Source organism: Pan troglodytes, chromosome 8, assembly GCF_028858775.2.
Source record: "Pan troglodytes isolate AG18354 chromosome 8, NHGRI_mPanTro3-v2.0_pri, whole genome shotgun sequence".
NCBI lineage: Eukaryota > Metazoa > Chordata > Mammalia > Primates > Hominidae > Pan > Pan troglodytes.
In genome coordinates, this window is record NC_072406.2 from 58,232,976 (window position 1) to 58,478,911 (window position 245,936).

General features: G+C 42.5%; 2 protein-coding genes across 11 annotated transcripts; one reads left to right on the forward strand and one right to left on the reverse strand.

Annotated features, from left to right (window-relative positions):
• Positions 1-10,060: 10,060 nt before the first annotated feature.
• On the forward strand, positions 10,061-80,228 carry ALOX5 (arachidonate 5-lipoxygenase). Its single transcript, XM_016918171.3, has 14 exons — positions 10,061-10,315; positions 18,369-18,567; positions 29,937-30,018; positions 46,250-46,372; positions 58,161-58,267; positions 59,080-59,252; positions 62,732-62,878; positions 74,525-74,728; positions 75,440-75,526; positions 77,135-77,313; positions 77,513-77,634; positions 77,836-77,936; positions 78,224-78,394; positions 79,616-80,228. The coding sequence occupies exons 1-14, from the start codon at positions 10,166-10,168 to the stop codon at positions 79,793-79,795; spliced, it is 2,025 nt and encodes a 674-aa protein (XP_016773660.1). The 5' UTR covers positions 10,061-10,165; the 3' UTR covers positions 79,796-80,228.
• Positions 80,229-88,389: 8,161 nt separating this feature from the next.
• MARCHF8 (membrane associated ring-CH-type finger 8) lies at positions 88,390-226,583 on the reverse strand. 10 transcript variants are annotated; one of them, XM_054659491.2, is made up of 9 exons: positions 225,902-226,569; positions 184,845-184,937; positions 164,707-164,886; positions 122,872-122,922; positions 98,036-98,124; positions 96,948-97,793; positions 95,037-95,217; positions 92,926-93,073; positions 88,390-92,346 (listed from the first exon to the last, which is right to left on the reverse strand). In XM_054659491.2, exons 3-9 carry the CDS (start codon positions 164,806-164,808, stop codon positions 92,042-92,044), a joined length of 1,722 nt encoding a protein of 573 aa, XP_054515466.1. In that variant the 5' UTR covers positions 164,809-164,886; positions 184,845-184,937; positions 225,902-226,569; the 3' UTR covers positions 88,390-92,041. The 10 variants fall into 10 exon arrangements, with proteins under 10 accessions (XP_054515466.1, XP_063636693.1, XP_009456680.2 ...); XM_063780623.1 differs by having other exon boundaries at positions 96,948-97,364; positions 225,902-226,563; XM_009458405.5 differs by lacking the exon at positions 184,845-184,937 and adding an exon at positions 225,052-225,292 and having other exon boundaries at positions 225,902-226,537.
• Between the last annotated feature and the right edge of the window lie 19,353 nt (positions 226,584-245,936).

A 245,936-nucleotide genomic window follows, 5' to 3' on the forward strand; every position in this document is an offset into this window, starting at 1 on the left:
ACAGAATGGGAGAAAATTTTTGCAACCTACTCATCTGACAAAGGGCTAATATCCAGAATCTACAATGAACTCAAACAAATTTACAAGAAAAAAACAAACAACCCCATCAAAAAGTGGGCAAAGGATATGAACAGACACTTCTCAAAAGAAGACATTTATGCAGCCAAAAAACACATGAAAAAATGTTCACCATCACTGGCCATCAGAGAAATGCAAATCAAAACCACAATGAGATACCATTTCACACCAGTTAGAATGGCAATCATTTAAAAGTCAGGAAACAACAGGTGCTGGAGAGGATGTGGAGAAATAGGAACACTTTTACACTGTTGGTAGGACTGTAAACTAGTTCAACCATTGTGGAAGTCAGTGTGGCGATTCCTCAGCGATCTAGAACTAGAAATACCATTTGACCCAGCCATCCCATTACTGGGTATATACCCAAAGGATTATAAATCATGCTGCTATAAAGACACATGCACACGTATGTTTATTGTGGCATTATTCACAATAGCAAAGACTTGGAACCAACCCAAATGTCCAACAATGACAGAATGGATTAAGAAAATGTGGCACATGTACACCATGGGATACTATGCAGCCATAAAAAATGATGAGTTTATGTCCTTTGTAGGGACATGGATGAAACTGGAAATCATCATTCTCAGTAAACTATCACAAGAACAAAAAACCAAACACCGCATGTTCTCACTCATAGGTGGGAAATGAACAATGAGAACACATGGACACAGGAAGGGGAACATCACACTCTGGGGACTGTTGTGGGGGAGGGGGCGGGGGGAGGGATAGCACTGGGAGATATACCTAATGCTAGATGACGAGTTAATGGGTGCAGCACACCAGCATGGCACATGTATACATATGTAACTAACCTGCACATTGTGCACATGTACCCTAAGACTTAAAGTATAATAAGAAGAAAGAAAGAAAGAAAGAAAGAAAGAAAGAAAGAAAGAAAGAAAGAAAGAAAGAATCTAGAAGAAATGGATAAATTCCTGGACACATACACCCTCCCAAGACTAAACAGGAAGAAGTAGAATATCTGAATAGACCAACAACAGGCTCTGAAATTGAGGCAATAATTAATAGCCTACTAACCCAAACAATTCTGGGACCAGAAGGATTTACAGACGAATTCTACCGAGGTACAAAGAGGAGCTGATACCATTCTTTCTGAAACTATTCCAATCAATAGAAAAAAAGGGAAGTCTCCCTAACTTATTTTATGAGGCCAGCATCATCCTGATACCAAAGCCTGGCAAAGACACAACAAAAAAAGAGAATTTTAGACCAATATCCCTGACGAATATTGATGCAAAAATCCTCAATAAAATACTGGCAAACCCAGCCGGGCGCGGTGGCTCATGCCTCTAATCCCAGCACTTTGGGAGGCTGAGGAGGGCAGATCACGAGGTCAGGAGATCGAGAGCATCCTGGCTAACACGGTGAAACCCCATCTCTACTAAAAATGCAAAAAATTAGCTGGGCATGGTGGTGGGCGCCTGTAGTCCCAGCTACTAGGGAGGCTGAGGCAGGAGAAGCATGAACCCAGGAGGCAGAGCTTGCAGTGAGCCGAGATTGTGCCACTGCACTGCAGCCTGGGGGACAGAATGAGATTCCATCTCAAAAAAAAAAACAAAAAAAAAAACTGGCAAACCAAATTTACCAGCACATAAAAAGCTTATCCACCACAATCAAGTAGGCTTCATCCCTGGGATGCAAGGCTGGTTTAACACACACAAATCAATAAATGTAATCCATCACATAAATAGAACCAATGACAAAAACCACATGATTACCTCAATAGATGCAGAAAATATCTTTGACAAAATTCAACAGCCCTTCATGCTAAAAACTCTCAATAAATTAGGTATTGATGGGATGTATCTCAAAATAATAAGAACTATTTATGAGAAACCCACAGCCAATATCATGCTGAATGGGCAAAAACTGGAAGCATTCCCTTTGAAAACCAGTACAAGACAAGGATGCCCTCTCTCACCACTCCTATTCAACATAGTATTGGAAGTTCTGGCCAGGGCAATCAGACAACAGAAAGAAATAAAGGGTATTCAATTAGGAAAAGAGGAAGTCAAATTGTCCCTGTTTGCAGATGACATGACTGTATATTTAGAAAACCCCATCATCTCAGCCCAAAATCTCCTTAAGCTGATAAGCAACTTCAGCAAAGTCTCAGGATACAAAATCAACATGCAAGAATCACAAGCATTCCTATACACCAATAACAGAGAGCCAAATTATGAGTGAACTCCCATTCAGAATTGCTACAAAGAGAATAAAATACCTAGGAATCCAATTTACAAGGGATGCGAAGGACCTCTTCAAGGAGAACTACAAACCACTGCTCAAGGAAATAAAAGAGGATACAAACACATGGAAGAACATTCCATGCTCATGGATAGGAAGAATCAATATCATGAAAATGGCCATACTGCCAAAAGTAATTTATAGATTCAATGCCATCCCCATCAAGCTACCAATGACTTTCTTCACAGAATTGGAAAAAACTACTTTAAAGTTCATATGGAACCAAAAAAGAGCCCGCATAACCAAGACAATGCTAAGCAAAAAGAACAAAACTGGAGGCATCATACTACTTGACTTCAAACTATACTACCAGGCTACAGTAATGAAAACAGCATGGTACTGGTACCAAAACAGAGATATAGACCAATGGAACAGAACAGAGGCCTCAGAAATAGTACCACAGATCTACAACAATCTGACCTTTGACAAATCTGACAAGAACAAGAAATGCGGAAAGGATTCCCTATTTAATAAATGGTGCTGGGAAAACTGGCTAGCCATATGTAGAAAGCTGAAACTGGATCCCTTCCTTACACCTTATACAAAAATTAATTCAAGATGGATTAAAGACTTAAATGTAAGACCTAAAACCATAAAACCCTAGAAGAAAACCTAGGCCATACCATTCAGGACATAGGCATGGGCAAGGACTTCATGTCTAAAACACCAAAAGCAATGGCAACGAAAGCCAAAATGGACAAATGGGATCTAATTAAACTAAAGGGCTTCTGCACAGCAAAAGAAACTACCATCAGCGTGAACAGGCAACCTACAGAATGGGAGAAAATTTTTGCAATCTACCCAGGTGACAAAGGGCTAATATTCAGAATCTAGAAAGAACTTAAACAAATGTTCAAGAAAAAAACAACCCCATCAAAAAGTGGGCAAAATACATGAAAAGACACTTCTCAAAAGAAGACATTTATGCAGCCAACAGACACATGAAAAAATGCTCATCATCACTGGCCATCAGAGAAATGCAAATCAAAACCACAATGAGATACCATCTCACACCAGTTAGAATGACAATCATTAAAAAGTCAGGAAACAACAGATGCTGGAGAGGATGTGGAGAAATAGGAATGCTTTTACACTGTTGGTGGGGGTGTAAATTAGTTCAATCATTGTGGAAGACAGTGTGGCAATTCCTCAAGGATCTAGAACTGGAAATGCCATTTGACCCAGCAATCCCATTACTGGGTATATACCAAAAAGATTACAAATGGTGCAACTATAAAGACATATGCACACGAATGTTTATTGTGGCACTATTCACAATAGCAAAGACTTCTAACAAACCCAGATGTCCATCAATGATAGACTGGATTAAGAAAATGTGGCACATATACACCATGGAATACTATGCAGCCATAAAAAAGGATGAGTTCATGTCCTTTTCAGGGACATGGATGAAGCTGGAAACCATCATTCTCAGCAAACTATGACAAGGACAGAAAACCAAACACCGCATGTTCTCACTCATAGATGGGAACTGAACAATGAGAACACTTGGACACAGGGCAGGGAACATCACACACCAGGGCCTGTTGGGGGGTGGTGGACTGGGGGAGAGATAGCATTAGGAGAAATACCTAATGTAAATGATGAGTTGATGGATGCAGCAAACCAACAGGGCACATCTATACCTATGTAAGAAACCTGCACTTTGTGCACAGGTACCCTAGAACTTGAAGTATAATAAAAATGAAAAAAAGAAAATGTTACTAGCAAATTGTAGATGGGTATACCTAATATAACTCTGCACGTGCACTATGTGTCTGGATACACATGGAAAGTATTCAGGCATACACACCAAATTGTTAAAATAAATCCCCTTCCAACATTAGGAGTGGCTGGGGAGCAGATGGCTTTCACTTCCACACATTCCATGGTGCCAGGGTAATACCACATCACAATAGTAAATAGCAAAAATAACAACCTTAAGTTTAGATTTTCTTATCTAAATTTTAATTCTGTGAATACGTTTCCATTTCCCTTTTTCACATCAGGATAGTAGAATGCAGTTTAGAAAGAGTGAGATCACTTGTTAGACTGTACAATTTTTAAGCATCAGTGAAGTATACCATTAAACTTCTCTACCAATCCATTCTCTAAACTTCCCAACCCAAAAAAAAAGAAATACATAAAATTGAAATGAAGAAAACAATACAAAAGATCAACAAAAATGAAAAGTTGGCTTTTTAAAGAGATAAACAAAATTGACAAACGTTTAGCCAGACTAAGAAAAAGAGAAGGCCCAAATAAATAAAATCAGAAATGAAAAAGCAGACAGTATAACTGATACTGCGGAAATTCAAAGGATCATTAATGGCTACTATGAGCAACTGTATGCCAAACATTGGAAAATCTTGAAGAAATGGATAAATTCCTAGACACACGCAACCTACCAAGATTCAACCATGAAGAAATTCAAAATCTGAACAGACCAAAAACAAGTAACAAGATCAAAGCCATAATGAAAATTTTCCCAGCAAAGAAAAGCCTGAGACCCAATGGCTTCACTGCTGAATTCTATCAAACACTTAAAGAACTAATACCTACTCAAATTATTCCAAAAAGTAGAAGAGGAGGGAATATTTCCAAACTTATTCTATGAGGCCATTACTGCTCCTGTATCAAAACCAAGGACACATCAAAAAAAGAAAACTATAGGCCAATATCTCACATGAATATTGATGCAGAAATCCTCAAAAAATGCTAGCAAACTGAATTCAACATCACATTAAAAATCATTCATTATGACCAAATGGGATTTATCCCAGGGATGCAAATATGGTTCAACATATACACATCAATCAGTGTAACATATCATATCAACAGAATGAAGAGGAAAAACCATATGGTCATGTTAATTGATGCTGAAAAAGTATTTGAGAGAATTAAACATCTCTTCATGACAAAAACCCTCAAAAACACTGGAGACAGAAGGAACATACCTCAACACAATAAACAGACATATATGACAGACTCACAGCTAGAATCATACTAAATGGGGAGAAACTGAAAGTCTTTCCTCTAAGATCTGGAACAAGACAAGGATGCTTATTTTCACCAGTGTTAGTGGAACATAGTACTGAAAGTCCTAGCTAGAACAGACAAGAGACAGAAATAAGGGGCATCCAAACTGGGAAGAGAGAAGTCAAATTACCCTTGTTCACAGATGGTATGATCTTCTGTTTGGAAAAACCTAGACTCCATAAAAAAAAAGATTAGAACTGATAAATTCAGTAAAGTTTCAGGATACAAAATTAACATACAAAAATCAGTAGCATTTCTATATGTCAATAGCAAACAATCTGAAAAGGAAATCAAGGAAGTAATCCCATTTCCCATTTGCAATAGCTATAAATAAAATTAATATAATCTCATCTCTTCAATAAGTGGTGTTGGGAAAACTGCATATCCACATACAAAAGAATAAAATTAGACCCTTTTAATATACAAAACTGGACCCAAGTTAATATACAAAAATTAACTTGAAATGAATTAAAGACTTAAATGTAAGATCTGAAACCAAAAACTCCTAGAGAGAAACATAGGGGAAAAGCTCCTTGATGTTGGCCTTGGCAATAATTTTTTGGGATATTACACCAAAAGCACAGACTTTTGAAAAAATAAACAAGTAGTACTACATCAAATTAAAAAGCTTCTGCATGGCAAAAGAAAGTCAACAACATGAAAAGGCAACCTACAGAATGGAGGGAAATATTTGCAAACCATAAACCTGATAAGAAGTTAATATCAAAAATATACAAAATATATAAGGAACTCACATATCTCAATACCAAAAAAATAATAACCTGTTTTATAATGGGCAAAGGACCTGAATAGACATTTTTTCAAAGAAGACACACAGATGGCCAACGAGTGCAGGAAAAGGCGTTCAACATCACTAATCATCAGGGAAATGCAAATCAAAACCACAATGAGATATCACTCCACACCTGTTAGGAAAGCTATTATGAAAAACACAAGAGACAATGAATATTGGCAAGGGCATGGAGAAAAAAGAACCCTTGTACACTGTTGGTAGAAATGTAAATTGCAACAGCCTTTATGGAAAATAGAATGGAGGTTCCTCAAAAAATAAAAATAGAACTACCATACAATCTAGCAATTCCACTTAAGAGTGTACATCCAAAGGAATCAAATCACTATGTCAAAGAGATATCTGTACTTCCATGTTTATTGCAGCTTTACTCACAGTAGCCAAGATAAGGAAAAAATCTAAATGTCCATCAACGGATAAAGAAAATGGGGGGAGGGGTGTGCATGTATACATACACAATGGACTATTTTTCAGCCATAACAAAGAAGGAAACCCTGCCATTTGTGACGATATGAATGAACCCAGAGGACATTATGTTAAGTGAAATAAGCCAGACACAGAAATACAAATATTGTATGATCTCATTTATATGCGAATCTAAAAATTTCAAACTTGAAGACGAATAAGTAGAACAGTATTTATCAGGAGCTAGGGGATGTGGGGAAGAAGCAAAATGTTGGGCAAAGAGTATAAACTTTCAGTTATGAGATGAAGGCCAGGTGCGGTGGCTCATGTTGGTAATCCCAATACTTTGGAAGGCTGAGGCGGAGGGATTGCTTGAGACCAGCCTAGGCAAGAAAGTGAGACCTCATCTCTACAAAAAATAAAAGTAAAAGAATCAGCTGGGAGTGGTGGCATACACCTGTAGTCCCAGCTATTCAGGAGGCTGAGGGGGGAGGATCATTTGAAATTGGAAAGTCAAGGCTGCAGTCAGCCAAGATAGTGCCACTGCATTGCAGCCTGGGTGACAGAGCGAAACCCTGTCTCAAAAAAAAAAAAAAAAAAAAAAAAGATGAATAAGTTCTGGGGATCAAATGTACAGCATGGTGACTATAGTTTATAACTGTGTTATTACTTGAAATTGGATAAGAGCAGATTTTAAGCATCCCCAGCACCCCCCCAACATACACACACACAAATGGTAACTATAGGTGGTGATAGATATGTTAATTTGACTGTGACAATCAGCATTCAATATATACATATATCAAATCATCACATTTTACCCCTTGAAATAGAAACTTTGATTTGTCAATCAAATATTTTAAAACGAAAATAATCATAATATTAATATAGCATACAGGAAAAAATTGCCTATCTCGACTGATACAGAAAATTTCGTGATAAAAACACTTTAAAACAAAAGGAATAAAAGGGAACTCCCTCAACCTGATAAATGGCATCTGTGGAAACCCCCAGCTAGCATCAAACTTAATACTGAAAGGCTGGGTGTTCACCTCTTGAACCAGGAACAAGACAAATATGCCTGCTTTTGCCACTTCCATTTGACCTTGTACTGAGGTTCTGGCTAGGGCAATTATCCCTGAAAAAGAAATAAAAGGCTTCCAAGTAAAAGAAGTAAAACTATCTCTACTCGCTCATGACATGATCTTGCATATAGAAAATGTGCACATGTGCACACACACGAACCATTAGAACTAATAAACAAGTTCAGCAAGTTTGCAGAATATAAAATGAATGTACAAAAATCAAGTGTTTTTCAATATACTAGCAATTAACAATCTCAAAATGAATTAAAATTCCATTTACAATAGTATCAAACATAAATTATTTAGAAATAAAAAGTGCACTGAAAACTACAAAATATTTTGAAATAAATCAGAAAAGATTTAAGTAAATGGATCACTTGAACCTGGGAAGCAGAGGTTGCAGTGTGCCGAGATTGTACCACTGCACTCTAGCCTGGGCAACAGAGGGAGACTCCAAAGAGTCGAAAAGAAAAGAAAAGATTTAAATAAGCTGAAACACATTCTATGGATCAGAAGACTTAATATTGTTAAAGTGACAATATTCCCCAAATTGATCTACAGCTTCAACTCAACCCCTATCAAAATCCCAGCTTGCTTTTTGGCTGAAATTGACAAGCTGATTCTATAATTTATATGGAATCTCAAAGGATCCAGAATAACCAAAACAATATTGAAAAATAAAGAACAGCGTTGGTGGATCAACATTTTCCAATTTCAAAACTTACTATAACACTGCAGTAATCAAGCAGTGTGGCACTGTATAGCATGTACATTACAGGTCAATGGACTAGAATCAATACCCAGAAATAAACCGTTATGTTTATAATGAATTACTTTTTAATAAGGTGTCAAGACAACGCAATGGGAAAAGAATAATGAATTCAACAAATGATGCATGGACAACCGGACATGCACATGCAACACAATGAATTTGAATTCTTCTATCGCTCCATGCATAAAAACTAACTCAAAATGGGTCACGGATGTAAATGAAAAGCTAAAACTGTAATAATCCTAGAGGAAAACCTAGGAGTAAATCTTTAAGATGTTATTGTAGGCAGTGGTTTCTCAGATAGGACCCCAAAATCACAAGCGACAAAAGAAATTGTACTTAAAGTTAAATACTTTTGTGCTTCAAACATCATCAAGAAAGTGAAAACACAACCCGCAGAAGCAATAAAAATGCCTGTAAGTCATATATCCGATTAGAGACTTCTATCCAGGATATATAAATAATGCAAGTCAATAATAAAAAAGATAAATAGCCCAGTTTTCCAAAGAGTCAAGCATCTGAATATACATCTCTCCAAAAATATACAGATATCCAACAAGCATGTGAAAAGATGTTCAAAGCCATTTGCCAGGTGCACAAACCCAAGACAGTATGAGGAGATGCTACAGGGACTCTGCTGCTTCACAGACATGAAGCGTTGGTGAGAATGTAGGCAGCCGCCTTTGGGGACTTCACATCCCCGCCGCCCCACGCACGGTGAGCTAGTGTTTAAACTTAGCCGAGATCAATACACGCGACTGTGTGCCCGTCAGACCCTGCGCTGCCGGCGGGGCTGGGAGAGGCGGGCGCCAGGAGTGGGCGGGAACCTGGGGGTCAGGCCCCAGCCGCGGGAAGCCGCCCAGGAGCGCGCAAAACCTTCTCCACACCCTTCCAGGCATTTGCCCGCCGCGATTCAGAGAGCCGACCCGTGACCCCTGGCCTCCCCTAGACAGCCCCGCATGTCCAGATGTGCCGTCCCGCCTGCCTCCCGCGACCACTGGCCATCTCTGGGCCTGGGCGCGGTCTCGGCGCCCGCCTGCCCCCGCCAGGAGCCGCAGGTCCAGCCAGTGAAGAAGCCCGCGCTGAAGGAGCCTCTGTGCTCCAGAATCCATCCTCAGTATCAGCGCTGGGGTGGCCTCCTCCAGGAAGCCCTCCTGATTCTCTCATGGGTCGCTCTTCCTCTGCAGACTCCCGGAGCACCCCTGCTCCAAGTACCGCAAGTGGCACTGAGAACCTGGGGAGAGCAGAGGCTGTGCCTAGATTTCTAGGGAGTCCCCGCAGCTCCACCCCAGGGCCTACAGGAGCCTGGCCTTGGGCGAAGCCGAGGCAGGCAGGCAGGGCAAAGGGTGGAAGCAATGCAGGAGAGAACGAGTGAACGAATGGATGAGGGGTGGCAGCCGAGGTTGCCCCAGTCCCCTGGCTGCAGGAACAGATACCTCGCTGAGGAGAGACCCAGGAGCGAGGCCCCTGCCCCGCCCGAGGCGAGGTCCCGCGCAGTCTGCGCCGCGTGAAGAGTGGGAGAGAAGTACTGCGGGGGCGGGGGCGGGGGCGGGGGCGGGGGCGGCCGGGAGCCTGGAGCCAGACCGGGGCGGGGCCGGGACCGGGGCCAGGGACCAGTGGTGGGAGGAGGCTGCGGCGCTAGATGCGGACACCTGGACCGCCGCGCCGAGGCTCCCCGCGCTCGCTGCTCCCGCGGCCCGCGCCATGCCCTCCTACACGGTCACCGTGGCCACTGGCAGCCAGTGGTTCGCCGGCACTGACGACTACATCTACCTCAGCCTCGTGGGCTCGGCGGGCTGCAGCGAGAAGCACCTGCTGGACAAGCCCTTCTACAACGACTTCGAGCGTGGCGCGGTGAGCGCGGGCGGGGCGCGGGTGGGGCGCGGGCTGAGGTGCGTCCGCGACCCGGTTTGGACGGCAGAGGCCTGGGCGGGGGCGCCGAGGGCCCGTCGGGGCGGCCCGGACAGGGCTGGGGGTGTCCAGGACTCTGTCAGGGCGGGCAGAACCGCGGTGGGGCGTGCCCTGGGCTCCCAGTGGCCGGTGGGTACCCTGGTGGGCAAGCGTCCAGGACTCCTCGCGGCGGCCGCGACCCCTGTCGGAAACGGAGACTTCCAGCGTGCCGCCTGCAAGGCGTCTTCCCTGGGAGGAGAAGGCCCAAGGTTTCCCCTCCACTTCAAGATCTGGGCTCTGAGGCTCCGGAGCCCCCTTCACTGGGCCGCGTTTCTTGTGCCACCTCTTCCTTAGGCTCCTTCTGCAGGTCGCACAGGGAGGGAGACGCAGAGGAGTCATGCTCACAGAACTCTGAGGGCACCTCGGAGCAGCCAGCTGTGAGCCGTGGGGAAGGGTGCACGTCAGCGGGTCCAGAGGCCTGAGTTCTGTCCAGACATGACCACCAGCTCACTCTGCCGTCTGTCTGGGCCTCAGTTTCCCCAGCTGAAAATGGAGGGTTGGCTTCAGTCTGGTGCATGAGTCATGGGTGAGCCCAGGCCCATCTGGTGGCTCAGACGGCACCTGGGCAGCTTACATTCTCAGGACAGGCCCCAGAGGAAATTAAAGGGAAGGAACAGAACCCAGGCCAGGAGAGGCCTTTCCTAAATGGAGGGGCTGCACTCCCTCCCAGCAGAATGTACACCAGGGAACACTTCCACGCTAGGTGTGAGGACGCGGGGGAGCCCTCAGCATTTGGAAGCTAGTTCCTAATGCTGATCTGGACCTGAATTCCAGCCCCACGACTCTTTTCCATGAGCATGGGCAGGTCGCAGTTCTCACTGAGCCTTTAATGAAGTGCCTAATCCAGTACCTGGCACAGAGGAAGCGCTCCGTAAATGACTGGTAATAGTCCCAGACATACTGCAGGTGCGCAGGGAATATCAGTTCCCTTCCACCCCACCCCAGCTCCTAACTGGACCAAAAAGATTTAGACTTTACCAAGCTGCCTTCTCACCATTTAGTTTATTATTTGATCAAACCTTGTGAAATTGCTCATAATGGACAAATACAACCGGCAAGTTCATGTTTCAACTGATTACTCTTGGATAAAATTTGTGTTTTAGGTGTGCAGAGCCTAAAGTAAGTAAAAACTACTGTTTTTCTGGATTCCAAGCTCTCCATGGGCTCGATTCCTATCCAGGAGCCTCATACCCTCGCTGTAGCACGACATGGCCCTCAGCCAAGTTCACTAGCATCCTGGCTTGAGCTCCCTTCAAGAAGAGTTAGGTGTTGAGTACAAGAGCAACCTTCAGTTGCTTAGTTGCCCCAGTCGGGGAACTGACCCTGAGGACTGTGGTGCCCTGGAGTTAATCTGTCATCCATTTAGGGTGATGGCACCCTCTGCCATTTCTGACGCACCTTCATTTACTTCCATTATTTCATGGATTCCCCACACCTAGGGGAGAAGGACAGGGTACAGACTACTTCCCCTTTGTAAGTGCTTCCCCCTCCCCATTCTCCTCCACACATCATAAGGTTCTAGAAGCCCAGGCCATTGGTGTGCTCACACTGCACAGCACGGGCACCCCGTGTGTGCTTTCCCCCTGGAGGGGACATGATAACGTGGCCATAGCGGGCTCTTTGGACAAAGAGTGAAGGCACTGTTTTGTCCACTATCTCCCTCTCTCGGTCTGTCTTCCCCACCCTGAGAAGTCATTCAAATGACATTATAATTAAACACCTCAGCCGGAATCCCAGGCGCAAATTTCAGGAGAGATTTGCATGTCACATTTCCATTGGGTTGAGAGGGCTATAAGTCAGGGGTGGGGCGGGGGGCGGTTGGGGGTGGGGGCTACCGCAGGGTGGGGAACCAGCTAAGGCTGAAAGTTTCCTTGAAAAAATCAGCTTTTGAGAAAGTTCCTGTTGATGCAAAGTTACTCAACACTTTCTCTTGCCCAGCCCAGAACTACTTCCTCATTCTCCCAGCTTGGTATCTGTAAAGACAATCATCCTTTTTGGGTAAAGGTAAAAGAGAAACCCTAGAGGAAGTACTTGCTGAGAAGACAAGGTTATCCCATTTTACAGGGAAATGTGTTAAAATCTGTACTGTTAACAGTAGTAACGATAACAATAACAAGGTATTTCCACACAATTTAATCATTTCCAAGTTATTGGCAGGTCAACACCCCCCTCCTCCAGGGCATAGTTCAGTCGAATAATGGACAGGACTGATTTTTTCCTTGATAAAGTGAGTCACAGGTCCCTTGTTATTCTCATCAGAGTTCTGCATAGTGATTCAGTCAGGACTGGGAATCAAGTCCTTCGCAGGTGGGATTATCCTATAAACGGTTGTGTCTTCCTTGGCTCCTCACTGTCTGCTGGAGAAAGCCGGGATCCTACACAGAATGGCCCTATTTCCAGAGGCTAACCCAAGTCTAGGCAAATTTAACAAGTTGATTTATTTCTTTAACTCTGTAAATTTAAAGTAATTCAGATCGGATACGATAACTGTAACAGATCTGAAGATTTCTGAGAAATCTTAGTTGGCCCATTTCATCCTGTGCTCGTACTTTTAAGAAAGCTAAGGGCAATAGCGTGGTGTTTAATATATGATACTTGAATATGTTCAACAAGTGTAGAAAAGTGTTATAATGATTCATGCTTCTTAAGTATAGTCAGTGAGTATTCTTACATTCATGAAAAATTAATTCTAGAATACCTCTTTCTTGTGAATGGGAATATATTAGTGGAGCATAAATATTTCTTTGGTATGACCCTCAATCCGTCTCTCATCTCCCAGTCTCCCCCTCTGAGCCATCTTTTCCCTACATTCTGCCCCCTCTTCTGCCTCCTCTTCCTTCCCCTGCTCCCAGTTCCCTAAATGCCCCCCATTTCTGCTGTCTACCCTACAACTCTCCCTTCTTTTTTGCTCTGAATTTTCCTCTACACTCTGTCTTCCAGCCACCTCTCAGAGGCCCCTTCTCTGCTCCCTCAATCTCCGGCTCTCTGTCCCACATTTTCCCCCTTCTCTGCCCCTTGGTCTCCCTATCCACTACCACCATCCCTCTCTCCGTCCCTTGTTTTCCTCAGCTCTTCCCCATAGCCTCCCCCTCTCTCATCCCGAGTCTCTGTTTTGTCTGGCCCCCAATCTTCCTCTCTGCTCTACAGCTTCCTCCTCCCACAGCCCCTCATTAGTCCCCCTCCAAGATGGGTAGTCTGGGGGTGGGGCACACATCCTTGCTTCCGCAGAGAGATCCGTCTCCCTGTCCCAGCAACAGCAGAGATCTGATGAAAGACAGATGAAAACTTTCCTAAAATGCTGATAGAAAGCTCACATGAAAACTGACCAACTGACTCTTTGTCGAAATATTCAAAAGCTTTAAAACTACATATCCAATAAAAAGTTAAAAGCAACAAGCAAAATCAGCAAAGTGGCCCCTTGTGAAATGAGGCCGGTGAGTTGCAGGTTTCCCTTGTTTCTCTCCAGCATCTGCACCACCACGCCACCCACTTCTGTCCCCAGAAACTCTGTCCAGCCTTCCTCCTCCCACGTGTGAATCCCCCGGGGACCCTGCCCTCCCAGTTCCCCACATCTGAAATGTGCTACCCATGCCCATCCTCCTACTCATCTGCCCTCTGAAATCTGATCAGCCCCTAAAAGCTGCCTGAAATACCCTCTCTTATGAAGCTTTTCCCTGTCCTTCCATGCCACTCCACATTGCCCCTTTACACTCCATCCAGGGTACAAACCAGGGCTCAAAGCTGGGCCTTCTAGCTTCCGGTTCAGGGCTTTTCTCAAGATGTGGCCTTGGGGAACTGTGGGAGGAACCTGGGCTTGGCCATCACACAGGTGTAGGTTCTGATCTTGAGGCCACCATTGCTCTTTGAGCCTCAGTTTCTATCTGTAAAGCAGGATAATCACCCGCTCGGCCATTCCCAGGTCCAGTGCTTCCTGAGGGCCTGTTGGGGGGTGTCCGCTGTTGATAGTGCCCACCATAATTCAGTGTGTCACCTGAGAATTTAATGTGTCACAGCAAATAGACAAATATAGCATCAGCCCAGTGTACTTGGCCCAGAGAGGAGGGAGGAAGGTGGCCGTTGTAGTTCCACAAACCTTCTGAAGATATTTTGCAGTTTGACACGTGACCCTGGTATTTTCCTGGAGGGAGGCCTTTATCTGTCATTCTTCCAATAGTGGCCCCTGGGATGTTAGAACCACAGCCATCAAGCTTTGTCTTTTACTCCCTGAGTTGGGTCAAGGCTGGAGCCCTCTGCCCCTTGTTCACCTCTTATCATATTCAGGCTTGAAGCCAGCACCAGGAAAGTGGCTGGGCTGGCCATAGACCAGCCAGACTGCAGGCCTGGCCCCCTCCTGCTGTGGAAGTCCCCGTCAGATGGCAGATGGAGTCCTTGTAAATCTGCCTAGTGATTTCACCCCAAGTGAAACTCAGGGGCTCTCCACCAGGTGCCTGCAGGTATGGGTAGGGCAGGGGGCCAGGAGTGTCCCAGTCCCCTGTGACTGCACCACAGGTGTGCTGGAGGGTCACCCCACTGTCCACTACCTCAGAGAAGCTGCTCAGTCTCTTCGTGTGGGTCGTCACCCCCAGGTAGACATCGGGCCCTCCCTGTGGGACCTGCCCAGTCCTGGAATGCCTCCTCAGCCCATCTCCTTCCCCTCTTAGTCCAAGGTACTGGGAGCCTCCCTCCCATGAGAGTGTCCCTGTTAGCTCCTCCCACCCCACCCCAGCTTTCCTGTCATCTATCCCCTGGGGACACCTTCCTCCCTCTCCAGCCCCTCAGAGCCATAGGAAAGCTACTTCCCCTGCAGCAGCCACACTCAGACCAGGCCCGGGCCTCTGGTGGCCGCCCCTCAGTCCTCACCGCACACAGACTTGCTCTGCCTGCCCCACCAGCACTCAGAATGCCTCCCACTCTCCCTCAGTCCTCACAGCCCTGTCTCCAGCCTTTCAGGAGTTCCTTCTGGGCTTTGAGTGAAGGAGTTTGAGGTCACAGGTTCAATTTCCTCCTCCCATGTGTGCTCCAGTTACTTGGATTGGCACATGTAGTCACGAAGTGGCCGTGACGCAGGGGCCCATGCTAGCTCACAGGCGGTGCGGGGCCTGGTGCCCTGCAACCCCCTGGATTCAGGAAGGGGCACCGGTGGTTCTGATGCACACAACCGGTGACCTGTGCCTCTGGAGAAAGGAGGCCACCCAGGATGGTGTCATTTCATTTTCTCAATGGTCCTGCAAGTGAGGGGTATCTCCTTTGGGTAGATGAAGAAACAGCTTCAGAGAATGAAGCAATGTGCCCAGGCCATCCAGCTACTTGCCTGAAGCTGGGATGTGAATTCAGAGCTCCAGACCCCAGGGCCCACCCAGCCTTCTACCCCTCACTGCCCTCTCCCCACTCCTCGGTGGGATCAGGAATCTCTGTCTTGGCTCACAACCTGCAGCTGAGGCCTCTGTAAATCCCTGTGGCATGCAGGGCCTGGCGTGGGGCAGGCCCGACACGTATCCAGTCCTGGGCCACTCAGCCCCCACTCTGCTCCTCCAGATGGGCCCGAGCCCCTGAGATGCTGAGACTCCTGTCCCATCAGAACCTGCCCACCCTGTCCATGATGGGCGAGGCCTTGTGTGTGGCCCTGCTCTCCTGAGGACAAGCTGTGGCAGGAAGGCTTTCTCAGAGGTGGCAGATGAGGCTGATACTCTCCCTGCAGGAGGGGCATTGTCGTGGGGCCGAGGCTGGTCCACATGTGGCTGGACCCAAGACATGTCATCCCACCACATGGGCCTGGCTCCTCTGTCATCAGAAACTGTTCCTAGGGCCTCTGACCTAGACCACAGGGCACAGGGAGGAAGCTTCCGCTTTCTGACCACAAGCGTCTGGCCTCAGCATCAGCCACCCCAAACTGCTCACGGTATTCAGAGCCAAGAGGTTTGTGGAAAATACTCAAGTTCCCATTCCTCTTAGGAAGCCCTCCAGGGGTCCTCCTGGCAGCTTGGAGGCGGGGCATGGAATGGGGATGCCTGCGCTCGCACAAAGGATGATACCCCTTGCCCCTTCCACTTTGCTATCATGCTGAGAACTCTAGGTTCTGCCGCCAGGGATAAAGTTCAAGGGTTGATGAATCTGGCTTAGAAAGTGCCTTGCGGGGGCCAGGCACAGTGGCTCATGCCTGTAATCCCAGCACTTTGGGAGGCCGAGGCAGGCAGATCACTTGAGGTCAGGAGTTTGAGACCAGCCTGGCCAACATGGTGAAACCCTGTCTCTACTGAAAATACAAAACTTAACCAGATGTGGTGGCAGGTGCCTGTAGTCCCAGCTACTTGGGAGACTGAGGCAGGAGAATCACTTGAACCCTGGAAGTGGAGGTTGCAGTGAGCCGAGATCGAGCCACTGCCCTCCAGCCTGAGCAACACAGTGAGACTCCACCTCAAAATAAAAAAGAACATGCCTTGGAGGGCATCGAGTCCGGGGCTTTCCAAACCTGCTGGTCATCAGAATGCGTGATGCAATGCCTGAGCCTCTCATCCCAACTTCCTGTCTGCCATCCATTGCTGCAGAGACAAAAGCCCTCCAGAAGCTATGGCTGTTGCCTCAGAGCCGCCCGTGTCCTGGAAGCAGGAGCCTGGCAGGGAGGGGGCCAAGCAGCCTTGTCCCGGAGGCCTGGGCAGCTGCGCTGTACACAGCCTGGGGTGGTGCCTTCTAGCTGCAAGGCCAGTCTCACCCTGCCACCAGTAATGCCACAGGTGCAGCAGAGCTGCTTGGTCTCACTGTTCTCTGGGCATCACCATGCAGCTGTGAACTGCAAATGTCCCAGGACGACTCGAATCCATGCAAGCTCCCTGTATCTAAGCCTCACCATTTTCACTCACTTATTAGCCCCACTGAAAACTGGAAAGAGAGGAAGTGGCTATGATGGAAAGACCTGGGGTGTGACTCCAGCTCTGCTGGCAAGTGGCAGAGGTGGGAGTCACTGAGCCTCGCTGTCTTCATCTGTGGAAGGGGTGGTAACTCCCCTGCACTCCCAGAGTCATTGTGGAGATCCACTGTCAGCAAGCCCATCTCCAGTTGTAAAGGCCTCCCACAAGGCTATCCCATGTGGGGGCAGCTGCGGATCCTCACTGGGCACAGCCTCACAGGTGCAGGCATGAGCCTGGGCATCTCCCCATCCTCCAGCCTGAGCTAAGTGCAGTCAGCAGACATTGCCCTCTGAGCAGCACAGCACCATCCTGGCTCACTGGATTCTCTCTCCTCAAGGGCAGGGCCCAGGATTTGTCCATTTCTTTCACCTGCCTGGGTCGTAGCACTGAGCCTTGTCAGGGGCAGGCCTTCAGTGAATGTCTTGGCTAAATGAATTCAGGAGTTCATTTAAGGTGTTCATGAAGAATCTTGGCTCCATGAACTGTAGTGGAGGCAAAACTCTACCTCTTCCCATTTCAGCTAGGTCTGAGAATCGGCATAAGACAGATTCATGGGTGAAAGCATACAGATTTCTTTAATACAAGTTGTACGTGGCATGGGAGCCCTCTTAAAAAGATGAAGACCCCAAGAAGCAGTTAGAGTCAATCCCCCTTAGATACTGCATTGAATGAATCATCGTGAAATGTGATAAGGCCAAGGGGCTTGGGCTAGGGCAGGTAACTGGGCAGGGAAGTGACTCGGGAGGTAAGGGTTCATTGTACAAGATCTGTTTGTATGGATTTCCTTTGGCTTCAACTTCCCAACCTTGATGAAAAGAGTGTTACTTTCCTTTTGGTATAGTGAGGACATCTTTCATAGGGGACTTTCATCTCCTGCTTCTAAGAAACAGCATGAATGTCAGAGTATCTTGCACCTGCTGTTTTTTTAAGTGCTTTTCATTCAACGTAGTCCCTGTGCCACAGCAGCATACCTTGGGTGACAAACTCTTAACACCTCCAGAACAAAGGCTGAGGAGACCACGCATGGCCTGATTGCCTGTTCTCCTTCCCAGGTGGATTCGTATGACGTGACTGTGGACGAGGAACTGGGCGAGATCCAGCTGGTCAGAATCGAGAAGCGCAAGTACTGGCTGAATGACGACTGGTACCTGAAGTACATCACGCTGAAGACGCCCCACGGGGACTACATCGAGTTCCCCTGCTACCGCTGGATCACCGGCGATGTCGAGGTTGTCCTGAGGGATGGACGCGGTGAGCAGCTCAGGCCCCTTCTGCCCCGGGCTTCCCAAGAACTGAAAGTTCTTCCTGTCCTGAAAGCACTGTAGTCATAGGAGGAATGACACTGCTGTGCAGGAGCGGGAAGTGGGAGGGCTCTGCCCTGTGCCTCGACACACCTGCAGGAGGCATGACTTTCCTTGGGATTCTTACAAGCCCCTGAGGGTGGAGCGGGTGGCCCCAGGCCTCACTGTCGTCATGTCCTCACTCTGCGCTACAGTTCTACAGGGGAGGGTTGTGCCCCTCTTTTTGTCAGTGGGTAACTAGGGTCCATACAGGCAGATACCTATGGGACATGCCCCTGGATGGGCACTTCTCTAGTTGCCAGGGTGTGGCATCACTTTCTAGTTCATAGCCTGCCCTCTGTGAGATCACAGTAGGGCTCAGGCAAGCTCAGGGTGCCCCATGTGGGCCTAGGGAGGGAAGGAGTGGACAAGGAGCACCCCAAGTTCCAGCTCTGAGGAGCCATGGACAAGCCTGCAAATCACAGTTACCAGTTCTTCAACCTGAAGTCTCACCTTTCGCTGAAAGAAAGAAGAACCTCAAATCTGTTCCCCTTACTAAGATGCCCAGATGTGCAGACCCCAGTTAGGAGGCCATTCTTTGTTAGGGACACACAGCTGACCTGGTACAGAGCATCAGAGACGGACGCAGGCGTCAAGGTCAGCCAAGGCTCCTTGAATGAACCACCTTGCATACCCAGCCTCCTAGTGTGCCTGGCAAAATCCTACCTCACTTCGAGTCATAACCCTTCGGCTTGCTCTCAGTTTAAACCTGGAAAGATAAGCCTTCAAAGGCCAGGCAGCCACCGTAATAATAAGAGAAAGCCACTGCTTCTGCCATGACAGCGTCAAACTCTTTCTCTTTGCCAAGTTTCCTGTAGCTAGTGTGTTCTTCACGAAGTTTGGTGGGGTAGGTAGGAAGAGATGACTGTTACCCCCATTTTATAGCTAAGAAAACTGAGACAAAGGAGAAAAAAGTTATTCTGTACCTGCTGTTCTTAAGCTACCAGGCCACATCCCATCGTTTCTGATGTGGAATTTGACTTAAGAAACCAAATTTCCAGAATATTTCTGAACATGGAGTTAAGAGGATTTTTGTCCCCCTACCTAATGACAGGAAAAAAAATCACAAAGTTCATTTATTCCTGTGGTCAACAGAATGTGGAAGGTTGTGGACAGGGCACTTCTCTTTTTCTGGTAGTTAGAAAATGCTGGCTCTGAAACTCCCTCCTGCACATCTACCCAAGGTCTCAGTTATGAAGCCATTCTTCCTGCAGACCCTTCAGCTCATCTTGGCAAAAAACAGATGGTACACTAGGATAAGGGTTTAAGAAAGGGGCGTCACAAAGGTGTGGGCCCATGTGCAGAGGGACCATGCAGAGTGCGGGGCCATCAGCACCACTAGTCCTGATGCAGGGGGAGGGGGAAGGTTATGGGAGTAATGCAGAAGTATCCTGGAGACAGCACCCTTGGAGGAGCTGCGGCCCTCAGTAGAAAGGTGCTGGGGAGTGATTGGCCTCTCCTTGCTGTACACATTCCCTCCTTTCTGGTCAGAGTTCCCAGTGGAAAACCCATTGAGGCATCTCATTCCAATCACTTTCAGGGGCAGCACAGGTTGGAGGGTGAGCATAGAGAAGCTGTCCAGCAAGTTCCATTCTCTCTACTGCTGTAAAACCAACCTCCTTGGTAACTTTAAACAGCCATTTAATTTTGTTCATGCTCTTGCAGGTCAGGAATTTAGGAAAGGCTTCACTGGGCGGTTCATCTGTGGCCATGTAGCATCAGCTGAAGGGGGCTGGGCCTTCTTCTGTCATGTGTCTGGCACCTCTAGGCTCCTTGGCGTCTCTGTCCATATGGAGTCTCATTCTTTAAGGCTTCTCACAGAATGGTGTCCTCTGGGTGCTTGCATTTCTTACATGATGGCTGGCTTCCAAGAGCAAGTTTTCTAAGAGACAGAAAGTGGAAGCTGCCAATCTCTTCAGGCTTGGGCCTGGAAACTGGCACACTGTAACTTCCATCATATTCTACTGGTCCAAGCAGTCACAGAGCCCACCCAGACTCCGGGGGCAGGGGTGGGGATGCAGACCCCCCCTCTCTCAATGGAAGGAATGTCAAAGAATTTGTGGCCTATTATTATTATTATTATTTTGAGACAGAGTCTCACTCTATTGCCCAAGCTGGAGGGCAGTGGCACGATCTCGGCCCACTGCAACCTCTGCCTCCCAGGTTCAAGCGATTCTCCTGCCTCAGCCTCCTAGGGAGCTTGGTTTACAGGCTGCAGGTAGCCACCAAGCCTGGCTAATTTTTGTATTTTTACTAGAGAAAGGGTTTTGCCATGTTGGCCAGGCTAGTCTGGAACTCCTGACCTCAGGTGATCCACCCGGCTCGGCCTCCCAAAGTGCTGGGATTACAGTCGTGAGCTACCATGTCCAGCTGTGGCCAATTATTAATCCACCACATGGCACAACAACCAATCCCTTGAACAACCTGGAAATGAGGGGGGCCAGCCTACAAGTGATTCAATTACTCACCATATGATCACGCCTTAAATCTAATATTTCACCACTACACCTTGGGTGAACATGAATGTCAGAGGGCAATTACTGTGGCCCCACAGATCCAGAGCATCTGTGTGAAGGGACAGCTTCATTAAGGCACTGTGTCAGTCCTTGGAACCTGCCCTGCTGAGCTCTTCTGCCGTCAGTCCAGGCTTTCTCATCCTGCTGTGCTCCCAGAACTTCATCAGCCATTGGATAAATTCTTCAAACACCTTCGGGACCAGGGGAGACAGAACTATTCTCTTTTTGAAACTTGGCATGTTGCAATTCTGCATGTACTGACTTATTCATACCAGTGAAACTGAAGAGATCCAGCTCCTCAGAGTCAAGGTGCCCAAGAAATTAGCTGGTTCCTTAAGGTAGATAAGAGATGATGAATGTTGAGTGCCTCCAGAATTACCCCCATAGCCAATGATAACAGTTATTGTCACCATTAATACTCACCTTGCCTTCTGTGGCCTCAAGCCTCCCCTCTCGGCTGGCTTTACATCCCCAGGGGAGAATGCAGAGGTATCCCGTTAATATTCCTTTTTGGACCCCAGTTCCAAGCTCAAGGATGAAGATGTCTCAGCCTGGAAGTGCTGTCGGGTGGACAGCTCAGAATGTGGCCTGAGTGTCATCTGAGAACTAACTGCGTCCAGGTCTGCAATTAGATCAGTACAGAGGTTGAAGCCTATAGTTCCAGCACTTTGGGTGGCTAAGGCAGAAGGATTGTTTGAGTCTAGGATTTTGTCACAAGCCTGGGCAATGTAGAGAGACCCCATCTCTACAAAAAAAATTGAAAATTAGCTAGGGGCTGAGGCGGGCGGATCACAAGGTCAGGAGATCGAGACCATCCTGGCTAACACAGTAAAACCCCGTCTCTACTAAAAATACAAAAAATTAGCTGGATGTGATGGTGGGCAACTGTAGTCCCAGCTACTTGGGAGGCTGAGGCAGGAGAATGGCGTGAACCTGGGAGGTGGAGCTTGCAGTGAGCTGAGATCATGCCACTGCACCCCAGCCTGGGCAACAGAGCAAGACTCTGTCTCAAAAAAAAAAAAATTAGCCAGGAGTGGTGATGTGTGCCTATATTCCCAACTACTTAGGAGGCTGAGGTTGGGGAATCACTTGAGTACTGAAGTTCAAGGCTGCAGGGAGCTATGATCATGCCACTGCACTCTAGCCTGGGAGACAGAGGGAGACCCTGTCTCTTAAAAAAATAAAAATAAAATAAATACAAAATAAAATACAAAGACTCAGAGGAGGGGTTTTAGAAACTTTTATAGCAACTTAACAGAACAATTTTATGACTTTTGCACCTAATAAGAAAAAAAAAGACTTGGATTTTGAATATCTTTGGGTTTTTAAAATTTCATTTCTCTAGTAATTAATTTTTATTATATTTTACAAAAATATCAATCTGTGTTGAAAAGTAAGTTTTAAAACATAATGCTTTACCACGAGAGCTAGAGAAACTATTCCAGGACCTGTTTTTAGGAGATCTGGGCTCCCCCTATTCACAGCTCTATGGGCTGCGTTCACAGGCTTGGCCTTAAGCAATAGTTTAAAGAGTGGTCATGATATGACCTCATCTGCTCTAAAGGCTCTGAGAAGCAGCCCTGCCCTTAGCTACCTGCTCCAACTCCTGCAGTGAGAGACGGCAGCAGGACAGGCTGAGAGATAAGATGCTCTCAGAGCTAGGCTTAGAGGGAGGAGCAGAACCTTCAGGCCAGTGATGACTATAGGCATAATGATAATGATCATTGTTCCCATCCATTGGCATTTACTGCGTGCCAGGCACCATGTGGAGGGCTTTCCTGCATTCTCTCCCCAAATGCACACCATGACCCGGAGAAGTAGGCATTATCATCTCCATTTTACATGTGAGGGGGTCAGGGCAACTCTTGGTCACACAGCTTCAGTAACAGAGCCCAAGTCCAAGCACATGTGTCTCTTCTAAAGCCATCTAGGACACTGCACTCTTTTAGAATGGAGCTCATTCTCAATCCTCTGTGTAGGCACGACAGGGAACCGGGTTGTGTCATCGTCACACATTTCTCCATGAAACAATGAAATGGACTTAGAAACATAAGAGCTGTGAGAACTGCTGCTCTTACAGGCAACACTAAAACCCAGAGTGAACTCCCGTTTTTGCTCAGTATAAGAATTTCAGAGAAGAGGAGTAAACTATTCTGCAGTGATTTAAAGATACCCACCAAGGGCCACGAAATGCCTTTCTCCTGGAGCAAAAAGGCAGCTCTGCACCAGGGGCCCTTAGGTCCCTGAAGAGTCTTGAGGGGCTGAGTGGAAGGTTAGGACCTCAAGTGGAAATGCACACGCAGGCCAGAGTTAGGCATGTACTGTGCCTGCTAAGCCCAGTGAGAACCAAGCCTGGCTCTTGCATCTGAACATGATTCTCTAAGCACTGAAAGGCAGGGGCCCCAAGGCTTGCTGAGTGAGTGGGCAAGAGGATGAGGAACTGGATTTGGCTTTTGTAAAGTGAGTGGCTAAGAGCACAGGAGTTGAGTTTTATGTTGAAAATTCACTAATTCAGACTGGTTCCAAGATGGCCGAATAGGAACAGCTCCAGTCTACAGCTCCCAACATGAGCAATGCAGAAGATGGGTGATTTCTGCATTTCCAACTGAGGCACCGCGTTCATCTCACTGGGGATTGTTGGACAGTGGGGGCAGGACAGTGGGGGCAGCCCACTGAGTGTGAGCATCACCTCACCCGGGAAGCGCAAGGGGTCAGGGAATTCCCTTTCCTAGCCAAGGGAAGTGGTGACGGACAGCACCTGGAAAATCGGGTCCCTCCCACCCTAATACTGCACTTTTCCAACAGTCTTAGCAAACAGCATACCAGGAGATTATATCCCGCATCTGGCTCGGAGGGTCCCGTGCCCACAGAGCCTTGCTCATTGCCAGCAAGCTCGAACTGGGTGGAGCCCATCGCAGCTCAGGAAGGCCTGCCAGCCTCTGTAGACTCCACCTCTGGGGGCAGGTCATAGCCGAACAAAAGGCAGCAGAAACCTCTGCAGACTTAAATGCCCCTGTCTGACAGCTTTGAAGTGACTAGTGGTTCACCCAGCATGGAATTTGAGATCTGAGAAGGGACAGACTGCCCCCTCAAGTGGCTCCCTGACCCCAGAGTAGCCTAACTGGGAGGCACCCTCCAGTAGGGGCAGACTGACACCCCACATGGCCAGGTACACCTCTGAGACAAAGCTTCCAGAGGAGCAATCAGGCAGCAACATTTGCCGTTCAGCAATATTCGCTGTTCTGCAGCCTCCACTGCTGATACTCTGGCAAACAGGGTCTGGAGTGGACCTCTATCAACAAACCTGCAGCTGAGGGTCCTGACTGTTAGAAGGAAAACTAACAAACAGAAAGGACATCCACACCACCAAAACCCCATCTGTACATCACCATCATCAAAGACCAAAGGTAAATAAAACCACAAAGATGGGGAAAAACGGAGCAGAAAAGCTGAACATTCTACAAATCAGAGTGCCTCTCCCCTTCCAAAGGAAGGCAGTTCCTCGCGAGCGGTGGAACAAAGCTGGATGGAGAATGACTTTGACGATTTGAGAGAAGAAGGCTTCAGATGATCAAACTTCTCCCAGCTAAAGAAGGAAGTTCAAACCCATTGCAAAAAAGCTAAAAACCTTGAAAAAAGATTAGACGAATGGCTAACTAGAATAACCAATGTAGAGAAGTCCTTAAATGACCTGATGGAGCTGAAAAACATGGCACGAGAACTATGTGACGAATGCACAAGCTTCAGTAGCCGATTCGATCAACTGTAAGAAAGGGTATCAGTGACTGAAGATCAAATGAATGAAATGAAGCGAGAAGATAAGTTTAGAGAAAAAAGAAATGAACAAAGCCTCCAAGAAATATGGGACTATGTGAAAGGACCAAATCTACATCTGATTGGTATACCTGAAAGTGATGGGGAGAATGGAACCAGGTTGGAAAACACTCTGCAGGATATTATGCAGGAGAACTTGCTCACCCTAGCAAGGCAGGCCAACATTCAAATTCACGAAATACAGAGAACACCACAAAGATACTCCTTGAGAAGAGCAACTCTGAGACACATAATTGTCAGATTCACCAAAGTTGAAATGAAGGAAAAGATGTTACGGGCAGCCAGAAAGAAAGGTCAGGTTACCCACAAAGGGAAGCCCATCAGACTAACAGCTGATCTCTTGGCAGAAACTCTACAAGCCAGAAGAGACTGGGGGCCAATATTCAACATTCTTAAAGAAAAGAATTTTCAGCCCAGAATTTCATATCCAGCCAAACTAAGCTTCATAAGTGAAGGAGAAATAAAATCCTTTACAGACAAGCAAATGCTGAGAGATTTTGTCACCACCAGGCCTGCCCTAAAAGAACTCCTGAAGGAAGCACTAAACATGGAAATGAACAACTGGTACCAGCCACTGCGAAAACATGCCACATTGTAAAGACCATCGATGCTAGGAAGAAACTGCATCAACTAACGAGCAAAATAACCATCTAACATCATAAAGACAAGATCAAATTCACACATAACAATATTAACCATAAATGTAAATGGGCTAAATGCTCCAATTAAAAGACACAGACTGGAAAATTGGATAAAGAGTCAAGACCCATCAGTGTGCTGTATTCAGGAAACCCATCTCATGTGCGGAGACACACATAGGCTCAAAATAAAGGTATGGAGGAAGATCTACCAAGCAAATGGAAAACAAAGGCAGGGGTTGCAATCCTAGTCTCTGATAAAACAGACTTTAAACCAACAAAGATCAAAAGAGACAAAGAAGGCCATTACATAACGGTAAAGGGATCAATTCAACAAGAAGAGCTAACTATCCGAAACATATATGCACCCAATACAGGAGCACCCAGATTCATAAAGCAAGTCCTTAGAGACCTACAAAGAGACCTAGACTCCCACACAATAATAATGGGAGACTTTAACACCCCACTGTCAACATTAGACAGATCAATGAGACAGAAAGTTAACAATGATATCCAGGAATTGAACTCAGCTCTCCAGCAAGCGGAACTAATAGACATCTACAGAACTCTCCACCCCAAATCAACAGAATGTACATTCTTCTCAGCACTGCATCACACCTATTCCAAAATTGACCACATAGTTGGAAGTAAAGCACTCCTTAGCAAATGTAAAAGAACAGAAACCATAACAAACTGTCTCTCAGACCACAGTGCAATCAACCTAGAACTCAAGATTAAGAAACTCACTCAAAACTGCTCAACTACATGGACACTGAACAACCTGCTCCTGAATGACTACTGGGTACATAACGAAATGAAGGCAGAAATAAAGATGTTCTTTGAAACCAATGAGAAGAAAGACACAACATACCAGAATCTCTGGGACACATTTAAAGCAGTGTGTAGAGGGAAATTTATAGCACTACATGCCCACAAGAGAAAGCAGGGAAGATCTAAAATTGACACCCTAACATCACAGTTAAAAGAACTAGAGAAGCAAGAGCAAACACATTCAAAAGCTAGCAGAAGGCAAGCAATAATTAAGATCAGAGCAGAACTGAAGGAGGTAGAGACACAAAAAACCCTTCAAAAAATCAATGAATCCAGGAGCTGATTTTTTGAAAAGATCAACAAAATTGATAGACCGCTAGCAAGACTAATAAAGAAGAAAAGAGAAGAATCGATTAGACGCAATAAAAAGTGATAATGGGGACATCACCACCGATTCCACAGAAATACAAACTACCATCAGAGAATACTATAAACAACTCTATGCAAATTAACTAGAAAATCTAGAAAAAATGGATAAATTCCTCGACACATACACCCTCTCATGACTAAACCAGGAAGAAGTTGAATCCCTGAATAGACCAATAACAGGCTCTGAAATTGAGGCAATAATTAACAGCCTACCAACCCAGAAAAGTTCAGGACCAGATGGATTCACAGCCGAATTCTGCCAGAGGTACAAGGAGGAGCTGGTACCATTCCTTCTGAAACTATTCCAATCAATAGAAAAAGAGGGAATCCTCCCTAACTCATTTTATGAGGCCAGCAGCATCCTGATACCAAAGCCTGGCAGATACACAACAAAAAAAACAATTTTAGACCAATATCCCTGATGAAAATCGATGCAAAAATCCTCAATAAAATACTGGCAAACCGAATCCAGCAGCACATCAAAAAGCTTATCCACCAGGATCAAGTGGGCATCATCCCTGGGATGCAAAGCTGGTTCAACATACACAAATCAATAAATGTAATCCAGCATATAAACAGAACCAAAGACAAAAACCACATGATTATCTCAATAGATGCAGAAAAGGCCTTTGACAAAATTCAACAACCATTCATGCTAAAAACTCTCAATAAATTTGGTATTGATGGGACATATCTCAAAATAATAAGAGCTATTTATGACAAACCCACAGCCAATGTCATACTGAATGGGCAAAAACTGGAAGCATTCCCTTTGAAAACTGGCACAAGACAGGGATGCCCTCTCTCACCACTCCTATTCAACATAGTGTTGGAAGTTCTGGCCAGGGCAATCAGGCAGGAGAAAGAAATAAAGGGTATTTAATTAGGAAAAGAGGGAGTCAAATTGTCCCTGTTTCCAGATGACATGATTGTATATTTAGAAAACCCCATTGTCTCAGCCCAAAATCTCCTTAAAGCTGATAGGCAAATTCAGCAAAGTCTCAGGATACAAAATCAATGTGCAAGAATCACAAGCATTCTTATACACCAATAACAGACAGAGAGCCAAATCATGAGTGAACTCCCATTCACAATTGCTACAAAGAGAATAAAATACCTAAGAATCCAACTTACACGGGATGTGAAGGACCTCTTCAAGGAGAACTACAAACCACTGCTCAACGAAATAAAGGAAGACACAAACAAATGGAAGAACATTCCATGCTCATGGATAGGAAGAATGAATATCATAAAAATGGCCATACTCCCAAGGTAATTTATAGATTCAATGTCATCCCCATCAAACTACCAATGACTTTCTTCTCAGAATTGGAAAAATCTACGTTAAAGTTCATATGGAACCAAAAAAGAGCCCACATTGCCAAGACAATCCTAAGCCAAAAGAACAGAGCTGGAGGCATCATGCTACCTGACTTCAAACTATACTACAAGGCTACAGTAACCAAAACAGCATGGTACTGGTACCAAAACAGAGATATAGACCAATGGAACAGAACAGAACCCTCAGAAATAACACCACACATCTACAACCATCTGATCTTTGACAAACCTGACAAAAACAAGAAATGGGGAAAGGATTCCCTATTTAATAAATGGTACTGGGAAAACTGGCTAGCCATATGTAGACAGCTGAAGCTGGATCCATTCCTTACACCTTATACAAAAATTAATTCAAGGTGGATTAAAGACTTAAATGTTAGACCTAAAACCATCAAAACCCTAGAGGAAAACCTAGGCAATACCATTCAGGACATAGGCATGGGCAAGGACTTCATGTCTAAAACACCAAAAGCAATGGCAACAAAAGCCAAAATGGACAAATGGGATCTAATTAAACTAAAGAGCTTCTGCACAGCAAAAGAAACTACCATCAGAGCGAACAGGCAACCTACAGAATGGGAAAAAAATTTTGCAATCTACTCATCTGACAAACGGCTAATATCCAGAATCTACAAACAACTCAAACAAATTTACAAGAAAAAAACAAACAACCCCATCAAAAAGTGGGCGAAGGATATGAACAGACACTTCTCAAAAGAAGACATTTATGCAGCCAACAGACACATGAAAAAATGCTCATCATCACTGGCCATCAGAGAAATGCAAATCAAAACCATAATGATATACCATCTCACACCAGTTACAATGGCAATCATTAAAAAGTCAGGAAACAACAGGTGCTGGAGAGGATGTGGAGAAATAGGAACGCTTTTACACTGTTGGTGGGACTGTAAACTAGTTCAACCTTTGTGGAAGACACTGTGGCAATTCCTCAGGGATCTAGAACTAGAAATACCATTTGACCCAGCCATCCCATTACTGGGTATATACCCAAAGGATTATAAATCATGCTGCTATAAAGACACATGCACATGTATGTTTATTGCGGCACTATTCACAATAGCAAAGACTTGGAACCAACCCAAATGTCCATCACTGATAGACTGAATTAAGAAAATGTGGCACATATACACCATGGAATACTATGCAGCCATAAAAAAGGATGAATTCATGTCCTTTGTAGGGACATGGATGAAGCTGGAAATCACCCTTCTCAGCAAACTATCGCAAGGACAAAAAAACAAACACTACATATTCTCACTCATAGGTGGGAATTGAACAATGAGAACACTTGGACACAGGAAGGGGAACATCACACACCGAGGTCTGTCATGGGGTGGGGGTAAGGGGGAGGGATAGCATTAGGAGATATACCTAATGTAAATGACGAGTTAATGGGTGCAGCACACCAACATGGCGCATGTATACATATGTAACAAACCTGCACGTTGTGCACATGTATCCTAGAACTTAAAGTAGAATTAAAAAAAAAAAAGAAAATTCACTAATTAGGTGTGTGACCTTGGGTAAAGTTCAAGAGCAAAGCTACACAACTTCCCTAAGCCTCAGTTTCTTCATCATTAATTGGGGAAGTGCTCTGAGGCTCAAATGAAGTCATGCACATAAAGCACTCGGCATGGGCAGGGCATCTGAGGGAAGCCTGCACACTTGGCATTGGGCATTGTTATTGTTCTTCCTCAGGCTCCTCTCATGTTGTTCTTTCTTTACAGCAAAGTTGGCCCGAGATGACCAAATTCACATTCTCAAGCAACACCGACGTAAAGAACTGGAAACACGGCAAAAACAATATCGGTGAGTTATGACATCAGATCAAGTGGCCACGGGGCTGTGGTTTCTTCTATCTCAAGAGCATGGTATGAAATGAACCCTTTCCACAGTGTATGGACTGTCACTGCTGGAAAGTCACCAAGGCACCAGCTCCCAGTGTGGGTGCACAATCCCCAAACTTCACCTTACCTACAACTCCAGACAAGAGATGGAGAGGAGGGTAATGAAAATAACTTTGGATCAACCATATTGGCATGTGGAAGAATGGGCAGAAAAGCTTGAGTGTACCTTAATGTTCTCCATTGTAGGGGTTGCCTCTTACTTCTTATGTCTTCTTATAACAATTCAATTATAAAAGTGATACATGATCAGCAACAAAATTGACAACTCTTCAGCCAACTGACCAGAGGATTCAAACCATTAAAATGAGCAATAAGAGAAAAATCAATACAGAAATTAAAATGAATAAAAAAGGAAAAATGAGACTCATAAAATGAGGGAAAATCAATACAGAAATTAAAATTAATAAAAAAGAATACTATGAACAATTGCATGCCAACAAACTAGTTAAATGAAATGCGGAAATTCCTAGAAAGACGCAAACTGCCAAAACTGACTCATGAAGAAATAGTTAATCTGAATAAACCGATCACAACCAAAGAGATTGAATTAGTAATTCTAAAATTTCCCACAAATAGAAGCCCAGACCCAGATAGCTTCACTGGCTAATTCTATCAAACATTTAAAGAATTAATACTGATCTTGCATAAACTCTTTTAAGAAATAGAAGGAACACTTCCCAATTCATTGTCTCATACCCATATTATACCAAAACTAAAGGCATCACAAGAAAACTATAAACCAATATCCCTTAGCAATATAGATATAAACATTTTCAACGAAATACTAGCAAACCTAACCCAGAAGTATATAAAAGGCATTAAACAATATGAACATGTGGGATTTAGCCCAGGAATGCAAAGTTGGTTAAACATCCAAAAATCAATTAATTGAATTCACCATATCAACAGAGTAAAGAACAAAACAAAACAAAGTACATAAGCATTTCAATAGACATACAAAAAAGGCATTTGACAAAATCCAACACCCATTCGTGATAAAACACTCAAAAAATAGGAACTGAAGAAAATGTCCTCAACCTGATAAAGGTTTGAAAATTCACAATTAGGCTGGGCGTGGTGGTTCACACCTCTAATCCCAGCACTTTGGGAGGCCAAGGCGGGTGGATCACGATGTCAAGAGATTGAGACCATCCTGGCCAACATGGTGAAACCCCTTCTATACTAAAATACAAAAAGCAGCTGTGTGTGGTGGCATGCGCCTGTAGTCCCAGCTCCTCAGGAGGCTGAGGCAGGAGAATCACTTGAACCCAGAAGGCGGAGGTTGCAGTGAGCTGAGATCATGCCACTGCACTCCAGCATGGTGACAAGCAAGACTCCGTCCCCCCACATACACAAAAAAAGAAAATTCACAGTTAACATTATACTTAATGATGAAAGGCTGAATCCAGAAACAGGATAAAGATGTTCACTTTTGCTACTTCTATTCAACATTGTACTGGAGGGTCTAGCCAGCTCAGTTAGGGAATAAAAAGATAAGTAAAGGCACCCACACTGGAGTACAGTAAGTAAAACTACCACAATTTACAAATAACACGATCTTATATATAGAAAATCTGAAGGCATTCACCAAAAGAAATTATTAGAACTAATAAACCACCAAGATTGCAAGATAAAAGATAATCAATTGTTTTTCTATACATTAACAACCAACTATGTGAAATAAAAGAAAAAGTTCAATTTACAATAGCATCAAAAACAGTAAACATTTATGAATAAATTTAACAAAGTAGTCTGAGACTTGTACAATGAAACTACAAAACATTGTTTAACATTATTAAAGAAGATCTAAATAGGTTGAAAGATATTTCATGTTCATGAATCAGAGGACTTAATTTTGTTAAAATGGCAATACCCCACAAATTAATGTACACGTTCAACACAACCCTTATCAAAATTCTAGCTGATTTCTTTGCAGAAATTGACAAGCTGTCAATTCTGCAAATTCATATGGAAATGGAAGGGACCCAGAATAGCCAAAACAATCTTGATAAAAAGAAAACAAAGATGGAGGACTTGCACTTCTCAATATCGAAATTACTACACAGCTATAGTATTCAAGACAATGTGATATCGGCATACGGATAGATATATGGATCAATGAAATAGACTTGAGAGTCCAGAAATAAGCCCTTACACTTGTGGCCAATTAATTTTTGACAGAAGCAGCAAGACAGTTTAACAGAGAAAGAATAGTCTTTTCAACAAATGGTCCTAGCAAAACTGGATAGCCACATGCAAAAGAATGAAGTTGGATCCTTAGCTCACACCATATACATAAATTAACACAAAATGAGTCAAATACCTACCTAAATGTAAGAGCTAAAACTATAAAACTCTTTTAAGAAAACACAGGAGTAAACCTTCATGACTTTGGATTTGACAAAGGACTCTTGATATGACACCAAAAGCATCAGCAACAAAAGAAAAATAAAGTGATAAAGTGAGGTCATCAAATTTACAAACCTTTATGTTTCAAAGGACACCATCAAGAAAGTGAAAAGATGAACCACAGAATGGAAGAAATATTTACAAATTGTATATCTGATAAGGGCCTTCCATCCATAATTTATAAAGAACTCTTACAACTCAATAAAGACAAATAGTCCAATTAAAAAATGAAAAAAATGAGTGAGGATCTGAATAGATATTTCTCCAAGGACCCATCAGTCATCTAGGAAATGCAAATCAACACCATAATGAGATACCACTTGATACTCACTAGGATGGCTAGAATAAAAAAATCCGACAAGAACAAGTGTTGACAAGGATGTGGAGAAATCAGAACCCTCATACACTGCTGGTGGGAATGTAAAATGGCACAGCTGCTTGGGAAACAGTCTGCTAGCTCCTGACTGTTCAACAGAGAGTTACAATATGACAGCATTTCCACTCTTAAGCATATTCCCAACAGAAATGGAAACATATGCCCACACAAAAACTTGTACATGCATGATTATAGCAGCATTACCTGTAACTATCAAAAAGTGTACACAACCCAAAAGTCCATTAATGGATGAATGGATAAAATATAGTATATCTATATAATTTGACCATGAAAGAAGAATGAAATACTGACACTTGTTACAACATGGATGAATCTCAAAAACATTATGCTAAGTGAAAGAAACCAGTCACAAAAGATCATATATTGTATGATTCCTTTTATATGAAATTTCTGGAAAAGAAAAATCTGTACAGATATAAAGTAGATTACTGGTTGCCTAGGGGCAGGGAATGAGGAAGTGGTCATGGGAGTGACAGCTAAAGGATACAGTGTTCCTTTTGCCGGGGATGAAAATATTCTAAAACTGATGGTTGTCCATTGTGTAAAAATTAATACTAAACATCCTTGAATTGAACACTTTAAATGGATAAATTTTACAGTATGTGCATTATATTTCAATAACGCTGCTAGATAAATTTAAAAATTAATTCAAAATGGATGATAGATCTAAAAGTAAGGGCCAACAACATAACACTCTTGGAAGAAAACATACAAGTAAGTCTTCATAATCTTGGGTTCGGCAAAGTCTCTTAGATATGGCACCAAGAACACAGGCAGCAAAAGAAAGTAGACAAGTTAGATGTCATTAAAATGTAAAAGATCTATGCTTCAAAGGACATCATCAGTAAAGTGAAAAGACAATCCACAGAATGGAGAAAATATCTAAATCATATGTCTGATAAGGGACTTGTATCCAGAATATATAAAGAACTCTGACAACTCAATTTTAAAATATTCTGTACAAAAAACCCTGTTTAAAAATTAGCAAAGGATTTAATTAAATAGTTCTCCAGAGAAAATTTGTGAATCTCCAATAAGCACGTGAAAATATGCTCAACATTATTAATCATCAGGAAATTTCAAATCAAAACCACAAGATACAATTTCACACCCACTAAAATGGTTAGAATAAAAAAGACAGATAGTAACAAGTGCTGCCAAGGATGCGGAGAAACTGGAACCCTGATGCTGCTACCGGAATGTAAGATGATGCAGCCACTTCAGAAAACAGTTTAGTGGTTCCTCAAAATCTGAAACCCAGCTACAATATGACCCAGCAATTCTACTCCTAGGCCTCTACCCAAGAATATTGAAACCACATGTCTATACAAAACTTGTACACACATATTTATAGCACCATTGTTCACAATAGTCAAAAAGTAGAAACAACCTAAATTCCATTAACTGAGGAATGAATAAACAAAATATAGTTTATCCATACAATGGGATATTTTTTGGCATCAAAAAGGAATGAATGCCAGGCGCGGAGGCTCACGCCTGTAATCCTAGCACTTTGGGAGGTTGAGACGGGCAGATCGCTTGAGGTCAGGAGTTTGAGACCAACCTGGCCAACATGGTGAAACCCCATGTCTACAAAAATACAAAAATTAGCCGGGCATGTTGGTGCACGCCCGTAATCCCAGCTGCTTGGGAGGCTAAGGCAGGAGAATCACTTGAACCCAGGAGGCGGAGGTTGCAGTGAGCCTAGATCCCGCCACTGCACTCCAGCCTGGGCGACAGAGCAAGACTCCATTTCAAAAAAAGAAAAGAAAAGAAAAGAAATGAACTACAGATAGATGCCAAACACTGAATGAACTTCAAAAATATGCTAAATGGAAAACTCACTTACGGAAGACCCCATATTGTATGATTCTATCTGTATGAAATGTCCAGAATAGGCAAACCCACAGAGTCAGATTAGTAGGTGAGTAGTTGCCTAGCACTAGGAGTTGGGGAGGGGGAACAAGGAGTGAGTGTTAATGGGTTCGAGGTGTCCTCTGGGGATGAGATTATTTCAGAATTGGGTTATAATGATGGTTACACATACAACTCTGCAAATATATTAAAATCTTTTGATAGCATATTTTTGAGGGGTGAATTTAATGGTATGTAAATGTATCTCAATAAAGCTTTTTGGAAGATAATAACGCATTACAGAGTGCTCCTCTGGAAATGGGTGGCTGATGGGCTGTATCCAGCCTCTACAAGTGTTTGATGGATCATTATTGACTTATGAGTAAACAGAGATATTCTTCAGGCTTCCCCAGTCCACACCTGTCTGTTGTCTATATCAAAGTTTTCTTTCATTTCATTTCCTGCTTTGGCCCCTGGAAACATTTGAGTCTGTGCCTCCTTCCAAGGGAAGAAAGTGGAAGGAATCGTTCTACATGGACAGTGAAGTTACCTGGGCTGTGGAGGGGCCTTTGGGAGCCAATATTGTGATACTTTTCTACATATCCCTCAATAGTTGAACTTCTTACAAGGAATATGTAGTATATCTGGGTTTTTTTAACTCAAAAAAGTAAAAGAAGGAAAATAATATAGAGCCAGAAAAATACCTATTTTCTGTATGAATTATGAATTTTATGAACTTTTTCATAAAAATTCATGTTTAATTGTTTTCACTTTGTCTTATTCACTTTTTAAAATTTGGGATTGTGCTATATATACCACTTTGCATCCTCCTTGCTGCCCTTTAGCAGTGTAGCAAAAATCATTTTCCCATATTTTCAAAATCTCATCATAAACATTATTCTAGTTTCTATGTACTATTCCATTGGATGGATGCCTCATCATTCACTTAAACACCCAGCTTCCCTGGACATTTAGGAGGTTTCTAATTTTTGTATTCTTATAAGCAATGTGAAAACCCTTGTATGTGAAATTTGTATGCATTATTAAGTATTTTCCTAGGACAGATGCCCAGATATGAAATTACCAAATAGTAGAAGTTATTAGTATACATTGACAAATTTCTCCTTGAAAATCTTTAACCATTTGGGAGGCTGAGGTGGGTGGATCACCAGGTCAGGAGATCAAGACCATCCTGGCTAACACAGTGAAACCCCGTCTCTACTAAAAAATACAAAAAATTAGCCGGGCGTAGTGGCAGGCGCCTGTAGTCCCAGCTACTTGGGAGGCTGAGGCAGGAGAATGGCGTGAACCTGGGAGGCGGAGCTTGCAGTGCACCGAGATTGCACCACTGCACTCCAGCCTGGGCGACAGAGCAAGACTCCATCTCAAAAAAAAAAAAAAAAAATCTTTAACCAGTTTTCACGAGCCATTATGGGTCCCTGTTTCATCAAACACTTGCCATAACTGAGCAATATCTTCATTTTTCTTAATTTTTCTAAGTTGCAACAGCATCTCTCAACCCTGTAGCTCCTTCTTCCCCTATGCCCAGCCACCCACTGCTGTCAAGGGGTGAGAAATCCCACACCAAGAACACAATTGCCCCACCTCAAAACTGTCTTTAGCTTCATCCCCCTTTTCATCAAAAACATTCCTTGAAACAGAATAAAGAAACAAGAAACAGCCACACGTATGTGGGTACTGGGTCTGTTACGGAGGGCTCGGCTGATGGGTGGCACTGGGCCACTGGACATGCATCTCGAGGACAGGGGCCAGCCAGCACGGACGGCTGAAGGAGAAGGAGAAGAAATCAGACTCCACCTCTTGCCATTCAGGAGACTCAGCTTGGGGTTGATTAGACTTAAAAGTTAAAGGCAAAACTGTAAGACATTTAGACTACAGGTGATTATTCTTCCAGGTCTCAAGCTAAAAGGATTTTTCAAACAAGACTCAGAACATATTAAACACAAAGGAAAAGATTGGTAAGTTTGCCTCCCTCAAGATAAGGACACTCTGTTCATTGAAAGACACCAGGAGAGAGTGAAGGCAAGTCATGGAGTGATTGACGAAAATTATTCCTAGTATGTGAAGGACCTACAAATCTTTAAGAAGGGGAGTGTCATTCACTAGAAAATGGGCAAGAGGTTTGAGTACTTACTGTACAAAATATAAGCAGGAAGTATACAAAAGGTGTTCAGCTTCATTAGGAATCGGGGAAATCAGAAGATCACAGTGAACTGCTGCTACTACCACACACATGCCCCCAGATGGGCAACACTTCAACAACTGACAACACCTGAGTATTAAAGAAGATCCAGAGGGCTGGGAACACTCACATACCACCGGCAGGAGGACAAGTTGATATGACCTCCGTGGAAAACAATTTAGCAATATGTCATAAAACTGAAGCTACATTATAATCTATGACCCAGAAATCCTATAATGGGATCCAAATTTGTGTGCATGTGCGCCTGGATACTCACAACAGCATTACTCATGATGGCCAAAAAATGGCAACAACTCAATATCCAACAAACAGTAGAACAGACAAATAAATTGTCAAGGAAAATTCTACACTGCAAGGAAAATCAACAAACTGCTGCTAACATGGACAAACCTCACTGACGCAGTGTTGAAGGAAAGAAGCCAGGAGCGTGTCTCGCCAATTCGTAACTTTGGAATTAAATTGTTTAGGGAGGTGTGTCGTAGCGGAACCTTAAACAATAACAAGAAAATGATTATCATAAAGCCGAGGATGGTCATTACCGGGGATGGAAGGAGGGTTGATTGGGAAAGGTGGGGGTGAGGGTACGGACAATGTTCTGATTTTTTACCTGGATGGTATTCGTACAGGTGTTTTGTACATTTTTCTGCATGTGTGAGTGTGTGTGTGCATATATACGTATCCATACATATTTTATATATTCTATTTCCCAATTGAAAAATCAAAAATAAAACTTGCATGCCATTAGCGTCAAGTGTGGGAGAGTAACCTGCTGTGCTGTGGGTCATGTTAAGGGTTTATAAATGTGTGATTTGTTTTAGAGTATTTGTGCACAAGCCTCTCAGCTCAAGCACCATATGATGTGTTTCCAGACTTCTATACCTGGTGCAGTGCACACGTTGTGCTTGAGCTCTGCCTTCCATCCCAAAGGGCTGTTGTTTCTATGCTTCTTCCTCGGCTTCCCTCCCTGTTTCAGACACCTATGGCAAAGCCCCTGCAGCCAGTTCTCAGAGTACTTCTGGCCTGTGAATCTGGGTTAAGATAAAATGCCCGTAAAATTCATTTAATTTGTTATAAGCCACTAACACTTTAGTATGAATTAGTGGGGAATCTAATTAGACTTTGCTATCTACTCATCTAAGATAACACAAACTAGCCCAATTATCTGGGAGCTACTTAACATTATCATAATCTTGCAGCAGGGGGCTTCTGGTGAGATCGTTTCCCCCTTTCTTAGATTTAATCATTTTTTTCTTCCTCCTTCCACTCATCTGTCCTTTTCAGAAACCCTCCTTTGCTTCCGTTCAGGAAACACTGAACTTTGCACTGTCTGCACAATCCTGGAGTTCCTCTTTCTCAGAAGATTTCTCAGGCTTCTAGATCAGAGTTTGGAAGTAAAGCAATGACTAAGAATAGTCTCCACTATGTCAGAAAGCTGGCGCTTCTTGCAGGCCCTCCTTACTAACTCAGCCACGCAGGGAGAAGGAGAAGCAGACCCAGGTCATAGCCCACAGCTTGTGCTCTCCCACTGTGACCACATCTGTCGGTGTTACATGCACACTCACACACAGCAGTAAATGGCAAAGTGTAGGTGTTTGTTAATCGATATAATTTAATCTAATCATTATGTGACCTGCACTTTTCACTCATCACTAAGTATTGAAGAGGATCTGGTTGACAGATAGATGTGGTTCATGCAGTTAACTTCTTCATGGCATATCAGTATCTGAATAACCCATGTGCTCGTCCGCTCTCCTGCTGATGGGCATGCGGGCTGTCTTTAATTTCTAGCTGTTGCAAACCAAGCGACAGTGAGCTTTCTCACACATCTCTCTGTGCTCTCATGGAAGAGTTACTGTAGGGAATATTCCAAGAAGTAGAGTTGCAGGGTTGCAGACCACGTGTTTTTAAGCTTTCTAGATATTGCTGATTGTTTTCCAAAGGCATTCTGCCAGTGGACACCCCAGTAACTGTTTCTGAGATTCACTGTTTCCCTGTATCATCAACACTTCGCATCTTCAGATGTTTTCATTCTTGCGTGTGAAATAGTATCTCATATATTTTCCCCTTCTTAAACTGCTACTATTTCTTGCCTTCTGGGAATGCACCATAATTTACTTAGCCATTCCCCTATTCACTGACGTTCAGTTCATTTCCCATTTGTAGATGTGTTTGTTTGTTTTGGGTATTGCAGTACAAACAATGCTGCCAGAACCAACCTTGTACAAACATCTTGATGTACTGGTGCTTTAATTAATGGCAGATCCATTTCCAGAACTCAGATTGCTGGAACAAATCAGCATTTTTTCATCTTAAGAAATACCGACAAAAATCCTTTCACAAAATTGTATCGTAATTTGCAGTTCTACCAGCTGTGTATGAAAAGATACTTTTGCCCATCCATACATTTGTCAGTACCCGATGACCTTGTTTGACAGTCTAAAAATCCCTAAGACCTTGTGGTTGTTTTAGTCTGCACTCCCCTGACCACTAATAAGCATCACTGCATTGCCTATTTATAAGCTTTTTTTCCCTATTGTTCTTTCAATTATTAATCTAAAGGAGCTCTTTCTATATCAGGATAGTATCCATTTGTTACATATGTATAGCATTTATTATTTGTCTTCTGTTGCTTTTGCCCCAGGAGATTTTAGTTCTTTATTTTATTAACTATGTATTGTTTACATCTATAACTTTTGGGCTTCCTCCTTTGCTTAAGAAAACCCTCTCCATCCCAGTGTTACACAAATACTTCCCCCGTAATTTTGTCTAATACTTTTATAATTTCCCCTTTGAGTTTAGAGCTTTCATTCATCCACCTTTTTTTTTTTTTTTTTGAGACAGAGTCTTGCTCTGTTTCCTAGGCTGGAGTGCAGTGGCATGATCATGGTTCACTGCTGCCTCAAACTAACCCAGGCTCAATCCATCTTCCCATGTCAGCCTCCCAAGTAGCTGGGGCTACAGGCGTGCGCCACCATGCCCCACTCCTGCCACGTGTTTTCATACATACCTGGGTGGAACTCTCCCGGTAGCATTCGTTCCTGACTTGGATGACAGGGATGATGTCTTTCCTCCTTCCTGACTTGGATGACAGGGATGATGTCTTTCCTCCTGACTTGGATGACAGGGATGATGATACCCATGGTACAAGCTGGCATAGGATGGCAGTCATGAGCTCTGGATTCGAGTGTCTGGGCTCAACTCACACTTACTGGCACTTTCTCCAGTCCTGTGAAAGTTGTTTAATCTGTCTGTGCCTCACTTCCCTCATCTGTAAAATGAGGGAAATAACAGTGCCTTCCTTTTAGGGGTTTGAGATAATAGGTTAAACCATGAAAACACAGAGAATAGTATTAGGCACATAGAAAGCACTGGATAAGTGTTGGCGAGTTTTGTATTATGTATACATAGTTTCTGGGTCTGTTTCCGCACTTTATGTGTTAGCCTATTTTTCTACTCGAGACCCCAGCACCAGCTTTTGGTTATCATAACTTTCTAATAAATGTTAATGTCTGTTTCATATCTCACTGTTCTTTCTTAAGATTTTCATAATGAGAATTACTTTGAACTTCACATAACTGTGTTATGTGTTGGCATTTTACTGAGATTCAGTCTTTCCATCCAAGAACACAGCGTGTCTTTCCACCTCTCTAGATCCTGTGTCAACGTCCTTCCATAGAATTTCTAGTTTTCTTCATGCAGGTCCTTCACCTTTCTAGCTACTCTACATTTAGCATTTGCTGTTCTGAGTAGGATATTTTTCTGTTTGCAAAAATATTGCTGGGATAAACGTAAATTACTTGTTTCTTACATTTACTGTGTGTTGGTCCCTTACTGAATTCTTTCATTGGTTCTAATCACTTGTTTTTGTTTGTTTGTTGTTAGTGAGTCTGGTTAGCTAATGTGCTCATATTATCTAAATGTTAACAATTTTGTCTCTTACTTTCCATTATCTACACCACTGATATTCTTTTCTTATTCCACGTCTGGAATTCCCAAAACAAGTAGTGGTAGTAGTGATGAACATCCCTCTCATATTTTTGTTTCTTTGTTTACTATTTTATTTGATGTAGTTTTATAATGCATATTCTTTGCTGTATTTAGGAGTTTATTGATTCATTCTAATTTAATTTTTGTTCAGCTGAACTTGTTCAATTAATTTCCTCAGAAGGTCCATGTGTAGTGTAAGATCTGAGTCTGTGCTTGTCCTCCTGTCCCCCTACCCATCCCCTCAAACAAATTCCCCTGCCCTCATTGATAATATGAGAGGCTTAGATGACGATCTAAAAAAAGTGGGTATACACTTCAGTCCTCCCATTTTCAGAATGACAGAGGAGAAATCTAATGATAGTTTGATTGTTTCTTTTCCTAGAGTTTCTATCTCCCTCCCTCCCCCACTTTCTTCCTCTCTCGTTCACTCTCTGCATCTCTTTCCTTCTCTCTCTCTCTGTTTCTCCTGTCTCTTGGACATTTTAAAATTTAATCAGTATATACCTAGGTGTATCTTTTTACTTTTTTTTTTTTTTCCCCCACCTAGGACTTGTCATTGAGAAAAATGATGAGACAAGTCTCAATCATTTTAGGAGATTTATTTGCGAAAGTTAAGGACGCATGCCCGGGAGACAGCACTATGCCTTTCTCTGAAGGTGATTTTGAGGGCTCCAAATTTAAAGGGCAAAGGGCGGGATATTGAGAAGTACACAATTTTCATGTAAGAGCAGGGCAGGGAAAAATAGTTATTCATGCCTTTCTCTGGCTCAGTGAATCTGCATTTTTTTTAACATAAGATGACATAAACAAATGAGGCAGAGGAAAAATGCAGGGAGTCTGCATTTTACATAAGAGAACATAGATAAAGTAAGGCAGGGGAACAATCAGATACGCATTTGTATCTGGTGGGTGACTGCACTTGTAAAGATAAGCTATCAATTTGCATTGCCATGGTGAAATTTTAACAGTTCACTGGGAATTTCCTTGTGAGCAAAATATGGTGGAGACATGTAGCTTTTCATCATAGCCATCTTATTTAGGAACCAAAAGGGGGAGGCAGGTTTGCATGACACAGTTCCCAGCTTGACATTTCCCTTTGGCTAAATGAGTTTGGGGTCCTAAAATTTAATTTCCTTTCACAGACTTAAGATATTGAAGTATTTTTCAGCTTAAAGGAGTTCTTCTTTTATTTCTTTGATTTTTTTCACTTCCCCATATATTACTCTCTCTCCTTTTGGAGCTTTTACTCCTTGCATATTACATCTGTATCTGGCTTTCATGTCTGTTAATGAAAAGAGTCACACTCTGTGAAATATTTGAAAAGACTTATTCTGAGCCAAATATGAGTGACCAGTGGCCCATGATGCAGCCCCAGGAGATCCTGAGAACATGCACCCAAGGTGGTTGGGGTACAGCTTGCTTTTGTGCATTTTAGGGAGACATAAGACATCAGTCAATACATGTAAGATGGACAGTGGTTTGGTTTTGGAAAGGTGGGACAACTTGGGGGAGGGGAGCTTCCAGGTCATAGGCAGATTCAAAGAGTTTCTGATTGGCAACTGCTTAAAAGGATTATTATCTAAAAACTTGGAATGTCTAGGTTAAGATAAGGGGTTGTGGAAACAAAGTTTTTTATCATGCAGATGAAGCCTCCAGGTAGCAGGCTTCAGGTAGAATCAATTGTAAATGTTTCTTATCAATCTTAAAGAGTCTGTTTTAACGGGCTTAACATCTCTGTGTAGATGTGAATGCTGATCAATTGTGCCTGAATTCCAAGAGGAGGAGAGTACAATGAGGCATGTTTAGCCACCCATTCCTATCATGGCCTGAACTAATTTTTCAGGTTAACTTTGGAATGCCCTTGGCCAAGGGGAGGGTCCATCAGTCAGTTCAGGGGCTTAGAATTTTATTTTTGGTTTATGTCTGTCTCTCATAGTTTCATTTATGGCTTCCATTTCTTTGTAGTTTCACCCTGTATTTGGGTTACATGTTCTTCTATTTTGCACAAAGCACTTCCTGGCACATAGTAGGTGCTCCATAATTAGTTGTCGAATGAACACCTTCTCTCTTCTAGGTGTTAATGAGTTTAGCTTAAACTTTTCTCCTTACATATTTTAAATTCAGCCTAAAAGTTTCTCTGTACATAGTGAACTGTAACCTAACTGGACGTGTAAACAGACTGTCACCTACTCTCATAGCAAGTAACCAAGTCTCAGCCAATCACAGCGGCCAGACTTCAGCCACTCACAGTGGCCAGCTGTTCAAACTGGCCTCAAGTAAGGCAAATGCTGAGCCATCACCAATCTGGCTGTTTCTGTACCTCACTTCCATTTTCTGTACGTCACGTTCCCTTTTCTGCCCATAAATCCTATCCAACTATGAGGCAGCATCAAAGTCACTCTGAGCCTGCCCTGGTTTAGGGGCTGCCCGATTCTTGAATTGTTCTTTGCTCAATTAAACTCTGCTAAATTTAATTTGTCTAAAGCTTTTCTTTTAATACAAGAGACCAAACATCTCACAGTGACTGTTCTCTTTGTCTGTTTCTCTATTGAAGTCTTCATTCAGAAATCATGTTTGTGGTTACAGAAAGTCTTTTTACACTCCACTTATACTAACTGCATCCCCTTAGGATCTCTCTGTCTGTCTGTCCCTCTCTCTCTCTCTCTCTGTCTCTCTTGCTTTCTCTCTCTCTCTTTCTCTCTCTCTCTCATTTTTTTCCCAATAAATTAAATGCCTTTCTACTTCTTTGTTCCTTCTGCCTGGGTGTTCCACTTGGTCTTCCTCAATGGAGTGGGATTCCATCTCCACCAGTTAATGTCTGTGGCCATGCAGGCCTTCCGCTCCTGTGCAGGTCAGCCTGTCAGGATCTCTTAAGCAGCAGTGACCTGCAGTGGAAGGGACATAAACATTTGGTTTCAGGGGGGCAGTAGTGAACTAGCAAGCAAGCTGTCCTGTCCCCATGTGCTGTGAGGCCATCGTCTTCTAACCACACAAGTGGGGCATTTCTGCCCATTGGTGCTGCCACCCTCCATAGACCAGGGCAGGGCATGGGGCAAGAAGGTCTTTTTGGTGCTGAAGAAGTATTCCACATCTGTCCAAGTGGACTATTCACTTAAGAAAACATTAATGCCATTTGCTGGCACAGATGCCCTTGCATGGCTCATTGTTTACATACTGAAAAACATCTAGCTCCACTGAGCTTGTAAAATTAACTAGAGCCCTTGAACTGTCCAGGCAAAGAGAAAATCATCAGTAATATTTAAATTGATATGACTAATGATAGCTAATTAATTGATCATTACTACCAGTGAGGCTACTAAATGGCTCAATTTTAGATATATATTGGAGATGCCTTGAGTCATTTTCCAAAACAAGCAAACAAAAAATTTGTAGACTTGTCCACATTTTTATCCTTGTTAATATACTATCATTGGCATTAATACAAACAGCAAAAATGGAAGGTTTTCTTAAAATCTGAGGACATAGAATATTCTAAATAAACCAACAGTGAGAAATGTAAGGTGCCACATAACAGAAAACACTTGACAAAATGCCTTTGCTGTCAGAAGGATCATATCCGGTCCCTGTTCACTTCTTTTGATCCTAAGGAGAGGCTACTGGGCCAAGAGGACACTGTGACCGTTGGGATTTGGGGAAAGTCAAAGCACAAGATCATATTAAAATAACTCAGGACTTTTTTATGACCCAAAATCTCGATATTTTACTTTCCTCTCAAAAGAAAATTTTAAAAGGAAGGAGAATTAGGAATATAAATGAAAAAGCTAAAACCCTAAAATGTAAAATCTGGTTTTTAAACAAACACAAAATCATTCTCCCTCCCCAAAGAAACTAACAGGATTTCATTTTGTTTTTGTTACCAGAAAGGGGTCCTGATCCAGACCCCAAGAGAGAGTTCTTGGACCTCCACAGGAAAGAATTCAGGGTGAATCCATAAAGTGAAAGCAAGTTTATTAGAAAAGTAAAGCAATAAAGAAAGGCTACTCCATAGGCAGGGCAGTAGCATGGGCTACTCGACTGAGCATACTTACAGTTACTTCGTGATCATGTGCTAAACAATGAGTGGATTATTCATGAGTTTTCCAGGAGAGGGGTGGGCAATTCCAGGAACTGAAGGTTCCTCCCTTTTTTAGACCATATAGGGTAACTTCCTAACATTATTATGGCATTTGTAAACTGTCATGGCACTGGTGGGAGTTTCTTTTAGCATGCTAATGCATTATAATTAGCATATAATGAGTGGTGAGGATGAACAGAGGTCACTTTCATCACCATCTTAATTTTGTTGGGTTTTGGCCAGCTTCTTTACCACAACCCATTTTATCAGCAAGGTCTTTCTGCCCTGTATCTTGCATCAATGTCCTGTCTCATCCTGTGACTTAGAATGCCTAACCTCCTGGGCTGCCCAGTAGGTCTCAGCCTTATTTTACCCAGCCCCTATTCAAGATGGAGTCGCTGTGGTTCAAACACCTCTGACATTTTCACAATTTAAGTTTACTCAATAAGTAAACAAAAAGAAAAGCAAAATAAACATTTTTCAAAAACACAAATGCCCAATGCCACAGGATACGTTTCAAGGATGTCAGGATCTGAGCATGTTTACTGGATGCAGTCCGTGGCTTGTCTTTGGGGAAGCTGCTTTGATTGTAATAATCTCTAAAGCTGCTATTGGCCAGCAGGTGAGAGAGGGAAGCCTTTTAGCCATCTGTGCCTGGGTCCCTCTCCCAGGCCACCTGCTGCCTTGTCGTCCTATTGTGAAGGCATAAGAACTGTCCCATTTCCCCAAATGCCACATGCAGGACATGCACGCAGTCCAGGGCACACACTGACCAAGTTGGCAGAATGGTGGATGTCCAGGTTGGGCATGGCTGGGCAGCCTTAATACCTTCTACCTCCAGTGACTGGCAAGGCAGGCCTCTACTGTTCAATGTCACCTCTAGTAAGTGAGGTCTCCCTAGACTACCTACAGAACTTTTTATGCAGTGGTGCACACCTGTACCACTGTAAGCCCAGTCTCAGGGTTCCCACTCTGATGCTCAGGGCACAGCAAAGTTGGTGCCGCTGGACTTTGGAAGAGGTCCCAGAACCTTACTGGACACAGGGTCAGCCTATGATGTGTTGACTTTATTTTGAGTACATCAATCTCCCCGTGTAACATCGTCTGACAGTGTGGGTGGCCCTCAGCTGAGGGGGCAGACCAAAGGCTGGCATTTAACTCAATTTCTTCTCCTTTCTCATGCTCAGATGGATGGAGTGGAACCCTGGCTTCCCCTTGAGCATCGATGCCAAATGCCACAAGGATTTACCCCGTGATATCCAGTTTGATAGTGAAAAAGGAGTGGACTTTGTTCTGAATTACTCCAAAGCGTAAGTTTACGAGAACTGAGGGACTCTGGGCAGCCCCTCCAGTGGCTGGTGCTGGGGGTGGAACGCTCACTCCTTTCCTCATGGGGTCCTTGGGTTGGGGGAACAGCCTAGCTGAGCCAAACGCTTTGATGATATGTTGGCCATAGAGTGGATTCTCAATGCACAATTGCAGGACAAATGGTATCTTAAAAAAGGCACAACCTAGAGGACTCCAGACACCAGACATACATGTGTTTTTGGCCCAAAGCAGGGGTCTTTAGTTGGAATGCCTCCTCCCCATCCATATCTCATGCTCTCTATGGCCACTTCAAAGGTGTGAAGGCTTTGTGTCCAGGCTGTCACCAAGATGGCAGGTGCTATGGTAAGAATGGCCAAATTGCCAGTGCTGATCCCAGGACATATGTCCCCTGTTCCTCCGTCACAACCCCACGAGGGAGCCACAGTCATCATCCCCATTTTACAGTTGAGGAACTGAGGAATACGGAGGTTGACTACCTTCCTTGCCCAAGGCCCCCAGCTAATAAATGGCAGAGATATAGGTTCTGTGCACCTTTGTTTCATCCTAATGTCTGCAGGGCTTTTTAAAGCTTGCCCAGGCTATCAGGAGACTCTAGGCTGCTTGTTAAACATATGGATCCCCCGACCCTATCCCAGGACTACTGAGTGTAGGGATCTTTAAATCTGCACATTGACCCTATAGGGAATTTTAAAAATCATGTCAGTTTGGCGAAACTATTCCAATCAATAGAAAAAGAGGGAATCCTCCCTAACTCATTATATGAGGCCAGCATCATCCTGATACCAAAGCCTGGCAGAGACACAACAAACAAAGAGAATTTTAGACCAATATCCCTGATGAACATCAATGCGAAAATCCTCAATAAAATACTGGCAAACCGAATCCAGCAGTACATCAGAAAGCTTATCCACCATGATCAAGTGGGCTTCATCCCTGGGATGGAAGGCTGGTTCAACATACACAAATCAATAAATGTAATCCAGCATATAAACAGAACCAATGACAAAAAACACATGATTATCTCAATAGATGCAGAAAAGGCCTTTGACAAAATTCAACAACCATTCATGCTAAAAACTCTCAATAAATTAGGTATTGATGGGATGTATATCAAAATAATAAGAGCTATTTATGACAGACCCACAGCCAATATCATACTGAAGGGGCAAAAACTGGAAGCATTCCCTTTGAAAACTGGCACAAGACAGGAATGCCCTCTCTCACCACTCCTGTTCAACATAGTGTTGGAAATTCTGGCCAGGGTAATCAGGCAAGAGAAAGAAATAAAGGGTATTCAGTTAGGAAAAGAGGAAGTCAAATTGTCCCTGTTTGCAGATGACATGATTGTATATTTAGAAACCCCATCATCTCAGCCCAAAATCTCCTTAAGCTCATAAGGAACTTCAGCAAAGTCTCAGGATACAAAATCAATGTGCAAAAATCACAAGCATTCTTATATACCAATAATAGACAAACAGAGAGCCAAATCATGAGTGAACTCCCATTCACAATTGCTTCAAAGAGAATAAAATACCTAGGAATCCAACCTACAAGGGATGTGAAGGACCTCTTCAAGGAGAACTACAAACCACTGCTCAACGAAATAAAAGAAGACACAAACAAATGGAAGAACATTCCATGCTCATGGATAGGAAGAATCAATATCATGAAAATGGCCATACTCCCAAGGTAATTTATAGATCAATGCCATCCCCATCAAACTACCAATGACTTTCTGCACAGAATTGGGAAAAACTACTTTAAAGTTCATATGGAACCAAAAAAGAGCCCGCATTGCCAAGACAATCCTAAGCCAAAAGAACAGAGCTGGAGGCATCATGCTACCTGACTTCAAACCATACTACAAGGCTACAGTAACCAAAACAGCATGGCACTGGTACCAAAACAGACATATAGACCAATGGAACAGAACAGAACCCTCAGAAATAACAGCACACATCTACAACCATCTGATCTTTGACAAACCTGACAAAAACAAGAAATGGGGAAAGGATTCCCTATTTAATAAATGGTGCTGGGAAAACTGGCTAGCCATATGTAGAAAGCTGAAACTGGATCCCTTCCTTACACCTTATACAAAAATTAATTCAAGATGGATTAAATACTTAAATGTTAGACCTAAAACCATAAAAACCCTAGAAGAAAACCTAGGCAATACCATTCAGGACATAGGCATGGGCAAGGACTTCATGTCTAAAACACCAAAAGCAATGGCAACAAAAGCCAAAATGGACAAATGGGATCTAATTAAACTAAAGAGCTTCTGCGCAGCAAAAGAAACTACCATCAGAGTGAACAGGCAACCTACAGAATGGGAAAAAAATTTTGCAATCTACTCAGCTGACAAAGGGCTGATATCCAGAATCTACAAACAACTCAAACAAATTTACAAGAAAAAAACAACCCCATCAAAAAGTGGGCAAAGGATATGAGCAGACATTTCTCAAAAGAAGACATTCCTCAAAAGAAGACATTCATGCAGCCAATAGACACATGAAGAAATGCTCATCATCACTGGCCATCAGAGAAATGCAAATCAAAACCACAATGAGATACCATCTTACACCAGTTAGAATGGCAATCATTAAAAAGTCAGGAAACAACAGGTGCTGGAGAGGATGTGGAGAAGTAGGAACACTTTTACACTGTTGGTGGGACTGTAAACTAGTTCAACCATTGTGGAAGACAGTGTGACGATTCCTCAAGGATCTAGAACTAGAAATACCATTTGACCCAGCCATCCCATTACTGGGTATATACCCAAAGGATTATAAATCATGCTGTTATAAAGACACATGCACACGTGTGTTTATTGTGGCACTATTCACAATAGCAAAGACTTGGAACCAACCCAAATGTCCATCACTGATAGACTGGATTAAGAAAATGTGGCACATATGCACTATGGAATACTATGCAGCCATAAAAAAGGATGAGTTAATGTCCTTTGCAGGGACATGGATGAAGCTGGAAACCATTATTCTCAGCAAACTATCGCAAGGACAAAAAACCAAACACCGCATGTTCTCACTCATAGGTGGGAATTGAACAATGAGAACACTTGGACACAGGAAGGGGAACATCACACACCAGGGCCTGTCGTGGGGTGGGGAGAGGGGGGAGGGATAGCATTAGGAGATATACCTAATGCTAAATGACGAGTTAATGGGTGCAGCACACCAACATGGCACATGTATACATATGTAACAAACCTGCACGTTGTGCACATGTATCCTAGAATTTAAAGTATAATAATAATAAAAAAAAGACATGGAAAAAAGGAACACAAATCCACAGGAACAGTTGGTGGACTGTGCCTTTTTCCAAAGATGTCTTTAAGGGCATCAATATTTAAAGGAGAACAGGCTGGAAGGAAGAAAGGGAGGGCATGGTCACATTACTGAATCCACATGTTGCAAAAGAAAAGGAGCAGGTAGGGGAATAGTCAGTTATGTATTCCTCTTGCGCTTAGTACATCAGCACTTGATAAGCTGAACACCGAGAGCTACCTGTGGAGATTTTCACCTTTTATCTGTAGCTATCTTCGTTTCTTGCATCACTCAGCTTTCAGCTTAATTTTTCCCTTTTGGCAGAGTGAATTGGGGTCCAAAGATTTTCATTTCCTTTTACACCTAGAATCCTCTGAGGAGCATTAGCACCTCCTAGTGCCAGGCCAACCCCACACCCACAGATGACAGTCTATGAGGGTGGGACCCTGGCTTTGAGTCTGCACACCCAGCAGGTAGACGAGGCTGAGAACCCAGCCAGTCTTCAAAGCTTAAAATAATATTATTTATTTCTAAACACTGTGTCGGTGTTTTGGGGGGGTACAATAATCTATTTTAAGCTTCATGGCCATCCTGGGAGGTAAATAATATTATTGACCATTTCTAGGTGAGGAAACTGAGTCTCCAAGGGGTCAAGGTCAAGGAGTTTGCCTAAAGTCATTTAGGCAGAAATTGGCAAAACCAGGATTTGAATCCAGGTCTGTTTGTGTCCAAAGCTGGGGCATTTTTCTCCTACCACAATTGGGGTCTACTGGAGAGAAAAATTTAAACCTAACATCTGGATTAGTAATGCAGCAGTATCCACCATCTCCCTGGAAACATCACGGCAGTTAGGGGCTCACTTCCCTTCCCCTACTCTGGGATTGGGATTGTTGATCAAAGCCATGTAGATTTAGTGGGATAGGTCCCAGACCAGGATGGGACAAGCAGGACAGAAGGCCCTTGTGAAAGAGGCAGTTTGGAGGGAATAATAAGGATGGTGAGGTAGTGAGGTGGAGAGTACTGCCACCCAGTTTGGAGGGAATGGAGGAATACTGGATGGATGGACAATCAAACCGATGGACAGGCAGATGGATGGGTTGAGGGATGGATGATGAGTGGATGGATGAAGGGAAGGAGGAAGGATGGAAGAAGAGGTGGATGGTGGATGGATGGAGAGATAGATGAGAAATTGATATACGGATGGATGGATTCATGGATGGTGGATGGATGGATGGATGTATAGATAGTGAGATGGATGGATGGATAGATGGGTGGATGGATTGATGGGTGGATGGTGAATGGATGGTGGATGGATGGAAGTGTAGACAGAGAGATGGATGGATAGATGGATGGATGGATGGATGGAGGAATTAATGGTGGAGTGAAGGCCAGACTATGCCTTTCTTATCTCTGCTCAGTGTTTCTGAAGGTCATTGTCATCTCTGTATCTCAGGAACCTCTGTATCTTAGCAGCTGTCACAGAATAGGTGCTCATTAAATCCTATTAAAATGAAAGTGTGACCCACCTGGCCCCTGAGTGCCCCTGAGTGCCAGCTGGGTCACAGTCCATTTTAACAGGGTTTAATGAGCACCTATCCTGTGGTATAGAAGGTAACTGTGCACCTCCTTTTCATGTATCCCCATCATGGCTAACAACAGCCTAGACATATGGTTCTCAATCCTGTGTGTTTAGTGTTACAGACTCCATGCTGCCCACTCTGCACAAACTGTGGAACCAGGGGCAGTCCAGCACAGTTATATTTTAGGGCTACTGGTGGATTCCAGTGTATAGCCAGGATTAAGACCACTGGCCTGTAATGCCTTTCTGGGCCTCCCCACCCCCCACATATGGTTGCATCTATTTGCTGAGTCAAGTCCATCTGCTGGGTCCCAGGGAGTGCCTCCTCCTCTCCCAGCTCCACCATCTCTCCTGAGTGAGGGCAGGAGCATCTTTCCAGCTGCCTCCCTGGGCTCCATCTCTCAAGACAGTGGGAGGGCTCATTCTCAAGTGCTTGTATAATTTGTTGGAGGCTCGCTCTAAAAAGTAAATATAATTTATTGGTTGGCTCAATTGCAGGTGAGAGCCCAGATGTCTCTGCCCAGAAATGGAGATACATCCATAGGGACGCGCCCGCCCCTGCCATCTCTCAGGTCCTACATGCATAGGATGCTTCACCGTGGGGAGCCAGCAGGGCTTTGCAGAGCATCTCTTGTCTCTGACCTAGCTGTTTCCTTTGCCACACCCACCCTCCCCACTTCTTGGCCAAGACATGGGTGAGGGGCCCCTTCTTGCAGAAGCTTCTAGAAGCCCCTGGCCCCAGTGAGGTCCCCTCCCCTGTACTCCCCAGTGCCGCCCACCCTGCCCTTGGCCCCAGAAGTGCTGCAGCCCACGTTTCTCCACATCGTCCTGTCATTATTAGCCCCTTGAGTGATGGCCTATTGGCAGGAGCAGAGCGAAGGAATCCTGAGAGGGGCCCTTCTGCCCCTCCTGGCGCAGCAGGCTGGACAGTAAGCTTAGCCCCACTCTGAGCACCGCCTCTGTGCCGGCACAGTGGATGGAGACCCTTGAGTTCTGTGGAGGAGAGAAGAGGTGTCCCTGTATTTGAGGAGCTGAGCCAAGGGGGCTGGACCACAAGGAAGCAGCTTAGAGGAGCCTGTGTGGGGATGAGGGGTGCCTGGGAGAGGGCCCTGGGCCGGTGGGGGTTGGGGGGACCCTAGGGAAGTCGTCTAAGTTCCCTGAGCATCGGTGTCCTCAAATGAACAATGAGACCCGGCCCCAGCTCCTCCCCAGGGTTGTGAGATTAAAATGGGACCGCACACATCAGCCCCTCAGGGAAGTTTCTCCCTAAAGACAGCCTTTGTCTTCTCCATTCTTGGTTCAGGCCCTCTGGGACCGCGTCTCCACCATCACACACCGGCCTAGGGCTGCACTCTTGGAAGGGCCCCTGCGCTTGCAGGGTGGGCAGGGGACCCTCGCTCCACCTGGGCGTCCTCTCTGATGGGGCCCAGGAAGGCTTTGCAGCCGGGGGCCATCTGACCAGGTCTTACTGGGCCCAGGCAGAGGTACGTGGGGCCTGGAGAATGGCACAGGGGGCTGCAGCGGAGAGAGACTGTGGGCACAGGTGTGGCGAGGCCAGGCCGCCGAGAGCCAAGTGGTTTGCGAAATTTCCTGGTGGTGTGGAGGGAGGAAAAGCTGATGTGTTCACCTCCCCACTCACTGTTTGCAGCCTGGAAGACGATTGCAGGGGGTGGCAGGGCTGAAAAGACAATGTCCTCATTAAAGGAAATTGAGAAAGAGAGTTTCCTTCCCAGTGGGGCGGGACAGTGCAGAAATGCGGCCGGTCCTGGAAGAGGTGGGGGCGAGGGGTCGGGGGCTCACACGCCCTGCGATTTCCTCCCATGAGAATGGGCGGGGGCAGCTCCGGGAAGGGTGGCGGATGGAGCCGCCCTCTCCCCAGGACCACAGGGGCGCTTTCCAGTGAAGGCGGCGTAGGAAACGCCAGTCTGTGCCGCAGTGTACGTAGAGGCGCTATGAGCCCGAGTTTCCCACGTCCAGGGACAAACTGGGAGCCGTGACTGTCAGGCCGCGCGGAGGCTGCCCTGGCCGCCTTTGCGGTCAGGTGAAGGCGCAGAGGCAGGCAGGCCGGGCGAGCGCAGGCGGGCGGAGAGCAGACCACGGGGAAGAGGCAGAGAGAGAAAGCGGGGCACCCGGCCGGGGGGGTCATTTACAAGGGACGCTGGGCACGAAGGAGGCTGGGGCGAAGATGAGTCCAGGGGTTGGGTTGAGAGCGCTGCGCAGCCGGGCTGAGAAGAGAAGCTGACGAGGGACTCCCGACGAGGGACTCCCGACAAGGGACGGGGGAGAGGGAACCTGGGGGCAGGCAGAGGCCTAGGGGGTGGGCTCTGAGGGCAGCCACTCCCACCGGCCCTGCCCCAGCCCCGCAGGCCAGCCACATGCCCCGTGCTCCAGACGACCCAGCTACATGGATGGCAGCGTCCTGAAGGGGGATGATCGGTAGAGAGTGGGTGCGGAGGCTCACGCCTGTAATCCCAGTGTTCGGGGATTCCCGAGCGGGAGGATCGCTTGAGCCGGGGAGGTGGAAGCTGCAGTGATCTGCGCCACTGAACTCCCGCCTGGGCGGCAGAGTGAGACCCTGTTTCAAAAGACAAAAACAAAAGGCACCAGGGGTGTAGGGAAGGAGCGATAGTCCCCCAGGCAAGGAAGGCTGCGGAGGGGCCAGGCCAGGAGAGAAGGGCCCTGAGCTCAGTGGACGGGCAGGGTGCCTGTGGAGGAAGGGAGGGACGTACCAGCAGGAGGAAGGGTGAGGGCCCAGGCTGGGGATCGGGAGAAGTGATGGCGGAGGAAAGAGAGGCCGGAAGAGGAGGGGGCCTGCTGGCCTGGCACTGGAAAGCAAAGCGTGGGTTTGTATACGGGACGAAGACTACATCCCCTCTTATCGTCATCCCAACTCAGAAACCATTTGGCCCCAAGTCACCAAAGCACTCATAGGAACCACTTTTCCTGCGACACAAGTAGGATTCTCCCACTTAACTTCCCAAATGCTACCCGAAAGCCTCTGAAATCCTTGGAAATTTAAAAAATAATCCCCTTCTATTAACTGATGCCTATAAAACATATTGACTTTCATTAAATTTTGTTATGAAATCAGAGATGTGTCCCATTGTAAAATAAATTTGTTTGGAAAATGTAGGGGGGTATCCCATCTAAAAATCAGACAAGGCTAGAAAATTTCAATTTTATTTGCTAAGGTAGCATCATGTTGTTAAAAATGCATCATAAAATAAGACCAAGAGTTAATACAAAGCATGAAGTCATGTTTCCCTCAAAAAAATGATTTGTTCTGTAGTCAAATTAATTTGGAAGACATTGCAAACTCTTCAGCAGTGGTTCTCAAAGTATAGCTTGCGTCAGAATCCCCTGGGGCCCTTGCTAAAATCTGGATGGCTACACTCCCCGCCTAGAGTGGGTTAAACTCATTGCCCACTGGCAGGAAACTGAAACTTGGCTGAAGTCACCGAGGAGGCCTTCCCCGTTAAACCTCTGGCTGGCGACAGCTTGGTTTCCTCGCCGCTGCTTCTGAGTAATTCTGGCACGCAGTTCCTCCTAGCCACCTGCTGTGCCTGGAAGGGGGCCAGCCCTCCTCAGGAGGCTTTGCTCCTTCCCTGCACAGCACAACTGTGGCGTAAAAAATGGAAAAGCTGGTAGCAGAAGGAAAGAGCGGGGAGACAGAGGTTAGGTGAACCTCAATGGCCTCATTAAAGCAAATTGAGAAAGAGAGTTTCCTTCCCAGTGAGGCGGGACAGTGCAGAAATGCGGCCCGTCCTGGGAGAAGTAGGGGCGAGGGGTGGGGGGCTCACCCGGCACATGGCCAACAGCTGGTGCCCAGCCTGGGCCACAGTTTGGCACAGGAGAAAGCTGAAGATGCAGGAGAAAGCTAGGTCACTGCCCCTAGGCCAGGTGATCAAGGTGGCTGTTACCTGCCTGTGTGGCCTTGAAAAAGCCTGGTGCCCTCTCTGGCTTGCAGGGTCCTTCTTTTTACAAAAGCAGGTCTTCGAAGCCCTGAATATTCCAGTTATCTGTAAGGATATAGAAATATTTTGCCTCTAGATGACATGTAAATATGTTCCTCCTAACTCCACTTCTTCCTACATCTGTGGCTTCTTCTGAGAACTACCAGACCCACCCTGTTTTCAGAGTAAACCTCCTGTTCTGAGGTCAAACAGACCCAGCTGGGTAATTGGTGACTCACTCCTGGTTCCTCCAAAGAACAGGGGCAAGGGACCACCCGGGACCTCAGGCGCCCCAGCACAGGACCTCTTTCTGGGGCACCCTCTGGCACTGGGCCATCTTCAGGCCCTACAGGGCTCTCGGGGCCTGGGTAGGCCTCTCATCTCCCAGAAATAAGTTCTTTTCCCCACCCAGACTGACACCAGATGCTACAGTGAGGTTTACCCCTCCAGCTTGACAAGCATTCCTAGCCCAGAACACTCAGCTGACGAGGGGTGCTGGGGGAGGAAGGAGGCAGCAAGGCTGAAAGAAGCTTCTCTGGGTATTCCGGTGCCTGGCTGCTGGTCGTAGCCATGGTGAGACCACAGCAGCCTCCCTGGAAGCAAGCACCTGTGTAAAAGCCCCTCCTTCTCCACGAGGGGCTGGATCCAAGTGAAGAAGGTACCAGAAGGACTGGAAGATGATGCTGGTATTATTCGACAGCTCCAGGGTGCTGTAGCACTGAGCACCTACTGTATGCAGCCCATCACAAAGCCGGCCACACTGCCCAGGCTGTGCCATGGCAACTTCCAGCAGTACACCCTCTCGGTCACCTGCAGGCTGCTTGTTCATTCTGACACATGAGGAGAAAAAGACAGTACTCACAAAGGCCTCCAGCCTTGTGGCCCCAGGACCCTCTCCTGAGCATCATGGCCCCCTAGGAGACCCAGGGTAGCCAGGACAAAGGAGAGAAGCATTTGCTAAGCTAAGAAAGGATGGAAGGGGATTGCTGTTCTGCCTGGATGCACCCCTGGACCTGGCAGGGCAGGCAGGAGAGACCCCCAGTGTCTCCTGCTTATCCTAGGAGTTCCCCCCTGTGGTTGCTCCAGTTTGCTGCCTTCATGCATGTTCACAGGGTGATTCCCCTGAGACAACAGAGCTGGGATGTCACCAAGCCCTGTGTCCCATCAGCCAGGCTCTCCCCAGCCTCCATCCTCTGATTCTGCTGGATCAGGAGGATGTGGGGAGGTCCCTGACTCCCCAGCTTTCCCCATGACAAGGTGTGTGTCTACAGCTCAGACCCAGCCATGCTCCACCTGAAAAGTGGGTCCAGGCAGAGCACTGGGTCCTGGCCACCTAGGGCTGCCTCCTCAGGGGTGGGCAGGAAGGGGAGCCACTGGAGGAGTGCCCCGGGCACAGTCCCCTGCACCAGGTGAGATCACCTCTTAGTCCATGAGGCGATGCTGCATGAGCCCCTCTGGACACTAGATAGCCTGGGCTCAATGCTGAGTAAAGTGCAGGCATGACTGTGCCCTCAGCATGCATAGGGCAGCGGGCATAGATTCATACACGTGAGTTTGCACTTAAGCTGCAGTAAGAGCTACAGAGGAAATGAACAGAGACAGCATCACTCCAGTAAGCCCTCCAGATACACCCCATGTGCGCAGTAAGAGAATGGCATAGTCTATTGGGACAGCCACATCAAAATACCACAGACCAGATGGCTTAAACAGCAGATATTTGTCTCTCACAGGTCTGGAGGCTAGAAGTCCAAGATTAGGGTGCCAGCCAATCCACTTGCTGGTGAGGGCCCTCTTCCCAGCTTGCAGATGTCTCTGTGTTCCCACAGTATGGTCACGTGGCAGAGGAGAGAGGGGGACAGGGCATGAATAAGCCCTCTGGTGCCTTCCTCTTCTTACGAGGATGCGAATCCCATCACGGGCGCCCCACCCTCGTGACCTCGTCTAACCCTAATCACCTCCCAAAGGCCCCATCTCCTAATGCCATCACACTGGGGGTCAGGGCTTCAACACATGAATTTGGGGAGCACAATTTAGTCCACAGCAGAAAAGAAAGGGGCACAGAGCATTCCAGCCTGAAGGAAACAGATGTGCAAAGGCCCAAGGCAAAGGCCTGAGCTCTGAGGGACAACCAGAGTCAAGGCTGAAGAGTGGGCAGTGATTGAGCACTGACGGTGGAGAGGCAACAGGCTATCTTGTTAATCTCAGTCTTTTGTGTGCCAGAGAGAGAAACTGAAGCACAGTGTGTCATGGTGAACACTGGGCAGCACTCCCACGCTCCTGTCCTGCACCCTGCAGGGTTATGGAGGAAGCCTGGGAAGCCTCTCCCCTCTTTTCCACCTTTCCTGGACCCATCCCACACCCTGCCTCCTCCAGGAAGCCCTGGGGATTGCTCATACACTCACATCTCACTCCTTAGTACCTGCAGCCTGCATTCTGAATTTAGCAAGCTCTGGCCTTGGGTTTCTGTTTTCTTGTCCTGTGCAGTGAGCATTTGGAAACTTCTCCTCAGCACCAAGCACGGAGCCATTTAGCAGAAAATAAATGAGTTTTCAAGTCAATTGAACTGTTCATCGCCCCAAAAGCCAGGCAACACGGTAGAGCAGCTGGATCTCTGTTCCTAGAAGCTTTCTCAGGGACTGGCCCACCGAGTGGGGGACACCAAGTGCCTGATGAGTGAATGAATGAACACATGTGTGAATGGAATTCAAGGCACTGCAGGCTATTCTGGAGGGTACTGGCCTGTCTCTTCGACAGGTGAGGTGCAGTAGAACAGCATCCCGTATAGATGCCAGTTTCTGACCTGGTTCTGAAAAGCCAGTCACCTGCCTCTGCAGAGCTGCCTGGAGGGGGCGGGGGTTGTGAGGACCCCTGAGAGCTCGGTGTGAAGGGGCTCTGCAGAGGGAGGCATGGCTAGTGTGTGCAAGGTGACCTCTCTCCTGGTCTGCAGGATGGAGAACCTGTTCATCAACCGCTTCATGCATATGTTCCAGTCTTCTTGGAATGACTTCGCCGACTTTGAGAAAATCTTTGTCAAGATCAGCAACACTATTTCTGGTGAGTGTGCCTCTGGGGGCCCAAGTGGTGCTGGGGACAGGGGATGCTGTTCTCCTGTCTGAGACTTGCCGGGAAATTGACAAGGGCCTTCCTGCCTGCTGCAGCATGGGGGCCTCGCTGCCACCATGCCACCCTGAACAGCACCCCCTACACTCCACACCTTTTACCATCACTGTGGTCACCCTTGTGCCCAGAGGTTTCTCCTCCTCAGATATTCAAGCTCGAGCACCCTCAACCGCATTTCACTATCAAAAGTCTCAAAAGTATCAGAACCTTTTCTTGGCACAAATCAATCATTTGTGCTTCTGAACAGAGCAAAGGCAGAACTTGGCTTGTGCTTTAGGTATTTACACAAAAGCAACTTTGGGTTCCTTTGGACTAGGATGTGTTTGATGAGAGCACTAGCTTCATAGTGGCCAGTCATGGCATGGGAAGGACGTTAAGAAGGCAGGAATGGCTGGACAAGAAGAGGTGCTGAAATCAGGACATGGGGAACCAAACTTGGCAAACTGCCCCCAGGGACTCTCCTCCACGCCCTCCTTCTTCCATCCTGGACACTCCATGCTGGGCTGAAGGACCTGAGTGCCCCAGGAGGCTTCTGAGCCACTAAGGGCCAGCTCAGGTATGATGAGTTGGTGCCACAGCCTGACCCAGTGACGGGCAGGGGGCAGCAGTTGGAGCTGTGCCCATCCAGGGAGCACTCGCGGGAGGAGACCAAGCAGGGACTCTGCTCTTAGGTGAGGTCAGGAGGGCCATGGCCCTGGCTGCCCTCTACTCAGAGCTCAGGGTGGGCCTCGCTTTTCTCCTGGTAGAGCGGGTCATGAATCACTGGCAGGAAGACCTGATGTTTGGCTACCAGTTCCTGAATGGCTGCAACCCTGTGTTGATCCGGCGCTGCACAGAGCTGCCCGAGAAGCTCCCGGTGACCACGGAGATGGTAGAGTGCAGCCTGGAGCGGCAGCTCAGCTTGGAGCAGGAGGTCCAGGTAGGGGTTGATGGGCTGGGGAAGTGGCCAAGGTCACAGTCTGTCAGGTGGAAGCCAGTTCCTCCTGGCCAGTGCTCATAGGCCACCAAGACACTAACTGCAGGCCCATCTGGTCTACAGCAGCCGCTTCCTTTTCCTGGCAGCAGTGTCAGCCAGGGTCCTGGGCATTATGCAGACTGTCTTGTGCAACATCAGAGGAGGAATTGCGGGGAATGTTTCTCCATGATGCTCGAGTCTGGGAACATAATGTCAATATTTTCACTATCAGTATCAATAATTACAGGAGTTACCCTTGATTAGGGGCCTGTGGTGGGACAGGCATTGTGACAGGTGCTTTACACACAAGGTCATCAGTTGTCACCCACCTTGCAAAGGGGAGAACACTGGAGAAAGAAGCAGACCTTGTGTGAGAATAAAAAAGGGGCACGAGGAGAAACCCAACAGAATGGTTGACTTTCTCATTAGAAATGCTGCTGCCCATGCTCCTGTCGCACCCTCCTCCCCACCCTCACCTGCAGACTCAGCCGCCTCCGGCTGCAAGGCTGACCTAGTCTTGAGACAGAAGAAGTTCAAACCAACTCCACCTGGATCTGGTGGGGCTCAGCAACAGGCGCTGCCCCATCAGCCTGCCTCTTCCCCATGGAGCCAGCGTGATGGGGCCTCCTGCCACCCAGGCCCTGCTGCCTATCCCCAGGTGTCCAGGTGGCCTCTGCTGCTTCCAGTCTTTTGAGCTCAGCTTACCCTGAGGCCCTAGTTGGAGAGGGACGGTTGGTGCCCTTTAGAGATAAACCTACAGCCCCAGTACCTGGCCCACCTGAATCCAGAGGGCCACCCACCCAGCTGAAGTCCCTGGGCAAGTCTCCTGCCCCAGTGCAGGCAGTGTTTCCTAACCTCCTCCTCCTGCACCCAACCAGGCCCAGAACACTTCCTGGTCATGTGAACAGCTGACAGTTACAATCCCCCACACACTGAGAGAGCATCTGTGTTCCTGAGTGGACTGAATTGCTAGATGTAGTAACATTGATTTGGTGGCTATAGGTTTCAAACTTCAAGTCAGAGATCATAGAACTTTAAGCCATATAGAATCCTAGAATTGGAAGACTCTGAGCAGCCGTCTCTGCACCCAGCAGCCAAGGAGTGGCCGTCCTCAGCACCTGGGCAGGGCATCAGCCTCCCACTGGGAGTCCTGGCCACCTCCAGGGCACGTGGGTTATGAGTCACCTTTCCTTTGAGCTGACCCACCCCTCACTGACTAGACTCTTAAGCACACACTGCCCCATCTCCTACACGCCAGCATGATTCTTAATCCTCACAGTCATTCGCGCTGCCCATCTGGCAGCACCTTAATGATCTACAGCAAGCTTGTGGCCTACTAAAAGCACCTCCATTGTTTTTTAAAATGTGCAGTTATTTTCCGGAACATGAATAGAGAAATTGTATCCCTGTTGTTGGTATTGATTCAGTGTTCCAGCTCAAGTTTGAGTTCTTAGACTTTATATTTGGATTCTTTGGTTTCAAATCACAAAAATCAACTCCATCTGGTTTAATCCAAGAACTCTATTGGCTCAGGCAACAGTAAAAAGCAATGCTAGCTCATTTGGGACCAGGGCTCAGATCATCCCCTGCACTGTCTCTCTCTCCATGTCTCAATCCTCTGCCTCTGGTGATTTTTTCCTTAGGAGGGTTTCCTTATGTGGAGGTAAAAAATGATCACTGGCATCTTCAGCTTTACCTTCCACCAGCTTAGCAAACACCACCCACTCCCAGCAAGAAAGACCCTGTTTCCCAATGTTCCCAGCAGATGTCTTAGGTCATCCTCGGGCCTCACTGATTCTGTGAGCCAGTGCCCACGGCCAGGAGAATGGAATACACTGACCCAGAGGGGACAGGGACTCTAGACAGGCAAAAACTCCACTGTCAGAAGCAGAATCCTAAAATGCCAGAACTGAAAGGTAGGCCCGCCCCTCGTTTTCCAGAAATATGAAAGGGAGGCTTGGGATAACAGAGAAATGCTGCAGGCATTGGCCCCAAATCTCAGGCCTCCTATTCCCAGTATCACCTTTACCAGCCTGGGTGGTCTCAAGATTGGATTAGCAGCCATTCCTTCTGGGTAGAGTCTGATGGTCACTTCAGCTCTCAAAGTCCAGCTGTCCAGCCATAGTCCTAGAAGGCAAGACACCGCTGTGCCCGACCAACCCAAGGGTCTCCACCTGCCCCCCTCAACACAAGGTGCCCTGAGTGCCTCCGCGGGGATAGTCCCCGTCCCCACCCCCGCTTCCCCCGCCCATCGCGACAGATGCTCAGAGCTCATCCCTGGTGTCACACCACATAAAGGAGGAGGGCGGTGGCCAGGCTCCGAGCTCCTGCCGTCCTGGGTGGGTGGCTTCTGTCCTGCGTGCCGCCGGGCAGCCCGGGGGTCCTGCGTGCGGGCGCGGTCGGTGGAGCTGCAGGGGGGCGCTCTGGAATGTCTCCAGGCAGAGTAGATCCTGACCCTCCGCAGCCGGGACCCTCACCCTTTCCTTCATCACTCAGGAAACAGAAAAGGCTTCAGAAGGAGCGGCCATGCCCCCGGCCTAAGCGCTGCATTCCCGGCCCAGCAGGCCTACCCTGCACCTGGCGTTCCTAGGGGCCCCTCTGTGGGACCCACTGCGCGGCTCGCAGCGGCCGCCCGCCTCCCACTTCACCGGCACGCTCGTTGCGTGTCGAGGTGTGTTGACTCCTACAGCAAAGGGCACGGATCCGCGGGTCAGCAAGCCCGACGAATTTACACCAATGACCCGCCGTATCGCCAGTCTCAGACCAGGGCACAACACGCCAACCCTGCAGACCACCCCCACCTCCCCAGCCACTGCAGACCCTTCCCCCTCTGCTTCTGCAGCCCCTCTCCCGAAACACGCTCATTCCCACCCCCGCAGACCTTCCCTACCTCCTGGAGACCCCCCTCAACCCCTGTAGAGTCCCCTGCCCTTGCAGAATCCCCTCCCCCTTCCCCCGCAGCCCCCCTACCCCACCCGGCGGACAGCCCCGCCTCACTTCCTGTCTCTTCCTCCCAAGGGAGACCCCTGTCCTGGCTCTGACTGGGGTTGAGTTCGCCCAGTTTTGACTTCTGTGTAGAGTCCGGCAGCATCATTTTTTGGCATTTAACTCGTCACATCTATTTCACCTAACCTCTTTCTTCTTAGTAAACTGACACTCAGGTCGGTCTCTCATCTTTCGTGCCAGTCAAGCAGGTTTCAGACACCACAAATGCCGAATGAGCTGCTGCCATTCCTTCATCTTACCCCGAACTGCCACAACCTGTGAACACCTTCCATGTGAATCAATCAGCCTTGGAGTCAGAGGAGAGAAGTACACATTCTGAGCTCCGCTGAGTCGCAGGAAAGGGAGAGGGGTCCCCAGAGGTCATCACTCTTTCCCCAGGCCTGATTTTTGGTCCATCTGCTGAGCCTGATTTGGACACATCTCTCTGCCTCCTGCAGCAAGGGAACATTTTCATCGTGGACTTTGAGCTGCTGGATGGCATCGATGCCAACAAAACAGACCCCTGCACACTCCAGTTCCTGGCCGCTCCCATCTGCTTGCTGTATAAGAACCTGGCCAACAAGATTGTCCCCATTGCCATCCAGGTAGGCTGCTGGGGGGCACACCTTTCTGAGCAGCTCAGTCCTCCGAGACCCAGGGCTCCTGGGTGGCTCCATTCACACTCCAGCTGAGGAAGCTATGTCTTGAAAGACACTAGGGCTTCCTGCAGGCCCTGAGGTGGGCTGTCCATAGGGGCGGAGAGGGTTCTACTCCCCAAGGCACACTTGAGAAGCCCCTGGCCAGTCGAGGCACACTGTGGAGGACCTGCCCTGGGATCATATTCTGCACTCTCCACCCCAGCACCCTGACCAAGGGCCCCCAGTCAAGGTGCTGCCAGGGGCCAGGCAGGTGAAGCTGTGGACTGAGCTGGAGACCAAGACCACTGAGGGGCACCATGGGTTCTGGGGTCAGGAACCAGGGCAGTCCTGGTATGCCACCTTTGATGATGATGTGAGTTCTTATGTCCACCGGAGATGAGGCAGGAGGAAGAGGAAGACCCTGGAGGAAAGGCAGGCGGGCACAGGGCTTTGTCTCCCCCTGTTCCTGGCACCAGCCTGCTGCCAGGCTGGGAGCTGGTGTGCAGACAGCAGGGGCCAAGGCCAGGACTGGACTGGGCATAGGTCCCTGGGAGTAGGGAGGAACTGCGCAGGGGACACCGTGGGAGACTGGCAGATGAGCATTCAGCAAATAATGTCCATGAACTGGACCTTGGGAGCTGTGGACACAATAGCAGCTGCATAGGTCAGGCACCAGCCACATGCCAAGGCTATCCTATGGGTTAACCTGCACAGTCCGCAATCCCTTACCCTCAATTCTAAATCTAAAAAATCTGAAAACTGCTGCATATTTCAAAACTGTGCAGCAAATTCTTTGTTTGTAAACAAACCTTCTTTGAAGCAATAGGTGAGGTTATTTAGAGGCTTTTTCCATTCAATGTGATACGTATGTGGATCACTGCAGAAATACTGCTCTGTTCGATTGTAAAATAGTATGTTGCCCTAGACCGGGGGTGGGAGGGGGTATGGCACATAATGAAGTATACCCACTGCTAAAATCCTAAAAATTCTGGATTCTGAAGCACATTTGACCACTGGGGTTTTAGATAACCTATCTTTATTTGTGTAATCATCACCACAACCATCCTAGGTAGTGGGCTCTATTGATGTTGATCATTTTACCCAGATAAGGAAACTGAGACACAGGTGCCCACAGCCAGCCACAGAGCTAGGATTCAAGCCAGGTCATCTGACTCTAGATTCCAGCCTCCCCACAGTCTCACAGGGGCACGTAGCCTCAGAGGAGCTTCCTGTCTGTTACCAGAGGGAAGCCCTGTGCCTAAGAAACTGAAGCAGCAGGTAAAGGGACAGGTGACCTAAAAGAAGACAAAATTGCTGGGAGATCCCCGGAGATCCCAGGCACCACTGATGGTGCCTTCAAAAGCTTGGCTCAGAGATCTCTTGGAGCAGCCTGGAGTCAGGGGCCTAGCTTAAATTCCAGCTCAGCCACTTGCTAGCAGGCTGTGGGACCTTGAGCAAGCCACAGAATGTTCCTGAGTCTCTTTCTTCTTCTGAAAATGGAAACTTTGCAAACTATAAAGACTCAAGCAAATGAAAGCCAGAGGATAGTAAATCCAAGATCTGGTTCTTTGAAAGGTCCAAAAAATAATAGTAATAACCTCCTCATGAGGCTGATGGAAAAAAAGAGATAGAAAAAAAATATGCAAGATTTGGAATAAAAAAGGAATCATAAAAAGAGTAATTATAGCCAGGCACCATGGTGGTACACAACTGTAGTCCCAGCTACTTGAGAGGCTGAGGCAGGAGGCTCACTTGAGGCTGTAGTGTGCTATGATCACACCTGTGAATAGCCACAGCAGTCTAGCCTGAGCAACATATCAAGACCCCGTCTCTTAAAAAAAAAAAAGAACAGTAATTATGATTACATATTTTTTAAATGAGAGTAATATGGCAAAAATTTGAAAAATTAGAGAAATGGATAAAAACCTAGGAAAAGATAAATTAGAAGAAATTGTAGAAAATAGGCCAATTTCCGTATAGTGATTGGAAACAGACCTACACAGCAAGCAGCTGAGTCTCACCCAGCCACTAGACAGCCGACATTTCCAGGGCTCTTTATCAGCCCCAAATTGATCATATAAAGCTGGTGTAAGCTTAGTTCTGAAACTGGATACAGGCAGGCTTCAAAAGAAGGCTAAAGACCAATCCAAGTATTAAATAAAGATTTAAAAGAAAACTAAAGGTGATATTAGCGAAGTGAGTGCAGCAGTGTATTAAATGACTATATGTAATAACCAAGCAGGGTTTATTCCAGATATTTCAATATCAAGAGAGCTATCACCATAATTTATTATACCCATAAGGATAAAGTTTATGATTATATCAATTCACACTAAAAGGGAATTTAATAACATTTAATAGCCACAACTAATAAAAATTAATAGGAGGAACCTTACTTTATATGATAAAGATAGCTAACATCAAAAAGGTGCAACTCTAATGCCATTTCCATTAAAATAATAAGAATGCTGATATCACTGTTTTTATTCAACATATTTTAGAGGTCCTACCACATGATAAAACAGGAAAACAATCAATAAACATATTGTCAAAGAACAGGGAAGATGATCTTTTCTGGTAATGCTATGGTAGACCTTGAAAACACAAGAGATTCTAATTTTTTTAAAAGCTACTAGATTAATAAATTCATTTGGCAAAGTGTTTAGATAAATATATTTCTCAAAAAAATCAATAGCCTTTCTCCATACTAACAATAAAATATAATGCCCATATAAGGAAAAGCTATAAAGTTATTTATTTATTTATTTATTTATTTATTTGAGATGGAGTTTCACACTGTCACCCAGGCTAGAGTGCAGTGGCGTGATCTCGGCTCACTGCAACCTCCACCTCCCGGGTTCAAGCAACTCTCCTGCCTCAGCCTCCCGAGTAGCTGGGATTACAGGCGCCTGCCACCACGCCCAGCTAATTTTTTGTATTTTTAGTAGAGACGGCATTTCACCATGTTGGCCAGGCTGGTCTCGAACTCCTGACCTTGTGATTCACCTGCCTGAGCCTCCCAAAGTGTTGGGATTACAGACGTGAGCTACCGCACCCGGCCAACTATAAAGTTATTTTAAAGGATATACAATGAACTCTTAACAGTGATTTGATATTGGGGAGGAAACTGTAAAAATGTCAGTTCTACCAAATTCTATTATAAAAACTTAATGCACTTCCAAGTAAAATTTCAGCCAGAATTTTTTATCTTTCTTGGTGGGGATGTGGTGGTGGTGAAGAGGAACTAAAAAGGAGAGAAAACAATTAAAAAACTGAAAGATTCATATGGAAAAAGAAATCTAGCATAGTCAAAAATTTTTTGAAAAAAATAAAAACCACATAGAGAGGCAGGGCAACCAAGTGAGACCTCATGTCTAAAAAAAAAAAAAAATTAATAGAAAAAATTAGGTATGGTGGCGCATGCCTGTAATCCCAACTGCTCAGGAGGCTGAGGTGGGAGGATGGCTTGAGTCCAGGAGTTCGAGGCTGCAGTGAGCCATGATCGCTCCACTGCACTCCACACTGGGCAACAGAGTAAGACCCTGTCTTTAAAAAAAAAAAAAAAAAAGTAAAAGAAAACACAGAAGGAACACTTTCCTTGCTGGATTTGTAAGGTTACTGTTAAGCAGACGCTGTGCTTGAAAACAGAGAGAATTGGGGGACAGTATAGAGTAAGATCCAGAAATGGACTCCCCCACAGAGGAATTCAGTGTATCACAATGGAGGTTTTTCAACTCAGTGAAAAAGGGATATTATTTTAATGATGCTATCACACTGCCTTTGCATGAGAAGAAAATTAAATTGGACTGCTCTGTCATGCCATTTACAAAAATAAATCTCATCATGTAGAGTTGCTTAGAAGAAAAAGAAAAAAAAATTCAGATGAAGTAAAAATTAAAATGAAAAAAGTAAACGAATTTAGAAAAACTAATTACGCGGACACTCAGAAGACTTTTAGAAGGAAAAGGAAACCAAGAAGTTATAAGGGAAAAGCTAAGCATATTTGATTATGTAATGTTTTAAAACTTGAATGATAAACCATAAACAAAGCCAAAAAGCAAAACAGAGATTGGGGTGAGTAACCATAACAGAAGTGACAGCTAAGAGATGCCTATCTATGATACACAGGTAGCTCCTTTACATTGACGGGAAAATACAAATACTCCAGTGGAAAAATGAGCAGAGAATATGAACAGGCAATTCACAAAAGAAGAAATGTAAATGGGCAACCAGCATATGGAAAAACTCCTAACTTTACCTGTAGTTAGAGAAATGCAAATGAAAGTTAACAATGAGATATCATTTCTGACATGCCTGGTTGGAAAAACAAAGGGTTAACTCCCAGACACCAGCAAGGACGGAGCCCCATGCTCTGCTCATGAGTTGTTGCAGCCTGGCGGTGTTCACGGGATAACTGGTGGGCCTGGGCAGCCCAAGGTCAGAGCTTCGGCCAGCACCGGAGCAAGGTCAGAGCTTCGGTCAGCACCGGAGCAGATCCCACAGCGCCTGCTGTACCAGGTGCATGTTGCAGTGGGCGGTCAGAGGATCCTGGGGTTGAGGCTGTCGTGGCGAGGACAGTTGTGTTACCGAGCTGGACTGGGATCTGCTTGCCCAGTGCAGCAAAACCAAACACTGAGATGATTGGGATAGAATCTAGGAGAACACAAGGCATTTATTGTGGGGACCTAAAAAGGAGAATTGGGCAGCTCACTCTTAAGACCGGAACTCCCTGATGGCTTGCAGGTAAGGGTTTTTAAAGGCGGAGTAAATTTCAGGAATTGCAGAAGTTAACAGGCAAAATCATTAATCAATACATGGAGGGTACACATTGGTTTTGGCCTAAAAGGGCGGGATATCTTGAAGTGGGGGTGGGCTTCCAGGTCATAGGTAGATTCAAAAATTTGTTGTTTTGAAATTGGTTAAGGAAGAGAAGTTTCATTTAAAAATTTGGGTTACCAGAAAGGAATGTTAGCTGTGGCTTGTGGGCGGGACTTCCCCCAGGCCCCCCAGGAAGAAATTTAGAACAAAGAGCCTGCTCAGAGTTCAGTCCTCAGTTCCCTCTTATCTGAGGTCTCTGTGCCAGTGGATCGGTTTGGTGGGGGTCTGGGTTTCTGAAAAACAACTCAGAGACACATGTTCAGGGGTTCTCTTTAGTTTCCAGAGGGAACCAAACAGCCCAGGACTCTGGCTTCCTTGGCTGTTGTTTTAGGCTGCTGTTACCCTCTTGTTTGTCAAGTTGCTCATTTATTTCTCAGGGCTAGCTAGGTGCCTGGAATTTCCCTTCAAGGAACTCGGGATTTTCCTTCATTTCCAATGCCCTGTTGGGGGGCTGGGGGGCTACAGTGCCCTAAGAGGAGGCCCCTGCTCCGTCTCAATTGGAGGAGCACTGGAGGGGACTTTATCGTTTAAGTGTTCTGACAGCCAGTAGCACTGAACAGGTGTGCACCAGGAGAGTGAAACTGTCTGAGGAACAGTAGGGCAGGCACTGTCTACTCAAAGAAAACATACCCAAACCCCCAAGGCTCAGCCTTCACTAGCAGCCACTCAGCAGAAATGAAAGCACAAATGTGTGTGGGTAGCAATAGGAGCATAGTTTGTGATGGGGAAAAAAAAATTGAAAACAGTCTGAAGGCAGAAGAGGATTGAGTGAGTGAGCCCTTCCATGTCCTCACCATAAAATGTTGAAGTATCTTTGAAAGGAATGCTTTGGTTCCCTCCCAGCTGACCTGGAGGGGTCTCCACAATGAGTTAACAGTGGAAAAACAAGACACAAGGGACGGATAAAGGATACATATCTGTCGTATACAAGTAGCTCCTTCAAACTGCTAAGGCAATGGGCATGGTCTCACTTATGTAAAATGAATGCAAGGATGCAGCAGGCCTACTGTGCCAGCATGGGGACACAAGGACGCGGTGTCACCAGGTAGGAACACAGTGATGGCCCGGTGGGGGACAGGTGAGCAAAACAAAGAGACAGATGTTGATTATAATCATATTCAGTTGATGGAAAATTGGACAGATAAGTGTGCACACATGCAAAGACCTATGAAAGGAGGCTCCCCAGAATTTGGTGGTTATCCCTGGGCGCTGGAAGATGAGATGATGTTTTCTTTCTTTCTCAGGCTCTCCTGTCATGACTCAAATTTCTTTTCACGATAAGCACATACTCTTTTCTAATCAGAAACGTAAAGCTACTTCCTTACCCAAAAAACAAATTTAAGAAACACAAATTGCTCAGGGCAAGTTCTGGCATCCCATGGCAGGCCAAAATCCTGGACAGGAGTGGGAGGATGTGAAGGATGGGTTGGGGAAGGCCCAGCTCAGTGGTACAAGAGCTCAAGGAGATGGGCAGGTGAGGCCCAGTCAGGCCAGGAGGTGAAGAGAAGCAGAAGGGAGAGTGATGGGCTGAAATAGGCAGAGCACTGGGCCCATCCTCATTCAGCTCTTTTTTTACTGGTCAGAAGTTTTTTTTTTTCAATATATAAAATTTTAGATTCAGGTACATGTGCAGGTTTGTTACATGGTTATATTGCATAACGCTGGGGTTAGGCTTCTATTGAACCCATCACTCAAATACTGAGCATAGTACCCAATACCCAGTTTTTCAACCCTTTCCTCCCTCCCTCCCCTTCTTGGAGTCCCCAGTGTCTTTTGTTCCCACTTTTATGCCCATGTGTACACAATGCTTAGCTCCCACTTATAAATAAGAACATGCAGTATTCGATTTTCTGCTTCTGGGTTAATTCACTAAAGATTATGGCTTAAGTGCCAATCCTAAGCTGCATCCATGTTGCTGCAAAGAACATGATTTCATTCTTTTTTATGGCTATGTAGTATTCCTTGGAGTACATGTACCACATTTTCTTTATCTGGTGCCACTATTGATGGGCACCTAGGTTGATTACATGATTTTGATATTGTGAACAGTGCTGCAATAAACATATGTGTGCATATGTCCTTTTGGTAAAACAATTTCTTTTCCTTTGGGTAGGTACACAGTAATGGGGTTGTTGGGTCAACTGGTAATTCTATTTGCAGTTCTTTGCAAAATCTCCAAACTGCTTTCCACAGGGATGGAAGTAATTTACACTGCCACCAACAGTGTGTAAGCACTCCCTTTTGTCTGCATCCTGCTAACATCTGTCATTTTTTTACTTGTTAATAATAGCCATTCTGACTGGTATCCCTTTGTGGTTTTAATTTGCATTTCTCTGGTGATTAGTGATGTTGAGCATTTTTTCATATGTTTGTTGGCCACTTGTATGTCTTCTTTTGAGAAGTGTCTGTTCCTGTCCTTTGCCCACTTTTTAATGGTGGTGTTTTTTCTTAAGTTCCTTATAGATTCTGGGTATTAGTCGTTTGTGGATGCATAGTTGCAAATATTTTCTCCCATTCTGTAGGTTGTCTGTTTACTTTGTTGATAGTTTGTTTTGCTGTGCAGAAGCTCTTTAATTTGATTAAGCCTCATTTGTCAATTTTTGTTTTTGTTGCATATGCCTTTGAGGTCTAGTCATAAATTCTTTGCCTAGGAAATGTCCATAAGATTTTTTCCTAGGTTTTCTTCTAGAATGTTTAAAGTTTGAAGTCTTACATTTAAGTCTGTAATCCATCTAGAGGTAATTTTTGTATATGGTGAGAGGTAGGGGCCCAGTGTCATTCTTCTGCATATAGGTAGCCAGTTTTTCCAACACTATTTATTGAATAGGATGTCCTTTCCTTATTGTTTATTTTTGTTGATTTTGTCAAAAATCAGTTGGTTGCAGGTATATGGCTTTATTTCTGGGTTCTCTGTTCTGTTCCATTGATCTCTGTGCCTATTTTGTACCAGTATACCATGCTGTTTTTGTTACTGTAGTCTTGTAGTATAGTTTGAAGTCTCCAGCTTTGTATTTTTGATGCCTCCAGCTTTGTATTTTTGCCTAGGATTGCTTTGGCTATTCGGCTATTTTTTGGTTCCATATGAATTTTAGGATTTTTTTTTCTAATTCTGTGAAAAATGATGTTGATAATTTGATAGGAATTGCGTTGTATCTGTAGATTGCTTTCTTCTAACCCATTAGCTGGGATGTTTTTCCATTTTTTTTGTGTGTCATCTTTGATTTCTTTCATCAGTGTTTTATAGTTCTCTTTGTAGAGCTCTTTCACCTCCTTGGCTGGATACATTCTTTGGTATTTTATTTTGTGTATGGGGGACTATTGTAACTGAGATCACCACATTCCTGATATGGTTCTCAGCCTGAACCTGAACATTGTTGGTGCATAGAAATGCTACTGATTTTTAGGCCAGGCACAGTGGCTCACGCCTGTAATCCCAGCACTTTGGGAGGCCGAGGTGGGCAGATACCTGAGGTCAGGAGTTTGAGACCAGCCTGACCAACATGGTGAAACCCCGTCTCTATTAAAAATACAAAAATTAGCCAGGCGTGGTAACACCTGCCTGTAATCCCAGCTACTTGGGAGGCTGAGGCAGGAGAATTGCTTGAACCTGGGAGGTGGAGGTTGCAGTGAGCTGCGATCACACCACTGCACTCCAGCCTGGGTGATAGTGAGACTCCGTCTCAAATAAAAAGAAATGCTACTGATTTTTGTACACTGATTTTGTATCTTGAGTGTAGAAAGTCAAAAGTTTTTTTTTTTTTGTTAAGGAGTAAATTATGTGTTAGAAATAATAGTTTTTTCTAAAGACTAACTTTTTTTAAGCCTTTTCGCTTTGTGCTAATAACTTTTTGTTAAGCCCTATCATATGTAGCTGTTAGATATAAGGGAATGAGTACATTCTATGTCCTTGTACTTTAACCCAGATATTTGTGCTGGACGTGCTCACAGGCATGTCCCAGCTTGCAGCCCATGCCCCTTCCTTATTTGGAAATGTTATTACTTTTCTAAGTCCTTTCATAAGCAACTTCCTCTTTTCCTTTGTCTTTCCACTGCTTTTACCTATTTAGAAAAGTTTTAAGTTATTAGCCAGTCGGGTTTTAGTTTAGACTGTGAGGTTTGGCTCCAGCCAATGGAGACAGGACACGGTAGCAGGGACAAGCTGCGTAAGGAATAAAAATTGCTTCTCTCCATTATTCAGGTGTGCTCTCGCCATTGTTCCATCTGCGAGGAGCACCCTTTCTGCAGAAAGTAAAATTGGCTTGCTAAAACTTTTTGTCTAAATGCTGATTTTTCCTTGCAGTACCGAGGAACAAGCATTCTGTTTCTAAACAAGCATTTTACTTATAACATTGAGACTTTACTGAAGTTGTTTATCAAGTCTAGGAGTCTTTTGGAGGAATCTTCAGGGTTTTCTAGGTATAGAATCATATCATGGATGAACAAAGATAATTTGATTTCCTCTTTTTTTTTTTTTTTCATTTGGATCCCTTTTATTTCTTTCTCTTGCCTAACTGCTCTGACTAGGACTTCCAGTACTCTATTGAATAGGAGGGGTGAGAGTGGACATCCTTGTCTTGTTCCAGTTTTTAGAGGGATTGCTTCCAATTTTTGCCTGTTCAATATCATGTTGCCGGCTGAGCTCTTTACCTACTGTGTGACTTGGGAGAGCTGCTAAACCAGCTGGAGCCTCAGTTTCCCCCCATGTAAAATGGGTACAGCAAGGAATACCTGCCTTGCAGGGTCAAAGTGAGGATTAAGTGAGATAGCATGGGTAAAGCCCCTAGCACACAACAGGGGGGCTCCTCGGCCCCAGAGGATGTCAGGAACATGTCAGTGTCCCAGAGCCATCAGGAACATGTCAGAGCATGTGAGGACATGTCAGAAAGTGTCTCAGAGCATGCCAGGCAGCCCAGCATTCTAGGGCACAGATCAGGTATCAGTGGCCCAGGCATCTCATGCAAACGGGTGTGGCAGTGGGGACCCTGAGAGCTGGGACTCTGTAAAAGGGACAAGAGCGTAGTTCTGTGAGAACCTGGGTGCAGAGTTCTGAGACCTTCTAATTTTTCAAGAAAACCAGGTCATTCAAATTTTTATGTGAAACTGTCTGGTATTTAAAAGCAGCCAACTAATCTCAAGTATAAACAGACAGGCACGCCTAATGTGCAAGTCACACTCTGCTCTCCCTCCTCCCTCCCCCTTCCTTGGTCCTCAGGGAATGCTGAGGCTTCTGGGGTCTCTCTGACCAGGGTGGAGCCACTGGCCACCAGGGCTCTGGAGCACTTGGGATTTGGCTCATCCAAACCAAAACCTGCTGCAAGTGCAAAGTTCACACCTGATTTTTAAGACTTAGAATAAGGAGGTGGGGAATGTGAAATATCTCATTTAATAGTTTTAGATTGGTTTCATGTTGAAGTGATAATATTCTGGATATATTGGGTAAAATAAAATTATATTATTCACCTGCATTTCACCTGTTTCCTTTTATTTTTATTAATATGGCTTCCTGAATATATACAATTCCATGTGTGGGGTAGCATTATATGTCTATTGGACAGCACTGTTTTCGAGGGAGAGACACCCAAGGACCCCACCTTCCACAATACTTATAGCAAGTGACACAGCTGTGTGCTCTGGGACAGTTCTCCCTCCCCAGCCACGACCACTGTGCTGCAGTGACACTGGTCTTTCCCAGCACCTAAAGTCTGGCCATGCCCCTTCCTGGCCGCTCTTGGCTGCAGCCCTGCCACCCACCTCATTCTTTCTGTCAACCCCTCCAATACCCCATGTCTTCATGTAAAAATGGGCAATGCCAGCACCTGCTGCAGGCTCCCGTGAGAACTCACTGTCGGGTGCTGAGGCTGTGCTGGGCTCTCAGTAAGGGGGCAACGTGCAGGGCTGCTGGCGTGGAGGGACCTGGGGCTGGGTGCCGGTGTGGGGGCACGAAGGTGAGGCTGTGTGTACAGAGGCATCAGCAACCAGGTCACCACAGAGCTTGGGGATTTTATTTTCTGGCATTAAGAGGTGATTGAGGAGGCAGTTAACATGACATGATTTGCATTTTGGAAAAGAAAAAAACTCACCTTGTCCCAGTGTGGAGTGGAAACTGGGAAGGGAAGACAGGTCCAGCCTCTGCTACAGGAGGTGCCTGGCCACAGGTGTGGGCTCCAGGCAGAGCTCAAGCTGCAGACCCTGATCTGGGAGGCTCAGTACCAGGAGGGCCCCAAGCCTTTAAACAGGAGGAGCTGACTTAGGGCAAGAAAAGAAGACAGGAGCACCAGGGCAGACCCTGGGGAGCACCAGCATTTCAGGGAAGAGGAGAGGGAGGAAAGTATGGGAGACCAAGGAGAGGAAGTAGAAGAGGGAGCAGGGCAAGGAGGGAAGAGGGAGACAGCGATCCTCCCCCTCCGCTGCTGGGCCTTCCGCCTGCCCGCTCCTTCCATGCTGCCAGCTCCTGAGTAACTGTGAGCCGAGCGATCACTGTCCCCACATGACAGATGCTGAAGCCGGAGCTTAGAAAGCCCAGTGTGTCATCCAGAGTCATGCAGGTTGTAAGTAATATGGCTGGGACAGGAAATACCACCGCAGGGCCCTTTACCCCCTCCAGGCTCTTCTGATTCCAAAGTCACTGTTAAAGAAATTCAGATACTTCTGGAACTTCCCAAGAGGCGAAGTTCTCCAACAACTATACTCTGAAGTGAAATATAGCAGTGTGTTTCCTTTCCCCCAATGTATCAGCTCAACCAAATCCCGGGAGATGAGAACCCTATTTTCCTCCCTTCGGATGCAAAATACGACTGGCTTTTGGCCAAAATCTGGGTGCGTTCCAGTGACTTCCACGTCCACCAGACCATCACCCACCTTCTGCGAACACATCTGGTGTCTGAGGTTTTTGGCATTGCAATGTACCGCCAGCTGCCTGCTGTGCACCCCATTTTCAAGGTACAGCCAGCTACCGCCCCACCTGCTATGGGAGGGCATCTGAGATGTGGAGTGGGAGGGATCACTGACATCCCACAGGGGGACCTGTGGCTGGGAGTGGGTGGTAGAAAGGGACCCCTGGAGAGATGTTCTCAGACTCAGTAATGCCCCTAAAGGAAGAAAACAGCTAGGAGCCTGCTGTTCCCCAGGACACGCGGCTGGGGCATGGGCCTGACACAGGGGCCTCGCTGGCCAGCCAGTAGAGTTGGAAAAGGCAAATGAGTTCATGGTGATCCTCGGCTGATGCTGATGGCCGCCCCTGCCATCACTCTCCTTCCCTGTTCTCGAATCCTACAAGCATTGGCTGCTGGGGTGACTGCATGCTAAAAGTACCCATGTGCCTCAGTTTCCTCACCAGTAAAACAGGTCAAATAGTACAGCTGCCTTACAGAATGATGGTCAGGATTAAGACAGTGAACTCAGGGAACAAAGAGGTAAGCATTGTACAAGTGCTGGCCAGGACCCTCTGAATCATTATCATGCTTAGTAAGCATCAGAGGGGTGCAGGCCTCCAGCACTTGTTCAGCAGAAAGATCAGCACCCAGCCTTCACTTCCTCCCTGCGCCCAGCATCATCCTATAGGGCAGGCCTGGGTGGGGGAGCTGCGGGTCCCTGGGGCACCAGGTCACCTGGCTGGGCTCCCTCTGAGGCCTCCTCCTCTCCCCTCCCCAGCTGCTGGTGGCACACGTGAGATTCACCATCGCAATCAACACCAAGGCCCGTGAGCAGCTCATCTGCGAGTGTGGCCTCTTTGACAAGGTGGGTGCCCTCCTACCCTACTTGTTGCCTGGAAGAGCCCAGCCTGGCCGCCTTCACTCCCTATCTGAGATCTAGACACCCTTTCAGGAGGCCTGGAAGGGTGAAGGCTGGAGTCTGCTCAGAGCACTGGCTCCAGCATCCTCCTGATGTCTCCAGCCCGTGCCACTCAGCCAGGAGCACTCCTCCAGGCGCACCACCAGGTCTTCCTTCTCGCTGATGGCTCCTGGTCCCCTCCTCCCACCCCTCCCCTCTCCCAGCCTCTGGGACCTGGGTGTAGACCCCCCTCTGGAACACACTCCTTATGGCCCCCTGACCTCCTACGCACCAGGAACCTGTGTCTGCCTCTTAATCTGCCACACCCCTGCCACCCTGACCTGGACCTCCCCAGCACTCTGCTTCCCAGGTCCCAACCCTCCCAACCCACTGTCTCCTGCATCGGGGACTCCAGGCCCTGCCCAGCCCTCGCATCCCTCAGGTAGCATCCCACCTCGTTTTGAGCCCCCTGTAGCCTTACCAAGCTTGGACTCTCACATGGGCCCTTGCCCCAACCTTCCTCCTTTCCCCAGCCCATTAGTGACCAGGCCAGATGACCACTGAAGTTGAGACACTGTTTGGGCTGCAAATGACAAAACCCAACTCAAACCAGCTGCAGCTGGACAAGACATGCCTTATCTCAAATACCTGGACACAATAGAGGGGCGGGGGCCTCAGCCAGAAATGGATCCAGGGACTCAAGCAATGCCCCAGGGTGCATGCACACTGGCTCCCTCTTTCTGTCTCTTTCACCTGTGTTGGCATCACACTCTCCTGCTGCAGACAGGCCCCCATGGGAGAGGGCACAGGAGCTCATCATAGTAGCTCCACCTCAGGTTCCCATGTGGCCATTATCTCCCAGCCGCATCTAAACAGAAAGTGCTGGGGGGCAGCTCTGGTTGGTCCTGCTTGGGCTGAATGCCCACCGTGGACCAATCTCTGGCACCCCAGCACCCAAGTCCTTCTTCAAAACTTCTGTGGCACCGACAGCCCAGCCCCCTGGGTGTATTTGCATGTGTGTGTGTGTGCACGTGGACACACGTATGTGCCAGTGAGCTTGTGAGTGTGTCTGCATCGCTCAGCAGCCGGGATGGGGATCAGGACCAGGATCCCTCCTGGTGGGTCTCTTCAGTCCTCACCTGAGCACACAACAGGCCCTCAACAGAGTTGCATGGGTATTGGAAACTGAGGGTCACTGAGAGCAATGACTGAGGGTCGTGTGCTCAGCACTAGAGCAGACTTCACAGCCCAGGCCCGCTGTGCTGGGGTCCCCCACACACCTGCCCACGCCTGCTGCCCTCCTGTGGCTGGGAGCGCACCCTTCCCTCCTGTACTCTGCAGCCCCACGGTTCAGTCCCTTGCATTGGATTGGGCGGGAGGCTCCTCCCTATCACCTCTCCACCCGGCTGCCCTTGTCATTCTCTGCGTTAAACATCCCTCCCCCATCTCACAGGACAAGGGCTTGCGCCTCTGCCTGCCTGGCCTCCTCGCCTCCCCTGGCACATTTCCTCAGGGATGGGTCTGGACAGCTGTGGGAGGAGCCACCCGCTCAGGGCACTCTACCTCCCACTCCAGGCCAACGCCACAGGGGGCGGTGGGCACGTGCAGATGGTGCAGAGGGCCATGAAGGACCTGACCTACACCTCCCTGTGCTTTCCCGAGGCCATCAAGGCCCGGGGCATGGAGAGCAAAGAAGACATCCCCTACTACTTCTACCGGGACGACGGGCTCCTGGTGTGGGAAGCCATCAGGACGTGAGCGCCCACGGGGCGGTGGTCCTGGGGGAGGAGCCGGGACCCCTGCCTGACTACCTGGGGCGGGCCTGGCCCCTCCACCGCTAGCGCTGAATGGGGACGGGGTGGGGGAGTCCCAGCGTCCGTGAGGGGGTTGCCGCCGGGCACCGCTCCGCAGACCTGGCTGGGTCGCCCACCCCGGCTGCGCCCCCTGAGCCAGGTTCACGGCCGAGGTGGTAGACATCTACTACGAGAGCGACCAGGTGGTGGAGGAGGACCCGGAGCTGCAGGACTTCGTGAACGATGTCTACGTGTACGGCATGCGGGGCCGCAAGTCCTCAGGTAGGGCCTCCGGGACGTCTCCGGAACGTCTCCGGACCCGGCTCCCCCGCAGTCGGCAGCGCTGGCCCCCCCGCCACCCCTCCGGGGTGTCTTGCCCAGGGTGTCCTCCGGCCTTGGGGCAGGGAATCCGGGCACGGGGTGGGCGCCGGGCCCTGGGGTCCCCAGGGACTGGGCCTCAGCCCGCCGGTGGTTCCACCCTAGGCTTCCCCAAGTCGGTCAAGAGCCGGGAGCAGCTGTCGGAGTACCTGACCGTGGTGATCTTCACCGCCTCCGCCCAGCACGCCGCGGTCAACTTCGGCCAGGTAGGCAGGGCCGGGCCCGCTGGGCAGGGCTCCCTTCTCAAGGCCGCTGCCTCCTCCCCCGCCCCGGTTCTGCACGCGTACCGCACCCTCGGACAGCCTCGGGGCCTGGCACGGGACTTGCAGGATGGATTCTGCCCGCTCAGCCAAGGGCGCTGGCCGCGGGGAAAGAGGATGGACGGACTGCAGGGCCCGCCGGAGTTGGGGGGCACGGGGAGGACGGGGCCCAGGGGGCAGCTGGGCAGCAGGGCTTCGGGGGTGCCCACGCTTGCTGGCGATCGTCTCCACAGTACGACTGGTGCTCCTGGATCCCCAATGCGCCCCCAACCATGCGAGCCCCGCCGCCGACTGCCAAGGGCGTGGTGACCATTGAGCAGATCGTGGACACGCTGCCCGACCGCGGCCGCTCCTGCTGGCATCTGGGTGCAGTGTGGGCGCTGAGCCAGTTCCAGGAAAACGAGGTGAGGCTGGGCAGGGCGGGGCACAGCCCCAGGTCACCCCAGGTTAAGCGGTTCCTCAGCTTTAGGGCTTTGTGACTTGGGCCTCAAGGCTCACTTGGAGCAAAGGAATCCTGACTTCCAAGGCTGGAAGGGCCCAGAAGGCTGCAGCCGCCACCAGGTCCCCCGGCCTCAGCCTGGACAGAGCTCAGGGTGGGCAGGGCAGGAGAGCACACAGCCCAGGCTTTGCTCACTGTCACCAGAGGGTCGTGTGTGACGCCCCCTCCCCCCAGCTATTGACAAAGCTCTTGCACACGTGTTTTACCCTGGTACTCCAGAGGGAATGACCAAGAGTTTCCTGGGTTCCTTCCAGACACGTGCATCTCATTTAACCTAACAACTGAATCCGGTGTGTCTTGGTGGATGCACCCGCTTTGGGGTAGCTCAGTACTGCATAGAATGGCCGGACCAGTCCAACCTGCTCCAGACTGCTGGGCGTCTGAGTTGTTCCCAGCCAATGTGTTGGTCCCTCACTGGACATCCTTGTTTTTGTGGCTTTGCACATGTGCTCAGTATGACCGCACACATTCCTAGCAGACAAATTCCTTGGTCAAAGAATATTGAGACTGAATTGCCCTCCACAAACTAAATTCAAAATCCCATTATCAATAGCTTATGTTTCTTGGACTTTTCCAGCTCAGAAGCTTTGTGATCTTAATCCAATACAGTATTTTTTTAAAATGATATCTAGCTCTGCCCCGCAGACATCTGTGTGAGAATGCAAATAAGCACAGCACCCCAACAGGGCAGCCACCCCTTCAGGCTCCCTGGCCTGCTTTCTGCCTTCCTGGGCTGGAGAGGCCAGTGCTGGCCCCAGCGCCCCTGATGGGAGGTGGGAGTGCTGCGCAGGGGTGGCCCAAGACAGCAGGATACCATGGCTGCAAACACCAGCAGCCCCCAGCTTCATCTGCATCATCTTGTAACCACTTGGCAGCAGGCAGTTATTTTCCCACTTACCCATGAAGCCCCAGCCCTGGAGCCTTCCTTAGAGAAGCAGGTTGGAGGCGACGACACTTGCCTTCCCGAGGCCCTCTTGTCAGGCAGCAGAGGGTGAATATGGGGAGGTGAATAGATGCTCCCTCCTTCATCTCCCAAACGGTGGCTGGCCCCTTGGGATGAGACAGGCCTGTCAGTTTACACGGGTAGTGGATTGACCTATGTGTGTGTCCATGTCTGGGCCCTCAGCTGTTCCTGGGCATGTACCCAGAAGAGCATTTTATCGAGAAGCCTGTGAAGGAGGCCATGGCCCGATTCCGCAAGAACCTCGAGGCCATTGTCAGCGTGATTGCTGAGCGCAACAAGAAGAAGCAGCTGCCATATTACTACTTGTCCCCAGACCGGATTCCGAACAGTGTGGCCATCTGAGCACACTGCCAGTCTCACTGTGGGAAGGCCAGCTGCCCCAGCCAGATGGACTCCAGCCTGCCTGGCAGGCTGTCTGGCCAGGCCTCTTGGCAGTCACATCTCTTCCTCCGAGGCCAGTACCTTTCCATTTATTCTTTGATCTTCAGGGAACTGCATAGATTGATCAAAGTGTAAACACCATAGGGACCCATTCTACACAGAGCAGGACTGCACAGCGTCCTGTCCACACCCAGCGCAGCATTTCCACACCAAGCAGCAACAGCAAATCACGACCACTGATAGATGTCTATTCTTGTTGGAGACATGGGATGATTATTTTCTGTTCTGTTTGTGCTTAGTCCAATTCCTTGCACATAGTAGGTACCCAATTGAATTACTATTGAATGAATTAAGAATTGGTTGCCATAAAAATAAATCAGTTCATTTAAAATGGGTCTTGTTCCATGTGCTATGTTCCAATCACCCCAAACAGCTCACTGCCATCTCCCACACCAAGAGAAAAAAAAAAGCCATAGTCACCGTGATTTTATCAAGGCAAAAGCCTCCCCACCCAAGTCTGGATAGAAGATGCTTTTTCCCTCAAGCAGTGTCTACTCTCTTTGGAACACATCCCAAATGTCACCACCTCTAGGAAGGCATCCTTGGTTCCTGTCTCTACCCTGGATTTGTCAGAACCTCTGTTGTTGCCCCCTCTGTGGTCTGTCCCTTGGGACAGGAGCCCCTGGAAGGACAGAAAACCCACTTTATTTATGTCTGTGCCCCAGGGCTGGCATAAGGCACCAGCACTCAGCTGTTCTCTCCTTTTCCTCCTGGAAGGGCACCTAGCTAATGGATATTAGGCATTGTCTTGGGAGCTGGGGGCTTATTTTTTCCTGAGGCAGGGTTCTTAACATGACATAAAAAATAAAAATGGGCAGGGCGCGGTGGCTCACGCCTGTAATCCCAGCACTTTGGGAGGCCAAGGTGGGCGGATCATTTGAGGTCAGAATTCAAGACCAGCCTGGCCAACATGGTGAAATCCCATCTCTACTGAAAATACAAAAATTAGCCAGGCATGGTAGCAAGTACCTGTAATCCCAGCTACTCGGGAGGCTGAGGCAGGAAAATTGCATGAACCTGGGAGACAGAGGTCGCAGAGAGTGGATATCGCACCCCTGCACTCCAGCCTGGGCAATAGAGCGAGACTCTGTCTCAAATAGTTAATAAGTAAATAAATTAAATTAAATAAAAACGCATTCTCTTTCCCCAGCCCCAAGTAGCAGAGCCCGCTCTGAGCCTGGGCATGGTGACCCATTCTCCCTGTGCTCACATGCCCAACTCCCAGCCCTCCAGCCCCTGGCTTCCGAATCATGTCATCAGGGTCTCCCATGTCTCTGGAAGGTGCTTCCAGTGTGGCAGGCCATCAGCTCAGTGTCTGGGTAAAGGCTTCTACAGGGCCAGCATGGCATAGGGGGGAGGTGTGCATGCGTTCCTGAAGCCACAAGGCCTTCTGAGGAGACCTGACTATTGGGGTGGGTACTAGAGACTGAGGTCCAGCCCCTTAATGCCCCAGACTCCCTGCCATCCCTCGGAGAATTGCCCACCACACTTATGAATGATCTTCAGGACAGGTGACATAAACATATAGCTATGGTAGAGGCATTCAGCTCCATGCCACTGTGAGAATGAACTTACCAACTTTTAGGCAACAAGGCCATGTGGTCAAGGAGAGAGGAGAAACGAATAGGAGTAGGCAGGGGTGGTGAAGCAGGTCTGACATTAGCAAAAGAGACAGAGAAGTATTGGGTTGGAAAGGCTTCAGATGGCAGAGCACCTCTGAAAAAGTCTCATGCCAGCTAATGAAGAGTCCTCAAAGTCACCATTACAGAAATCTTACATCTGGCAGAAATGACAGCAATAGTTTGGCATGAACCCCACAGTGGATCCAAACGTGTGGCAGCTGAGATCGTCAGTTAATTATGTTCTCTGCAGCTGGTCCTTCTGGTTCCCTGGAGCAGGGTATCTGAGTAGCACAGCTCCACTGCTACCACAGGAGAGGGAGAATCCCAAATTCTGTGCATAGACTGTTTAAACCTCTGGATGACCCCTAAGACACATGTACATAAGGCAAACTGCAAACAGCCCAATTTAGGATAAAACAGCCTGTCTTACTCTGTTTGTGCTGCTATAATAAAATACCTCAGACTGGGTCATTTATATAGAACAGAAATTGATTCCTCACAGTTCTGGAGGCTGGAAGTCTAAGAGGAGGCACTGGCAGTTTCAGTGTCTGGTAAGGGAGGGATCAGTGTCTGCTCCCATGAGGATGCCCTCTGTGCTGTGTCCTCACCCAGCAGAAGAGCAAAAAAGGGCAAACATTCTCAAAAGCCTCTTTTATAAGGACATCAATCCATTCATGAGGGCAGAACCCTCAAGAATTAATCATTTCTCAAAAGGCCCCTCCTCCTAATGCCATCACCTTGGGGTTTAAGTTCCAACACATGATTTTTGGAAGGACACATACATTCAAATCATAGCACAACCAAAGTGATATTTGAACTTTCAAATAGTTTGCAGTTTGAGATCAACTAAGTTAATTGCTTGCTTGAATAAAAACATCACAGCCGGGCACGATGGCTCACGCCTGTAATTCCAGCACTTTGGGAAGCCAAGGTGGGCAGATCACTTGAGGTCAGGAGTTCGAAACCAGCCTGACCAACATGGTGAAACCCCATCTCTACTAAAAATACAAAAATTAGCCAGGCGGCCGGGCGTGGTGGCTCATGCCTGTAATCCCAGCACTTTGGGAGGCCGAGGCGGGTGGATCACAAGGTCAAGAGATTGAGACCATCCTGGCCAACATAGTGAAACCCTGTCTCTACTAAAAATGCAAAAATTAGCTGTTGAGACTACTCGGGAAGCTGAGGCAGGAGAATTGCTTGAGCCGAGATCGTGCCATCGCACTCCAGCCTGGGGGACAAGAGCAAGACTTCATCTCAAAAAAAAAAAAAAAAAGAAAAGAAATTTTCTGGATTGGGATAATGTTCTATATTTGGATAAGGGTTTAGGTTACCTAGATAGATACATTTATCAAAAGTCATCAAATGGTACACTTCAGATGTACACATGTCACTGTATGTAAATATTACCCCAAAATCAACAAGAACCATGAGCAAATACTGAATTCTAGTGAATGACATGCATACTGAAACTTTTGTAGTGAAGTATAATTATGGCTGCAGTTGACTCTGAAATACATAAAAACCTAAGTTGATGGGTGAATACAGTGATTAATAGATAGAAATCTGTGGTAAAGCATACAGAGAAAAATGTTAATTGTAGATTCTAGGGTTTATATATATTCTTACTATATAATTAAACGTTTTTATGTTTAAAAATTTTTATAATGTTGAAAAACCATGAAATCCTACCTAACGCAGTAAGACAAGAAAAAGAGATAAAAGGTATATGTAATGGGAAGTAAGAAATAAAACCGTCTTTGTTAGCAGATGGCATGCTCATCTATGTAGAAAATCCAAAAGAATGGATAAAGAAACTCCTGGAACTAATAAGTGGTTACAGTAAGGTTGTAGGATACAAGGTTAATATACAAAAGTCAATCACTCTCTTATTCACCAGTAATGAACAAGTGGAAATTGAAATTCAAAACAAAATACTATTTACATTAATACTCCAAAAATACATACTTAGGTTTAAATCTAATAAAATACATACAAGACCTTTATGAGGAAAACTGCAACCCTGATGACAGAAATCAAAGAGAAACTAAAGAAATAGACATAAGTAAATATTCCCCAGAAAGATTCAATATTGTCAAGATGTCAGTTCTTCAAAACTTGACCTATAGATTCAATGCAATCCTAATCAAAATCTCAGCAAGTTATGTTGTGGATACTGACAAACTTATTCTAAAGTTTAGATAGGGAAGCAAAAGACCCAGAACAGCTAACACAACAATATAGTAGGAAAACAACAAATTTGGAAAATGGATACTACCCAACTCCAAGACTTAGTATAAAGCTACAGTAATCAAGATAGTGCCGTATTGGTGAAAGAATAGACAAATAGATCAATGGAACAGAATAGAGAGCCTAAGAAATAGACCTTCATAAATACAGTCAACTCATCCTTGACAAAGTAGCATAGACACTACAATGGAGCAAAGATTGTCTTTTCAACAAATGGTGCAGGAACAACTGGATATCCACATGCAAAAACAAACAAGCATGAATCTAGATACAGACCTTATGCTCTTCACAAAAATTAACTCAAAATGGATTATAGATCTAAATGTAAAATTCAAAACTATAAAATTCCCATAACATAGGATAAAATCTAGATGACCTAGGTATGGCTATGACTTTTTAGACATAACACCAAAGCCATGGTCCATGAAAGAAATAATTGGTAAGTTGGACTTAATTAAAATTAAAACCTTCTGCTCTGCAAAAGACCACACTAGGAGAGGGAGGAAATATTTACAAAGACACATCTGATAAAGAATTGTTACTCAAATTATACAAAGCCTTCTTAAACTTAACAGTAAGGAAACAATCTGATTGAAAAATGGGCCAAAGACTTTAACAAACAAAAGAAGATATACAAATGGCAAGTAAGTATGTGAAAAGAAGCTGCACAGCTGGGGGGCGTGGTGGCTCACGCCTTTAATCCCAGCACTTTGGGAGGTCAAGGTGGGCGGATCACCTGAGGTCAAGAGTTCGAGACCAGCCTGTCCAACATGGAAAAACCTGTCTCTACTAAAAATATAAAATTAGCTAGGCATGGTGATGCATGCCTGTCATCCCAGCTACTCGGGAAGCTGAGGCAGGAGAATCGCTTGAACCCGGAAGGTGGAGGTTGCAGTGAGCCAAGACCGTGCCATTGCACTCCAGCCTGGGCAACAAGAGTAAAACTCTGTCTCAAGAAAGAAAAAAAAAAGCTGCACATTATAAGTTATCAGGGAAATGCAAATTTAGAATAATGCAATAACAAGATACCACTACATACATATTAGAATGGCCAAAATTGAGAACACTGACAGCACCAAATGTGGAGGAGGATGTGGAGCAACAGGAACTAGAGAGAATGCAAAATGGTATAGCCACTTAGGAAGACAGCTTGGCAGTTTCTTACAAAACTAAATATACTCTTACCACACAATCCAGCAATCACACTCCTTGGTATTTATTTACATCCCAACAAAAACCCTCATATGGATGTCTAGAGCAGCTTTGTTCATAATTGTCAAAACTTGGAAGCAACCAAAGATGCCCTTCGGTAGGTGAGTAAATAAATAATATCCAGACAATGGAAATACTATTCAGTACTAAAGAGAAATGAGCTATCAAGCCATGAAAAGGCGTGGAAGAAACTGAAGTGTGTATCACTAAAAGTCAATCTGAAAAGGGTGCATAAGATTCCAAAGATATGATATTGCAGAAAAGGCAAAACTGTGGAGACAGTAAAAAGATTGCCAGGGGCTAGGGCAGTGGGAGGGATGAATAGGCAGGGCACAGAGGATTTTCAGGGCAATAACACTACTCTGTATGACACTATAATGTTGGATACATGGCCAGATCCACAGAATGTAGAACACCAAGAGTGAACCTTGAACTATGGACTTTGAGTGATGAGGATGAGTCAGTGTAGGCTCATGGATTGTAATAAATGCACCACTGTGGGGGGGGATATTGATAACTGGGGGGCTGTACATGTGTAGGGACAGGAGTAAATGGGAAATCTCTACTTTTGTTACCGGTGGAGGGTGTACCGCATTTTGAACAAAAAATTGGACAAAACGCACAAAGCAAGGAAAGAATGAAGCAACAAAAACAGAGATTTATTGAAAACGAAAGTACACTCCACAGGGTGGGAGCAGGCCTAAGCAGGTGGCTGAAGGGCCTGAATACAGATTTTTCTGGGGTTTAAATACCCTCTAGAGGTTTCCATTGGTTACTTGGTGTATACCCTATGCAAATGAAGAGGATGAAGGGAGGTTACAAAGTTATTTACTTGGTGTAGAAAATTAGGGTTTTTCCCTTTTATTTAGTTGTAGGAAGCCCTTAGGTTACCTGCCTCCAGACCCTATTCTCCTGCCTCATTTTATTCCTAATTTTGTTGTGAACCTAAAATTGCTCTAAAAAATGAAATCTTTTAAACAAGAAAATAAACTTATAAATTGCAAATATGTGTCACTTACATAAAAACAAAGAATTAGTGTCCCTACATTAGGAAAAAAACACCTATAATTCAATATAAAAATGCGAAAAAGCCAAGAGAAATGGCCAAGCCATGGAAATTCACAGAAGTAGAAAGAGGCAGTAAATAAACAATGCTCAATTTCATTTATCTGAGAAATGGAGAGTAAAACTTCAGTGACATACAAAGGAGTAACAATCATTTTAGGAACAATTTTTAAAATAACACTTGTGATGTGGCTCAGGAAAGATTCATATTCTCCCTGTAGGAAGGTAAGTGAATCATTTTAGAGGTCAGTTTTGCAACTTAGAAGATCAAATGCATCTACCCTTTTTCTACTTCTAGAAATGTATCTTCAGAAGTGCCCCTCCCTCCCTCACACACCCCCAAGTGTACAAAAATAAATGACGTGGATGTGGACTGCAGCCTTGTTTCTAATACCAAAAATCAGTAAACAACCTAAAAATCTGTATCCATGAGGATTTAAAGCAATCCTGCATGAGTTAGAAAGAATAAGGTAGATGCCTGTGTTCTAACATAGAAAATATCAAACTGGTTGTTAGATGAAAAAAGCAAGTTGCAAAGTGAGGTAATGTGTAAACGCAGTAAGCAAAATACATCATATATATAGTACTTTCTATGTATTTACCTATATGAGCGTGATGCCTCCAACTGCATAGCTGTGGCTCCGGGAGCAGGACCTTGTAACAGAGCCTCTGCCCCTGACTGTCCTGAGGGGCCTTTCCCTGGGAAAGGAACCAGGTTTGATTTTCAGTCTCTTTTGTTATCACCATGCTGACAGCTTTGCTTGTCATATGCCTTTCCCTCCGCTGTATTGATTTTACCTTACAGAAGCTCTCCTTAGTGCTTCATCAGACACTCCCTCTTTTCCAAAGAAAAGTCAGCCGCATTCCATGGTCATCTGGTTGAGCTTGAGGTGAGCCCCAGGGATCATGTGCCTCCCACCAGGCTGACACCCCAGTGGTGAGGAGTTGCCTCTTGGCTTTTTCGAGGCCAAGCAACTCAGAGGTGTGGCAGGATTGCATGTCACGGTGGCACTTCCAAGGCCCTGGAGAGTGACTCAACGCCTCTGTTATTAAGATGTCACACAGGCTGTGCAGCAACAACTCTAGGGACACCCTTCACATTGACAGAGTTGGCAAGCTTTTCCTATAAAGGGGCACACAGTAAATACTGTAGGCTTTGTAGGCCATACAATCTTTCCCAATGATTCAACTTTGCCCACTGTAGCAGTGAATCAACCGTAGATAATATTAAGTGAATGTGCATTGCTGTTTGCTAATAGTTTATTGACAAAAACAGAAAGCTGCTTTTGAGCAGTTTGCTACCCCGACAGAGACTGTGGGGAGTCCCTGGTGGCAGCGAGCTACAGGCAGCCAGTACCCCATCAGTGTGGCTGGTTCCATCCTCTCAAGCCTGCCTGCACCCAGACACTGTCGAGTGTGTCTTCAGAAAAACTCCTAAAATTCCCCAAAAGCACAGTGGCTCCCCCTGAGAGCCACCTCCCTCACCTTCTTACAGGGGCAGGTTCCTCTTCCGGTTCCACCCTCCTCAGCACGGAGCTCAGGGGCCATCCCCACCTCCTCTTGGCCGCAAGCACAGACCTTCCCACACAGGCTCAGCAGCTCTGTGGGCCTGTCCCCCACCTGGAGCTGCAGGCCTCCACTCCTGGGGACAGCTGTGACCATGGCTCTGCAAAGCAGCCTTGTGCCTAGCTCCCAAGTCAGCTGGCAGCCCAGAGTGGAACAATTCTGTGGATCACCTTTGAGACAGCAGCACATCTGGGCAAGCCTGGCTTCCCACCCCTCACCTCCTGCAACCCCTGACCCTTGCCACGCATGTGGTAGGGAAGCTGCAACCAGGCCTCAGCACTCCCAGACCTGTGGGCGGTTTGCTGTCTGAGGATCGTGGCACTGCCCTCCCTCAGAGGCCTTGCCAGAGCCAGGGGATGCAGCGTGGCAGAGCTGTCACTGGCAACCCTGCTGGTCTCCCTGGTGCTTTCTCAGCTGGGCTGTGGGTCAGGACAAATTTCTATGGATAAGGCTGGATCATAATCAAGTGCTCCGTGGTCATGCAGCGACAGACTCAAGTCTGCCTTCTCTCAGGGTGGTGAGCTCAGGTAGGATCGGGATGTTTGAAGCAAGCACACCTGTGAGAAATGCCTGTTTTCACTCCCATCCCACACACTCGTCCAGACACTGCCAGCCCACCCCCAACACACGTGCCTGAGGGAGGCTGAGGAAAACACACACCTCCAGGAGCCACATATTATTTCCTGATGTGTAAGCCAGACAACCCTGGAAAGGAGGTCAGGGAACCGGAGTGCCTGCCAACGTCCCCAGCCTCCCTGCAGCAAAACACTCTCATGGCAAAACTCCTTTTTAAAGAAAGGCTTTATTGCTGCAATTAGACATCCCAGTGTATAGCACAAACCCCCCCGTACAGAGAATTATTCAAGTGGTAATACTGAGAAACAGTGAACATACACAAAAGAATACAAAACTAGACATTTAGATCACTAGAAACTTTCTAAGGTAAGAAAAATTTCAAATGTGAAGTGCCTTTTAGAAACTACACCACACATGCCAGTGTAAATTTGGTTTAACAATCAATTTCTATAAACATTGCATCTAACTGTGCACTGATCAACTGCACAACTTCAACAATTACTTCCAAGACAAAGATAAATGCTTTTATTTCCCTATGTTTTGGTCTTTCCTTGGGCTAGAGACGGAAGCTGCATGTTTCAAACCCGATTCAAAAGGGAAAGCACTTCAAAACGGAAAGTACTTCAATTGTGTATTTGCCTTCAGCCACATCCAGAGACTTGTGGATCTCACCCGGTTGGTCCCAGCCCTTCTCCAACCCTGAAGCCCACAGCAGGGGTGCAGAGGCAGCCCCAGATCGTGCAGACATCACCGAGGCTCCCAAACTGGCCCAGCTGCCTGAGGCCTGCATGCCTGTGGCCAGGTAGGACACATGTGCAGGTGTGAAAACTAGGCCGACAAGACTGAAGAGTGGACTGAAGCAAAAAGGGGAGAAACATTAGAGGCCTACAGTAGGAAGAGACCTTTTATAGAGTTTTCAGGAAATTCTCACAATAAACTTGGGCACAAAGACCAAATTGCTGAGGCCAGAAGCCTGCTTATGGTACTGTGACTTATGGGGAGTAGAGGCCAAATCAGAGAGGGCTGGCTGGTGATACCCCAGACCACTTGCCTCTTCCCCTTACCTGGCCTACAAATACCAGGCCTCCTGGCCCTGAGACCTCATTCTGGGTTTCTATATGGGTCAACCAAATGCCATCCTTTCACTAAACCCAGGTGCAAAATGGGGGGGAAGGGGGGAAGCTGGGGAGTACACAGCACCCAAAAGAACCAAGAGAGCAAGTTTTCCAAGGCTACAGGAACACTGGCAGAGCCGGTGGCCACACCACATGGGAGTACCACATCCCCACCAGGCTTCATGCTTCACTGCTAGATGCAGGGGGCTAGAAGGGTCTGATGAATCAGGAGCTGAACTAGAACCTTCAAGAAAAGAAAAGGCAAGGGGGTGGCTCTGTGCCCCGCCAGGAGAGGAAAGAAGAATGTGTGTGGATTGTCCACAGTGAGGCCAGAAACGATGAGATGGTGTTAGGCAGAAAAGAAGGGAGAGGGCTTCCCATGAGAATCTGGTTGGGCATGGGAGGGATACAGGGCTCAGTTATCAAGGCACCTTTGCCATAGTGGGGTGCCAGCTACATTGGGTGGGCTGCCCAGGGGCTGTCCCTACCTAAGCACTTTCTTGTCTACAGGAAGTCTTGGTGCTTTTCAAGTTCGGCATAAGGGGTTCCATATGTGAAGTGGGGATTCACACTTAGAAAATCTATCCTGGTTTTCACCTGAAACACTCATCTACTGCTGGGTGGCAGGAACAAGTATACAAAACCAGGGGCCTTGCCTGCGCAGTTCCTAAGGGACACTGGCAGGGCTGACCTGGGATTCAGCTCCCCTGAGTGGACAGTCTGTGGTTGCCTGGGGTCCCCAGGCTGAGAAGGGGTATGGGTAATTGCACTTCGGGGCACAGTGAACACAGGCACGGGCTGGATGTGCCCTGGGAGACAGAAAGGAGAGGCTGACCTATTCTCAGGAGCTGGCTATGGCTGGACAGTGCCTGCCCGGCCAGAGGAAGGCCACAGCAGAGCCACTCCACAGACTAAGACCTGTGTTGCCAAGGAATCAGACACTGGCTTGGAGGAGACAGGAGGACAAAGCCTGCTGCTATTAAGCCCACACCGTAGCTTAGAGATCCTTCAGCCTCCTGGCCTTCAAAACAAACTCCAGGGCTTCCACTCTGAAAGGCAAAGGAATCACCTTGTGTTTGCTTCATCCCCTTAGCAGGACGAACGAAACGCCTAAGGCCCAGAAAGACTGAGGGCAGGACCCCCAGCATCTCCCATCTCCTCCGTGCAGGCTGGGTGAGAGAATGGCCTGGAAAGGAAGCATCTGCGCTACATTGTGCTTCAGGCCCCCCCCGGCAACTTTCCCGGAGGTAACTATTTGCCTGGAAAACTAGGAAACTGGGTTTTAAAAACAGAATTTTAAGCAGACTTTTTAGAGGGACAAGGCCATTTGATGGTAGTGATTTTGGTTTTGTTTTATGAAAATGGTACAGGTGGTAATCCCTGATGACAGAATGCACTGAGAGTGGGGCCAAGGGCCCTGAAGGATCCTGTCTGTTCAGTCCAGTTAAGGCGACAGCTGGGCGGGCATGTGGCCGGGGAGCAGTGGCACAGCGGACCCTGGCAGTTTGCTCACACCTGGCCCTCGTCCCAGAGCCAGCCCACCTGCCTCTTGGCCCTGGTAGTGACTCCACAGAACTTCCCCGAGCAGAAGCCTCACAGTGGGCCAGCACCCATCTTGCATGCAAGGGAGAACCTGCATGCAGTGCACACACCCCGGCCAGGGTGGCACATGGCTGCTCTTTCAATGTGAAGCCAGCACCAACTGGAGAGATTTAACTATAAAGGAATATTTTTTAAATATTCAGTTTTGTTGTCATTACTCACTTCCTTTCCTTCCATTTCGATCTCAGAAACTGTTCTTTTTCAGTGTTGACAAAAAAGAAATGTACGGGCCAAGTCTACAAAGTAACACCTTGTCATAAAACAGGCTCAAAAGCATAGGAATCATGCTTTAATTGCCATTTAGCATCCATTAATTCCCATGAGATCTGTGATTAAAAAAAAAGCCTCTGGCCTGCTTGTCCTGTCTTAAAGTCATGAGTCTGTTTTATGAACAGAACGAATGCCACGCTTCTTAGCATATGTAAGGCAAAATGGGTTTTTGATCTCTCATGATGTAAAGGAGATACAAAGCTACGGAAGGGAAGATTTCTAAGTGAGACTTTTTTTGAGTGTCAATCCCACTGGACACACATATTACAAAATAAAGATTTTCTTCTGTAAAGTGCTGTTTGCTCAGTGAATCATGCGCCACCACAGAGCACCATGGCCCCACCTGCTCAAGAGCATGGAGGAGGCAGCATCGGCAGAGGGCAGGCAGGAGTCTGTGTTTGGGGGTCTGTTTCAATACCATCTCCTGGGGTTCGCCGTGGTGCAGAGGGAATCCTCCTGTCATGGCTAGACATTCCCCAATGCTCTGCTCCAGGCTGGGGACCACTGCAAGCTGGAGGCGGCTGGGTATCAGGGCCTGGGCACCCCTGCTCCTCCTCTTCCCTTGGGATTGGCATTTTATTCTCTCATTCAGCTCAAGACCATGGGCAGGAACTCTGCTGGCTCCCCATGATGTCATCATGGGGTCTTCCACTTTCCCACAGAGCTGCCAGGCAGAGGCAGGACCCAGGCATGCCCGGCCCACAGGAAGGTTTTCTAGGAGACTAAGGAGGGTTTAGAAAAAGAGAAGCCACTATAAATAGTCACCTGTCCAGTCTATGCTATTAAAGGACATAAGAAAGGTATACAATTGGCAGTAAACAATTTCCTTCAGCTCTCCATGGATGTCCAGGAAAATGACAACCCGCACACAATCAGACGTGAATGATTTCTGCTCCAGTGTCTTCAGGCTCTGTGCAACAAGAAGAGTTTGTGTCGGAATGACAGATTCCATGTCCATGTTTATTTTCAAAGTTGGGTTCTGTTAGTGGAGATTTTTCAAAAATATTCTTTTTGCTTGTTTCTGGACAGTTTTGAACATAGATCACTCTATTATAGGCCTTGAGTCTCTTCCACAATTGCACATACACTTTACACTGAACATACATAAAAAGAAGTCCTCCGGTGAAGCCGATGGCCACAACCACCAATTTAGTCCAAAAGGGCCATTCTAGGATTCCTGGAAGGGAAAAACTCAGCCTATTAGATTTTATTTAAGATATGAAGTAAAGAAAAACACAACTTCTGAACTTCCCATAATCAACTGATTCTTTGTTGTTGTTGTTGTTTTTTAAGAGATGGAGTCTTGCTATGTTGCCCAGGCTGGAGTGCAGTGGCTATTCACAGGTGTGATCATGGCACACTACAGCCTTGAACTCCTGAGCCTCAGCAATCCTCCATCCCACAGCCTCCTTAAGTATCTGGGGACCACAAGCCTGCACAACTGACCAATGGATTCACAACTCATCCAATGTTGCTCAGTCAAAGAAGAGTGGAAGACAGTGTCCAGCTACTTCCTGCTTTTATAGGACGTAGTTTGCAGAGATTCTCATGCTCCAGAATATGAACTCTCCTGACTGGGTTTCAAAAACTACCACCACAGCAAAAGAAATGCCAAAAAGGAGGCTAGTGCCTCCTAACTGACGTCCCTCCTCCGGAAACCCAGACATTTTTGGCTAACTGGAAAATCCTCTGACCCCAGGACTCCTGTGAGCTATCCCGGCCCCCATGCTGAGCTTGCTCCAGCCTGAGAACTCACCTGTTGCCTGCCCCTGCTTGATCTCCTCAGCAGTACGGTCAATGAGCACATACAAGGACCAGACCACACATGTGATGGCAATGACGTGGAATGTCACTGAGCACATGATCTTCCTGCGCTCGCTGGACGTCATCTGCAACTTCTCCCACTAGAAAGACAACACAGAGTGTGAGGCTTAGGCTTCTGGGGAAGGGCTCCGGTGGGGTGAGAGCATTGTAGGTAGGTAAGATTGGCTTTCCGCCCCACTTCTCCCTTCCCAAACTAGATGCATTCCCCCAAGTATTGTTCTCCTAAAACCACTTGGCTTCAACCAGGTACCAGGTGCAGCCAACTTTCTATGCAATGAAAAGAAGCCAGGATCAAGATGAATGCAGAACTACCATCAAAAATCCCCTTGTCTGCTTATTCTTGCAAGCAGACGTAAGATGGCCTGATAAAGAATTCTATGATTTCAGTCCTAATGAAAACAGTATGTTGGCCCAGGACCCAGGTGCTACGTTTTAAGTCTCCCTGATGTGCTGACTGGCATGGACGAGCGGAAGAAGAGGGTTGATGATGCCACAACACACTAGCAGATGGGTCACACTACATTGTGAAGGTGAATGGCAGAAGACGCTCACTCTTTGGTCCTTGCTACTTTGGCAGCAACAGCTCGAAATCGACGCTAAGAGTTCCTGGTACAAGCAGACTCTGCTAGTCCCATCTCCTCTAGGAGCTCATTAATTTACTCCAAATAGCCAGACTTTCTTTTTCATTTACTGGTTTCCGAATCAGGAGAAAACACATAAAGGTAGAGAGAAAGAACAATGTGTAAACACTCTGCACATATCCTTTGCCAACCCTAGTCACAGCCTCTTTCCAGATGAGTCTATGCAGGGTAGTTGAAAATAGAGCCTCAAGGACTTCCCATGTTGAGAGATTAGCATAGAGTAGGCACCCAATAAATTACAAGGTTTCTACTGGGCAAAACATTTTTTTAAGCAGTTTGCACAAGCCTTCTCTAACATCTGGTTGTTTTCTGCTGGGATTTTATACACTAGCAAGTTCCCTGGTCTTCCTACCTATAATACAGAGTCAGTGCCTCAGTGCCCCATGCTCCCTGCTACTTCCTACAACGCACGTAGCTTGACACCCTGTCAATGTTCACCTTCACCTTTCTAGGGTATGGTTTACTCCACAGACAGCCTGACCTCTCTAAACTCCTTGCACTCTGCCTCCAAATCCTAGTGATCCTTCAAGAACTGCTCTAAAACCCAAACACCCTATGAGGCTACCATCGCTCCACTTCCCCAGCACTCTAGCTCATAATGAGCATTTCCTTTTCTGAATGACTGATATGCTCTACCAGCACATCATTTAGCATTTAATTGGCTAGTATTTGATTATGTGACTATCTTGCAATTTATATATTAATGTTCTGAGATAGGAACAGTTTTTTATTCTTCCAGACAAAACCTTTTGTGCTGGGCATCTAGAGAGATATATGAAACAGTCAACATTTAAACAGGAAGCCAGTGTGGCGGACAAAGCTCCTCTCAGAGGGAGCAGTGACATGGGCCTCCAGACAGCTGCGTGTCATGCAACGCCTGTGGGTCCTTTCTGAAGACAGTTGCACATCACGCAACGTTTGTGCTTCCTTTCTTTTCCCTATCCACCTACTCACACTCCCATCCAGCAAATAGTTATCATGGGTGTATACAAATAAATTTACTGTGTGCTACACTGTGCTGGGTGCTGGGGAGATACTAATCTCCAACAGACAGTCCTAATCAGAGAAGCAGGACATCAACAGTTAATATGTATAAAATTAGGTGCTAAGATATGTCACAAACAGTCTGTAGTCAAAGGCCAGATGACTGACACCGACAAGCAAGCAGTCTTACTTTGAAGGGAAAAGAAGGATTATGAATGGTCAGAAAGAGCTTCTTCCTGAGAAGAGGGACTTGAAAATCAGCACCAGAAACAACAATCTCTACAATGCAAATGTAAGCACCAGCCCCAGCTTTTTAAGGAAATGAACGCAGGCAAGCCATGACCTCCTGATCTGAGACACCAGCTTTCTGGGGGTCACTGGTTTCAGGAAGGGTGAAGCATCCCTTCCTCCCACGTACTTTTCTCAGCGGCTTCAGCTTGGTCTCCATGATGAACTCATACTTGCAGAGCTCGCAGCAGCGCGTGTCGGAGCTCTTGATCCACTGCTGCAGGCAGGCCTGGTGCACGAAGTGGAGGCTTCCTGTGCAGTGGCAGGGGGTGATCAGGGGGCTCTCATCATCTCCTTCACAGTGGCAGATCCTATGGTGGAAGGAAAATCTGTCATTCCAAGGACAGTCCCATGACAGGGAAGCTGACGCTTCAGTGGCAGGTCAATCCCCCCAAAGGAAACTCAGAAACGAACATTACAGAAGTGCTATGGGCACAAAAACATACAAACACAATCACTACAAACTAAAAATGTCTAGCTTACCGCACCAACATGGAAAGTCTGGAGGGCATTTGGCAACAGAAAGGAAAAAACGATGTAAGAAATGACAAAGCCGTCATTTTTTGGTAAGAAATAAGAACTTCACTGAAAGATGAATTTAAAGCAACATGGAATCATTTTCCAGAACATAAGATGGTAAAATAATTAGAGGGAAAATTTCTATGTAAAACAAAACCTGCATTCCAACATCCAAAAATACCAGTGACCTTAAATGACATTTGCTTTTTAGCTATAATCACTGACTTTACCTTCATACCCCACAACTACACATTTCTGTCGTCTCTCAGCAAGTAAACAAAGATGACAGTATCTCTCTCCTAGACCTAAAACACTCACCATTATAAGATGCCGCAATTTCATCTCTTTTTCTTGGGACTACTAGTAGCAATAAGTGAGAAATTAATTTGAAAGCACTCTCTATTTCCAAGGAAGTATGCAACAAGGTGTAGCTACTAGCCTGAAGGAACTTAACAGGCTTTTAAGAAACAGAGGGGTCTTTTCCAGCAGCTAGAGAACAGGTTGGGGCACTCGTCCTGGAAGGAGCCAGGCTCTCAGGCTGTTTTAGTGAGGGGATCTCTGATCCAAATGTTAGAAATGATGACAGCTGGCACTAAGGAGCGGAGACTGGAGAAAGATCAGAATGAGGAGGGCACAAGAGTCATGACAAAAAAGTGAATTATGGAGGCCAGACAAGGATGCTGCACAAGGGAAGATAAAGGGGGGAAACAGAATTAGGATGGGACATAGGTGGCTACACCTCAGTTAAAAAGAAGGAAGGAAGGAGCCACTGGAGAACAGCCAGTCCCCACACACCTTTTGGGGGTAGGTAGGGAGCAAGGGTTAAAAAAGAGGCTGGGAGATGCAACAATGCTTAAAATCTGGACCATCAGGCTGGAAAACTGAAGATACTAGTTTCTTTCTCCCAGTTTCTTTATGCAAAGTCTACTTATTTTTAGTTTAGAAGAGTCAGCTTGGCCTTTAATATGTGTAGCTTCTTCCTCTTTTTTTGTTTTGTTTTGTTTTGTTTTTTTTTAGACAGAGTTTCACTCTTGTTGCCCAGGCTGGAGTGCAATGGCGCAATCTTGGCTCACTGCAACCTCCGCCTCCCGGGTTCAAGCAATTCTCCTGCCTCAGCCTCCTGAGTAGCTGGGATTACAGATGCCCGCCACCACGCCCGGCTAATTTTTGTACTTTTAGTAGAGACGGGGTTTCGCCACGTTGGCCAAGCTGGTCTCAAACTCCCGACCTCAGGTGATCCGCCCGCCTCAGCCTCCCAAAGTGCTGGGATTACAGGCGTGAGCCACCGCGCCCAGCCAGCTTCTTCCTCTTTTATCATTTGTAAAACTATCTTGGGACTCACATCATAAAAATTAAGTTTTTCAAATGATATTGATACTCCATTCTTCTGGAGAAAACGATCAACCCACAACTGGTTACAACTTCCTATTACTTCATTTTCCTGAAACTTCACATATTAAAGCAAGATGAGGTTCCCGACGCGAGCAGAGATGGCTAGAATGGCATTTCCTGGCAAACCAACCTGCAGACATCCCCTGACGTGGACACGGGAGATATGGGGGGTAATTTTTCAGAGAAGGGAGAAGGACAATCCAGGTCGCTGTCCTTTTCCGTGGAGCAGAGGGGCGCCCGCAGAACCCTACTCTTCAGTTTTGCAGATGTGCTGTCCTCAAAGACGTCGTCGTCTCCCATCTCGTCAGAGCAGAAGCCCATACTCCCTGCCAGCCTGCTGGAGGACTTGGCAGTGTGCAGGCGAGCAGCGCAGCTCTCCAGCTCATGGAACCTGTGCAGGCTGCTGGCGCTCGAGCCGTGCGAGAGTGAGAACAGGTACTGGAGCAGTCGCCGGCTTCGGGACGTGGCCTCACCATCTGCCTTCTCTTCCAGCAGCAGGCCGGGCCTGCCCCCCTTGCCAGCTTCCACCTCTGAGGCAGTTGAGCGACTGGCAGAAAGGCATGAAACACAAGAATGTTTGGAATTGCCAAGAGGTTTGTGGTTCAGGGTTCTTTTTTCTTTATGATGAAACCTGTTAGTTCTGAGACACGTATCTTGAGGGAGTATTAATTTCCCTTCAGAACAAGTTCTTTCCACATAGGCAAAACTTTCTGAAGTATCCTGCGCCTTCTCACCCACATCATTGAGGGACCTTGAGAACTTTAGTGTTCTTCTGGCTTTGGTATTCTTAGCAGGCTTCAAGGCCTGGGCCCATTCTGAACCAAAGGAATTTCTGTTTGACGCCTGTAATGTGTCCTTACAGATAACTGTCACAGTGAGCCCTTGTGTCAGAGAACTCTGGCAGTGAGGAGCTTTCAAGACAACAGCAGACTGCACGGAACTGTGGTGACAACACTCAGAAAACACTGCACTGGAACTGCATGCAGAACAGTGGGATAAAAGCACAGAAAGTAAAAACAATTTTAAAAGAGAATAGACATCATAGTGAAGAAATGAGACTAGCATGGGTAACTTGGTGAGCAAACCACACATAAAACTCGCCAACTGTTTAGACCAAAGGCAGATTGATTAAGCAAATGGAAATTCAAGAACCTACAGACACTAATGCTTATTTCTGGCTGCACATTGATCATGGCAGCATCTGAAGCAGAGTGTTACCTGCAGATGTCCTGGCTGGATGGCGTGATAGAAGTGCGAGAGAAGGAGGACACCGGAGCCGGAGTTGATGCTGACGGAGGACTCCCAGCCTGCAATGACAGACCTGTGGTCAGTGTTCAGGTAAGAGCCAAGGGGATTGTGTGCACTGTCTCCTGAATGGTGACAGGGAGAAACCCTAGAAATGTCTGCTGCTTCCCGCTGCTCAACGAGTAACACATATTAGATCCTTCTAAGCCTTGGCAAAACAAATAAAATATCACTATTTTTTTCTTATCTGTGGATAAAAGTGTAAGAAATGTCTAAGGCTATGGAACACCACTACTAATCTCTTGTAGGTCCAGTGGCCGTTTATTTTCTAAGCATCTAAATTGAGTTAGTTCATATGTAAGTCGAAAAACGAAGTACTAGAAGGTATCATACAAATGCCAAAGAAATATGAGGCTCCAGGCCTGCTGGCACTGGCTTCCCTAGCACTCTCTCCTAGTTCCCAAGATCAACAAGGCTGGTAGATTTAAGAGCTCTCTCCCACCTCACAACCTCATACATAGTGCCAGATGCTCCCTGAGTTCCACGAAACCTCACTGCCCTGCCACAGCTCTTCACACAAAAGGGAGTCCAGACCACGTTACCATGGGGGACACCAATCCATAGCTCAACCAGGGGCTGAGGTAGAGCACAGAATGCTCCCAATAGGTCTAATCTTGAAACTGTAAATTAAGAAAAATAATCAAGAAAATTTAGATTTGAAAGAAAGTACAGCAAGAGGTCATGGGATAGAACAGAGTCTCTGGGGTGGTGAATAGTCAAACTTAGAGAAAAAAATCTAGGAAGGAGAGGAAGCACTGCAGTGAGGAGAGAAATGGACAGAGAGAAATAGGGACAGTGAGTGGCACTGAGCTGAGAATGCACCACCACCGCTAGAGGGCCCCAGACTCCCACGCCAGCCTCGGATTCCCCAGGCTCCACAGCCCCACAGACCTATGCCTATTCATAAAAAAGCATTCTTCCCTCCTTAAGACAGTAAGCCTGAGTGAGAATCTGCTCCATGCAACCCCAACAGCCCCAGGAAAACAGTGCCACGAGTCTGTTATCACCGGAAAGGCCATATCACCACCCACCTTCTGCAGGCCCACCTGCATGGCCCTTGGCCCTAACTCCTTGATACAAAGGAGCTCCACCCTGGCCCACCATTCCCTGGCTGAGGCCTAGTCCCCACTCTTTCTAAGTACCATCCCCAAGGGTGCACTCTCATCCTGGAACTCCACCTTTGGGACCCCCGACCCTTGGTCAACCACCAGAACAGATAGGGCCATTGCCCGGAAACTCCTCCTCCCCCTACCCCTCACAGCAAATGAAGCAGCCTGGAGAGAGCCAGGATGGCACTCGGATTAAGGCATCCATCGCATGGCTGCTCCCACTCCCAGTGCAGAGATTCAACAGCACTTTAATGCAAGTCCACCTGAAGAAACAAGATCCAAGAGGCTCTCATCAGCATGCTTCATGTGTACACTGAGATCACGCTGTGCCACTCCATGAGCACATCTTCGAATTCACCAAAGAATCTACATTTATTTTCTAACTGAACGTGCATATGGGCATGAGGTACACGGTCTTTAAAAGCATTAGAGGTCAAAGTTCTTAGAAATCTTAAGTTTACTTGGACACATGAAAATAGCATCCTTGAAATAACCCTCCCATCACTACCTTTGTCAATATTCTTCCTGAAACAAAATGAGAGACATCTAGGGATGCCTGTGGACAGTATGCTGTGACATCCCTTGCATCTTCTAGGCCTGACTGCATAAGCCATTGTCCTTTTTCTCCAACTGCCTTAGACACTGTCCCCTCTCCAGCATCCTCCTCTCGGGGCACCCATCACTGGCTCCACCTGCCCCAGAGACAAGCACTCAAGGCCTTTTAGTACAATGGGCTTTACTGTTTATACCACAGGGGAGCAGATTGAGAGGGTATCCATGCTAAGGTCCCCAAACTCCTACAGTCCCCCTGTTCTCTGACATTTAGTCCTAACACTATTCTGGGACTGAAAGCCTTCCTGTACTTATTGCTCTCTTCTGTTATTTCTGAGGATGACCAGCTCTGTTCAACACACATAGGCAAGGCTAAAATGTGTCATGAAGACCAAAGCCTGATCATGGTGTATTGCAGAGAAGTGAGCGTCTTCATCACCTGTCCCCAGGTAGACTCTGAGGAAGAAATACCCAGCAATATCCACATGCTTGCCCCTCATTGCTATGAGGTCACTTCTTCCTCTGTGTTGCTGGGTCAAGCATACTCCCTGGAACTGATGAGGCATTGAAGGAAGCCCCCTTCCTTCAAGGGATGGCAGCAGAGGAAAGTACCTAGTCACCCTCCTCCCTTTTATCTTAGTAAGAGCATGGTCCTCTTGGAACCACGTGTACTTTCCTGTATTCTGAAGGGAAGGCAAACCCTGTTGGGAGGAGGTGAGGTCTTATCTGGAAAATCGTGCCCAATCAAGGTCAGTGTCCTGGGTCCAGGAGGCAGGTTTCTGATGGGAAATTAAAGTTCTGAACTCCAGTACTAAACGACAAGTAATCCAAGTCAAAAAGTGTACTCTGGGGTAACGATTCCATCCTTGCATGCCCATGATGAGGAGCAAGGCCTGAAGGTAGGAGGGCAGAGCCTCGTAACAGAACAAAGCCTGGATCAAGGAAGCAGCCACACCAGGCACACACACACGTCAGGACATGTGTTCACTTCCCTGTGTGGTTCCCCATGTGTGTGCACTTGTAGCAGATGTCAAGGCCAGCATGACAGTGACAGCGGACCCAAGGAGGAAGGGAGTTCTGGCAGGGCTGGGGAGATTCTGCCCTGCTCAGTTTTACTTAGGAAACAGGAAACAGCCTTAGCATCCTCTGCCTACATTTCTGCTCTCATTTCACCATTTCCAATCTTATGAAAACATTACAGGATACTCTCAGCAGGTATGTCCGATCCTCATCAAGCCTCCCAATGACAGAGAAAGAGTCTCTCTTCTTTAGATCATAGAATTTAAAGAAAAATTTTAAAATCTACTTATTGTTATTTTACATAAATATAAACTTCAGCAAATGCTAACTCCTCCAATAAAAGCAAGAAAACCAGTGAGATCTGTGGGGTCATCACAGCTCCCAGAAGAGGCTCCTTCTGTCACGATCTAAAGGACAGCAAACATTTCAAAGGTCAGAACCAATCCACAGGCAGAATGGTCAAGAAAATAATTTTAAAGAGCTTTATTTGTTGCTGCTATAGACCTGAGAGAAATCTATCAACCAACAAAGACCTAAAAGACTGGCCTGATCAACAACAAAATAAAGCTGACAGCTTCAAATAATGGTTCCATGGTCAGATTCTGGAAGCCAGTGTAATCAAAGGCCAGCAATCCCCTCTTAGGAGCTCTGCAGGACAGAACCTTACTAGATGGGACAGGACCTCACTAGATGGGACAGGACCAGCCGTCCTGCTCTTTCTGAAAGCAGCAGGCAGTGTGGCACGTGGGAGCCGGGGGCAGTACTAGCTCCAGAGAACACCTACACTCTCCTCTCCATAGGATCAGACCACACACGACTCGACAATTACTAATAAAAGTGCAATTGTTCATCATGCAAAAATCCAAATGTGTCAAGAAAACTTAGGCCCTCTGTTCCTGAAGTTCTTTGCGGGTTGCCAAATGACAGACTTTCCAGTCATGAAAAGGAATATAAAGCAATCTCACTACAAAAAAAAAATTCTTGTAAAAATCCTCCCTTCTTCAGATGTTGTAATTAATTATGCCAAAACAAACCTCTGGATTTCTATCCAAGCCTAAATCCCAGTTTATTTTATTTCTTAGAAATGATAAATACTTTTTGACAATTTGTTTTGCTACATCCAAGTCTCTTAGTGGCTGGCTTTGTTATCAAATTCACCATTTTAAATGATTTTAACAAGGTTGCCAAAGAACATACGGGGAAAAAAAACTTTTCCATATATCCTTGGCAGAAACTGGCATTCCCCTTCTCAGTTCCCTTCTGAGAGTGCCTGCTGTCGCTGGAGCAGCTATAGCAGTGTGTTTACCCAGTTGATAGCACACACATCCTTCTCACTGCAGGACACCAGCGCACCTTCCTTGGCCTCTGGCGCCTTCTGCCAGGTTACTGCCCAGCCTCCTCTATTACCCACGCCCCTCATTTTCTGTGCAACCCCCAACTGGGCCTCCTTTTCACTCATCAGCTAAGCTACTTTTAAACATTTGGGTCTCAGGCCCCTAATAAAAGCAAATTTGCCCATCTGATTTATCTCAAAAGGGAGAGGGCCACAGGAATGATCTGTTTGAGTGAGCTTGTTTTTAGGCAAGGAGGAACGTGAAGACAGGCTGGATAAGGATGGTTAGGAGGCCAGAAGAGCTCATGTTTACAACTCATCACAAATTACAGTACTGCAAATCAATGACTTAACAGAAACAATGGGAAAAGATGCACAGGTGGCTCTCAAAACATGAAAAGATGCTTCATTTCTCTCACAATGAGAAATACAAATTAAAACTACAATGAGATACCATTATCAGCCAAGAAAATTAATCAAATAATATGCGTTGGCAGAAGTGTTGGGAAGCAGGTATGCTTATACATTGCTGGTGGGAGAGCAAATGGTAAACCTCCACAGGATGACAACTGCCCTCAGGATGACAAAGGCACATATACTTTGTCTCGGCAATTCTTTTAGGAATTCATCCTCACACACCTGCGGGAAGAGGTTTGTACACTGCACTAGTTTGTGACAGCAAACGGCTGGAATCACCCTAAATGCCCATCACCTTGGAGCTGAGGCAACACTGTTCCATCTACAGAAAGAAATATCAGCAGTCATTAAAAAAATGGGAAAAGTTCTCATTATGTCCAGTAATGAACACACAAAGTGAAACAAGCAGAGAGAGGCACCACTGCCATCTGTGCTGGTGCTGCACAGACTACCCAGGAGGGAGACCAGGGAACCTGGATGGAGGGACATGGACTTGTCACAGAGACCCACAAAACCATAATGCCACTTTACACTGAGCAACATTTCCCAAAGAGAAATTTATTCTTAAAATAACAGGTGATTGATGATTTTAAAAAGTAAAACAAAACTGCAGAAGCACAACCAACTGCAACAACTTTCCGACTTTGGGATGACAGGTAAAGAAATCAATGTAGTGGGTGATGACCTATGTTTTTAAAAGTACAATAAAATAGAATATGTCAGAGTATATCTGACATAAAAAGGATAAAGTCTTTTGAGGTAATTTTGTCTCTCAGATGTGTATGCAAAAGTGAACTGGGTTTCAATATAAAAGCTACTTCTTACTTTGGATCATGGTCAAAGTCACTTGAAAGTCACTGCCTGACTGTATTTCTACAAAGAAAATAAAAATTATCAAAAAAAAATAAAAGAAGAAGATGGCTAAATCAAGAGATCATGTTGGCTGTTGGCCCAGAGGCTCTAGAAGCAAATGGCTCTTACAGATCTCTAGAAAGAAGGTTTTCCTCTACATGGAAAGCATTTGCCACCCATATAAGAGGTGTGTTGCTATGTAAACAAAACTTAGTGGCTTAAAACTACACAAATGTATCACTTCACAGTTCCCACAGACTAGGAGTCTACATGCGCATGCTGAGACTCTCTGCTCTGGTCAGTCTCCCTCCTTCCTGGAGGCCTCGGGAGGACTGCGTTTACACATTCTCTCAGGTTGTTGGCAGAACACAGCTCCCTGAAGCTTGAGGACTGAGGGCCCATCTGCTGGCTGACTCCACCTGGGGCAGGCCACATGCATCTGCAGTCACATGACCCCTTCCCATCTTCAAAGCCCACTTGCGGTATCAATCTCTCTGACTTCCCTTTCTGCCACCAGTCAGAGAACGTTCTCTGCTTTTTAAGCACTTGTGGGATTCCACTGGGCCTGTATTTATAACCCCAAATAATCTCCCTTATTTTAAGGTCAACTGTGCCACACAACACAACATGATCATAGGAGTAATAATAGCAATGCATTCCCAGGTTCCAGGCAATTGTGGGGACATTTTTGGGGGCCGTTTTAGAAATCTTGCTCACCAGATCACTTTTTTATTTGTGCTTCCTGCTCATGAGATTGCTAGCGGTTACTGCCCTCCCACTTCCAAACTAAGAGATAGGGATCTGCTCCTAACGGTCAACTCGGCAGGCCTGACTTCATACCACAGAGCCAGATAAACTCACTTGGTGTTTACATATTGCAATGTGCAGACTGAGATTACATCTTGACAAACTTTCTGCTTAGCACAGAAGTTACTCTGTCAAACCAATGCTTCATTATGAGTAACTCTGCTTTCGATAAATACTCAGTTGTATTCAACTTCAAAAATGAGCCACAATTAAAAGAAAAGAGGCCATTCTGTGGCTTTTCTGTGGCTTGCTCTGATAAATACATGTTGACTCTTATGAAGGGCTGTGCCAAGAACAAGCTTTCACAAAGGCAATTAATTAAAACTGACCATTAAAAAAGTAAGTATATACAATATACTTACAGAGAAGCATGTACAATTAAAAACTACTGAATGCTAAAATGATATCCATTATAAATGACTCTCATTAGCATTGCTTACACCAAGTAGCATTAACATGGAATTCTCTTCTACAGTGGCCTTTTAAAGGGAGTCAGAATTACTTGAGTAGCAATAAATCCCCAGAACAATGAGGGGAATATATTACAGCACTGGTGGAGGGGACAGAAGGCCACAGCTGAAGGGACTTTTTCAGGACTGTCTTCCTCCATGCTGCAGCTGAGGATCTTGCAAATATAACTTGTTTTCAATAAATTACATTGAAGACAATGATTTCTGAGCAAAGGTGGCTTCACAGTCCCAGAAACTAAAGATGTAACCATATAAAAATCCAAAATCACCAGAAATAACACGGTGAAAGGGGCTGTGTTTGTGAGTTACTTATCACTCACAAGGACCCTTTAATACTGTTGATTTCCTTTAAATATTGAACTTTTCAAATATAGTCGAAATACATTTTCATTGCCAAGAGGCAATAAAATATTTCCTCTGAGAGAATTCTGGGGCAGTGGCCAAAGCACTGGCTTTTGACCCCAAAGTCTTCCCTCTGTGTTCTGGGGCCAGTCCACTGAGCACACTACCGAGCAGGAGTTTAATCATTTAAAAAATGAGGTCAACAATCTACAGGGCTGCTACTAGGATCAAATAAAGTCAAGGGAGATGCAGAAATGCAGCACACACCACTCCAGGCACACCTCCAATGTGGAACAAGACTTCCGTGTGACTACCACTCTTGATTCTTGATGACCTAGAGAGTACACCTGCAGGTCTCATATCTGCTACAAAATGCCTCATTCCAACCAAGGTAACCACCGTCCACCCACCTGGGAAGAAAACAGCTTCTGCTCAGGCTACTCATCTGGCCAGCCCTGGCCCAAGATGCACAGAACTCTAAGAGCGAACCCCGAGCCGCGGAGTATACTACTGACAGAAACATGGCAGGCAGGAAAAATGACCCTCACTTCCTCTAGGCCTAGGCCCTCCTTTCCCGGCAACTGGTGGCCTTTCCCACCCCTCCTCCTCCTCCCAGGAACACTCCCACATTCCAACCCAGCATGATGGCCCCTCCTCAGGTTTCTCCTCAGAAAGGGCTTTTCATCCCTGTTATCATATCCTTGTACCCTATTCATTTCTTTCATTGCACCTATCAAGGTTTATGAGAAGATGTTACTGGGATATGTTAACTTAGAAGCTGTTGCTGATTGGTCTGGTACACAGTAGGTGTTTAGGGAACATTTACTCAATGAACTAAACAGCTACCCTCTGGGGAGACTGTGCCTCTACAACAGAGATTCTCAAACTTGTTGGCCACAGGACCTCCTTAAACTCTTAAAAATTACTGAGGCCCTCACAAAGAGCTTTTGTTTACACAGGTTCCATCTCTCCATCTTTGCTATATTAGAACATCTTAAAACACAGGAACATATGCCACCAGCTAAGGAAGATGCTATCCTGCATGTTGCTTAGCTTCTGGAACTCCGCTGTATACTTGTGGAAGAATGAGAGTGAAAAATGCAAATAATCTTGGTATTATTGGGAAATTGTTTTAAACCTGCCCCCCTTCCACCTTCAGGAGACTGAACCAAACTTCAGCCAAAAACTAAACTGTAACCAGTCAGATGAAAAAATACTGCAAAGACAGTCGGTTAAACTTTGCAAAAGGGGAGCTGAACGGAAACACTGCCTCAGTGCTGTCAGGATTCGAGTGAGGCTCAGTGGTGCTGAGGCCACCTGATGCCATGAAACTCCTCCAATTCATCCTTTGTTTTTGTCAGTTAGGAATAAATATCCTGTTTTGGGACAGCTGTTTTCTTCAGAATAAATTAAGAAAGCACATTTTGCCTTATTTGTAACCCATAAGTTTTGAGTAACCTGAGCGTGTCACTGCTCAACTCTGCATTCAGAAACAGAAAGAAGCAAACCCTGGTCTTGACAATCACATCCAGGTCTGCCCTCGCGTAATAAAAGTGGGTCAGCAAGAATTCCTTGTAAGGAATGTCCATCTGATACGTGACATTCTGCTGTATCTCATCCCTGTCTAATGGCAACAATAACCGGAAAATATTCAGGAGGCCTAGGAGGGTTAGTGCTCAAATTCATTGAGATGTGCTTGCCAAGCAATAGAGCAATCATTGTAATTGCTCATTAAACATGTCCAGTCTGATTCTACCCAGGAATATTTGATTAACAAGAGGTACATATCACAGTCTGCAAGGCCCCAGCCTTGGGCAACTGCCAGAGCCTACAGAGCCAGGCTGGCTAGGGGGCTGGCAGAGAGATACCCATGCTACAGGCTTCCACTGCCTTCTCCCTGGGGTAAGTGCTGCCAATCATGAACTTGCTCAAGAAATTGTGTCACCTGGACCAAGTCTGATTCCCAGGGTTGAATGAGAAGGCTTCCCTGGGGATAAAATAACATTGTGTCTATGTACTGCCCTTTTTGCACCACAATCTTTCTCTGAGAGGCATCAAGAGAGGCTCCAAAAAGTCCAGCCCCTATGATTAGCCTAGCCTAGGCCAATTCCTGGTATTAAAGAAATTCCAGCTGAATAGAGTGGGTTTAAGCCTCCTCTGCGAATTTCAATCAGTCTCTATAGGATTTTAGGCCAAAGTACTCACATGAACAGCCACAGTCAACACAATCTTGTGGTTACAGGCACCTGCAATAGGGTGCCATGAGAGCCATCACCCCCAGCCACTGAAGATGCCTTTCATTGTCCATCTAAAGTACTGGATTTTCCAAGCAGGTGACAAATGATCTTTCTACTACAGTTTAACCTCATCCTGGTTGGCTCCTTTCCACCTCTCACATCTGCTTTACGTGTCCTCTCCTGAGCCACATCTTCTCTGAGCAGTCCTTCAACTTGGGTTCCCTGTAATTCTCTACCTAAGCTCCTTACTGTTCCCTTTGTAGGAATTCTCTCCATCCGTGGTATCGTATAGAGGTCTGCGTACTTCCCTCTGCTGTTTGGTTCAGCATTCAAAGCACAATTTCTGGCACACAGTTAGGTGCTGGACAAAATCTCAATGTGTGCAATCCTCGTAAACTCTGCATGGCCTCCTTGTCTCCATGTTAGAGATGAGACATATTGTCAAATGGTAAGACAGCCTGCAGGTGGGGGCAGTGGTGGCACAGGACACAACGTCCTGAACAGGCAGTCACCTCACGTCACCTGAGTCCACCCTGAGGCCATGCCCAGTACACTGTGCATCACCCCTGCCAGCCATACTCTATGGCTTCCTGGTACCCCGAGACAATGGCCCCTTGACAGGCAGAGGCTCACAGCAGAGATGGAAAGTTGGCTTGCCCCATCCCCACCCCTCCGTTCTCTCTACCACACAGCCTCCTGAATACCCATCTGTCAGAGCTCTATCTCACAAAGGGCCGTCACAATGAGTTTAGGTGATATAATGAAGAACATGCTTTTTAATAGTTATATTTTCACATTAAAAAGTTAACCAATCAAAATCTAGAGGAGGGGCTTCAAGATGGCTGACTAGAGGCATCTGGTACTTGCCTCCTCTACAAAGAAGAACCAAAATAGCAAGGAAGAATCAGACTTCGAATAGATCATCTAACAGAGAACACGAATTCAACAGAGAAGTGACAGAAAACACCTAGAGCAGGCAAGGAGAGGGCAGTCAGGCAAGGCAGCCAAGAGGTTCCCCAGTGTGGGGAAAGGGGAAGCGAGCGATCCCCAGCGGTCCACATTCCTACCATGCACTTCTGCAATTCCAGCCATGACAGAGCCCTAGACCCTCACAGGCCTTGAGGCTAACAGAGGGAGCTGCCTGGAGATGGCGAGAAGGCATTGCTCCAGGGAGGGAGCTCGTGATGGGTCCCACACGCCCCTGGAGTCCAAGGCAGCTACAAGAAGACACCATACTGAGAGCCCAGTCCTCAGGAGACTGCATCCTGCTGGGGGCCCAACAGTCCCTGCTTCTTCACATCCCTGGAACCCCACTGATATTCCTCACCACAGCCATTGCAGCAGCTAGCTGCTGCTGCCAGGGATGAAGTGCAAACCATTTGGCAAAGACCCTGCTGCTCCCAGCAGTGAAGCCACTGCACGTTTTCACAAGCGCCAAGGACAAAGTGAGCAAAGTGTGCACTCCCTAGCCGCTGGCATACCTACTGCCACTGAAAGCAACCCCACTCTCCCCAGTAGTAGGGCTGCAGTATAGCCACTGCTGCCTCCACCAGAGCATTCTGCCAGGGCCTTGGAATCACCCAGCCCCTACCTAAGACTGCTAGAGCCTGAATGCATCCCCGGGGGGGCTGAAGTATGTCCTACCCAGTTCCTGAGTAAACCATCCTGGGGCCTGGGGACTGCGCAGCCCATTCCACCACTATTGGAACCTGAGCATACTGCCTGGGCATCTGAGGTCAGGCCCACCCAACCTGCCATTACCGCCACATCTAGCACTCAATTGCGTACACATTTGGGCCTGAAGACTGGTTCAACCAGCCCATCACAGCCGCAAACTGCTTGGGAGCCAGAGGGTTGTCCTGCCACTGCTGCTGCCATCACCCATATCATGCCTGCTGCCCAGGAGCCCAAGAATTCACCCACCCACCCAGTTCGCCACTGCCACTACCAGCATTTGAGCAAGCTACAAGGAGGTCCCCCAAAAATAACCCACCTGACCCGCTAACACTGGTGCCAGCATATACTGCACTGAGGCCCAAGGGCAGGCATACTCACCCCACTACTGCCACCACTGGGACCAAGGACAGGCCAACCTGGTATCCCTGTCCCCAGCAAAACCTGACTACAGCCTCCACCATACCCTAAGATACTGAGGAAATCACAGACACCACAAACATGATTTATAGCCAAAGAAATCATACAGAGACTATACTACTGCACACAATGAGAATCAAAGCTAAAGTGCCCTGCACAACCAACACCATAGACACACCCTCAGGAAAAACTCCTCTCCTACAACAGAAAATTAAGAAAACTAGAAGAGACTGTTACACCAGACGTGCAGAGATTAACATAAGGACACAAGAAATGAAAAATCAAGCAAATATGACACCCACAAAGGAACCCAATAATTCTCCAGCAATAAATTCCAATCAAAAAGAAATTTATGAAATCCCAAAAAAAGAATTCAAAATAATGATATTAAAACTCAGTGAACACTGGGCATGGTGACTGTCACCTGTAATCCCAGTACTTTGGGAGCCCCAGGCATGAGGATTGCTTGAGGCTAGGAGTTCGAGACCAGTCTGAGCAACATAGTGAGACCTCGTCTCTATAAAAAATACAAATAAAAATTAGCTAGGCATGGTGATGTGTGCCTGTAGGCCCAGCTACTCAGGAGGCTGAGGTGGGAGGATTGCTTGAGCACAGGAGTTGGAAGCTGCAGTTAGCTATGATCGCACCACTGTACTCCTGCCTGGGCAACAGACCAAGATCCGGAAGCTCAGTGAGATACACAGGAATACAGACAAACAATACAAAGAAATGAGAAATGCAATTCAGGATATGAATGAAACATTTTCCAAAAATACATTATAAAAAAAAACCAAACAGAAATTCTGGAACTGAAAAATTCATTACATGAAATACAAAATACACTTGAAATATTCAACAAATAGAATAGATCAAGTAGAAGAAATAATTTCAGAACTTGAAGACAGGTCTTTTGAAATAATCCAATAAGACAAAAAAATTTAAAAAAGGAATAGAAAAGAAAGAACAAAGCATACATGACATATGGGACACCATGAAATGACCAAATATTCAAATTTTCAGTGTCTCAGAAGACAAACAGAAAACAAAAAAGATGGAATAGCTAACAAAATAATAGCTGCAAACTTCCCAAGTCTTGCAAAAGATTTAGACATCTAGATATAAGAAGCTCAGAGATATCCAAATATAATTCAAGGTCTCCTCCACAGCACATTATATAGTCAAACAGTCAAAAGTTGAAGACAAATAGAGAAGCCTAAAAATAGCAAGAAAAAAGCATCTAGTCATTTATAAGTGGACCCCCATCGAACCAACAGCAGACTTGTCAGCAGAAGCCTTATAGGCCAGGAGAGAATGGGATGATATATTGAAAGTGCTAAAAGAAAAAAAAAAGGCCAGCCAAAGATACTATACCCATCCAAGTTATCACTCATAAATGAGAAGAAATAAAGTCCTTCCCAGACAAGCAAAAGCTGAGGGAATTCACCACCAGATTGGTCCTATAAGAAATGCTTAAGGGAATCCTACACATGGAAGCACAAGGACAGTATTTGCCATCATGAAAACATACCAAAGTATAAAACCTACTGGTAGAGCAAGCAAACAAATAAGGAAAAAAAAGGACTCAAACGTTACCACTACAGAAACCCACCAAACCACAATGATAAACAATAAGAAAGAAGGAAACAAAGGATATATAAAACCAGAAATTATTTAATAAAGTGACAGGAATAAGCCCTCACATATCAATAGCAACCCTGAATGTAAATGAATTAAACTTTCCACTGGAAAGACAGAGACTGGCTGAATGGATTTAAAAAAACATTACTCAACTATATGCTGTGTACAAGAAGCTCATCGCACCTGTACAGACACATATAGACTTAAAGTACAGGGATGAAAAAAGATATTCCATGCAAATAAAAACCAAAAGCAAGCAGGACTAGCTATACCTATATCAGATAAAACAGACTTTAAGTCAAAAACAGTAAAAGACAAAGAGAGTCATTATATAATAACAAAGGGATTAATTCATCAAGAGGCTATAACACTTCTACATACATCTGCACCCTACACCAGAGCACCCAGATGTATAAAGCAAATATTATTAAATCTAAAGGGAGAGACAGACTTCAATACAATAATAGCTGAGGACTTCAACACCCCACTCCCATCGTTAGACAGATCATCTAGGCAGAAAATGAACAAACATTACATTTAAACTGCACATTAGGACAATGGACTAAACAGACAGTTACAGAACGTTTCATCCAACAACTACAGAATACACATTTCTCAGCACACAGACCATTCTTCAGGATAGGCCACATGTTAGGACACAAAACAAGTCTCAACGAAGTTTTTAAAAATTGAAATCATGTCAAGTATCTTTCTCAGACCACAATGTTTAAAACTAGAAATCAACTAGAAACTGTACAATTACATGGAAATTAAACAACATGCTCCTCAATGACCACTGGGTGAAGGAAGAAATTAAGGAGAAAACATAAAAATGCCTTAAATAAAAATCGAAATACAACATACCAAAACCTGTGGGATAGAGCAAAAGTAGTGCTAACAGGGAAGTCCAGAGCAATAAACACCTACATCAAAAGAGTAGAAAGATTTCAAACAAACAATCGAAGGATGCACCTCAAGGATCTAGAAATCCAAGTAAAAACCAAATCCAAAATTAGTAAAAGAAAAGAAATAATAAACATTAGAGGAGAACTAAACTAAATAGGAGCTAAAAAAAAAAAGGATCAATGTAACAAAAAATTAATTTTTTGAAAAACTAAAATTGATAGACTAGATAGACTAACCAAGAAAAAAAGATAGAAGACCTAAATAAAATCTGAAATGAAAAAGGAGACATTACAAATAACACAGAAATACAAAAGATCATCAGAGACTATTACAAACTACATGCTATCAAACTGGAAAACCTAGAGGAAATGGATAGACACATAACCTACCATGATTGATCAGAAAGAAACAGAAAACTTGGACAGATCAATAAGAAGTAATGAGATTTAAAGAGTAATAAAAAGTCTCCTAACAACGAAAGGTCCAGGATTGGATGACTTCACTGCCAAATTCTACCAAACTTTCAAAGAAGAACAATTCTTCTCTATTCCAAAAAACTGAAGAAGAGAGAATTCTCCTTAACTCATTCTACTAGATCAGCATTATGCTGACACCAAAACCAGACAAGGACACAACAAAAAATAAAACTACAGGCCAATATCCCTGATAGGCATAGATGCAAAAAATCCTTAACAAAATACTAGTAAAGCAAATCCAATTGCACATCAAAAAGACAGTACACGACTAAGGGAATTTATCCCTAGGATGCAAGGGTCTTTCATCACATGCAAATCAATAAATGTGACACATCATGTAAACAGAATGAAGGATAAAACCATATGATCATCTCAATAGAAGCAGAAAAGGCATTTGGTAAAATTCAACATTCCTTCATGATAAAAATTCTCAACAAACTAGGCAAAGAAAGAAATACTGCAATATTAATAAAGGCTATATATGACAAACCCACAGCTAACATAAATCTGAATGGGGGAAAAGTGAAAGAAAGCCTTCCCTCTAAGAACTGGAACAAGACAAGAATGCCCGCTGATATGATTTGGCTGTGTCCCCACCCAAATCTCATCTTCAATTGTGGCTCCCATAATTCCCACATGTTGTGGGAGGGACTCAGTGGGAGATAACTGAATCATAGGTGCAGTTTCCCCCATACTGTTCTTGTGGTAGTGAATAAGTCTCATGAGATCTCATTTTGTAAGGGAAGCCCCTTTCACTTGGTTCTCATTTCTCCCTTGTCTGCCGCCATGTAAGTAAGATATGCCTTTCATCTTCCCCCATGATTGTGAGGCCTCCCCAGCCATGTGGAACTGTGAGTCCATTAAACCTCTTTTACTTTAAAAATTATCCAGTCTTGGGTATGTCTTTATCAGCAGTGTGAAAACAGACCAATACAGTAAATTGGTACCAGTAAGTGGGGTGCTGCTATAAAGATACCTGAAAATGTGGAAGTGACTTTGGATCTGGGTAACAGGCAGAGGCTGGAATGGTCTGGAGGGCTCAGAAGAAGACAGGAAAATGTGGGCAAGTTCGGAACTTCCTAGACATTTGTTGAATGGCTTTGACCAAAATACTGATCATGATATGGACAATGAAATCCAGGCTGAGGTGGTCTCAGATGGAGATGAGAAACTTGTTGCAAACTGGAGTAAAGGTGACTCTTGCTATGTTTTAGCAAAGAGACTGGCAGCATTTTGCCCCTGGTGTGTGGAACTTTGAACTTGAGGGAGATGATTTATGGTATCTGGAGGAAGAAATTTCTAAGCACCAAAGCATTCAGGAAGTGACTTGGATGCTGTTAAAAACATTCAGTTTTAAAAAGTTTTGAAAGCATTCTCAGAGAAACAGAAAATAAAAGCAGAAAATTTGTGGCCTCCTGATGCCATTGAAAAGAAAAACCCATTTTCTGAGGAGAAATTCAAGCTGGGTGTGGAAATTTGCGTAAGTAACGAAGAGCCAAATGTTAATCACCAACTCCATGGGGGAAAATGTCTCAAGGGCATGTCAGAGATCTTTGCTGGCAGCCCCTCCCATCACAGGCCCAGAGGACTAGGAGGAAAAAAAATGGTTTCAAGGGCTGGTGCCCAGGGCCCCCTTGCTGTGTGCAGCCTAGAGACTCCGTGCCCTGCATCCCAGCCACTCTAACAAAAGGCTACAAGCAGCCAGGGTATAGTTCAGGTCATGGCTTCAGAGGGTGCAAGCCCCAAGCCTTGGCAGCTTCCATGTGGTGTTGAGGCTGTGGGTACACAAATGTCAAGAATTGAGATTTGGGAACCTCTGCCTAGATTTCAGAGAATGTATAGAAATGCCTGGATGTTCAGGCACTGGTATGCTGCAAGGATGGAGCCCTCATGGAGAACCTCTGCTAGGGCAGTGTGAAAGGGAAATGTGGGTTGCAAGCCCCCACACAGAGTCCCCACTGAGGCACTGCCTAGTGGAGCTGTGAGAAGAGGGCCACCATCCTCCCAACTCCAGAATGGTGTATCTACTAACAGCTTGCACCATGCACCTGGAAAAGCTACAGACACTCAATGACAGCTCGTGAAAGCAGCCAGGAGGTGGGCTATACCCTGCAAAGCTACAGGGGCGGAGCTGCCAAAGGCCATGGGAGCCCACCTCTTGCATTAGCATGACCTGGATCTGAGACATGGAGTCAAAGGAGATCACTTTGGAGCTTTAAGAATGGACTGACCCACTGGATTGTGGACTTACATGGGGCCTTCAGCCCCTTCATTTTGGCCAGTTTCTCCCATTTGGAATGAGTGTATTTATCCAGTGCCTGTGCCCTCATTGTATCTAGAAACTAACTAACTTGATTTTGATTTTACAGGCTCACAGGTGGAAGGGAGTTGCCTTGTCTGAGATGAGACTTTGGACTGTGGACTTTTGAGTTAATGCTGAAATGAGTTAAGAGTTTGGGGGACTGTTGGGAAGGCATGGGTGGTTTTGAAATGTGAGGACATGAGATTTGGGAGGGGCCAAGGGCGGAATGATATGGTTTGGCTGTGTCCCCACCAAATCTCATTTTGAATTGTAGCTCCCATAATTCCCATGTGTCGTGGGAGGGACCCAGTGGGGGATAACTGAATCATAGGGGTGGTTTCCCCCATACTGTTCTTGTGGTAGTGAATAAGTCTCATGAGATCTGATGGTTTTATAAGGGGAAATCTCTTTCGCTTGGTTCTCATTTCTCCCTTGTCTGCTGCCATGTAAGACATGCCTTTCGCCTTCTGCCATCATTGTGAGGCCTCCCCAGCCACATGGAACTGTGAGTTCATTAAACCTCTTTTTCTTTAAAAATTACCCAGTCTCAGGTATGTGTTTATCAGCAGCATGAAAACGGACTAATACACCCACTTTCACCACTCCTGTTCAACACAGTACTGGAAGTCCTAGTTAGAGCAATCAGGCAAGAGAAAGAAATAAAAGGCATTCAAATTGGAAAAAGTAAGTTAATTTGTCCCTTTTTGCAGATGATATGATTTTATACCTAGAAAAACCTAAAGGCTCCATTAGAAAACTTAGATCTGATAAATTTGGAAAAGTTATAGGATACAAAAATAAACATACAAAAGTCGATAGTGTTTCTATACACCAATAATGAACTAGTGGAGAAAGAAATCAAAAAGGCAATCCCATTTAAAATAGCCACACAAAATAAAATACCTAGAAATAAATTTAATCAAAGAAGTGAAAGACGTTGCAAGGAAAACTACAAAACACTGATAAAAGAAGCTGAAGAGGACACGAACAAATTGAAAGACATCCCACGTCCACGGATCAAAAGAATTAGTGTCATTAAAATGACCATACTACCCAAAGCAATCTACAGATTCAATGCAATCACTATCAAAATGTCAATGTCATTTTACACAGAAACAGAAAAAACAATCCTAAAACCACATGGAACCAAAAAAGAGCACAAATAGCCAAGACAATCCTAATAAAAACAAACAAAGCTGCAGGGATCACACTGCCTGACTTCAAAGGATATTACACAAGGCTACAGAAACCAAAATAAGCATGGTGTTGTTATAAAAACAGATACAGGCCAGGAGTGGTGGCTCACACCTGTAATCCCAGCACTTTGGGAGGCCAAGGCAGGTGGATCACCTGACATCAGGAGTTCAAGACCAGCCTGGCCAACTTGGTGAAACCCCATCACTACTAAAAATACAAAAATTAGCCAGGTTTGGTGGTATGCACCTGTAATCTCAGCTAATCAGGGGGCTGAGGCGGGGAGAATCGCTTGAACCCAGGAGGCAGAGGTTGCAGTGAGCCTAGATAGTGCCACTGCACTCCAGCCTGGGCGACAGAGCAAGACTCTATCTCAAAAAACAAACAAACAACAACAACAAAACAAACCCAGATACACAGAACAATAGAACAAAATCAACAACACAGAAACAAATCCACGTATTTACTGCGAACTGATTTTCAACAAAGGTACCAAAAACATGCGTTAGGGAAAGGATACCCTCTCAATAAATGGTGCTGGGAAAATGAGAGATCCATAGGCAGATGAATGAAACTGAAGCCCTCTCTCTCATCGCATACAAAAATCAACTCAAGATGGACTAAACACTCAAACATAAGACCTGAAACTATATAACTATTAGAAGAAAACACAGGGATTACACTTCAAGACATTGATCTAGGCAATGATTTTATGGCTAAGACCCCAAAGCATAGGCAACAAAACCAAAAACCGACAAAAGGGACTATATTAAACTGAAAAGCTTCTGCACAGCATAGGAAACAATCAACAGAGTGAAGACACAACCTGTTGAATGACAGAAAACATGTGAAAACTACCCATCGAACAAGGAACTAACATACAGAATATGTAAGAAACTCAAACAACATTAAAAACACAAACAATCCCATTAAAAAGTGGGCAAAGGACATGACTAGACATTTCTCAAAAAAAGACATGTAAATGACCGACAGCTGCATGAAAAACTGCTCAGCATCCCTAATCATCAGGGAATAACAGATGTTGGTGAGGATGCAGAGAAAAGGGAACTCTTATGTATTGTTGGTGGGGATGCAAATTAGTACAACCAGTATGAAAAATAGTATGGGAATTCCTCAAAAAACTAAAAATAGAACTACTATATAATCCAGCAATCTCACTACAGAGTATTTCCCCAGAGGAAAACAAATTAGTATTATCAAAGAGATATCTGTACTCCCATGTTTATTGTAGCACTGTTCGCAAAAGATATGGAATCAGCCTAAGTGTCCACATCAATGGACAAACAGGTAAAGAATTCGTGACACATACACAATGAAATACTATTCAGCCATACAAAAAGAATGAAATCATGTCATCTGCAGCAACATGGATGGAGGTCATTATGTTAAGTGAAATAAGCCAGACACAGAAAGACAAATATTACATGTTCTCACTCACATGTGGGAGCTAAAAAAATTTAATCTCATGGAGGTAGAAAGTAGAATTATAAGTACTAGAGGCTGGGAAGGGTGTGCATGGAGGCAGGAGTGGGGGATAAAGAGAGATTGGTTAATGGGTACAAAAATACAGTTAGATAGTCACAATAAGTTCTAATGTTCAATAACAACAGAGTAGGGTGACTACAGTTAACAATGTATTATATACTTCAAAATAACTAGAAGAGAGGTTTAAATTGTTTCTGACACACAGACATGATAAATATTCACAGTGAGGGACACCCCAAATACCCTGACTTGATCATTACATAGTCTATGCATGTAACAAAATATCAGAGGTACCCCATAAATATGTACAAATAAACTAAAAAAAGAAAACCAATCAAATGTGATTTCAGATACTACACGATGATATAAAACTTTGAGTTTGTTCTTTAGAAAATGATCAAGCAAACAGCAGCAAGGGAAGTACATAGGGTGAGGACTGAGCGTGGATGGGGCATGTGGGGAACATCCTCCAGGATGGCTCGTGGGCCCACATGGTCAAGGACCCTGCGGTGAAGTGAAGGTCTGGGCAAGATGCATGGCGATTTCATGGGGGCTGCATTCCAGTGCCCGTCTTTGTATAAAGCATGTCACCTGTGGGACTCAAACTGCCTCAAACTTCTCCAAGCACCCAGTCAATTAAACAGATTTTTTTCCAAGGGGGGACATTCTGCTGCTTCTAAAAATATAAGATTTTCTACACACTGCTATCATTACAAACTGTGATAGGTGCTATGAAGAAAAAGAGTAACAAAACCCAAATGGGTGATAACATTTAGACTAAGGGGAGGGTGTCAAGGGTAAGTGCCTCTAAAGAAGCTAAGAACTGAAAGAGAAATGAGTTAGGAATTTTAGCCATTCATGCAAAAAAGGGGTAAGATTGGGAGAGGCCTCTCGGACAGAACAGCATTTGCAAAGGTGCGCAAATAGGAATTTGGCTTGTTTGAAAATCATCAAGGTAGTCACCATACCTAGATCATCATGACCAAGGGGATATTGCACAGGATCAGATTCCAAGTGGCCAGGCCCAGGTCACCTTAGATGTGACAGCTCAAGGTAGTGTAATCAGAAACACTGAAGAATTGAAAAGAGAAGCATTAGGATTCTACTTACTGGCTACTGGGTGCTAGATGGTTTGGGATAGATTCTTGAGAAGCTACTGCAGGAGTTTAGGAGGCCTGGGCCTGGGAAGTGGCTGGGATGATGAAGAGGGATGAACAATGGGCTGGGTATCAAGTGTCTAGCAGAACAGCATGCAAACATTGACTCAGCATGTACTGACAACCTCCAGGGCTCCATCCCATCACTGGCTCTGCAGATTTAGGGGTAAACAAAGCATGGCTCTACACTCATGGAGGTTACATGTGGGGTGAAGGTGCAATGGAAAAAAATTCATGAAAACCCAGGCAGTGATAAGTGCGATCTTGAAAAATAAAAGGAAAAGGTGACTTAGGATGTTAATTGGAGGTGACAAATTTCATGAAATCCCTTGGTAACAGAGGCTCAACAAATGATATCCATTAACATTGTACTATCAATACAAAATAAGTATTGGGTGAAGACTTTGCCATTGTAATTGCTTAAATATCCCAATATGCTTCTTCTATTAACTCCTTAAGGGGATCAAATCCAGCTGCCCACTTTGAAGAGAGGCAAGCCACCACAGACCTAGCAGCCTCATAAACATCTCATCCAACCTACCTGCTTCCTTCTTTGAAAATGGAGCCTGGTTTTTAAAGTCAATATGCTTCCAATACACACTGAGACACTTTGTAATAAAATCTAGATGGAATCCTAGGAGGCATGATTAAAGGTTTATTTTTTACCTCTTTTCAACCTCTAAATTTACGCCAGCAAGAGGTGAACTGCAGAAGCATAAAGCAGACTGCAGTGACTGGCTCATGTGCTGACCCCAGCTGGGGTCTAAAAGTCAGCAGAAAAAGTCTCCTGACAGAGACAACGGGGATTTCAGGTAGCATACAGTATGTCCACATTGTGGCCTCCTTTAATCTCAAGAGTATGTCTGCTATACTGAAGATGCGATTTTACATGTCACGGCCTAAAACTGGCTTCAAACAGCAGGTTCATTTAATAAATACTCCAATAAAAAAACTGTCTTCTCAAAAACAGTTATCTTCCACAGGGGGCCTGCCCTCCCTTCTTTGGTCCCACTGAACTGGTTCATGTCTAACCATCTTATACAGCATGCTAACTATCTTCGTTACAAAAGGGTACACTTTGCAACAGAATTTCACGTTGACAGGTTAACCAGGAAGTTCTGTGAGTAATCAAATGTTCTAAAGGCTCACTCCACTCAGATACTCTCCAATGACCATAGTAAGCATCCCGGAACTCACTGGACACACTAAGTGTCCAGTCGCAAACAGCACACAGTAAAAATGTATTCAAGAAGGGGCCGGGCACGGTGGCTCACGCCTGTAATCCTAGCACTTTGGGAGGCCAAGGTGGGTAGATCAGGAGGTCAGGAGTTTGAGGCCAGCCTGATCAACATAGTGAAACCCTGTCTCTACTAAAAATACAAAATTTAGCTGGGCGTGGTGGCACGCACCTGTAATCCCAGCTACTCAGGAGGCTGAGGCAGGAGAATTGCTTAAATCCAGGAGGCGGAGGTCGCAGTGAGCCAAGATTGCACCACGACACTCCAGCCTGGGCTACGGAGCGAGACTCTGTCTAAAAAAAAATGTATGCAAGAAGGAAAAAATAATGTATGGTTCTCCATTGTTCAGCAATAAATAATAAAGCTACCATTAAATGAACTGTCCTGGCCCAATCAACCTAAGGTCACCAGGATTCAACGAACTTTGACAAGAGTCAGGTTTGTTGGCTCAGTGTAATGGGTGAGCTGCCCCATGGTTCCATGCAAATGTTAATCCCAAGACTCGGAACAACCCTGAAGGTTGTATTATTACCCTACTTTTTTTTTTTTTTTTTTTTGAGACGGAGTTTTGCTCTTGTTGCCTAAGCTGGAGTGCAATGGTGTGATCTTAGCTCACTGCAACCTCCGCCTCCCAGGTTCAAGCGATTCTCCTGCCTCAGCCTCCCAAGCAGCTGGGGCTGCAGGTGTGCACCACCACGCCTGGCTATTTTTTTGGATTTTTAGTAGCAATGGGGTTTCATCATGTTGGCCAGGCTGGTCTCAAACTCCTGACCTCAGGTGATCCGCCCGTCTCGGCCTCCCAAATTGCTGCGATTACAGGTGTGAGCCACCACGCCTGGCTTACCCTACTTTTACTGATAACTAAATTAAAGCTCAGAGAGATGTCCTTTTTCGAAATCACATGGCTAGTAAACCATCATCCATGTTAATTCCAAAACCCTTACAAAGCTCAAAATACCCACAACCCAAGCCAGGACAATAGCCTTTCCTCTAGACTTTTTAAGATGGTGGTTTGCAAACAGTTTTTTTTAACTATAGGAAGAAGTTTCCTTTAAATAAAATGTGACTGAAATCCATGAATGAACAGGTACATATTTAAAGCACAGGATGTCCTCCTTCAGAACTGCCCTTGGCTACTAGGGCAAGGCGACATACATGTGCTACTGAGCGTTTTTTAACACATTTAATTCAACTTAAGCAAACAGGCCATCTGCAGCTGCACCTTCTCACTTTTCTCCGTGCTTAGACACTGATTAGCTCCTTTAAAAGGTGCAAAAATGGGCAGCAATGGTTTACCACTGCATAGTTCTAGCACTGCAGCATTCCTGGCCGAAGGGACAGCAAAAGAAAAGAAATGGAGGTTGGATGGGAAAAAATATTTTGTGAAAGGCATTCCTATTTTTAACGCAAAATTAAGCGGAAGAATAATATAATTAGATTACAAATATGCCTAAGAACAGAAGAATGTCTTAAGAAGGTTTGCCAGAGTTTACTTTTAGTCTTAAAAAAATAAGGTGACCTGAATAAAAACATATGTGTAGTCAGCACATTAAAATGGCATATAATGTAACTGTTCATTTCAGAGTATCTAGGAGGCCTGAGACAGCAGATAGATTTTGTCACTTGTTCAAATCCTCCCAGCTCAATCTGTGTTGTGTTTGGCCATATGCCAAAAACATGGGGAAAAGGTCCACCCTTACAAATAACTTTCATGGCCTTAACTGTATGGCGAAGGGGTTGGCCAGAGTCAATGTCTGGGCTGAGAGAGGAGCACTGCCTGGAAGCAAGCTCACTGCATCAGATACACTCTGCTGGTTCCCAGGCCATACCCTAGCAGCCAGTGTGCTCCTGGTGCGCTAAAAAGACCACACCACAGGTGAGGAGATGCTGTTGGATGGCTGATTCACTTCCCAAGCCCTCCTTTCCCTAGCTGCCTTCCAGCTAGAGGTGGCCGGTGATCCAGTTCTGGCCAGGGAGATGTAAGCAGATTTCAGGCGGCCAGGTGGGACTTGTGGGACAACTTTTGCCTTCCTGCTGAAAATGGTGACTCTCAGCTAACAGACCTGTTAATCCTTGATCATTCCTCTAATTCCTGCCAAGGCCACAACCACAATGCCTGAAGGTCCAGCTCTCATCGTGAGACCATGTGTCAAGTAGGAGATAGCACAGAGAGGAAAGAGCCTGGGTCCCTGGCAACATCTGTTGCAGGGAGCCGAAGACCCATGGGACGTGACCAACTCAGCATTACCCTGGAGACTATATGATCAAACAGCAAACCGTTTATCATGAATGCAGGATATGAGCAAACTCACGACTGCTCCGGCCGACTGCTCCTGCCAACAGAAGGTTTGCTGGAGGCAATCACTCCCTGGCGCCGAGGTTCTCTACTGCAACATCTAGAATCTTTTGTTCGAGGAATGCAGTCTTGCAAGCCTACTCTAGACTGAGCAGCTGACCCCTTCTTCCACCCGCCTTCTCACTATCTCTTTTGCCTAATAAATATGGAGGGTTGTGTAAAGCTCAGAGCCCTTGTCCACTAGAGCCAAGATGCCTCCTTCTTCCAAATATACTCTTTTGTCTCTTGTCTTTTATTCCCGCCTTCACCCCTTGTTCAGTTCCCCTAGGTCCGTGCGGGTTACACAGTGGCACCCCGAACAGCCATAGAATCGGGTGCACTACAATCTGTTGAGCAACTCTGCCCTGGATCACCTGCTTCCAGACACCTTGTCAAATGAACCATATAAATCCATAATTATGTAAGTCATCATAGTTAGCTTTCTGTTACTTTCAGTCAAATATATTCCTAATTGTGGCAACAGACTCTCCTGTGCCTGAGATTTCTTCTGCCTTAAAGTATACGGTTTTCTGGGAAAAAATGGAATTTTCTCCCAGAAGTCACTTCCCCCAACACACACTCAAAATTGCCTTACCAGAAAAACGTTAACTGCCACATACCTCTTATGGTCCCAGAACAGATTACAGAAATGTATCAAGAACTCTAATGTCTTTTCAAAAAAAAAAAAAGAGTATAAATACATGTAAGGCATAAGAACAGAAAAGACCCAAGGTAATAAATAACATTTTTCAGTGGCACTCTACCTTAGAAATGTTGCTTGAATGACTCATGGAATGTCCCAAAGTCTTCTCATTCTGCAAGAAAATCAAACAGGTTTTAATTATCAATCTTTGATTAAAATATGCAAAGAACAAGTAATTGATCATAACAACCCTACTGACAAATCATTCCCTGAACTAGAATTTGCAAAGCACAACCTACTATATACTAGATGTATGTAGCCAGGCAGTAAATATTGCACATTTGGGCAAAATGAATAAACAATAGTCCCTGTCCTAAAGGATTTAACATTTTATTTAAAATATTTAATTTTTTATTATCAGGAAAAAATAAGAGTTTAGAATTCACTGTCAAAATAAGATGGTAATAAGTGTCTTAAGTCACATTTCACGTGAAAGTTCAGATTGTGATAAGTGTCTTAAGACACATTTCAAGTGGAGAGGCTGCATGCTCAGTTGTATGTGACACAGTTCACATTATGAGGAGTCACTGTGAAAGAGTGAAGAAAGTAGGACAGCTGACCAGCCCTGGGGTGTCTGGCTAACAAAGTGCTGAATACTCAATAGGGATATCACACAGCTCACATCTCCTTCAACTCAGTTTCTCCTCCTGGAGCAGGGAAATCTGGGAGCCATGCTAGCCTCCTTCCTCTCATGCCCCTCCACATTCAGTCACATAGTCTTGTATCAAATTCTTCCTCCTCTCAATCACAACTCATTTTCATTTTTATTGACAATGCTTTAGTTTAGATTCTCTTCATTTCTCAGCTAGAATTCTTGAAGAATAACGTCCCACCTGGCCTTTTTGCCTTTAGGTTGACCTCCCTGATACATAACTATCATGGGCTAAACTGTGTATTCCCCTCCCTTCTGTGAAAATTTAGATGCTGATGTCCTAAACTCCTTCTTCCTCAGAATATAACTATTTGGAATAGGGACTTTAAAGATGTAATTAAGTTTACATGAGGTCAATAGTAGTCCCGGCTACTCAGGAGGTGACTCTAATCCTAGTGGACTCTAATCCAATAGGATTGGTGTCCTTGTAATAAGAGGAGTTTGTGACACAGACACACACAGGTAAAAGACAATGTGAACACAAAGGGAGAAGATGGCCATCTACAAGCCAAGGAGAAACCAGCCCTGCTGCCACCTTGATCTTGGACTTCCAGCCTCCAGACTATGAGAAAATAAATTTCTGTTGTTTAAGCCACCTTCCGTATGGCAATTTGTTATGGCAACCCTCAAACAACTACGATCATCTTCCATCCTATGACTTTCTTTAAAAAAAAAAAGTGAACATTCTAAACATAAATCTGATTTTTAAAAATAAAGTCATTTTCCTGAATCTACTCATTCTTGCTCTAAACCCAAATGAGTAACAAAAACTATTGCCTAAGGAAGAGAAGATCTTAGTTGTATTTCCTTGCTCTGTCACCTAGGCTGGGAGTGCAGTGGCATGATCATGGTTCATGGCAGCCTTGAACTCTTGGGCTCAAGTGATCCTCCTGCCTCAGCCTTCTGAGGAATTGGGACTACAGGGATGTGCCAACATGTCTGACTAAATACTTTTTGTGGAGACAGGGATCACTCTGTCACCCAGGCTAGAGTGCAGTGGCACAATCACAATCATGGTTCACTGAAGCCTCAACCTCCTGGGCTCAAGTGATCCTCCCGCCTCAGCCTCCCGAGCAGCTAGGATTACAGGCATGTGCCACCATGTCTAAGTATTTTTTATAGAGACAGGGTCTTGCTATGCTGCCCAGGCTCAACTCCTGGCCTCAAGTAATTCTCCCATCTGAGCTTCTCAAAGGACTGGAATTACAGGCATGAGTCACCATACCTGACCTGTTTCTTCATCTTAAGGCAGTCAATTAGTAAATTATAAAGTATGCTCAAAGTGTTGGGAGAATGTTACCAAAGAATGTTTCTAAAAGATCAAGTTTCACTTTGGGAGGCTGAGGAGGGCAGATTGCCTGAGGTCAGTAGTTTGAGACCCGCCTGACCAACATGGTGAAACCCCGTCTCTACTAAAAATACAAAAATTAGCTGGGCATGGTGGCACGTGCCTATAATCCCAACTACTCCGGAGGCTGAGGGAAGGAGAATCGCTTGAAACTGGGAGGCAGAGGTTGCAGTGAGCTGAGATCACGCCACTGCACTGCATTCCAGCCTGGGCAACAGAGCAAGACTCCGTATCAACAACAACAAAAAAAGACCAAGTTTAACTAGCAATTTAATTCAATCATATTATTCACACATTCATTCACTGGAATGAAAGCCCTCTGTCCAGAGAACAAGTAATCTGAGTTTCATTCATTAGTCAAGAATGTACTTATAGATAAACACAGGGCACTGCTGTGAGTCCCAATTTTAAGGCCAAGCTACTGGTGACTTACTATTAAATTTTAGTGTAGTCTACTAAGTTCAAACAAAGACACCATAGGCCTTGGATTATCTGTACAGAAAGCCAATTATAACCACTGCTACATTACTTACTACCTCACAAGGAATGGCTGGTTTGATACCATCTGGAAATCTACAGAGAAGTTCACAAGTACTAAGAGAAGCCAATAAATCATATCCTCAGACCTTTTTGACATTAATTATTCAACAGAGAATGGATATTGGGGTGAGGGAGAACTACCTGCTAAGTTAACATTATAAACCCAGATTGAGAGCTAAAGCTGTTCCTTACCCTTTAAGAAATAAATTTGATAATGCAAGCTTTTATTTTGTTTTCTTGTTAGAACAATTCATATTTTACATTGGTAAAACCAAACAAATAACAAGCCCTAGAAAACACAGGGGTTTTAAAGCCTGAAACCTGTCAATATTTAGGGTTGCTTCTCCACTACTTGGTAGGATCTTAACAGTTCAGTTCCAGCAGACCAGATCATCTTTTATTTTCCCCCAATAAACACTGCTCTTTTTCTTCTTCTTTTTTTTTTTTGATACGTAGTCTTGCTCTGTCGCCCAGGCTGGAGTGCAGTGGTGCAATCTCGGCTCACTGCACGCTCCGCCTCCCAGGTTCACGCCACTCTCCTGCCTCAGCCTCCCAAGTAGCTGGGACTACAGGCGCCCACCACCATGCCCGGCTCAGTTTTTATATTTTTAGTAGAGACGGGGTTTCACTGTGTTAGCCAGGATGGTCTCGATCTCCTGACCTCGTGATCCGCCCGCCTCGGCCTCCCAAAGTGCTGGGATTACAGGCGTGAGCCACTGTGCCCAGCCTAAACACTGCTCTTTAGATGTCCATTTATTTGGACTTAAAATATATAGTGCAGGACAACATCAGAGATATTTTCCAGAAAGCAAATCCCAAAATTCATTCAAATCAGTCATTCTTTCCACACTTATTTACTATGCAACTACTATGTGCGAACAACTGTGTCAGGCATAGAATATGGACCAAAATCTCACTCCTAACCATGTGCCAATGATAATATTGAGAATCCCTTATTTGAAATGCTTGGGACCAGAACTGTTTCATATTTCTGAGTTTTTTGGACTTTGGAATATTTGCATTATACTTACTGGTGGAGCATCCCAAATCTGAGAATTCAAAATCTGAAAGGTGACAATGAGCACTTACTTTGAGTGTCATGCTGACATTCCAAAGTTTCAGATTTTGAAGCATGCTGGATTTCGAGTTTTTGGATTAGAGACGCTCAATGTGTATTACCACTGAACTCCTCTGAAAAAGTGTTTTGGTGAGAAATGTCCAAACTAGGGAAGAGCTTAAGAATGACATAAAAGAAGCACATACATAAAGTATATCAAGGTGGAAGTGTGACACCACTCTGCCCTGTAGTCAGAATGGTATCTTGGTTCTGAATGAGAAGTAAAGTTTGCCAAGCATCAATGTAAAGAAGTGGAATTAGACATACCAAGGAGAAAAAAGTTCCAGTTCAAGCCCAAACTAAGCTTCAATGCCCAAGTAATAAAAACCCTGGCAAATTATTTACAGCTCTTTAACACATTCAGTCACTGCTTACTGGATACCACCATGTTGTGACCCCAGGAGAGATGGAAGCCTCGCTGCATCTTCCTTCCTTCCTCAGAGAAGGTACTAAAAGATGCCACACACTACCCTGGCTTTCATCTCCACATCTCTCTGGTGGGCTCTTTTCATCTACATTCAACATGAGAGCTCCTCAGAACACAGCCTCATGCCCTCTAGATTTCATTTGTTTTCTCCTTTAGCCAGTGCTTTTCCAACTCTGGACACCTAATCATTTAGGGATCTTGCTAAAATGTAGATTGTGGTTTGTTAGATCTAGGGGGGACTGAGATTTCTGCATTTCCAAAAAGCTCCCAGGTGACTCCCATGCTGCTGTCCCCAGACCACAGTTTGAGGTGCAAGTTTTCATTCCAAATCTTGAACCAGAAAAATCAATAAAGTCTATGAGTTTTGTTTGTTTGTTTTTAAGACAGGGTTTTGCCATGTTGTCCAGGCTGGCGGACAGTAGCTATTCACGAGTACCATCATGTCATACTACAGTCTCTAATTCCTGGGCTCAAGTGATCCTCCCACCTCAACCTCCCAAGTAGCTGAGATTACAGGCATACTACTGCACCCAATTTATGACTCATGTTTTAAAAAGCAAATCATGACCATTTTAAAAGTAAATTCCTATGTAAAAGATGGCTGTGAGCCCACAATTGAGTTAATACAAATAAATCAATCAGGAAACACAATGGTACAGATTGGGAAAGACTGAGTCTGAGGGTGTGAGAAAACAAAGTTTTCTTAATGTGAGAAGCTACCAGATCACAAAGATAAAGAGAAGCTCTGCTGAAGAATAAGGCACATTTTACAATCTAATCAGTGCTGTCGATGATGTTTTTCACAAGTCCACATGTGGCTCCCAACAGAATGTACTTGTGGGTAGAGCCAAGGCATAAAACTCACATAGACCAAATACACCCTGGAAAGTAGAAACCAATAATTATCAAGAAGACAACGAGGTGAGATGCCTAAGCGAGTTTTTGGGATTCTGTATGAAAGAGTCAAACAATAGGACTTCATCATGTGGGGTTTTCCTGAAACTCTGACCAGGACTGGTCCTTAAAAAAACAGACAAAATATGTGGGCAATGAACACCGCTAACTACATACTCAATACCTATCTCCCTTTGTCCCCACCAAAAGAACCCTGACTTTGTCCTGAGCAGCAACAAACCCAGCTAAAAGTTCTCACTTTTCCACACTACTTTGCAGTTAAGGAAAAATATTAAATATATAAAAAGTTCTTTTGAAAGAAATTAACTAAAGATTTCCTGGGAAAACATTTTGCTTTCCTGATATTGCCATTGCCCATTTCTCTGGAATTCCTCCTCCCTCGTCCAGCCTGGAATATAGACGTAATACCACGAAGTAAAGCAGTTCACTTTGGGACTATGAAGAAGATAGTTACTAGAAGTCTGAAACTTTTTGGTCTCAGGACCCCTTTATCCTGTAAAAAATGATTAAGGGCCAAGCGTGGTGACTCACACCTGTAATCCCAGCACTTGGGAGGCCGAGGTGGGAGGATCACCTGAGGTCAGGAGTTCGAGACCAGCCTGGCCAACATGGTGAAACCCCATCTCTACTAGAAATACAAAAATTAGCTGGGCGTGGTGGCGCATGCCTGTAATGCCAGCTACTTGGGAGGCTGAGGCAGGAGAATTGCTTGAACCTGAAAGGCAGAGGTTGCAGTGAGCCGAGATCGCGCGATTGAACTCCAGCCTGGGCAACAAAAGCAAAACTCCATCTCAAAAAAAAAAAAAAAAAAGAAAAGAAAAAGATTAAGGACTCCCAAAACCTTTGGATTATGTAGGGTTTTATCTATGGATATTTGCAATATTAGACATTAAAACTGACAGCGTAAAAACTATATCTCTTAATTCATTTAGCATTAGTAATAAACCCAGTTAACATAAATAACATTTCAATGAAGTTTAACTATTTTCTCAAAAAAAAAAAAAAATTAGTGAGCAGAGTGGCACTCCTGTACATTTTTATAAATCTCATTGTTTAATAGAAGACAGCTAGATTCCTGCATCTGTTTATGTATTAAATCTCTTCTGATCTGATGCTTTTGTGAGGACCCATTCAAAACTCAGAGTTGACATAATCATGATTTTAAGCTGAAGACATCTGATATTCAATGAATGCAGGAAGAAGCCCTCTCCATACTTCCCTTATATGATTAAAAGCAGAAACTGTGACAAATGAGGCTGCCATAAATTCCCTCTTCAACGGTTTACTCCCAGGAAGGAGATCAAGAGTAAACGTACCATAATTCCCCTGTCTAGGAGGAGTTTTATGGCCATGAAGAAGAGGAAAAGACACTCCCATCTACACAAACATTATCACAAGCTTTCTTATCTCTTAATTTGTTAGGAGGGGAGGGGAGGGGACAGGAGGGGAGGGGAGGGAGGCAGGCAGGAAGGTGGGGAGGGGAGAAAGGAAAGGAAGAAAAGAGAAAAGAGAAAAAAGAAAAGAGAAGAAGAGAAGAGAGAAAAGAAAAGAAAAGAAAGGAGAAAGGAAAAGAAAAACTAAAAGCAGCAGGAAATAAATGACTCATCATATTCTCCATGGTACATGGGAACCACAAAAAGATTAACAGCTGACTTATCATCAGAAACCAGGGAGGCCAGAGACAGTGGAAAGACATAAAGAACTCAAAGAAAAAAAAATGTGAACCAAGATAATTATATTCAGCAACACTATCTTCAAAAATGAAGATGAAAAATACATTCATAGACAAACAGAAACTCAGAGAATTCATTGCAAGTGGATGCACCTGAAAAGGAATACTAAAGGAAGTTCTTTGAGTTGAAAGCATGTACTGCCAAACAGTAGTCAAAAGTAACTGTGTAACTACAAGACAATATAAATGCATATATATTTTGCATATATATTTTCCTTTCTTAAATAATTTAAAAAGGAATTATATAAAAACTATGTTTATAATTGTATTGTTAAACCTATAACATAAAGAAATGTAATGTATTTAATAGTAATACGAGATAAGTGGGTACAAAGTTGTCATCATTATACTAATATCAGACAAAACAGAATTCAGAAAATTTTACCAGAGATAAAGAGGGACTTCTACTATGAAAGGTTGGCATAAGGAAATGATATCACATGGAAACTCTACGCTAAAACAAATGAAGATAATAAGGAGTGCTAACTTTAAAATAACAAACTGTATAAACATATAATGCTCTCCTTTCCTTTATGTCTTTAAAAGACAGTTAAATAAACTAATAACTGCTACAATGTATTGTTGGGTTTGTAACATAAATAGATATGTATAAACAATAATTAGTAAAGAAATAGAGGTACATAGGAGGAATCATTCTGTCTTACAGGAATTAAATCAATATGAATCTGAAGAAGATGCTGTTAGAAAAAAATATATAGATATAGTAAACCCTCAACCATTAAGAAAATAATTTTTTAAATAGCATTAGAAATCATTTTTTAAAAATCATTTAAGGAATTAAAATATTACAATACAAAATAATGCAAAAGAAAGCAATAAAGGAAGAACACAGGAACAAAAATGGCAAGACACACAGAAAACAAACAGTAAAATGGCAAACAAAGCAAACCATATCATTAATAGCATGAACTGCAAATGGATTAACAAATCAACAGGAAGGGTTGTCAGGATGTACAAAAACACAAAATCCAGTTGTATTCTAAGTTCAGGAGATACAATTAGACTCAAAATTATAAACAGGATTACAGTAAAAGAAGCAAAAAGGTACATAGCACAAAAACAACCACCATAAAAAGGGGTAGTCATTATATTAATATCAGATAAAAAAGACTTAGGAAAATTTTACTAGAGCTAAAGAGGGACTTTTACTATGATAAGGTCAACCATCATGAAGGTATAATAATTATAAATATATAAGCACCTAATATGAAAACCACAAAATACATAAAGCAAGAACTGACAGAGCTGAGTGAAAAACAGATAATACTTGCAGACTTCAAAATCCTGCTTTCAACAATGAACAGCCGAGCTATGTAAAAGACTTGAACAGCGCTAAACCAACTTGACCTAACAGACATCCACAGAATACAAAACCCAACAACAACAACAGAATATACATTCTTCTCAAGTGCACAACAGACTATAGAGTAGTCCACAAAACAAACATCAGTAAATGTAAAAGGACTCAAATCATATACAGTATGATTCTGGCTACAACAGAGTTAAACTTTAGAGTTAAATGTTATTGTTTATCAACAGCAGAGAGAAACTACCAAATTCACAAATGCGGAAATTAAACAACAAAATCTGAAATAACCAGTAAATCAAAAAAGAACTCACCAAAAAAAAACTAGAAAATTTATTTGAGATTCATAAAAATGAAGTCACAAAATACCACACTTACACAACGCAACTAAAATAGTGCTTAGGGGGATATTTATAGCTGTAAATGACAAGATTAAAGAAATGTACAGAGAAAACGCAGTCATATGTAAATCAGAAAGAAAGGCCTACCAGAAACCAAATTTTCTGGCAACGTGATTTTGGACTTCTTGTCTCCAAAAATGTGAGAAATTAAATTTCTGTTACTTAAGCCACTCAGTCTGTGGTATTTTGTTATGGCAGCCTGAACAGACTAATACAAACATCTACTAAAAAACTACAGGTAACATTATACTTAATGGTGAAAGATTGAATGCTTACTCCCTAAATTTTAACAGCAATTCTATCTGCTTTCACCATTTCTTTTTAACATTTTAATTGTGGCAAAATACACATAATGTAAACACACCATCATATAAAGTATGCATAATATAAAATTCACCATCTTAACCATTTTAAGTGTACAGTTCAGTATTAAGTATATTCACATTGTTGCACAATCTACAGAACTTTTTCATCTTGCAAAAACTGAAACTCTATACTCATTAAACAATTCCCTGTATCTTCCTACCCCCGAAATATTTTTTAAAATTTTTATTTTCTGTTTCTATGATTCTGACTACTCTAGATACTTTATACAAGTGGAATCATAACAGTATTTTTCTTTTTGCGATTAGCTCACTTCACTTGGCATAATGTCCTCAAGATTCCTCCGTGTTGTAGCATGTGTCAGAAGCCTTTTTTTTTTTTTTTTTTTTTTTGAGAAGTCTCGCTCTGTCACCCAGGCTGGAGTGCAGTGGCATGATCTCGGCTCACTGCAACCTCTACCTCCCGGGTTCCAGCAATTCTCCTGACTCAGCCTCCCAAGTAGCTGGGATTACAGGTATGCACCACTACATCCAGCTTTTTTGTATTTTTAGTAGAGATGGCATTTCACCATGTTGGCCAGGCTGGTCTCAAACTCCTGACCTCAGGTGATCCTCCCTCCTCGGCCTCCCAAAGTGCTAGAATAACAGGCGTGAGCCACTGTGCCCAGCCAGAATCCTTTTCTTTTTAAAACAAATGTGAAACTATATGCAATAAATGTACCATATTTTATTTATTCCTTCACCCTTTGATGGACACTTGTATTGCTTCCACCCTTTGGCACTGTAAATAATGTTGCTATGAACACAGGTATACAAATATCTCTTTGAGACCTGGCTTTTAATTCTTTGGGGTATATACCCAGAAGTGGATTTGCTGGGTCATACAGTAATAATTATCTTTTACTTTTTAAGGAACTCCTATACTGTTTTCCATTGTGGTTGCACTATTTTACATTCCTATTAGCAGTGCACAATCAGGGTTCCACTTTGTTCAGATCCTCATCAACACGTTTTTAAAATATATATAACAGCCATCCTTGATGGTTGTAAAGTGATATCTCACTGTGGTTTTGATTTGCATTTCCCTAATTATCAATGATGTTGACCATCTTTTCATATGCCTACCAGCCATTTGTATATCCTCTTTGGAAAAGTGTCTATTCAAGCATTTTAGAATCAGATTATTTGTTGCTGTTGAGATGTAGGAGTTCTTTATATATTCTAGATATTATCCCTTTATCAGATATATGATTTGTAAATATCTCCCATTCCCTAAGTGGCCTTTCCACCCTGTCCACTGTTTCCTTTGATGCCCAGAAGTTTTAAATCTTGATGTAATCTAATTTCTGTATTTTTACTTCTGTTGCCTTTGCTTTTGGTGTCATATCCAAGAAATTTTTGCCAAATCCAAAGTCAAGAAGCTTCTTTCCCTAGGTTTTCTTTTAAGAATTTTATAGTTTTAAGTCTTAGATCCATTTTGAGCTAATCTTTCTACATGGTGTAAAGTAAGGGTCCAATTGTATTCTTTTGCATCTTAATATCCAGACCCCTGCCACCCCCACCAATATCATTTGTTGAAAAGACTGTCCTTTCCTCACTGACTAGTCTCGGCGCCATTGTGGGAAATCATTTGGCCAAATATGTGAGGCTTTATTTCTGGGACTCTCTATTCTATTTCATTGGTTTCTATGTCTATCTTATGCCAGTACCACACTAACTTGTTTACTGTAGCTTTGTAATAAGTTTTGAAGTCAGGAAGCATCAAACCATCACTTTGTTCTTTTTGTTCAAATTGTTCTGGCTATTCAGGATCCCTTGTGATTCCATATAAATTACAGGACAGATTTATCTATTTCTGTAAAACAAAAGTCACTGAGATTTTGAGAAGGATTATACCGAATATACAGATTGATTTGGGCAGTACTGTCATCTTAACAATATTAAGTTTTCCAATAAACACAGGATGTCTTCCCATTTATTTTATGTCTTCTTTAATTTCTTTCATCAATATATTGTAGTTTTCTGTGTATAAGTCTTTACCACTTTGGTTAAGTTTATTCCTATTTTATGCATTTTTGATGCCATTGTAAATAGGACTGTTTTCTCAATATCCTTTTTAGATTGTTCATTATTAGTATATAGAAACACAGCTGATTTGTGTGTGTGTGTTGATTTTATAACTTGAAACTTTGCTGAATTCATTTAGTCTGGTTTTTTGTTTGTTTTGCATGGAAACTTTAGGGTTTTCTATATAAAAAATTGTGTCATATGTAAAGAGAGATAATTTTACTCCTTTCCAATTTTGATGCTTTTTACCTCTTTTTCTTGCCTAATTGCTCAGCTAGGATTTCCAGTAATGTGTTGTACAGCAGTGGCAAAACCAGGCAACCTTATCTTGCTCCTGATCTTAGAGGAAAAATTTTCAGACTTTCGCCAATGACTATAATGTCAGCTGCAGACTTTTCATATATGGCCTTTATTATGTTGAGGTAGTTTCCCTCTATTCCCAGTTTCTTGAATGTTTTCTACTATTCTGATGCATCATAGTGCCAAAAGTTCTAGCCACCACAATTAGGAAAATAAACAAAATAAAAGGCATATATATCAGAATGAAAGACATAAAAATCTCTATCTGCACATGACATGAATGCTTATGTAGAAAATCCTAAGGTATTAACAATAGCAACAACAAAGTCCTCGAACGAGTCCAGCAAAGTCAGAGAATACAAAATAGACATACAAAAATTAACTGCATTGCTATATATATATATATATATATACATATATATAACACACACATATAGCAATGAATAAAAGAACTCACAATTACTATTATAGAGCCACTCTAAAAAAACTGAAGTATTTAGGTGCACATCAAGTAAAACATGAATCTGATTGCTGATGCTGCAAAAAAAATTGATCAAAAATGATCTCAACATATAAAAAGACATACTGTTCCTGGAATGAAAAATTCAATATAATGTAAGCTGACAACTCTTCCCCAAATTGATAAACAGCTTAAACATAATTCCTATCAAAATTCTAGCAAGTTTTTTTTTTAGATATAGACAGGTTATTCTAAGATTTATATGGATAGGCAAAGGAACTAGAATACTTAAAACAATCCTAAAGAATCCTAAAAGAATAAAAAAAACTGGGAGAAATCCATCCATCCAATTTCAAGAACTAATATATAGCCAGAGTAATCACTACTGTGTGGTACTAGTGAAGAACCAGACATAACCATCAATGGAACAAGACAGAGAATCCAGAAGTCAACCCATACAATACGCCCAACTGATTTTTAAGAAAGCAACTTAATAGAGGAAACAGAATTTTCAACAAATGATGCTGGAACAAAGCAATGAACTTTGACTTGAGTCTCAAACTTATACAAAAATTAACTCAAAATAGTTCATGGACTTCATGTATAATCTAAAACCATAAAACATTTTAAAAAATAGGAGAAAATCTTCAGGATTTAAGGTTGGGCAAAGAGTTCTTATACTACACACCCAAAGCAGGATCCATTTAAGAAACTGATCAATTAAACTTCATCAAAATCAGAAACGTTTGCTCCATGAAAGACCCTGCTAAAAGGCTGAAGATAAAAGCTATAGCCTGGGGGAAAATATTTGCAAATGAATATCCAATTAAGGACTAGTATTTAGAATACAGAAAGAATTCTTAGACCTGAACATTTTTAAAAATCCAATTAGAAAATAGGCAAAACATGTGAAGGGACATCTTAATGAATAGGATACTCAGATGGCAAATAAGCACATGAGAAGATGTTCAACATCACTGGCCATTAGATAAATGAAATTAAAATCACAATGAGATATTACTACACACCTATCAGAATGGCTAAAAATTTTTTTTTAAATAATGACATCACCAAATGTTGAGGATATAAAGAAACTAGATCACTTATATATTGCTTGCAGGAAAATAAAATGACAGTTATCCTGGAAAAAACTTTGGAAGTTTCTTTAAAAATTAAACATGAAATAGCTATTGCTCTCCTGAAGATTTACCTTGGAGAAATGAAAACACATGTTCACATAAAAACTTATAGGTGTCTATAGCAGCTTTGTTCAAACAAATGTCCTTCAACAGGTAAACGGTTAGAAAACTGTGGTCCATGCATACCATGGAAAACTACTCCACTAGTAAAAAGGAACAAACTATTGATAAACACAAACCTGGAAGAAATCTCCGGAGAATTACACTTAATTTAAAAAGCCAATCCCAAATGGCTACAAATTATTCCAAACAGTAAACGAGAAAGTACGGTGCTGGCAAATATTTGAAGAAATTTGTTAAAATTTTCCCAAGTTTGGAGAAGGACATAAACCTATGCATTCAAAAAACTGAATGAACTACAAGAAACCTATGCCCAGGCATACCATAGTCAAATTAATGAAGACAAGAAGAAATCTGGAAAGCAGAGAGAAAAAAAGGATGCATTACTTATAGAGCAACAATGATTCAAATGACTGTGTCTTGCTCATCAGGAAACCCTCAAGGCCAGTAGTCAGAAGTAACATCATTTTTCAAATATTGACAAAAGAGACCTGTTTACCTAAAACTAAGTATGTGGTGAAAATATATTTCAGGAATGAAGGGAAATAAAAACAGTCACAGACAAAGAGTAACAAGATTAGCAACCAACAGAACTGCTTAAAAGAAATTCATCACATGGAAGGAAAATGATACCAGAAAACAATGTGTATATCAGCAATAAAGAAAGAGCAACAGAAAGGCTAAGCATTCAGACAAAAACAATTGACTATTCTTTTTCTCTTGATTCTTTACATTTGACGGCTGAAAGCAAATAATAATAATAATACATTCTATGAGGGGCTCTGAAAGTATGCAATGTAGAATGTAAGATAACTGTAACAGAAAGGGGGAAAGTGAAAGTTGTGATATATTTTCTATATTTTAGCGAAGTTTCTACACTACAATTGAAGTAGCAAAATACTGATTCTAAATAGACTCTGAGAAGTATGTATTTTGTAACTCATTTTTTAAAAAGCAAAGAGATAGTCAAACTCCAAATAGATAAATATAGCAACAATTAAGTGTACATAAACACTGCAATTACAGGACACAAATGTGGAGAACTGACTTTTTAAAAAAACAACCAATTATGGCCGGGCACGGTGGCTCACGCCTGTAATCCCAGCACTTCAGGAGGCTGAGGCGGGCGGATCACGAGGTCAAGGGATCAAGACCATCCTGGCCAACACGGTAAAACCCCGTCTCTACTAAAAATACAAAAATTAGCTAGGCATGGTGACGTATGCCTGTAATCCCAGCTACTCAGGATGCTGAGGCAGGAGAATTGCTTGAGCCCGGGAGGCAGAGGTTGCAGTGAGCCGAGATATCGTGCCACTGCATTCCAGCCTGGCGACAGAACGAGACTCCGTCTCAAATAAATAAATAAATAAATAAATAAAATAAAAACTAAAAATAAATAAAAAACAACCAATTATATGCTATCTATAGGAAACTCGTTTCATTGATACAGGTAGTGTAAAATAAAGGAATGGGAAAATATATACCAAGCAAACACAAATAAAAATTTCCAAAAGGTAGAAACAACTCAAATGTCCATCAACACATAAATGGAGAGACAAAATGTGGTATTATCCATACAATGGAATATTATTCAGTCATTAAAAGGATATAAATACTGATACATACTACACTATGAATGAACCCTGAAAACATTATGCTATGTAAAAGAAGCCAGTAGCAAAAGATCATATATTATATGATTCCATCTATATAAAATGTCAAAAATAGGCAAATCCACAAAGACAAAAAGTAAATTCGCAGTTACCAAGGATTGTGGGGATGGGAGAATGGGGAGTGACTGCTAATGGGTAGAGGGTTTCATTTTCGGGTGATGAAAATGTTCTGGACTGGCACAGTGGTGGCAGCTGTACAACCTTATGAATACACTAAAAATCTACTAATTGGGCACTTTAAAAGGGTGATTTAATGGTATGAAAGCTGTATCTCAACTTTTAAAATATACTAAGGTCTGGCCTGGCACAGTGGCTCACGCCTATAATGCCAGCACTTTGGGAGGCCGAGACGGGCAGATCACCTGAGGCTGGGAGTTCAAGACCAGCCTGACCAACATGTAGAAACCCCGTCTCTACTAAAAATACAAAATTAGTGGGCAAGGTGGCACATGCCTGTAATCCAAGCTACTTGGGAGGCTGAGACAGGAGAATCGCTTGAACCCGGGAGGCGGAGGTTGCGGTGAGCCGAGATCGCGCCATTGCACTCCAGCGTGGGAAACAAGAGCGAAACTCCGTCTCGAAAAAAACTAAGATCCAAAAAATAACCTATGATGTATAAAACACTGTGCTATACACCTTGGTTTTTCTCCAGTGTTTTTTCTGTATAAGCTAATCAATACAGGAAACCAGCTATCTAATTACAAGCCATTAGCACAAAGCTAGCACTGGATATTGGAAATTTAAGTGAATGGACACTCACTCAGAATCTAACAACAAAACACCATACAGTATGAATTTCATTCTTATACTGTAAACATGGTGAATAAATATAGCCAATTTTCTTTCTAGATGGTGTTTCCTAAATTTAAAGAGGATACTAATGACTATAATCATAGCTAAGGATGTCAAGATTCATGTTCGCGTATCTGGCATGTTTAAAAGAAAAATATGCCAATTTGCTGAAAATACTGTCACTTTTAGCACTAGTATTTCCCTTACTGCGTCCCTCTTCCTCTTGAGTAGGGGCTTATACTGAGTGGCCAGAGATCATTAACAATTCCGACATTCTACAAAGGTGGCCCTACATTCTGCATTTCTACTTTTATAAGAGACATAAATTTCATTTTATTGCTCTTCATTTCGAGCTGTTAATTATATATACAATTAAGCACTTATGCCTTCTTGCCTTTAATCAAGATCTCACTGTTCAAAAAACAAGACATATTATTAATCCAGCTACTCCTGAATAAGAAAGAAGGATTGCCTACTTCACAGCCCAGGATCAAGACCCGCCTTGATGGCTCCCTCCATGGCTCAGTTTGTCCCTATCACAAATCAGAGTTTCCAACACTATTCTCTCCTTTACCTTCCCCTGAAGAGCCCTAAACTTCTCAGCATTGACTTTCAGTATGATTGGGTCCCCACTCCCAGTCCTAGGGGTAGACACTATCCTAAAACAATCCCCGTGGCAAGAGACTGCCTGACTTCACTTGTATCTATTAAGCCAATTTCACATATTAGGGTCTGTTACTTGCAACTACCCAGTTGCTATCGCCAAATTCTGTTACAGTTAAGTTGCTATCCATTTGTTTGTTTTTAATCAATACCACAAGCTTGTAATTAATGCCAGATGTGATCTAGTTACTGTTTAAGCCAGAAAACTTCTGTTTCCCAGCAACATTCTACCCCTACTTTTTCCCACAGTGACTGGTTGAAGAACAAGATAACATTAATTGCTTTAGGCCAATTAGAGCCATCTGGAGCTACAGGTGATTCTATCCTATTCAAACCACATGGCTGTGAAATTTGGGACCTCCAACAAATTATTTCCCAATGGGGATTTGGTTTTATGGTCTGGCCATTTTATAAAAATCTCTAATCTTTGCGAATGGTTTAATGGGTGAGCAACTATAGATAGTCTGGTTTGTTAGTTTTTTTCTGTTTGTCTATTTGTCTGTTCTCACCACGAATCAATTAAGAATTCATGCTCACTGGGAAGAGAGCAACTCTTTGACACGGACTGATGAGTTTTATAATTCTGTATTTGCCATGGCCCCATAGCTGAAATTTCAGAATTGAAGTCATAAACTCTTTCCGCATCTGCGTGTCTATGTGTAATTCAGAAAGGCTGTTGTCTTTCAATGTGTGAAGGTGCAATAATTTTCTACCTCAGAATGGGATTAACAAATTAGATTATAAAATCTACTACATTATGAAATCTCTTAAAGTAATATATTCTGATTTACTCATAGAGGTAAATAAGTACATATATAAACAGAATATTCCTAAATTTCCCAGAAAATAAGGTTGAAGATCTAACACTTTCAAGAAACCAATTATTGAGCTGTATTAAGAAATCAAGTTCACATAAAAAAAGCAAATCTTTGGAAATGGGACCAGTTTAATATTTATGGTTTAAAAGAAACAGTTGTATCTTTACTGATTTATCAATATTAAGTATAAGCATAGACTTTTATTCTATTTGGGTACGTCATTCATAAACCTATACAGGTTTACTGATTGAATAAACTAGCGTTACTTCTACTTAATGTTTAAGATTATGGAAAAGGTAAATTTGTGTTCAACCAAACAAAATCATTATTCTGATGACCTTGTATTTCAACAGTAATTATGTCTTGCAATATATCAGCTTGAAGACAAATTTCCAAGATCTTTAGGAAACTTTAAAACTCGAACTGGTATCAATTTGAATTAACTAATGAATATGCACTCAATACTGATCTCATTTCTAAGTAAGACTGAATACTGAGACATTTATAACTAAGCATAAATTTAATATTGTCATGCAAGTCCATGTGAAGAGACCACCAAACAGGCTTTGTGTGAGCAAGAAAGCTTTTTAATCACCTGGGTGCAGATGGGCTGAGTCTGAAAATAGAGTCAGCAAGGGGAGTTGGGGTGGGGCAGTTTTATAGGATTTGGGTAGGTAGTGGAAAATTTTCACTTCTTTTGTGATTCTTCAGTTGCTTTAGGCGATCTGGATGTATACATGCAGGCTTGGGCTCAGAGGCCTGACAAATATACTTGTTTCTTATTTTTATATGCTACAAAGAGGCTATGTCTTTGGCTCTTTTAATCAGTTAAATGTGTTCATTTTGGCCACTCTGAGACTTGTACACAATGAAAGTGTACACACAGTTAAAGTTGTGTTAGCTCTGGATGTTAGCTCTGCTAGTTTGCTAAAACAGTGGCATGCAACAGCTCACAATTATCCACTCCCTAGTTTTCTCTGTGTAATAAAAGTTACTTTGGCTAAAAGTTATCAATAACATGTGAATGAGACTACTAGAACAATGGTGGCAGGCAGGTACAACACTACGTGTGAGGTAGTAGGATGGGTTTTGTTTATTAAGGAAAAAAAATAGTTTTGTCCTAAAATAAAAGGGCTGGTTGTTCCAGAACGAGAAAGAGGGTTGTCTCAGTCTCTTCGCATTACTATAAAGGAATACCTGAGGCTGGGTAATTTATAAACAAAAGAGGATTATTTGGCTCATGGTTCTGCAGACTATACAAGAAGCATGGTGCCAGGATCTGCTTCCAGAGAGACACTCAAGAAGCTTCCCATTCATGATACAGGGAGAAGGAGAACAGAGATTACAAGGTGAGAGGAAGGACGAAAGGTCAAGAGAGCAAGGAGGGAGGTGTCAGGCTCTTCTAAATATGATCTCAGAGGAACTAAGTGAGAATTTATGCATTACCCAGAGGAGGGCATTAAGCCATTCATGAGGGATCCGCCTCTATGACCCAAACACCTCTCAGCAGACCCAACATCCAACATTGGGGATAACATTTCAATATGAAATTTGGAGGGGACAAATATCCAAACTACATCAGCTGTAAAGGACAAAAATTGATATAGAAAGTTGTAGATTTGAGAAAAGATAATTTTACTTGCCTTGGCCAAAATTAGCTCAGTTTTGAAAAAAAAAAAAAAAAAAGATTTTATAAAAGTGCTTGTAGTTCCTGTAGTATCAAATATTACACTGATACAATACTGGAGTTTGGTTTTCTCTGTTGAAATTAGAAAATTTTCTTGGATTATTGATCTGCCCTTAGTAAGAGATTGTAAGATATCTGCTGTATAAATAACAAAGATTCTGTTTTACCAAAATAGTTTTCTGTGCTTTTCATGTTGATTGTACAATGTCCTTGATTAAATATTTCTCATTTATGAAAGAGCCAAATGCTTTACAATCATGTAACCTTCACTTTATTTTCAAATGTTTGGATGTCACTTTGAAATGAGTAGGAAAGTATTTCTCAGGCACCTATGATCTGATTCCTAAGTGTTGAAATCTCCTGGTAACTTTTCATTTATGTCTTTACAAATTCAAATCCTAAATGTAAAATAAAATAAAAAATTTGAGATACTTTTGGGCCTAAAACTGTCTCTGAGATTTATAAGAGGGCCCATGAAAGAGGACAAAAATTTATTCTTTCACAGTAAAAAAAAAAAAAAAGTACTGGAAATAATTGTGTTTGTTACTATTGATGAAACTGCATGGGAGGAATTAGCAAATCAGAAGAGATTTGTCAATGCTCTCACTGTCATGATTAGTTTCTATTTATCAAAGTCCTGATACTCTGCACTGTATAGCTGTTATCAGTCTTATGTTTTAAAATGTTAACTTGGTTACAACTTCACTTTTCAAATGTGAATGCAGCATCTTCTGGGCCAGTGGTTTTCAATTAGGGATTCACATAATTTACTATGGAGATGGAGTTTCATTAATATACAGAAGCTTAGGACCCACTCCAGACTTACTAGATCTTTTCACTTGATATTCTGGATACATTATTGGTACATAATATCTAGGATTATTGCTGTATTTCAAGATTCATTTCTCTGTGAAGTTTATGCTCATCCGCTTTTATAAATCAGATATAATATTACATCCTTTAACTATAGAGTTCATTATTACATTTTAAATTGTTTAAAATTTTTTGATTGACTTTATTAGCTTGTTTTGCATGTCACAGAAACCAGATTTCCTTGTCAGTTATATTTTTCTCAAACTCTCATCAGATCCTTCATTTTTTGAAAATGATCAGTAAAAAATTAACTGCAGCCATTTTAAATGTTTTTATCTGCAGACATCTATTTGTTGCTGTTTTATTCTGATGTTTCCCTCAGAGCCTTTTCAATCAGCTACAGGCCAGAAGGAATCAGAACCCCATGGAAAAGGGCTATACCAGGTACTTTGGGGCACAGGCTTCTAAATGACATTGCTTAAACAACTTTCAGACCATACCAGTGGCCTAAGTCAGAATTTCCAGGACTCTTATGAGGAAGCCGATGGGTTGATAATACTACTAACCCCACATCCAGTGGAACAAAAATTAACTAGATATGGCTGAATGAGCTAATGAGGGATGACTGTAGTTTTTGTCTGGAATATTGTTGATGCTGTTTGAATGTATTTTCCAGACATATAAGGAAGCCTTTTCTCTTTCTTCTTAAAGCTATCTATAACTCATAATTTAGTAGACTCTGCTTTTGTATACTGAAATGAAACACTTGTAAACATCTTATTCTCCCTGCTTGAGCCCTCCAAAGTTCAGAAACGTAATAAATATTCTATTTTCAGGGCAATAAAGTTATTTGCATAGATTAAATAAGAATCTGTCCTCTTTTTTACTAGGACATAAGTGGAAATATTGGTTTTGCAACTAAACTCACATTTGAAAATGATGCTCATTCAATCAAATATGACTAAACACTTTTAAGTGTTCTGGAACTAAGGAACTAAGACTGCCTTTACAGAGTCATCCTTACAAAGCCTTCTTTGGAAAAACTGGCTTACAGAGTTCCCAGCCTTGCAGGTGAGTAAGAAAAGCCACTTCCTGGGAGGCCCATGAGTCTTAGGATATTTTAGGGACCTCAAGAAATGAGGAATTCTTATAAATAAAACAGGTGAAATCTGATATAGAGTTATTGGCATAGCTTCCTAGCCTTAAGATCACTAGTAACAAGAGGCTTTAAAAAATCCAATCTGAGATTCCTAAAGAAAACGTGCAGCAGAGCAAACTTAAGAACTTTAAGGAACTTTTAACACTCTTGCTGTGCCCAGCTGAACAACGCCTGTAACCACTGATTCTGGGGAAAGAAGACTAAACATCTCATACGTGCCTGACTTGAAGAGTAGCGTAGGGAGAAGACAGAATGGGATACAGTAGTACAATCTCTAAAATTTTTAAACAAATTCTAACATCGGGAGGTTGGAAACTAGAATTATTCAGCTTACAGATGCTTTCAGCTTGTGCACAGAGAGAAGGCCATGTCAAGACATAGAGAGAAGGCCAGCAAGAGAGGCCTCACCAGAAACTGCACACTGCAAGACCCTGATCTTAAGACTTTCCTACCTCCAGAACTTTGAGAAAATGAATTCTATTATTTAAGCCATGCAGTCTATGGTATTTTCTTATGGCAGCCCAAGCAGACTAATACAGTTAGTAAAATAGATTTGGGAAAATTATGACATAATCTACATCTATCTCAAACATAAAAGGAAAAGCCAAGTCGTCTTAAGGAATAACAAAAATGGCATAAAGTACCATTTTACAAGAAGTTCAATTTTGAAATAAAATTTAGTATATATTTTAGTCACTAAAATTTTAACTCGGGAAAAAAACAATTACATCACAGAAGTCAAGACAGGAAAATTTACTTCTTATAAAACTATATTTCAACAAACTAAGGTAATTTATTTAAAGTAACATCAAAATGCATCAATATTTGTCTTCAGTATAATAATATAGTCCAAATTTCTAGTAATGTGATTATCTGTTTCCACCACTGCTTTCTTTTTTAAACCTCATTGTGGCAATAATGAAGTTAACAAGCAACTAGAAAATATGAAACAACCAAGCACAAGACCATAACAGCCACACATTTGTTCTAAGCCATTCATCTAGGGTCTCTGGATTTCAGCTTTCTCCTCTATAAAGTGGACTATGTGGAAGTGGAAGGAGGAGGAGAGTAGAGTTAATGAAGATGACCCCTTTGGTTCCTCTGAGAGTCAAATGTCTATGGGGAATATGTTGCCCTGCTTAGCGCTGCTCAGCACCACACACTGCAGCTGAAAATTCACCCCCAAAGTTTTGAAAAAATGGATTTATAGTTCCCTAAGCCTTTCTAATATAGACTGATAAATTAAATGCTTTTTAAAAGTTACATATAACATATGATTAGAATCATAATATTTTAGTAATGTACTGAAGAATACAATCTTTTCCAAATGCTTTCTCCATTAAGTATTTTTCACTTTCATTTTCTGAATATGAAGTAAGGGTTTGCTAAAAACAAAGGTCTTTGTATTCACTGCTGACTTTTTAAAAATCTTAATTATACATTAGTAAAATGAATAGATAAATTTCTGCCATTTTAAAATAATGTATCCAGTAAATACACAAAAACCTTGAAATAATCTATGTCAATATAAGTCAGAATTCATTTGCTGTAAAAGTTGTTATAGAAATTATAACACTGTAACTGCTTCCTACAGTGCTATATGAGCAAGTAACCTTTCTAGAAAGACAGTTAATGGTCTTTAGTGCAGAATGTACTCATTCAGAAACACGTTTATTAACCACCTACTATGAGCCAGGTACAGGTCCAGCCCCTGCGAATGATGAGTGAACAAAACAAAGATCCCTGCTGTTGTAGAGCTTATGAAAACAGTGTAGAAAGAGATTGTACATTTTCTCTGGTTGTCTCAGAGCTCAGGGCTTGTGTTCAGGGGATGTTTGTTAGAGTTTTAAAACTATAAATGATATATTTACTGATGAAATAGTGTATTCAATTTGGCCTGGATTCCTTAATACTCTGGCTCTTTTCATCTTTGCTATTTGCATGTCCCCACAGCTCAAGAACATCTCATAGCCTCAGCAAAGTTAACAGAGACGGCATCCACACAAAATCAGACAGAGGGAGCGAATGGCAACACTGGAACAGCCCTGCCAAATGAAATTACATGTCTGGCTTACACACACACGTGGGAAATAATACCACAAAACAGAACAAAGACCCTTTGTTCTGTCTTCTATGCATTTTTCCATCCTATGAGAAGCTAAAAGATCTTCCCAGAATGAATGCTCCAGCAGAAAGAATTGGAGTGGCTTCTGAAAACAACACTTCCTCTAGAAAATAGCAATAGAGCCTGAAGGTGCGTTCATTAAAATTATGAACTCAGTTGTCTTTCTCGGGGTTTTTCAAAGCCATAACTCCATAATTTAAGTGGGCAATATTATATCAATAAAAAAGATTTTTTTACATCAAGAATAAGACAATACATTTTAAAATGCTATAATTTATATGTTTAAATGCTTACTGGCTTAAGAATACTTTTCGCAATTTCAAGAAACAGTTTTGTTAGAAACAAAGTACATCATTGAAAATGAAATTAAAATTAAACTGCTAAGTTTTTCTGGCTGGGAACCTCAAGAGTGAGGCATCCTTGAGCAACTCTGGGTTCTACACGTCTGTTCCATAAAGCCTAAAGGCATCCCTGAATCAGTGAGAAACCAGGCACAGCTGACAGGGCACGTCTCCTACCTGAAGCTTCATTTTCCAACAAGAATGCACTGGTGTGTGCTCAGTGCAGCGCTTCCCCGCAACATGGTCCCTGTGCTTGACGCCGGGGGACAGGCGCTGCCTGCACAGCAGCTGCCACCCTACAGCTGCCAGCAGCAGCACATGGCTGGCTGTCGCAGCTGGACTTGTGAGGGCTTGCTGAAGCCCTCAGCATACCACTCCTGCCATCAAACTGGACTACTTCCTCCAGCTGATTTTCAAGGAACGAGGCAGTGAATGAATAATTCATGACAAGTCCATTCTAGCAACCAATTTCACCTCTGCCTATAGTCTCCCCACAGCAATCTGCAATGTAACGATTCTAAGACTTACTTGGTGCCATACAAGGAATGAAAGCTCAGTTTCCCGTCAATGACAGTAAATGTTACAGGATCTGTTTGCTCTTCCTGTGTGCCAACCTGTCACCCAGACTTACTTGAAATATTTTTTTTTAATGTAGAAAAGCTAAATGATTAACCACAGATGTCTGACAGAACAAAACAAAATTTTTTTCCCCATAAAACCCACCCTACATAATGAGTTCTGGATGCAGAAAAAGCAGCAAAATGCTTGCCCTGTGATCAGCAGGTCAGTATTTACATTTAGTAAAAGATCAGTTCCTGCAGACCATCATCACAGGGTGGGGGAGGGGAGCTCTGCGTATCAATGCCAGGAAACAAACTGCTTCAAGGAGGAATTTTCCTGGTCTCAGGCTATAAATAAATCGTCCATCTCATTGGTATTCTTCTAGGAAGTACATGAATATTCATTTTCACCAATTTGTCCATGCTTACATATTTCCAAATGAGTCATATCTAAAGAAGTCAATTTTCTGCAACTTAAAATCATCATTCCAAGACAAACTTGAACCAGAGAAGGGAAGGCCAATAATGGTATCATCTCAACTGCACCTGTAGGCAGTCCAATCACCTGTAATGTTCTCCACCTGTTTCCCATAGCCGTCCTTTTTTCTCACTGCTGCAATGTTTTCTCTTCTGAACTCACTGTAAACATCTCAAGCTTTTGCTGTCACTAAGGTAATTTTTCAGCCATGAGTATTCTGTTCCTCGCTGCTTCTAATTTATTTGTTGTTCTGCAACAAACAAGTTCCCCAAGTGTTTCTTGCCCTTGTATTTTCCCTTTTCACCTTCTTCTTTTCACCTATTTTATCACTTCTGAACTTATGTTTTATAAACTTCTAGTTCCTATTATACTATTCCACAGTAGATAGGAATTCTCTTCCTTTTTTGCAGGGAAATAATGATTTCTTCCAGTACAGACTCTGCATCATTCCACAAGCACTGAGCCTTTCACTGTCCGGACATGTGTACAGAGGCCTCACCAAGTCCCCTCATTGCCTTCCACTTCACAAGGACATTCGATCTGGCTTGTGTGTGTGTGATGCCGTGTTGTCTAGGGGAACCCTTCCTCTTCCAGCTATTGGGAGCTGATGCCGCATTCAAGCAGCTTTCTGCAGGCATGCTGCGGAGAGGGCAGTTCATGGAGTGTGGTAAAGAGACAAAGGAACCAGTCTCTATTGAAAGCCCTAACTCTGTTCTCTTCTCCCAGGGATATCCTTTTCCTCAACATTCTGTAATCCCCTCAATGTCTTACGAGATTTCACGTCCACCAGAAAGTGTCTAGCCCAAGTTGTTCTCTTCCCCTTTTGAAGTGACATTCCTTTTTCTCCAAATCCTGACCACCCACTCCCCTACCCCATCCCATGAATGAGAGGATAAGAGGGCCTATCACCTGAGGCTCACAATGTGTCCCTTCTTCCACTTCCTGTTCTCTAAAGAGACTTATTTCCTTGATGTTCTCTTTTGCCCTGCGTTCTGCTAACTCCCAGTTTCCTGATGAAGATAATCAGCTCTAAGGTTGATCACTATTCTTCTTGTCTTCTCTACTTCCTTCCCAGCCTAGACACAAGAGATCACTAAAACAGTGATCTCCAGTATGTTTCATTTTGCTAATTATTTTTTGTAGAGGCAGGGTCTTACTATATTGCCCAGGCTGGTCTCAAACTCCTGGCCTCAAGAGATCTTCCTGCCTCGGCTCCCAAAATGGTAGGATTATAGGTGTGAGCCACTGTGCCTGGCTCAAACTGATTGATTATTAAGAATCAAGTGTGGGCCAGGCACGGTGGCTCACGCCTGTTAATCCCAGCACTTTGGGAGGCCAAGGTGGGTGGATCACCTGAGGTCAGGAGTTCGAGACCAGCCTGGACAATACAGCGAAACCCTATTTCTACTAAAAATACAAAAATAAGCTGGGCGTGGTGGCACGCGCCTGTAATCCCAGCTATGTAGGAAGCTGATGCAGGAGAATCGCTTGAACCTGGGAGGCGGAGGTTGCAGTGAGCTGAGACTGCGCCACTGTGCTCCAGCCTGGGTAACAGAACAAGACTTTGTCTCAAAAAAAAAGAATCAAGTGTGGCTAAGAGTGCTCAAAAAAATCCTCAGAATTAACAGCGACATAAAGATCATTTAGTCCAACCCAATCCAGAGCCTCAATCCTATAAAATGGCAACCCCAGCTGTTTCTCTCAACACTCCCAGACAGCTCTCCAGTCACCTGCCAAGGCAGCTAAATCTATTCACTCTGCTAAAATATATGTATGTACCTCCTTATTAACCAGCCAGGCTCACCCTTTGGCCTGCAGTATGTATGGGAACACTGGATTGTAAAAGCAAATTAAAAGGACAGACAGTTTGGCACAATGGTGGCAACAGTGGTGAGTAGCACAACAAGAAGTCAAAACATGGACACCAAATTTCCCTGGAGTATCAGCTAGTTGACAGTAGAGTTGTGAATCCACTAGCACTTAACCAAGTTATTAAAAACTTTTCTTATGGACTATACACGTGAACAATTCTACCGATGTTTTAGGGCCTCCTTCCATTCCCCATCCCAAGAATAGTAATATGAATATAATGTAAAAAGAGAACCTCTTAAGAAGGGCTCAAAATAGTTTGGATATTTGTCTCCACCAAATCTCATGTTGAAATTTAATTGCCAATGTTGGAGGTGTGACCTGGTGGGAGGTCGACTGGATCATGGGGGCTGATCCCTCACGAATGGTTTTTACCACCATCCCCTTGGTGCTGTCCTCATGATAGAGTGATTTCTCAGGAGATCTGGTCTTTTAAGAATGTGTGGCACCTCCCCAGACCTCTTGCTCCTGCTCTCGCCATGTGAGACAACACTCTCCCTCTGCCTTCTGTAAGCAGCCCAAGGCCTCACCAGAAGCTGAACAGATGCCGGTGTCAGGCTTCCTGTACAGCCTACAGAACCACGAGGCAATTAAACCTCTTTATGAATTACTCAGTCTCAGGTATTTCTTTACAGCAACAAGACAGCCTAACATAAGGGCTTATAACTGCTATAACTAAAACTTCACACAAAAAGACTCTGGAATACAGTGCCCTTCACATTTTCTTGTATACCTTCATGAAAGTCTATATTCTCCATGTCCTCCTTAGCAGACTGATGTCTGGGTGAACAAATAAATATATAACACAGGCAAGGATTTGCAATGTTTTTTCATGACAAATGTCAAACAAGCATAAGAGACTGCTAGGCACTATTAATTATAAGTGATAAACTAACCCTCCAATTTTAAGATGATCATGATCTTAGCAATCTATGTTTCTTGAATATTTTAAGTTAAAACTTAATTTTTTTGCGTTATCAGGTACTTCTCTCAGAGACTAGGCTTCCTGGCAGCTAATACAAGAGGTGATGAGTGCACATCATATCTCAGGTGTCTCATAAAGAATTCTGGTTGCTCTTGGTTGTCTGAGATAAAAGGCCTGATGACTATGGAGGGGCAGGCTTTCATAAGAATTATCAATGAAGGCAAGGTGATGGTTATCAGGCAAGTCCTTCCAACCTTCAGAAGAACTCTGAATTAAAGTTGGACTGACCCCTGAGTATCTGTGATTCTACGATCACAGTGCCACATCAGTACAGAAAAGAGAGCTCCGATGACACAGAACGCAGTTTGCAGCTTGATGACATGTGTATTCTCGCACTGCTGACATTACAACCAAGACCTCAGAACTCTTAAGACAACAGCAATGGTATGTCCTTGAGGCAGCAGGAAAGTATCAACAACCTACCTGCCTGCAGTTCACCCATTCATGGATTTTCCCTGCCTAGACTACTGCTCTAAAGACTCTGATCTGAAGAACTTTTGCTTTCCATGATCTTCAAAACCTGCCTCCTCAAACACTGCCCAATACTCTAGACGAGACATCCAGTTTGCTCTGACCTTTACTGTACATGTTTGGTCCTTCCAGAATATTAGGAGCTTCCTCAACTCCTAACAGATTGCCCAAGGGAGCAACCTGTGGAATGGAAATCCGTTTCCACATTATCTCTGTAATGCCAATCCTGCTGATCTCAGTTCAGCAGCAAACTGTAACCCCTGGACACTGGTATGGTTCTAGAGCCCTCTTGTAACTTTCAAGAGCATTCCCAAAGCTACCAGCATCCTATCATTGCTCTTGGCCAGAATGGCTCTAATAAAGCATGTATCATACACTAATCAAAATGGCTTAGCTTTTAAACCACTGTACTTGTCAGAGGACCTAGTAACACCTTCGTAACACTTCCTTTGTCAGTGTTACAAAAGAAGTAACAAGGATCCCACCACCTTGTAAAAGCTCTAAAAGATATGCTGGAAGGGAGTCTGCACACACAAAAAAACTTCTGACAGATTTCACCAACTGCTGTCTTTTTCAATTTGATCTTAAAATGAAAATATAAAATATGTGAGTAAAAATTTAAAGTGCCATTCGTAAAGGATTGAATATATCTTCATTCAAGCATGGGTATCATGTGGATACCATCCCTTTGTTCATGAGTAAGGTATCATCTGTACAATAAGGAGTTCCTACTCTATTACATGAGATAAACAGGTAAACAACTAACAGATATGACTATGTGGCAAAATCAAATAAACACCATATCAGAGATACAGATGCTAGTTTCTTGTATCCTCCCACTACCACCCATCCATCCACAATGAGAACAGAAAGGAAGGCGACATAAGGGAAGGTTTGGGAAGTCAGTAAGTAGACTACTGCAATAATCTAGATCAAGGGTCAGCAAACTTTTTCTGTAAAGAGCCAGAGAGGAAATATTTTATGCTTTGCAAGTCATATTCTCTATTACACCTACTCAATTCTGCCATTGTCAGACAAAAGTAGTCACAAGGAAATGAGCATGGCTCTACTCCAATAAAACTATATTTATGAAAACTGAAATTTTGATTTCATATTTTCATGCATCGTAAAATATTAATCTCTTGACTTTTTTCCAACCATTTAAAAATGTAAAAACCATTTTTACCTGGCAAGTCATAAAAAACAGCAGTGGCTGGATTTGGACCATGGGCTATGATTTGCCAGCCCCTGACCTACACGGCTGCCTGAAATACAGCAGTAGCACCAGGGCAGAGAGGAAGGACAAAGAAAACATTTCAGAGGTGGAATCAGTAAAACTTATTGATGAGTGGCGCATTAAGAGCAAAGTCGGCAAAAGGAGCTCCCCAGTTTCTAGCCCAGGTGGCTCAGAGGGAATGTCATGAACAAATAAGAGCAGCAGCTCTCCTCCACCTGAGGAGGACAACAGCACCTGGAGTGCACCACTCACTGCCCAGGTGATGAGAACTACGCACTCAGCAGCAGTGACCCAAGACTCAAATCCCACCTCCATCAGTTACCACATACCCAACCTTTTTGATTCTCAGCTTCCAAATCAATCCATAAAGTGATCATGACCACAACAGTAATGCCTACTTCAAAGGGTTGCTGTAAGGATTCAATTTAGTGAGTTAACATATGGAAAGTCCTTGGGACAGTGCCTGGCTCACATTAAATGATATGTAAGTGTTAGCCATTATTCGAAATATAAAAATTTTAATCCATAAATATGTTATAGAGGCAATTTATAAATACCATATGTTGGCCTACTTAAATACAGTAAAAAACAGTATTTACAGTAATAAACATTCTTAAGCATTTAAACCATCTGTGAATACTTGACATAGTATACAGCATTATTTAAGCTAAATAATATCAAATTAAGTTCCTTTCATACTGGGGGAAAAAATCAATGCTGAAGTAGTGCTGGCCAGGATAAATTGTACAAAGGTATGTGTGGTTCAGGGTAAAGCAAAGTCAGTCTTGAGAGTTAGAATGGGACAAGGGTCTACAACAGGTGACAAGTACAATTGTGGCCTGGGCTAGTCACCAGATTTCTGGGGGACTCCATCAGGCATTTTTGTTATGTTCTAAGAATTTACCTAGTCTACAAGTTCCATTCTACCACACGAGGGGGCGTGAAGCAAATACCAATGTGAGATTAAAACCTGCTGCAATTACTGTACTTCTAAAAACAAATCAGTCTGACAGCAAGAATGTAATTACATTTTTTATTAGGAGATAGAAAATACAAAATATTTTATGAGGATTAAATATAATTGGAATATTTTATATGATTTGATAAAAAGAAGCATTAACTACTTTGTTGAATGATACACATTTCAACTGAAAGAAATCACAAAATACTTTTAACTTTGTTCTTTATCTGTAATATCTTGAAAAGTTGCTGTTCAAAGGTATATTGCTTTCTAGTTAATTACCCATCGTAGCAACTAAACCTGTGAACAGCTAAAAAAAAAATCAACTTATCTTTAATTATGTTACATTTTTTAGAAAACTATTTTCATCACTTGAAACTCACTCTGCTTTGCTTTTAAGGGTCTTTTCCCCAAAAGTTCTTCATTGAAGAACAATTGATGGGGAATGAAGTCACTTTTATAAATCTACCTATGATATATCTGAATCCAGAATGTGCCCAAATACCTTCATTTTGAAGCCTCTTGAATAAGACAGGAAAAGATAAACTGCCTAGGCAGGTATACCATGATTTGATTAATCAGTAAAAAAGATTACCCAAAACCAGTAATTCCAAGTATTCCTTTGTTTGATGACCTGATTTTTATTCCCTAGAACAATGCAGCATAGCAAAATTAAGGGACATAGTAAAATGTAGGGGCCTTTCCTTCTTCAGAGTCGAAAACTAGCTGCTCAGAAATGTGGGTGCGTGAACAGTTTTAGGCTCAAGTGTATGTGGAAGGTAAAGATCTGAAAATGGAGTCGTTAAAACTGCCCATGCTTCTGCTCCTTTTGGAAAGTCTGCCTGTGCCTCCCAGACATGGTGCAAACCAATGTTTACATAAGATAACAAAAAATTTGCAATCAGATTTAAAATTATATGAATACCTAGGAAGTGTGAGATAACTTGCCCATTGGACTTTAAATTATTTCATATAATTTACTATTTATTATTGTCTACTGCGACGCTTTCTTCAGCTCACTTTCGGCAAGCATATTCTTTTATTTCCCAAAACTTTTGATTTGAAAAACTTTAAATCTACAGAAAAGCTAAAAGAATAGTACAATGAATACCTGTCTGTCCTTCACCTAGATGCATCAACTGTTATAAAATCTGCCCATTTACTTTCTTTCTCTGATATACATATTCTGATGCATAAAATTAACTGTAATTCTATCATTATTATCTAATATATAGAAAATATTCAGCTTTCCCAGTTGTCCAAAAAACACACCTTATAGGTATTTATGTTTTTAACAGGTTCCACCAAGGTACACATATTACACTGGTTGTCTTTTTAGTTTTTTATAATCTAAGACAGTCCTCCCACATTTTTCTGTTTTTAATGATAAACAACTTTTTAAAGTCAGGGGTTCAAGGTTCAAATTTCCCCCCAAAAACTCTTCATATTAATTTAATAAAATAATTTTTTCAGTTATCAAAGTTTTGTTGGTAAAAGATGCTAGCCTTGTGACTGTTAGATTTGGGGTGACAACTCTCAGTGGATTGGTATGGGAGGGCCACTGAGGCCTGAAGGACACTATCTGGGAGTGGACACACTGTGGGAGTGACTATCTCCCACAAAGTAACCATTTCACCTCCACCACTTTCCAGAAAATAAGCAGTCTCCTCCAAGTTCAGTAAGAACCCAAGGTCACACCGCTAATTAGATGAAAAGACCTTTGCTCTCAGGGAACAGACATCTACACACCTTGGGTAACAATCCTGGGGTGTAATACAAATCAGTTGAGCACATCTTTCCCAATTTGGGTGTATGACTCTGCTTAGAAGTGCTAATTACGTACACAGCTAGTAATACATAAACACTATACCTTAATCATCCTAAGCCTAACTCAAAACCAAAGCCCTGAGGCAAAAGATGCTGTTAAGATGTCTTTGTAATTCTACCACTGTTCATGTATTACCTGAACAGTGTGAATCCAACAGCAGTGCCCTGCTCTGCTTTTAAAAAAACAGGCTTCTGAAATGTGGTAAATTGAGTTCTTCAGAAATAAACATGAAAAACACACAAATTCGGCATTAGGATGACTGGATGAAAGGGATGACAGTTCATTCCCTATGCAAAAGTGGTATGGAAGATATAAAACATTCCAAGCCAGGTGTGATGGCTCGTGTCTATAATACCAACACGTGGCCCCCCAAGTGAGCTATAATTGCACCCGTGCACCTCAACGTGGGCAACAGAATGAGACCCCTGTCTCTTAAAAACACAAAACTATTTGATGCACAAATGAATGAAAAAATATGTGTGTGCAGTCTATATTCATGTGCAAGCATTTTTTTAGAGGAAACAAAACAATATGGAAAAAAATATACAGTCACGTGACCATAAGGCATTTATCTTTGGTGCTGTTTTATTCATGTGTAAAATAAGGAAGTCATCTCAATAACATCACATATCAAAAGCCATTAACAACGATTACAGGATACTAGGACTGTACTATTAGTTACTGCAATCTCTGCATTAAAAAATAAATTAGGGGCCCAGTAGGGTGGCTCACACCTATAATCCCAACACTTTGGAAAGCCAAGGTGGGAGGATGGCTTGAGGCCAGGAGTTTGAGGCCAGCCTTGGCAACATAGCAAGATCTCATCTCTTCAAAATAAAAAATTTAGCCACGTGTGATGGTGTATGCCTATAGTCCCAGCTATTCAGGAGGCTGGGATGGGAGGATCACTTGAGCCCAGCAGTTCAAGGCTGCAGTGAGCTATGATCACGCCACTGCACTCCAGCCTGTGAGAGTGAGACCCAATCTCTAAACTAAATAAATAAAAACAAAGAGTGAAAAATAAATAAATATATTTGAGTGGTTTTCTTATTTTCAAGTTACTGACAGAAAATCTGAAAAATTATCTGCCACCTAGTTGTCCAATTCACACAGGACAGCTATAAGAGAGTAGTGACAACCAAGAAATCATAATCATCAAGTCCTACAGTGATACCTAGACAAACGTATTCATACACCACCTTGACTCAACTTATATGCAACACACTGAAACCAACTGCAAATGCTTCACTTACCGCACAACCAGACAAGACTCTTGGTTTTACCTAGATTATGTGAACTCTTAACTAGCAAACTCTCACTAGACCAACATCCACAGAGGTCAGCTACAGTTATTCTGTGCATTCCTTCCATCTCTAAACTCTAAATAAATAAACAGCAAACCATTATCAGTTCTCAAGTTTTACGTGAGAATTAGCTGATATAGGTAAGCTGCTAATATATAAAATAGCTGGAATCGATATTGTTGGCTTTTTACTAAGAATATTTAAAATTGCAGGACCTCAAAGTTGCACATAATTTTATCTGCATTTCAGCTTCAAAAATCTATATATGCGAAAGAAAATGTAGATGTAGCCGTTCAAATGGGTCAACTTGAATTTAATGTTTTATAACAGCATACTCTTTTTTAATCTCTAGAAAAACATCAAAACTTCTCTTTATTCTCAAAGAAAACAAGCCTACAAAGCAGAAAATGACCATTTAGTAAAGAAGTCTTCTTTGGTTCTTAAATGTTAAGCATGCTACAACTTTCTATACATGTTTGAGCCAACTAGGAGATACTTCCAAGGGGTTTCAGAGATTGCTGTGATTACCAAATAGGAAAAACACGCTTGGAAGCAGAAGTGAAAGACTCCAGGGAGCAAGGACAGGTAAACAGGTGACAAAGAAATTCTGGTTTCCAAGTATGAGAATATTAATCTCTTGTGGCCCTTGCAGGTAAGGTAGATGGATGATTCAAGAAGCCACGCAAATGATCTCACAGATGGTGATGCCTAACCAGACAGTAATCTGCAACAGGTTTATTTTAAAGATGCATATTCATCTCTTCATGTAAACATACTTCTATAAAAAAGCTAGAAATGGTCTAAAAGACAGTAACTAGAATGCTGAGAGTCCCAACTAATAATACGTGATTATAAGGGATTTTTATCCTGCAGAATAAGACTGGCAGTTCCTGGAAGCAAAAAGTAAAAGTGTCAGTAAGAGAAAGCTACAGACAGTTTGTTCTTATACTGTATCTCAAATCTCTGGTAGCCCAAAAAAAAAAGCACAAAACAACTGCCTTTCGAAGTAGTGGGTTAGCATCAGGGCTGATGCCCTAATGGTGCCCTAAAAACAAACTGGCCATGATAATACAGAGTAGGTTCAAGCATTAAACTGGGAGTTTGCCCACATGGCTCTGGAGATACTGCAATGTTAAAATTCAAGAGGTTTTCTCCAAGTTCCTTATATTAGGTTTTTATTATTTAAAAGGGAAGAATTTATCTAATAGAGAAAAGAGAATAATTTTTAAGTAGTAAAAGTGTGGTGATTCTGTCTAAAGATATTGTTATCACTTGAACATTGTGAGGTCATTTTTTCAAAAGATGTTAGGTACAAATGAATACAGTATGATCTATCAATACTCATGTGTTTTTAGAGCAAATACGAAATTGTGTTTACGTGACCATCATCCTGATGCTGCATGGTAAAATCCTCCTTTTGACCTCAGTAGCAGGACAACAGGGCCAAAACTAGGACTGTTTATAAATATATAAAATACCACTTTTATTTTCTGTGTAGCTTACTTTAAATATAAGTTGATCATTGAATTACCTTCTTACTTATCACCTTTCAGGAATCCTGGGATACAGATCATTTCTTTCAGGATCCCTTTATCAAGGAGGACAGGGCAGAAAATTGAAAAATGTATTTTTTGGACAATCTTGCAATTTGGGTTCCAGACATGTAGAAGAATTCCAGATAATTCACGTAAAGACTCCACCTTCAAGGAGGGGGAGCACAACTCCCCATTCTTTAAAGTGGGCTATGCATAGTGACTTCCTTCCAAAGAATAAAGTACAAAAGGGGAGAAAAAGAGTAACTTTATAGTGGAGAGACCTGACAGTCACTATATCAGCCAGGTGGTCAAGAAAATCAGTCATAAATCATGTTGATAGTATACTCGATCTGTTGTGATGAACTGGTACATTGTATCTGTGGACTTCCATCCCAAAACCTATAACCCTAGTCTAGTCATGAGAAAAATATCAGACAATTCCCATAGAAGGACATTCCACAAAATACCTGATCAGTATTCTTCAAAACTGTCAAGGTAATCTAAAACAAGGGAAGTCTGAGAAACTGTCATAGCCAAGAGGAGCCTAAGGAGATACAACAACAAAATGTAATATGCTACATCCTAGAGATGAGATCCTGGAACACAAAAAGGACATTAGTTAAAAAGTAGGGAAATCTGAATAAAGCATGGACTTTAAAACTATAATGTATTCATATTAGTTCACTAACTATGATGAATGCAGCACACTATTTTAAGATGTTAATAATATGAGAAACTGGAAGCTTGGTTCAAGATGGCTAACTAGATGCAGCTAGTACATGCCTCTTCCATGGAAAGCTCCAAAACGGCGAGTAGATATTCACCCTTCAAATAGGTCATCTAAAACAGAACACTGGAATTCAACTGAAAAGCAACAGGAATCACTGATCACAAAGGAGAAGGAAGCAAGGCACGTGCTCAGCCAGGATTGCTGAGAGATGAAAGAAGCTTCTAGATGCTGGGAAAGGGTAGATGAGAGACTCCCAGGGCTCCACATTCCCACCATGGACTTTTGCAACGCTAGCTTTGGGAGACCCCCTTGACCCTCGCAGGTCTCCAGCCTAATAGAGTGAGTTGCCTGCAGACTGACAGAGGCATTGCTCAAACTCACATGGGAGTACACAGGCTTCCGAGCCCTGAGCAGCTGCTGCTACCAGCCAACAAGCCAGGCTGAAGAGAGGAGGCCAGGCACTTTTACACAACCACTGTGCTTCTTGTACAGTCTGCAGAATGGTGAGCCAAATAAAATCTCTTACTTATAAATTACCCAGCCTTGGGCATTCCTTTATAGCACAAGAGGGGACTTCAACACCCCACTGAGAGCACTACACAGATCACTGAGACAGAAAAAAAAAGAAAAAAAAAACCCCACTGGATTTAAATTGGACTGTAGAACAAATCGACCTAACAGATGTTTATACAACAAGCTACCCAACAATCACAGAATATACATTCTTCTTATTAGCATGTGGAACATTTTCCAAGACAGACCTTATCTTAAGGAATGAAGCAAGTCTCAATAAATTTTTAAAAAGCTGAAATCATTTCAAGTTGTCTTCTCAGACTACAGTGGAAAAAACCTAAAGTCAATTCCAAGAAGGACTCTCAAATCTATACAAATACATGGAAATTAACCTGCTCTTGAACGATTTTTGGGTCAGTGATGAAATTAAGATGGAAGTTTAAAAATTTTTTAAACAAAAGTAAAGACACAACATACCAAAACCTCTGGAATACAGCAAAAGCTTATAGTGTTGACTGTAAATGGATTCAAGAAAGAAAAGTTTATGGCATTAAATGCCTAAATCGAAAAAAATAGAAAGACCACAAGTTAACCTGACATAGTACCTCAAGGAACTAGAAAAACAAGAACAAACCAAACCCAGAAGAAAAGAAATGATGAAGAACAGAACTAAATGAAATCCAGATCATAAAAACCCAAAAGATAAAGAAACAAAAAGTTGCTTCACTGAAAAGATAAACAAAATTGACAGCCTACTAGCTACATTAACCAAGAAGAAAGAAAATTCAAATAAGCACAATCAGAAATGAAAAAGACATTACAAATGATACCACAGAAATACAAAAGATCATCAGAGTCTACCATGAACATCTCTACACTAACAAACTAGAAAACCTAGATGAAACAGGTAAATTCCTAAAGACACACAACCTCTCAAGAATGAACTAAGAAGAAAGAGAAAGCCTGAAGAGACCAATAACCAGTAAGACTTAACCAGTAATAAAAATAAAAAAAAATCTCCCAACAACAAAAAACCCCAGGAGCAGATGAATTCACAGCCAAATTCTACCAGACGTAGAATAGGTACCAATCCTATTGACAACACTGTTCCCCCAAATTGAAGAAAATCCTCTCTAACTGAAGCCAGTATCACCCTAACACCAAATCCAAGCAAGGACACACAAAAACAGAAACAGAATCAATCAGTACCCCTAATGAACACAGATGCAAAAACGCTCAAGAAAATACTAGCAAACCAAATCCAACAGCACATCAAAAAACATGGTACACTACAATCAAGTGGGTTATATTCCAGGGATACAAGTACGGTTCAACATACAAAAATCAATAAATGTGATCTGCCACATAAACAGGATTAAAAACAAAAACCATATTATTATCTCGATAGATACAGAAAAAGCATTTGATAAAATTCAGCATTCTTTCATGATAAAAACCACTCAACAACTTGGTGTAGTAGGAACATACCTCAAAATAATAAAACCCATATACAAGAATCCCACAGCCAACATCATACTGAATGGGGAAAGGTTGAAAGCATTCCCCTTAAGAAATGGAAGAAGACAAGGATCCCCACTCTTACCACTCCTACTCAACACAGTACTAAAAGTCCTATCGGGCCAGAGCAGTAAGGCAATAGAAAGAAAGAAAAGACATCTAAATTGTAAAAGAGGAAGTTAAACTATCTCTGTTTGCTGATATAATTTTATACCTGGAAAACCCTAAGACTCCTCCAAAACACTCGTAAATTTGATAAATTAATTCAGTAGAGTTTCAGGATACAAAATCGACCTACAAAATCAGTAGTATTTCTTTTGTTTAGTTGGGGTTTGTTTGTTTGTTTGTTTGTTTTTGAAACGGTCTCACTCTGTTACCCAGGCTGGAGCACAGTGGCACGGTCATAGCTTAGCGCAGCCTCGACCTCCTGGGCTCAAGTGATCCTCCCACCTCAGCATCCCAAGTCGCTGGGACTTACAGGCACGTGCCACCACACCCAGCTAATTTTTGTATTTTTTGTTGTGAGGAGGAATCAGTAGCATTTCTATACAACAATGATATAATCAAGCTGAGAACCAAATCAAGAACCAAACCAAGAAGTCAATCCCATTTACAATAGCTACAAAAAAATAATAAAATACTCAGAAATACACTCAACCAAGGATGTGAAAGATCGCTACAAGAAAAACTACAAAACGCTGACGAAAGAAATCACATATGACACAAACATGATCATGGGTTAGAAGAATCAGTATCATTAAAACGACCATACTACTCAAAGAAATCTGCAGATGCAATTCCTATGAAAATACTAACATTGTTTTTCATAGTATTAGAAAAAACAATCCTAAAATACCCAAGGAACCAGAGAAGAGCCTGAATGGCCAAAGCAATGGTAAGCAAAAAGAACAATACTTGAGGCATCAAATTACTTGACTTCAAATTGTACTATAAGGCTATAACAACCAAAACTATTATAAAAACAGACACACAGGTCAATGAAACAGATTACAGAACCCAAATTAAAGACACATGCCTACAGGCAAATGATCTTCTTCAAAGTCAACAAAAACATACACTAGTGGAAGAACACCCTATTCTATATGTGATACTTGGGAGAATTGGGTAACCATATACAGTAGAATGACACTGGACCCGTATCTCTCAATATATACAAAAATCAACTTAAGATGGATTAAAGACCTGAAAGTATAAAGATCTGAAACTATAAAGATTCTAGAAGAAAACCTAGGAAAAACTCTCTGGACATTGGCCTAAGGCAAAGAATTCATGCCTAGGACCTCAAAAGGAAAGCTACAAAAATGAAAATAGACAAATGGGACTTAATTAAAATAAAAAGCTTCTACACAGCAAATAAATAATCAACAGAGAAAACAGACAATCTACAGAACAGGAGAAAATATCTGCAGACTATGCATCTTACAAAAAGCTAATTTGTAGACTCTACAAAGAACTCAACAAGAAAAAAATAACCTTTTTAAAAAATGGGCAAAGGGCATGAACACATATTTTGCAAAAGATGACATACAAATGGCCAAGAAACATTTAAAAAGTTAGAAATGCAAATAAAAGCGATGAAATACCATTTCACACCAGTCAGAATGGCTATTACTCAGGTGTCAAAAAAATCAATAACAGATGTTGGCAAGGATGCAGATAAAAGGGAATGCTCACAGACTGTTGTTGGGAGTGTAAACTAGTACAGCTTCTACGGAAAACAATATGGAGACTTCTCAAAGAACTAATAGAAATACCATTTGATCCAGTGATCCCACTACTGGGGATCTACACAAAGGGAAAGAAATCATTATATCAAAAAGATACCTATACTCAAATATTTATTGCAGGACTACTCACAATAGCAAAGACATAAAATCAATCTAAGTGCCCATCAACGGATGATTGGATAAAGTAATCCACACCATGGAATACTACTCAGCTATAAAAAAAGAATGAATTCATGTTTTTTTGTAGCAACATGGATAGAACTGGAGGTAACTATCTTAAGTGAAATAACTCAGAAAGAGCAAGTCAAATATCACATATTCTCACTTACAGGTGGGAGCTGAAAAATATGTACACAGGGGCATAGAGAGTGGAATAATAACACTGGAGACTCAGAAAGGTGGGAGGATGGGAGTGGGTGAGGGATGAGAAATTACCTCATGGGTGCTTATGTGCACTATTCAGGTGGTGTAACAACACTGCACTTGTACTAAATCTATAAATGATAACAATATGAGAAACTGGGTGTCAGGTATATGAAAATACTCCATCCTAGCTTAATTTTTCTGTAAATCTAAAACTAGTCTGAAATAAACTTTTACTTAAAAATGAAACTGGGCCAAGTGCAGTGGCTCACACTTGCAGTCCCAGCAATTTGGGAGGCCAAGATGGGAGGATTGTTTAAGCCCAGGAGTTTGAGACCAGTCTGGGCAATAGCAAGACCCCGACTCTACAAAATGAAAGAAAAACTTATCCAGGCATGGTCTATAGTGCCAGCTACTTGGGAGGTTGTGGCAGGAGGATCATTTGAGCCCAGGAGTTCGTGGCTGCGGTATGCTGTGATCACGCCACTCTATGCTAGCCTGGGCAACAGAGCAAGATCTGTACTCAAAAATAAGTTAAAAATAATAACAAAAATGAAAATAAAACTGACCGAAGATATCAAGTGAGGGAGAAAAGCAAACTCAGAATAGTCACACATGCCAACAATGACAGAAAAGAGGACTAAAACTGTCATTATAGCTGTTATTTCATATACTAAAAAAGTTGAATAGAGACATGGAAGATATAAAAAAGATCCAAACCAAATGTCTAGTGATAAAACATGTCTGAGATGAAAAACACACTAGATGGAATTACTGGCAGATTAGATATTGAAAAAGAAAATATTAATGAAATTATAAACAAAGCAATTGGAATATCCAAAATAAAATGCAGAAAGAAAAAATAACCTTAAAAAATTAAAAGTGCAGCAGTGGACAGCTTTAAGCCAGTCAATGTGTATAATGGAGTCCCCAAAGAAAGAATGGGGTGACAGAAAAAGTATCTGAAGAATAGCCAAAAAGCTCCAAATTCTATGAAAATTGTAAACCCACTGATCCACAAGCACAACTTCAGAATACAAGAAACAAATAAAAAATATTTTTTAAATAAAGCTGAAAGAAGTCATTGTCAGCCAACTCACATTATAAGAAATGCTAAAGTCCTTTAGACAAAAGAAAAATGATAGATGGAAATACACCAGAAATGGTAATTATCTGAGTAAACAGATCTTTATTATTATTTAAAAGAAAAGTATTTAAAGTATTTTTTAAAATATATCCTAGGGTTTAAAATTTATTAAAAGACAATATGAAAAGGCCAGAAGGAAAGAAATGAAAGTATACTATTGTAAGGTTCTCATACTGTATTTGAAATAAAAGATCATCTCCACAGTGACATGACCCATATCACTGAAACTGAATTCATATTCACTCATTCATTCATTCATCAACTATATTGACTACTGTATAAAAGTCATTAACCCTCTGTAGAAGTTATGGGCTTCAGCGAGGGTGTGTTAACAGATTAGACTAAGCAAACAGGTGGATTATTTGAGTCTAGGTAAAATGCAAGGGTTCACTCTTCTTATGGGACTCAGTAGGAATAATATCTCCCAAGCACAGGAGGATCAGAAATCATAGCAAAAGATTTTGGGTTGAACCTGTGCCAGGAAAAACTGCATAAATAAAAATGGGCTCCACTGGACAAAAATTTACCTTTCAAATCAAACCTGATACCACAATTGAGACCCTAGAAACACAACCACTATTTTCATCCTGTGCCATTGCTGCTGAAGCTCTCAGAGGGCCCTGCAAGTTCCTGGTTCAACTGCTCTTCCACTACTGCCACCTCATCTGGGCTCCACGACACCCTGAACTGTCAGGCTGCCACTGGGTGTTCGAACCATCCCCACACTAAGGTAAGACAGAATGGTTTCTCTTTCTTCCCAATACCAATCAAAATCCCCATTCTACAAATAATTGATTAATGCTATTTATTTAGACCTTAAAAATCCCATCAAATAGATAAATTCAATAAGGCTTTATTAAATAACCACCTACAGTAAACCTGCAGTGAGGGTGTATATCAAAAAGAATCTCCCTTCCTGGCCTAACTGTTGGACATTTTCCTTTTTCTATTCCAAACAAGTTTGTATAGCTTCCTCATGTACACACTATTATGGACTAAATGTTTATGTTTCCCACAAAACTTTTATGCCAGAACTCTAATCCATAATGTAATGGTATTTGGAGGTGGGGCCTTGGGGAGACAATTAGGTCCTAGGGGTGGAACCCTCTCCATGGGATCAGTTCTTCTATATGAACAGCCACATGACAGCTTGCTTCCTTCCTCTCTCCATGCCATGTGAGGACACAGCAAGAAGGCAGCTGTTCATAAGTTAGGAAGTAAGACCTCACCAGAATCCAACCATGCTGGCACCCTGATCTCAGATTTCCAGCCTCCAGAACTTTGAGAAATAAATGCTTGTTATTTAAACCACCCAGGCTATGGCATTTTGTTACAGCAGCTAGGGCAGACTAAGACACATATTAAGAAATTCCAGCCATCTGGTGTCCAAATTTCACACTACAATGAATAGGGAACTAGCAGCATCATGTTCTGAGAATCCAAAGAACTTAGTCACAGTGATTAACCAAAAATAATCAGGTAGATTTAACCAATGAAGATAAGTCATTTATAACCATTTATAAACAGTAGTTTACACCAAAATCTGAAAACCTAGAAATCTACAAAAAGACAATTCCTTCTGAGTACAACTATTTGTGTGCCTGTCAGTATATTATCAGAGAAAACCTGACCTTTAGAGTTTAAGCATTGTTCTAGGTCATCTTTAATAAAAACTTAATAATGAAACTAAAAAAGATATTCTCCCAGTACCTGTTCTTCCCTCTCCTTTTCTTTGGTCTTACTTCTGTAGACTCTAGCAGAGATGGCATCCTGGGATGGAATGGCAGAGATCTGATGCAGTGGCATGCTCATCCCAACCTCTTATCTGGTCGTCTTCTTCACAGAAGAGAGTCTCCACTGGTAGAGTCATTTTGGGCCATGGATTTCAAGCTGAGAGAAAATGAAGAGAGAATAAACATAACTCAGCTAAAACACTTTAAATTTCCAAGAGTGAGCTTAACATTTTCTATTTATATTCATATGTATATTTAAATAAGTTACGGCAACATAAATGTTTGGTCTTCAAAAACAATAGAAGATGAATGTCTAAGGGGAAAATTCTAACATTTCTCATAATAAGATGGGAGCACCTGAAAGAGGCAGATGGATCACGTACATGTATAATCAGAGATATAATCTTGCATTGGTTACTTAGGATTAAAACAAAGCAGTGCCACCATTTATTTTAAGAATATTTTTGAAGTTAAACTTTTTTTTTTATCATGACCAAGCATTTGTCCTGAAATAAGCAGTGATCTTTCCTTAAAACCACTGTCTGTGAGTCCACATAATGGTGAGATCAGAGGTTAGGAAGTCCAAATTAAACTCAAGATATCTATGATCCATACTTAACCTTCCAAAAGTAGAGACTCTACACGAGCTGTTGGCAAACTCTTCCTATAAAGGGCAAGATACATATTTTAGGCACTGTGGTCCAAGTGTGTTCCAGCTAATTAACTCTGCCACTGTAGCATGAAAGCACCCATAGAGAGCATGTAAATGGGCCGGGTGCGGTGGCTCACGCCTGTAATCCCAGCACTTTGGGAGGCCAAGGCGGGCAAATCATGAGGTCAGGAGATCGAGACCACCCTGGCTAACACGGTGAAACCCTGTCTCTACTAAAAATACAAAAAATTAGCCAGGCATGGTGGCGGGCGCCTGTAGTCCCAGCTACTCAGGAGGCTGAGGCAGCAGAATGGCACAAACCCAGGAGGCGGAGCTCGCAGTGAGCCAAGATCGCACCACTGCACTCCCGCCTGGGTAACACAGCAAGACTCCAACCCCCCAAACCCCCCCCCCACCAAAAAAAAAGAGTATGTACATGAATGAGCACAGTTATGTTCCAATAAAACTTTATTTACAAAAATAGGCAGCAGGCTAGATGTGGCCCATCAGACTATAGTTTGCCAAACACTGCTGTAAAGGGTTTCCTAGGGAATATGAAGGGTCACCGTGACATGCCTGAGAACCATGAGAAAGGCTGCCTTTAGGTAAAATAACAGTGTATGCATAAACTGTCTTCAGTGATTCCAGGTACTCCTGCCCTGTTTCTGGTTTTCTCTTACGCATCCCCCAAAATGTCTAATAATTGAATTGTGTGTTGTTCTTTCTCCCCACTTACCCACTGAGATCTATCCCACTCTGTATACAAAACCAATTAAACGTAAATTATCCAGAAGGTTTAATGTAGTAAAATGTTTCATGTTGTTCAAATTTTAACAGAAAATGGAAGCCTTCAACCAAAAGAATGAATCTCGAATTTGGAGATTTTCATTTATTAACCATGTGCTGGGGTAGGGGGTGGGGACAGGTGAGGCAGTAGGAAAAGGTAGGGTAAACAACAGGGCCTGACAACCCCAAGGTCACATTTGATAAGCAGTCACTTACTCTACCTCTCCCCAAACTCTACTCTGGATCAAAGGCAGGTGTTTGTAAGGCTGGTGCCAACTCTTGGTAGTGTCCCTAAGCAAGCAGAGGAGCACCAGGAATCACGAAATGGCTTCCTTCACACAACTCTAGAATCAATGAACAACAAAAAGGAAAAAAAACTGGGAGGGATCAACACATAGAAGAAAATTAGCTAAAAGAAAAATCTGTTTATAAAGTCTAGTTTTACAGTAAGTGAGTGATCATTGATAACAACAACAAAAAAAGGAAAATAGAATAGGTGATGTTAGTGTCTAGGTATCACACACCACCTACTCTATTTCAAGCCTTTGATGAGGCTGGCATAAGATGGAGCACTACTGTGCCCAAGAAACAGTCTGAATGTTTGTATTCAAGCACGTCACACAAGACAAGAGGCACTTACTGCGGAGCTGCCTTATACTCCCTGGGAGATCACAATAGTCAGTGGTAAGGAGTTTTTTCATCACTAATGCACTAAAGTCCTCTATTACAGATGACAAACTCCATGGGGCCTCTTGGAATACTTGGTCAAACTGACCATATCCACAGCCCTATACCTACCATGCCAAAAGCTACCTGTGGTGCTTCTGATATAATCATCATTATTACATCATTGGTACATGCCCATGACAAGCCTGAGAAGGGCTATTTATGGCACAGAAACACAGATGCAAGAGGGTCTCAAATTTTTTGCAGTTTTGAAGGACATCCCTCCTCACTGCCATTGAAGTTAGTCTTCTGATATGTACCACCACAACAAAGCAACTGACCTATAAGTTTGCCTGAAACAATCTCCCTCCTATGCCACACATATTTAGGATAAAAATGAGTTTACAAGCAAACGATAAAACAGGCCATGCCATTTTTTATGTGAAGATTTACATGAAAAATACAAATCATATATTACATTATTTTCTTTGCATAATTTCCAGACATCTTTTATATCAACTAAATTAATCTTTACACAGAATAACAGTTAAACCTCAGCACTACGCCTGACAATCCAGGCATGAGGGCTTCAATTTGACTAATGCTAACTTGCAAAATACAGCCCACCTAACATGAACATTCACATCTAGAAGAGATACTGCCAAAGCTGGTTGTTGAAGAAACTGGAAATGGATGTCCATGTTCATGGATCAGAAGATTTAATATTGTTAAAATGGCAATTCTTCCCAAGTTGATATAGAGAGTCAAAGCAATCTCTATCAAAAACTGAGCTGACTTCTTTACAGAAATTTGACAAGCTGATCTGAAAATTTATATAAAATTCAAGGGACTCAGATCTGCCAAAACAACCTTGAAAAAGAAGAACAAAGTTGGAGAGCTCACATTTCCAGATTGCAAAACTTACAACAAAGGAGCAGTAATCAAGACTGTGTCATACTGGAATATGAATAGATATATCAATGGAATAGAATTTAGAGCCCAGAAATAAACCCACGTATCTATAGTCAGCTGATTTTCAAGAAGGGTGCCAAGATCACTTCTTGGGGAAAGAGTACTGTTTTCAACAAATGGTGCTGGGACAACTAGATAGCCACATGCAAAAGAAATTTGGATCTCTTCCTCACACAAAAGGAAAAAGAGACAAACTACACATCATCAGAATAAAAACTTTTGTGCTTCAAAAGACACCGAGAAAGGGAAAACACAGCCAGTCATAGTGGTTCACACCTATAATCCCAGAACTTTGGGAGGCCAAGGCAAGAGAATCTCTTGAGGCCAGGAACTCAAGAAACGCCTAGGCAATATAGCAAGACTCAACCTCTATTTATAAATGTTAAAAAAAAAGTCTAAAGACAACCGACAGAAGAAAAAGTTTGCAAATCATATATGTAATAAGGGACTTGTATCTAGAATATATAAACAACACTCTTACAACTCAATAACATAAGGGCAAGGCCAGGTGCAAGTAGCTCACGCCTATCATCTCAGCATTTTGGGAGGCTGAGGTGGGAGGACTGCTTCAGGCCAGGAGTTCAAAACCAGTGTGTGAAACATAGCGAGGCCCCATCTCAACCAAAATAATAATAATAATAATAATAATAATAAAGACAAATAACCCAATGAAAAATGGGTTAATCGACATCATTAGCCATCATGGAAATACAAATCAAAACTATTAGATATTACTTTAATTATGTTCATAATAAAAGACAAACAAGTGTTAGCAAGGATGTTGTGACACTGAAACCCTCATATACTGCTAGTGGGGATCTATGCAGTAGTTCTGAAAAATAGTCTGGCTCTTTCTCAAAAGGTTAAACATGTTATCATATGACCCAACAACTTCACTCCTAGGGTACATACACCAAAGAGAAATGCAAACATCTCCTCATATGAAAACTTGTCCATGAATGTTTCTATCACGTTACTCATGATAGCCAAAAGGTGGAAATAACCTAAACGTCCATCAAATGATAAACGGATAAATCAAATAAGCTATATCCATTCAACGGAATCATATTCAGCAATAAAAAGAAATAAAGTACTAACACATGCCACAATATGGATGAACCTTTAAAAAGTTATGCTAAGTAGGCCAGGTGTGGTGGTTCGCGCCTATAACGTCAACACTTTGGGAGGCCAAGGTGGGTGAATTGCTTGAGCCCAGGAGTTCCAGACCAGCCTGGGCAACATGGCAAAACCACATCCCTACAAAAAAACTCAAAACTTAGCCGGGTGTGGTGGCTCATGCCTGTGGTCCCAGCTACTCAGGAGGCTGAGTTGGGAGGATCGCTTGAGCCCAGGAGGTTGAGGCTACAGTGAGCCGGTATGGCGCCACTGCACTCCAGCCTAGGTGATACAGTGAGACCTTGTCTCAAAAAAAAAAAAAAGCAAAAAATTATACTAAGAAGTCAGTCACAAAGAACCATATATTACATGATGACAGTTGTATGGAATGCCCAGAGGAGATAAATCTACAGAGACAGAAAGTAGAGCAGTGCATGCCAAGAGCTGGGGTAGGAATGGGTAAACGGGAGGAAGCAGTGGATTCAATGATTTATTTTTAGGATAATGAAAATATTCTAAAATTGACTATGGTGCTGGTTGCAGAACTTTCGAGTATATTAAAGCCATAGAAATAGTAAAAGGACTAAGATAGATAGAGAAAATTTTAATTTTTCCTTTGTGTTATCCCTAATCTAACTAATCTAGATGACATGGAGATGGCTACTGTTGCCCTATCTCACTCACCCTTCCAGTTTTAAGAAGGCGATAGAAAGAATACAAAGGTTCGGTTACCCACAAAGGGAAGCCCATCAGACTAACAGCTGATCTCTCGGCAGAAACTCTACAAGCCAGAAAAGAGTGGGGGCCAATATTCAACATTCTTAAAGAAAAGAATTTTCAACCCAGAATTTCATATCCAGCCAAACTAAGCTTCATAAGTGAAGGAGAAATAAAATACTTTACAGACAAGCAAATGCTGAGAGATTTTGTCACCACCAGGCCTGCCCTAAAAGAGCTCCTGAAGGAAGCACTAAACATGGAAAGGAACAACTGGCACCAGCCACTGCAAAAACATGCCAAATTGTAAAGACCATCAAGGCTAGGAAGAAACTACATCAACTAACGAGCAAAATAACCAGCTAACATCATAATGACAGGATCAAATTCACACATAACAATATTAACCTTAAATGTAAATGGACTAAATGCTCCAATTAAAAGACACAGACTGGCAAATTGGATAAAGAGTCAAGACCATTAGTGTGCTGTATTCAGGAAACCCATCTCACGTGTAGAGACACACATAGGCTCAAAATAAAGGGATGGAGGAAGATCTACCAAGCAAACGGAAAACAAAAAAAGGCAGGGGTTGCAATCCTAGTCTCTGATAAAACAGATTTTAAACCAACAAAGATCAAAAGAGACAAAGAAGGCCATTATATAATGGTAAAGGGATCAATTCAACAAGAAGAGCTAACTATCCTAAATATATATGCACCCAATACAGGAGCACCTAGATTCATAAAACAAGTCCTTAGTGACCTACAAAGAGACTTCGACACCCACAAATAATGGGAAAGTTTTAACACCCCACTGTCAACATTAGACAGATCAACGAGACAGAAAGTTAACAAGGATATCCAGGAATTGAACTCAGCTCTGCATCAAGCGGACCTAATAGACATCTACAGAACTCTCCACCCCAAATCAACAGAATATACATTCTTTTTAGCACCACACCACACCTATTCCAAAATTGACCACATAGTTGGAAGTAAAGCTCTCCTCAGCAAATGTGAAAGAACAGAAATTATAACAAACTGTCTCTCAGACCACAGTGCAATCAAACTAGAACTCAGGATGAAGAAACTCACTCAAAACCGCTCAACTACATGGAAACTGAACAACCTGCTCCTGAATGACTACTGGGTACATAAAGAAATGAAGGCAGAAATAAAGATGTTCTTTGAAACCAACGAGAACAAACACACAGCATACCAGAATCTCTGGGACACCTTCAAAGCAGTGTGTAGAGGTAAATTTATAGCACTAAATGCCCACAAGAGAAAGCAGGAAAGATCTAAAATTGACACCCTAACATCACAATTAAACGAACTAGAGAAGCAAGAGCAAACACATTCAAAAGCTAGCAGAAGGCAAGAAATAACTAAGAGCAAAGCAGAACTGAAGGAAATGGAGACACAAAAAACCCTTCAAAATAATAAATGAACCCAGGAGCTGGTTTTTTGAAAAGATCAACAAAATTGATAGACCGCTAGCAAGACTAATAAAGAAGAAAAGACAGAAGAATCAAATAGAAGCAATAAAGAATGACAAAGGGGATATCACCACCGATCCCACAGAAATACCAACTACCATCAAAGAATACTATAAACATCTCTATGCAAATAAACTAGAAAATCTAGAAGAAATGGATAAAGTCAATTAGGAAAAGAGGAAGTCAAATTGTTCCTGTTTGCAGATGACATGATTGTATATCTAGAAAACCCCATCGTCTCAGCCCAAAATCTCCTTAAGCTGATAAGCAACTTCAGCAAAGTCTCAGGATACAAAATCAATGTACAAAAATCACAAGCATTCTTATACACCAACAACAGACAGAGAGCCAAATCATGAGTGAACTCCCATTCACAATTGTTTCAAGGAGAATAAAATACCTAGGAATCCAACTTACAAGGGATGTGAAGGACCTCTTCAAAAAGAACTATAAACCACTGCTCAATGAAATAAAAGAGGATACAAACAAATGGAAGAACATTCCATGCTCATGGGTAGGAATAATCAATATCATGAAAATGGCCATACTGCCCAAGGTAATTTATAGATTCATTGCCATCCCCCCATCAAGCTACCAATGACTTTCTTCACAGAATTGGAAAAAGCTACTTTAAAGTTCATATGGAACCAAAAAAGAGCCTGCATTGCCAAGTCAATCCTAAGCCAAAAGAACAAAGCTGGAGGCATCACACTACCTGACTTCAAACTATACTACAAGGCTTAGCCACAGTAACCAAAACAGCATGGTACCGGTACCAAAACAGATATAGACCAATGGAACAGAACAGAACCCTCAGAAATAATGCCGCATATCTACAACTATCTGATCTTTGACAAACCTGACAAAAACAAGCAATGGGGAAAGGATTCCCTATTTAATAAATGGTGCTGGGAAAACTGGCTAGCCATATGTAGAAAGCTGAAACTGGATCCCTTCCTTACACCTTATACAAAAATTAATTCAAGATGGATTAAAGACTTACATGTTAGACCTAAAACCATAAAAACCCTAGAAGAAAACCTAGGCAATACCATTCAGGACATAGGCATGGGCAAAGACTTCATGTCTAAAACACCAAAAGGAATGGCAACAAAAGCCAAAATTGACAAATGGGATCTGATTAAACTAAAGAGCTTCTGCACAGCAAAAGAAACTACCATCAGAGCGAACAGGCAACCTACAGAATGGGAGAAAATTTTTGCAATCTACTCAGCTGACAAAGGGCTAATATCCAGAATCTACAATGAACTCAAACAAATTTACAAGAAAAAAACAAACAACCCCATCAAAAAGTGGGTGAAGGATATGAACAGACACTTCTCAAAAGAAGACATTTATGCAGCCAAAAGACACATGAAAAAATGCTCATCATCACTGGTCATCAGAGAAATGCAAATCAAAACCACAATGAGATACCATCTCACACCAGTTACAATGGCAATCATTAAAAAGTCAGGAAACAACAGGTGCTGGAGAGGATGTGGAGAAATAGGAACACTTTTACACTGTTGGTGGGACTGTAAACTAGTTCAACCATTGTGGAAGTCAGTGTGGCGATTCCCCAGCGATCTAGAACTAGAAATACCATTTGACCCAGCCATCCCATTACTTGGTATATACTCAAAGGATTATAAATCATGCTGTTATAAAGACACATGCACACGTATGTTTATTGCGGCACTATTCACAATAGCAAAGACTTGGAACCAACCCAAATGTCCAACAATGATAGACTGGATTAAGAAAATGTGGCACATATACACCATGGAATACTATGCAGCCATAAAAAGGATGAATTCATGTCCTTTGTAGGGACATGGATGAAGCTGGAAACCATCATTCTCAGCAAACTATTGCAAGGACAAAAAACCAAACACCACATGTTCTCACTCATAGGTGGGAATTGAACAATGAGAACACATGGACACAGGAAGCGGAACATCACACACCAGGGCCTGTTGTGGGGTGGGGGGCTGGGGGAGGGATAGCATTAGGAGATATACCTAATGTAAATGAAGAGTTAATGGGTGCAGCACACCAACATGGCACATGTATACATATGTAACAAACCTGCACGTTGTGCACATGTACCCTAAAACTTAAAGTATAATAATAATAAAATTTTAAATAAATGCAAGTGAAAATATAAAGCAATTACTAACAACAACAAACACTATAGAAGAAAGACAATGTAATAATTAGGCTTTAAAATGAAACAAATTTCAACACGGACAATGGTATAAACATTACAATCATATAAGCAACACAGACATAACCAAACTGGTAGGATGGGAAGAAGGAAGGTTGGGTAAAAAAAGGAAGTCAACAGATAATAGCTAATGTTTATGAACTTATTATTTGAAAACATGGAAGCAACTCTCAGAAGACACATGCGGCTGCCTATGGGGAAGATTCTGTCCCGTTCCAACAACAATGCTTTGGACTGTGCCAGAGCAAAGGACTACTGTTTTTCATTCTAGGACACTGGGTACACCAAGCTCCTAACCATAGTTCTAAAATTCAGAAAACTACCAAAATTAAAATTTTTTAAAAACCACTCTACCCTTTCTTTATTTATTTAACACTAAAACTTGATTGAACTCCTAGGCCGGGCGCAGTGGCTCATGCCGGTAATCCCAGCACTTTGGGAGGCTGAGGCGGGCAGATCACGAGGTCAGGAGATCAAGACCATCCTGGCTAACACAGTGAAACCCCATCTCTACTAAAAACACAAAAAATTAGCCGGGGCATGGTGGCGGGCACCTGTAGTCCCAGCTACTTGGTAGGCTGAGGCAGGAGAATGGTGTGAACCTGGGAGGCGAAGCTTGTAGGGAGCCGAGACCGTTCTACCGCACTCCAGCCTGGTGACAGAGCAGGACGTCTCAAAAAAAAAAAAAAAAAAAAAAAAAAAAAAGACTTGATTGAACACCCTGGGGCCAAAACCTGACCTGAACGGACAGGAGGCTATTCAAAACTATACTTATGCTACTTAGTGTAAATATTATATATACTTCAATGCAGAAATAGCGCATTTGAGTAAGGGATCTTACTCCAAGCCTCGATGGGAGTATCTGATAATTTATAGTATATGTAGCAGAGTACTGTAGCAGACTACTTTCCTAAAAACCTGAGAATTTCTAAATTCTAAAATATTTCTGATCCAAGAGTTTTGAATAAGAGAGTATGGGCTTGCAATTCATTTTTCAAAATGAAATGTATTACTTTTATTACATGTATTTTAGTACACGTATTACTTTTATTTTTTAGATTTTGAAGGTATTCTGAAGAATTCAATGGTGAGAAAGTATAAAAAGAATAACAGGTATGAGACTCATGTGACCTTAAACGGATCAACATCTAATGCCACACACTTTCCAAAAGTGGCATTATTCCTGGATCATTATTTAAGATAATAAATAAAGAGGTTACATTGTCTAATTAGAAATTTGAAAAAGAAGGCAAGAAAACTTCACTTGACTCCTCATTCATATCCCACTACTGTCCCATCTATCCTACTCTTCTAGGAAAAGGTGGTCTACACTCACATTCAACATTTCTTCACTTTCTATACACATTTCAACTAACTACAATCTGGCTTCAGTACAGTAAGGTCTACAATGCTCTCTATATTAAGCCTAAAAATTGTTTTGCAGCCCTCATGTTATTTGACTTGATACTTTTACTCTCTTCCTAGTCTTAAAATACTCTTTTCTTTGACTTAAATGACATAACACCGTCCTAGTGTTCCTCCTGCTCCATCTCCACCTCTGCAGATCTATCCCCTATAGCATGACATTGTACGCAGAGATTCCTCAAAGTTCCATTTAACCCTCTCTGATTCTCATTCTGTGCTCCCTTTTCCTGGGTGATTTAATCCATAACTTTGGCTTGAATGCCCACCTTTGCAGATGTTATTTGAAAAGAAAATATTGATAAATCAGACTTTATTGAATTTAAAACTTTTGCACTTTAAAAGATACCATTAATAAAACTCAAGATAAGCCACCGACTGGGGAAAAAATACTTGACAATCATATATCTGATAAAAGACTTGTATCTGGCCGGGCACGGTGGCTCACGCCTGTAATCCTAGCACTTTGGGAGGCCGAGGCAGGCAGATCACAAGGTCAGGAGATCGAGACCATCCTGGTCAACATGGTGAAACCCTGTCTTTACTAAAAATACAAAAAATTAGCCAGGCACGGTGGCGGGCGCCTGTAGCCTCAGCTACTCGGGAGGCTGAGGCAGGAGAATGGCGTGAACCCAGGAGGCGGAGCTTGCAGTGAGCCGAGATCATGCCACTGCACTCCAGCCTGGGTGACAGAGTGAGACTCCGTCTCAAAAAAAAAAAAAAAAAAAAAGACTTGTATCTAGAATAAAGAACTCCTACGTTAAGACAAACAACATAATTTTAAAATAAGCAAAATACATTAACAGACATTTCATCAAAGAAGATATATGAGAGCCTGGCTCTCATATGTGCCTGTAGTCCTAGCTATTCAGGAGGCTGAGGCAAGAGGGTCGTTTGAGCCCATGAGTTCGAGGCTACAGTGAGCTATGATCACAGCACTGTACTCCATTCTGGGCAACAGCATGAGACCCCGTCTCTAAAAAATAAAATAAAATAATGAAGACATATGAATAGCTAATAAACTCACGAAAAGATGCTAAAAATTAAAACCACAATGATATACCACTATACCCCCACTAGAATGGCTACAACCAAAAACACTAGAATGGCTCCAATCAAAAAGTCAATACTAATTGTTTGATATAGAAAAAATTAGATCTCTCATGTATTGCTGGTGAGAATATAAATTGGTATAGATACTTGGAAAATAGTCTGGCAGTTTCCTAAAAAGTTAAACATAAACTTATCCTATGACCCAGGAACTGCGGTCCTTGGAATTCATCCAAGAGATATGAAAACATATGTCCACACAAAGACACATACATGAATGTGCATAGCAGCATTCCTCATAATAGCCCAAAACTGGAAATATTCCAAATGTCCACCAACTAAAGAATAGATAAAAATGTGGCTTATCTATACAATGAAATTCTATTCAGCAATTAAAAGGAAAAAACCAATCATATACACTACAACATGGATGAACCTCAAAGATTATGCAAATTGAAACAAGTCAGACACAAAAGTCTATATATTATACAATTCCGTTTCTATAAAGTGTCTTGAGAAGGCAGATCAGTGATTGCCTCATGTTGGGTGTAGTTGTGGGTACTATCTGCAAATGGGCAAGAGGGAACTTTGGGGGCAAAGGAAATGCCTCTAACTGGATTACAATGACACTGCACTACTTCAAATTTATTAATCACTGAATTGTACACTTATAATAGGTGAATTTTATGGTGCCTAAATTACACCTCAAGATGCTCATTTAATACAGCTTACAAGGCCCTATGTTATCTATCCCACCTCATTTTGTACTACCCCTCTCTCTACAGTCCAGCAACAGCAGTGTTTCTTCAGTCCCCTCAGACCTCCCAGCATCTTACCACCACAGCCTATGTATATGGTATTCTCTGCCTGCAACACTCTTCCTTCCCCTTTTGGGCTAACTAACTCTTCCTCAATCATCTGACTATCCTGACAGAAGAAATTCCACATTCATAGTTCTTTATAGGATCAATGAAGAACCTCTACTTCATTAACAATGTTCACAGTTAGAATGTTACATTTATTGAGTTCTTTAATTAATGACTTTCTCCCCTACTCAGCCGTAAGCTCCCCAAAGGCAGCATATCTCATTTTGCTCACCTTTGTATCTCTCTTTCTGTGGCCCAATGCCTATCACATAAGATCTATTAAATAAATGCTGGTTGGATCAATCTCCCTGAGACAGCAGGCAAAAATGGCTGAGAATTTCATTTGTAACTCAAACTATTAAGCAACACTGTTCTCTGTCTCAAATCCTGATCAAGTACCCTAGTGGAGATTTGGAAACAACTAACAAAAATTCATGTTTGTCAACCTGGTACAATTCATTTCAGATGGGAAGAAACCCACTGATCTTTAAATATCTGCAGCAGATTGACCATTTTAGACTTAGTTGAAAATTGAAATGGATTTCAAATATAGTGGAATGTAATCTAAGTATCTTTAAGAATAATTTTAGAAGATGACAAGTATAAGTAGTTAAGAATTACTGATCAAAGCATTTTAAGACAGAGGAAAACTTGAGTTTCCTAAGTTACAGATGAGAAATTTCAACCTTTGAGTCAAAAACCCAATGCTGGATAGATAGCAAGTTATGGAAGCTTGCTATCCAACAGCTGAACGAGAGCCCAAATATGCTACTGCACTAGTATCACCTCAAAGCCTTCTTCCCTTCACTCAGCCAGGAAAGAAGGCTCCCCCTGCCACATCACATCTCGCCTTCTGTCTCACTCTCACTTAACCACTGGTTAGCAAGGCTAACCTTAAGCTATAAAGCTATAAAGATTGCCCTGCTCCTGCCTTTTACTGAAATGAAGACCAAAATTAAACTTGAAAGCTCTGAGAAATTTCAGGGAAGATGACAGAGAAACACCACAAGGTCTCCATATGTTACCCACTAAAAAACAGTCTGATGCAAATTTTGTTATTTGGGCTTGGCCTGTTAAAACTATTAGCTTTAAAAACAGTGAGTTCATTTTAAAATATAAAAATGAGCTGAATTTTTATTTATTTATTTATTTTGAGACAGGGTCTCGCTCTGTTGCCCAGGCTGGAGGGCAGTGGTGCAATCTCGGCTCACTGCAACCTCCACCTTCCTGGTTCAAGCAATTGCGCTGCCTCAGCCTCCCGAGTAGCTGGGATTACAGGTGCACGCCACCACTCCTGTCTAATTTTTTTGTATTTTTAGTAGAGACAGGGTTTCACCATCTTGGCCAGAGTGATCTCGAACTCCTGACCTCAGGCAATCCGCCCGCCTTGGCCTTCCAAAGTGCTGAGATTACAGGCGTGAGCCACAGCGCCCGGTCATGAGCTGAATTTTTTTAATGCAACAAGAATAAAGCAGGCCAGGAGTGGTGGCTCACACCTGTAATCCTGGCACTTTAGGAAGCCAAGGCGAGTGGATCACTTAAGCTCCGGAGTTTGAGACCAGCCTGGGCCACATGGTGAGACCCCATCTCTCCTAAAAATATTAAAAAAATTGCTGGGCGTGGTGGTGCATGCCTGTGGTATCAGCTACTTGGTCGACAGATGGGAGGATCACTTGAGCCCAGGGGACAGAGGTTGCAGTGAGCCAAGATTGTACCACTACACTCCAGCCTGGGTGACAGGAGGAGAACCTGTCTCAAAAAAAAAAAAAGTTAACTACCAGAAAATATATATGCAATTACCAATAGTGAAGAAATCATAAGATATTACAAACATATCCCACAGACTAAAGTTTATCCAGAAACAAAAGACTGAAGTTTGTTAGTTTTTAAATCTCCTAGAGTAATTTAGAGCATTGCCAGGTGCAGTGGCTTGTACCTGTAGTCCCAGCTACTTGGGAGGCTGAGGTGGGAGGACCACTTTAGGCCAGGAGTTCTAGACTGGCCTGGGCAACATAGTAAGACCTTGTCCCCCACCAAAAAAATTCAGATCATTACTAGAGGTAATAAACGGAACAATAAATGTTAAATAAAACAATAATAAATAAGCAATGCTGAAAATAAGTGGAAAATAAAATCCAAAGCATAAATAATTTAAACAGATAAAGTATATGAAGAAACTAAAAAGTATAAAAATACTGCCTGTCAATAGTAATGGAGGAAAAAACTAGATGAAAGCATTTGTAAATCTTAAGTACTTTACATGCATATTTCATTTAAATCTCACAGCAGTGCCAGGAGGGAGAGAAACTTTTATCTCCCTTTCATGCATGGCTTAGAGAAATTAATCAACTTGCCCAAGCTTTCACAGCCATATTTCAAGGACTCTCAGCTGCTAGCATTTGCTTGACCTTACAGAAGGTGTCAACAAAAAGTTTTTATGCAACTAGACCATAATTGCCCCTGACTAACCAGGGATTCCAAGGTGCCAATTTCAGAGATGTTAGAATGGATAAAAATGCACAACTTATGCTTGACTAAATGTGATAGTGTGCAGCAACCGATCAGGTGAACCTAAAATATGTAGCAGTTTTTTTGTTTTTTGTTTTTTTAATTTCACAGTGGCACTGCTACAGGAAGGACTAAGATAAAACATAATATGTTCCTGTCTTAGTTATAGTAAAGAAGAGCTATTATAATCCCTATGGATATAGAAGACAACATGGAATTCACATTTGAAGTATTAAATAGTGACAGGCCTTTTGTTGCCTTTTTTGTCTATACAGAGGGACAACTTAACCAAAGCAATGGTTATATCTGCCTAAAATTTGGCAAAGATAATAAATTAGATATTTCAAAAGTGGGTTACTTTAAGGCACTAAGATACCCCTCAAACAGTTAGGTTGAATTCATGGCAGATATTTAACTGTAGCATTTTGAGTTCACTTGCAAATTTGTATCACAAGCCACAGAAAAGAAACACTGCATTTAAAAACTATAGCCCACATCCTTATGCTCTTTCATCTTTATTCTAGTAGAAGATGCAAGGTAATTTTCCAACACACAACCTCAGAGGTTGAAGCCAAGAGCGGCAGAATGGATGGATTCAAGGTGTGCCAACAATGCTACCCAGTAGGAAAAAATTCCATAAAAACTGGGCCCCTAAGGAAAACAACAAAGCCTAATGCTGAAGTCCTGTCCAAATGCAAGTGCTTGGCTAAGACAGAGCAGTCAGGCTGTAGACTGAAAGGCAGTGTATGCAATTTAGAATCCCCAGAAGTAGAGTAACAGAGAGACACCACAGCTGCATGAGAGTGAGATGCTAATGTGGGGCAGGCAGGACTCGGCTCCAGACAGTGCATGCTATCAGGACTCCTTCCATGACTCAGGAAGACCTCAGTACAACCACTGGGGCAGGTACGTGAATTAGGTAAACCAGGTGCAATTAACTGGAAAAAGGGCCTGGACTAATGTCTGGGCTTTCTGAAAGATTTTGCATCTCAGGGAAATTATGGAATAGCCACAGTATTCCCTTGGTAATAGAATGCAAAAATACTGAAAACACTCAAAGTTAAGAAAAGGGAAAAGAGAAGATTTGTTAGGGTTCTTTTAGCATTTCACTTCTGAGAAACAGAACAGGTGTTTTCAACACTTGGAAAACACCTTCAATCCATCAAGCACAGAAATAGTCTGCGTTTGGCCAGGCACGGTGGCTCATGCCTGTAATCTTCGGGAGGCCGAGGCGGTGGATCGCCTGAGATCAGGAGTTCGTGACCAGCCTGGCCAACATGGTGAAACCCTGTCTCTACTAAAAATGCAGAAATTAGCCGAGAGTAGTGGCGGGCGCCTGTAATCCCAGCTACTCAGGAGGCTGAGGCAAGAGAACTGCTTGAACCCGGGAAGTGGAGGTTGCAGCGCCCCAAGATCATGCCATTGCACTCCAGCCTGGGTGACAAGAGCAAGACTCCATCTCAAAAAAAAAAAAAAAAAAAAAAAAAAAAAAAGAAAGAAAGAAAGAAAAGAAAAGAAAAGAAATAGTCTACCTTCTTGAGCTCCTACAAGAGCTCTTCAGTGCTTGCCCTGCAGAGAACAGTGTCTGATCCCTATAGATAACGAAAGGAGGATGAAGGAGAGGTCAAGGCTCCAGCAGCCCAGCGTTCTCCCTGGGTATTCAGCACATCATTAGAGAATAAACCTGTTTACTTTGCTGCCTCCTTGAAGGCTCAGTAACGAAGCCATGATTAGAATTGCAGGCATGGATTCCAGCCACTTATCACAAGATGTTCCATTTTCTCTTGCTATGTAACAAACTACCCAAAACTTTGTTGCTTGAACAGCCATGATTTCCTATTTCTCATAATTCCATGGGTTGGCTGGGCAGCTCTTCGGCTGCCCTTAACTGACCTACAAAGGCTGCTTCGCTGGGCTCAGTAGGGAAGGCAGGGCCTTCTCCATGTGGCCTTTTCTTCTAGGCTTCTTCACATGGTGGCAGCAGCATCCCAAGACAGTTCACCCACTACACATGGTGCCTCTGCTTGCACTGTGTCTGCTGATTGAGACCAAAGTCAAGAAGGGGGAAAAGAGACTCTACCACTTGATGGGTCCTGTGGTTTGAATGTGTCCCCCAAGTTCATGTATTGGAAACTTAATCCCCAATGCAACAGTGTTGACAGGTGGGACTTGTAAGACGTGATCAAGCCATGAGGGCTCTGCCCTCGCTAATGGATTAATGCTGTTATTGAGGAAGTAGGTTAGTTATCATGGGAGTGGGTTCCTAACAGAAGAATAAGTTCAGCCTCCTTCCCTTCTCTCCATCCCAGGCACATGCTCTCTTGCCCATCTGCCTTCCACCATGGGATGATGCAGCAAGAAAGCCCTCACCGGATGTGAGCCCCTCAACCTTGGACTTCCCAGGCTGCAGAACTGTAAGAACTAAATCTCTGTACTTTATTAATTATCCCATCTCAGGTACTCTGTTACAGCAGCACAACACAGACTAAGACAATGGGAGAAACAAGTGAAGTCATACTGCAAACCGGCAGAGCTGGGAGCGGGGACAGGGGGCAGTGATTCATTAGGAGCCGTTTTGTAACAATTTACCACATATGTTTTCGCTGCTTTTTCCTCTGATAATAATAGTTTTTATCAGTAGAGTGTTTTTATAAGGTGTTTTCACACCTATTATAAATTCAAAGCTAATTATGATCTTTATAATACGGGGAAAAAGGTGCTCAACTCTATTTCTACTACAGAATAACATTAATAAATAGATCCAAAAATATTCCCAAGGTTTAGAGACTAGAATTCCTTCTAGCAATCCATACCTCTTGAAGATCTCACGTTCCTTAACAAACACATGGATCTTGTGAAGCATCTTTAGTAGGCTGACAGAGGAAGAAACTGTGGCCAAAGTTTATAACAGAAAAATCGAAGGCAATTATACTTCATTTGAAGTGCTTCCTGCAGAAAGAATTCTCAGCATGTCATTGTACAATGCAGCATGTAAGGACAGTGGCACACACTGCTCTGCACCAGTCAGCTGTCATCTCAGGCCGGAACAAGCATATTCTCCACATACTGCAGTAAACCAGAAAAACCAGAGCAGAATTTGCCTCACTACTCACCTTACCCCCTGACCATCCGAGATATGTCTGCCTAGGCAGGACATATCTTCTCAAGGACCCCTGTACATGCCATGGTCAACCTTACCCTTGTTCATTCTGTCCCACCTTCTTGGGATGCTCTTTCCTCTTTGCCCATCAGGCCCAAAATTCCCTGGCCTTCAGACCACACCTCAAAGCATTTCTTCTCTACAAGCAAAACATGTTCCCCTTTCCCTTCCTTACAACCCATAGCAGTTACCCAATTTCTTTACAGGTGGACATTAGTCACATTAAAAACAGTCCTTCAATGTAAGTGATGGTTAATTTCACATGTCAACTTGACTAGGCCACAATATCCAGATATTTGGTCAAACATTATTCTGAATGTTTCTGTGAAGGTATTTTTAAGATAAGACTGACATTTAAATTGGCAGACTTTTTTTTAAGGCAAGACCGTATTTATTCCCGTTTTACAGACGAGGAAACACTCAGAGAGGTCAAGTGATCCACCTGCTCTAGGTCAATACATGACTCAGCTGAAACTTCCTCTCCTAGATACACAATCAGAGTAATGCCAGACCTGCTTCTCAAAACAGATATGCACAAGAAAACTGTTTTAGTCTCATTCTTCTGACAACTAGAAAGTAAATATTCACCAGGCCCTCCCTGTGCACATAACATTATCATAAGTCAGAAGTCTGTCATTAAGAACATAAAATCACAGTGCAGATTGGGAGTGGGAAGATACACAGAAAGGATACCAAGAGTTTCTGTCAACTGCCCCTGGTTTGAGTTCAACATTTAAGAGATGCAATTTTTTTTTTAGGAGATGGGGTTTCACTATGTTGCCTAGGCTGGACTTAACTCCTAGGCTCAAGTGATCCTCTTGCCTCAGCCTCCCAAGTATCTGGGACTATAGGTGCCTGTCACCACACCCAGCTTCTAAACTGGTGGATTCTGAGTAAAATATCTTGCTTTCCATAATGTGCGTGGGCCTCAACCAATCAGTTGAAGGCCTCAATATAAAAATCACTGACCTCCCCCAGAAGAAGAGGGAATTCTGCCAGCAGACTGCCTTCAGCCTTGAACTCCAGAATCAACTCTTCCCTGAGCCTCCAGCCTGCCAGCCCACCCTACAGATTTTGGACTTGTTAGTCTCCACAATTATATGAACCAATTCCTTAAAATAAATCTCTCTCTCCCAATCTCATCTAGCTATCTATCTATCTATCTATATATATATAGGTATATCTGTACACACACACACACACACACACACACACACACACACACACACCCTATTGGTTTTGTTTCTTTGGAGAACTCTGACTGATACAATATATCACATAGTTTAGATCATTCCTTGCAGGGTACAAAGCCTGGCCTACTTAAAAGGCTATATGATCCCTGGAGTGTTGCATATTTTTTAGCAATTCCTACAGTCTTCTGTACCATCATGTTTCTTTAGTATTCCCTACGGTGTTCCATACAGAGCAGGGGTAAAAATATTCCAGGAACTTGAATTTGTGCTTCCTTATGACTAAACCTTGTATCCTTCCAGTTTCCTAACCTTTCTGCACCATTGACTGTGATATGTATACATACTAAACAAGCTGAAAGAAAGAAAAGGAATACTGCTCCTATTTTCCCATGGTGAAATCCCAAAGGTGGTTAATGTCTATTAAAAACTAGTAGTTTTATTACTAACTGGCATACAGGTGGTAGAATTAAAAAAAAAAAAAAAAAAAACCACTACAAACTATTATTTGCTTTATGATCCTGGAATCCATTCTTTTCAATTTTCTCCACCTAGAAAACATCTTTTAGTGAAAAAACTATAATAAAAGCAAAAAAATGTTTTAGTCAATCATCAAAATAATAACCCAAGACCAAATTTAAAGTAATATAAATGTAAATCAGGAATAGTTTTTAAAGTCAGCTATCACGTCTTAGAGATTTTTAGTTTATTTTAAATCCCTTTGGGAAGACCTAGAATATTTCATTCATTTAACCTAAGCAAACAAATGGACAAGGACATATTCTCATAGTCTGACCCAATTTTCCGAGCATCTTCCAAGTGCCAGGCTCCTACTAGGAACTGGAAAATTTTAGAAGTGAACTGGTGCTATCATTCGTCCCTAAAATAGATTAGTGAATGCCCAGAAAATAAAGAATGCTCACATTTAAGCTACTCTCTAACAATGTGCATATTTCTGCTACTACCAGTTGAATTGTGCACATTATCAAAAACCTATTGTTTAATCTCCAAACCTGTTTATGTCAGTTGTACTCATTCTGCAATGGTATAATTTAATTGAATACTATATAAACTGATCACAAATGGACAAACATGTGGCTACAAAAGTAAGAAGTTACTATTTCTATAAAACCTAAGTTGAATACTTTGGAAAGCATCCATACAGGCATATTACTTTCCTTAAAATTTTTTGACAAATTGAGTACATATAAAACAACTATAAAAGACTAGAAAACAACATTAAAATACCAGAATCCTGGCTAGGTGCAATGGCTCATACCTGTAATCCCAGTACTTTGGGAAGCTGAGGCAGAAGGATCACTTGAGGCCAGGAGTTTGAGACCAGTCTGGGCAACACAGCAAGACCCCATCTCTACAAAAAAAATTTTAAATTAAAAAAAAAAGATAGAATTCTATGCTCTGACTGCTTCAGATGTTCCTAAAGTCTCAATCTACTTTAAACAGAGTGAAACTAGAAAACACAGAAGCTACTCTATAAATGTGGTTTTTAGAAGAACAATAATACAGAACTGAGAGGACCCGTAATACTCAAAGAAAGATTACTATCCTAGATCACAAGACTGGCCTTTTGCATCCTCCACTATTCCCAGAACAATCCATCAGTAGCAGTAACGTTACACTTGAATACTTCCTGAAGTCAAGTTGTTTTATTTAAAACTGAAATATCCCTCTAAAAGACAACGACAACAACAAAAAATAAGTATGTATGTACAAGGTATTCACTGCAGCACTATTTCTAACGGCAAGACACTAAAGACAATCCAAATGTCCATTAATATGGGACTGACAATAAACTATGGTAAATTCACACAATGAAATAGACAAAAAGGCATGACAAATGCCTCTATATACTTCTATGGAGTGATCAGCAGGAAAAATAGGAAGACAAAAAAGCAAGAAGAAAGTTATACATAGTGTGCTACCATTCACCTAAGACGGGATTAGGAGGCAGAAACTATATGTGTGTGCACACGCATGGACATGCGCGCGCGCGCGCACACACACACACACACACACACACTCTTGCTCATATGTTTTAAATGGAATGCAGGAAAAAAAATGGAACCACAATCAGAGCTAGACTTCTCTGATTCTGCCTTGTTTTACACATTTAGCTCTGGAACCATGTATGTGTTTTCCATAATTGTTTAAAAAATAATTGAAAAACTGTCATCTCTAAAATTCAAAAGCAAAGTGAAATGACCCTAAATATTTGTTGAATTGGTGGTATAATCATGCAAAAAGGAATTATTTCAAATGATTTAAAACAGTTTTACCAGACATCCCTAGAGGAATCTATCCTAAAAATGAAAAGAATTTGGGAAAGTGCTTTTAATTCTTAAACTATTTTCAGTAATCATATTGTTAGCAGTAACACTGACAAGTAATGGTATCAATATGATTATGATCAAGAACCAAAATTTTTAGCATGAGACAAAGATAAAATTAAAGAAATTCAACAAAATCATCTGTTCCTAAGTTTATAATGGAAAAATCAGTATGAAACTCATAAAATATTTTACCTTAAAAATAACGTATTTCCTAGCCCCATTCACTGAAAAGGCCTAGAAGTAACAACCAATCTGTAGTTTCCAGACTGTGGTCACTAAATACAATTTCCCTCTGAAAGGAACCAGGGCTGGTTAAAGAAAGGGATAATTCCAGATCTATGGCTGTTAATGTACAAGATGAGCCTGGACATCTTGTCACACAAGAAAGCAAGAAGCCATCAGAAGCACTCATGCCAAAATGACCCAGGAGCTAATGTGAAGGCACTCCCATTGGCCAAAGAAGAGACAATTTGAACCAGGTGCAGTGGCTCATGCCTGTAATCTTAGCTCTTTGGGAGACCGAGGCAGGGGGATCACCGGAGGTCGGGAATTCGAGACCAGCCTGACCAGAATGGAGAATCCCATCTCTAGTAAAAATACAAAATTAGGGCCGGGCGTGGTTGCCCACACCTGTAATCCCAGTACTTTGGAAGGCCAAGACTAGCGGATTGCCTGAGGTCAAGCGTTCAAGACCAGCCTGGCCAATGTGATAAAACCCCGTCTCTACTAAAAATACAAAAATTAGCCAGGCGTAGTGGTGTGCACCTGTTGTCCCAGCTACTTGGGAGGCTGAGGCAGGAGAATTGCTTGAACCCGGAGGCAGAGGCTGAAGTGAGCTGAGATTGCGCCACTGCATTCCAGCCTGGGCGACAGAGTGAGACTCTGTCTCCAAAAATAAAACATTAGCCGGGCGTAGTGGTGCATGCCTGTAATCACAGCTACTCAGGAGGCCAAGGGAAGAGAATCGCTTGAACCTAGAAGGTAGAGGTTGCAGTGAGCTGAGATCATGCCATTGCACTCCAGCCTGGGCAACAAAAGCAACACTCTGTCTCAAGAAAAAAAGAAGGGACAATTTGATCATTAATAAGAATAACTGTGGCTGGGTACACTGGTTTGTGCCTTATAGTCCCAGCTACCTGGGAGGGTAAGGAGAGAGGATCACTTGAGACCAGCCTGGGCAACATAGTGAGATCTATCATTAATTAATGTAATTAACTCATTAAAGAATAACTGCAATGAAATTAAGAAATCATCAAACATATTAAATTCACATGTTGGCTGGGCGTGATGGCTCACACCTGTAATCTCAGTACTTTGTGAGGCCGAGGTAGGAAAATCTCTTGAGGGCCAGGAGTTCAAGACCAGCCTGGGCAACATAGTGAGATCCCATCTCTCCAAAAACGATTTCTTTTTTAATTAGCTGTGTTTGGTGGCGCATGCCTGTGGTCCCAGCTACTTGGGAGGCTGAGGCAGGAGGATTGCTTGAGCCCAGGAGGTTGAGGCTGCAATGAGCCATGATTACACCACTGCACTCCAGCCTGAGTGACATTGTAAGACCCTGTCTCAAAAAAAAAAAAAAAAAGAAAAAGAAAAAGAAAAGAGTATGTGTTTATAATGATACTTTTTAAATAAAGGAAAAAGCACTGGCCATTTTTGGAAATGCTAGGGACCCTCCAAGAGTTATAAGTAAAGAAAAAGAGTCACTCATTTAACCTGACTTCCCTGTATAAGCTATACCTCTGGGTAACTGAACAGTCTGTAAAAAGAAACTTCTCTATACTAGTATTCCAGCGAATAAATGAAAAAGGAATGATGAAATTAGAATTGAACATCTTGCATGCCCATGATTAAGTGATGGATCTATGTGAAGAATAAGTGGTCACTACTGTTCCAAAGCAAAAAAATCATTTCACAAAATTCATATATAATAGTATGAGCAAGTGCACAAGATAAACGACATGATTTTTTCAGTAAATAACATTTCAAGAAGACAGAAAATAAGGAAAACCTATAGCTTAAAAGATATTGAAGAAAACCTATCAACCGAATGTAATGTGTAGACCTTGTTTACATCCTGATGCAAACAAATCACAGTACACACAAACACACACACAAAACTGTGAAATAACTTTGGAATGATAGTGGTATTGTGTGATTCATTCTAAGAAAAACAGCCCTTATCTTTCAGTGAAAGTACTCAAATATTTACAGATAAAATGAAAAGAACAAGAATGTACCCCCAAAAATGGACTGGGAGAGGGATATAAAGAAACAAAAGAGGCTATGAATGGATGCCAGCTAGTGCCAGGCACAAGGCGGTTCACGGTATTCTTCCTTTACTTCTGTGTATGTTTTAAATTCTCCATAATAAAAGTTTTGAAACTTTGATGTATGACTGTATGTCTGTATGCTTTAATAATAAAATGTTAATGGCATATAAAATTTTTCAGGATTTCCTGCCTTATGTTAAAACGGCTTCTCCAGTTCTTACCACAAAAGAGGCATCTGGGGGTCAAGTCCCTTATTTCTCTGAATTATCAACTTAAAGCATAGGGCCTGCTACCCAGGAAGTGCTCAATAAATGTTAAATGAATGAATTCTGTTTGCTATACTTCTCTGCTCTGCTAAACCTTCCAAAACCCTAATCTAGTGATCCAACTTGTAGTAAAGGATGAGTAAATAGAATCAAGTATTAAAAAGACAAAAAATCCAAAACCCTGTATGTACTTAACCTTTTAAGTCTATGTTCCATAAAAAAATGGTTGTTTTTTTCTTGTGGTAAAAAACACAAAACATAAAATTTATGAAATTAACTATCTGTAAGTGTACAGCATTCAACAGTGTTAAGCATATTCACATGGTTGTGAAACAGATATCCAGAATTTTTTCATCTTGCAAAACTGAAACTATACCCATTGAACAACAAAAGGTGCTTATTCTTTTTTTTTTTTTTTTTTGAGACGGAGTTTCGCTCTTGTTGCCTGGGCTGGAGTGCAATGGAACAATCTCGGCTCACTGCAACCTCCGCCTCCCTGGGTCAAGCGATTCTCCTTGCTTCAGCCTCCCGAGTAGCTGAGATTACAGGTGCGCACCATCACGCCTGGCTAATTTTTCTATTTTTAGTAGAGACGGGGTTTTGCCACATTGGCCAGGCTGGTCTTGAACTCCTGACCTCAGGTGATCTGCCTGCCTCAGCCTCCCAGTGTGCTGGGATTACAGACGTGAGACACCACGCCTGGCCCAAAAGGTGCTTATTCTTAATACTTCCTACCCATTGTCTATTCTGTCCTACACAGACCTCTAGCTACCACAAGCTTTCAAAGTATTATTTTCTGACAATATACATTGTGGATCACCAGCACAATAACATCAAATAAAAAACAACCAGTCCTTAAAGAAAATAGGAAGGGTCTTAAGTCTGACTGTGAACAGAAGACCATATGACCTCCTGTGCAGAGGAAATGAAGATAGGGCTGGAATGCGGTTTCAGGGTCACTCTAAACGGAAGTGAGGAACCAAAACAGGAAGAGGCAGGCCCACAGCTAAGAGGAGGCCACACGGGCTGCAGAAGGACTCATTCCATGTCTGCATTTAACAAAGGCTTACCACTGCTTAGGCAGCCCCATAACAATGATGGAAAGGCCCCTGGTAAGCACATAGACTCACAGGTGCCTTAGGTCAGGTACCTGGGGAAGCACTATGCAAGTCTCATTCAATAGACTTTTAGTTAAATATGCTTATGCAGGCCTGCAAAAAAAATGACTTAGCTATAAATTTGGTAATAATAACTTAGTATATTATGTAAGAAATGTCAATGATCAGTAACAGTGACCAGTGATCACTGATATTTTTCCATGTGTTACTACAGTTCTAATTATCTTTGGTAATAGATGAACGCTTAGTCAATCACTCCTTTTTCAAAATCATTTTCATACATTATTCTTCAGAAGCATGACTCCTAGCCTGAGTCTGCACTGGGACAACTCCAGGAAAGATAGAGATTTTGTACATGACTGAGGATACTAGCAGAGTCAAGGCAGACAAGGACCTGTTTACCAAAAGCACCTAGAAATCTCCAGGGGGCAGGGATCTTGGGGAACGAACATTCATTCTACAGCAAGAGTTCAGGTTTAATCCAAAGAAAGCCACAGACCACGAGAAGAGAGTAGTGGCTTGGAGGACAACATGGTATCTGTCATTCACACTATCCTACATAAAAGCAAGGGATGATAGTGGTATTGTGTGATTTGTTCTAAGAAGAACAATCAAATTAAAGGCATTCTCAAAAGGCTCTGAAGAACAGTAACACTTCAAGGAATCAGCAGCACGGAAAGCAGCAGCTGTTGCCACAGGACTGACAGCAGCATGGGTAACAAGGAACATCCTGATGGCCACAGCCATGACAGTTGACCTATCAACCAAACGATCTTTGCACTGACAACAGTGGCTGCACTTCTGGTGCCAGGTGCATGGTGGTGGCTCTCAGTTCTGCCTCCAGCACTAGCAGGCTGTGTGTACATACAAACACACATATGTGTATGTATGTATAACACCCAGCTACTGACAGTGAGACCGGAGAGCATGCGGGGAGAAAATGGGAGCAGAGGTACAAAGGATGTTTCACCTCTTCAATATTAACTGATTTGTTTTATAATTATGTAGTACCACAAATAAAACTTCTATTTTGAATAAATAGAACAGAACACATTGAGGCCTAAAGGGAAGAAATATGTAGTAAAATCAGAAAAAAGAATTTATAATAAAGTCCCACTTGTGCTTTGACAATTCTTGCCTTTTAAACCAAGTAATATTCCAAGTAAATACATCTTTAAAAAAAGAAAAGGTATAGTTTAAGATGTAGTAATTTATGGCAATTTCAATTATTCAGGAGGAATATGTATTTTAGGAAAGGAATGAATAACTTTAGCCCTGTCATCATCTGGAAATTAGAAGTTGGTAAACATACCGTAAATCTAACCTGCCTGTATGCTTTTCAACTTAGGGCTCTGGGTAAGAATGAATGCCATAACATATGTGAAAATCACTTGCAAACTATACGGTGGTATGTACATAGATGATAGTTAAGTTTCTACCATCACAAATGTGCTATAATTTTTTTATCTGACTTTATATTACAGAACACAGTATAATGAATTTTTAAGAAATACAATGGTCCTGAAGGCTACTTCCTTCTTTTTTTTTTTTGAGACGGAGACTCACTCTGTTGCCCAGGCTGGAGGGCAGTGGCACAATCTCGGCTCACTGCAACCTCTGCCTCCCAGGTTCAAGCAATTCTCCTGCCTCAGCCTCAGCTGAGATTACGGGCATGCGCCACCACGCCCAGCTAATGTTTGTATTTTTTAGTAGAGACGGGATTTCATTGGCCATTTCTTATATTACTAATTCATACACATAAGAATCTGTTTTCATTTAATTGAAGATGCTCTTATGTATACTGATATTTAAATAAACATGAACATTAAATCTTTGAGATTAAAACCTGTATAAATATAACTGGAAACCTGCAATTCCTTCTTGGCTAGAAACCCATAAAAAAAATTCCAAGTGTGCATTAGACTCACAATAGTTTTCATACAAGAATGAATGGCATAAAAATTTTTAATTCACCAAATATATTTCTGCAACTGGGTCATTCATTTTCTAAGTTAGAGGCCTTTTATTTTTATATCCTTTGTGGCTTCAAAAAGAATTTTAAATACCTTGTAAGTATACATACTAAGTATACATCACGGTACCCTTCCAAGGGAGCGGGCCTCGGCAGTGAGATCTGAACACAGAATCCTTCCTCCCCGCAACACACAGACAGGCAGCTGCTCCAAGGACAGCCAATCTGCTGGCTGGGAAGAGGCTAATTAGGTAAGCTGGCAAATTAGGCACTAAAAGGGAGGTGAGGCTGAAAGAATATACGAAGGAAGATCCTCAAAGATTCACAAGCAAAGATGAGGTGAGAGGGAGCTGAGAACCAGAAAAACGAGATATGAAATAGAGAAAAGATAATGTTGAAGATGAGGAAGCCTTCTGGCTGTAGGAGATCCATCAGGGTGGTAGGAACTATTGTAGAAAGATGCAAACCTTCTTGGAAGGCCAAGAGGTTTTACAAAAGCTTTGGAAAACGATTTGGCTGAAGGCAGCTAGACTCTCTTATCCGGTGCCTGAAAGCTTAGGTTAGATAACAAGGGGATGTAAAAAAACTGATCTAGATAAGTTAGTTTACTTAGGCCTCCGAACCTGGCCTTTCATCATCCGCACACAGGACTGCTCACTCCGGGGAGGGCGACCATGTTGATTACCCACAAGTGTGTTGACTCAAAGCCATTGTCATTAAATCTGTGCTGAATAAATGCCCACAGTGCCAGCTTGTCAAGGCCGCAGCTGCTGACTCTTTACAGCACCCTCCTAGGGGTCTGTGAGCAGCCCGGTCCCCTAGCCCGCTCCCCTAGCTCGCTGTTTCATTGGATACCTGCATGTGAGTGCATTTTTTCTTCCGTCGTTCAGCCAGGGTCTGCGGGTCGGACCCCGCATCTGGCCTCGTGGGAAGAGTGTAGCAGACATGAAGAGAACAGCAGAAATGCAATAAGCAGTAAGTGTAGCTGCTCCCTAGAACTGTGTTGGATCCTGACAGCCATTCAGCTCCAGTTTCCTTGTGATCTGAAAATAAACACTTTATTCTTAAAGAACACTGATGTGAGTTTCTGTTCCTTAAAATCAAAAAAGCCTCGTGTAAGATATATACAAGGATAAGATATGTTTAAACATGCAAGGGAAATAAGGCAAAGAGAGAAAGGAGTACAAAAAAGGTAACAGTCCTTTCCCAGTTCTTTATGATAAAACCATGTCATCTCCATACACAGGAAAAGAATTTCAGTTCTCTATGATGGCAGGGCACCTGTCTAGCGCATTCAAATATGGTAATAATGAAATATGTCAAAAAGGGAATAAAAATAAATCTGGAAAAATAAGCTCACAATAAAAAAATTACTATATACATAGAGAAGTAAATATGAGTGAGAGCAAGCAGAAAGAACAAACATCAGATACTGCCTTCACTATCATTTCAGATAATGTAATTATGAAACAGAATTGTTTTTTTTTTTTTGAGACAGACTCTCCATCTGTCGCCCAGGCTGGAGTGCAGTGGCATGATCTCGGCTCACTGCAACCTCCATCTCCTGGGCTCAAGCAATTCTTCTGCCTGAGCCTCCCAAGTAGCTGGGATTACAGGCGTGTGCAACCACATCCGGCTAATTTTTGTATTTTTAGTGGAGACGGGGTTTCACCATGTTGGCCAGGCTGGTCTTGAACTCCTGACCTCAGTAATCCGCCCACCTCAGCCTCCCAAAGTGCTGGCATTACAGGCGTGAGCCACCACGCCCAGCCGAAACAGATTATTAAATAGCGAATTATGTAAATAAAGAAATTTTAGGCCAGGCGTGGTGGCTCAAGTCTGTAATCCCAGCACTTTGGGAGGCTGAGGCGGACAGATCACAAGGTCAGGAGATCGAGACCATCCTGGCTAACACGGTGAAACCCTGTCTCTACTAAAAAATACAAAAAATTAGCAGGGCGTGGTGGCAGGTGCCTGTAGTTTCAGCTACTCAGGAGGCTGAGGCAAGAGAATGGCGTGAACCCGGGAAGCAGAGCTTGCAGTGAGCCAAGATGGAGCCTCTGCACTCCAGCCTGGGCAACGGAGCAAGACTCCATCTCAAAAACAAAAAAAAACAGAAATTTTAAAATGAGCAAACAACAAAGTACTAAAAACAGCCAGTTTCAAACAATAAAACATTGCTTTCACAAATTAAAAATCTAAGTATTAAAATGAAAACCAAATGAGTTAATTAAACAGCATATTAGTCACAGCTAAGGAGAGATTACCAAACTACATGCCAAATAGAAAGAAATTACTCAGAGTTAGGGAAATGAAAAATACTAAAGAGATTAAGGGACATAAAGAATAGACTGAGATGGACTCACACATGACTAATTTAAGTCCTAGTGGGAAACAATACAGAGAATAGAAGAGAAGCAATACATGAAGAGGTTAAGGGCTGAGAATTTTCAAAAACAGATAAAAGACGTAAATCTAGATTTAAGAAGCACAACATACACCTACCAATATAAACAAAAAGAAATCCACCCCTAGACTCACAGGCATTGTGGTAAATCGCAAAATAAAGCCAAAGAAAAGATTTTAAAACACAGAGAGTAAAGACAGAAGACAGACTACTACAATTAGCTCAGACTATAGAATTCTCACCAGTAACAAGCCAGCAGACAGTAGAATATTATCTTCGAAGTATCAAGGAAACTTGTCAACTGTCATCATATGCACAACAAAACTATCCTTCAAGAACAAAGATGAAATCAAGATATTCTCAGCTAAAGTAACAGAGTTTATGACCAGCAGATGATCACTAAAGAAACCTCGTCCTTAGATAAGTTTATTTTTTTAAAAAAAAAGAAACTTCAAAAGAATATACTGTAGAAAAACAGAAAATGAGCTCAGAATAGAGATCTGAGATGTCAGATGAAATGACATTCAAGTATTAAACACGCAAGTATGTGTCAGCAAACATTCCCCATGCTAAAAATAATAATAATTTGCAACAGGATTTAAACAGCAGTGAGAAAATAAAAATCTCAAAAATCAGTGTTTAAGGTAAGGGCATGAGGAAGGGGAGGTCATTAAAGTATAGTTGACCCTTTGAATAGTACGGGTTTCCACTGTGCAGGTTGACTTATATGTGGGTTTTTTTTTTTTTAAACCAAACACAGATGAGGGATGCAAAACCCACATATATACAGAGAGTCTCTCTCCCTCCCTCCCTTCCTCTCTCCTTCCCCTTCCTTCCAAGACAGAGTCTCACTCTGTCACCCAGGCTGGAGTGCAGTGGCACCATCATAGCTCACTGCAGCCTCAAACTCCTGGGCTCAAGTGATCCTACTGCCTCAGCTTTCGGGGTAGCTGGGACTACAGGCCTGCACCATCATACCTGGGTAATTTTTTTATTTTTTGTAGAGACACTGTCTCACTTTGTTGTCCAGGCTGGTCTCAAGCTCCTGGCCTCAAGCAATCCTCCTGCCTCGGCCTCCCAAAGTGCTGGAATTACAGCCGTGAGCCACTGTGCCCAGCCCCGATTTTTCTTAAAGACAGGTTCTGCTGGGTCAACAGCGTGATATGAGTATATGCAGGCTGTAGTATACGCGAGGGTTCTGGAACCAATCCTCTGTATATATGAGAGATGATAAAGTCTTTGTCTTAGCAGGCAATTAAGATATTGATAAGGTTCATTCAGCTTTGTTAACGTAAGTCTATGATAATATCTCAAGAATAAACCACAACAATACTTCCAAACCAATTCAGAGGAAAAATACCATAAGAAAAAAGTCAAGTGAAAAAACCTTAATTGTATTTTTAAAAGGAACAAAAAGAAAAGAGCACAGAAAGTGTAAACAGAAAGCAAAAAGTAAAATGGCAAATATTCATTACAAATATATCAATAATCATAATCTATGTAAATGAATTACACTTGCCAATTAAAAGACAAATAAGATTATTTTATAAAACATAAATTAATTTCAGTTACATATTATTTACATAAGACATACCCAATGAATAGCACAAAAAGTTTAAAGTGAGGACTAAAAAGGTTAAGTAAGCACCAGTCAAAAGTTAACAAGAATTACCATATCAGAATAAGGCTTATTTCAGCTATTACCCACCAAAAGTAAGAGAAAGTTGACAACGCATGGTCTTATTGAGCAAACAGGTAGGAAATCACAGCAAAGAAATAAAAAGTGGCCAGGCGTGGTGTCTCACGCCTGTAATCCCAGCACTTTGGGAGGCCGTGGCAGGCGGATCACCTGAGGTCAGGAGTTCGAAACCAGCCTGGCCAACATGGTGAAACACTGTCTCTACTAAAAATACAAAAATCAGCCAGATGTGGTGGCAGGCACCTGTAATCCCAACTACTCAGGAGGCTGAGGCAGGAGAATCGCTTGAACCTGGGAGGCGGAAGCTGCAGTGAGCAGACTGTGCCACTGCACTCCAGCCTGGGCAACAGAGTGAGACTCCGTCTCAAAAAATATAAATAAGAAGTATAAAACAGAACCAAATAGAAATTCAAAAACAGAAAAGATTGAAAATTAAAACAAAAAATGCACTTTATGATCTTAACAGTAGACTGAATATGACACAGTCACTGAACTGGAAAACAAACCAATAGGAATTACCCACACTGAAAAACAGAAAAAAAGACTGGAGAAAAATGAACAAACTCACAAACTTCTGAGATAATATCAATCATTATGACATGTACATAATCAGAAATGCAGGTGGAGGGGAAGAAAGTGAAACTGGACCAGAGAAAATAACTGAAGATGCAATAACCAAAAACTTCCCAAATTTAGCAAAAAATACTGACTTATAAATCCAAAAGACTCAGAGAACACTAAGTAGGATTAATACAAATAGAAATACAACTGAGCACACTGTAAACTGCTGAAAACCAAAGAGAAAAATCTTGAAAGTAACTAAGAATAAACAACAATAACAACGATGACAATAACAGTAATATGACGGCCAGCTGATTTTTTTTTAATCAGAAAAAGAAGCCAGGAAGTAATGCAACAACATCTATAATGCTCAAAGAGAACTATCAGCCCAGAACTCCACATGCAGCAAAAACATCCTTCAACAGTGAAGACAAAATAAAGACATGGTCTGATAAACAAAAACTAAGGAAATTAATCCCCAGCAAATAACATATAAAAACTAGGATCCACCAAAAAAAAAAAAAAATACTGGAAGTGTTAAATGTGTGGATAAATATAAAGAACTATTTTTCAATTTATTCTCTTAATTTCTTTAGAAGACACATGCTGGCTGTTGAAAGCAATAACAACACTGTATCATGGGGCTTATAACATAGGTGTACATAAAATACATGACAGTAGGCTGTCATCTCTGTAATCCCAGCACTTTAGGAGGCCAAGGGGGGTGAATCACTTGAGCCCAGGAGTTCAAGACCAGCCTGGGCAACATGGTGAAATCCCAACTCTACAAAAAGTACAAAAATTAACCGGGCCTAGTGGTGCATGCCTGTAGTCCCAGCTACTTAGGAAACTGAGATAGGAGGATCGCTTGAACCCAGGAGGCAGAGGATACAGTGTGCCAAGATTGTGACTGCACTCCAGCCTGGGCGAGAGAGTAAGACCCTGCATCATAAAAATAAAAATAAATATAAACATATATGACAACAATAGCACAATGACTGGGTAGGGAATGGAACTGTGTTATGGCAATTCTTAATTTTATGAGAAGTGGTATGCTAATTCTAAGTAGGCAAGGATAAGGATGCAACTGCAAAAAAAAAAAAAAAAGTCATTACATGGAATACTAAAAAATATTCAATTAGCCCTAAAGTAGAAAAAGAGTAGCAGGAAAAAAAAAGGACACCAGAAGACAAACAGCAAACTAGTAGACCTAAACCCAACTACAGTGAATTCTTATTATTCATAGTAGTTATGCTCTATAAAGTCATCATGAACACTGAGTTACCAAATATGGAACCACTGCTCTCGGGAAAATAGTATTAAGTCCATGCAAGCCTCTGGTCCTACTATCTTAGTCAGTTGATCAATACATAATCTTGTTTTATATGTGTTTTTGTTTAAAACACCTCATTTAATATCTATTGTTAATTTACTTATATTAAACTCACGGCCAACAGCACTACAATTCTTGTCTGAGTGAAGCTTATCTAATACATGTATTTTCTCCATAGGCACATCACAGCCTCTTGCACTTGGGATCACCAAGTGGCACCTCGGCCCTACACTTGAGGGTCATTTTAAACAGCAAAGTCACCCCAAAAGAAGTATAAAAATGTGGAAAATGTGGCACTGAACAGACTGGAAAAGAACCCTTTCTTAGATTTCTGTGGGCACACAGTAGGTGTATATATTTATGAGGTACATTAGATGTTTTCATACAGGTAAGCAATGTGAAGTAAGTACATCATGGAGAACAGGGTATCCATACCCTAAAGCGTTTATCCTCTGAGTTTCAAACAATCCAATTATACTCTAAGTTATTTTAAAATGTGCAATTATTATCGACTATAACCACTTTATTGTGCTATCAAACAGTAAGTCTTATCCATTCTATTTTTATTTTTGTACCCATTAACAATCCTACTTTCCCTTCAGCACCCCACTACCCTTCCTAGCCTCTGGTAACCACCCTTTTACTCTCTACGTCCATGAGTTCAATTGTCTTGATTTTTAGATCCCACAAATAAGTGAGAACACGCAAGGCTTGTCTTTCTGTGCCTGGCTTATTTCACTTAACATAATGATCTCCAGTTCCATCCATATTGCTGCAAATGACTGGATCTCATTATTTTTGACAGCTGAATAGTAAGTACTCCACTGTGTATCACATTTTCTTTATCCATTCATCTGCTGATGAACACTTAGGTTGCTGGCAAATCTTAGCTATTGTAAACAGTGCTGCAACAAAAATAGGAGTGCAGGTATCTCTTTGATATATTGATTTCTTTTTGGCGGGGGGAGGGGGGGAGGGTATATACCTAGCAGTGGGATTGCCAGATCATACAATAGGTCAATTTTTAGTTTTTTGAGGAACCTCCAAACTGTTCTCCATAGTGGTTATACTAATTTCCATTCCTACCAACAGTGTATGAGGGTTTCCTTTTCTCCACATCCTCACCAGCATTTATTATTGCCTGTCTTTTGGATATGACATATTAATTAGGTGAGATGATATCTCATTGTAGTTTTGATTTGCATTTCTCTGATGATCGATGTTGAGCACCTTTTCATGTACCTGTTTGCCACTTGTACATCTTCTTTTGAGAATGTCTACTAGAATCTTTTGCCCATTTTTAATTGGATTATTACATTATTTTTTCCTATAGAGTTAGTAGAACTCCTTATATACTCTGGTTATTAAGCCCTTGCCAGCTGGGTAGTTTGCAAATATTTTCTCCCATTCTGTATGTTGTCTCTTCCTTTTGTTGACTGTATCCTTCGCTGTGCAGAAGCTTTTTAACCTGATGTGACCCCATTTGTCCATTTTTGCTTTGGTTGTCTGTACTTGTGGGTTATTGCTCAAGGCATTTTTGCCCAGAACAATGTCTTGAAGATTTTCCTAATGTTTCCTTGTAGTAGTTTCATAGTTTGAGGTCTTAGCTTTAAGCCTTTAACCCATTATTATTTGATTTTTGTATACAGTAAGAGATAGGGGTCTAGTTTAATTCTTCTGCATATGGATATCCAGTTTTCTCAGCACGATTTATTAAAGAGACTGTCTTTTCCCCAGAGTATGTTCTTGGCTCCTTTGTCAAAAATGAGCTCACTGTACGTGTGTGGATTTATTTCTGGGTTCTCGGTTCTCTATTCTGTTCCATTGGTCTATGGATCTGTTTTCACGCCAGTACCAGGCCGTTTTGGTTACTGTATCTCCGTAGTATAATTTGAAGTCAGGTAATGTAATTCCTCCAGTCTTGTTCTTTTGCTTAGAACAGCTTTGGCTATTCTGGGTCTTCTGTTGTTCCATAAAAATTTTGGGATTGTTTTTTCTGTTTCTGTGAAGAATGTCATTGATATTTTGGTAGGATTTGCATTTAATCTGTAGACTGCTTTGAGTAGTATGGACATTTTAACAATACTGATTCTTCCAATCCATCAACATGTAATATTTTTCCATTTTTTGGTGTCCTCTTCAATTTCTTGCATCAGTGTTTTATAGTTTTCATTATAGAGACCTTTCATTTATTTGGGTAATTCCTAGGTGCTTTATTTTATGTGTGGCTTCCAAATGGGATACTTTTTTATTTCTTTTTCACATTGTTCACTGTTGACAAATAGAAATGCTACTGATTTTGGTATATTAATTTTGTATCCTGCAACTTCACTGAATTTACCAGTTCTAATAATTTTCTTGTGGAGTCTTTAGGTTTTTCCAAATATAAGATTACATCATCTGTAAACAAGGATAATTTGACTTCTTCCTTTCCAATCTGGATACCCTTTATATCCTTGTCTTGTCTGACTGCTCTAGCTAGGACTTCTAGTACTGCATTGAATAACAGTGGTGACAGTGGGCATCCTTGTCATATTCCAGATCTTGGAGCAAGGGTGTCCAATTTTCGGTTTCCCTGGACCACACTGGAAGAACTGTCTTGAACCACACATAAAATACACTAACACTAGGCCAGGCGCAGTGGCTCACACCTGTAATCTCAGCACTTTGGGAGGCCGAGACGGGCAGATCACGAGGTCAAGAGATCATGACCATCCTGGCCAACGTGGTGAAACCCCATGCCTGCTAAAAATACAAAAATTAGCTGGGTGTGGTGGCGCGTGCCTGTAATCCCAGCTACTCGGGAGACTGAGGCAAGAGAATCACTTGAACCCAGGAGGCGGAGGTTGCAGTGAGTTGAGATCGCACCACTGCACTCCAGCCTGGTGACAGAGCGAGACTGTTTCAAAAAAAAAAAACAAAAAACCACTAACACTAATGATAGCTGGTGAGCTTTAAAAAAATTGCAAAACAAGCCGGGCGTGCTGGCTCATGCCTGTAATCCCAACACTTTGGAGGCCAAGGCAGGTGGATCACGAGGTCAGGAGATCGAGACCATCTTGGCTAACACGGTAAAACCCTGTCTCTACTAAAAATACAAAAAAGCCGGGCGTGGTAGTGGGCGCCTGTAGTCCGAGCTACTCGGGAGGCTGAGGCAGGAGAATGGCGTGAACCCGGGAGGCGGAGCTTGCAGTGAGCCGAGATGGCGCCACTGCACTCCAGCCTGGGCGACAGAGCAAGACTCCGTCTCAAAAAAAAAAAACAACAAAATTGCAAAAAAAAACCACATCATAATGTTTTAAGAAAGTTTACAAATTTGTATTGGACTGAATGCGGCCCTTAAGCCATGGATTGAACAAACCTGCCTTAGACGAAAGGCTTTCAGTTTTTCCCCATGCAGTGTGATATTAGCTGTGAGTCTGTCATATATGGCTTTAATTATGTTGAGGTATGTTCCCTCTATCCCCAGTTTTTTGAGGGTTTTTCAACATAAAGAGATGTTAAATTTCATCAAATTTTTTTCAGCACTAATTGAAATGATCATATGGTTTTTATCCTTCATTCTGTTGATATCATGTACCATACAGACTGATTTGCATATGCTGAAGCATCCTTGCATCCCAGGGATAAATCCCACTTGGTCATGTTGAATGATCTTTCTAATGTATTGCTCAATTTAGTTTACTAGTATTTTGTTGAGGATTTTTGCCTCAATATTCATCAGAGATATTGGCCTGCAGTTTTCTTTTTTTGATGTGTGGAAAAGGACCCTTGTTTTTCAAAGTATGAGAGCTGAAACAGGAGGGCAGAGCGTCACCTTATTTGACCTCAGTTGGGAAAAAATGTGTCAAGATGACTCAAATTTTTCGCTACTCTGTACATGTCTATGAATGACCACGGGAACACTTCAAGTATTGATTTAGGGGTTACAAATAAAATTTGCAATTTTCACATGTATGGAATCCTCAAATAATGAGGATCAATTGTGTATCAAGGAGACTAAATATTCCAATTAAAATGTAGCTTTTTTTCAGATTGGGGAGAAGAAAAAAACAAGACCCAATTATGTCTACAAGAGATACCTTTTGAATATAAAGACACGGGTTAAAATAAAGAGGATGGAAAGATAAACCACACAGCACTAATAATAGAGTGAAAAGCACAACACTTTCCACAACTGACACAAGATAAAACTTTTAAAATCTAAACAGCCATGTATTTATTAAGTTAAAATACTCAGCCTACCCTTTTACAAAAAGAAGACTCAAAACTCAGATGGTTTCACTGGTGAAGTCTATCAGACATATGTGGAAGAAAATAAAGGAGTAAACAATTCCCAATTCATTTTAGAAGGTTTGCATAAACCCATTACCAAAATATTTTTCATTTATAAAAAAACTATAAAACATGACCATAGGTGATTAACACAGATGAAAACATCCTCAGCAAAACAATGGAAAGATCAAAATCAGTAACTTACAAAAAGAATAATATAGCATGATACTGCAGTATTTATCCCAGGAATATAAAATTTGGATTCACATATAAAAGGCAATTTCATTTACTATAATACCAGATGCAATGAAAGCATTTGACAAAGTTCCATATCCATTCCGGGTTAAAAAAAATAAAAATTTTAGCACACCTACAAACAGAAAGAAATTTCCTCTATCATATAAACCTTCAGCAAGTAATGAAATTCTGAGGACTTTCCCTCAAAGATTGGCAACATGGCAAAGATAGTGATAGAAATCGCAGCAAGTCTACTCAACATTATATTATATAGAAGATCCTAGCCAATGTAATAGGCAAGGAAAAGAAATACTACGCATAAATATTTGAAAGGAAGTTATAAAACTTTCTTTTCAGAGGCAATTGTTAACAAACAAATTCTTAAGAATTATGTCAATCTAACAAGATTCATTTAAGTAAGTTTGGCAAAGTTGCAGGATGGCAGGTCAATAAACAATTGTATTTCTATATTCCACCAACAAAATGAAATTTTAAAAACGTTTCTCAATACCAAAAAGCAGATTACTTAAGAATAAACTTAACAAAAGATATGGAAGCCCCATATACTGAAAACCACAAAACACTGCTGAAAGAAATTAAATACCTAAGTAAATGAAGATATATACCATGTTTGTAATTCGAAAATTTCAACACTGTCAAGATTGTGATTCTGCCCAAATCACAATTCCAACCATATTCCCACCAGGCACTTTTATAGAAATTAGGCTTTTGATTCTAAAAGCCTATGAAATATAAAAGTATATGAAATATGAAAGTATATGAAAATTCAAAAGACCTAGAACGGCCAAAACAATCTTAAAAAAGAACAAAGTTGAAGGAGTTAATGTCAGGCCTCTGAGCCCAAGCTAAACTATCATATGCCCTGTGACCTGCACCTATATATCAAGATGGCCTGAAGTAACTAAAGAATCACAAAAGAAGTGAAAATAGCCTGTTTCTGCCTTAACTGATGACATTACCTTGTGAAATTCCTTCTCCTGGCTCAAAAGCTCCCCCACTGAGCACCTTGTGACCCCCACCCCTGCCCACCAAAGAACAACCCCCTTTGACTGTAATTTTCCTTTACCCACCCAAATCCTATAAAATGGCCCCACCCTTTCTCCCTTTGCTGACTCTCTTTTTGGACTCAGCCCACCTGCACCCAGGTGATTAAAAAGCTTTATTGCTCACACAAAGCCTGTTTGGTGGTCTCTTCACACGGACGTGAGTGAAATTTGGTGCCGTGACTCGGATCGGCAGACCTCCCTTGGGAGATCAATCCCCTGTCCTCCTGCTCTTTGCTCTGTGAGAAAGGTCCACCTACGACCTCTGGTCCTCTGACCAACCAGCCCAAGAAACATCTCACCAATTTTAAATTGGGTAAGCGGCCTCTTTTTACTCTCTTCTCCAACCTCTCTCACTATCCCTCAATCTCTTTCTCCTTTCAATCTTGGCTCCACACTTCAATCTCTCCCTTCTCTTAATTTCAGTTCCTTTCCTTTTCTGGTAGAGACAAAGGAGACATGTTTTATCCGTGGACCCAAAACTCCAGCACCAGTCATAGACTCGGGAAGACAGTCTTCCCTTGGTGTTTAATCACGCGGAGACGCCTACCTGATTATTCACCCACATTTCATTGGTGTCTTATTACTGCGGGGACACCTGCCTTTGTCATTCACTCACATTCCCTTGGTGGCAAGTCAATTGCAGGGACACCTGCTTTGGCTGCTCACCCACCCCTTCTCCACTTTCCTGGGGGGCAAGCACCCCCTACCCCTTCTCTCCGTGTCCCCACCCCTTCTCCACTTTCCTGGGGGGCAAGCACCCCCACACCCCTTCTCTCCGTGTCTCTACCCTCTCTTTTCTCTCCACTTTCCTGGGGGGCAAGCACCCCCACCCCTTTTCTCCATGTCTCTACCCTCTCTTTTCTCTGGACTTGCCTCCTTCACTATAGGCAACCTTCCACCCTCCATTCCTCCTTCTTCTCCCTTAGCCTGTGTTCTCAAGAACTTAAAACCTCTTCAACTCACACCTGACCTAAAACCTAAATGCCTTATTTTCTTCTGCAATATTTTCTTCTGCAATGCCACTTAACCCCAATACAAACTCGATAACGGCTCTAAATGGCCAGAAAACAGCATTTTTGATTTCTCCATCCTATAAGACCTAAATAATTCTTGTTGTAAAATAGGCAAACGGTCTGAGGTGCCTGATGTCCAGGCATTCTTTTACACATCGGTCCATCCCTAGTCTCCGTTCCCCAATGCAACTCGTCCCAAATCTTTCTTCTTTCCCTCCCGTCTGTCCCTTCAGTCCCAACCCCAAGCGTCTCTGAGTCTTTTGAATCTTCCTTTTCTACTGACCCATCTGACCTCTCCCCTCCTCCCCAGGCTGTTTTTCTGGTAGAGACATAGGAAACGTGTTTTATCCATGGACCCAAAACTCCAGCGCCGGTCATGGACTTGGGAAGATAGTCCCAAGTCTTTCCATTTTTTCCTCAGCCTCCGCTAGGTCCCAATTTTTCCTCAGCCTCCGCCCCGCCACCCTACAATCCTTTTATCGCCTCCCCCTCCTCACACCTGGTCCAGCTTACAGTTTCGTTCTGCGACTGGCCCTCCCCCACCTGCCCAGCAATTTCCTCTTAAAAAGGTGGCTGGAGCTAAAGGCATAGTAAAGGTTAATGCTCCTTTTTCTTTATCAGACCTCTCCCAAATCAGTTAGCGTTTAGGCTCTTTTTCATCAAATATGAAAAACCCAGCCCAGTTCATGGCCCGTTTAGCAGCAACCCTTAGACTCTTTACAGCCCTAGACCCTGAAGGGTCAGAAGGCCATCTTATTCTCAATATGCATTTTACCACCCAGTCAGCTCCTGACATTAAATAAAACTCCTAAAATTAAATTCCGGCCCTCAAACCCCACAACGGGACTTAATTAACCCCTCCTTCAAGGTGTACAATAATAAAGTAGAGGCAGCCAAGTAGCAATGTATTTCTGAGTTGCAATTCCTTGCCTCCACTGTGAGAAAAACCCCAGCCACATCTCCAGCACACAAGAACTCCAAACGCCTGAACTGCAGCTGCCAGGGGTTCCTCCAGAACCTCCTCCCCCAGGAACTTGCTTCAAGTGCCGGAAATCTGGCCACTGGGCAAAGGAATGCCTGAAGCCCGGGATTCCTCCTAAGCCTTGTCCCATCTGTGCGGGACCCCACTGGAAATCCAACTCGCCCAGCAGCCACTCCCAGAGCCCCTGGAACTCTGGCCCAAGGCTCTCTGACTGACTCCTTCCCAGATCTTCTCAGTTTCATGGCTGAAGACTGGCGCTGCCCGATCACCACAGAAGCCTCCTGGACCATCACAGATGCTTTAGGTAACTCTTAAAGTGGAGGGTAAGTCCATCCCCTTCTTAATCAATACAGAGGCTACCAACTCCACATTACCTTCTTTTCAAGGGCCTGTTTCCCTTGCCTCCATAACTGTTGTGGGTATTGAAGACCAGGCTTCTAAAACCTCTTACACTCCCCAACTCTGGTGCCAACTTGGACAATACTCTTTTAAGCACTCCTTTTTAGTTATCCCCACCTGCCCAGCTCCCTGAATAGGTCAAAACATTTTAACTAAATTATCTGCTTCCCTGACTATTCCTGGGCTACAGCCACACCTCATTGTTGCCTTTTCCCCCAGTTCAAAGCCTCCTTCACACATCCTCCCCTTGTATCTCCCCACCTTAAACCATAAGTATAGGATACCTCTACTCCCTCCTTGGCAACCGATCATGCACCTCTTACCATCCCATTAAAACCCAGTCACCCTTACCCCACTCAATGCCAATATCCCATCCCACAGCACGCTTTAAAAGGATTAAAGCCTGTTATCACTCACCTGTTACAGCATGGACTTTTAAAGCCTATAAACTCTCCTTACAATTCCCCCATTTTACCTGTCCAAAAACCAGACAAGTCTTACAGGTTAGTTCAGGATCTGCATCTTATCAACCAAATTGTTTTGCCTATCCACCCTGTGGTGCCAAACCCATATACTCTCCTACCCTCAATACCTCCCCTCCACAACCCATTATTCTGTTCTGGATCTCAAACATGCTTTCTTTACTAGTCCTTTGCACCCTTCATCCCAGCCTCTCTTCGCTTTCACTTGGACTGACCCTAACACCCATCAGGCTCAGCAAATTACCTGGGCTGTACTGCCACAAGGCTTCACAGACAGCCCCCATTACCTCAGTCAAGCCAGTGTTCTTACACAAGAGCCGGGACCGCGCCCTGTAGCCTTTTTATCCAAACAATTTGACCTTACTGTTTTAGCCTAGCCCTCCTGTCTGCATGCGGCGGCTGCCGCTGCCTTAATACTTTTAGAGGCTCTCAAAATCAGAAACTATGCTCAACTCACTCTCTACAGTTCTCATAACTTCCAAAATCTATTTTCTTTCTCACACCTGATGCATATACTTTCTGCCCACCCCACTACCTCTCAGCAAGCCAAACTCATTGCCTTAACTCGAGCCCTCACTCTTCCAAAAGGACTACGCATCAATATTTATACTGACTCTAAATATGCCTTCCATATCCTGCACCACCATGCTGTTATATAGGCAAAAAAAAAAAAAAATTCCTCACTATGCAAAGGTCCTCCATCACTAATACCTCTTTAATAAAAACTCTTCCCAAAGCCGCTTTACTTCTGAAGGAAGCTGGGGTCATTCACTGCAAGGGCCATCAAAAGGCATCAGATCCCATTGCTCAGGACAACGCTTATGCTGATAAGGTAGCTAAAAAAGCAGCCATCAAAAAGTATCAGATCCCATCACCCAGGACAATGCTTATGCTAATAGGGCAGCTAAAAAAAGCAGCCAACGTTCCAACTTCTATCTCACAGAGCAGTTTTTCTCCTTCTCATCTGGCCACTCCCACCTACTCCCCCACTGAAACTTCCACCTATCAATCTCTTCCCACACAAGGCAAGGGTTTTTGGACCAAGGAAAATATATCCTTCCAGCCTCACAGGCCCACTCTATTCTGTCGTCTTTTAATACCTGTTTTTCTCCTCTTATTCTGTTTAGTTTTTCAATTCATACAAAACCATATCCAGGCCATCACCAATAATTCTATACGACAAATGCTCCTTCAAACAACCCCACAATATCACCTCTTACCACAAAATCTTCCTTCAGCTTAATCTCTCCCACTCTAGGTTCCCATGCCGCCCCTAATCCCGCCCTGAGAAACATCGCCCGTTATCTATCCATACCAGCCCCAAAAATTTTCGCCACCCCAACACTTTACCACTATTTCGTTTTATTTTTCTTATTAATATAAGAAGACAGGAATGTTAGGCCTCTGAGCCCAAGCTAAGCCATCATATGCCCTGTGACCTGCACATATATATCCGGATGGCCTGATCACAAAAGAAGTGAAAATGGCCTGTTCCTGCCTTAACTGATGACATTACCTTGTGAAATTCCTTCTCCTGGCTCATCCTGGCTCGAAAGCTCCCCCAATGAACACCTTGTGACCCCCACCAAAGAACAACCCGCTTTGACTAATTTTCCTTTACCTACCCAAATCCTATAAAATGGCCCCACCCCTTTCTCCCTTTGCTGACTCTTTTCGGACTCAGACCGCCTGCACCCAGGTGATTAAAAAGCTTTATTGCTCACACAAAGCCTGTTCCGTCGTCTCTTTACAGGGACATGAGTGAAATTTAAACTATCTGACTTCAAGGCTTCTTATGGAGCCACAATAATCAAGAGAGTATTGTGCTGGCCTAAAGACAAACAAACAGATCAAGAGAACAGAATACAAAGTCCAGAAACAGACTCACACATATACAGTTAAATGATTTTCAGGGGAGGCATCAAAGCAATTCAATGGGGAATTGCTTTTCAACAAATAGTGCTGGATCAGTTGGATATCCAATACAGAAAAATGATGAACTTCAACCCCATCTCACACGATGAATAAAAAATAATTTGAGATTGATCATAGATCTGAACCTAAAGCCAAAACTATAAAACTTCTAGAAATAAATACAGCATATCTTTGCACAGAGCGTAGGCAAGATGCAAGAAAAGCATTTGATGAAATTCAACCTAAGGAAGATGCAAGAAGTACCACCCCCTCATGGTGTTAGATTAACACTGGTAGAATCAATATGAAATCATATTGTTAATAGTTGTTAATATATAAGTGTGTATACATAGATGTTGCTAGGGTATGAATGTGCCCCCAAAATTCTCATGTTGAAACTTAATCACGCCCTGGTATCCTGACTCAAGCCTGTAATCCTAGCACTCTGGGAGGCCAAGGCAGGAGAATTGTTTGAGCTCAGGAATACAAAACTAGCCTGGACAACACAGTGAGGCTTCATCTCTACTACAAATAAAAATTTAAAAAAATAATAATAATAACTAGCCAGGCATGGTGGCATGCACCTTAAAGCATTCCAGCTTAAAAGTCCCAGCTACGCACGAAGCTAAGGTGGGAGGATCACTGGAGCTCAGGAAGTCAAGGCTACAGTGAGCTACAATTGCACCACTGCACTCCAGCCTGGGTGATAAAGTGAGACTCTGTCTCTAAACAAAAAGAGAAAAGAAAAAAAAAAAAAGAAACTTAATTGCCAATGCTAATATTAAGACTTGAGGACTTTATGAGGTGATTAAATCATGAGGGCAGAGACTTCATGAATGGGATTAGGGACCTCATCAAAGAGCCAGAGGGTGAAATAAGCCACGCACAGAAAGAGAAACATCACATGTTCTCACTTATTTGTGGGATCTAAAAATCAAAACAATTGTACTAATGAACATAGACAGTAGAAGGATGGTTACTGGAGGCTGGGAAGTTAATGGGGGGCTGTGGGGAAGGTGGGGATGGTTAATGGGCACAAAAAAAATAGAAAGGATGAATAAGACTCACTATTTGATAGAACAACAGGATGACTACAGTCAATAGTAAACAATTATACATTTTAAAATAAGAGTGTAATTGGATTGCTTGTAACACAAAGGATAAATGCATGAGGGGATGTATACCCTATTCGCCACGATATGATTATTTCACATTGCATGCCTGTATCAAAATATCTCATGCACCTCACAAATATATGTATACCTACTATGTGCCCACAAAAATTAAAAATTAAAAATATTATTTAAAAAAAGGGCTGGAGGAGCTAGCTCAGCCCTTTTGCCCTTCCACTTTTCCATCACACGAAGATACAGCAAGAAGGCCCTCACCAGAGAATGAATGCTGGTGCCTTGATTTTGAACTTCCCAGCTGCTAGAACCATAAGAAATCAATTTCCACTGTTTATAAATTACCCAGTCTCAGGTATTTTGTTATAGCAGCATAACGAACTAAGATATATAAATTTAAAATAGGTATCTGTAATCCTACCACTTTAAGGAGGCCAAAGCAGAGGACTGCCTGTGGCTAGGAGTTAAGACCAGCCTGGAGAATACAGCAAGATCCCATCTCTACTAAAAATTTTAAAAACAGCTGGGCATGGTGGCCCATGTCTGTAGTCCTAGCTACTTGGGAAACCAAGGTAGGGGGATTGCTTGAGCCCAGGAGTTCGAGGTTACAGTGAGCTATGATCATACCACTGCATTCCAGCCTAGGAGACAGAGTGAAACCCTGTCTCTAAAAAAATTGTTTAATAAAAAATTAAAATATGGATATACATATATCTATTTACACACAAACAAACATATCCTAGCTGTGGCCACTGAGTAGGCCTAGAAATAATGACACATCAGTCACAATAAGCACATCATATATCCAGATCTTGATTTCCAAATACCATTTGTTCCTCACTAATAGTAACAATACTCCTCTAAGAAAAGCTGATTTGAGGGGTGGGCCATACAAAATGAGCCCAGAGCATCTTGTTGCACCAGAAAGTAAATAGGTACTCAAAGAATTCTGGAGACATATGAAAAGAACACAGAAGCCAGTTTGAAAGAGTTTACACAGACCAAATTTGGGATGATTTTAGTATCAAGATAATAACAGTAATGAGTTACAGACCACTAAATAAGAATATGTATATGAATCATTCAAATAAATAATTGAACAAATAAATAAATGGGATGTGGAGGGAGGAGGGAAAGGTCTTCCTTACAGTAGAATGCCAATCAATAGCTACAGAAGGAAGCATGCAGTTGGAAAGTCATCATTGGACGCTAAAACTAGTGGGTGAAAGTTTGATGAGGAACAAGATATTAACACATTGTCAACAAATATTAACTTCAAAGAGAAAAACAGTATCATGGCAGTAGAGAAATCTGGCAGATACCAACTAAACCAACTGTTTGATGTTATCAGCAATATTAGAACAAACTGACATCAGGTTGCTCCTAATATGCTGCACTGAGAAAAATAAAAATCACTTTTTTGTTATCCTTGCATAAAATGCATGAACTGAATCTAACCATGAGGAAATTTCGGACAAGTAAAAAGTGAGGGATATTCTAAAAAAATAACTGATCTGTACTCTTCCAAAAGATCAATGTCAAGAATGACAATGAAAGGTTAACAAAGTACTCCAGATTAAAGGAGACTAAAGAAATATGATAATTTCATGGTGATTCAGGACTGGATACTGGACATGGAAAACAAAAGGGCAATAAAGGACATTATAGGGACAACTGTTGAAACTGCACTATGAATTAGATAACAACACCGTACCAATTGTTAAATTTCTTGACTGCTAATTTTACTGTGGTTATGCAAGAGAATACCCTGGCTCTTAGAAATACATGTTGAAGTATTCTTAGGACCTATACAACTTAAACTCAAATGAATCACAAAAAATACATTCACATATATGCATAAAAAGAAAGGGGGAAAGAGTGATAAAGCTAACGAGGTAAAATACAAACAACTGGTGAATCTTAGTAAATTATATGTAGTAATTCCCTATATTCTTTGTGTATTTTTTCTGTAAGTTACACATAAAGCAAAAGACATAACTAGAAAACTAGGTAAGCTTTTTTTTTTTTTTTACAAAAATGACAGACAAAAAGTCACTACCTTTCATATATAAACAAGCTATATAAAGCAAATTTCTTTTAAAAAGCACTATAACCCCTCCAAAAGATTAACAGGAAAAGGACATGTACAGCCAATTGCACAAAAGAAGCTAATGAAGTTTTAAAGGAAAGCAAAAACAGAAAGTCAATGAAAGATGTTTTCCACCTGTTAAATCGGTAATTTTCTTTTTAGAAAACATCAACATTGGCAAGGATGTCCTAAAATGGCCACTCAACACCTTGCTAGTGGAAGCATTAATTAGAATCTCTTAGGAAAGCAGTTCAGCAATATGAATCAAGAGCCTTAAAAATATCCACACCAGGCCAGGCGTGGTGGCTCACGCTTATAATCCCAGCACTTTGGGAGGCAGAGGTGGGTGGATTACCTGAGATCAGGAGTTCGAGACCAGCCTGGCCAACATGGTGAAACCCTGTCTCTACTAAAAATACAAAAGTTAGCCGGACGTGGTGGCGGGCATTGTAATCCCAGCTACTCGGGAGGCTGAAACAGGAGAATTGCTTGAACTCGGGAGGCAGAGGTTGCAGTGAGCCGAGATCACCACTGCACTCCAGCCTGAAAGACTCCGTCTCCAAAAAAAAAAAAAAAAAAAAAAATCCACACTATTCTACTTCATGACACTATCTGAAAGAAATAATCTAAACTGTGGACTAAAATTTATGCTGAAGATATTCATCAAATGATAACTATAATAGCAAAATTCTTAAAATAATCCACATTAAACAATAGGGAAATCATTAAGTAAACAACTTAGGATATAACCACAAAATGCAATATGCAGTCATTAAAAGTTATTTAAAATCAGGAAATATGACATAATAAATGTTAAGAGAATAAAGTTTACAAAATGGGCAGTTAGGATGATCTTAAGTAAAAAAAAAAATTCATAAAGCTCAGAACATATTATAAACAGTGACTGTTTGAAAATGAAAATAAGTAGGGAATATGAACACCTGTCCCAGTCTCCAGTTTATGAGATCTCATCCCTCACCATCTGTGAACTACCACTGCTTACATGATGGTGCCTGTCTCACTCCCTGTGCACTCCAAGTATTTCTTGAGGCCATGGCACCATACCTGGCTGCATTCAGTAAACATCTGCTGCTTCAAATTTACAAACTCTCCCACCTCATTTCATACATGTAAAAAATGTATCTAGCTATTTAAGTCACCTGAAAACTGAAACTATATTGAATATGAAGTTCGTCAAGAACCGGTTTCACTTTTCTTTGCTTCTTTCAAATAAAAACATTAAGGACGAAACATGCTTGGAGCTTTCTTTCGTTAACAACAGACTCCAAGGCAGGCTTGAGACAATATAAAGATACCACATACCTGATTAGTATTGTGCGCTAGGACCACCGGTGGTATTGTCAGTTTATTTTCATGTCAAAGATCATTTGCTTTAGCAGTCTAATCTTAGCTACCACAAAAAAACACACCCATCTGTGTGCTGCCAGAGCTCAGCCCCTACCCAGGACCACACCTGACTCCAGCTCTGCCCTATTCCCCACTGATTCCACCTTCTACTTGGCAACTTTCTGCCTAATTAGCTAAGCAGACCACAGTCAGGTAAGAGGAGGCTGTGAGCAAGGCTGGGAACACGGAGAAACCAGACAAGAGTAGGAAGACCTTAACCATGGCAGAGGACCAGCTGAGCGGCATTCGTAAGTCTGTGGTTCTCAACAGGGGCAGTTGAGAATCAACCCAGGGGATTTTGCCAGTGTCTTGGAGATATTTTTAGTTGCCACAATTGTGGGGGTGCTAATGGCACCTAGTAGGAAGAGGCCAGGGATGCTACTGAACATCCTACAATACACAGAACAGTTCCCCACGACAAAGAATTATCCAACCCCAACTGTCAGCAGAGCTAAGGTCAAGAAATCCTACCACAGACTGATGCATCCACTAATACAGTGGAGTCTACTGCACAGTACAATTCAGCAGGAACAAGACACCCAGTGGTTAGAGGAGACCTGAGGTAGTTCAGGAAATGTAAACACACACATTACCTCCTCACTCAGATGCTAAGGTGATCAAAATTCTACCTCAAGAATTGGGAATGAGGGCATTGTAATTAATTAATTAATCAAATAAAACTAGTAAGAATGCTTTTTTCCCCAAGGGCTTGCTCCTATAAATATCTTATATTTCTTCAAAGACTGCTTCACAGCAGAAACTGTAAGAAGATAATACTATCAAAATTGCCCAGACTGGTAAACATCTCCAGAAAACTTGGCAACACACCCACATAATCAATGACAAATTTAATTTAGCTGTGTATCTCAACAGGCCCTTCCTACTAGGTGCCATTAGCACCCCCACAGTTGTGGCAACTAAAAACTCAAACTCAAAGTTCCCAGCTTAGTTTACGGGGAAAGTGTCAAGCTTTCAAAGATCACTCAAAAAGAAGAAAAGGGCTGCTTTCCCAGATGAATCATCAAGAACTACACAAGACTTAAAGGAGTAACATTTTCAAAACTGAGAACAGTACTTAGGCACTTCAACCAAAAAAAAAAAAAAAAAAGCAGATTTTCACAAAAGTATATGAATCCTCATTATTATAATTTGGTTAAAGTAATGACCAATGAGTCACGCCACAATATGTTTTTTAAAATTATTTTAACAACCTTATCATGCCATAGTGTCCACCTATGGGAGGCCAAAAGGTTAGAGAAGTCATCCAGTACTATCCCTGGCTGGCGGGGACTTAAATAACTTCAACCTGTCTCTAAAGCATCATTTTGCCTATCTACCTTGACCTCTGTCCTTTCAGTGTTAGGAAATACCCACCACTTAAGGTGGCCCCCTTCAATGTTGGACAGGAATTAACTGTTAGGAGTGTGTCCATTATGCTGAATCAAGAGCACCTCCCGTTCAACTACAGCTATTAGTTTTGAATCACATGAAACCAGCCTAATTATTCTCTATACAGCAGCCCTTCAAGTTTCCATATTATCTTGTCTTTCTCATCCAAGCCTTTTTCTTCTCCAAGTTGTAAAATGCACTCCCCCCACAAGCTGTTACAGTTAGCTATTTAAGTGATACAATTAAGATTAAACAGGAGACCAAAAAAACCAGAATGGCAGAACTGAAAGGAATCAGAGACCAGCCAGTTCAAACCCAATCCCATTTTTATAAATGAGTAAACAGGGCAGAGAGAGGTGAGGCAAGGCTGCTTGCCAGAGGTCAAGCTATTCAGAAAAGTCAGGAGCAGAATTCAAGTTTCCTAACTCTTTCGCCCCTCAGAACTGTATCAAGTTGTACAGATGTTATGTGAAAGGATTGACAGTTTTTGTTTTATAAAAATATAAAGACTGAGAGAAAAGATGATCCATCTACCAAGAATCTGTATTAAAAAGTGATGCAGGTGAAAAAAACTAGGTAACTTAACTTAAAAAATACATAAGAAAGGAAATGTAGTCATAGACTACTACTTGGCTTTGCAGATGAATAGTTAAGTTGTCACTAACTAAATATTTCTTATTGATTTCACTAAAAATACGGATGTAACCACAGACAGCGAGTGGGAAATGGTAAATGAGGAGTTTAAGATGTCCAAATCCTCACCTATCAAAATAGGAAGGCAATGCATAATATTTAAAGTGGATAAACAAATAACAGTGGAATAAAATGTTTAGAAATATTAAAAATAGGTATTATAACAAGAATAGAGTTTGCCTCTATTTTTCATTGCAAGACTTTATGCTCGCTATTTTTAAACAATGTCCAAGTATTATTTTGATAAAAATTTCAACATTAATTTTAAGATACAGAAAAATAAGGGATCGGTAATAGATAATGTTGTAGGCAAGTGAATAGGGGAAAGAACACCAAAACACCATTAGTGGGAGTACAGACTGAAATAAAAACGGGACAACCAATTGCCACTACCCAATTTAAATCTCCTTTGACCAGGCAATTCCACTTCTAGGGCTCTAGACTAAGAATACACCCATAAATGTTCAAAGATATATATACGAGAATGATCACTGTGACACCATTTTAAAAGATACAAATCAGAGCACACTAAATATCAACTAACAGGGGAAGGGCTGAATAATTCATGAATATATGTACCCATATATTCTTCACGCATCCCACAAATATTGATTGATTGCTAGGTACTAAGTATAGAATAGTAAACAAAACTCAACCTGCAAAGGAATACTACATCATTATTAAAAGAATGCGGATCTGTATGTATTGATCTAGGTGAAAAAGCATATTTCAAAATATAGTATGTAGTATGATGCTACTTTTATTAAAATACCCAGTATAACTAGATGAGACTTTTTCTTTATGTACTTACAGTATTTGAATTTTTTAGCATTGTGACATTACCTGTGTAGCTCTTTTAAAGACAATAAAGACATATGCTTGTCAGATTGGATAAAAGCAGTAACAAAAGAAAGCAAAAAAGAATGGAGGGAAGGTGATGGCACGCGCCTGTAATCCCAGCTACTCCGGAAGCTGAGGCAGAGAATTGCTTAAACCTGGAGGAGCGGAGGTTGCAGTGAGCCAAGATCGTGCCACTGCACTCCAGCCTGGGTGACAGAGCAAGACTCCATTTCCAAAAAAAAAAAAAAAGGAGGAAAGGAAAGAATCTACTTTTTTGTAAGTCTCTCTATATAGTAAAACAGGGAAGATGCACATGATTTTCACTTCTAGATTCTACCAACATATATACAATCATATATATATATATATATATATATATATATATCAAGAAATTCTCTCATTCACAAGAACTAAGAAACAATCTAAATTTTCATCAATGAAAGAATGAACAAATTGTGATCTATTCATACAATAAAACACCATACAGTAGTTATTAAAACTCAAACCACAAAAGCACAAATCTGAGGGAAAATCTCACATGTTAGAGAATACATACAGAATAAAATTATTTATGTAAAACTTTTTAAAAGGCAACAAAATAAAACTATCTTTACTTATGGATAAATATGGACCCACAGATTAAAAACACCATGAGATACCACTTCTCAGCCTAAATATCTGACAATATTAAGTGACAATATTAAGGACATGGAACAAGAACTCGAATGTCTGCTAAGGTAAATGCATACTGGTACCATCACTATGGAAAACAACATTATATAGAGTGGTAGTCAGAAATCTAAAGATAGTCCTCCAAGATTCCTGCCCCTGGTTATTCAAACACTAATTTGAGTATAGCTGTGAAAGGACCACGGAGATAAAATAGAGTAATCTAGATTATCCCAGTGGACCCAATCAAATCATATGAGCCCTTAAAAGCAGAGAATGGTCTCCATCTAGAGAAGGAAAAAAATATGAGTCAGAGAGATTCAAAGCATGAGAGAGATTCAACCTCCTATTGCCGGCTTTGAAGATGAAGAAAGAAAGAGGATCACAAGGCAAGAAATGTATGGCCTGTAGAAACTGAGAATGACCACCAGCTAACATCCAGCAAGGACACATGGACCTCAGTCCTACAACCATATGAACTGAATTCTACCAACAACCCAAATAAGTGTGGGAGTTGATTTATCTCCAGAGCCTCCAGAAAAGAATGCAGTCCTACTGACAACTTGATTTCAGCCTCCTAAGACCCAGAGCAGATAACCCAGCCAAGCCTACCGCACTTCTGACCTATAGGACCATGAGATTTTAAAATGTGTGTTGTTTTAAGCCTCTAAGTTTGTGGTAATTAGTTACACAGCAACAGAAAACTACTACTTCTAGAAAAGTTGAAGAAATGCATTATCCTACAACCCAGCAGCTATACATCTGACCATACACAAAGAGAAACTCTTGCCCAAGAGCACAAAAAGACATGCACAATGTTCACATCACCACTGCTCATGATAGGAAAAAAATGGACAATCCAGTCATTCATCAGTACTACAAAGGACAAATTGTGGAATATTCATAATGTAACACAATAAGACAAGGAGACACCAATGAACTACGGCCATACAAAAATATGAATGAGTCTCAAATCTCATATGGAATAAAAAAGCAAATGAAAGAAGTTTACCCACAATACAATTCTAGTTATAAAGTTCAACAGCATGCAGGGCAAAACAACACAGCTTAGAGATACAAATGTGGTAAAACTATAGCAATGAAATAATAAAAACAAAATTCAGGGTAGCAGCTATGTCTCTGGGAACATAACAGAATGGGATCAGAGAAGAGAGACGAAGGGCATCAAAAGTAATGTAGATTGTTCCTAACTGGTGATTACAGAATAACAGCACTTACATTCTATACATAATTTATAAATATTGTAATATCTATTCAATATTTGAAAAATGAAAACATCTAGATAATCAAACTTCTACATAACAAAAAAAAACCTTTTTCTTTTCTTTGGCAAAGATGTGTTCATTGAAAGGAATAATTCAAATGATATAAAAAGTCCAATCATTTTTTTAATCACCTAAAATTCTCACCACCTGGACATAATTAGTAACAATCTGCTTAACATCCTTCTAGACATTTCCTATGAGTATACACACATTTAAATATTTTACATAAAATCTCGGTATATATACACATAGGTATATGTTCAGTCTGTAAATGCTTTTTAGACCCTTTTTAAAAACAACTCTATTAAGACATAATTTACATAAAATAAAATGCACCCATCTTAAGTATAATGTGAAGTTCTGACAAAAGTGTACCCAATCAAAATACAGAGTAATTCCATCACCACAGAAAGTTCTCTTTTGCTCCTCTGCAGTCATTCCCCACCCCTACCTATAACCTCAGGCAACCACTAATCTGCTCTCTTAATGTTTTGGTGGTTCTAGAATTACACATGAATCAAATCATACAGAATGTAGTGTTTTGTCTGGCTTCTTTTGCTCAGCATAATGTTTTTAATTTCATATAGTGACACTGTGCAATTCACTCCTTTTTTCTCCTGAGTAATATCCCATTGCAGACTTGTTGAAAGATTATACTCTTTCCAGTGTTAAGCACTGAGTATTGCTGTACAAGTCATTTGTGAATTTAAGGTTTTATTTTACACCAGGGGTGTAATGTCTAGGTCATACAGTAAGTGCATGTTTAAGTTAATAGGAAACTGTCAAACAGTTTTCCAAAGTGCCTGTACATTCCTATCAGCAATTTATGTAAAATTCTGATTGCTCTACATCCTCACCAACACTTGGTATTGTTAGTCTTTTTCATTTTGACCCTTCTTGTAGGCAAAAAGTTGCTCATAATTATAATTTCCTTTAATAAATATTGGGAATTTTTAGTATGTCTACTAGAATTTCAAATACCTTATTTTGTGAAGTTGCTCCACAAATTTTTTTTTTTTACCGATTTTGCAATTTGAGTTCTCTAGCTTCTTCTTAATTTGCTGAAGTTCTTTATATATGCTGGATAAAAGTCCTCTGTCAGATACATAAATTGCCAACATTTGCTCCCAGTCTATAGTATACTGTTTCTTTTCCTTAACATCTCCTAAAGTGCATACGTTTTAATTTTATTAAGTCCAATTTAACATTTTTAAAATGTTGTAGTTAGTGCTTTTTGTACCACATATAAGACTAAATGCTTTCTCCCTCAAATTGACAACAGAACATGGACGTCTCCTCTCACCACTTCTATCATAATATTGGACTTGAGGTCCTCATCAGTGTCATAAGGCAAGAAAAAGAAATAGAAAGCACATGATTGGAAAGGAAGACGTAAAACTGTCTTTATTCAATAACGGTATGTGGAGAAAATCCAACCAAAAGACTACCAGAACTAGTAAGTGGATTCAGAAAGGCTACAAGACACAAAGACAATATACAAAAATCAGCTGTATTTTTACACATTAGCAAGGAATACTTGAGAAATGATTTTTTAAATCCTATTTACAATGACATTAAAAATGTAAGATATTAAGGTATAAATTCAACAAAATATGCATAGGACCTGTACACTGCAAAACTAAAAAACATGTTGCAAGAAATTAAAGAACTAAATAAATGGAGAGCTATACCATGTTAATGTATTGAAAGGTTCGATGACATTAAAATAGCAATTCTCCACAAACTGATCTATAGAACCAAGACAATCCCAATTGAAACCACAAGTTGTTTTCTTTTTTAAAAAACCTAACAAGCTGATTTTAAAATATTTTTGAAAACACAAAGGACCTATAATACCCAGAAAATTTTTGAAAATAAGGAACAAAGTTGGAGGATTTACACTAACCAATTTCAAACCTCATATAAAGTTATAAAGATAATATGGTACCGACATAAGAACAGACAGCAAAAGCAATAGGAGAGTCCAAAAGCAGATCCACACATACATCACCAGTTGACTTTCAACAAAAATGCCAAGAGAACTCAATGGGCAAAGGATAGAGAAAGGGGAAGAAACTCAATAGGGAAAGAATTACCTTTTCAACAAATGATATTAAAAAATGTATATTAGACCAGCTAGCTTGAGCCCAAGGCCTCCTCGGACAAAAAATAAAATTAAAATTAAAAAACTGTGTATTCATAAAGGAAAGTAAAGAACCTAGACCCATAGCTCATACCAAACACCCTATCAACCCCTAAAAATTGATCATGAACCTTAATATTGGAGCTATAAAACCTCTAGAATAAAACATAGGAGAAAATTCAGTAGCCTTTTTTTCACACAATATTTCAGCTATCCTTACATGCTAATAAATATATTTTTTCATTTTGTCAAAAGTAAAAAAAAAAAAAGAAAATCCTTCCAAACTGTGAAAACAGGTCTTCATTTCTTAAATGAAATTTCGAAACACTTTCCTTATCCATACAGTCATACAACATTTCTTCAACTGAAGAACAGAAATATTCAAAGGAAAAGAACAAAAATCTTTTTAACCTCCTTTCATATAGTTTCTACAAGAACAGGTTGGCTTCTATGAGATGGTAGTTTTGCCTTGATGATTCTTTTTTGAGTGCCTTTGCTGAAGTCATAAATAAATAAATCTCCCAACATATTAATACCACTTATAAGTTTTAAATATAAAAGTTACCAGAAAACCATACCAATATGTGAAATGTTATGTACTGCTATATCATCTTAAAATTGCCTGTTTTGGTTGATAAAGACTTGTATTATACAGAGATTACACATTTTTTAAACTGTAATAAAAGAAATTTTAGCCATTTTAAGTATAATTTATCCCCAATAATTTACAGGATATCTCAATAAATGTATCATTGACTATTGGTTATGAATTGTGGTTAACAAAATAATGAATAAAAGAATCCATTATAGGCCGGGTGCGGTGGCTCACGCCTGTAATCCCAGCACTTTGGGAGGCCAAGGTGGGTGGATCACGAGGTCAAGAGATCGAGACCATCCTGGCTAACACAGTGAAACCCCATCTCTACTAAAAATACAAAAAATTAGCCTGGCACGGTGGCAGGCGCCTGTAGTTCCAGCTACTCAGGAGGCTGAGGCAGGGAGACTGGCATGAACATGGGAGGTGGAGCTTGCAGTGAGCCAAGATCACGCCACTGCACTCCAGCCTGGGTGACAGAGCAAGACTCTGTTTCAAAAAAAAAAAAAAAAAAAAAGAATCCATATTATAATTTAGTAATTTAATCACCATAGTTTTCCAGAAAACTAAAATTTAAAAAATACATATTGCAACACTGCTGCTTATGAATGATTTACTGTTGCACACAAGTTAACCCAAAACTCAGTAGTTTAAAACAATGGACATTTATTACCTCATAGTTACCATAGGCCAGAAATCTAGGCACAGCTTAGCTGGGTACTTCTGGGTCAAAGTCTATCATGGGGTTGCAGTCAAGCTGCTGGCCAAGCTGTGGGATCCTCTGAAGGCCTCCATGTATTAAAAGGATATGGTTCCCATCTCAGTCACATGGCTATAAGCAAGTCTCAGTCCCTATCACCTAGGATTCTCCAGGAGGCATACAACATGGCATCTTTGTTAAAAACATTTCCTTAATTTCCACTAATAGCTTTTTTGCAGGTGTGCAATTCAATAGTTTTTAGCAAATGCACAGAACTGTACAACCATCACCACAATCAATTTTAGAATATTTTCATCACCCCAAAAAGAAACCTAGTCCTCTTTAGCTGTCAAACCCCCATTTTTCCCCACCCCCTACCAACACCAGTTCTAGGCAACCAGTAATCTACTATCTAATTCTATATTTGCATTCTGGACATTCCATATAAATGTAATCACACAATATGTTGCCTTTTGTGACTGTTTCTTTTATCACTTAGAATGTTTTCAAGGTTCATCCATTTGTAGCATGAGTCAGTACTTCATTCCTTTTTATTCCTGAATAATAGTCCACTGCATGGATAGACCACATTATTTAAACCATTCATCAGTTGATATATGTTTGAGTTGTTTCAACTTTTTGGCTATTATGGCTACTGCTATTGTGAACATGTACAGACAAATATTGGCATAAATATGTTTTCATTTCTCTTGGGTATATACCTAGGAGTGGAACTGCTTTATCATCCCTTATCCCAAATTTAGCCATTTCAAGAACTGCCAGACTGTTTCTCAAAGCAGTTGCTCCACTTTACATTCCAACATGTAGATTCCAATTTCTCCACAACATCACCAACACTTATTATTATCTGTCTTTTTTATTATACATAGCCATCTTAGTTTACTAAGATGGTCACTTAGACGGTCACTTACTAACCGTCTTAGTTACCTCGTTGGTGTAACATGGTATTTCACTGTGGTTTTGATTTCCATTTACATGGTAGTTAATGATGTAAAACATCTTTTCATGTGCTTACTGGCTATTTGTATGTCTTATCTGAAGAACTGTCTATTCATATCCTTTGTCGATTTTTTTGAGTTCCTTTTCTTTTTATGACTGAGGTATAAGAGTTCCTTAAATACTCTGGATACTTACTCCGGATACTAGACCTTTAATAGATACATGGTTTTCTCATACCAAACACTGGGGAGCATGTAGACAGGATAAAAACAGGAACTCTCCCACTGCTTGTAGGACAATAAAACCGTACAGCTACATTGGAAAGCAATTTGTATTTAGTAGTTACTGGTGTACACACCTGACAAACAACAACTCCAATCCTAGATGTATATTCCAGAGAAATTCTTACCTTTGAAGAAAAACATGGATGAAACTTAGTAACTAATTTAAAAAGTTGCAGGAAAAAAAGTCCACATAGCATGATGCCATTTATATAAAGTTCAAAAATATGCATAATCAAACAATATTTTGTGGGGATATACATATACAACGTAAAATAACATTATCAAGAAAGCAGGCCAGGCGCAGTGGCTTACACCTGCAATCCCAGCACTTTGGGAGGCTAAGGCAGGCAGATCACTTGAGGTCAGGAGTCTAAGACTGTCAGGCCTGAGCCCAAGCTAAGCCAACAGAGCCCAAGCTAAGCCAACATATCCCCTGTGACCTGCACGTATACATCCAGATGGCCTGAAGCAACTGAAGATCCACAAAAGAAGTGAAAATAGTCTTAACTGATGACATTCCACCATTGTGATTGGTTTCTGCCCCACCCTAACTGATAAATGTACTTTGTAATCTCCCCCACCCTTAAGGTTCTTTGTAATTCTCCCCACCCTTGAGAATGTACTTTGTGAGATCCACCCCTTGCCCGCAAAACATTGCTCCTAACTCCACCACCTTATAGGTGTTGAGAAACCTATAAGAACTAATGATAATCCACCACCCTTTGCTGACTCTCTTTTCGGACTCAGCCTGCCTGCACCCAGGTGAAATAAACAGCCTTGCTGCTCCCACAAAGCCTGTTTGGTGGTCTCTTCACACGGACGCCTGAGACACAGACCAGTCTGGCCAACATGGTGAAAGCCTGTCTCTACAAAAATACAAAAATTAGTAGGGCATGGTGGCGTGTGCCCATAGTCCTAGCTACTTGGGAGGTTGAGGCAGGAGAATTGCTTCAACCCAGGAGGCAGAGTTGCAATGAGCCAAGATGGTGCCACTGCACTCCATCCAGCCTGAGTGACAGAGCAAAACTATGTCTCAAAAAAAAAAAAAAAAAAAAAAGCAGCAGCAGCAGCAAGCAAAGAAATGACAGACACAGAATTCAGCACGCTGGTTACCTTTGAGAAGAAGAAGTACACAGGAGGTCTCAATGCTATTGGTAATATTCTATTTTTTTCAATACGTACTCTTATATGCGTGACACATTTAATAAACATTTTTTCAAAGAGCTTCACTGACAACTGAAGGTCTTTCTAATACAGAAAGACACCAGAGCAGTTCAAAGTAAATATAAAGGAGATGAGAGCATCACAGTGAACCAAACACCACACATACACAATATTGTAAAGTATTTTAAATCCAGCAAAGTGTATGCTTTGTAGAACTGAGAAGACAGATTCCCTGCCCTTACCCGCTTCTTTCCACCGTTCTGTCCACCTCTGTCTTCCTGATCCCACCTTTACTTCCATGTCCAGAATCCACTTCTACCTCCTCCAGAGATTTTCTTCAATATATCAATCTGAAGGGCACCCATCCTTCCTCTCAATTTCCATAGCATTTGTACCTCTTCAAAGCCTTCATCATATTATCCTCAGATTACACGTTTTAACTCCTCTATCAGAAATTAGCACCTGGAGAACTAGAACACCGGTCACATCATCAACCTGGCTCTCCAAACACACCAAATTTTTTGTTGACTATTGATTGAAAAAATGAATTAGAAAATTCAGGCATTTCCAAGTGAGTTAAGAAATTGGTCTGGCCAAGAAAGAAAGAAAGAGTTTAAAATTACACTCGTTGAAAAAGAATTTCAAAATTGAAAACCCTTCAATACAGCAAAGACAAAGCTGACAACAGTCAGATAAAATATAAAATGTTTATAGTGTATACAGTGATAATTTTTCATATTCACAGGGAACAAAATTAGAAGCCATAAGAATAACTTCCTGATTACTTGGCATCAGAACAGTCCACGGCTTTAGAAAATGTCTTGTAGTCAACCACAAACCTAGGGAACAGGTAGGGTTGTAAAGTGTCTTTTACGGGGGGGGAAAAAGCACATACCATTTCAAGGCTCGAAAAAATGAGGTTACTTTTAGAAATTTCAGCAATATTTTTAACTTGCTTTCAGATATTTTAAACTACTTACCACCAGAAGTATAAACCTAAAAATTATGTGATTATAGCAGAAATGGAACTACTACATAAGGGAAAAAGAAACAAACCACAAGTGAATCAACGACAACCCTCAAGAACCAGACGCTACTACTGACAACAATTAGGGTTTCTTGGCTGCTTGAATCAATTCATTCCCAGCTCTGCTTTGAGCTGGCACTAATTTAAAGGAGACAAAAATGTTGGAGCTAAGGCTGCCAGATTAGCAAATATAAATACAGCAAGCCCAGTTACACTTTAATTTCAGACAAACAACGAATCTTTTTTTAGTACAAGTATGCTCCCACGTAATATTTATAGTAAAAATTTATTTTAAAAATTTTACAAAAATTCACTGTTTATCTGAAATTCATATCAACTAGGCATCCTGTATTTTATCTGGCAAACCTAGCTGGAGCCAAAAGGTAGAATAGTAATCAATCCAATTTCCTCATTTTTCAGCAGAAACTGAGAACCAAAGAAAGGAACTGACTTGCTTAAGCTTAAGCCAAAGATCAGGGAAGTAAGTTGGCTTTGAAAAGAGAAAACCTTTCCACTAGGTCACCTTGGGTACCACTTAACAGTACATTCCACTTCCAATTCTTGCTCAACTCACAGAAGCACCAAGCAGACAAAGTGTAAAAGAGTATGGTTTCCCTCTTTCAACATTAAACTTCAAGTTTCAGTACATCTCTTAAAACCCTAGTCTCCAAAATCAATTAGGAAACTGTGCTACTCTTTTAAAAAAAAAAAATCCTGATAATTTTGTCTACACACTACCACCTCATACTGTTTATATTTTCACTCACCATATGAAACAGGACATCCTTCTCTCCTGAACTCAGTTCTCTCAAAATCCAAAATTCTCTTGCTCCAGGGTCTCAAGATTTCACACAAGAGCATGTTCACATTATTTCATGACTCTCAACGACTTGAGTTCGTATACTCCTTCAGTTTTCATGCTTTTTAGCGTTTTCATGTTTTTCAGATATGTCCTAACCCATTCGGTTGGCCTCAAAAGTCTTCCATTCCCATTCTGTATCGGAGCAACTAAATCAGCAATGAGGAATGAAGTCTCACTATTATAAACATACACTTACTTCCCCAGGGACTGGGATGCAAGGAAAGATGGAAAGAGAAACGTCTTTATCAGAAATTTTGGGGCCAAAAAGGCCCCGAAGTATGGTATGTGAGGGTTATGCTAGCTGTCTAATTACATAGCATGTAATCGAACAAAATAAAGAGAAAAATAACAGAAAACTCCACACATGCAAAGAATTCATTTTCCAGATCCCATCAAATTAAAAAATACACAAAACATTTCCTCAACTCCATACAGAGCTCCTCAACCTATGACTTGCAGGGGTCCTTAAGGGTAGTTAGCGTGGGGATGGGTGGTGAGAATGGTGATAGTGAGGCAGAAAAGGGTTCCATTTTTATTTATTTATTTTTACAATTTGGGCTTCCAAATAGGTTTTAAGGAAAAAAGGTTTTGTTGCATTAAAGAAACATGAAAACGGTAACATAAACCATTATAACCCCACCCAATAAGTTTTCTATTAAAAACTTCACCCAGGTGGACAGGAATACGAATCGTTTAAGATGAAAACAGATTTAAAGACCAAAGAAAAGTTAGCAATTAAAGGACAAAATAGTTACCTATGCTTTCCTTCTGGCACCCCGAATGCACGCAGGTCTCTCGAGATCACACGTCAGACGTGGAAGGTCCTCACGGATCACTAGTCCGAGCTTCCATTTTACAGATGTGCACACTCAGGCCAAAGACGACGGCTGACCGGCCAACGTCTCACAGCCGGTCAGGGAAAGGAATTCACCTGGCACTCGGGGCGGCCGGCCTAGAGCCCTGGGCGCTGACTGTTTCTGCGATTCCTGGTTCCGCTCGGCCCGGCCCCAGGGGCAGACGCGAGCACCGGGGCAGAAAGACCCACTGCCCGGAGTCGCGCTGCCTCTCCGCGGGCTCCACGCCGGGCCCGCAGCGCAGGGATGCGTCCTTGGCGGCCGCCCCGACCCAGCCCAGCCCAGCCCAGCCCAGCCCAGCACAGCCCACCTGTAGTCGACCCGCTGCCGGCAGCCACACCCCCTGCCCGGGCCGGGGGCTCGGCCGCCCTTATTGGCGGCCAGCGGCGGCGGCTGCGCGCGGCGTGGGGGACTCCGATCCTAGAGGCTGCAGGAGTTACCTCAGGTGGGCTCTGAGCTGGCGGCGCTACCGCCCTGGCCCGCCTCGAGCATGCCCGAGACGCGGACGCAGCAGGACCGCACCTCCCCCAGCGCGTCGCCTGTTTACACCCTCCGCGGGAGGACGCCGACTGGCAGGTCACGTGACGCTGGCGTCACGTGTCCGGCCGAGTTGGGTGGAGGCGTTGCCCCGGCGACTGCAGCGCGCTGGGGGCGGGCTGCAGCGGGTGCCGCCGCGCGCCTTTCTGTGCTTCCACCCCTTCGCAGTGCCCAGGCGAGAACCCACTGGGCTTGGAACCGAAAAGACTTCCCCAGCTCTGTGTGTGTCGTTTAGTGTCTCCTGGCCCTGACTACATGTTATTAATATTAGTGTTTTGGAAGGAAAAGGAAATTTTGTCTGGCAAAAGGATGTTTTACTTGAAGAAGAAGATGGAAAATACTTTCTTATCTGAGGCTATCAAACGGGAGGAAAAGCGAAGGAATAAGTAATAACGGTTTTTGCCTTGACGGATTTTTGTTTGCTTTCGCTCCCTAATCTGGACTGAAAGATTCCCACAGCATAGCCTCTCAGCCAGAGAAAGCACGTGAAGGAGGTTTATACGACTTCTTACTTTTAAGTTGTATTTTAATTTTTATGGGGGAATCATCTCTGTGTACATACAGACGTCTAAATATTTGATTCTGCATTGATCTTTTTTTTTTTTTTTTTTTTTTTGAGACGGTGTCTCACTCTAGCCCAGGCTGGAGTGCAGTGGTACGATCTCGGCTCACTGCAAGCTCCACCTCCTGGGTTCACGCCATCCTCCTGCCTCAGCCTCCCCAGTAGCTGGGACTACAGGCGCCCGCCACCACGCCCGGCTATTTTTTTGTGTTTTTAGTAGAGACGAGGTTTCACCATGTTAGCCAGGATGGTCTCAATCTCCTGACCTCGTGATCCGCCTGCCAAAGTGCTGGGAATACAGGCATGAGCCACTGCACGGGGCCAGACTCTGCATTCATCTTTTGTCCACATAAAACTCTCATTATTCCTCTGTCACTTTCATCACTGTCTACCAAATCCAATTTTCCTACATCAAACTTCCCAGAAATAGTTTCAACCACTGCCAATTTTATTTCTCCCATAATCATGCATAAAAGATGAATAATTTGTATTTCTTAGTAAATTCATGAGTGAATTATAAGCAAATCCTCTCAAATATTCCATAGTTGTTCTGTTGTCCCGGAGTGATCTATCATATAGCTAATCAATTCCTCCCTACAATTCTGACTACTTTGAATTTTTGGCTAAGTAAACAGCAGATTGTCAGGTTCAAAACAGTGTGCTCAAGATATCCTCTGGATCAGCAAGGTCAAAACATCTCCATTTCTATAACACACTTACAATACAATATTACAAAGAGCAGAAAAATGATGAATTTTCTCCATTTGTCTTTTACTGTGGAAAATAGGTTATCAAGGCCAGTTGCCACAACCTGGTTGGCTCTACTGCTTCTGGCAGCAGGTGTTCCATGAAGGTAGTACCAATATCTTCCATTGGTATAGCTTATGCCTAGACCAGGCTTGTTGAGCCAAAGGGTTGGTTGACTGATCAATGGATATGGAATCCTGTCATCCTTCTACAGGAAGCGGCAGAACCTTCGTAGTTCAACAGGGATCTGTGAGCTACGCAGGGCTGATAAGCAGCACTCATGGAGGCAAAGCTAGGGTGAGTCCTGGCACAACCATTACTGTCTAGGCAATTTCCTTAACCTTTCCGAGCCTCTCTTCAGCTATCTGAAAGATACCTACTGAATAGAGTGGTTATGAGACAAAATGAGGTAATGCCTGTATAACACTTTTAAGTGCCCAATACATACAGTGTTGGGTAAATGTTAACCAATATGGTCTTTGGCGACGGGGTATTAGTATAGGAGGTCAGAGTCCTGAGGGAAAGGGAGCTGACAACTTGAACGTGTCCAGGTCCTGGGTCCAGATTCTTGCCACCTGGAGTGTAGTTCAAGAAGGGATTGCCGGCCAGGTGTGGTGGCTCACGTCTGTAATACTAGCACTTTGGGAGGCCGAGGCAGGCAGATCACCTGAGCTCAGGAGTTCAAGACCGGCCTGGCCAACGTGGCCTAGCCAACATGAAACCTCCTCTCTACTAAAAATACAAAAATTAGCCAGGCATGGTGGCAGGTATCTGTAATCCCAGCTACTCGGGAGGCTGAGACAGGATAATCACTTGAACCTGGAGGCAGATGCTGCAGTGAGCCAAGATCATGCCACTGCACTCCAGCCTGGGTGACAGAGTGAGACTCCATCTCCAAAAAAAAAAAGGGAGTGGGGGGGGCGATTGCCAGCAAGGAAACAAAGCACAATTGGGAAGAAACTGTTGCACTCAGAATGTAAGGCAGCCAGTAAGGGAATTGCTCATAGGGCACCAGGTGCTCACTCCAAGAGGCATACTGGCCTTGTGGCAACAGCTTAATTCCAAATCCTCCCTGCTTGTGTTAATGGAGACTCCTAATACACTGCCTTTCCTTTGCCTTAGCCCACATAGGGAAATTACCTACCCTCTCCTACAGTTTGTGGGACATGAAGAGATAAGAAAGAATTCAGGCTTGAGCCAAGTGATCAGTGTTATCGCCAGAACCAGTCACACTGACTCCCTACCAAATGGTTAAATACATCAACCCATCAACCATGTTCTAGTTTTGTTGTCATTGTTGTTGTTGTTTGAGACGAGTTTTGCTTGTGTTGCCAAGGCTGGAGAGCAATGATGCGATCTCAGCTCACTGCAACCTCCACCTATCTGGTTCAAGCAATTCTCCCGTCTCAGCCTCCTGAGTAGCTGGGATTACAGGTGCCTGCCACCACACCCAGCTAATTTTTGTTATGTTTAGTAGAGACAGGGTTTCACCATGTTGGCCAGGCTGGTCTCGAACTCCTGACCTCAGGTGACCCGCCCGCCTCGGCCTCCCAAAGTGCTGGTGTGCCCGGAGTTGGTTCCTTCTGGTGGGTTCTTGGTCTCGCTGACTTCAAGAATGAAGCCGCGGACCTCTGCAGTGAGTGTTACAGCTCTTAAAGGTGGCACGGACCCAAAGAGCGAGCAGCAGCAAAATTTATTGTAAAGAGCAAAAGAACAAAGCTTCCACAGTGTGGAAAGGGAGCCGAGCAGGTTGCTTCTGCTGGCTGGGGTGGCCAACTTTTATTCCCTTATTTGTCCCTGCCCACGTCCTGATGATTGGTCCATCTTACAGAGCACTGATTGGTCCATTTTACAGAGTGCTTATTGGTGCATTTACAATCCTTTAGCTAGACACAGAAAAGTTCTCCAAGTCTCCACTTGACCGAGGAAGTCCAGCTGGCTTCACCTCTCACTGGGATTACAATTGTGAGCCACGACACCCAACCATGTTCTAGTTCTTTAAAGAGTTTCATTGCAAAAAATAAAATGTGTTGGCCAGGCGCAGTTGCTCGCGCCTGTAATCCCAGCACTTTGGGAGGCCAAGGCGGGCAGATCACAAGGTCAGGAGATCGAGACCATCCTGGCTAACAAGGTGAAACCCCATCTCTACTAAAAATACACAAAATTAGCCAGGCGTGGTAGCGGGCGCCTGTAGTCCCAGCTACTCGGGAGGCTGAGGCAGGAGAATGGCGTGAACCTGGGAGGCAGAGCTTGCAGTGAGCCGAGATCACGCCACTGCACTCCAGCCTGGGCGACAGACCAAGACTCCATCTCGAAATAAAATAAAATAAAATGTGTTATGTATGACAAAATATATGGCAAATGTACAGTGCATGGCTCTACAATGCCACCCAATCTAATACAACAGATATGCTAGTGTTCCCACTAGAATAGATGAATGTAAGGACTAATGGGGAGCTTGCAAACAAAGGAAGAAACTAGCAATAACCTAGTAAAGTGTTGCAAAGCTATGTGGTAGAGCCAACATTGAATTCACGTTTCCTGGTCCCAAATCTAAATGCCTTTTCCTTTTTTTTTTTTTTTGTTGTTGTTGTTGCCTTGATATAATACTTTTTCCTTTTTATTAATAACCTTAATAAAGATGCAGTTTCACCAGACTCGAGTTCACCAGACTGGAATTCAGAGGAGAGATATAGAGATATAAATTGAAGATTAGGCAGTGGTATTCAAAAAGCCACATGATTGGATGAGATCACACCGAGAATTATTTTCATATCTTTGACTTCAACCCAAAATACAAAATACACTTTACATATTAACCAAATACATGTATATAATTTAAAAGTTTCCAGAAACAAATTTACCATTCCTACGTGTGATGCACGATTTCTTCTGTTTAAATTTTTCACTCCGAACTCAATTGATTTTTTTAACCCAGTAACAGTTGTGGCCTACAGTTTGAAAATCATTGAAAGTCACCGATCTAGGACGTTCATAAGTCTGAATTGCATAATTGCAGCAAAAGAAGAGACTGAAAGGCTAGACATCTGGTACTGTAGAGATAAGAAGGAAATTTAGAAGAAGCAATCAGAGGTAAGAGGAGAACTGGAACAGAGGAGTCCTGATCAAGTGAAGAAAATGTTTCAGGAGACAAGTGCCTAAAGGTGTCATTTGCACTGAGAGGCTGAGTCAGTTGAGGATTGACCTCTGAACTGTCAGTGTAGAGATCACTGAGACCTTGGGAACAGAGCAATTAAGATAAAGTGGTAGGATTAAAAGCCTGATTCTTGAGATAACAGATGGTGACGACAAGTAAATACAATCATTGCTTTCTTGCTGTAAAGGAGAGCAGGGACATAGGATCATAGTAGGTAAGAGATGCAGGATTGAGGTTTTCTGTTTAAATATTTATATGCTAATACAAATGCGCTAATAACTGGATGTACAAGAAAGTGACAACTGTAAGAAGGAAAATCTTGAGTAGATTGGAGGAGTCATCCTTAGATAAGGAAAAAACAAGAGAAGGGGAACAGCAGGCCACACATACACATAGCTTGGTAGATTTGTTGTTGAACATGAAACTGACCCAATAGTCCCATAGACAGTTCTTTTGGCCAAACATAGAAAGTGACCCTTCTTTTCTTAAAGCTCGAAACTTACATTTGTTTTATCTGAGTTCCTTTCTTGGGAAGGACCCCTGGCCTCTGAAAAAGTATCAAATAATTGAAACTTACCAGATAACCACATTCAGACAATGAGATGCCAGACCCTTCCTTTTGTTTCCTTACCGCTCCCTAGTTCGTGTTTTCTAACACACTGTTACACTTCTTCCCCGCTATATAAACCCCAAATTTTAGTCAGGGAGATGGATTTGAGACTGACCTCCCATCTCCTTGGCTGCAACACCTGATTAAAGTCTTCTTCCTCAGCAGTGAGCACCAAGACTTAGACAGAACCCCTGATGTTTCTGTATTATGTGGAATTTCTCTTTGATTGTTGATAGTTTAATAAAATAAAAGCTGAGCGTGAGGAGTGGGAGAGAGGTGCTGGTGGTTTGAGAAAGGAGAGCATGTGACTATCATCCAGGAGCTGCTACAGCCCAGCCCAGCCCTAGGATCTCCCACGTGGATGACTGCTGTATATTTCTCTCAACTTCCATCCTTGCCTCCTTACAGTCTTTTTTTCCCTACACAATCACCAAAGTGACTTTTCAAAACCATGTCAACCCCAGTATTTTCCCAATTCACAATAAAATCCAGAAGTGTTTAGCTGTAAGTCCTGCATGATCTAGCCCCTATTTCCCATCGTCCTCTTACTTGCTTTGCTCTAGCCACCTGACTTCCTTGCTGTTCCTTAGTCTCCTCAGGAGTAGAACATTTCCTTCCATTTCTGAGAGGTGACAGCGTGCGCCCTCGCTCGCTCTCGGCGCCTCCTCGACCTTGGCGCCCACTCTGGCGGCGCTTGAGGAGCCCTTCAGCCCACCGCTGCACTGTGGGACCCCCTTTCTGGGCTGGCCAAGGCCGGAGCCGGCACCTTCAGCTTGCAGGGAGGTGTTGAGGAGGCGTGAGCGGGAACCGGGGCTGCGCGCGGCGCTTGCGGGCCAGCTGGAGTTCCCGGTGGGATTTGGCTTGGCGGACCGGCACTGGGAGCGGCCTGCCGGCCCTGCCGCCCCGGGCAATGAGGGGCTTAGCACCCAGGCCAGCGGCTGCGGAGGGTGTGCTGGGTCCCCCAGCAGTGCCAGCCCACCGGCGCTGCACTCCATTTCTCGCCGGGCCTTAGCTGCTTCCCTGCGGGGCAGGGCACTGGACCTGCAGCCAGCCACGCCTGAGCCTCCCCCTCCTCCGTGGGCTCCTGTGCGGCCAGAGCCTCTCCGACCAGTGCCGCCCCCTGCTCCAGGGCACCCAGTCCCATCGACCACCCAAGGGCTGAGCAGTGCGGGCGCACGGCGCGGGACTGGCAGGCAGCTCCACCTGCAGCCCTGGTGTGGGATCCACTGGGTGATGCCAGCTGGGCTTCTGAGTCTGGTGGGGACGTGGAGAACCTTTATGTCTAGCTCAGGGATTGTAAATACACCAATCGGCACTCTGTATCTAGCTCAAGGTTTGTAAACACACCAATCAGCACCCTGTGTCTAGCTCAGGGTTTGTGAATGCACCAATGGACACTCTGTATCTAGCTAATCTGGTGGGGAGGTGGAGAACTTTTGTGTCTAGCTCAGGGATTGTAAACGCAACAATCAGTGCCCCGTCAAAACAGACCACTTGGTTCTACCAATCAGCAGGATGTGGGTGGGGCCAGATAAGAGAATAAAAGCAGGTTGCCTGAGCCAGCAGTGGCAACCCCCTTGGGTTACCTTCCATGCTGTGGAAACTTTGTTATTTCGCTCTTTGCAGTAAATCTTGCTGCTGTTCACTCTTTGGGTCCACACTGCCTTTATGAGCTGTAACACTCACCACGAAGGTCTGCAGCTTCACTCCTGAAGCCAGCGAGACCACGAACCCACCGGGAGGAATGAATAGCTGCAGACTCGCGGCCTTAAGAGCTGTAACACTCACCAGGAAGGTCCGCAGCTTCACTCCTGAGCCAGCGAGACCAGGAACCCCACCAGAAGGAAGAAACTCCGAACACATCTGAACATCAGAAGGAACAAACTCCGGACATGCCGCCTTTGAGAACTGTGACACTCACCGTGAGGGTCCGCGGCTTCATTCCTGAAGTCAGTGAGACCAAGAACCCACCAATTCCGGACATGTTTCCTCACTTCCTTTGTAGCTTATTTAAATGTGACTTTCTCAAGGTTGTCTTTGACCATCCTTTGTGAAACAGCACTCCTATCAATGTCACCTTCCCCTGCTTGGTTTTTGTTATTAGCACTTATTGCCATCTCTGGCAGAGATTTATAGCACATTAAATATCCATTTGCTACCAGCTCCCTTCATATAACCCTTGCAATTAGGTCAGGCCCTATAAACAATGGGCTGTGAGCAAAAAGGGGCATATACACATCTAGGCAAAAGCACCAAATGCAACCCTCCAGCTCTGTCTTCCCCTGCTGCAGTGATCTAGACCACATGTTGCAGTGGTGAAGCCACAGAGTGGACACAGCCTAAATCACTGAGTCACTGCCTGGGTCAGCTGTTCTGCGAAGTTGCCTGGCTCAGTGAGTTTTCCATGGTGGAAAAATAAACTTTGTTGTGTTAAATCACTGAGCTTTTGGGATTGATTTGTTACCACAGCATAATGTATTATCTGATATGGTCTAAATTGTGTCCCTCCACCCCCAAAATTCATATGTTGAAGTCCTAACTCCCAGATCTCAGAATGTGACTGCATTTTGAGATAGGGTCCTTAAAGAGGAGGTTAAAAAAGGAGATTAGAGTGGGCCCTAATCCAATATGACAGATGTCCTCATAAGAAGAGGTGATTAGGTCGGGTGCGGTGGCTTACACCTGTAATCCCAGCACTTTGAGAGGCCAAGGTGGGCAGATGAGGTCAGGAGTTCGAGACTAGCCTAACCAATGTGGTGAAACCCCATCTCTATCAAAAATACAAAAATTAGCCAGGAGTGGTGGTGCGCACCTGTAATCCCAGCTACTCAGGAGGCTGAGGCAGGAGAATCGCTTGAACCTGGGAGGTGGAGGTTGCAGTGAGCCAAGATAGCACCACTGCACTCCAGTCTGGGTGACAGAGCAAGGCTCCATCTCAAAAAAAAAAAAAAAAAAAAAAAAGAACAGGCGATTAGGACACAGACACACACAGAGGAAAGACCGTGAGAGCACACAAGGAGAAGATGGTCATCTGCAAGGCAAGGAGGTGTCAGAAGAGCTGGTTTCTGACCAAAAATGTGAGAAAATTAATTTGTCCCTGAAGCCGCTCAGTCTGTGATACTTTGTTATGGCAGCCCTACAAATGAATGCAGAATCCTAACACCATCTGGCATATTTGTTTTATTTCCTCTAGAATATAAATGTGTGATGAAAGCAAGGATGTTTAGTTCAACACTGTATCCACAGTACTTAATTGAGCCTGACACCAACCAAAGGCTCAATTAATATCTATTAAATTACTGAATACTGCATTTTAATGAAAACGTTCAAAGAAAATCTTTCTGTGGCTCTACTCATTTTGCTAACTTTCTCTAATAAATTTTTAGACTCCTCTGCATTGAACTTTATTTTCATTTCTAATTTTGCTAGTTTGCTTTTCTTTCTTAAGGTAAGGTTGATGTGAATTTGGTTGAAATATTTCAGGACAACTGCAATTTTATACAATTCCCAGTATTCACTTTTTTCCTAATTTCCATTTCCTCCTTTATTTTGGTTTTCTGACATCTTTTCTCAAGTTTTAGATTATAGTTTTTCTTTCTTGGTAACATGGACATTTCTATATTCAATCCTTTCTGGAATAAAGAATATAGCACTATAAATTTTCTGGTAATGACAGCTTTGATGGTGCTCTCAAAAACTTAATAGGTACTACTTTAAAATGTAGTATAATTGATTCTAGAATTCTTTGATCTACATGTGAAGATTTTTTTAGCCATTATTGCTATAGATTTTAATGACAGTATTTTGCAACACAGTATTTCTAAGAAGGCAATGTTGACTTTTATATTTTATATGAATTTTCCTGCCCCCAAAGTGAACTTTTTATAAAGCAATTATATAAATGAGAAAATGAAACCCCTACTGTTTGTCCCATTCTCTACAAAAATCTAAAAGCCACCTTGTTTTTCTCTGCAGACTCACTCTACTATATCTACAATGGGTATCAAGGCACTTGCTACCTAGTCTATTCCACTTCTTTCTGCAGGTATCTTTTCTTAAAAGTTTTTTTTAATAAACTATTTTTAGAACAAGTTTAGATTTACTGAAAATTTGCAAAGATAGTTCCCATACATCTCACACCCACTCTCCCCTATGAACATCTTACGTTACTATGGTATATTTGTTACAATTAATGAGCCAATAATGAGACATTATTTAAAGTCCATGCTTTCTTCAGATTCCCTCAGCTTTCCCTTTTCTGTTTCAGGACCCCATCCAGCGTACGACATGACATTTGTCAGTATGTCCCCGTACTCTTGGCTGTGACAGTTTCTCATACTTTCCTCCTTTTCAATAACCTTGACAGTGTTGAGAAGTACTGGTCAGGTATTGTGTAGAATGAGCCTCAATGGACAGTGTCTAATGTTTTCCTCATGGTTACACTGGGGTTGTGGGTTTTGAGAGGAAGACTACTAAAGTGTCATTCTCACCACATGGTATCAAGTGAACACACTAGCAACATGATTTATGCCTGCTGATGTTGACCTTCACTACTTGGCTGAGGAGTTTGTCAGGTCTCTCCACTATAAAGTTACTCTTTTCTCCATTTCCAGACTGTACTCCTTGGAAGAAAGTCATTATGCATAGCCCACACCTAAGACTTGAGGCGTTTGCTCCTCCTCCTCCTTGGGAGTGGAGTATCTACAGAATTCTTCTGTGTGGAGAATACGGCCCTTCTCCCTTATTTATTAATCTGTTTATTTATATCAGTGTAGAATCATGGATATTTATTTTATACTGAGTTATAAGCCAATACTACTGTATTTTGTTGCTCAAATTGTTTTAGATTTGGCCATCGAGAATGCTTTCATTTGGTTCCTGTGTCCCCCTGGCATACCCCATAGTTCTTGTAAGTTTTTGATATCTTGGGGTTTTTCAGTACTTCCTTTTTGGCACTTTAAGACATATTTTTGGCTGGGCATGGTGGCTCACGCCTGTAATCCCAACACTTTGGAAGGCCAAGGCGGGCAGATCACCTGAGGTCAGGAGTTCGAGACCAGCCTGGCCAGCATGATGAAACCCCGTCTCTACTAAAAATACAAAAAATTAGCCGGGTGTGGTGGTGTGCGCCTGTAATCCCAGCTGCTCGGGAGGCTGAGGCAGGAGAATTGCTTGAACCCAGGAGGTGGAGGTTGCAGTGAGCCCAGTTCATGCCATTGCACTCCAGCCTGGACAACAAGAGCGAGACTCCATCTCAAAAAAAAAAAAAAAAAAAAGACATATTTCCTGCCCCAGTTCCACAATCAGGCATCTCTCCAAGGAACCGTGTCCCCTCTTTAGAGAATGGTATTAGAAAGTAAGACGTGGGCAGTACATGTGCTCATTGCTGCTAGGGTATTGTTGCGTCTAGGACCCCCCAGCTGATGTCACAATGAAATATATTCACATAATAAAACATGATTTACAAGTACAAGGAAATGAGCTAACAGTAAAAGATTAGCCTACTATTTGTCTATATCTTTCTACTTCAGGTGTTTCTTATAGGCAGCAAGGTACCAGATTTTATTTTTTAATCCTATCTGTAATTTTTTCTTTTTATTAAAGACTAAAGTCTATTTGTATTTATTCTATCCTTTATCAACATTTTCTCCCCTTAAGGTCTTTGTTTTATAAGTAATTCTATTGACAGATGTTAGCTGTGGTAAAGTAGAATTGAATATCATTAAATACTAAACATATGATTATAATTTTAAAATACTATATAGACTAAAACCTCAACCTTATTCTTTTTTTTCTATTCTACGAGTATAATAAAATGTTTCATTTCTTTCTTGGACAAATTGGATATGAGTTTTGGGGCTGATTTAGTGTTCCTGCATTCTCTTCATTAGGATTTTGTTCTTTATATTTTCTTTCTATCTCAACAAACCTTAAATACTCTTTTGGAATCAAATCATCTTCTGTAGCAGATATTGTAGATCATTAGCTCAATCTTTTTTTCCAAACTTGTTCTCCCTTGATTGAAACTGCTATAATGGAAAGGCTACCCTTTTAACAGATTCTGATCAATGAAGTATAGGCTGAAGTCACTCAGCAGGGCACCCATTCCTAAATAGAGAATAAAGTTTGACTAGGAAAAAGTCCTTCAGAATATACAGTTGTCTCTTGGTCAGCTATTGGCTCCAGGATCCCCTACAGATACCAAAATCCACAGATGCTTAAGTCTCTTATATAAAATGGTATAGTATTTGCACATAACCTACAAACATGCTCCTGTATAATTTAAATCTTCTCTAGATTACTTATAATACCTCATACAGCATAAGTGCTATGTAAATAGTTGTTATACTGTGTTGTTTAGGGAATAATGACAAAAAACTTCTGTATGTGTTCAGTACAGATGCAACCATCTATTTTTTTCGAATATTTTCAATCCTTGGTTGAATCCATGAACATGGAACCCATGGATATTGATATGATTTGGCTGTGTCCCCACCCAAATCTCATCTTGTAGCTCCCATAATTCCCAAGTGTTGTGGGAGGTACCCAGTGGGAGATAACTGAATCATGGGGGTGGGTCTTTCCCTTGCTGTTCTCATGCTAATAAATAGGTTTCACAAGATCTGGAAGTTTAAAAACGGAGTTTTGGCCAGGCGTGGTAGCTCACACCTATAATCCCAGCACTTTCGGAGGCCGAGGTGGGCAGATCACTTGAGGTCAGGAGTTTGAGACCAGCCTGGCCAACATGGCAAAACCTAGTCTCTACTAAAAGTACAAAAAAGTTAGCCAGGCATTATGGCGCATGCCTGTTGTCCCAGCTACTCGGGAGGCTGAGGTGGGAGAATCACTTGAATCTTGGAGGGGAGGTTGCAATGAGCTGAGATTGTGCCACCGCACTCCAGGCTGGGTGACAGAGTAAGACTCCATCTCAATAATAATAATAATAATAAATGAATAAAAATGGGCATTTCCCTGCACAAACTCTTCTTCTCTTGTCTGCTGCCATGTGAGACATGCCTTTCACCTTCCATCATGATTGTGAGGCCTCCCCAGCCACGTGGAACTGTAAGTCCAATAAACCTCTTTCTTTTGTAAATTGCCCAGTCTTGAGTATGTCTTTATCAGCAGCGTGAAAATGGACTAATACAGATATGAAGGGCCAACTATATATATTTTTTGTCCTAGGCCTCTCCCCCATCACCTCCTTCACCACTTTCCTAGCTAATTTTCATTACTCTTTCAGAAGTTTCAACTTCAGGAGTCCTGTACTAGGTCAGGTGCCTGTGTTTCATATTTGCATAGCTCCGCACACTTCCCCTTTAAAATATTTATCAAAATTATAATTATATAATGACACACTTAGTTGTTTAAAGACAGCCTATATTGCAATGTAAACTCCACCTAATTTACTACTATATTCCAAACACTAATTACAGTCCCTTGCACCTGGGAGGCACTCCATAAACATCTGAATGAATAAATTTGCAAAGATTACCTAATAAAGCATAGTGACCAAGTACATATAAGTTAAGCAATACTTCCACTCTTATCCTTAGGCCCCACCCATGCTAATCGGTCATATTCTTACTTCCTCGCTATGTACAAAATTCTCAAACATTTGAGAAAAACCAACAGTACAAAAGAAAGAAATTATGACTGACAAAGAATCCAAGAGAATGAATTGGAAAAAATTCAATTAAAATAAAAAATTCAATTAAAATAAAAAATTTCTAGGAATAAGGCTGAATAGGTTAATTGAGCCACTCCTCAAACTAAAAATGCTGGATAAAAAAATTTAAACGTATATATGCTTAAAGAATCAAAGAACTGGGACAATTCTCAAGAATCACTGGGATAAAATCTAAGTGAAAGCATGCATCCGAAGTGGAACACAGAGCACTGAAATCCTGTGTCCTATGTACATGTGCCAAACCAAGTAGTGTGACTTTGGTTCCCATGGCTTCCCAAAGCCAGGGAGACAGAAGTCAAAGCTGCATGTCACCTAAGGGAGACCCTCTTCTCCCTAAAACTGGGATCCCACTCTACCTCCCAACCCCCAAGTCTGCAAAGAAGGATACTCTGAGGCTGGTAGAGAGGGAACCTGAGGAGTGGAGGAGGATATGAGAAATTATAAACAAAAGCCAGTTCCCAGGGGACTAGATGGGGGAGGGAAAAGGGGGAAGGGGAAGGGGGAAGGGAAAGGGAAGGAAGGGGGAAAAAGAAAGAAAGGAGGAGTTAGGTAAGAGTGTGTCCTTGTTCAGGGAATACACATACTAGAAATACATAGAGATGGATGCACATGATGTCTGCCTCTTACTCTCTCATTCAGAAAAAGGCTAATGGTAATTGCTAAACACGTGCTGACAGAGAGTGCAAATATGGTGAAATATTAATAGCTGGGGACCAAGAAAGTTCTTTTTCTGCACTTATAACTTTTCTATAAAGTTGAAAGTATTTCAACATAAATTATAAGAATACTAAATTAAAAGTCAAGTGATTATGTGAAGAATGTCTTCAAGAAGAATAATTCTCAATATACTAATTATATGATTAGTAGCCTTAATAGGGACAGTCTTAATCTGATGATAAGATCCAGGTCTATTTTTCCAATGACATTAATAAACAAGAAAAGTAATGGGAAAACAAAAACCCATGAGCTTCACAAAAAAAAGAAATTAAAAAGCAAAATAAACTATGGCATAATTTTAGACAAATGAAGGAATTTAAGGGGAATCAGTTTTATCTCTATGTTTAGAAAATGAACCTTTGCCTATCACAGGTTTAGTGATCTTGGATTACAGAAAAGATATCATACTCTCATAATTAGATCTTCAGTAAATATTTCTAAAAATGTAATATTTTAACTTTATTAGTGTCAGATTTTAAGTCAACCTAAAAAAAAAGGCAGAAAAGGCTATAATTTAACAGAACATAATATGCTTTAGGGCTAACATATACTACTTAAAGTGGATAGATCACTAAAAAGACTTAGTACATTCTTTTTTTTTCTTTTTCGAGATGGAGTCTTCGCACGATCTCAGCTCACTGCAATCTCCACCTCCTGGGTTCAAGCGATTCTCCTGCCTCAGCCTCCCGAGTAGCTGGGATTACAGGCGCACACCACCACGCCCAGCTAATTTTTTGTATTTTTAGTAGAGACGTGGGTTTCATCATGCTGGCCAGGCTGGTCTCGAACTCCTGACCTTATGATCCACCCGCCTCAGCCTCCCAAAGTGCTGGGATTACAGGCATGAGCCACCATGCCTTTTTTTTTTTTTTTTTTTTTTTTTTTTGAGATGGAATCCCGCTCTGTAACCCAGGCTGGAGGGCAGTGGCATGATCTTGGCTCACTGCAATCTCCAACTCCCGGGTTCAAGCGATTCTCCTGCCTCAGCCTCCTGAGTAGCTAGGATTACAGGCACCTGCCACCACGCCTGGCTAATTTTTATATTTCTAGTAGAGATGGTGTTTCACCACGTTGGCCAGGCTGGTCTCGAATGCCTGACCTCAGGTGATCTACCCGCCTCTGCCTCCCAAAGTGCTGAGATTACAGGCATGAGCTACCAAACCCAGCCGAGACTTAGTACATTCTTAAAAGCTTTTTCATTCATTCAACAAATATTTATTGAGGGCTTAAGCACAATGCCTGGTGATGGCTTGGGAGCATGGATGGATAGATGGGCAGGAGAGCAATTCCTGCTTTCATGGACTTGCCATCTTGTCCAACTCAAAGGCTCACACAATTAAACCTGTTGTGGATTTCCTTTCAGGGAAGGAAAATGGTTTCAAGAGGAAAGGCACTGACCTAGATAGGAATATATCCTGGCAGGCTTCCTTCAGGAAGTAATGATGGAGTTGACATCTGAAAGAAGAGTGGGTGTTAACAAGAGAAAACAGGCTGGAAAAGCTAAAAGGAAGTGAATGTGGGCAAATCCCAGGAAGCCTAGGGAAACAGTGCAAGATGAGGCTGGAGAAGTAAGAGTGGGCTAGACAACAGAAGCCTTACTAGGAAGAGAAAAGGTTAAAGATTTGGCTCTGCCATAGACTGAATGTTTATGTCTTCCCAAAACTCATTGAATTCATTAGGGTGAAATCTAATTCCCAGTGTGATGGTATTTTGAGTTGGGGCCTTAGGGAAGTGATTAGGTAACGAGGGCAGAGCCTTCATTAATGGGAGTAGAGCCCTTATAAAAGAGACCCAGGACGGAGGCCCCTTGTGCCTTCCACCATGTGGACATGATGAAAATATGGTCACCTATGAAGAAGTAGGCCCTCACCAGACATCAGATCTGCTAGTGCCTTCATACTGGACTTCCCGGTCTCCAGAACTGTAAGAAATACATTTCTGTTGTTTTTATAGTATTCTGTTATAGCAGGCCAAACAGTTAACACAGGGTCTATTCTAAGAACAGAGGAAGTCCTGAAATATTTCAAACACTGATGTGCTCAAAGTTTTGTTTCTGTAAGCTCACTCTGGCTAAGTGTAGAAACAGGTTGTAAAGGGCATAGAAGTAATTCAGGGAGCCTAGGTAGGGACCTATTGCAATAGCTCAGGTAAAAGCTATGGTAACATGGACTAGTCTAACTGCAGTAGAATAGGGAATTTGAAATAACTGACTTATGGACTGAATGTTTGTCCCCCCTCCCACAAATTTCTATGTTGAAGCCCTAACCCGTGCATGGCTGTATTTGGAGTAAGAAAGTAATTAAGGCTAAAGAGGTCATGAGAGGAGGGCCCTAATCTAATAGGACTGATATCTTTATAAGAAAGAACACTGAAGAGCTTGTTGTCTCCCCACTGCCCCTCACTCTGCTGCACATGTACCAAGGAAAGGCCAGGTGAGAACATAGCAAGGACGCTGCCATTTGCAAGCCAGGAAGAGAGCCCTCACCCACAAAGAACCCTGCTGAACTTTGATTTGGGACTTCTAGAATCCAGAACTGTGAGAAAACAAATTTCTGTTGTTTAAGCCACTCAGTCGTCCCTTGGTATCCATGGGGGATTTGTTCTAAGACCCCCTGTAGAACCCAAAATCCATGGATGCTCAAGTCTCTTATATAAAATGGCATAGTATTTCCACATAACCTATGCCCATCCTCTTGTAATTACACTGCCTTATTTAGAGAATGAGAGGGAAAAAAAGTCTGTACATGTTCAACATAGATGCAAATATCCTTTTGTAAGTGAAATATTTTTATACCCAGTTGGTTGAATCTATAGATGTGGAACCCTTAGATATGGAGGACCAACTATACTTTGTTGTGGCAGATAAATACAGATTTTGGTACCAAAAAGTGGTATTTCTGTAACAAATGCCTAAAAATGTGGAAGTGGCTTTGGAACTGGGTAATGGTGAGAGGCTGGAGGAGTTTTAACATGCATGCTAAAAAAAAAGTCTATAGTGTCCTGAAGGACTGTTGATAGCTATGGTCCAACAGGTGATTGAATTAAAGGTAACTCTTATAAGGGCTCAGAAAGAAAAGAGGAGAGCCAGAGAGAAAGCCTCCATATTCTTACGGAATACATATATCATCATCAACAGAATGTTCGTGGGCATGATGGACTTTAAAGGCCCATGTGGTGAAGTCTTAGGTAGAAATGCAGAACAGGTTAATAGAAACAAAGGAGATTCTTGTTATAAAATAGAAATAAATAAATAGTTGTGTTCTAGTGTTTTGTGGAAGGCACAAATTGTGAGCAATGAAACTGGATCTAAATTTAGCTAAGGAGATTTCTAAGCAAAGTATTGAAGGAGCAACTTGGTTTCTCTACCACTTAAAATGCAAGGAGATAAAGCGAAGGAATTTTAAGCAAAAAGAAACTAGAACTTGAAGATATAGAAAATTCTCAAGCCTATCCACATTGCAAAGAAATGAGAAAGCTTGTTTTGAAGAGAACATTAAAGGTGTGGCTGAACAACCATTTGATAACATTAGTGTGGGTGTGAACTACAGATTTAATCAGCCACCTGAGCAGAAGCCAAGAATAGAGATGGGATTGTACCAGCAGAGATACTGTCAGCCAGGACTAAAGGGGACACGAAAAATCAGAATGGAATGAAAGAAGGCTATAGGACTTCTCAGATTCTACAGAAACAGACAACAGAGCTATCTGGCTGTGAGCATGAGCTACCCTTTTAAAAAGTGAAGAATGGCCCCAAAAGTGATTCAAATACTGTCCGTGAACCACAGCCTGCCATTCTCACCACAGGCCTAAGAGGCAGGGCTAGTTCCTCCTCCATTTCAAAGGGCGGGGCCTTTTCACTCAGGGGAGGCCAGGATCCCACTGCCGAATGCCTCAGGGACAAGGCTGAGGCCCAGTGCCATAAGGGTGACAGTGCAAGTGGGCCTGGAGGGCATAGCATCAAACCAAAAAGAATAATTCTAGAGCCTTAAGACCTAATGGGATTTGCCTTGCCAGGTTTGGGGACTTGCTTGGGACTTGTCATCCTTTTTTTCTTTCTTGTTTCTCCTTTCTGAGATGGCATGTCTTTCCTATGCCCGTCCCATCATTGTGTTTTGGAAGAGCATATTGTCTGGTTTCACAGGTTCACAGCTGGAGAGGAATTTTGCCTCAGAATGAGTGGTACCAAAAGTCTCGGCCATACCTGATTTATGCTTAAATTAGGCTTTGGATTTTAGACTTTAGAGTTGATACTTAAACAAGTTAAGACTTTTAGTGTGGTTGGGATGGAAGGGAATATATCTACATGTGACAAGAACACAGATTTTGACAGGCCACGGACAGTATGTTACAGATTGAACGCATGTGCCCCCCACTTCAAAATTCCCACTTTGAAGCCCTAACCCCTAGTGTGGCTGTATTTGGAGTAAGACAGTAATTAAGATTAAATTAAGTAATAAGGGTGGGGCCCTGATCTGACAAGACTAGTGTCCTTATAAGAAGAAACACCAGATAGCACTCATGCTCTTCTCCCACCCACAACCCACTTTGTGTGTACACACTGAACAAAGGCCATGTGAGGACAAAGCAAGAAGGCAGCTGTCTGCAAGCCAGGAAGAGAGCCCTCACCAGAAACTGACCCTGTTGGACCTTGATCTGAGACTTCTAGCTTATAGAACTGTGAGAAAAATTTCTGTAGGTTATGGTACTTTGTTATGGCAGCCTGAAAAGACTAATACACTGACAAAAATTAGGAAGTATTGAGGTAATGTGTTGTTAAGCTAATTCCTCACTTTTAATAGTAGAGTAGAATAAAATAACGTCTAAAATATACTGGCTAGTGTTATGATGGTAACAACTAGAAAAACTAAAATTGATTATTAGAAGAAATTGGAGGGGGGTGTCTATGATAAAATTTTACTTTTTAACCCTTAGTTTTTCTAAAGCTATGTATATTAGTTTCACCAACCATTTCAAAAGTTTAACTTAATTTTCAAAGAAAACTTAAAATATCATGCCTTCATTCCTTAAATTTCATTGTTTTATTTTTATGATTTTTGCTATATTAATCCTTGCCAATTTTAAACCAACATTTTTAACCTAAATCAATTTATTTTACATTATTTTCAACTTAAACTGCTTATACTTACATTTTCCAATACATTAAAATATATAATTATTACAAATGTTCACCCACGTAATACCTAAAATTATCTCACGTTCCAGGAGTGGTAGACGGCTTACACTTTGAAAAACATGACTAGATGCAAAATTTGAGTATTCGTCTTGATGGCTTAAAAACATATTAAACATAGGCCGGGCACGGTGGCTCATGCCTGTAATCCCAGCACTTTGGGAGGCTGAGGCGGGTGGATCACGGGGTCAAGAGATTGAGACCATCCTGGCCAACATGGTGAGACCCTGTCTCTACTAAAAATATAAAAATTAGCTGGGCATGGTGGTGCGCACCTGTAGTCCTAGCTACTCAGGAGGCTGGGGCAGGAGAATCACTTGAACCGGAGACAGAGGTTGCAGTGAGCTGAGGTCATGCCACTGTACTCCAGCCTGGCAACAGAGTGAGACTCCATCTAAAAAAAAAAAAAAAAGAAAAATCACATTAAACATATATGAGAAAATGAATTCCTGTCTTTTAAAAAATAATTGTCTCCACAAGTTACACGTACACTGATAGGATTTTAAGGACACCTGAGTATTTGGATTTCCCTTTTTAGAATGATTACATTAAATATAAGCTGAAAATATTCCACATAGCCAAAAGTTAAAAATTTAAAACTTTTAGTGCTGTTAAAACTAAATGCTGTTTTAAAAAAATCCAGAAACTGAACTTCGTTACATAAAATGGGCTTAGCTAAATAAAACAATATAAATGCCTTTTTTTAAAAATCATGGGCCAGGTGC

Bases quoted from the DNA above. Each gene is read 5' to 3' on its own strand.
- MARCHF8 (XM_009458402.5), bottom strand. From the start codon at position 164,808: ATGAGCATGCCACTGCATCAGATCTCTGCCATTCCATCCCAGGATGCC. The intron at 122,923-164,706 runs GTACTGGGAGAA...ATTTTCTTGCAG, and splicing joins AAAAGGAGAGGGAAGAACAG to AATGAGAAGACTTTGGGACA. The intron at 95,218-96,947 runs GTTGGTTTGCCA...CTTCCACCATAG, and splicing joins ACGTCAGGGGATGTCTGCAG to GATCTGCCACTGTGAAGGAG.
- ALOX5 (XM_016918171.3), top strand. From the start codon at position 10,166: ATGCCCTCCTACACGGTCACCGTGGCCACTGGCAGCCAGTGGTTCGCC. The intron at 30,019-46,249 runs GTGAGTTATGAC...TCTCATGCTCAG, and splicing joins ACACGGCAAAAACAATATCG to ATGGATGGAGTGGAACCCTG. The intron at 59,253-62,731 runs GTAGGGGTTGAT...TGCCTCCTGCAG, and splicing joins GCTTGGAGCAGGAGGTCCAG to CAAGGGAACATTTTCATCGT.